Raw genomic sequence first — 288,358 nt, 5'->3', positions numbered from 1 at the left:
CAGTGGAGCTACCCTGAGGGATCTAGGTTCCCCAAGGCTGGCTTCTTTCAGCCCCAGACTCAGATGAACACACACACACTTTAGTAGAGTGTGTCTGAGAGAACCAGGTTAATCAGCACTCCCAAGCTGACCCCTTATATTTCCCTGGACTCAGTGGGCTGGGTCGAGCAGTACTTCCAAGCTATCAAACTCATATGTCCCAGGTTCAACATGTCCGTATCCCCACTTTCACGTTACAATTGTTCTGGTAGTAACCCACTTGAGGAGCAAATCCCAAGGATTTTTGGGCCATGCGGGGATCTTTTAGCTTAGGTCTGAGGAGAGTTGTTGCAGAGCAAATGAGGACACCAAAAAACACCCATGAGAGGGGGAGGAAGGGAGGGAGAGAGATAGCAGCAACAGCTTAATCATGAAAGTTATTTATTGCCAAGTAATAACCATAGGGGAGCCAAACAAACAAAACAGTTATAATATTACACCTAAGTTAAACCTAATTATAAAAGTCAGGTTTAGAAAACTATAACTGATCACACAAGTCAGGGTCAGAAAGTGATCGAGAGAGATTCTCACCACTCCGTGAAGCTTGAATCAATTGGGGATCCCAGGTGGTAGCGGTAGCTGAGGGTCCGGAGTGCTGGAGACAGGCAAAGCCCTCAGCACGATCAGTCAGGAGAAGATGAAGTCCTAGTGGAATTGATGCAGATTTTGGATCCAGGCATCAGAACACTTACTTAAGCATGGGGAGGGTTTTTTGTAGAGAAACAACAATGGTTCGAGGATGAACACTAGATTTGTTTATGTGTAAACTGATGGCTCAAGGGCATATACCAAAGTTGTTTTGTTCAGGCTAGACAATGGGAGCTGATCATTCCTGGCTATTGGTGGTGTTCCTTGGAGGAAGCTCACATGCAATTTGGGAGCTTTGCTATTTTGCATACCAAAAAGGATTTATTACTAGAATTGCTCTGACAACAACTGAGCTGGGAGTGTGCAGGTGTGGGTTCATTAACATCTGGAGCAGAGATCCCCCATCATGCAGTGCTTCCCTGCTTTCCTGGTCCCAGAGTTCTGTGTTGTTCTTGTCTTGGAATCTGTGTTCTCCATTCTGAATGCTAATGGAGATGCCTCCTTGTCTCATCTTAGATGCAAATGAGGCTAGGGGAGTTTCCTTAATCCTGTCGTCCTTATTCCAAGGATTGAGGTGTGTCTCCTGACTTTTCATTGCTTTTTGTAAGTTTTTCTTCTGATCGGTTTTGGTTCAAGCAGAGGCTGGTGGGGGGGGGGTGTCTTTTGTGAGTTGGACAGGCTGGGAACTGTGCCCTGGTTGCCCAAGAACACAGAGCTGCTAGGTAACAGCAATGTGTAAAGCATTTTGAAAGTTTTATGTATAAAAATTAAAAGACCACAACTTGATAACAGGTATCAAAAAAACCACAAAACAAACCCAGAGCTGTGAAATTTACAGATCTTGGCTTCATTGAAACTGCAAAAGTTTGCACTAGAAAAAATGGTTTTTTTTGAGACAAATTATGATGATGATCCTCTTAGTCTCATTAAAAAGCAGCTTACTGCTCAATTAGACCTATAAGACCAGCTCCTCAGGCAATGTATATTGTCCTAGCTCCACTGCAGTCAATAGAGCTATAGGAGTTCACACTGAGGATCTGGCCCATTGACTTTGATAGAACTACTCATGGGTGTAGAATACTATCTGGGGTGAGAAATGGTCCCAGAATCTGATTTTTCATGCTTCAAGGTTTGTTCAGCAAAATCTGTTTTTTTCCACAGCTTTGCCTTCAGCCTGCTGACAAAGTAGCAGCAGCAATTTTCGTCAGTGCTGTAGTCTGTGTCCCACAGAAAACGTTCATTCTCTTGCCTCAATCTGTTTGAAAAGAAAAGGAGAGGAAAAGTCTTTTTCCTAATTGTTGGTCCTTTCTGCTTGGTGATTTCTCTTTGTTATAAAAAAGCAAATAAAGTAGCAATATGTTAGGAGAACTAATTTCTGATACTTTGGGATGGAGACTGATCTGAACTTTTAATTGAGCAAAGGGGCCTCTGTCTTCTAGTATCTTTCTCCACAGCACTCCACAACTTGGATTTTTGACTTTGATCAACACTCCAGTCTCCTATTGCAAATGTGTGTCATGAACTATTATTCTAAGGAAAAACAAAGTGGCTGCAGTTTCCAATTGTGTTGAAGGGACAGCTTTCTTTTTAACACCCTTCCTCCAAAAGCAACATAACTGCATTCTTACTTTAACTCGCTGGAGACACACACAAACATTCACTTACGACTAGCTTGAGGCCTTAGGCTCAGCTAAAGGCATTGGCTAGCTGAACAGCTTCAGAGTGCAATTATGCCCTCCACCCTCTTCTGCTTTGGTGGAGTGTTTTGAGGACTATTTTACTACAGCATTCTTCAGGGCACAATATATTTCCTTGTTTGTAGTGAGCCAGCTTCAGTAGCTGCTGTGTATATTATGGGGACAGAGCCATGGCTCTATCAATTCTTTGTCCCTTTCTGGCCATTTCCATATCACTTACTCCCAGGAAGAAATATGAGCCACGCAACCTCAGCTGTCTTCTCCCTGCCTCCTTGCTATCTCAGGAGCTATCACTGGAGCATGTCTAATGTAACTGTGCAGGGGAGCTAGCTTTCTCCCTGACAATGTTAGACAAGTCCTTAATCAAGCCCTTAGCTGAGAGTCCGGAAACAACAGTGGCTTTGGTCCATTTTTGTTAGAACTTTCTTCTAATGTATACATGGCCAATTGGTACCCATTTGTTCTTGTGCTAGCATTGTCATTTAGCTTAAATAGCTCTTCTCTCTCCTTCGCTTACCCCTCTGGCATATTTATAGAGAGCAATCATCTCCCCCTCTCAACCCTCATTTTACCAATGGCCAAACTCTTTTAATCTCCTCTGCTAAGACAGGCCCTCCATTCCCCATATCATCCTTGTAGCCCTTTTCTGTACCTGCTGCAGTCCCAGTTTGAATTCATCTTTCTTGAACACAGAACTGACCAGAATTGTACACAGTATTCCAGATGATATCTTAAGTGTCTTTTACAATAGTATCAATACTTCCCTATCTCACTTGACATATTTATTTCCCTTTTTTACAGCTGCTTTACATTGGTGTTTGGATCCAGGTTGGTCTCTTCCTTTGCTGTTACCAGATGATGAACCCGCAGTTTCTAGCGGGAATTCTTGTTGTTAGTCCCTAAGTGCATGACCTTGTACTTAGTACAATAAAATTTCATCCCATTTCTATCACTCCAATCCTCTAGGTCATCCAGTTCTTCCTGTACAATATTCTAATCTTCCTCCACCCACTAAGGTTTGGTTTGGTCACATTTATAGAAGAACCTGCCTAGTTTAAAAAAAAAAAATCACAGCCAAGAATTTCAGCTGTGACATGAGGTACCTTAATGGGGCCTGATTTTCAGAAGGTGGATGCTCAGCAAACCTTGGTAAGTTTTAAATGCATTTGATTTGTAATAGCAACAAAAGTATATTGTGATTGAACAGCCAATGTAATGAGAGAGCTTGTATGGAGAATTCCCTAGAACTACATTATAAGGAGTTGCACTAAAATATAATTGTAATTATATTACAACATACTTCACACTGTGCTGCATACATGAAAACCCCTTCCAAATGCTGTACACCAACTACCTTGAAGAAATTTGACTTGATCTGAAGTTATTCCTAGAGTTGCAGATGAGGGAATTGACAGCGATAAGAGGGGACTTCACAAACAGAAGGCTGCGGGAACAAAAGTTGCATTTTGGTAAGATCTAAAAAGATTTCCCCCAAGAAATATCCCATTATGCAGTAGCTAGCTGACTATTGCAATAAGTTACACCACGGATGCATTAGTAGGCTATGGGTGAATGCCTCAGGTGCACTATAAGAGATAAAGCTAAAGTCCATTTAGCCACCCAAGAAGCACAGCAACAACCATGTAATGTACACCTTCAAATGGCTCATTGCTATTGGTTTAAAATGTCAAGAATAGCTCTTACATTGATTCATGCCAGCTGAACTTCACTGATTTAAATTGGTAATAGCTGAGACTCTAGCCATGAATTAAAAAAAATATAAAATTATATTAAATTATATTTTAAAAACACTTAACTGTTACACTGGTTTCATGCTGGTGTGACCCCACTGAAATCAACAGAGTTCACCAATGGTGTAACAGAGTAGAGAATTTTGTCCTTATTTCATGGTTTAAAAAATATCAAACAGAAGCTTTCTGCAGCATATCATTCTGTTGGAGAATGTAATTCATGGAGGGAGAAAGATTAAAACAAAATGTAGGGAGAAAACTGTAAACACCAGGCCCTAATACACATCTGTGAAGCTGGGGGGAGGGAGAATACAATCCTGTCAAATCAAAATAGGAGCACATTTTGCATCCACTTTGCCCATGTAAATGACTATTTACATGGTGCAGGGCAACAGCATCCCATTTCTCCACAATTTTTACTGTATAGATTGTGAAATAAATACTCTGGGGTTTTTTTGTGTGGTGGTGTTGTTGAACCAATTTTCGGGTCTTATGAGTCTCTTCTCCCTTTTTCCATCCTCCCAGTAGTCACTTCATACTTCCTATTATGGAAACAAAACTAGGAACACTGACAATTACCGGATAATATAATAGGAAGGTGAATTGAAAGTGGCCAGAAAAAGTCAGCTTTAAATTGCTACTCCCAGCTTTCTCTTCCCACTGCAGATGTTCTTTGCTGCTGTCCTCTCTTACAGCATGAACCATAATGAGCTTTAAGAAATAGTTTTAAGTAAGCTATTCAAATAGGCTCAGTAGAACATGTGAAGTGGGCTTATATACACAAGAGAGAGGGTCCCCCTTCCGCTGACCACCGTCACCATCTAAAGCAGGTTTTTCAAATCAAGATTCATCTCCGGCTTTAACTTCTTACATTCAGGGGTCACTCTGACAGCTCATCAGCATGTGGCTGAGCATCACAGTGAGGTTATACAGGGAAGTGGCTGTTTCTGTTTGATGTCCCACTGCAGTAGTAAGAGCAATGGGAGATCCCACTCATGTTGCCAACATCAAGCATTCAAAGTCACCTCTCTAAAAATTATGAGATTGTCTTTAAAATCACAGTAAAAACAATACATTTTGAGTTCTTTTAATTTTCCATCGAGCCTCTAGGGTGCATTCAGGTCATGGTTTTTAAGTCTTTTCTCTGCAGCCATGAGGGCCTAGAAACTTACTTTAAAAAAAAAAGAAAAGCTAAGAGTCTCATGTATTCACATGACTCCAAGCGTTATGAGAGACAGCTTCCCACTCACAAAGGGAGATGCAGCTAGAACCTGCAGGGGCCTGAATTATGCAACATCTTGTATGACAGGCTATAGAATAGCTGGAGACAGGTCAGAAGGCAGATCACAGTGACAAAAGATAAGGAAGCAGTCAGAGCTGCAGTCCTGTTTGTAACATTTCAGATATATGAAATCAAGATCTGTTACTGTGAAGCCTCAGGGATTTCTGTGTCTTATTGACAGAATCAGAACATGGTGTGAGAGTGGGATTTACGCAATTTAAACTAGGCACTATTGAGGGCTCATTATCAGATACCTACAATAGAAGGAATCCTACCTGACCTTGCTAAAGCAGAGATATTTTCGGTGGTAGATGCAAAAGATGGATCCTAGTGAGTCCTATTAGATTAACAAAGCAGTTCTTACCACCTTCAGGACATCAGTAGGCAAATACAAATGGCTGAGAATACCATTTGGAATCAAACCGTTTGCAGAAGAATATCACTGCCACCAGCAAGATATCAAGAGGATTAGCATAATAGCTGATGACATTTTAGTGTATGGTGTGGTGATGCAATGGAAAAGGCAATATCAAATCACGATTGTAGTCTCACTAATCTCCTAGAAAGGGCCAGGGAGGTCAACCTAAAACAGAACAAGCAGAAGATGTGACTGCAACTCACTGAAGTATCTTACATGGGACACTTGCTGACCTCACAAGACCTTCACCCAGATCCAGAAAAGGTAAAAGTAATACAATAAATTCCCAAACCTTTTAATGCCAAGTCTCTGCAATGGTATTAGGATTTGTAAATTACCTGACCAAATTCCTCCCTTGTCTCTCAGACATATGTGATTTGAAACTCTTAGATGCTTATTAGGTATAGGTGCAATGTGGAACTGGCTACCCCGATATGACACAGTTTTTCAACTGCATTAAAGACTTGGTCACCATACACTCTGTGCTAAAACATGATGAAGTGAAAGAACAGTTACCATACAGCAGGATGCCAGTGAAACTGGACTTGGAGCAGTCCTCCTGCAAAACACACAACTGTTAGCCTTTGCATTAAGGTCCTTATTTCCCACAGAAAGATAATATGCTCAAAATGAAAAAGAGCATCTAGAAATTGTATTTGCTTGTAAAAAATTTGATCAGTACATATGAGGTCAAAAATCCATGCATATTGAAAGTGACTGCAAGCCACTTGAAGTCACTTTCAAGAAACCACTAACGGCTCCAAAATGCCTCCAACGTATGCTGTTAAGACTACAATGTTATCACCTATATATAGGGCTCTACCAAATTGACTGTGATAGGATGTTAGAAATTGTAAATGTCATGATTTCAGCTATTTTAAATCTGAAATTTCATGGTATTGTAATTGTAGGGGTCCTGACCCAAAAAGGAGTTGTGAGGGGGTCTCGCATGGTTATTGTAGGGTGGTTGTGATACTGCTACCTTTACTTCTGTGCTGCTGCTGGTGGCGGCACTGCCATCAGAGCTGAGCAGCTGGAGAGTGATGGCTGCTGGCCGGGAGCCCAGCTCTGAAGGCAGAGCTGCCACCAGCAGCTGTGCAGAAGTAAGGATGCATGGTATGATATTGTCACCTTTACTTCTGCACTGCTGCCTGCAAAGATGGGCCCTCAGTCAGCAGCTGCCACTGTTGGGCCACCCAGCTCTGAAGGCAGCAGCGCAGAAGTAAGGATGGTATGGTATGGTATGGTATTGCCACTCTTACTTCTGAGCTGCTGCTAGCAGGGCACTGCCTTCAGAGCTGGGCTCCCGGCCAACAGCTGCTGCTCTCCAGCTGCCAACCTCTGAAGGCAGCACACAAGTAAGGTTGGCAAACCATGACTCCCCTAAAGTAACTTGCAACCTTCAATTTGAGAAATGCTGGTTTCCACTGCAAAATCTATATAGTATAGGTAAAAGCACAAAAGACCAAATTTCATGGTGGGAGACCAGATTTCATGGTCCATGGCGCGTTTTTCATGGCTCTGAATTTGGTAGGACCCTACCTATGTGTATGCTATGAAAAAGGAACCAAAATGTATATAAACAGACTTCCCATCCAGAACACAAGAATCTGAAACACCTGAACAAAATGATGAAATCCTTTATTTAATTTAAACAAAATCCCCAAAGAAATAGGAATATAGCTGATTTAATTAACACTTTGTTTCCCAGCAAGGACTACAGAAAGTCTGCGAGCATATGCTACAGAATAAAAAGCTACAAATTCTGATACCTGTTATTTTAACAGGATGGCTGAACACATGTGAAGAGGCACCAGAGGCACTTGTGAATACTGGAACTATCGTGGTGAACTCAGTGTGCAGGAGAACATTACATTCAAAGGCAACCAAAAACTTGTGCCTAAGGTCTCTTTTCTTAAAGCCTTATCTTGAATACATCGCAGTCACTGTGGAATAGAAATGTGTCTACAAAAGCTAGGGACATAGCTCACAAGTTCACAAGCAAGGAATTTGCACACTTTGTCAAAGATTGCAGTCTCTCCCTACAACAGTCAGAATCAGATGTCAAAATTGCAAAAACTCTCTTAAAGAAAACCTTAAAGAACAAGGAAAACAGGTGGCAAGCCATTCTGGAGTGGAGAAATACCCTATGGAAGGCATGACCTGTGCAATGTCTAATGTCCAGACACCCACATCCATTGGCTGTAGATAACAATGTACTATTAAAACATGAAGCAATGGAAGGAGTCACAGGTCAAGTAGAGAAGAAGTGCAACAAAGTTTTAAAACCTACTATGACAGGCAGGCCAAAGGCCTTCCAGAGATACAATTGAGAGAACTAGTAAGAGTGTGAGTATTTCCTCAGGACAGATCCCTCACATGGAAAAGGGCAACATACCTGAAGCAGATAAATCCCTGCTCCTGTACTGTTGCAGTTGGTGGACATACATATTGCTGGAACTGTAAATTAATCCATCCAATACAATATCCTACAGCCAATGGAAACCCCATAGAGGGTGAAGAGGAACTGCAAAATCCTCCTTACAGTGATACATGCAATACAATGAATTCACTGCCTAACACACACACACACACTCTCCAGAGGTGGGACCAGTAGACCATACCATCCAACAACGTGAAGGGATAAGCAAAACTGAGACCAATGACAAGTTGAACACAGTAGCCTTTTCTGGTACCATGAGAAGTAGTCACACATGAAATCACATTAAACCACCTTCCATATACAAAGACTTTGACCTGACTGACTGGTAAACCATTGACCCTCCCAAACGATATCAGCTGTTGCATAAATTCTGTGAAGTACCATTTTAGTATTTATTGTTTTATTACAGAACCACTTCTTACTGTCCTAAACAAATAAGACTAAGAGGAGGTTACGAGACACAGCTTCCCACCCATGAGAAGGAGCTGCAGCTAGAACCTCCAAAGGCCCGAGCTGTGCGATATCCTGTATAATGGAATGTGGACTAGTCAGCATGGCTTGCAGCACTAGTCTGCAGTGCTCACTTGGAGGAGCCGTCAGAGGAGCACAATGACTGGATTTCTAATCAAACCCTATCTGGGGAGGAACTTTTAATTCTTTCCTCCCTGCCCCTTTACTCACCTGCACAGGGCCAGTCACAATAGCTGCTTATTTGTGTATGCAAAACTTTATGCTCTTGGTTTTACCCTTGGCTTCCCCTATTTGTGTACATAAGCCTATTTCATCTGTTCTACTGAGCCTATTTGAATAGCGTTCTCTAGTAACCTAAGTCACTCTCATACATGCCATAAGAGAAAACCACAACAAACAACTTCTAAAGTATGGCAAATTGATGTAGCCATCAGCCTCTGGAGTACTACTACAGGCTTTAACAGACATGTTACTAGGTTCCCATTGCACACTTTTACACATGCATAATATCTCCCATAATGGGAGCCTAGGAACATACTAACTGCTTTTTGTTCTCTTTTTTGGTCTCTAATCACACACAATCTGTGGATGGAGGGAATGGAATATTTTCCTGAATTATTTCCTCATTATTCAATGGTGACTAAGAGTCTTTTGTGTGCAAGTTGTAGTTCCCAGGACAGATTTGTATATTACTTGCCACTAACAGTGGTTTCCTGGAACACTACATAGTGACTCGTGTTTATGAAAACTGCCTCCAGGAACTGGTTTAAGAAGTAAGATTGTTTAATACCTGCACTGAGTTTCAGTGCAAATAAAGACAACGATACAGGGCATAATTCTCCTCCCATTTCCACTGATGTAAATCAGGAGTAGCTCCATTGATGCCTGTGGATTATATGAGTAAGAAACTGGTGGAAGCAAGAGGAGAATTACAGAACTCAGTTGTCCACTGTATCAGGGAGCTAGCTGAATAATTTCTTGTGAATATTCATTGCAAATTTTGCCATTTTTTTTCATAGAATAAATTGGGCCTGATTGTCAACAGGTGAAAATCACAATAGCCCTACTGAAATGGAGGAAATTTCTCTGATTTACTGAGAATCTGGCAAATATTTCCATTTTTCCACAAGCTCTACCTACTCCTATCAGCTAAACTTAGTAATAGCACTGTCTCAATTATATTCCTTTCCTAATCTCATCTCCAAATTTAATGTCTGTTTGTTGAAATATTTGCATCTTCTTGAGAGAGAGGCCACCCTCTCATATTCAGAAAAATGATCTGGACAAACTGAAGTATGATCTGAAGTAAATAGCATGAAATTCAATAAGGACAAATGCAAAGTACTCCATTTGGGAAGGAACAATCAGTTGCACACATACAAAATGGGAAATGACTGCCTAGGAATGAATACTGAAGAAAGATCTGTGGGTCATAGTGTATCACGAGCTAAATATGAGTCAACACTGTTGCAAAAAAAATGAACATCCCTCTGGGATATATTACCAGGAGTGTTGTAAGCAAGACACAAGAAGTAATTCTTCCACTCTACTCCGAGCTGATTAGGCCTCAGCTGGAGTATTGTGTCCAGTTCTGAGCACCACAGTTCAGGAAAGATGTGAACAAACTGGAGAAAGTCCAGAGAAGAGCAACAAAAGTGATTAAAGTTCTAGAAAACATGACCTATAAGGGAAGATTGAAAAAATTGGGTTTGTTTAGTCTGGAACAGAGAAGACTGAGAGGGGACGTAACAGTTTTCAAGTACATAAAAGGTTGTTACAACAAGGAGGGAGAAAAATTGTTCTTTTTAACCTCTGAGAATAGGACATGAAGCGATAGGCTTAAATTTCAGCAAGGCAGGTTTAGGTTGGACATTAGGAAAAAACTTCCTAACTGTTAGAGTGGTTAAGCATTGGAATAAATTGCCTAGGGAGGTTGTGGTGTCTCCATCATTAGAGATTTTTAAGAGCAGGTTAGATAAACACCTGTTGCTTAGCCCTGCCATCAGTGCAGGGGATTGGTCTAGATGACCTCTTGAGCTCCCTTCCAGTCCTATGATTCTATGAAATACAATGTAGTTAGATTATTATTAATTATTATTATAGGCAGAGGTGGTTGGGCCATCTATAGTCATGGTTGCCCGATACTTCCTATTGATTGCTGCACAACATAGCAATCATGGCTGGCAGACTGTTCTTGGAGACCACACAGCAGAAGAGAGCCTTAAGGGGGGATTTGAAGGAGTGTAGAGGTCTTACAGATCAGTTCAGGGAAGATATTCCATGCATAAGGAGCAGTGTGAAAGAAAGCATAGAGACCTCTGGTGGGATGGGGGGAAGCTGACAAATGGGAATTCAAGGATGCATCACTGGCAGCAGGGGCAACTCTAGCTTTTTTGCTGCCCCAGGCATGGCAGGCAGGCAGCCTTCAGTGGCTTGCCTGCAGGAGGTCCCCGGTCCTACAGATTTGGTGGCTTACCTGTGAGAGGTCCGGTGGTCCCACAGCTTTGGTGTACCCGCCACCGAATTGCCACCAAATCCGCGGGACCGGCAGACCTCCCATGGCTTGATAAATGGCATCCCCCATGGCTTGCCACCCCAGGCATGCACATGGAGCGCTGGTGCCTGGAGTTGCTGCTGACTGGCAAAGCATAGGATGAAGGTGGTAGATGCAATAAGGTAAGAGACAAAAGCAGATAATAGGATGGGGATAGAAATGCCTTGAAAGGGAATACAAGAAGCATGAATATGATGTAATAGAAAACACAGAGAGCGTGAAGGGGTTAAAAGAGGTAACATGATCAGAGCATCAAGACAGGAACATGATCCTAAAAGATGTTGTTGGAATGGACAGCTTCGATGTGATGTAGTGTCTGGAAGTCCAGAGAGAAGGAGGTTGCAGTAGTCAAGATTAGAGTTATGGTGGGTTGGACAGAAGGGAAAAGGTCAAATTTTAGCAAAACCGATGCACAGCAATGACTGATATTTATACTTGACAGTGGCTTTTATTCCAAGATGCCAAGTGATTCAAACTTTACAAAGTACATAAGCGAATCACTTCACCCATTACTGAGATGCAGCCAGTTCTGTGGTAGAAAACAGCACTCTTTAAACATAACACAAGAATAGTACATTATAGGCTGGAAAAGCCAGTCTTACCTTATGCAATGAAACTTTAGAGGAATATAGCTGGATGTTTGGCACTACTGAAAAATACACCAGTGAATTTTTAATAACCACAAATGATCAGAGGGTCTGATCTGAAAGATACTGATAGATTCTGTAAAGTACTTACCTCACCTTTTCTTTGTGTCCTAGATTTTTTACAGCTAAGACTCGTTAATTTATTCTAAATACTGTAATACTTACGTTGAACGCTTTCTTAATTTGACATCAGTTAGGAGAGGATATGTGTGTGCGTGTGTCTATATATATGTAATTAAAATCAAACACTTTTGAAACTGCCATCTATGCAAATAGTTTCCTTGATGTGCATCTTCTTACCTGTTGCTCAGTTTTATACCAGAAGGAAAGCTAAAGCTCAGATATAACCAAGCATACAGACAAATGCAATTCCATTGTTGTTCTTCCTGTAATATTTGCAGTGGATTTTAGTGCTTGTGTTTAGAATTAGTTAGGATCAGGCACAGGTAACAAACAGTCAAAATGTTTGTCTTTGTGCCCCTGGAGTGGCTTATCTACATAAGGGAATTGATTCTCTTCTCACATCTGAGTAGTCAGGAGTAACTTTAGTAAAGCCAATAGAGTTACATTGTAAGTGAGAAGAGAATTGGATCCAATATACTTATGAGTCTGCTATTACTTCAGCTAATGAACTTATTACTAGAGCTGAATGAAATCTGGAATTTCTGTCTGGTGAAAAATTCTGACAATTCAATATTTGTTTTCACCACAAATCACAGCAAAACCCTGAAATTTAATTATTTTTTCATGGAATAGGAGTTCCAAGGAAATTTTAATTGAAAATTTCAAAATGTTTCAGCATTTCTGAGGTTAACTTCCTACTCCCTGAGTCTTCCACCATTCTTTCAACTTCCATCTTCTCACTATTATAACAGGAAACATCCTTGATTGCCACCCTGAGGTAGAACAAACAAGGGGATGCCACGTGCAACTACACAGATCACAGATTCCTTGCAGTGACTCTGGTTAATATTCTTCCCCATATCTGTAGTTTAGGCTATTTCAGTGCTCAGTATGTTTCTGGAATTCTCACTGAAAATTGTCAACATTTCCCAAAATTAAAGGTTTTTTTTTTTTAAATGAAATTTCTTTGAAACATTTTGTGGTTTTTGACCTGCTATCAATCTGATTTGAAATTTTTCAACAATCAAAACATTGAAATTCCAACATTTTTAGAAATTCCAAAAATCAGTAACATTTATCAAGCATCAGAGGGGTAGCCATGTTAGTCTGGATCTGTAAAAAGCAACAAAGAGTCCTGTGGCACCTTATATACTAACAGATGTATTGGAGCATAAGCTTTTGCGGGTGAATACCCACTTTGTCGGATGCATGGCATTTATTTATCAAACAATTACTGCAACTTTTTAAAAATGTTGTTTTAGCAATTATAATTCTCACCTTTTGGATAAAATGTAAAACCAGTGTAGATAGGAAGCCCCTAGATACTATATACTACCGAAAAGGGGTAAGAAGAACTTGGCCTAGATTTTTTTTCTCCATTATATCCATTTGTATTTAAAAGCAATCCCTTAGCAGTATTTGAAAGAATAGCAGTGTTAATAAAGATGAGTATAAATCAAAATCCCACCTCCAACATTTGGAGTCCAGAAGTCTACATTAACTCCAATATCTGAGGCAAATTCCAGTTTAGAAAATTACATTCTGGAAAGTACCTAAACTTCCTCTGGAAGTTTGTTAGGTACTGTATTTTTTAACATCCTTATCTCAAATTATTGTACGGCATTCTATGCTTTAAAACCTCTTCTGCATTTTATAAGAATACCTCTGTGGAATCTCTATTTGTAGTTACTTTGTGAATGTTTTGGCATCCCTCATGAAGAAAGCTGATCTAAAAAAGTGTAGTGAATTATTATGGACCTCCTCCAAAGCCCATGGAAATGAATGGAAGACTTCCATTGACTTCAATGGACTCTGGATCAGGTCCTATTTCTTTACATTATTTATAGCTTGTCAGACAAATAAGCTGCTCCCATAACAATTCCCTGAGCTCTGTATTGTCCCAAATGTCTACCAGTAAATTGTGCTGAAAGACATGCATCAAATAGCTACAAACTCATTGTGCCAAAGCAGTTAAGAAGCTATCTTTTTCTTTCTCATTGCAGAAATTAAAGAATACTTTCTCATGGGAGTCAGGTGGAGGGAAGCAAAAGCATTATGCACATTAGAGGGTTTCTGATGGGGGTGGATTATATTCTCTTAATAAAAGAAAAGGAATTGGGTGACCAAATATTTTGAAATTAAGGTAAGAAAATATTTAAAAATAGAGCAAAATGCGGTTTCATATTTACTTCCTCTATGCTAGAAGTACCAGCTTCCTTTCTTGTAAACACAGCAGATCCAGGGAGGAAAGCTTTCCTTTGAGTGCCACAGCAGTTTGTGTACATTTCATGTCGAAAATCTAATCCTTTTAGAGAGACCTGTGCCAAGAGCCTAACAGGTAACAATAAGACCATGGACTGAGTCCAGGTCTCTTCCTGTAAAGGATATTCTACTTCTAGCATTCTCAAGCCTTCTCTATACTAAGGACAACTTTGAAAAGATTTCCTTGATAATACCAGCAAAAGACAAGGTGGAAAATTCCCGCAGTGAGTACATAAGGCCTTAGGAGTTTGATTTCTGTAATTCTGTACTCCCCAGAAACTAGTGCAAAATTATCACAAGGTTTTTTTAATGAGGACTGCTAAGCTTGCAGGCAGCTAATATTCATATTTTTCATACTCAGAGCTTGGGATTTTATTCTTCACCCCAATAAAGAAGAAAAGCAAATATTAATTTGCCTCTATACATAACCCTAATATTTACTATATCTTGTTGGATGCAGTTCCCTTTGTGTTACGGTAGCCTGTATTAATTAGTCTCGTTATTATTGATTTTTATGGACCTGATCTAAAGCCCATTAAAGTCAATGGGAAGACTCCCACTGACTTCAGTGAGCTTTGGATCCAGTCCTATTTGTGTACCTATAAATAAAACAAAAGAGAAGACATGGTCCCTTACAATCTTGAAAGAAGACAGGCTGGTTGACCTATGCACTGGGAGGATGTTCCAGGAGTAGGACACTGCAAGGAAGAGCTCATGAAGGAATGCAGGAAAGACACAAAGAGAGTAACGAGGAGAGCTTCATTGGAGGAGCAAAGTGAGCAAGAGGGGAGAGGTAAGAAATGAGAGAAGAAATGCAGAAGAGGGAAATTTTGATGGCAAGGATGAGAAGGTGAATCTTGACACAAGTGTGAAGAAGGCAGTAGAAAGATTAAGGTTTGGATTTCAAAGTAATTTGAGGGACTAAAGGAGTTCAACCCCCAAATCCCACTGAAATTTAGTAGGAGTCTAATTTACTTAAACTGCTCAGAAAAACCCAGCTCAGAGCCCTGATTCAGTAAGGTGTATGTGTAACCTTAAGCACATGAGCAAGGATGGACTAAGGCAATCTGGGACTCAAGGCACAACATAACCAAGGGCCCACCATGGTCCCAGTCTAGGGTAGTCACCTCTGAGGTACAAAGAAATGGGAGATCTGGGATGATCCTGAGCCCATACAACTGGACAGCTGGCAGGGTATACAGAGCACCCTTACAGATTTTCCAGGACAGCTATCTCTAAAAAGGTATGTTCCTGGGAATGGACAGGTGGCAACCCTACCAGTTCCATGCTGTGGCCCTGCATCTCATCAGGAGTGACAATGACAAGGAAGCCAGTCCCTCTTTTCCTACTAAGGAAAGGGGAAGCAGCATATAATCCTCATAGTCCCCTTCTTTATTGTTAGCACGAAGACTCCCGTAGTTACCTCATGTATCTGCTTGGATGGGTGGGCCAGGCCTCCTGTACTGTTCTTCTCCTATGTTGCCCACACACACACACAACCATCTATTGGAGTCATGTTCATGTGCCCCTGAAAACAGTGGGTCTTGAAGTTAGAATGTCATGGAGATGCTTGGGTCAAAGACACCTCCCAGAGCTATTGTTTCAGGCTTTCTGCAGACTCAGCCAGAGATCACTGCTTTGTTTAACCTAGGGTAATATTTTCCAACTTTTCTTCCACTACTGTGAGGGCTAGTCACTTTTTTTAAAATTAAATGAAAGCTTACATTATGTTGTAATCACATGACTTCAGAAGCTAGGTTTTAGGCATAGGCCCATAGGATATGTTACACAAAAGGATTTAGGCACAGTAATGCTGAGTGTCATGGTGCAGAAACATAGGTGCCAAGAGAACTTTTACTCTGAAAACATAGGTACCAAGTAAGTGTGGGCCTACCGGGTTTGGCAGGAATTTTGTGGATCACAGTGGAGCTAAAATGGGGCTTAGGCACTTAAACTCCATACTTAAGTACCTTTGTAGATTCCACTCATAGTGCCTTAATCCAGCCCCGAACATTAGTCCGGTTGGTTAAGCACTTTGCTCACATGGCCTAAAAGAGGGAAGTGACATGGTCTGAGTATGGACCAGGATGAGTATTTTGGTTGCTGCATTTCAAATGGACAATAAGACTGAGATGGGAACCAAGGAAGCCAGAGAGAAGGAAGAAGTTTCAGTTGCTGAGGAGGAAGCTAAACAAGGTGCAAACAAGCATTGTTAGCACAGTGATGAAGAAGGGTAAGGTTTTTGAGATAAGGCGGAGAAATATCTATTGGGAGTTCCATGTGCAGAAACAGGAGGAAAAAGGAGTTCAAAATTTACATTGAGGTTACAAAAACTTGAGAGAAGTGGAGAAGTCTGTCAACAGTTCAGGAGAAAGTGTAGAGAGGTTGTAAGGAAAGATGAGGAACTCAGTTTTTGCCACATGTATTCAATTACAGAAAATTTCTTCATTTGTATTTTCCAACACCTGTCAGTAGTTTGGTCAAGAAACATATATAATGTCTTGAACGTTTCCCTTTATGCAGCCAACAGCGTTTGATTAAAAAGTTCTGATACAGGTGATGGAACTATGAAGTTCTGATACAGGTGATGGAACTGTGAAGTTGAACCTGTGAATGAGAGCACTAGAATCCAAATAGTTGTCCCATGAGAGCATCTTATAAAAGTATTACATAGCAATAAAATGTTCAGATATTTTATTACTGTTTAAGTTTTACTTGTATTACTGTGGTGCCTATGATCTCCAGACATGGACCACGAACCTAGGTTCTGTACAAACACAGAACAAATGGTCCCTGCTCGGAGGAATTTACAGTCTAAGACAAGATAGTACGTGGAAATGATGAGACAATCTTCACCTCCTTAAGATAACCTTAAATAGAAGAGAGAGAGAAATAGTTAAAATGGGATCATGTAAAAGCAGTTCAATTCACTTGATGCCATACAACTATGTGCAAAGTTATATATAAAATCAAGAATATTTAACTCACTACAGGAGTCTGAGCAACTGAACTGCCCTTTATACTTCATTCTGTAACACTGTAAAGGGCATATGATGGAAATAGTGTAAGATTCAAGCTCCTCTGATAGAATTAATACACCATTATCTTATGGCATGACCATATACTGGGAATGCCAAGCCTATTGATCTATATAATTAACCAATAGCTAAGATATGGTGTCCTCAATTCATGGCATTTCTATCTTTTTCTGTATAAGAGGGGTTAACAACATAAGCCAGAAGTATTTTAGATCTTGATGGATTTTGAAAAGTGTTTGCTTAAGTTTATTGCATATTAATATCTTAGTTGGAAGATTTCATCCCTGATTTCTTTTATTATCTGAGAGTTTGTCAATATCATATACCCAGTATGTATTCAACCTCCAGCCTGCACTGCCTTAGAGGATTATAAAACTGAATAAAACCAGGCTATTATGCCTTTCATTATTATAGCTTTGAACTCAATTAGCTAGTCAGTATTAAAAAGAAAATGGAAATTCCTAGGGAAGATTAGACTGAGTTTGCATAAGGCATCTAGTTTTCAAATAGTCCTGAAATTATTGATTAAAATTTTAAATCCAACCATTTAAAAACAAATTAGAATAGCAGCTGGTTTGGAACCAGACCCAGTGAGTTTTTAAAACATAATAACTTTCAGAAATCATAAGCCCAAATAAGCTTGATTAAATTCAATCAGAAAAAAAACAACAAGATAGAAGTCTGGAAGTGGTGTGTTTGTATGGTGAAGAGTCACACTGTGTCCTGTTAGGGTGTATCTACACAGCAAGTATCAGAAATCCTCAGAGCCTGAGTTGACAAACTCAGGCTTGTGCTACAGCACTAAAAGTAGCTACGTAGGCATTTGGGCTTGGGCTGGCACTCAGGCTCTGAAACCTAGGAAGGGAGTAGGTTTCTGATCCCAAGCCACAATGCCTACCAAGCTGTTTTTAGCTCTGTTACACAAGACCTGCAAGCTTGACTCTGTCAGCCTGGGCTCTGAGTCTTGCTGCTTTGGGCTGTGTAAACTTACCTTCAAAGGCATAACTGCGCCTGGTGCTCTGTGGACTCATCTCTCAGTCCAAACGTCTGATGGAGCGATGATGGTTTAAACCACAGTAGTGCTCTATGGGATCGATCCTGCATGGTTCTGAACACTCTGGACTTGACCTAGCAAGTCACTTGAGCACATGCTTAACTTTAAGCACGAGTAATCCTATCAATGGAGTTATAGCAGGGATGAATCTGAATCCAAGACTATGTAGAGGGCAAGAATTTCATAACACATCATGTGTTAGGGTGCTTTGAATACCCCTCTGTCTAAAATAATAAAAACAAATAGTCACAAAAACACCACTGACATTTGTTGGTGGTGTTTTTTTAAAATATAATTTGTCCCTATGTTTCTACCCTCTATTCTTCACAAAATCCTTGTGACACTACATCACTGGGTGGATCATTGGCAGAAGGATTGAACTGGGGATCTCAGCATGAGGTTCTACTTCCTGATTTAGAAGACCCAGCTGCGTTAGCTAAGGCTATAGCAGACTCAGCCAACTCTTAGTGTATGTCAACACAACAAGAGCTGTGCAAGGGCTACCCTAACTGAGCTAACTTGAATCAAACCAGTGTAACAATAGCAGTGAAGACAGTGCAGTTGTGCATCAAATACATACCTGGGGGGTCCATGCTGGGCTTGTACTGCCTGCATTGTGCTGTCTTCACTGTTGTTGTTACCCAGTGTTACCGAACTGGCCACCTCCCAAGATCCACCTTGTGGTTACAGGTTGCTCTGCAGGTGCCTTGCCCTCTTCAAAGGGTTGCTATAAACTCCACACAGGCTTTTACAAGCCCAGAGACAACAACCCTTCTTAGGAGCTGATTTATTAACTGAAAACTCAAAAATAAGCACAAAAGTCTTACCCCATCCTTAAGGTGGCATCAGTGCCAAATTCACCTGGTGTCTTAGGGTCCTTCCTAACTAGAACAACATCCCTAGTCCCAAGGGGTATGTGTACACTGCATAGAAAACCTGGAACACTGAGTCTCAGAGCCCAGATCAATTGACTCAGTGCTTTGGATTTTTCTGTGCACTGTACACATACCCTCAATCTTCCTTCCAGTAGACTTGAGCTCCCCTGGCTTCAGCATTTTCCCTATAGGAGGCTCTCACTACACTTTTCTTATTTTATTATTCCTTGTCTTCTTTTCCCCAAAGCTTCCAGTTGCTCTTTGCAGGAGAATCAGCTTCTCCATACCCAGCTGGTTCTACTAATTAATCACAGCTATGGTTGCCAAGTCTCCAGGATTGCCCTGGACTTTCCAGGAATTAAAGTGTGTGTGGGTTTTTTTTTAAATAGAACTGGAAGGGACCCTGAAAGGTCATTGAGTCCAACCCCCTGCTTTCACTAGCAGGACCAAGTACTGATTTTGCTCTAGATCCCTACATAGACCCCTGAAGCACTGAACTCACAACCCTGGGTTTAGCAGGCCAATGCTCAAACCAGTGAGCTATTAAAGATTATGTCATGTGATTAAACCACCACCCAAAATTGGCAACCCTATGCCAGAACCCCCATCTCAGGTGTGGCAGGCAGGGCTGATTGGACTGCGGCTAGCCAGCTCCAGGGGCAGGTCACTCTATCACACTCATGTTAGCTGGAGTCAAGCTAGCCTGGGTAGGCTGGCCCATGCATAGCTTGTGCTGGGTAGCTGTACTTTAAATGTCTCCCAGTTCCTGTTACAGGGGCACGGAGTACCATGCTAAATAGTTGTGGGTTACTCAGCCAGGGAAGCTTGTCCCAAGCTTCAGAGGTTCACTCAACTCAAATCCCGTACAGGACGGCATGTGTAGTGAACCATGTATAATGATCATCCTTTGCTAGGAATTCTGAGTTGGACTCTGACCAGTACTGAACATATTTGTTTTATTTTTTTTTCATTTACAAAATTGCCCTTTTCCAGGTTGATTTTGAAGTGTAACTAGTGAGAAAATTTTTCTCTCTCCAAGGTATGGAGAGGGGGCTGGGTTTTGTTTTGTTTTTTTTCAAATTCTCTTGCAGATGGTTGCAAAAATAGACACTTCCTTATTTCCTTTTGTTAGCTTTTATGAGAGGATACTAAAGTGTTTTAAAGAGCCACACAGATGAGGAAGCTATTGTTCAAGATAAGTGTTATGTTCCAAAATGTTCTTGTATCATCATCGGTAAAATGAGTGAAAAAGTTAATATTTTGCTTGGAGATATGCTAACACCCATGAATTATTTTAAAACTGCAATAAGGCTTTTTAGTCATTTTATGTACTGTACATTGTGTTAAAAAACATAGGTACTGGGCAGATTTTAAAGGCAGAAAGAAAACTGAAGTAATAATCTTAATGTAAATTATCTAAAAGTAGTGCATCTTTTTATTTGGTTGTTTAAATTGCATTCTCCCATGGGTTTGGGTTATTGACCAAGGCTAAATTATGCATATCTGAAAGCAATAACATTTGCTGTCTGTCACTGACGCATTAATGAGAGCTTGTAGAGTGCTACTACAGAAATATTGGTCCATAGTACTTTATGTTGTGAATAGACCCATTTTCTTAAAAAATGGCAGAATTCCACTGCGCCCCTCCCCCTCCATTTTTTTGGTCTTTTTCAATAGCAAAAAAAGAAAACTAGGGGAAAAAGTAGAAAGTGGAGAGAGCTTCAAACTCAAAAAATTTCAGCAAAAAATGGAACATTTTCAAACAAATTTTAAAAAAATAATTCAGAGCAAAAATATTTTTGAAAATTATCATTTTTTTTTCATTTCTTTGGCCAGATCTAATTAAAAATCACTACTGGAGATATCAGAGATAGAGAACAAGTTGGAAAAAATAATTGAAGGAGGAATCAGAAGAAGAAAGAAGTCCTGTGGCTCACAAGAAAAGGAAGGCTGTTCCAGTAATCAGAGGCAGTTTGAAAGCAAAAGCTAAGAGTGGAAAGTGACAAAATGAGCATTAAAGCGTGAGGAGTGGCCAGAGTGTGAACTGGTTTTGAAAGAGAAAGCAAAGTCAAAGAAAACAAACTTTTGGGGGCAGGGACTGTCTTGTTATATGTATGTACAGTGCCTAGCACAACGGGGCCTAGTCTGTGATTGGGGCTTCTAGATACTACTGCAATGTAGTACTAATAAGATAGAGGTAAAGGCATTGTAGGCTGTGTTACGTTATTGATATAATCTAGGACCACATAGAATGTGGTTGCAACCAAGGTCCTGTAGTGGCACCAAATCTTATGTAAAGGGGGTCATATAAGGTGTCTAAGGCCAGGTTTTGGTTTGCTGGTTATGATTATGCTGTCTATATGTATGTATCATTTTGTAGTTGAAGTTATGAGTATTGGCTCTATACTGTCTGTATTTCAAACTTATGCTATGCTTCTGGGAAACATCCCAGACAAGTTGGTGTTAGCTCTGTCTAGCCTGTTTGATGGCCCATTAGGACCATCAGCTATACAATTGACCCATTGAGAGAAGGCAGATACGCCTTGTAACTCAGCAAAGTATGCAGGGACTTGCCCATGTGACTCCAGACTCCATTTTTCTGTAAGTTTCCACAGTAAGAAAAAAGAAGTATTCTTACACCTGGGAAAAGCCTATATAAGGCTGATCCTTCATCTCCATCTGGTCTTCAGTCCTGCTTCTTACCTCTGGAGGGACTTTGCTACAAGCTGAAGCTCTGAACAAAGGACTGATGACCCATCCCAGCAAGGGATGTACTCCAGAGACTTGATTTGAACCTGCAGTTTACTCCATCACTGCTACAAGCCTGAACTAAGAACTTTGCCATTACTGTATTTAACTGATTCCATTTAACCAAATCTAGCTCTCATCTACATCTTTTTCCTTTTATGAATAGACCATTAGATTTTAGATTCTAAAGGATTGGCAACAGCGTGATTTGTGGGTAAGATCTGATTTGTATATTGACCTGGGTCTGGGCTTGGTCTTTTGGAATCGAGAGAACCATTTTCTTTTACTGGGGTGTTGGTTTTCATAACCATTCATCTCCACGATGAGTGGTACTGGTGGTGATACTGGGAGACTGGAGTTTCTAAGGAAATTGCTTGTGTGACTTGTGGTTAGCCAGTGGGGTGAAACCAAAGTCCTCTTTGTCTGGCTGGTTTGGTTTGCCTTAGAGGTGGAGAAACCCCAGTCTTGGGCTGTAACTGCTCTGTTTAAGCAATTGGTCCTGAATTGGCACTCTCAATTGGGTCCTGCCAGAACCTCATCGTCACAGGCTGGCAGATAAGTTTGAATTTGAGGAAAGAGAGATCATGCTAATGCAGAGGGCAAGGAGAGGGTTGACATGGCTGGAGCTACAGGAGAGGGGGTTGATGAAATTATGCTTTCTTCATTGTCATGCTGCAGATTCATTCGTTTAGTTCTGGCTTTGCCTAGTTCTGTCCTCTGTGTACCAACCAAGATGGCAGCCATCACACCTAGATAGACAAGACTCTAACTGAAATGCATAAAGAACTACTGTCTACGTGGCTCAGCCAAAACAACAGCTACACCCATTCCAGTCTGGGTACTTCCATCAGAGCTGAAGACACCATTGACGGTGGCAGTAACACGTTCCCTTCCAGGTTTTGTTCTTGCTTGTGAGACATTGTGCCTTGTGCCATCAGGCTGTCTCCCCAGCTGTTTATGCAAATAGCAAACTGTCACTCCCACTTTCCTAGAGTTTTTTTTTTTTTGTAATAAGATTTAGCCTTTTGTGTGTGTATGTTTTTGTATATAAAATCTATCAAGTTCCAGCCCAAGAAATCAATTTTTCCTTTAATCTTATTTACTTCTGACTGCATTAACATTCAGCTGCTAGTCCTATTCTGTAACTTCGGATACTTGATTTCATGTCTTGTAAATTGTAATTAATCATTTCCTCTCTACTGTGAAGGGTATTACAACAACATCTACACTGTCTATGAATTTTTACCTGTTTAAATACAACTGACATTAATTGTACATATTGTTTGAACCAACAAGGTATAAAATTAAGGGAGCAACCTTTCTAATCAGTGGAACTGTCACATATTCCTCACTGAATCATTGGTTTATTTAAATTTGCAACTGATCCTACAAATATAGACACAGCAAAGGAAACTGCCAGCTAGAAATAAGAAAATCAAGAGTCATATTCACCACTGGTATAAACGTCCTTAATTTAAATGGAGTTTTACCACATTATATCAGAGGTGAAGTGAGCCCCAGATTTTCTCAGTGGGTTTCTGGATAACAAAGGGATTTTTTTTTTCCTTTCAATTTCACATCCTCTATTGCCTGAGTGGCAAGAAAACTGGTGTGACATAATCCAAATTCTGTTCACTAGTTCCAGCGTGGATGAATTTACTCACAAAGTAACTATGTTGTTTACTAGATACTTCTACAATTTTTTTCCCTAATGTAATGGTACAATCTTTAATATATATAGTCCTATTTCATATAGTTTTGCAAAAATGCTCATTGAAATTGACAAGCATAATACATGCAAATTTTCCTGGGTTAACATCCAATTGAGATGAATAAGCATTCTATACTTTGAACATGTTTCTTCTGATCTACTTGAAGACTGAGTGTTTTGGGGAAGGGGGATTTTTTTCTTCTGTACAGCAGCTAGCACAATAGGGTCCTGGTCCATGACTAGGTTCTTTGGAACTATGGTAATAAAAAATAAGACTACAGCACTGTTCGTATTTGGAAGGTTCCCTCTAATAGAACTGGCTATAAAATGCTAATTGCCTTTTTTCTATCTCCAGTCAGGGCAAAAAGGGGGTAGGGGGACACGATTTTCTTTTTTATGGGAAGGAATTTTCAGAAAATATCCATTTTGGGAGAAAGGGAAAGTGACAAGAGCCTTCCAGCTGGGCAATTGAAATTTTCCCACAGAAAATTCAGATTTTTTTTTAAATGGCATTTTCCATCAGAAAATAATTTCAGCAGAGAATTCCTAGCTCTGCTTTTGACATCCAAATGAGCCAGGTGAACACTTATTAAATTGCAGATTAAAGTTTGTAGCAATTAATGGGGTAATATCAGTTACATCCTGAGAGCACATGTTAAGGAACCAAACAAACCAACAAAAATCAGGTATCATATGTAAAAGAGACCTGCTTTGATACTCTAAAATTAAACGAAGGGGAGAGGAAATATCATTCAGTTGTATTGTTCACTGGCGCTATTTAAAATCTACACCAGAAAAGCAAAACTACTTGAAGTTCAAGTTTATTTATCTGAACTAAAAAATAAAGCCTGTAACAAAGGGTTGCAACACACAAACACCCATTTTATCCCCAGACTAAACATCTTCCTCTGTAATTGCTTATTATCTACTCACTCTTCCCCACCACAGGGTTTCCTTCTCAGGAACTTTCTCCCAGCATGCCCTGGGAATGGCTCTTAAATTTGTCTGAGAGCAGCAGCTGCCTCTTTAAAATGGGCATTTTGCAAATGACTGTTAGTGGTGCATCTCCTTCTCTTCTAGTGGGTAAGTGTCCCTAATGCCTGATATTCATTCTTCCCAGTTGTTTTAAGGAAAGTGGCATATCCACACAGGCCCTTTCTGGCTTAAATATAGTTTTGTATCTTCAAAAATTAAGTATGTTTCTTTCAGGTTTGTGATGACCAAATAGCTATTTTCTAGAATTTCATGATAAAGCAAAATTTGGTGGAATGAACTTGCCTGCAAAACAGCAGATATTCTGGTGTGAAATTATGCTGAAAAATAGTCCCACACTTTGCTTGGCTTTGCTCTATATTTTCTCTTTGAAGTTTCTGTATTCACCAATTACACCTGTATTCTCCTTCTATGGGCCAGAATTGCACCTACTCTAGGTTCCCAGCTTCTAAATCATCACCTCTCTTGGGTGTAGATGTGGATTTCTCTCCCTTCTGACTGGGGTATTTCCAGGCTGCACAGTTCCCTCGCTATACGCTGATATCCCTAGCCAAAGAGAAAACTGCCTAAGCGGGGCTGCTTCGCTTCTCTCCTCAGAGAGGCTAAACAGTTGTGATGGCCCATGGTTATAAGTTATCATACAGCTTTTCTATGCAGGTGCATTTATTCTTAAGGTAAAAGCATTACAGAGAAAACATACTAAAAACAATTTTAAAAAGCCCTTACATGTATGCTAATAAGCTTACCAGAGATCACTCCCTGACTCCAACAAGGGCTCTTTAAACCCCCCACAGAGGTTTACCTTTGGCAGGGCCCTCCCTAGGGGGGTGCAGGGTCTGGGGTGAAAGTGACAAGTGTGTCACTTCTGGGACCAGCTGTGCCAGGCATTGGCACCTGCCTGCGGTACCCTCCAAAAGTGTGAGGCCTGGAGCGGTTGCCCCAATTTGCCATACCCTAGGGATGGCTCTGACCTTTGGTCACCTGTTTGTAACCACTTTTACCCACAACTAGCCTCCCCCATAAGTTGGAGTCCCTCCTTTATCCAATTTGGGCCTTTGAAGAGACCATGAATAGATAATAAGCTAGACAGTGGATTTCTCTTTAAGGCGTAACTTCAAAGGGAAGGCTACAGAGCTGAATATTTTGCATTCCCTGCTTTCCAGGTATTTCCCAGGAACCTCACTCAATTAAAAATTTAATCTTGTCTGGGCCATTGTGTTTGGTTTTTTTTTTTAAATCCTTTGAAGCACATTGGTCCTGTCTCCCCCTTAGATTGTCCCCCAATACTATGTAAATATTTGTATATTTAATACAATGACCTCCTAAAATAATTAAACTTAATCCAATAAGATTTAACTTAATTCAATAAGGTTTGTCCAGGATATTGTCATATTTGTCAGAAGCACATCCACAGAGAGTGTCGCACATCCAGCTTTGTCATGTGGTGAATCTGCCTAGATATTTCCTAAAGCTATAATCATTTTCTTACACATACAGAGAGCTTGTGAAGGAATGGAAAAAAAATTGTAACAGAAAGGAATAAGAGCCAAACTTTACATACAGCCTCCTATTTTATGCTAGTCACAAATACCATTAATACATTCTTTGAAGGTTTTTAAATTGTTTAATCAGTTTCCAGCTGCAACAGAAATAGAAGAAAGTAGCACCTCAGCTTACTCAACAAGAATGACAACCAAGTACTAAATAATGAGACTCAAAATATCACCCCCACAGTCATAAGACTGAGGGTGCTCATGCTTCATTCCACTTCTGAGATCAAAAGAAAACAAAATCTACTGAAAACAATATTCCCACTAATGATTTGTATGCCCTTTGGGGAACCTTTCACACATGGCTCACACACCAGAGTAGTTAACATAATTGGAAACATCTTGTGTTTTTGTAACTTCTCTTTTCATTGCTTTCAAAAAAAAAATCTAGTGAAAATATACTCCTGTTGCTAGAGACAATCAGGATAAAAATATTGCCCAGAGGTTAAAGAAAAGTGTGTGTGCATGTTGCCCTCAGCTTTAGGACAATATAAAACAATTTTAGGAGCTACTTTTGCATTTTGGTAAGTCTGTCTTTGTCAGATCTGAGATGCCTATATTAAGAAATGTATGTGCTGCTGTCAGCAAAGAGCACAGTCTTATCTCATTAAAGTGAATGGGAATATTGCCACCAACTATGTTAGAAGCCGTATCAGTGTCTAACTTCTATAAATTGCACACATACACAGTGGGAGTTGAGACAAGAACCCTTGTCCTCAAGTTCAAAAAAATACCTCTTTTACTTGAACTAAATCAGAACTTCTTTAGCTTAGAAATTTTCAAACTGAGGTCAGCAGAGGGCTGGTTACCTGTATTATTCAGGTCCATCTGCATTCTTTCCAATGACTGCATTGCATTAAAAGACAGCTAACAATACATTTGATACATTTTTAAATATCGTGAACACATGAGCAGTTGCTGTATTGGTAGAAGGATTATTTACAGTTATGAATGGGAGGCGGTGGTCATTTGATAATGAACACAAAGGAGATGGTTCACAGAAGAACCACTAGGCTGATCTATACTGAACGTGTGTAAGAACCCCAACTATAGCTAAAGAGTCGTAAGTACCAGTTAAAGTCTTTGGAGCAGGTACTATCTCTTACCATAGATTTGTACAGCACCTACAGCAATGGGGGTTTGAGCCTGAGTGCATCATAATACTAATCATTAGAACAGGTAAAATTTTTATTGAAACTATTTTTGTCTTTTTGACCACAATGAACATACCGGTATTTTCACAAAAAATAATGTTGGTCAAAATTTTTCATTTTTCAGTGAAAATGTTTCAAAGGGAAACACGTTGAATATTTTTGTAACTTTTTTTAAAAAAAATCTTTTTTGTTTTGGAGTGGGCAGGAAACATTCTCCCCTTTTAACTCCCTCTACCCTGAAGGAGGGAAAATAAAGGTTAAAAAAAACCCACTAGCATGCTTTGCCTTTTGTTATCTTCTATGAACCAGCTATTTAAGGGGAACAACATAAAGCCAGTACATTTCAATATTACCTTGGTATCTGATCTTTGATCCTGGTATCAGAGTATTATCTTTTCATCCTAAAGATGATCTTTGGAGACTGGGCAAGCCATCTCTGCCCCCGCCCCCCAAAGACAGAAAATAGTTTAGCTAGCTGCCCAGAAGATGGGATGAGATAGGGATCAGAGGTGGATAGAGGTGAATAAAAGCCAGGGTCTATCATATTTCTTCCCCACCCCAGGAGTAGGAATCTTCACTTCTCACAGAATCTGGCGTCCTTGGGCAAGGGTCTGTGCTTCATCGCCAGCACTTTGATTTCTAGGATTCTATAAATGGGGGAATCATTTTTTTCCCCTTCCTTTCTTCTTCCTCACTTCTACCCATGATGTCTTGCATATTCATGTTTCTGAGCTGGGTCTGGTATGGATGTCTAACAGGTTTCTGCAGCATGAACTCTCACAGCCAATGGAATATTCTTCCCCAAAAATGCTTGTATCAGGATTTAGCATGATAGTGGTGTGATGTGAGCAGAGCCTAACACAGACTGATATTTTACTAAGGGAGGTTTTTCCAATTTTTCACTTGACTTGAAAAGACTGTATTAACTCATGAATGAAAAAAGGGCAGCTAAGTATGAAGAGGAGAAACTGCCTCTCCAGCTACACAATTGCCCTAGTGCATAATAAATGGGGATCAGCTTCTTAAAGGATAACTTAAGCAATGAATTAATTGGAAAAATAAAGTGGTAATCAGAAATGTTTGCAAGCAATGTATCACACTAAACCTTTCAAAATATGTTTTCAAAGCAGCTTTGAAAGAAGTTACAGTTTGAAATTGCTACTTAACGTGTTGGGTTGGTAGTCTCCTTCATTGCTAATTCAGGTCCTCCAAGGTCATACCAACTTCACTTCAAGCATTGTTTTGGAAGTTATCACGCCAAATGAAACTTCCTCTGCTGTGAATGGATTGAAAAATTGGGATTATTTTTAGTGCTTCTAGATAAGAATAAAGGATATTGTGAGCTGGATGATAGAATCCTTTCAGGCAGGTGACCCCCTTTGAAATCGATAGGAATTTTGCATGCTAAAGGGCTGCAGGATTGGAAATAAGCACATCAAATTGATTACGCATTCATTTTTCTGCAGCTGATAGCAATTTAAACTTATTTTATTTGCACAGTTAAGAGCTTTTTGACTCTGCTGTATACTGAAACTGTAGTGAAAGGAGTAATATGTTGTTCTCATTGTATGAAGAACAGCTTTCATCCCCGGATCTCAAAGTGCTTTATAAATATTATAATATTATAAATGACATGCTCCTGAGTTTAAGTATCAGCTGGGAGAACAGAGTTTATTATTTCATTCCTTGCATATGAAACGCATGCAGTGAAGGCCCCAGTCCTGCAGTGAACTCTGTTCAAGTGGACCCCCAGAGAGGTGAATGGAGCTCAGTCTGTGAGGTATTCTCTGCATGGGGCTCACTTAGGGTGGAGTCCCAAAGATGAATGGGAAGTTTTGAAGCAAGTCACCACAATCATGGTATCACTTGGAGCATAGCTTTCGAATGCTAATGTAAAGTTTGTACTGTCCTTAGCCATGCTCTGCCCCCTCCAGGAGAGCTCTTCTGGTTTCTGACTTTGGTTCTCCCCTTTGATATTCTAGGTGTGTTTGCTTATCTGCCTCAAGTGTCCCTTCCCACTGTCCCAGCTCCCCAGGACTTGCCCAAGATGGGCAAGATTTAGTCCTGCATCAGCAACAGCTTTTACAGACACTATACAAAATCACAATATCAGAGGCCAACATCCCACGGAACTAAATACAAAATATATTTTTCTCCAGGAAAAAAATGTACTGGGACCTACTACTTGTGTCTAACTTTGAAAGGGAATCTGGTATCAGACCTTATAAATTGTAACATTTTTTTAAATCTGGAAAGATGATTTGTGGTTATTTTAGAGGCTTTTCAGGCTCCCTGTGAGCCCTGTATGGTTGGACTCATGGTGACAAAGGTACCTTGTTTTACAGGTGGAAGGATACAGAAGCTAGTCCTAATAAAATTAAAACTCTAAAGCATACAGAAGTTTCACCACTTGTGAGTAATGGGACCCTGTCAAACTCATGCTGATAAAACCTTTATAATTACAAACTACACCAGTATATATTCCCTATATACATACTGTATATATACAAACCTCTGTAAAAAGTGATTCACATTATGCAAGTATGAGAGTTCAAATGGAACATTGATTACAATTTCAGAAATAGTCTTAAATAATGAAATGTTATGGGCATGCAGCAACAACTGAAGTCTGGACCAGCTGTTCTAGAAATGTTAATGTGTATCTTTCAGGTTAGATTTCATCTTCTCTCTTTTTGTAAAGAACCAAATTTACTTCCTGATCTTTTGGGGTGAGGAGGAGGGAGAGTGAAAAGATTTTCATTCCCAATAATAAATACTCTGATTGCAAGAAGGACATATTGAACAACGCATTTAAACAAGTCTTAATATAGTACTAGACTACTTGGGATAGTAGCTTTTGTGTAGTATCTACTGAAATAACCAGCCTTTAAAAGGATACAGATTTATTCTTAGAGTATTAAAATCAATGGAGAGAAACCAGGGGCAAATCAATGGAGATAGACCACAGATGAATTTGGTTAATATTTTTTCTGCTGAATTTGCTAACATGTAAGGTATATTTACAAAATATTATTTAAAGTGCTTTACTCTGTTTTTGTAAACCTGTGAAAACTCCCTAAATAAACAGATTTTTAAAAAGTGCTTTGCTCCCAGACTATTTAGAATATCCTTTCATTTGCACTAGACACAGTATTTTAAAGTTAATAAAGAATAAAATATGCCCTGCCAAATAAATAATACTCCCTTTTGTTAAACATACACATTAGATTAAATGACTTTTTTCATACCATGCTTATCACGTTAGACAGAATTCATTCTGTCATAAGAGCAGATAGCTTGGTTTGATGGAATGTGTTTCATTCAAGAAAAGGATTGAATAGTTTGACAAAATGAATTTTGTGGATGGATTAGACAAAGGAACATGACTCATGTTATCTATGGAAAGCACCGACAAACTGATTTTAAAAACGTTCTGTATAGAATGGATTGGAGAGGTTTAAAACATGCAAACAGATTCAGAGGTCTGGCAATCAGTAAAATGTGTCCATAGAACTCAGTGGGCGTGTTTTTCATGTAGTGGCACACTCCACAAATTGTATTTTCTCATATGTTTCAAATGATCCCATCAGTACAATGCCATTCCCTCCCTGCTTCCTCCCCACTCTCATAAAAGCTTCTTTTTTTTCCTGTGACAAGAGAAGATATTTGGTAAAATTCCTCAACATGACTCTAATTTCAACATTTGGGGACAGTATATACCTTCAAGTCAGCAGCACTGCTATGGGTACCTGCATGGCCCCACAGTATGCCATCATCTTTATGGCTGACTTAGAACAACGCTTCCTTAGTTCTCGTCCCCTCACGCCCCTACTCTACTTGCGCTACATTGATGACATCTTCATCATCTGGACCCATGGAAAAGAAGCCCTTGAAGAATTCCACCATGATTTTAACAATTTCTATCTCACCATCAACTTCAGCCTAGACCAGTCCACACAAGCGGTCTATTTCCTAGACACTACTGTGCTAATAAGCAATGGTCACATAAACACCACCCTATACTGGAAACCTACTGACCGCTATACTTACCTGCATGCCTCCAGCTTCCATCCAGGACACACCACACGATCCATTACTACAGCCAAGCTCTAAGACACAACCGCATTCAGAGACAAACATGTACGCAATCTCTAACAAGCATTCTTAAAACTACAATACCCACTTGCTGAAGTGAAAAAACAGATTGACAGAGCCAGGAGAGTATCCAGAAGTCACCTACTACAGAACAGGCCCAACAAAGAAAATAACAGAACACCACTAGCTATCACCTTCAGCCCCCAGCTAAAACCTCTCCAGCGCATCATCAAAGATCTACAACCTATCCTTAAAGATGATCCCTCACTCCCACAGATCTTGAGAGACAGACCAGTCCTGGCTTAGAGGCAGCCCCCTAACCTGAAGCAAATACTCACCAGCAACTGCACACCATACAACATAAACACTAACCCAGGAACCTATCCTTGCAACAAAGCCCGATGCCAATTCTGTCCACATATCTATTCAAGTGACACCATCATAGGACCTAATCATATCAGCCATGCCATCAGGGGCTCGTTCACCTGTACATCTGCCAATGTGATGTACGCCATCATGTGCCAGCAATGCCCCTCTGCCATCTACATTGGCCAAACCGGACAGTCTCTATGCAAAAGAATAAATGGACACAAATCTGACATCAGGAATCATAACATTAAAAAACCAGTGGGAGAACACTTCAACCTCTCTAACCACTCAGTGACAGACTTGAAGGTGGCAATTTTAAAACAAAAAAACTTCAAAAACAGACTCCAAAGAGAGACTGCTGAACTTGAATTAATATACAAATTAGATACAACTAACTTAGGTTTGAACAGAGACTGGGAATGGTTGGGCTATTACACTAATTGAATCTATTTTCCCCATGTTAATATCCTCACACCTTCTATGGGTCGTCTCGATTATCACTTAAAAAATTTTTTTCTCTTGTTTATGATAGCTCATCTCAATTGATTGGCCTCTTACAGTTGATGTGGCTACCTCCACCTTTTCATGTTCTCTGTATGTATAAATGTCTTCTTGCTGTATGTTCCAGTCTATGCAGCTGATGAAGTGGGCTGTAGCCCATGAAAGCTTATGCTCAAATAAATTTGTTAGTCTCTAAGGTGCCACAAGTAATCCGGTTCTAACTTCAACAAGAAATACATGGAGTCAGGTTCCTCACATCCATTAAATACATTCATTTTAGACGTATCAAGGCAGGATGATCCATGGTTTGGGTAATCATCTAGAGCTTGGGAAACACTGATTCAAATTCCAGCTCTGCTGTAAACTTCCTATGTGACCTTGCCAAGTAACTTAGTCTGTCTGTGCCTTGCCGGTGAAGTGGGGATAATAGTACTTCACAGGAGTGTTGAGAAGATAAAAACATTAACAGATTATGAGACAGTTGGATATTATGGTGATAGGGAACGTGTAAGCATTTAAGATGGATGAAGATGGACTCCTATAAGTGCTGGACACACAAAATTCCCAGTGATTAAGGGGGAGGAGGCAAAAGGAGGGCAAATATTACCTTTGTTCTTCAGCAAATTATCGTATATTAAGTACTACTGGAGGCATAATGTTATAAACAGAACCCATCATTCAATATTTCAGAGAAAAGCTAAGACCTAAAATGGTACAAAAGAAAATAATTCTCTCAAAACAAAGAAATCTATACTGAACTGTGACTGTAAGTTGTATTTTACAGTTAGGATGATGCCAAGTGATTTCTCTCCCTCATAGATGGGCTCTGTTATTGGAAAGATAAACAGTAACACAGCTGTATTTGCTACTAGATATGGTTAGGTCTTCAAGGACCTACTTGAATAGTGACAATGAGCTTGTTGAAGGTTTAATTGAAGATAAGTGACTGTTACTGGCATAAATATTAAGCAAAAGCTTTCGAACTAAATGGCAGCTTTAGGTTATTTTTGTCATTTTTTAATATTCCCTGTTTTATTGCTTTTATCATCCTTTGTTTGTCGCTAATACCCTCATAAAAGTTCATAATACTGCTTAATACAGCCAGATTGAAGTGTTAGTAGATTATTCATTAATAATGTTAACTGACCAAATTTAATGAAGGTTGATTAACATTCATAAAGCAGCTCATGCATATTTCATAAGAGACTCTAAACATGAAATGCAACATTTTTCCAAACATGGAAGTTCACAAACTTAAATTTTTTTAGGAATTGTCATGAGCTTTAATTAATGAAATATTGGAAAAAAAAAAGGTCAATTTCTAAATGTTTGAACTCTTTTGAATAACTCCTGTATATTATTTAATTCATAATTCAGTACACCTTTAAGAAAATATTCCATATGTAGTTAATAAGCAAGGGCCTGTTATGGGCTGGACATAACCCACGGCCCTTCATCCGAAAGATGCCATTAAGCTCCTTTATATAACTTGGGTAGCTGAAACAATAGGAACCTCCACTCAAAGTAGACACGTCATTACTCAAAACAAAAGCAGATGCAAGATACATGTGGGTGAAGGGCTTCACTGGCTATTGTTTTAGGGGAAAGGTGCATGTGGCAGCGTGTATGAGAGGAGGAGGAGGAGAAACACCAAAGAAGGAGACAGAGAAGGCAGCAAGGAATCACCAGACACAACCACAGAAACACTAGTAGAGTGATCCAGAGAAAAAGCTGAAAGCGAGAGGCTAGGACTATGAGCAAAGAAACTATCTCCTGTTGTTTGATTCCATCAGTGTTCAAGGAAAAAAAAGACTTTGTACATCCTTTGTACATAAACAGGATTGTCTCAGATCAATAACTATCATCAATTTCTCATAATGGAAACATCCTGAAGGACCCCAAAAGTTGTCAAAAAGGATAATAGGCCTTATCCTTTAAACCTTTCTCATGCAGGGAATCCTTAGTCATGCATGCAGTTCCATTACCAGGGTATTTTCTCATCATTGTGGAATTACTTCTTTGAGTGAGGGTTACCTATCTGAGTAAGAATTGAAGGATTGGGCCCTCAAATGGTATTTTCCTCCAATCCTAGGAGTCTGATTCTGCTCTTATTAAAGTTGATAGGCGTTTCAGTGTAGGGTCCTAATGTTTATAAAAATGCGTAGGACTTGATGCACTGTACAGCTATGGTTTGCAGTGAATGATAACACTGCAAATTCAATGATGTTCATTTATTATTTGAGCAATTTACACATATAAGAGACAAGCACACAGTTATCAAATCTCCCAGTGATAACTGCACATGGCGTCTAGGAATGCTACTAGTAGTTGCACATAAGTGCCAGTAACTGCCTCTCTGTGTTCTAAGAGTGCAACTAAATTACTGAATAAAAGTCACCAAAACTAAATAAAATGAAGACTGAGCTTCCCTAGAAATTGCCTGTGTTCGGAACAACTCTCACATCTCTAAAAGCTGCTAACTAAAACAGTCTATTTTATAAAACCCTGCATTTCCTGTTTTTGGTCAATCCCACCCATCCATTTTCCATTTGTTTCCTCTGCTACCTGATTGCAGTGACTCATTCCAAACCTAGTCAATGCCAGTCTGCGCATCAGCCATTGAAGATGTTTGAAGATGATTCAAGGTGCTCCTCCCACCAGGGCTAAGCATGCTGCCAGTGCTGAAAAAGAGCAAGTGCCTCTCTTCACACTATTTAAAAGTTCCTTTTCCGTGTACAGCCCATTTTTGTTCTTCATACAGCAATGAGTTGATAGCACTTTTCATCACAGAGATGTCCACATACCATTCAGAAATTGGGGGCTAGATTGTGGTTGAAAGCTTCAGCCCAGTCTCAAGTGCAGAGAACTGGTGTGTGTGTGTGGGGGGCGGGGAAATGCATTACAGTAGGACCCCCTGCACACAAATCAGTCTCCTGAGGATTCCTATGGAGAGCACAACAGAGTGGTGGCTCCACCGCTCTGGGGTTAGGGCTAGCCAGGAAAAGGAGAGACACAGGGCCTGTTGTCATTCCTTCCCGTCCCTTTAAGTGCCATATGCAGTGTTCACCTTTCTCAGATACACTGTGACTGGCCCTTGCATAGAGATGAGAAGAGTTGCACTGTTCCATCTCACGGTGCAACTGAGCAGGCCTAGACAAAATCTGTTCCTGAAAGATAAGTGATATGATTAAGGCTTCCATAGTTCAGGATAAAATTAATTTGCAAAACAGTTAGTTATTCATTAGCTTACAGTTAATCATAATGCATGTAAATCATAATGAGAAAGATCAAGGACAGAGACTATTTTCCCATATGAGTATAATCTATGTTAAATCATGCTTTGCTTCAGTTCTCAACCCAATTCCTGCTCCCACTATCGTTCTGCAAGTATGTCATCTTTTTAATGATAAAAATGGATGCTGCATTTTAAATTTGAGTTGTATTGCCAACACTGTCTGGATTTTTATGTATACAGGTAGGAAGGCATTTTATGACTGGGTGGGAGTTCTGATGATGTGATTTTCAGCAAAAGAACACTTTATGAAAATTATATGTTGCTCAATGAACTGTGCACTTATTTTCAGGCAATTTTAAATGTTTGAGGCTTATCTTCAAAACATGTGTAACCCTTTCTCCCACTGAGCTGCAGGAGAAGGGACCTGGCAGAGAGCTGGACGGTTCATATGGGAGTGAGCATGGGTGGGGTACTTTGAGAGGTATCAAGATTTCCTGGCAGTTGGAGGCAGAGAAACTGTCAGTCAGGAGGAGCCTTCAAACCTGTGTATGAAATGAAGGTTTCAGATGATGTTATTAATTAATTATTATAATTATTAATATAAACTATTCTTTTCCTCAGTAGATCTAGAAGTGCTTTAAAAGTTACTCAGTAGCCCCATCCCAATTTTGCTAATGGGGAAACTTGAGGCACAGAGAGGCCAAATGTTTTACTCAATGTCACCCAGCAGCAGAGCTAGGAATCCAGCTCCAGGTCTCATGAGTTCTCATCGAGCCTGCTCTCCACTAGGCTACACCGTCTCCCATTGGCTTATATTGGTTTTGTTCAAGTATGGAGGTGGAGGGCATTGGTCTCTCATAACCAAATTGTCCTGCTACCTGCCTCAGATGCTCCAGGCTGCCCCCATGTTGGTGATCTGGGGAGCTCCTCAACCTCTCCTCCTACAAGCAGTCACAGGGAGTGGGGCACAATGAGGGCTGGCTGGCTTGCTAGAGACAATATATTTCTCTTTTGTTTTTCACCTGGCAGACCCCAAGCTAATGGTTGAAATGTGATAAACTTAGGATATAGACTACTTATGAAAAAGCACCAAAAATCCTTGTCCTTGAGTTCAATATGTATTATCAGTTTTTTACTACAATTTAATATATCATGTTGGGTCCTTGTTTTTATTATTCACAGAGGATTTGTTATAGGTTGAAAGAATTTGCTCCAAAGCTGAGACAAATACTCATGTCCATCTATAGAATAATAATAATCATACCTAGCACTTCTATAGTACTTTTCAGCTGTAGATTTCAAAACACTTTACAAAAGCAGACAGGATCATTACAGATGAGGAAACTAAGGCACCGGGAGGTGAAGTTACTTCCCCAATGTCTCCCAGCAAGCTAGCGGGAAAGCCAGCAACAGAACCCAGCTCACCTGCCTCCCACTCCAGTGTTCTAGACATTAGGCCACACACCAATTTACACCTGCATTTCCATGCACTATGGTGACCACTCAACTATTTGGCACATGCCGTCTTTCTCATGTGGTAGGAGATCTATTGGGGGCTGGTTAGTGATATCACAAACTTGAAATGGAAAAAAAAAAAAGAGACACAGGTATTTTATTACCTGTTATCTACACTGGATAGATATTTTCAAAATTATTCAATTCCAATTTAGCAGGATAAAACTCAGTACCATAAATGAGCTTCACTGTTGTTATGAGTTACAATAAGCATGAAGCTGGCCTTACAGATAGGTGGTAACATCGCTAGGAATGTGTTTTTATTTTTGTAAATCTTCATCAATTACTCAAGCTATCCCTATGGGGAAAAAAACAGTATAAAATCTCCAAAGTTGGCTTCCTGATAATAAAATACTTTTAATGAAACAAGCAGAGGTAAATGGATGCTCCTCCCAAATTGCCTGGACTTGTTCTAATGTTCACTCAGTAATTTTATTCATAATGAGTAAATCATTTCAAACACTGAAAACTTGTTGGATAAGAGCCATCCCTTAATAATCTGCACTCTTTGGAGAAAGGCCCTTAGCTACTGAAGACTTTTAAGCTGTGATAACGTTTATCATGACAAAAACATTTTTCTTTAATTGGGAGCTATCAGAATTCAGAATCCATATCTAATAGTAGGTCCAGGCTTCAGTTCTTGAACCAGGATGTTTAAGAGGGAAAGGGGGGATACTAACACGATATCTCAGTTGTTACATGTAGCTCCAATTTGTGATTTCCCAAGACACAATTATATGCATCCAATCTAAGTACGCTAGTACACTACCAGGATAATCTCTTATCTGCAGCACGCTGTCCTTGTCTAGTTGAATAGCTCAAAAATTCTCCATCTCTCACAATCCTCAGGCCAAAGTCTGCCTGGATTCACATGCCATGGAACCTCATATTATTCAATAGACCATCACAAAACAAGGAATAAGCCAGTTGCCTTTGCTTGGATGGTTGCTGCTTACTTTATGAGCTGAGTAAGTGTGCGTATAAATTGCTCTCATTAGCAGATGCTTGAGATTTCCTATGCATAACTATTATTAATCCCAATGATCCAACATTCTGTCACCTTCCAAATGATACTGTAGGATCCGAAGCTTTAATACACTTACCTACCTTTATCCAACACATACAAATGATTCTTGGTGGAATCAAATTATAAAAAGTCACCTTGGCATACACACTACTTGTTTTAACTATGTCAAGTTAACGGGCCTGATTCTTCATTTCTCTGGACCTTGTGTAGTCATTTATATCCATTGAAAATGGTTGTAAACCACTATTATTCTGGCTTTGGTAGCATTTTACATCCACCTGGCATTCCCTTTGCAGAGGTTAAATGGTTACATTACGTTCAAGAGAGTAGAGAATCAGTTCAAGCATGTTGTAACTATATCCATAAAGGTTTAGATTTCAATCATGCGGCATTATAGACATGTTTAACTATGAGTCATCTTAACTTGCAAGACGCTAGAATGAATGCATGATATACCCTTAAGAAATGGAGGCAAAACAGTTTTGGAACTAGGCCTAACCAACTTAAGAAATAGCCTGGGTTCTTGAGATTTGCAGACTTTGGATCTTCATGATTATTTTATTATCTTTTCTTTTACATTTGGAAATTTAAAAAAAAAATGTTGGAAAGAGTTTCTTTCTTAGTGGATTTCCTCTGGAACCTCCAAAAGGACTTAATGCCATTTAAATAAGAGCTGTCAAGCAATTAAAAAAAGTAATTGCAATTAATCACACTGTTAATAATAGAATACCATTTATTTAATATTTTTTGATGTTTTCTACATTTTCAAATATATTTATTTCAATTACAATACAGAATACAAAGTTTACAGTGCTTGCTTTATATTTATTTTTGATTACAAGTGTTTGCACTGTAAAAAGACAAAAGAAATAGTATTTTCAATTCACCTTGTACAAGTACTGTAGTGCAACCTCTTTATCATGAAAGTTGAACTTACAAATGTAGAATTATGTTCAAAACCCCTGCATTAAAAATAAAACTATGTAAAATTTTAAAGCCTGCAAGTCTATTCAGTCCTACTTCTTGTTCAGCCAATTACTCAGACAAGTTTTTTTTACATTTGTAGGACATAATGCTGCCCACTTTTTTACAATGTCACCTGAAAGTGAGAACAGGCATGCTCATGGCATTGTTGTAATCAATATCGTAAGATATTTACATGCCAGATGCAGTAAAGATTCATATGTCCCATCAAGCTTCAACCACCATTCCAGCGGACATGCATCCATACGTCCATGCTGATGACAGGGTCTGCTCAATAACAATCCAAAGCAGTGCGGCCTGACACATGTTCATTTTCATCATCTAAGTCAGATGCCACCAGCAGATGGTTGAGTTTCTTTTTGGCAGTTTGGGTTCTGGAGTTTCTGCATCGGAGTATTGCTCTTTAAGATTTCTGAAAGTATGCTCCTGTGACGTTATTGATATAATCTGGGACCATATAGAACATGGTTGCAACCAAGGTCCTGTTGTGGCACCAAATCTTATGTAAAAGGGGGTCATATCAGGTGTCTAAGACCAGGTTATGGATTGCTGGTTATAATTATGGTGTCTATATGTATGCATCATTTTGTAGTTTGAAGTTATGAGTATCGGCTCTATACTGTCTGTATTTCAAACTTATGCTGTGCTTCTGGGAGACATCCCAGACAAGTTGGTGTTAACTCTTCCTAGCCTGCTTGATGGCCCATTAAGGACCATCAGCTACACAATTGACCCATTGAGAGAAGGCAGATACGCCTTGTAACTCAGCAAAGTATGCAGGGACTTGCCCAGGTGACTCCAGACTCTATTTTGCTGTAATTTTCCTTAGTAAAAACAAAGAAGTGTTCTTACACCTGGGAAAAGCCTATATAAGGCTGATGCCTCATCTCCATCTGGTCTTCAATCCTGCTTCTTACCTCTGGAGGAACTTTGCTACAGACTGAAGCTCTGAACAAAGGACTGAATGACCCATCCCAGTGGGGGATGTACTCCAGAGGCTTGATTTGAACCTGCAGTTTAGTCCATCACTGCTACAAGCCTGAACTAAGAACTTTGCCATTACTGTATGTAATTGATTCCATTTAACCAATTCTAGCTCTCATCTATATCTTTTTCTTTTTATGAATAAACCTTTAGATTTTAGATTCTAAAGGATTGGCAACAGTGTGATTTGTGGGTAAGATCTAATTTGTATGTTGACCTGGGTCTGGGGCTTGATTCTTTGGGATCGAGAGAACTTTTTTCTTTTATTGAGGTATTGGTTTTCATAAACATTCATCCCCAGAATGAGTGGGACTGGTGGTGATACTGGGAAACTGGAGTGTCTAATGGAATTGCTTGTGTGACTTGTGGTTAGCCAGTGGGGTTTGGTTTGCCTTAGAGGTGGAAAAACCCCAGCCTTGGGCTGTAACTGCCCTGTTTTAAGTGATTTGTCCTGAATTGGCACTCTCAGTTGGGTCCCACCAGAACCGCATCATCACAGCTCCACACCTTGTCCCTCTCATATTTTGGAAGGCACTTTAGATTCTTAAACCTTGGGTTGAGTGCTATAGCTTTCTTTAGAAATATCACATTGGTACCTTATTTGCATTTTGTCAAATCTGCAGTGAAAGTGTTCTTAAAATGAACAACATGTGCTGAGTCATCATCTGAGACTGCTATAACATGAAATATATGGCAGAATGTGGGTAAAACAGAGCATGGACATACAATTCTCCCCCAAAGAGTTCAGTCACTAATTTAATTAATGCATTATTTTTTTTAAAGAGTATCATCAGCATGGAAGCATTTCCTCTGGAAATGTGTCCGAAGCATGAAGGGGCATACAAATGTTTTGCACATCGGCACATAAATACTCTGCAATGCCGGCTACAAAAATGCCATGCCAAATGCCTAGTGACATTGTAAATAAGAAGAGAGCAGCATTATCTCCTGTAAATGTAAATAAACTTGTTTACCTTAGCTATTGGCTGAACGAGAAGTATGACTGAGTGGACTTTTAGGCTCTGAAGTTTTACTTTGATTTGGTTTTGAGTGCAGCTGTGTAACCAAAAAAAATCTACATTTGTAAGTTGCACTTTCATGACAGAGATAGCACTACAGTACTTGTATGAGGTGAATTGAAAAATACTATTTATTTTGTCTTTCTACAGTGTAAATATTTATAATAAAAATATACATTGATTTCAATTACAACACAGAATACAAGATATATGAAAAACATCCACAATATTTAATAAATTTCAATTGATATTCAATTGTTTAACAGTGCAATTAAAACTGCTGTTAATCACGATAAATTTTTTAAATCACAATTAATTTTTTTGAGTTAATCGCATGAGTTAACTGCGATTAATCGACAGCCCTAATACAAATCATTCTTTGTGACTGACAACATGGGTTGTTTGCAATGTTAGTGAGATGGTCTATACAAAATAATGAAGAACGAGTTCACTTGTAATGTTTGTTATTCCTTGACATTGAGTGAGGACAATGACTGTTAATAGGTGTCCATTCTCAGATCTCTTCCAAAGTCTGCAATCTGTATTATGCTCAGATTTTGATTACATTTCACAATTCTGTAAATATCTCTGGTCTCATTAGTTAATTTTATTTTTTTTGGCACGGAATTACTGAAACCTCTTCTTCATCCCAAAATCTACATCTTCAATAATTTTGAATGCGTTTACTCTTTGTGATGATATTCTGCCCCATTCAGTTTTATGTCATCTTAAAAGCCTGTTTTTTAGTTCCCATGAGCTCTAAATTAGTACAAGCTTAAAAATTATAGAGTGTGGGTATTATAACCATCTGCATGTGTGCACAATAAACTATTTCTTTTTATTGATAACCTCTGTTTCTTCCTCCTCTGTCAGTTTGTCATTTGTTACAACAGTGATGGGGAACCTGTGGGCCGGATCCAGCCCCTTGCTTCATTTCATCTGGCCCATGGGCCCCCTGCAGAGCTGGAGCTGCGAGTGCTGTTTCATCCCTCCATGAGGGGAGCTCTGAGCCTCTGCACAGAGGCACGGGAACTAGGGGTGTGTGGGGGTGATGCAGCACCCCCAGGTTGTGCATGGGTCCTGCACCTATGGCTCTGCTCCCATCCCCAGCTGTGGTCCCAGCCTCAGACCCTTTACCCCTATCTGCGTTCTGCCCCACCCCGTCCCCACTCCTAGAGCCATGGCCCAGTCTTTGCCCCAGCTCTGGGGAAATGGGGCATGGACAGGGGTAAGGGGGTGCCAGGCAAAAAGTTTGGGGACCACTGGCTTTCAGCACCCCCACTGTAAAACTTATTCCAGTGCCACTGCTTCTGTGACCCCCGCCCCTGTGGGGCTGGGGCTTGCCCTGCTGCTGGGGGAAGCCCTGAGCCTCCGCCCCGGCAAGTGAGTGGCCCGCGATTAATTATTATCTGTGAATCAGTGGCCTGTGACAAAAAGAGTGTCCCCACCCCTGCATTACAGTATTTATTTCTACCACATTGGAATAGCTTTATAAATTAATCTCTTACACAGAAGTTTTCATGTTATCCACGTTTTTTTGTCCTCTGTCATCTTTCCCTAGCAGTTCACTTATTATACTGCACTTACAGAACTCATGGCAGGTTGCTCTGTTATGCTGTCCTCTGAGTAAGAGGTATTAACTGTCCTTTGCTAAATAATATATTTGTAAAGGTTATATAGTTTCATATCATATCCCCTGATCCTTTCTTAAACCTTTGAACTATATTAGTCACGGACAACCCTCTGGTACTTCTGCTGTCTGTGATGAGCTGCCCGTGGTATTTGCCAAAGGCTTTTCTACTTCCCCTGCCACTTTCTTCATAATGATGGGATGCTATCCATCTGGGTCTCTTGCCTTGTCAACATTTATTACATTTAATTGCTAGGCTATATGCCATCTCATGATCAAAAAGATTCAGAACATTTTGTCTCCTCCTCCAAAAATTCTGACCCTGTGTCCAGAGCGCAATCATCCTGTTTCTTTTTGTCAGATCTAAGACAAAGTAATTTTCAAAATCACAGCAATACACATCTCAACTATCATACACTTTCTCTTGGTTTCCATATTGGTCCCACTCTCTCTCCACCAGGTTTTTTAGCTAGGGATTAGGGAGCATCATAATTTTTCCATCAAAGCTGTTTATTGGTTGAAAATTGGGGTTTTGATACAACAAAATGTCTTTAAAAGTGTCTGCTTTCCACGAATTTTTTTAGGTAGGGAAAAAAATGAAACTGATAAGCTGAAAACCAAAGCACTCACATGATACAACACCTATTTCAAAGGGAGAGATTTAGTGGCACAGGATCTAGAAAGGAGAGAATGAGAGATGAGAGGGAGGCACAGAGAGGGAGGAAGGGAATATCTAGTTTGAGATGTGGCTCCAGAATAAGATAAGGACTATAGAGCCTTGTTTATGTTATAAAAGTGTCTTGCAGCATTTCCCAGGTCTGGGAAAACAAGTCCATTTTTTCCTCTTAGAGACAGGTGATTCTTTACATGAACTCTAGATAACATAACCAGAAGAAGAAATGGGGCACCATCATAGCCATTCTTTCCATAACCAGTCATTGAACCAAGAGAGATCTGTAAAGTGTCTGAAACATTTAACAGGCAGTTCTATGTCTCAGAAACAGTTGATGGGTCAAAATGCTGTTGCCATCTCCTGTGAGGACAGACACCTTCCACCACACTCGCAAAGTGAGATACTAGACAAAAAAATATCTGTGTCAAATCTACTCAGCACAATCAAAATCTTGCCAACCAATCTGTGATTTAGAGCACCAGTTTTTCAGGCAGCCTCTACATTTGTGCACTCATCCATTTGCATATACAAAAAAAGCATATATGCACTGGAAGCAGGTAAGCAAACATGCAGGTCACTAACCCAATTTGTACTGTACAGATTTTTTCTAAAACAGGAGATAGAACAATAGAAGATAATGCCCATATTGGGTCAGACTAATAGTTCATCTAGCCCAGTATCCTGTCTTCCAACAGTTGCCATGCCAGTGCCAGGTGCTTCAGAGGGTATTAACAAAACAGAGCAATTATCAGATAATCCATCCCGTTGTCCACTCCCAGCTTCTGGCAGTCAGAGGCTGTAGACACCTTGAGCATGAGATTGCATCTGGCTAATGTCAGTGATGGGCTGATTCTCCGTGAACCTACCTAGTTCTTAGACTCATAGACTCTAGGGTCAGAAGGGACCAATATGATCATCTAGTCTGACCTCCTGCACAAAGCAGGCCACAGAATCCTACCCATCCACTTCTATAACAAACTCCTAACCTATGTCTGAATTATTGAAGTCTTCAAATTGTGGTTTGAAGACCTCGAGCTGCAGAGAATCCACCAGAAAGTGACCCATGCCCCACGCTGCAGAGGTAGGCGAAAAACCTCCAGGGCCTCTGCCAATCTGCCCTGGAGGAAAATTCCTTCCCAACCCCAAATATGGTGATCAGCTAAACCCTGAGCATGTGGGCAAGACTCACCAGCCAGCACTCAGGAAGGAATTATCTGCAGTAACTCAGATCCCATCCCATCTAACATCCCATTACAGACCACTGGGCATACTTACCTGCTGATAATCAAAGATCAATTGCCAAAATTAAGCTATACCATCCCTTCCATAAAGTTATCAAGCTTAGTCTTAAAGCCAGATATGTCTTTTGCCCCCACTACTCCCCTTGGAAGGCTGTTCCAGAACTTCACTCCTCTAATGGTTAGAAACCTTTGTCTAATTTCAAGTCTAAACTTCCTAGTGTCCAGTTTATACCCATTTGTTCTTGTGTCTACATTGGTACTAAGCTTAAATAATTCATCTCCCTCCCTAATATTAATCCCTCTGATATATTTATAAAGAGCAAGCATATTCCCCCCTCAACCTTCTTTTGGCTAGACTAAACAAGCCAAGCTCTTTGAGTCTCCTTTCATATGACAGGTTTTCCATTCCTCGGATCATCCTAGTAGCCAGTCTCTGAACCTGTTCCAGTTTGAATTCATCCTTCTTAAACATGGGAGACCAGAACTGCACACACTATTCCAGATGAGGTCCCATCAGTGCCTTATATAATGGTACTAACACCTCCTTATCTTTGCTGGAAATACCTCGCCTGATGCATCCTAAAACCGCATTAGCTTTTTTAACGGCCATATCACATTGGCGGCTCATAGTCATCATGTGATCAACCAATACTCCAAGGTCCTTCTCCTCCTCTGTTGCTTCCAACTGATGTGTCCCCAATGTACATCAAAATTCTTATTATTAATCCCTAAATGCATGACCTTGCACTTTTCACTATTAAATTTCATCCTATTACTATTACTCCAGTTTACAAGGTCATCCAGATCTTCCTGTATGATATCCCGGTCCTTCTCTGTGTTAGCAATACCTCCTAGCTTTGTGTTATCCACAAACTTTATTAGCACATTCCCGCTTTTTGTGCCAAGGTCAGTAATACAAAGGTTAAATAAGATTGGTCCCAAAACTGATCCTTGAGGAACTCCACTAGTAACCTCCTTCCAGCCTGACAGTTCACCCTTCAGTATGACCCATTGTAGTCTCCCCTTTAACCAGTTCCTTATCCACCTTTCAATTTTCATATTGATCCCGATCTTTTCCGATTTAACTAATAATTCCCCATATGGAACCATGTCAAATGCCTTACTGAAATCGAGGTAAATTAGATCTACTGCATTTCCTTTGTCTAAATAATCTGTCACCTTCTCAAAGAAGGAGATCAGGTTGGTTTGGCACAATCTATCTTTCGTAAAACCATGTTGTAATTTGTCCCAATTACCATTAACCTCAATGTCCTTAACTACTTTCTCCTTCAAAATTTTTTCCAAGACCTTACATACTACAGATGTCAAACTAACAGGCCTATAGTTACTTTTTTTCCCTTTCTTAAAAGAGGAACTATGTTAGCAATTCTCCAGTCGTACAGTACAACCCCTGAGTTTACTGATTCATTAAAAATTCTTGCTAATGGGCTTGCAATTTCATGTGCCAGTTCCTTTAATATTCTTGGATGAAGATTATCTGGGCCCTCTGATTTTGTCCCATTAAGCTGTTCAAGTTTGGCTTCTACCCTCCTTCTACCTCAGATGTGGTAATATCTACCTCCATATCCTCATTCCCGTTTGTCATCCTTCCATTATCCCTAAGCTCCTCATTAGCCTTATTAAAGACTAAGGCAAAGTATTTATTTAGATATTGGACCATGCCTAGGTTATCCTTAACCTCCATTCCATCCTTAGTGTTTAGCGGTCCCAATTCTTCTTCTTTCTTTGTTTTCTTCTTATTTATATGGCTATAGAACCTTTTACTATTGGTTTTAATTCCTTTTGCAAGGTCCAACTCTACATGGCTTTTAGCTTTTCTCACTTTATCCCTACATGTTCTGACCTCACTAAGGTAGCTTTCGTTGCTAATCCCACCCATCTTCCACTCCTTGTAGGCTTTCTGCTTTTTCTTAATCACCTCTCTGAGATGCTTGCTCATCCAGCTTGGTCTACATCTCCTGCCTATGGTTTTTTCCCCCTTTCTTGGGATGCAGGCTTCTGATAGTTTCTGCAGCTTCGACTTAAAGTAATTCCAGGCCTCCTCCACATTTAGATCCACAAGTTCTTCAGTCCAATCCACTTCCCTAACTAATTTCCTTAATTCTTTAAAGTTAGTCCTTTTGAAGTAAAAAACCCTAGTCCCAGATCTATTTTTGTTTATTCTTCCATCTAGTTTGAACTGAATTAGCTCATGATCACTCGAACCAAGGTTGTCCCCTACAACCATTTCTTCTATGAGGTCCTCACTACTCACCAAAACCAAATCTAAAATGGCATCCCCTCTTGTTGGTTCTTCAACTACTTGGTGAAGAAATCCATCAGCTATCACATCCAAAAAAATCACATCCAGAAAAATCTTTTTTGAATCCAGTTATAGTTTTGGTCTTCACAATATCCCCTGGTAATGAGTTCCACAGGCTGACTGTATGTTGTGTGAAGAAGTACTTCCTTGTGTTAACATACTGTCTATCAATTTCATTGGGTGACCCCTGGTTTTTGTGTTATGTGAAAGAGAAAATAACACTTTCTATGCACTTTCTCCACAGCATTATTGATTTTATAGATCTCTATCATATCCCCCCTTAGTCGTCTCTTTTCCTGGCTGAAAAGTCCCAGTCTTTTTAATCTATTGTCATATGGAAGCTGTTCCATGTCCCTAATCATTTGTGTTGCCCTTCTCTGTACCTTTTCAAATTCTAATCTTTTTTGAGATGGGGAGACCAGAACTACACACAGGTTTCAAGGTGTGGGCGTACGATGGATTTATATAGCGGCATTATGATATTTATTGTCTTATCTATCCCTTTCCTAATGGTTCCTAATTTTCTGTTAGCTTTTTTGACTTTTGCTGTACATTGAGTGAATGTTTTTCAGAGAACTATGCATAATGACTCCAAGATCTTTTTCTGGAGTGGTAACAGCTAATTTGGACCCCATCATTTTGTATATATAGTTGGGGTTAATTATATTTTCCAATGTGCATTACTTTTCATTTGTCAACATTGAATTTCATCTTCCATTTTGTTGCCCATTCACCCAGTTATGTGAGATCCCTTTGTAATTCCTCACAGTCTGCTGTGGACTTAACTAACCCGAGTAATTTTTTATCATCTGAAAATTTTGCTGCCTCACTGTTTGCCCCTTTTTGCAGATAATTTATGAATAGGTTGAATTGCACTGGTCTCCATTCTGAAAACTGACCATTTATTCTTATCCTTTGATTCCTGTCTCTTAAGCAATTACTGATCCATGAGTAACTGCTAGCATTTTATCCCATGATAGTTTACTTTGCTTAACAGTCTTTGTTGAGGGACCTTGTCAAATGCTTTCTAAAAGTCCAAGTACACTCTGTCAACTGGATCCCCCTTGTCCACATGTTTGTTGACCCCTCAAAGAACTCTAATAGATTGGTGAGGCATGGTTTACCTTTACAAAAGCCATGTTAACTCTTATCCAACAAATTGCCTTCATCTGTATGTCTGATAATTCTATTCTTTACTATAGTTTCAACCAATTTGCCTGGTACTGAAATTAGGTTTACTCGCCTGTAATTGCTAGGATCACCTCTGGAGACTTTTAAAAAAAATTGGTGTCAGTATATTAGCTTTCCTCCAGTCATCTGGTACAGAAGCTGATTTAAGTGGTAGGTTACATATCATAGTTGTTCTGCAATATCATATTTGAGTTCTTTCAGAACTCTTGGGTGAATACCATCTAGTCCTGGTGACTTATTACAGTTTGTTTAATCAAATTGTTCCAAAACTACCTCAAATGACACCTCAATCTGGGAGAGTTCCTCAGATTTGTCACCCTGAAAGAACGGTTCAGGTGTGGGACTCTCCCTCACATCCTCTGCAGCGAAGACCAATTCTCTTCAATGGCCTTATCTTCCTTGAGTGCTCCTTTTGCACCTTGTTTGTCCAGTGGCTCCACTGATTGATTGGCAGGCTTTCTGCTTCTGATGGAGTCTCTGAATGTGTCCACATCTTTCCAAAGAATGGTGCCTAAATCTGGACACAATACTCCAGTGCCAAGAAGTGTAGAACAATTACTTCTCCTGTTTTATGTACATCACTTGTGTTAATAACCCCCAGAATGACATTTGCCTTTTTTGCAACAACATCACAGTTGACTCATATTCCATTTGTGATCCACTATAACACCCAGAACCTTTTCTGAAGCATTGCTGCCTACCCAGTTATTTCCCAGTTTGTACTTGTACATTTGATTTTTTCCTTCCCAAGTGTAGTATTTTGCACTTGTCTTTATTGAATTTCACCTTATTGATTTCAAACCAATTCTCCAATTTTTCCAGATCACTTTGGATTGTAATCCTGGCCTCCAAAGTGCTTGCGATCTCTCCCAGTTTGGTGTCATCTGCAAATTTTATAAGCATGCCTTCCACTCCATCTTTCAAATTGGGCAGCGTTTTTAAAAGTGTCTAGTTTTTTTGGGTGCCTAACTTTTAAGACACCTTGAAGGGGCCTGATTTTCAGAGCGCAGGTACTCAGTACTTTCTGAAAATAAGACCCCTTTGAGGTTTCTCAAGTTGGGTAACCAAAACTTGAGGGAATCTAAAGTCACTGCTTACATTTTAAAATATTGGCCTTAATCATTACTATCCTAGGCTGTACTTGAATCTGCCACCCAGCAGTGAAGGGTCTGTATCCCAATATTAGAAATGGGCTGGAGCCAAGATCCTAACACCCTGAACTTGGAAGCTCAAGCTTAACTTGCCTCGTTATCAATCCCCAATCTATTCAAGTTTCCTATTCAATTATTTGTTTAAGCAAATTACGGTGTAAACTTTGGATCCATGTTATCTGTAATTCAGAGGGCAGTAACCTTTTCAGCATAAGGAAAATCATACAATGTTAGCAGTATGCCAAGGTAGCTATATAATTCTCTATCCATATATAAACATATAGTAAATTTTGACCTCAAGACTAAAAACCAAGTATCATCCATAACTAAATAGATATGACAGCAAGCTTATAGAATGCTGCAGGAAAGCATCTTGGAACAGGGCAGGCTATAAATGTAATTTCAAGCTTTGAAGTAATACAATGTGGAAACAGCACCTAGAGTTTCATTGGGTTGGAATGTCAGTATATCACAGATAATAGAAGTAACCTGTATATTTATGATACTCCTTTTTTAGGCCATAGAGAATAGCTGTAATATTGTATGCTAGAGAGAGATGTAGTGCGATATGCAAGTTTGTAGTTACATTCACAGAGAAAGATATTAATGAGCATCATTTAATTAAAAGTCAGCCTTACGGACTGATAACTTTCTTGTAATTGAATTCAACACATCTGTTAAATGAAATACAGACTTTGTGCATTCTGATTACAAATAAATCTTCCGTTTAATTCTAGAAATGCATGCTGTGTACAGTAAGCTATAGCAAACTGTAATACTAGCATTTTCCTATGTATAGCTGTCTATAATGAAGTCTAGAAGAATTTTGTTAAGCAGACTTTGAGACTCCTTATAAGAGCTGTGTCAGGGAGAGAAAATGGTCTTCTGGTTCAGGCACTATAATGGAACACAGGAAATCTGTATTCAAGTCCTGCCTCTACCACTCACTTCCTCTGTAACCTTTTGGCAACTCTGTCTCTTTGTGATTTAGTATCCATCCGTAACATGGAAATGCTACTGATTGTCTCCCAAAGATTGACTACTCAGATTATATCAGGGACTGTCTCTTACTTTGCATATATACAGCTCCTCGCCCTATAGGCAGGGCTTAAATTTCAAACCCTGCAGGTCTGAAAATATTTACCTGAGCACCACTCTGGAGAGCCTGGCTGAATTTAAGCTCTGCCTATACACCTTTACATTGCACTATAAATAAAAGGATGTTGTTAAGTACTTTTGTAATCATTTTCTGTTTTCTTCATTTTCCATTTGTTTTTGGTAATGGCCTCTTAGAAGTTTAAGAATAAAGGCTAATTAAAGTAAAAAGCCAATACACATTTGATAATGCAGCCGCAGTAGTTACCCTTAAAAACATGTAAAGACAAAAGATAAATCTGTAAGGGCATCTGCTGGAGTTAACATATGAAAGAATCAGAGGTGATCCAAAGTTCATATTTTCCGTTTCCTTTTTGTTATTTTCTTAAACCTAATCCTTAGGAGGATTGTCTTATCTGCAGTAATACTTTTTTGCATTGCCTAGCTCTACTTGAACCATTTTGAGAGACTCCTAGCTTTAGAACTGGCACTGAATTTGTATTTGCTTTGCCTTTTGGAATTTAAGATTTTAAAACTTAAGAGTTGAAAGTAGTTTTCTTGAACATATAATTAGATTCTTTTCTTTTTTGCTAGAGCAGAAACAAAGCACGAGAAAATGATGGTTCAATTATTTGTTCCTTGTGAAGAATTAGCAGGTTTAAATTTGGCAAAAATCTCACCAAGAACAAGTACGTGGGGGAGAGGGAGGAAGGAACTCACCAAGAGTGCATTGTTTAAAATGATTTGTTTTCAGAAGTATTTTCCATTTTCCAGGGAAAAGCACTGGCAAGAGTGAAGCATTGGAAAAAGTAATAAGCATGAACAACATTTTAAAGTGGGCTTGATCATTTTATAAGCAGTTGACAGTGTGTGCCAGGAAGGACAGGGTAATATGGCAAAAAGGATTGTTGAGACAAGAACGAGAAAGTCATTCATGCTTCAGTTCACAGTCAGTCTGTTTAGAGAAGCATTTGGCCAGTAATAAAGAGGGATCAAGACTCTGTTCAAGAGGTGCACCTCCTGAAATGTTAATGGTAACTCTATGCAATGTGTCACTTTTCCCAGTTTCACAAAAGAAAGTGTCTGTTACTTTAATGGTCCCCAATCCTGTATTATCTGAGTGCCTCATTAAGTATTGAAAAATAGAAATAATAACAATCTCTTTTTTCCCTCCCAGCCTGTACGAGAAAAATTTTGACTCCTAGTTTATAGAAGTTTTTGTTTGCTTGTGTCTGTCTGGGAAGAAATAGAAGGAAAGCAAAGTCAAAGAGATGGTTTTTGTATGTAAAGTGGTACTTATCCATGGTCTTAAACTTTTGTGGGAATGAGTTATTTAGCATAGGTCTGTCCTCTTCATTCATGCATCTCCCCCTAGTGGTTGATTTTGATCAGTCTGAACATAGCTGCTGTGGGATAGATAGTTATAGGACTGACCCATTGAAGAGTTTGAACATAAGGAGACAAAACTAGATTGTATTCAATGTGGGATCCAGTGCAGAGAGTGACTCTACACTGTTTCAGCTGCCTTCTAGAGGAAATAGTTTCAAACATCTCCAGTGTGAAAATGGCTGTGGTGCTGAAATATGGAAAAACAAAATTGTTGCACCATGAAAAGGCTTGTTACAAAATGAGAAATATTTTAACATGAACTTCCATAAAAATATGTATGGCTTTCCCCCAGCTCAGGTAATGAAATGCTAGTTCAATGGATAATTACATTGTCACAATATCCAATTACCGAATCTAGTACCTAGACTTCAAATATCCCTTTATTCAAAGATATTAGTACTTCAAATTTGCCCTCTTTTCTGACTCAGCTCAGCTGCAAAAGTGGGCCCCAAACTGGTAAACACTTACATCAGTGCTAATTTTTGCTCACATGAACAGTCCAATGGACTAATTGGAACTTAAATGACGAATTGGTGGAGAGAAGGTCCTTCTAATACAGTGGTTGCGGATCTGAAGAACAGAAGGAGCATATCCCATGGTCCTGAGACCACTTGCACACATAGGGCTAACACTTGACTCTATTGAAATCAGTGACAAAACTCTCATTGACTTCAGTAGGGCCAGGTTTCACCCCAAGGCTTTTCCTACCCCAGAGCTCTGGCAACAGTTATTTTCCCCTGCTTGTTTTTCTCTTCCGGCGGTTCTTTAATACTCCTCCAATGAGGTGTCTAGATTATAGATGAAAACTAACTGCTGCTTGCTTTTGGCTGCTGTTTCACAATTACTGCTGAGGCATCTGCCACCTTTCCTCTTCACCTAGTCTCTCTGACACTATTGTATGACATTCCCATAACAGTTCTCCTCTTCACGCACACTGGACCTCGGGAACAGAGCCCGGCTTTCCTCTTTCCACATGTGCAAAATGTGTCAGCTAGATTATAAACTAGAAAAAATAGCAACAAGATTAATCTCTTCCTCCACAACTTCTTGTAGGATCAGATCAATAAGAGAAAAGCATTTGACCTTCAGAAAATGCGAATGAAAATTTCATTGAGAATTATTTTTATAGATTGAGAGAGAGGCATTTTATTTGTGTGTATTTTGGAAGCTGTAATTCCTTCATCCATCAGTATGCAAAGTCTTGAATGAGATTGCTCACCTCTCCACAATAGCACTTCAGATAAAATATGGTTGCAAATCCACCAGTTTCCCTCATGATGCAGACTAGCATTGGCAGAAGCAGCAGAAGAAATGAAAAGAAGTGTTCAGTTTTAGGTGAAAGATTACTGGAGTTAAAGAACCGTGGCTTGACAAGAGGATTCTCAGAGTTCATTGTTCATCTCACTCCCAGGGCTGCACAGAAGTTTTGGGAGGCCCAGGGCAATATCTGAAACTGAGGTCCCCCCACATCCAAAAATAGTAGTACTGAGGGGAGATGCTGGGGAAGGGGGCTTTTGGGGAGCAAGCCTGCCGTACATTCACGCTGCAGCAGTGATGCCTGTAACCACAGAGCTGGATCTGACTTCTTGTTCCTGGCATTGCGACCCAGTGCACAGGATTACCACACTCCATAGATTTACACCAGATCACAACACCACTCGGTTTGGGGTCCCTCTCAAACAGGGATCCAGTGGCAAACTGCCCCTTTTGCCCCTTCCCTCCCTGGGGTAGCCCAGCTGCATCCTGTAAAATCTGAACCCACATCAGGGTTATTAAATTTAGTCTGATTTAATCCGATTTATGCAGCATTCTCCGAATCCCTCTCCCTTTATACACACATTCCTTCTCTCCCTCTGTATCTGATTCTAATCTCACCACTGGTTACAGTACCTTAAGATGGTGTGGAGGAGCTCACACTGCACCATCCAAGGAGGGGGAGTTGCTGTGGGCTAACTCTGTCCTCTCCACTCCCAAACTAGGCAGAGAAGTGGGAGCTGTGCTATAAGCTTACTTTGCTCTTGAATCTCTCTGATTTTTCAGCATTGCCAACCTCGTGTCCCAAAATAAAATAAAAAAACAAAACTGAGATTTAAAAAAAATTATTGTTGGTTTCCTTTTAGTTGCATCCTAGGTTTTTAAAGGATTTTATTGTTTGTTCTTGTCTTGCAATCTTTTCCCTCCCCCTAATTCTGTTTAATAAACTATTTCTAAAAGAGTGATTTAAACAAATGCACACATTAATTTTAAACACTTTTAAAAAATATAATCTTTTCCTTGCAATCGACTCCAACATAGGGTGCAGACAAAAACACAGATGGTGGTGGCAGGCTGGAGATGATAGGGGCGAGATGGGATGTGGGCAGGCAGACCAGCACCCCAGTGATTTTATGCCCCCCCCAAAAGCCCTAAAGAAATTATTGAAGTAGGGGTGCAAACAGCCTCCTGGTTGTTACTCAACATGGGAGGCATAACCTGTCTCCTCTGTGTCCTTATGCTAGCATTTGCACAGGGATCACTCTGGCCCTGGGTCTAGTGGCTTTAGTCCATCTTTACTTTTTAATACTGAGACAAGTGAGTAACCTTACTGACATGGATAGACCTATTACCAGCAATGAGTCACTTATGTTAGTATGTTGCCTCAAATATTTGGGATTGGGGGCTTTAGTTATAGCATCCGAAGATCATCTGATTAACTGCTTTCCCTGCTTGTTGATAAAATTATATTCCAGTTGTTTTTGGCTACTGTTAATTTACCCCCTCTCAATAGCTTAATTCTTCAGCAACCAGATTTTTCCACAATCTCATTTTTGTAATAAACTCTTATTGCTACTGAAGGGCTGTCTGGCCCTGAATAATAATAATTTCCATGTTAGTGTCAGTTTCTTGTCTCTAGTGCTATGAAGTTCTTTTTTTAAAAATTAAGCTTGCAATGTTTTGAAACTTTTGCTCTGCTTGCTCAAGCTTAAGGTTTTTTTTGTTTCTCTTCTATGGTATGTTTTTAATTCCAGAATGTGATGCTGCTAATGTGTCATTGAGATCAGCACTGAGCACCTGCAAAGCAGAAGGCTGTAGGTACAGGTAGGAAGGAGGTCAGAAACAAAAAGCCTGATGGTACAGGAAGTGATTGGTCAATTAGCAAGGATGATTTGGGAGTTATATGTATAATATTTAACTCCAAATCTTCCTTAATAATAGATTAACATATATATTGTGTGTGTTTGTGATTCCTAAGTGACAACCAAAGGATGAGGATGTAACTCTGCAAATATTCCAGAGCTGTCAACACCAAAGAGGCAGAAAAATGATCCAGGAAGGTACAAGGATGTATAAGTTAAGAGTAATGGGAGGGATTTAAGATAATTAAAATTTAGGCTAAATTATGAGCAAAAGTTCATGACAGAAATATCTATCAGAGTGTGGAGTAGTCTCCCAAGGGTCAGGGACCCTACTGCCAAATCATTTGAAAATGTTTAAATTAGACTGGGCGAGGCACTATAAAATGTGCTGTAAGAAACAATCCTGAACTGGCAGGAGGCTGAGGCCTACCAGGTGAATTTGTTTTTGTGGGAGGTGGCTATATTACAGTATGCACATCTGGTCTTTGTTTGAGTTAATATATTGTACAATGATAGTAATACCAGCAGTCAATTTTGCTATGACTTACATCTTGTGCAATTCAAGTAAAGGACATTAAGAGGTGGAAGTGAACACACGATTTGGCCCCATTGAGCTGAAGTCTATTCTCATGTATAGTGGTGTAAATCTGGAGTAACAGCATTGACTATAGTTGTTTTTCTGATTTACAGCAGAATTACTGGGAGCTGAACTGGGCTTTTTAGCTCAAATTTGGAAAAAGGCTGGCAACATGAATTTCTTTTCCAGAAGTTTTAAGTTGGTACATATACACAACAGGCTTTTAAGATCACATACTAGTAATAAGCTTTCCTATAAGCCCTTTAAAGAAATATAAAAGGTTTTTAATGGCTATGTAGCTACTTATGCCCCCCCATACCTGCAGTATCGGAGAACCTCACAAATATTAATATATCCTCATCACACAGCATGAGGTTAGAAATGCTATTATCCCAATTTTACAGATGGTGAGCTGATGCATAGAGAGACTAAAGACCAAATTGAATTAAAACACAAACAAACAAAAACTTGGAGAAAGGGCATGCATCATTTTTAGGTTCACATGACAGAAATCTGCATGTGTGCGCACAAATTGGTGCTTGTGTGTGAAGAGCCTTATGTATACCTTTACCTAATTTACATTTACAAATGCAGCTGTTTGCATGTGCACGCAGATGTGCCCACTAGTTTTGTGACTGCAGTTTGGGAAGTCTTGGATAATTTGCTCCTTCATGTCCACAGAGGGCTGTAAGACCCCTGTTGTAATCTTGAACCTTTAGTTCTATGCTCATATAGAAGCTTGGAATGGAACTTGATTGCATCATTACCCTACTTCTTCTCAGCAGGGGGATGTTTGAGTCTCCATATATTTAATGTGCACTCATTTAGAGGCGGTGTGAAAGGGAATGCATGAGGTAACATTTCAAATTGGCTATCTATAGTGTGATCATCATCACCATAATACCTAGGGGATTTTCAAATATTAAGAGCAGTTAGATGTACCATTTCCATTGACATTTGGCTAGCTCCCATTAAGGGTTTTAGAAACACCCACCCTAAACCCCTTATATTCCTTATAGATTAGCAAATATAAATAAAAAATAATTTTAAAAAATAACTACCTAGCCTTTAAGAGATAAAGGCCCACATTTTAAAACGTATTTAAGTATTGCTACAAACAAGATCACAAAGCTTAAGTGTTTTACGACTCTAAGTCTCATTGGTAGTCAATGGGACTTAACCTCTTAAGTGCTTAAATCACTTTTGAGAATGTGATTTAGGCTCCTATGTCACTTAGACCTGGCAACACTGATTAGGAACAACCCCTGAATACATTCAAAAATCTGGGCCAAAGTGATCTGTGAAGGGTTCATGCCATACGCGTGACAAAGGGATGGATTATTAGCACATTGTATTTTCAGAAATTTGTCAATGCCTTGTTCTTGAGCTATGTTCAGAAATAAAAATACATTGTTACCTGCTGGATGTTTCATATCTTTCTGTGAATCAGTGTCAGGTGCCAAACAGAACATGTGCTGACAATAATCAAGTTATAACACTTGTCTTCTGCCTTGCAGGAGTAAATGTTTGCTTTCTATAGTATTTCATCAGAAGTAATTTAGCTTATCAGAAGCCTAATTTATTAAACAAAACTGAGTCCAAGAGCTCTAAAACAAACATTGATCCTACAACTAGCAAGTCTGACACAAATCTAGGTGCATGATTACTTGGCTAATGGATCATACTTAGTAACCAGTAGGGCATGCTGTGATTAATAGGATATCCTTGCTTAAATGAAATTCTATGCAGGTTTAAGGTTAAACTCTGAGTGACAAGCATTGATACACTTAAGAACACTGGAATGCTTAATGGATGCAAGTTAACATAACTGGGTAGGATTTCAAGTACTTATAACAATAAATATAGATCCAAAAAACAAACCTGTCCTCTTAAGATCTGTGTGCAACTCCTGCCAGCATTTATGGGATTTACAAATGTTGACCTAATCTTGAAATGTTTAGCTAGTTTATACTTGATCCTAACTCATGCACATTTCTAATTGAAATTAAAGGGAATTTTGCCTGAGTAACAGTTCAGTGAAAGGTGAGTGTGGATTTCAGGGTTTGACTCATAGGGGAGAAAATTGCCCACATCTTTGACTAATGCTGAGAAGCAGACGTCATAGCTCAGGGGAGCTGAATGTGCGAAGGTGGCCTTTGCTTTTCCCCATTCATGAACCCAATCTGTGCCAGACTGGTCCCTGAGCATAATTTAAAACACTCTTATGCCAGCTGCAATGGCCACATGGGACTCCCTAGCTTATAAGTGTGGAGCAGATCAGAAAAATAAGGAGCCCAAAAGCTGTCGCTACACTCCAAGAAGATCCCCCAACATGGAATTGAGCTATCAATGGCCTCTACACTGGTGTTAGGGCTATAATCTGCTGGTGGTGTGGCATGAAGCAGCTGCACCAGAGTGAATAATCTGAGCATTAGCCGAACTCTAAAAGTTCTCCACATTATGCAGTAGGTTCCAGTTTGCCTTCCATCAAAACCTTCAACACTGAGAGACTAGCTGATTAGGGCAAAAATGGCAGATTAGAAGATCCCTAAGTTGTTGCTTCGTCTTCAAATAGCTTTTTAAAGCAATGAATTGACAATACACTTAGTGTGAAATGGGCTGGATCCATACCAAACGGTCAGCAATGAGCAGCTAAAACATGTGGAATCCAGTTTTCAAAACTGGATTCCTTAGCGTGCATGAGTCCACGTCTGGGAGCTCAAATCAACATTTGATTAGGCATGCACCTAAAATGAGCATTTGAGAGCCCAATGTGGAACAGGTGATGCAAGTCTGAAAATGAGCTGCCACATTCCAGAATTCCTTTAAAAGAAGGTTTATTTTTGAATAAATTTTATTCTATGCAAAGCTTTAAACACTAGAAGAAGTTACAAGTCTTAGTTAAACACTCTGGAACTTTTTTACACGTAGTGATTTTTTTTAATTACTTTTTTCTTGCTGTTTTTCAGCTAACATGTTTTTAAACTAATCATTATTATACATGTCAATAGCCTTCATTTATAAAACATCTTCAAGCCACAGAAGGCTGGTAATCATGGGTTAGCTAAACATATCACATTATAGGACTCCACTGCACTGTATCTATCCAATAGTACATAATGTTCATCTGAATAACCCAGCTGACATAATGAGATATAATTATCCTTTTCAATTTTTCATTGTAAATGGTAATTGTATTTTAAATTACTGTGCAATTTAACAAAATCATGAAATATAATTGCTGCCTTTCAACATGTATACGTTAGAGACTACGATCATTTTCTAAATTTATATGCGTTTCTCTCTATTTTTTTATTTTACATTTCCAGCTAACATACTCTGAATGAAGGTCTGTTGTTCATTGTTAGTCATCTTGCTAATTTATTTTCGGTGTTCAGTAAGAAATTAGCAGTCTTGAAGCTTGAGACAATAATATAAACATCCCTTTTGATTAATCTTCTATGCACAAGCTTGAAGTTCTAGTCTCCTCAGTAACATCAATTTCATTAGTCTTATTTCTGATTCTTTTCACCCAAAAAAACAACATTATTTAACTGTATTGGCTAGAGTTGTTTCTTCAGGAATCCTTTCTTAGTTCTTAAGCCTAAGAAGGGGGAACGGATAGCTGAGTGGTTTGAGCATTGGCCTGCTAAATCAAAAGTTGTGGGACAAAAATGTTCTGGGGATTGGTCCTGCTTTGAGCAGGGGGTTGGACTAGATGACCTCCTGAGGTCCCTTCCAACCCTGGTATTCTATGATTCTAAGGTGCAGGAGATCCCTGCAAAGCTTTCAGATATCTCTATATTCCTTCATGTATGGGAGCTTCAGAAAGGAGGGCAGAACTAAGTAGAGAACCATAGGTTCTAGCTCTAGGTGCACTTTTGCTGTTTAGCACTAAGAAGTTAAACACAAATTTAAAACAACACGATCTAAGTGGAGGTACATGGACACATGCGGATCTGCCAACTACAGGCTAGATTGTAATGCAGCATTCTGCCCTTGGTAAAGGACAATGCATAGCTTTACTGCCTCACAAGGAACCCAGAAAATAAATAGTGCCTGAGTCTCAGGCCTTGTCTACACTACAAAGTTGCAGCACTGGTGAGGGGGTTACAGCGCTGCAACTTAGGATGTGTACACACCTGCAGGGCATTACCAGCGCTGCAACTCCCTGTTTGCAGCGCTGGCCGTACACCCGGTCGTGCCTTGGGTGTAGAGGATCCAGCGCTGGATCACCAGCGCTGGTCATCAGGTGTAGACACTCACCAGCGTTTTTGTTGACCTCCGTGGAATAAGCAGGTATCCCAGCATACCTGAGGAAGCCTCTCTGGTAATCAAGCAAACTCCACTGCCCTCCAAGCAGGTCTCCTTCCCCGCGGTGTGCTCTGGCGTTCCCCGACCCCCCCTCCAAGCAGGTCTCCTTCCCCGCGGTGTGCTCTGGCGTTCCCCGACCCCCCCTCCAAGCAGGTCTCCTTCCCCGCGGTTTGCTCTGGCGTTCCCCGACTCCCCCTCCAAGCAGGTATCCTTCCCCGCGGTGTGCTCTGGCGTTCCCCGACCCCCCCTCCAAGCAGGTCTCCTTCCCTGTGGTGTGCAACAGCGCTGCAGCGTGGCCACATCTAACACCACTTGCAGCGCTGGTTGCTGTAAATGTGGCCACTCTGCAGCACTGGCCCTATACAGCTGTACTAATACAGCTGTAACAACCAGCGCTGCAAAATTGTAGATGTAGACATACCCCCAATCAATTTTCTGGTTCTGCACTTCTATAAACCAGTAGTAGATAATTTTTGCCTCTATGCTGGCATGGTTCTGCTGACTGTCACACTTAAGGATAGGGCTAAAGCTCTGCCTGTTCCCTACCCCTACCTGCCCACTCTCCACCAACCAGTGCAGGGGAGGGAGCAGCAACCCTGGAGTCTATGGGTACTTCTACACAGCAGCTGGGACGTACGGCTGCTAAAAATAGCAGTGTGGCTAAGGCAGCATGGACAGCAGCTCGGGCTAGCTGCCAAAGTACATTCCCAGGGAGGCAGGTGGGACTGTAGTGGGGTGGCAAGCCTGAACCACTGCCCATGCTACTGCGGCCCCACTGCTATTGTTGGAGCACTAGCTGAAGCAGGGTGCCTAACTCTTTTGGGCACCTATGCAAATCCCAGCCTTAGATTGGACAACATATGGTACCCAGAGGTTCAGTCTTAGGGATTTTTCCATTGGCATCAGTAGAGACAAGAGCTCACTCCTAGAACTGAAAAATCTCACTTGTGCTGAAGTGGGTTTCGTGTTGTGCAGGCTGAATTCCTTTGAATTTCCTGTAAGAAGAAACAGGCCCTTCCTATAGGACTGCATGCCAAATAACACTGGCTTTAATGTGACATTTGAGAACCAAATGGTGCCTCCACCCCTGTATGGGACAGAAGACCACAGTCATTAGGCCTTTGAACCCAGCCCAAAGCACTATGGCCCAGATCCACAAAGGCACTTAGGCACCTAAATTGCAGGTTTAGGCACCCAGGTCCCAGTTTTGGCTCCACTGTAATCCACGAAACTCCCACTGAACCCAGTAGGCTCCTAAATTCAATCAGCATCTAAATTTTCAGGGGAAAAGTTCCCGAGGTGCTTATGTTTCCACTCCAGTGCCTGAGCACTGCTGCCTCACTCTGGCATCCGCCTAAGACCCCGAGCCAGGCCCAATTTGAAGGAAGGCAGGCATTCAGTCGACTAACTTGTGTGTGGGCAACCTCTGAGCACACCTTCCAGAACAGGTCTCATTCAAAATCTGGCCGGAAGAGGAGAGGGTAGTGGATTTGACTGGTGCATTGGGCCAGGACCCAGGGCCTCCCACCTCCCAGGCAAGTGCTCTAACCACTGGGCTACAACTTATAAGGTTGGCACCACACCATCTCCTCCGCCTCCCTCCTGCCCACCCAATTCCCAGTCTTGTGTGGTGCAAAGCAGGCACCTAACTCATTCTGTCAAGAGACTACTGAAGCACCTAAGCTGGCTAATGTCAGGTAATGGGTTCCATTTGTGCATGGCTAAGCAGAGATAGGTGCCCATCTCCAAGAGATGGGCAGAGCTTAGCACACACCCCTCTCGTTGGCATCTTCCATTGGTCAGCTTAGACAGCTTTCCATCTAGTGTGCTTGCTTTTGTGGATCACGTTCAAAGGCACCTATTGTTCCCCATTCATTGTATAGGGAACCTAGGTGCTAAATCAGGCTTTGTGGATCGCAGTGTTTTTCTAGGCTCCTAAAAGTTAGGTATTGCAACACTCAACCTGCCAATGCCTAAGTCCCTTTGTGGATCTGGACCTATCTGTCTGTCTAGGTATTTATACAGCTCACATTCCAGGATGTCTAAATACCTCACAAACATTAATTAATCCATCTCCACAACGCTATAGTGAACTGGGTGTATCATTCTCATTTTACATATGGGAAGCTCAGGCACAGAAAGATTAACAAAAACAACACAAAACTGAGCCAGCTATTGAACCCACATTTTCTGAATCTTAGGCCAGTGATTTAACCAAAAGGCCCTCCATCCCCAATCCCATCCCTCTAAAAGAGTGTTCTTTACAAATATATTGTGGTGTATCTGAAAACATATCAGTTACCGAGCCCTGGGATAAATCCTTTTAAATGGGAGGAGAATTCAATTTTCTCAAGTTATTTACAGGCACAATATGGGAAAATACAGGTTGTACTCCTGATACAGCTGTATTTTTCAAGACAATAAGCTATTCCAAAGTTGCACTCTCATTTCATGAGATACAGGATCTTAAAGTCACTTAGGCTACATTTGATATTGTTAGGCCAGTGCATTAATCAAATAGTAGCCTTGGAAAAAGCACAACAAAAATTTTAACTGTAACCTCTTGGTGCCAGCGGGTCGGAAGCTCCCACTGTTAAGTGCTGATGCATTTGGCATTGCTCCCGAAAAGTCAAACCTCCAGGTGCCAGAAGGGTTTATTAACTTTAAATAGCCTAATGCACTGTTTCTCCGCCATAGTGCTGCTACCCCAAGGCTGGTCATAATGGAGTTATTGTGGGGCTGCAGCCTAATTCTGCTAATTTTAAACAAAATAAATTCTTGTTGTCATGGCAATGTGCTGCAACTGCCCCCCTTCCTTGCTTAACCTTGCCTCTGTTCACAGGTGTATTCATGGGGGAATAAGGGAGACATAACCCCCTCCCAGTTTGTTCTTTCTACTTGATCAGTGTGGCTGCAGAACTAGTGCATTCTTCTCCCAAGCATAACTCTTTTAGTGTGGGTCACCATTATTTTGGCTGCAAAGATGCTCACTGCTTCTCCTATCACTTGAGCTAATGGGAGATTTTGCCCTATCACCTCTACCGCATGAAATTACAGATCCCTCTGCTGTCTAGGGAGAACAGTGCAATTCAGCAACATTACATAAAATAAAAATGTGACGAATTTATAATCGCATGAAAGCTCTTCAAGCTGCTGTACCCTTAGAAGTTTTAAAAGTCTTTGTTACAAGACTCAGGGTATTTTTACATTGCAATCAGAGGTATGACTGCAGCACATGTAGACATAAGCAAGCTATCTTTGAATCTAGCTAGCTTGAATAACTAGCAGTGAAGCCATGCCAGCCTGCCCAGGACCCTGAGTATGTACTCAGGCAGATAGGCTGTGCTGCCACAGTTGCACTGATACTGCTGTCAAGTTAGCTAGATCAAACCTTGCTTGAGTATCTCTACGCGTGCTGCAGTCACACCTCCGACTGCAGTGTAGACATACACTTCTTTACACACTCTGAAGTTATCTTATGGAGTGGAAGCACCAGCATCTCCAAAGAACTGGTTAAGACATCAGGACTATCTCTTAAAATTGGGCATCTGGGCAATATTTATTTTTATTATTGTTTTTCCCAGTTAACAAGAATTTCATATTTTATGTGCAAGAGCAAGAAATCCAGCCCCAGAGGTTTGTGCTGTGGAGATGGCTGGAGCAATACTCATAGACTCATAGACTCTAGGACTGGAAGGGACCTCGAGAGGTCATCGAGTCCAGTCCCCTGCCCTCATGGCAGGACCAAATACCGTCTAGACCATCCCTAATAGACATTTATCTAACCTACTCTTAAATATCTCCAGAGATGGAGATTCCACAACTTCCCTAGGCAATCTATTCCAGTGTTTAACTACCCTGACAGTTAGGAACTTTTTCCTAATGTCCAATCTAAATCTCCCTTGCTGCAGTTTAAGCCCATTGCTTCTTGTTCTATCATTGGAGGCTAAGGTGAACAAGTTTTCTCCCTCCTCCTGATGACACCCTTTTAGATACCTGAAAACTGCTATCATGTCCCCTCTCAGTCTTCTCTTTTCCAAACTAAACAAACCCAATTCCTTCAGCCTTCCTTCATAGGTCATGTTCTCAAGACCTTTAATCATTCTTGTTGCTCTTCTCTGGACCCTCTCCAATTTCTCCACATCTTTCTTGAAATGCGGTGCCCAGAACTGGACACAATACTCCAGTTGAGGCCTAATCAGCTCAGAGTAAAGCGGAAGAATGACTTCTCGTGTCTTGTTTACAACACACCTGTTAATGCATCCCAGAATCATGTTTGCTTTTTTTGCAACAGTATCACACTGTTGACTCATATTAAGCTTGTGGTCCACTATGACCCCTAGATCTCTTTCTGCCATACTCCTTCCTAGACAGTCTCTTCCCATTCTGTATGTGTGAAACTGATTGTTCCTTCCCAAGTGGAGCACTTTGCATTTATCTTTATTGAACTTCATCCTGTTTACCTCAGACCATTTCTCCAATTTGTCCAGATCATACAATCCAGTCTGATTCCTTGGCTGGGGAGCAAAACTGAAATCCTGAGAAGGGACTCAACTGCTCACATAATGGCTACTTGGCAGCCTGACCCTATTTCTCTGCCAAAGGATGAAGTCCAAGATTCTGGGGGTGGCTCTTAAAAAGCTCTACACATATACAGATATTCCCAGACTGTGGAGATGGTGTTGGGTCTCTACAGCAGAGATCTTTAGAGGGGACCTGCAACCCAAAGAACAGCTTCAGCTGATAGCATCAACATAAATCCTGGCTGTGGAAATTTCTGGCCTTTGAACCTAATTGTGCAGCTACTCCTGAGCTCCTCTGGGTCCTTTCTGCCCTGACTTGGCTGTCCTCAGAATCCATCGGGACACTGTGGAGTGACTCCAGGCATTCCTTACTTTAGTTCACAAAAGGGTAATAATTTTGTTCCATAATTAATATTTCATGGAAATGCCTTTGAAATCTCCCAGAAGTAATTTAATATTAGATATATTGAAACAGAGTAGGATCATAGGAGTTCACCCCACTCCTGAGAGTTATGATAAGCAAGATTGTGGGGTATAACTACAAAGGCCTGTGGGATTGGGGTCCTGAGAAGAAACAAAAGCTATTCTTGAGGTCTGTGACTGAGGAAGTTGGAGAATATGTGGTCTAAGCATAAATGTAGAGATGACCATTCAAAGTATATGAAATCACTGTTCCTAACATTGGTTACCTTTTTATTTCATCTTTTAAAAAGGGGAGGGATGTTATATTAAAATTTCTTTCTAAAAGGCAACAAAACTCTCTAATAGCCACAGCTGGGCTACTCTCTACTAAGACATCCTCTCAGTGTCATGTTCTGAAGCAGAGAACACTGAAGAGGCATGAACATTACTCAAAAGCCCATCTGAAGGGTTGTGTTATACTCCAATGCCCTCAAAGAAGTCTGAATGTCAGTTCACATTTTCATCACGCAGCAGAATATATCTGGGAGAATGGATAGTCTACGGAGAACAGTTAGCAGGCCCTGGACAAGAAGAAGCTTTGATTGCTCAGAAAAAGACACAGGTTCATCTCAAGCACAGCAAAAGGCTCATGTCCTGCAATTGGCTATCTAGGTGTAGTATGTGCTCATGCTGGTGGGGGCAATCTATGTAGAATATCTGAGTGCTGTTCCTCTCATTTTCCAACCATGAGCTCTTCTCCCAAGGACTCCATGAACATTACACAGACAGCCAACAGGGGAATCACTAGAATTTTGTGCAGCTGGAGTACAGGAAGTGAATTTGAAGGTGGAGGCATAAAAGCTATTGTCGTTGGTAATTTTTCTGTTTTGGCAACAGAAAAGCCAGCTAGTCTTCCCACCAGGATCATACAGTATTTAGTACTACATTATTGATTGTCAGCACTTGTATTCTATGGGCCAGATTCTCTTCCTCACCAGATCTCTAATCAGCAGGAAAAAGAGGAGAGGGATGAGGAATAATCCTCAATGCTCGAGACAGCTCTAAATTTGTTATCACTGCACAAAGGCTATGGTCAATTAAGCACCCAAGCTCCACTATGCCCCCTTTTACTCCCTGTTTCTCCTACAGTGGGAGTGAGAGCAGGGGATTTAAGGTGCAGGACCCAGTGCTGCCACAGATACACCAGCAGGGAGTTTCCCTACAACAGCTGACATCTTGTGCTAACTACTTTCAATCCCCTTTGTACCACCTAAATAGCCCAAAGGAGCTGGGTTTAAAATTGGAAAACCAACCAATCAATCTCCTCCCCCTCCCCTGTCAGCATTAAGACAGACAACCTTGTAAACTAGCATCCTGTAACCAAGCTACATATTAATCTAATGAAGGGCAACCTCAGAATGTTACATGTTTTTTATATTTTCCAAGATTATACCCTCACCCTATCACTCTTTCCTCTATCCCCATATGGTTTCCTCCACTCCTACCTGGTGCTGTGTTTTTGTAGCTTAAGTTTCTCTCTGTTTCACCATAGCAGCTTGGAATTTGTGGACCAAGTCTCATTTTTCCACTGAGTCATTACATTTTTTATAACAGTCTGTGCTATTAGTTACCTTTGCAACCATTCACTGAATCTAAGCAGCAGTTTTTATTGAATATATAAAAAAATTGAACTAGCATTGCTGAGGGTAGCAAAACTTTGTCACACACAGTTATTACAGGCCTCAGGTCAGGAAGCTGATGTTGCACACAAACAGCTATGGGAACCCCAGGCTTCAGCTAAATATTTAGCAAGCTTTCAATTAAGTCTGCCTGACCTGGGTCATTGCACAAACTGTGGTAATTGTCAGAAAATGTACAGTATTGCTAATGCACTCAGCGTTTGCTGACAAACTGGTGAGATAAAAAGAAAAATATTGTAGAAAGGATCATCTTGTACTTTGGGGATCTATCTAACAAAATCCTGATAGAAATTCTGTACATCGTTCATCGTAAATTCATCAGAAATGAACTCACTGGTTGAAAAATTACATGGCCTTTGATTCAATAAAGCACTTACACATGTCCTTAACTTTAATCACATGTGTAATCACATTAAAAAGGCCCTAATGTAGCAAGATACTTACATATTAACATACTTTTAACATAGGTTTTTTGTGTGTATAGTTTCCTAGTTTTTTAAAAAGCAAACTGAAAAACAGAAATCCCACCATATGGCATAATGTTGACACCCGTATGGATCATCAGCGAGGTTGGAACATTTAGATCCATCGCATAGACTTCTGCGACTTGAGCAAACAGAGCAGTAGGTTATCCTCCTCTATGTGGGTACTAGAGAGGGACTAGACACACACTGTCACTGGGTTTCACAGATATTTGCTGACAACAGAGGAGTGGCGAGACTCAGAAATCTTCCGTTCCTTTCCAGGTTCTGAAGGGAAATGTGGTATAGCAGTCACAAACCCTTCTGCTCCTGTTCTCCTCAAACCCTGACATTTTCTGGCTGCGCACTCTCCAGACTATCCCTGGCCCAGTACAGTCTCTTCCCCACACTACTCTTCAGCTTCTCATACTAGTCCCTGTCTTGCCAGTCCTGGTTTCCAACCTCCCAAGGCTCCTTATTAGATCCCATTCTTCTCCTGACTGCCTGGCTTCTTATGCAGTCTGCTCCCTCCACACTCACTCCTCATCTAGCTTTTGTCTCTTCTGTGTTTGAGACAGGCGGCTTTCACCTCTTTGCTGCCTTGGTGTCAGAAGGGGAAAAACTGAGAACACCGGAGGGACAATCTCCCTGCTCTCAGGTCTATGCCCAGCTCCACAGTGACACACAGCAGCCAGGAGCAGCAACTGTAGGGGAAGTCTTAATCAGCCCCTGCAGCCCCAGGGATGGAGCACTCTGTGGAGATGGAATCTTCAGCTACCAGACTCTAACAAGTGTCTACAGAGCATGGGTGAAGTGAGATGTTTTTCAAAGGCTTACCACTTGCCAAATTTGTAAATGAACACATTTGAATGGGAACACCAAAAGGCACATGCCTGTCTCTAGGGTGACCCACCTCCACCTCACAATTTCAAGTCCCTGCCCTAAGAGTGGAGATGCCAGAGATTCTCAACCAACCAATTGCCAGAATATTCTTGAACCAGCAAAACAATTTTGTTGAAAGTTTCCAAAAAATTAAATTCAGCATAAGGCAGACACATGGCATGGAACATTTCAGTTCAAGGATTAAAGTTTGGCAAAGTTATAAGCAACTGAAAACAGCGTTTTACAGTGGGAAGTGTCAGGAAACCTTAAATACAGGTCGAAGTTCCAGCTCTGCCTATAATTTTTTGTCATCTGGGCTGCTTCTTAGCAGTTGTCTAATGTTCCATTGTTAGATCAAGTAGTAGACGGGATAAAGGATGTGTGATGAGTTTGTCGAGGTAGAGTAAAATCAGTGGGCAGTCCACTATTAAGATTAGTTCCAGCACTGGGATCTCTATATGTGACCAGTTGGCAATATTATGCAAATATGGCCTTCAATATCAATAACTCGAGTAATCCATCTTGTTCTTTAGAATTATTATAGAAAATCAGTGGTCACAGTGTATTTTCTTATCTCCAACATATCATCCATTGCATCTCTAATTTTCCTTTCAGTTACTGTAGTTCTGATGGTTAAATCTTCACAGGATCTCTGCATCATAACCAAACCCAATCTCAGCTTCCCCACCCCCATCTGATGAGGCAAATAGTTATTGCCTGAACTTACTTCTGAAATAATAAGCACCAGATCTGATTAATTATTAAAAGAGATGCCAGGAGGTAGTGCACCGCCATCTCACATGTTCCCTCTCCGAAGAGGGGAGTCAGAGGTAGGTAACAATGATCTATGCAGTCTTGAGAGTAGGCTAATGTAAAGAACTCACTGCTGCCTTGGCTGGTTGCCTGTCACTGTCACTGGAGGCTCCCTGTGTGTGTGGGGGGGGGGGAAGGGAACGAGGCTTATATAGGCAACTCCCTGCAACTTCTGGAATCAGTACTCATGGTGCTGCACTTGGCCCCCTTCAATGATTTTTATCTTCTCTGGTGACTTTTATTTTGTGCACTTTATTTTCCAGGCAAGGAAAACTAAACTGATTTATTTTGATCACCTTTCCACTGAAATCACTGGGAGCAGAAGCAAGCTCCAAGTGAGGAAGAGCCCAGATTTTCATTGCTGACAGCTTTGCTAGTTATCTTTCCTTCTCTTTACTTTTTTTTTTTTTTAAATGATACTCTGGAACAGGGTGGTCTGCCCCTTTAAGGGTCTGGGCTCTGCCAGCCCTGTTTGGAGATGCAGTCATTTTTAGAATTGGTGTTTGGACTTCGGAGAGTGGATTATCATACCCAGCTAGGAAGGGGTCAGATGTTTCCTATGAAGGGCTGAAAGAGTTTGGCTGAAGGTGTTTCAGGAAGGTGGTTGGCTTCTGTGGCAGGATCTGGAGCAGGGCAGAGGGATGCAAGGGAAAAGACCCTGGGGCCCTTCCAGCCCACTTTGGTCACAGGAACAACTTTGAAGATTTTTCTATGTAATTCATTAGTCCCCCAAAGTAGGGGTATGAATTCTAGTGTGCCCTACATGGGTGCTGGAACTGGGGTGCTGCCACACCCCCAGGCATGAAGTGGTTTCCTTTCATGTACAGGGTTTACAGTTTGGTTCAATGGCTCTCAGCATCCCCACTATAAAAATGGCTCCAACACTACTGCTGACCCAGCATGTCACACACTAATAAGCCCATGTGGACCCTGCTGGTGCTCGCTAAAAGTTCCTTAGTGCGCACTACTAATGAAGTCCCATTTCAAACAGCACAATGAGGGAACTCTCAGTACATACCAGCAGGGTCCACATGGAGGCCAGTTGATGTGCAATACACCTGTGCATGTTACAATTTACACCCCTACTGGGGAGGACTAAGGCACTATGTAGACAAGCCCTGTGTCACTGTGTGAGTTTTGCATTTGAAGAATAAAACAGTGTCCTGAAGGAAAGGCCTAAACAGCCTTTGGGCACCGTTTTAGTTCTTCCTGGAATGAGGACACAGGCCTACATATATCATCTCTTAACTCCCAAAGTGGGAAGCCCTCCATGATATACCCCCCGCATTAGAAGAAAATAACAATACAAGCACCTTGACAGTAAGCCAACAATATAGAAAATTAGAGATTGCTACTTGGGATGTTAAAAAGAATTCATTGCGGCAGATGGAGGCAGATCGCTTCAGGAAATTAACAGCTGCATTGGCCTACATATCTTTCCCACAATTTAAAATTAATGCATTAATAAATTCACAGGAAATAGTGCCTCATTGAATAAATACAGACCCCTGTCATATGGCAGGAGTGAAACCTTTTGTAATGCCTATATCATGTAACTGAGGACAGGAAATAGAGTGCTTTCATACCAATGATCTTGTCTGTTACATCCATATTACATTTATAGTCTTGATTTAACTCCTATGATTGAAGTCTACATGAGGAATTTTCTGTTAAAAGGAAACTACTGCTTTCTTGGCTTGTACTGCAAGGGATTGGTTTTTTATTTTAAAATGAAAAGCCAGTCAGAAGTTTGAAGCAGGACATGCAGCAAAACAGAGAATACCAAGAGGGGAGGTGAAGACAAGCAGCAGATGGTGGTGAAGAAAGATGGGGGTAGAAGCAGTGCTGCTTGCTTATGTGAAAAACTGCTAAATGATTAAATTTCTCATGTACCAAACCTTTTCATCTGCCCATCAGCTGTAGTTCCAATTATTACATGAATAGCTGTAAAATGAATAAAATGCATATGAGAATATTTAAAATGTTCTATTATTCTGTGATGTGTTTTAGTGCATCATTAATTCTGCTAATAAATCTGGCTTTGATTAGCCAGATTGCTAAACATCTATTCTCAAGTGCTGATATAGTGTGAGAAATTACCTGTTGAACTACAGAAGTGTCATCTGAATGCAGTTTATATCTCAGATGTTGAGGATGGGCCTGTGCCCCATGACATTTCTTTAACGTGTCAGGAGCATTTTAATGCTGTCTCTTTGTGTATTATGGAAATTGCTGAAAAAAATGGACAGATGAATTCAAATACTTTTATTCACTGAAGTGGAACTAGTGTTGTGCATGTAAGTGCTTTGCACCATAGCTTGAAAAAAATGTCAAGAGCAACTTCATAGCTTCCTAGGAGAGAATGAGGTATCAAATGCAATGCCACTCTAGTCTGTTAAACTGGGTCACGAATGCTAACTTTTTGCTTTCAATCACGACCAATGGAGCAAAACATCAAAGAGTTGGTATACCTTTATTAGTACTGTTTTGAGTCCTGACCTATACTCTTATTCACTTTATTTGCCATAACTGAATTAAAACTGAAATGTTTTTATTATGAACAAGGGTCCTGCAAAAAAAGACATTTCCCTACCAGGATCTCATTCTTGCTCTAAGTGGGTCAAACACATTCAAGTTGCCTGAACATGCCCTAACCAACTTCTGCTTGTACTTTTCTCTTTGTTCTTCTCTTTTGAAATGATACGAGGATGGGTATTATTGTACTGGTTTTTGTAATGCTGTTACTTTATTACTGAGTGACTTGGTGGGGAGACTTTTAAGAATAGATTTATTCCTGTTTGTTCCTGAATAGTTTGGCTCAGGGGCTTCCCATGGATATTATTGGCATCCCTCTGAGAAAACATAAGTTGAGTTGGCAGAGTCGTTTCAGATTGTGCATTCTCTGTGTGATCTCAGAAGGGAAACATATTGGGGCAAATTCACTCATGTCTACCAGGGGAGGACACTGTGGCAGTTCAAGGTGTCTGCAACACAGTTTTATTACTGTTGGTATTGCAGAAGTGCCTAAGGGCCTGATTGTGCTAGGCGTGACACAAACACAAAAAGTCCCTGCCCCAGGAAGCCTACAGTGTAATGATAGGATGGAAGAGAGCAGGGTGATGGAACAAGCAGACAGGGAGAGCATGACATAGATATGACATGATTATGAACAGCATGATAAGCAACAGTCCCAGCACATCCACTTCCTAATCATTGTTGAGGTTTTTATGGTATCACAGCAAAGGTGAGTTTTAAGGAAAGATTTGGAGGGGGGCTATTTGGTGGATTTTTACACGGAACAACTTCTGTGCATATGAGGTGGCATAGGAGAAAGCATGAAGATGCCAGTTGGAAAACCTCCTTTTAATCTGCTATCTGGGCACCCTTGACTGGAGAGGCTGCCAAGGTTAGGGCAGCCAGAGGATGAGTGTATTGAGAAAATATATTCTAGGGAGCCTCATACTAGTAAGGCTCCTATCCACTCCACAGTGGAGCTAAAAGATACGCTTGGATGAATTCCCCATAGGGTATAGCTGAACAGGCAGGAGCAGGGAAGTTCAATTTGCCACCTGTCTGTGTCAGCAGAGAGAAAGTGGATTCCACTACCTTTTTAAGTATTAACAGTATGATTACTCATTATTATCAGCTTCCTGTTTGTGAGTCACACTGAGTTTAAATTCGTTATGCAGCAATTACCTTTGTCTTTAACACCGGCAGCCAAAAATGAAGCAAGCTCTGAAATCCCTCAGCATGCTGTAGTTTCATACTGTATTTCAATAACTCCAGTCTTGTTTTTACTGTGTTTTAAAAAGCAAGCAAGCAAGCATATTCTGCAGGCCCTTGTAACATAGCATATTACTCAACATTCTGCTAATAGATGATCCAGGAATTGTGCAAAGATATCTTTATTTAAGTTTACCTGTGACCACCTAAATGTAATTTTTGTTCAGTGTGATAGTTAGGGAGGAAATAGAATCTAGACCTTTGGCAGCTAACATTTACCTGCACCTTTGAGATCACTGGGAATCTATAAAAATACTAGAATATAGAGGAGAATTTTATTCAGGCCTATGGGGACTGATTTCTGTATGGAGATGACTGGAGGACATTCTCTCAAACAGGCATCCTCAAACCACAAGCTGTATCTACTCAATTCTATATGTTTAGGTATGTTGCTAATGGAGACCTTTACTCTGGACCTAGGCATAGACTGAGGTTATAATTAAATCCATGTAGCTGCATTTATATTCATAATATACTTAATGACATCATAGTCTTCTCTGTGGAACAGCGTTTGGTATCACAAATACTAAATCTTGAGATAAGACGTGAGACAGGCCATCAGAAACAGATAGAAAGGAACAGATTGTTTTTGTTTATTTTTAACATGAAGCCAAGAAAAAAAAAAGATGAAATGTACCACAATGTTCACAGGAAAGAGGGACAAGGGGTATGTGCCTATAACAGACATAAGAGCAGTAGGTATGGTCTTAAAGTGATGTATTGCAGGAAGATAGGAAGTCTGGGATCTCCTAAGGGTATTACCTCCTGAACCAACACTAAAGGGTTAAAATATTACAGTTTAGCTATTACAAAGTCACACATATCTGGTGCATTCACTGCCTAGACAGACCTCCCCTCTGACTAGTCTCTGCTTGGTCCCTTTCAATATGGCCTCCACTATCTCCACTTCTCCAAACCCACCATCCTTACAGTATCTAAGGATGTGTTCCCTCTGCACTATATCAAAGGGAAAGTTCTCTGTTCCTCTTCTTCTAGATCGCCATGCTGCAACAGATGCAGCTCTTCACTGTCTTTCCCTTTTGCTTTCATCACTCTGTGCTGTCTTGTTTTTGATCTGCCTTTCTGCCAGCTCCTATAGTCCCTGACAAAAATAAGTACTTAAGCACATGTTTAAGTATATCCATATTCAGTATTTTTGTATTTAAGCATATGCTTAAATCTCATTAATCTTTTTAAGCACATGGTTAAAGTTAAGCACATACATCCTGAATAGGGTGCTTTTATGATTTGGAGCCTCAGTGTTTCTACTGGTAGCATCTTATCTTCCCTTCTACCTCTACTAGGGTGACCAGACAGCAAATGTGAAAAATTGAGATGGGGGAGGGAGGGTAATAGGAGCCTATATAAGAAAAAGACCCAAAAATCGGGACTATCCCTATAAAATTGGGACATCTCGATCTGGTCACCCTAACCCCCACTAGGTCAGTGCTGTCCTCTGCTCTTGTTTTACGGCTTCTTATCTGTTACAAAAGGTTCCCCATCACCTTTTCAGAAGACTTCCAAATCTAACTTTCCTACTCTCAACTTTCTGCAGCCATCCATCCTGCTGCTGATACCTGGAAAATCTCTTACTTTGTCACCAATTGTCCTTTCTTACTGATGCAAATTCCCTTCTTTAAAACTCTTTTCTTCAAAGATTCCTTACTCCACTTGTTTCCTCACTACCCAACTGTCTATATCCTCCCTTATGCAAAATTCTGTCCTGTTCTGCCTTTCTGTGTTACAGTACAGGATGTTCAGGACAAAGAACTATGTCTTTTCCAGGTTCCTTAAACATCATGTAGGATTCACAACATTACAGATGTTTATTATCATTACTAATAGAAATTTTCCACAATGCTGGGAGTTGCCTTCTGCAAATCTTTTGTGCCAGGTAATCTATTCTTTACTCTCTCATGTTAGCGTATGTACAATGTCATTGGGGGTACCAACATTTTTTCACATAATTTTTTTCAATCAAAAATACATTTCCTTTTTTGCAAAATCAGAACTATTCTGAAAAATATGTTGACATTATCAAGATAATCTGTTTGTGAATTTTTTGTGATATTTCTTACAATTTAATGGACATTGTCACTAAATTTTTCAACATTTTTTATTTACTAAAACCCACATTATCTTACTGAAAACTGTTTTCGCTAAAAGAAAGAAATGTGCAAATAATTTGATAAAAATGTCAGCAAAAATTAGAAAACATTTTGCAAAAGATGGAAAATGAGTCCATTTCAAACATTGCAAAAGTGAAACAGCTCCTACATTTAATTTTTTTGCAAAGTTGTTTTTCCGTTAGCACACAAAGTCACTGCTGTAACAAAACAAGAAAAAAGAGTGTTATTTTCTTCAAAGCCTTCTGATTGCATTTGTTTTCATTATAGAGAGTATTGAACACAATTCTAATATTATTTGCAGTAGCAACTTTCATTGACATCATATTGTTTAAAAGCTATTGTCAAAATACTGAGACAAAGTAAAAAAAACAACAACCCGGTGATTATTTTTGTTGGTAGTTCCATAGCATAGAAAAGGAAATAATATATCATCATGATTTTCTCGAAAACACACCAAACAGGATGGGATGTTTCCTGAATAAGCAAAGATTTGAAGCACACACCTGCAAATATTTTGTCTCTGGGACTTGATACATTCAAGAATTCAGTTTCCTATCTTCCAGTGAAAGTTCAACTCCCTGAAAGCATGGCATTTCCTGTGGACCTTTCTTTAATGGCAAGGGGCAACCATTAATGAAACAGGACAGCTCGTTTTAGAACTATTAGGTGAACTAGTTGTATGCCAAAGTTTGCTATGAATTCAGAACAGTTGCTGAGCCAGCTTTGGGTGGTTATTGTGCTAACTATATGAGTAATATGTGCACTAAGGTGATGGGAGGTAGTGGAGGGAGGAGAGAGGATTATTCCTTGTGTATTCTGTCTGCATTGTCCCACCTAAGATCAGAAGATCTGAGATAATACTAAGCGACTTAAATACTACAATTACTCTGATTATCATGGTAGTAACAGAAATTATTAATTCATATTATTCAATAAAAATGGGCCTGATTTTTGGGTTTTCACCACAGTGTAAAATACTCAGAAACCCAATCGATCCTGCCCCCTCAGAGTTCTCCCATAGCATCTTTTCCCAGGGAAAAGAAGGCATAGCTGGGGCATCCTTATACCACCATGCTCTCTAGCTGCTAGATTGGCCCTTCTATCAATTGACAGTTGGGCATAAGTTAGGTGAGCTCTGAGGCTGCTCTAACTTCTGCTGGGGGCCAGCCCAGCTGTCAGTCAGCCCCAGGATCAGGGAAGTGCAAAGGAGCCCCCTGTCTGGTTCTGTGACCAGCGCTGGTCTGCTCAATCAGAAGATGTGGGCCAATGTTTTTTATTTCTGTGACATTTTGACATTCTAGGCGATTTCCTTAAATATTCAAAAAAAAATGGAGATAAAGGTACATAAGATACAATTCTAAAGCCGATCATCATGTCAGCTTGATGCCTTTTAAGATATAAATGGTTTTAAGACCTGTTTATAAATCTGATTTTCATAAAATTAGGAGGTAGAGGATAGCACAGAATTTGAGCTACAAATGCAAAGACTTGGTCAATATCCTCTCTACCTCTGCAAAGTCTCTCCCTAACCAGGTAGAGAAATGATGTCACAGAAGGTCCATTAAGTTCATTGGGACGCAGTCCTATTTTATTGGGATTCTTATGCAATACCCATCACAGTGGCAACTGAGCACCTTTTTAGCATCCAAAAGCTTTAGATCAGTAGTTTTTAACCTGTGTTCCGTGGACTCCTGGGGGTCCGCAGACTGTGTCTAAGGGGTCCGCAAAAGGTTATCATTACCATAGACTAGTGATTTTCAACTTGTGTTCTGTGGATCCCTAGGCGTCCATACACTATGTCAAAGATTTCCAAAGGAGTGTACACCTCCATTTAAAATTTGTTAGGGGTTCACAAATGAAAAAAGGTTGAAAACCACTGCTTCGATGTTAAAGCCAAAATTACATTGGACCCACAGACCAATACATTGCTTTTCTGTCTAGTGTTGTGATTTCCTGAGTAACTTTGTTAAGGCAGAACTGTGCTGGAACAAGTGGGGGTTTTGGCATGTGTACATGCTCTATACTGTGAATAAATAGTACTTAAAACAAAAAGCAGATCTGCTCTTTAAAAATACAACTCCACTTATACTTAGTGGAGGAGACAGTTTTTGGCCTGCTGTGATTTCTATTTCCTTCCTCCTTGCAGGATCCACTGCTGATTGCTACAGTTGTTATAAGACAGAGAAAAACTTTTGCTTAGAAAGCATCTGGAAGTGTAATAGCTTGTGACTTTTTAAACTCCAAAGCAAACCTTGAAAACGAAGAAGAAACTCTCATTATAAACACTTGCCACATTCCTCAATGTTATCTGAAGTTTCTGTTCTCTTGAATAACTTACCAAAACCAAATCAACCCCATGAAATTAAAATTATCTGTCTGGTATTTTCTTGCCAGATGATTCTCTTTTTAATCTGATTCTGAACAAAGCTGCGAGGGGTCCCTAGATCTATAGTTTTCTTGCAATAACAACAATCGAAGACGCTATTTGTCTTTTTGTAACAGAACTCTTCCCTATTTGGTATCATGGATTTTTTCCTTTCTAACTTACAGCAGCAAGTCAAGCCAAAGATGGTAGGATGTGATAGTACCAGTAGCACGGGGCAGGGAGACCCTGGTAAGAACACTGATCCAGCATGATGCATATCATTTTAATTGTGTTTCCTAAAATTCCTAATGGTATTCTAGACATGAAGTACAACTTTGTACAAATTTGTGACCACACAGGACTTGATAATTGTCATTGTCCTGTTCACCATGCCACTTAGAATGTCACAGTGGGATAAAACTATTATCCTTGTATTTCAGGTGAGCTGAAAGAAAATCTAATATGAGACCCATGACATGCAGTTAAGCAATCTAATTCCATCCAGTACAGGGTAGCATTGTCAGTATTTTTAGTTTGACAGTATGTATTCTTCAAGCTATCATAGACATCTATGGATTTTCCTGTGACACAGGTGCAACTGCAGCAAAGAATCCTGTGGCACCTTATAGACTAACAGACATTTTGGAGCATGAGCTTTCGTGGGTGAATACCCACTTCGTCAGATCCATGTAGTGGAAATTTCCAGGGGCAGGTATATATATGCAGGCAAGCTAGAGATAATGAGGTAGTTCAATCAGGGAGGATGAGGCCCTGTTCTAGCAGTTGAGGTGTGAAAACCAAGGGAGGAGAAACTGGTTTTGTAATTGGAAAGCCATTCACAGTCTTTGTTTAATCCTGAGTTGATGGTGTCAAATTTGCAGATGAACTGAAGCTCAGCAGTTTCTCTTTGAAGTCTGGTCCTGAAGTTTTTTTGCTGCAGGATGGCCACCTTGAGGTCTGCTATAGTGTGGCCAGGGAGGTTGAAGTGTTCTCCTACAGGTTTTTGTATATTGTCATTCCTAATATCTGATTTGTGTCTGTTTATCCTTTTCCGTAGCGACTGTCCAGTTTGGCCGATGTACATAGCAGAGGGGCATTGCTGGCATATGATGGCGTATATTACATTGGTGGACATGCAGGTGAATGAACCAGTGATGGTGTGGCTGATCTGGTTAGGTCCTGTGATGGTGTCGCCGGTGTAGATATGTGGGCAGAGTTGGCATCGAGGTTTGTTGTATGGATTGGTTCCTGAGCTAGAGTTACCATGGTGCGGTATGCAGTTACTGGTGAGAATATGTTTCAGGTTGGCAGGTTGCCTGTGGGCAAGGACTGGCCTGCCACCCAAGGCCTGTGAAAGTGTGGGATCATTGTCCAGGATGGGTTGTAGATCCCTGATGATGCGTTGGAGAGGTTTTAGCTGGGGACTGTATGTGATGGCCAGTGGAGTCCTGTCGGTTTCTTTCTTGGGTTTGTCTTGCAGTAGGAGCCTTCTGGATACACGTCTGGCTCTGTTGATCTGTTTCCTTATTTCCTCATGCGGATATTGTAGTTTTGAGAATGCTTGGTGGAGATTTTGTAGGTTTTGGTCCCTGTCTGAGGGGTTAGAGCAGATGCGGTTGTAACTGACAGAGAGCACAAGGAGTTCTTGGAGTTTTACAGGGATCTCCTGGATTGGATATCTGCATAGTAGTTCACCAAAGGTTGCATGTGAGATCTCTACTGATCATCATAATCATTGCAAAATGTATGTATGGATAATATTTAAGGAGCTATGTATCTAAACTGAAAGTTATGTTCTTAAGGTCTTGGCGTTAAAGCTGGTCACCAGGAGGTGGCATTCCTCAGACATTCCTTTCTGGCAGGAGATAGTTGTGTCACTGAGGCTCCCTGGCAAAGGTTCTGCTGTTCTTTGCAAACAGCTCTCACCTCAGACCTGACAAACACATGTCTTGCAGGATATTTATCCATAAAGAGTAATGTGCAAGATATCTACAGAAAACTCGTAACTTGTCAAGATTCATAATCATTTTGAAATGCATGTATGGGTAACTGTAAGCCAGTGGTGTCGGGGCTCGTCCCCCTCAGGCGCAGCGGGGAGCCAGGGCGCCTCCTTACACACAGCAGTCCAGGTAGGCCTAACCCCTCAGCAAGCGTTGAGGGAATAAAGGGTCTGCAAACAAGGCAGAGTCCCGGCCCTCCAGCCGGGGTCGGGTAAGCACAAAGTACATAAGCCCAAGCCCTGGGGCCGGGTGGGGCAGTAAGCAGTTCAGGCTCAGACTCTCAGGCAGGGGCTGAGCAAACACAGTATCAGCCCAGGCCCTTGGGCAGGGCGAGGCAGTAGCAGTTCAGGCTCAGGCCTTCAGCAGGCTGAACAAACACAGTATATCATATGTCCACACAGAAGGCCTCCTCAGGCCAGGGAGAGGGGGAGCCTGCCACCCTTGGGGGGGTGGCAGGGAGGACGCAGGCCCTCTCACTCCACTGCGTCCCAGCCTGGGGCCATAGCAGCGGCAAAGACTCACTGCTGTCAGTGGGGATCCTGGCTGCAACACACTGACATGGGTTCAGGCTCTTCAGGAGCCAAACCAGGGTCGGCTACCCCTGGGCTACTTCCGACTTCCCTCTCTCTGGGTACCTGTCTCTCGCCAGCATCTTCTGGGGGGTCCCAGACCATGGGCTCCTCCGGGTACTGGTCATAGGGAGGCTCAGGCCGCTCCTCCGGGTACTGGGCACAAGGCAGGTCAGGCCGACGTTCCTCCGGGTACCGGGTATGAGGCAAGTCCGGCCAGCATTCCTCCAGGTAGTGAGCACGGGGCAGGTCAGGCCAGCGCTCCTCTGGATACCAAGTGCGAGGCAGGTCAGGGCAGCGCTCCTCCAGGTAGTGAGCACAAGGCAGGCTGGGCTCGGTGGGAGCTCAGGCACCAGCATCTGTCCTCTCCGGCCACCAACTGAGTGCTTGGGGCGGGCTTTTATACTTCCTGTCCCGCCCCTTGACTTCCAGGGGCAGGGACAGGCAGCTGTGACTCCGCCCACTGAGGCACCTGCTCTGGCTCATCCCTCTCAGGCACGGCAGGGAGCCAGGGCACCTCCTTACAGTAACATTTAAGGAATAATGTATTTATATTGAAAGTATGCTTTAGGGACCTGGAGTAAAAATTAGGCAGCAACTGATGTGTCGTTTCTGACCCACACAAGCAGTAGGAAGTATACACCTACACCCACACACACCCCTCCGCTCCCCCCTTGGTTGGCCAGTGATGTAATGCCAGGCTGAATTGTCTAGCCTTGCTCCTTCTCAAGACTTTCAATGAGAAATCATCAGACACAACTGCAAACAATTGAAACAACTTGGAGATAAAAAAAAGGGGAACCATCAGACAGAAAACCATCCTGCAAATGAATAAGGACAATAGACTGTTTCAATATTACACAGAAATTGGGAAAGGTACTCTTTGATCCATTTACTGAGGAGATATCTTGAGGAGTGAGGTATTCTCATGAAAAAATGGATCCTGGTTCCTATGAAGTAAGCCAGCTCTACAACAGACTGAACTTTGAGGAGAAATCATATTTTATTAGATAGGAAAGGTAATGATTAATGCACCTATTGTTAACCTGCAACTCAAAGACAGGGCTGTCATAGCTCAGAGGACAGTGCATGAGTGGCTGGTAGGATGGTAGTATTAGGAAGATGATACCCAGCCAGGCACAGGCAAGACTCTTTCATGCAGAAGAAGAGGTTAACAAGGTGACTCACAATCCTGGGTGCCCTCAGAAGTGTCACAGTAACATCTCCCTGTCTGGTCATTTGTATTTTGTTATATGCCTCGTTGCATACTGAGCCACAGGAAAAAGAAGAGATTGCAAAATCTACAAGAGAGGAAATCTACAGAAATAAACAAACGGGGGGTGTCCTGTTTATGAATAAAGACAAATAATTTTTCTAGTATAGCTTGGAGAGCAATGCAATACACTGGGTCCTTCATCTAGGAGGCAACTGACAGCATGCTTGTTTCAATAAAGGACAACCACAACCAACCTATCTTCAAAACACTACAGGGATTTTGAGTGAGCATTATTCTACAAGATGTGAGTATCTATTTAGTTAGTGTTCAGAACATATGTTATGTTTCCAATAGTTCCAATAGTTCTACTTGCTGCTACTTGAATCTCTGTGCTTTAAGTAAAGTTATACTTTATTGCACTGTAAACGTATCTAAGTGGTGTTTGTTAAACAGAGCAGTGATATGAGATGGAGCTGCTAAGATGTGGGGTACTGCTTCTTTGGAAGCAGTGAATCTGTGAATATCCAATGGACCAGGGGCTGGACACTCCATGGAGATGCTCGGAGAGCTCAAGGGTTGAGGATGCCTGTAGAATAACAGCGAGGCCTAGAGGAGAGAACTTGTATTACCTGTGGAGTTGGGGAGCTAACTCATGGCAGGCACAGAGAAGGCTTCCTCATACTAGGGGTAGGTGGTAGCTAGGTGCCACACAACCCTGGGTACCTCCAGGAAGTGTCTGACTTTTCTCATAATATCCTTTCAGCTGGTTAAGTAGAGTAAATGGCAGTACTCCGGTGCTGAAAGACTGCACCTCTAATCTAGCTCAGACAGCATTCATCAATGGACACAATGAGTTTGTGAAATTAATGGAGACATAATTTAACACACATGTTCTTTCAGTGCTGCAGAACTGTAATTTATTCATAGGAAACTAATAGGACTAGATTCTCCACATGCTAGAAGAAATGTGCATAGAGAAACAGCAATGTGATCTAGGTATAGAAAGTTATAATTAAAGCAAAGGTGAGTCTTGCCTTTTTTTGAATGAATGTCCTTTGGTTCACTTAATGATCATAGAATCATAGTAATGTATGACTGGAAGGGACCTCAAGATATCATAAAGTCCAGCTCCCTGAAGTGAGCAGGACACAATAAACTTAGCTCATCCCTGCCAGGTGTTAGTCCAACCTGTTCTTAAAAATCTCCACTGATGGGTATTCCACAACCTCCCTTGGAAGCCTATTCCAGAGCTTAACTACCCCCTTCAGTTAATTCCCCCTCCCCCAATATCTAACCTAAAATTCCCTTTCTGAAGATTAAGGCCACTGTTTCTTGTCCTACCTGCAGTGGACATGGAGAACAATTCATCACAGTCTTCCTTATAACAGCCTTTAACATATTTGAAAACTATTAGCCATTTCCCCCTCATCTCCATAAACATGCCATAAGAACATAAGAACGGCCATACTGGGTCAAACCAAAGGTCCATCTAGCCCAATATCCTGTCTTCTGACAGTGGCCAGTGCCAGGTGCCCCAGAGGGAATGAACAGAACAGGTAATCATCAAGTGATCCAACCCCAATCACCCGTTCCCAGCTTCTGGCAAACAGAGGCTAGGGACACCATCCCTGCCCATCCTAGCTAATAGCCATTGATGGACCTATCCTCCATGAATTTATCTAGTTCTTTTTTGAACCCTCTTATAGTCTTGGCCTTCACAACATCCTCTGGCAAGGAGTTCCACAGGTTGACTGTGTTGTGTGAAAAAATACTTTTTTGCTTGTTTTAAACCTGCTGCCTATGAATTTCATTTGGTGGCCCCTAGTTCTTGTATTATGAGAAGTCGTAAATAACACTTCCTTACTTACTTTCTCCACATCAGTTATGATTTTATAGACCACTATCATATCCCCTCTTAGTTGTCTCTTTTCCAAGCTGAAAGGTCCCAGTCTTATTAATCTCTCCTCATATAGCAGCCGTTCCATACCTCTGATAGTTTTTATTGCCCTTTTTTGAACCTTTTCCAATTCCAATATATCTTTTTTGAGATGGGGCAACTATATCTGCACACAGTATTCAAGATGTGGGCGTACCCCATGGATTTATATAGAGACAATATGATATTTGCTGTCTTATTATCTGTCCCTTAATGATTCCCAACATTCTGTTCATTTTTTTGACTGCTGCTGCAGATTGAGTGGATATTTTCAGAGAACTATCCACAATGACTTCATGATCTTTCTTGAATGGTAACAGCTAATTTAGACCCCATCATTTTATATGTATAGTTGAGATTGTTTTCCAATGTCCATCACTTTGCATTTATCAGGATTGAATTTAATCTCCCATTTTGTTGCCCAGTCACCCAGTTTTGAGAGATCCTTTTGTAGCTCTTCGCAATCTGCCTGAGACTTGAGTATCTTCAGTAGTTTTGTATCATCTGCAAATTTTGCCACCTCACTGTTTACCTCTTTTTCCAGATCATTTATGAATATGTTCAATAGGCCTGGGCCCAGTACAGACCCCTGAGGGACACCACTATTTACCTCTCTCCATTCTGAAAACTGACCATTTATTCCTACCCTGTGTTTCCTATCTTTTTTAACCAGTTACCAATCCATGAGAAAACCTTCTCTCTTATCCCATGACTGCTTACTTTGCTGAGGGACCTTGTTGTTATGTAAAGCCTCCACTCAGATGCAACTGTAAGATCTGTAACTTGTATCATTAAGTTCTGCAACCTTTTTGCAGACTTTGTAACTTCAGTTATTGTTAGCATAGCCTTTTAAGTTTTGTAACCTTTGCAAGCTCTGTGGCCTTTTCAGGTTGCTACTTGTATGAACTTCCAAGCTTTGTAATATCCCATCCCTCAGAGAGAGTGTGAATGAGGAAGTGTGAACAAGGAAGTGTATGTGGGACTAGGTGGAGAGGAACTGCAAGGAGAGAGGAGCCCAGACACAGGAGGCAGGAACCAGGTGTGTCTGATATAATCTGCCCTGAGAAGGCAGTCATGAAGTGCTGTAAAGAAAAGAAGAACGTGGTATGCATGAAAGGAACTGGTCTGGGAATGCTTCTCGGTGACAGACACAGAAAGAAAACTCAGTGTACATGACAGGAGCCATCCAGTTCCAAAATAAGAGGAAGAAGACATGCACACAAGCCCCTGTTTCTTGACCCTCTCAGCAGCCTGGATTCGTAACTGCAGACAGACACACCAGATCTACCATGCTTCGGCTTCTCAGCCTCCATGCTGTCTCAAGAAACTCTTTTTCTGTGTAAGTGTGTGGGTGCATGAGGGTATGAATGCAGTGAATGTGTGCGTGTATGAATAAGCTCCATCTCTTTTCTATCTGACCTAACAGCGGCATTGTAATAAAACTGATACAAGTGTGACCCTGGGTTGGTTTCTAGGGGAACTTAGGTAACACTTGTCAAAGGCTTTCTGAAAATCTAAATACATTATATCCACTGGATCCCCTTTGTTCACATGTTCAAAGAATTCTCGTAGATTGGTGAGGCAGGATTTCCCTCTACAAAAACCATGTTGATTATACTCCAACAAATTATGTTCATCTATATATCTGACAATTTTGTTCTTTACTATAGTTTCAACCAGTTTGTCTGGTAGTGAAGTCAGGTTTACTGGCCTGTAATTGCAGCGGTCACCTTTGGAGCCCTTTTTAAAAATTGCCATCACATTAGCTATGGTCCAGTCATTCGGTACAGAAGCTGATTTAAATGATAAGTTACAGAGGACAGTTAGTAGTCCTGCAGTTTCACATCTGAGTTCCTTTAGATCTCTTGGGTGAATACCATCTGGTCCTGGTGACTTATTACTGGTTGGAACAAATTGATAAATGTTCCAAAACCACCTCTAATGACACCTTAGTCTGGGACAGTTGCTCAGATTTGTCACCTAAAAAGAATAGCTCAGGTTTGGGAATCTGCCTCACATGCTCAACCGATGCAAAGAATTCATTTAATTTCTCCTCAATGGCTTTATCATTCTTGAGTGCTCCTTTACCATCTCAATTGTCCAGTGGCCCCACTGGTTGTTTAGCAGGCTTCCTGCTTCTGATGTAATTAAAAAAAATTGCTATTACTTTTTGAGTCTTTGACTAGCTGTTCTTCAAATTCTTTTTTGGCCATCCTAATTATATTTTATAGAGTTTATGCTCCTTTCTATTTTTCTCATTAAGATTTAACTTCCACTTTCTAATGGATGCCTTTTTGCTTCTCACTGTTTCTTTTACTTTGTTGTTTAGCCACAGTCAGGAGCAGCTCCAGGCCCCAGCACGCCAAGTGCGTGCTAGGAGCGGCATGCCACAGAGGGCGCTCTGCCGGTCGCCGGGAGGACAGCAGGCAGGTGGCCTTCGACGGCTTGCCTGCGGAAGGTCCACTGGTCCCGTGACTTCAGTGGACCTCCCGCAGGAGTGCCTGCGTAGGGTCCGCTGGTCCCGCGGCTTCGGTGGACCCTGCGGGAGATCCACCAAAGCTGCGGGACCAGTGGACCCTCCACAGGCACACCTGCGGGAGGTCCACTGGAGCCACGGGACTGGCGACTGGCAGAGTGCTCCCCGCGGCATGCCGCTATGCTTGAGGTGGTGAAATGTCTAGAGCTGCCCCAGGCCACAGTGGCACTTTTTTGGTTCTCTGTTTTTTAATTTGGGGTATACATGCCAAGTTTTGTTTAACCTTTCCTCAGAGGTAGGATGACCTGATGTCCTATTTTTAAAGGGACAGTCGCATTTTTTGGGACTTTTTTTTTATATAGGCGCCTAGTAACCCCCACCCAGAAGGTCACATTTTTTTTCACAGTTGCTATCTGGTAACCCTATTCAGAGATCATGTTTTTTTTAAACATTTATTATATTTGTTGCTCTCCTCTGCGCAGTACTCAGAGGCCTCACTAGTGCTGAGTAGAACAGCACAATTACCTCTCCTGTCTTACATACAACACTCTTGTTAATACACTCCAGAATGTTAGCCTTTTTTGCAACTGCATCACATTATTGATTCAAATTCAATTTGGGATCTACCATAATCCCAAGATCTTTTTCAGCAGTACTACTACCTAGACAGTTATTCCCCATTTTGTAGTTGGGCATTTGATTGTTCCTTCCTAAGTGAAGTACTTTCAACTTATCTTTATTGAATTTAATCTTGTTCCATTTAGACCAATTCTCCAATTTGTCAAGATTACTCTGAATTCTAATCCTGTCTTCTAAAATGCTTTCAACTCCTTCCATCTTGGTATGAAGGTAAAAATTTTAGAAGTATAGTCTCCACTCCACTATCCAAATCATTAATGAAAATATCGAACAATACCAGACCCAGGACAGATGCCTGCAGGGCCCCACTAGATACACCTCCCAGTTTGACAGTGAACCACTGATATCTTTTCTATGAGTATTGTCTTTCAACCAGTTGTGCACCCACCTTTTATAGTAATTTCATCTAGACCGGGGTTCTCACAACAAAAATTTTTGTGGTCTCAGAGTGCAGCCACCAGCTCTTGCTGGTGGTCACTCTGACAATTTTTCCTAAAACACTTAATTAACTTTAGGAAAAATAAATAAAAAGGCACATGCACATGTCCAAATCATTGTAAAATATTTAAGTAGGGTTTTTTTTTGGAGATTCAATAATAAAAATAGCATACAGTTATCTTTACTGGACCTAAACAGAATAGAAACACAAATAAGGTGCTTTACCTGTTCTTGTCTTTTATTCTTTCTCTTGCCTTTTTTTAAAAAAAGACTTGCTAGCTAGTAAGTCTCCTGCTGTGAAAAGTGATATTTCTAGGTTTGTTATTACCACTTTTCACAACAGCAGACTTGTTAGCTAGCTGGAGGCAGTGAAAAGTGATATTAACAAACACACATATATCACTTATCAGAGCAGACTTATTCAGGCCTGGCAAGCCAGGAGACAAATTAAGCCTTGGCTGGGGAGGTGAGTAGGGAAGTAGCAGGGGTCAGGGGTGATAGGGTGGGTGGCTGAGGGACTGGGGGATGGAGTCTGTCGAGTCCTGTAGCTGGAGGATGAGCCCATGGCTGGAATTTGCCACCATGCGGCCAGAGCCCGTGGCCAGGGCCTGTTGCTGTGTGGCTGGAGCCTGTCTCCCACCACCCTAGTGCTGAAGCCAGAAGCCTGAGCTCCACTGTCCCCAGGAAGGTGAGGAACTCACACCAGCTGTCTGCTCCTTTGACATTTGTGCTTCCAGACAGAGGCAGGGCCCAGAGGAGGGGCTGCTGCTTCTCCTCCCCTCCCCTCCCAATCACTACCCGGAAGGCTGCAGCCACAAGAAAAGCCCCTGGTGGCCTCATGCAGCCATGGTAGCCGCATTTTAGAAACAGTGATCTAGACCATATTTCCCTAGTTTGTTTATGTGAAGATTATGTGGGACTGTATCAAAAGCCATATTAAAATGAAGATATATCACATCTGCTGCTTTCCACCAGGTCAGTAACCCTGTCAAAAAGGGAAATTAGGTTGTTTTAGTATGATTTGTTCTTGACAATTCCATGCTGGCTATTCCTTATAATCCTATTATCCTCCAGCTGCTTACAAATAGATTGTTTCATAATGTATTCCAGTATCTTCCCAAGTATTGAAGTTAGGCTGGGCTATAGTTCCATCGGTTCTCTTTGTTACTCTTTTTAAGGGTAGGGACTGTGTTTGCCCTTTTCCAGTTCTCTAGCACCTTACTATGAGTTCTCAAACATAATTGCTAACAGCACTGAGATTGCTACAGCTAGTTCCTTAAGTACCCTAGGATGACTTGAATACAACCAATTTATCTAAGTGTTCTTTAACCTTTTCTTTCCCTATTTTGGCTTACATTACTTCCCCCTTGTTGTTGTTATTGTGTTGAGTCTCTGATCACCATTAACCTTTCTAGGGAAGTCTGAAACAAAATAGGTATTAAATATCTCAGCCTTCTGGATATCATCAGTTATTAGCTCTCCTTCCCTGCTAAGTAGAAGACCTACACTTTCCTTCATCTTTCTCTTGCTCCTTATTTAAAGAACCTCTTCTTATCCTTTTAATGTTCTTTGTTAGATGTGACTCATTTTGTGCCTTAGGCCACGTCCAGACTACCCGCAGTATTGGCGGGTTAAAATCGATTGCTCGGGGATCGATATATCGCGTCTAATCTAGACGCGATATATCGATCCCCGAGCGCGCTTATATCGATTCCGGAACTCCATCAACCCCAACGGAGTTCTGGAATCGACACGGAGAGCCGCGAACATTGATCCCGCCCGGTGTGGATGGGTGAGTAATCCGATCTTAGATATTCGACTTCAGCTACGTTATTCACGTAGCTGAAGTTGCGTATCTAAGATCGATTTCCCCCCCCTAGTGTGGACCAGCCCTTAGTCTTTCAGATTTTATCCCTACATACTAGTGCTATTCGTTTGTACTCCTCCTTAGCAATTTGTCCATATTTCCACTTTTGTAGGATTGCTTTTTGATTTTCCGGTCATTAACAAGCTGTCAATGGAGCCATATCGACCTCTTGTTAGTCTTCCTACCTTTCCTTTGCATCGGGATAGTTTGAACTTGGATAATAAAATATGCCAATGTACCACTCTCAATGTGGAGCTAGGTTTTTAAGTGTTTAGCACCTAACTGTTTTCCATCAAATCCATTTTGATGGAAAAAAATGTTGTGTGAAAACTACTTTTTTTTTGGTCAGAAAAATGAATGGCTGAAAACCAAAATATTTCAACTGAAAACTGAAATATTTTGGTTTGGAATTGCAGCTGCAGTGCATCTTGGGAGTTGGAGTTCAATTACCTCATGTCCCAAATCTCCTTTATGGCCTTGGCTCCCTGACTGGACTACATCACCCAGGATGCACTCGACCAGGGACTCCCAGAATACACTGTTTCCCCTCTCCAAGGGAATGCTCTATTCCTTTTTTTGAAAGTGAAATTGAATTAAAAATGGCACCTCCTCACAGAAGGTTTCATTTTTGGTGAATCAATATTTTTTGAGGGAAAAACATTCTCTCTGAATATTTCAACTATGTCTACTTAGATATATTTACTCTCCTCTGAGTGTGGCCCAAATTGTTTAAAAGAAATGTATTGAAGTGTGGTGTATTCCATTTTTTTAAAAACTACTCTGTGTGAACTGGATTGCCTATTGAGTTAACATGTATATTTTACTTTATTAAGAGATTGGGTAGTGGATATGAGGACACACATACGTTTCATTACATTCTCATTCGCCTGTCATGCATAGCTCTGCATTAGGGAGTTTCCAGAAGGGACTCCAAGGGATTGTGCCTTAGGCACAAGGGCTTTTCATCCAGTGTGTAAGGGGACTACAGAGGCAGTACTATCCTTTAGGATGCTGCATCTTACTCAGCCCTGCTGATGTGGAGGTAGGTGTCAAGACAATGTGTCTTCCTTTTCCCTAGTCCTCCTTGTGTCTCTTGGAATGTTATGTGACCCCAATAGGAGCATCTCTGTGCTTCTCTGAGAGCAGACACTGCAACTGAAAGATGTCCTTCTGTAAGCTGCACATGGGGAGCAAAACTCCTTGCATTCTACACCCTCCCAGCGAACATCCATAAAAGACCCTGCACAATCTACAAGCTTTTACCACACCACAGCACTTCAGATACCACCACGCTTTTCTGATCTAACTAGAAAAAGGCTGAGCCCTCTCTTGTTGGTAAATGTTTATTTGTTAATAGGAACCACTGTAATGCATAAATTACTATGCCCTGTAAGATGCTATGCCTTGCATAATCAGTGAAAATAAAAAAAGAGTAATAGTCAAAGTCCCTGCAAATCAGCTCAATGTAATATCTTGCAAAATCTAAAAAAATTTCCTAGGAGGCCTCTTTTCTCAGGTAAAGCAATTCCTAGTAGGCTCCTGGTCTCCATGAGGGTAAAATTTATCCCAGGGTGGAAAGCTGGTGTAATGCCCTCAACACCATGTAGGCCCCATGATAAGATTATTGGTCAACTGAAAAAGTTTCCACGGGAGGGACAGAAACTTCACATGTTAGGCTGAGATCACAGGGCCTGCAGAAACCTTCCTCCCCTCCTTGGCTCTTGACTACATGTGACTCTGGTGCCACGCTCCTCACCTGATCTTAATGGCCGCTTTGGTTGAGTTAGGAGTGAAGGTTTATGATTCTTCTACTGCCCAGATGCTGTGGAGTTTTGAAAACACCTTTCCCTTCTATAGGAGAAGGATATGGTATTGGCCTTACCTTCTAACTGGAATATAGAAGGTCAAATTCACCATTGGCATCAAGCCGACCTAACTCCTTGGAAATCAATAGAGTTGTTACTGCTCTCAATAGAGTTGTTACTCCTCCCTTGGTTTTCACACCTCAACTGCTAGAACAGGGCCTCATCCTCCCTGATTGAACTAACCTCATTATCTCTAGCTTGCCTGCATATATATACCTGTCCCTGGAAATTTCCACTACATGCATCTGACGAAGTGGGTATTCACCCATGAAAGCTCATGCTCAAAAACATCTGTTAGTCTATAAGGTGCCACAGGATTCTTTGCTGCTTTTACAGATCCAGACTAACACGGCTACCCCTCTGATACTGCTCACACAGGTGATTATTTTTGATCCATTATATCACCAATAACTGGCCTAAGAAATAACAAAAATTATTTCATAACAGCAAAGAGACACTCATTTTACCCTGGTATAACTCCATTGACTTTAACTTACTTACTCTGGCATACAGCGGTGGTGTAACTGAGGTCCCTGTTTTTTTGCAGTCTTTAGTGGTCTGAATTTACAGGTCTGACCTACAATATGTCCTGCTATATGGAGTGTGGTGGTAGAATTATTGTATCACCTAAATTTTTCCCTGCCTTAATTCATTCTTACCTATAGATTTATATCTATTCAGATAAAAAGCCCATCCCTAAAAGATCCATTATACAACTTCCATTTGCTGCATGGTTTACAGTACACTTGAAGATATGAAAGATCTTCTTCAACCTGAGCCTCGAGCACTGGATTCACATTTCCAGTTGTCCACAACCTTGAAAAGGGCTATGAAAGCAAATCCAGTATTACAATAAATAGATAAATGAAACTTCCAAAAGGAACTACTATCTCCACCTAATTCTCATCATGCAGTCTTTAAGGTTAATGATTTGCAGAGTCCAGTTGCTGCAAATGGATTTTACTAAGATTATCACTATTTTTCTCAAGCCAGGCTTACAGTACTGATGAATCTGGGTCCCATTATTTCTCAGTCCACCTTGGCTATGTGGATAAGCTTAATCCTGAACATACTTTGATATAATATCTTCTTACTTTTTGCCCAAGTGGAGGTGAAAGAGATGGGTTAGGAGTGGGAGAGTTATGAGCAGCTGATATCCATGTTACTCATATTCATACATGAAAATTGGACTGTAAAATACACAGTATAAATAGTCTCCTCCACACACAGTCCTAACAAATTATGCGTCAGAGTAGACCTACAGTGTGTATTTATTTTAGGATGAAATCCCATTAGTCACAGGTGGCTGGTGACCCAGCTGTTGGGAGAGACTAGCCCCCAGTCCCTCCCCTTGCACCCGAGTCCCTACCCCTTCCCCACCCTTTCTGCTACCCCTCCCCTGCAGGAGCCCAGAGCACCCCCACCCAGTGCTGTGGGGCTGGGAGGTGAGGATCTAGCTCCGGGGTGCCAGTCCCCAGCCCTGGCGTGCCAGGAGATGCAGCCACAGCACCAACTGTCCTGAGTCCCTGCGGGAGACAGGCTGGCCAACCCCAACCAGCCTGGGCCAGACAGGACAGTGTGCTGGGAACTGCAGGAGGGGGTCTGGCCTGGGGGTGAAGCATGGATGGGGACATGATAGGCCGTTTGGGGAGGCACAGCCTCCCGCTGCCTACAATAGCCACCACCCATGCCATTAGTCTTTAACCAAATACTTGTATATTCCAAGTCCTGTTCAACATAACATTGATCATGACATGTTAAGAAAGACAGCTAACTTCAAATTATTTTAGTAATACTCCATCACGCATCTACCTTTATGATCATTGAGAAATACCTGTAATATTTTGCATTAATTTGAATGCAAATCAAGAGTTTACTGGCATCTGTGCTGTAAACCTATACTTCTCCCTAATACAACAGAACACAAATGTATAATTAACAGTTGAGTGAACTATTCACTCCAAATGTTTTATCCAACACTTGAGCCTTTTTTACTATGTGCAAATTATCCATGAACAACTTCACTATTTACAAATGTATTTGTTACTTGCAGCTTGAACACATTATTCAAAGATATTTCAGCCTAGACTTGTTTGCAAACTGCTTTTTATGGCACATGATTGGTCACTTGGTGTTTCTATTCTCTATTGGATGACTGAAATTTTTTATAAACAAGGGTGAGCATTCCCAGTATGAATAGCAAATATCCATGTTTGCACAAAATTACTCTCATCTGCCAGTGAAGAGGGCAATTCTGTGACCAAGAAAAAAAAACTTCAACATTTGTATAACCAAAGCCCCATTAGTATTCTTCATAATGTTTATGTTGTGATACTGCTCACAATGTGCTAGGCACTTTTTAAACATAGATGAATCCCGGTGGTGAAAAGCATATAGTCTAAAAAGATAACACACACAAAGGGTGGGGGATTGTGACATAACATACAAGCAATGTGATTAGGGTGATAGATGTGTGGTATTAATTATGTTTGTTTATTTGTTTTAAATTTAGTGACTTAAATTGCTCTCTTTGCTCCCATCCCCACACAACCATTGTCCCTCACTCCCTTCTTGGCTACTCACTTGGGAGTGGAAGGAAACTATTAATCTGCATCTTTAAAAAAATATATTCTTCTGCATCCTCTGCTTTTCTTTTAAAATCAACCCTCTGATTTATATAGGGAAGTGTGGTGGCACATTCTCATGCAAAGTATTTTTAGAGAATATGAATAATTACACCAGATGGTTGTTTAATTCTGTTGGCATTATCTCTGCTGTATATTTATGGTTTAAAGTAATATTTCCTTATATTTTTAAATATTCCTGGAAGGTCATGGGTAAGGACTTTTTCCTTATTTACATTTGATCCCTTTCGTAGACATATTTCAATTCTGCAGCTGTGGAAGGGTTACAAACATGTTGATCTAAAGGCATCTTAACAAACAATTTGTCTGTTTCAGCCAAGGAAGTACTTTCATAAGAAAACATTACATCTCTAATAACAGATTGTTCTTAGTGTTTTATATACAAAGGAGAGCTACTTATTCTGTGATTGCCTCTATTTAATCCTCCAACATTTGCTAAAATTACCCATTTCAATCGCCTCTTCATTTTCTACTGCAGTAGGAAAAACAAAGGGAAGTCTGAACAATTTTTCCCCATTCTATATACTTTGGCTGCTTTGTGAACTACAGAGAACACCTCTGCTGTTCCCTTTGTTCAATGGGTCAATGAAGCTAATTAGGCAATTTTTTCCTTCCAAATTCTTGAACAATTGGATAAAGGTAAAAGATGTATTCTTTGTGTTATTTCAGAATGCCACAGAGTGCATAGCATCCAAGTCATTCAACTGGAGTATAATGCCAAGAGAAATATTCTAGGTGAATATTCAGCGTATTTCTGGCTAAAGGTGGTTTAACAAGAATGGGTACAATTGTGGTGACGTTTGGGCACATCTGAAGCAGGTAAATTATGCAGCCAAATGGCTCAGCAACACAGCAAACAAATCTTATTTTGGAACTCTTGAATGCATTTAGCATAGACAAAAATACCCTCTCTTCACACTGCTGCATGTTTCTGGGTCACTGCTGATCATCTCAAACTGCATGAAATGTGCAAAAGTCTCCCACAGACTAAGGCATTTACCCTTTGACTGTCAGTGCCAGATCTCCTCTGTTCACAAGTTTAACTTGCACTCAGAACAAAGCAATTCTGTGCTAGATAAAGAGACCTACACAGACTATAATAGAAAGCAGACTTCAACCAGTATTTTTCTTGTAATTACAGATTTATATAGAAATATAGGTCTAGAAGAGACCTCAAGAGACCATCTAGTCATCATCCCATGTTGACGTGGGATTAAGTATAATTAGACCATCCCTGATAGGTGTTTGTCTAACCTGTTCTTAAAAAAACTCCAGATAACTGATGTTTTTGTTAGTATCCTTCCAATTTGTAATTCATTTACTATGTGAGTCAAATTGACAGTGACCTTGTGGGTTTTTCTCCTCTCTCTGCAATGTGGGGTGTAGGTCACTTGCTAGAATTATCTGTGTATATCATGTCCCTGCCATTGCAGAAGTCTTGCGCATTGGTGCAGCTCACTCCCTGCTGTTCTTTGCTTGTGGCACATAATAGACTAGTCTTCTGTGGGCTGTAATGCTGTGGTCTAGTTTTCGTTGTTGGGTTTCGTGTACAGGTGCTGGGTGGGGTTGGTGGCCAGCGATATGCAGGAGATTAGACAAGATGATTCCTTCTAGCCTTAAGCTTTATGGCTATAGTTCTGTGAATCATCCTGCCCCAGTGAAGTCAATGGAAGTTTTGCCATTGATTTCACTGAGGCTAGGGTTTCACCCTCTGATCCTTAGCCCAAATTAAAAGAAAAGGGAGGCATTAAAGGAGAAGAAAATGTGACATGAATTCAAGATGGCTGTTTTATTTTTCATAGTAAATGAATTACAATCTAGAAGGATACTAACAAAAACATCAGTTTTCTGGGGGATGTTTTAATATAAAAGAATAACCATATAACTGTACACTACATTTGTCAAGAATAGTATCTGAAAAATAGGCTTGATATACCAACCATGTCCCCCAAGAAAAAGAAAGCAGAAGAGACAGAAGCATGATGCCACTTATGGTGATCTAAACTGCAGAATACCTCCTCAACTCAAACAGGCTTTTTCTGAGTAGGTAATTCAGCATTCAAACATGTTGCTCTTTGTGACTGCGAAACAGACGTGTAGGGATAGCTCTTATCCTTTCCTCTTCAGATGTGCAAAATGGTTTTTCTGCAGGTCCAGTCTGATGGCAGCATGTGGGATAGAATTTGAAGAACTGGTGCAAGGACACAAGGACAGCGGGGGTTCCCTTCATGTTGGTGCATATAATGGATTTTGGGGGAAGTCCAGGAAAGGCAGGACAGGCTCACCTTCTACAATATCACTCCACAAGCTGTTCTCTCTACATCTTTCCTACAGAGGGTGTGCAAGAAGTAAATACACAGCTCTATCTCTGTAATCTCTCCATCACCTGAGTAGGAAGGATTCCTTCCACTCTAATCCAGAGTAACTCCCCAGAGCTCAGGAGGCATGCTTTGTTTGTGTGCTTGGGAACTATTAGTGCTGCAATGAAAGAAAAGAAAATTGTGGTGACATATACAGAGCTCGTAAATTATTGAGCAATCATAAACATATTGAGCAAGCATGACATAATAATGCATACAGCTGCTCACTCTTGGTATACGGAGAGGAGTAGGGCTCAGCCACAAATTCCAATATACAATACATGAAACAAGCTGCTCCTGGAAAACTATACCTTCCATCCTCATATTGTAAATGATGGATATTCCCCATCACTCACAGCTAATGCAGATTTCACATATTTTCCATTACATATCTCATGGATACTTTTGATTTTTTGTAACCTTTCCTAAGAAAAACTGTGATTTAAAATAAAAACATGACATGCCTAGTGAAATTTAAATAGAGTCAGATGTGAATGGCTCCTACATCAATCACAACAGATAATGGAACTATGATGCTCTCATTTTAAACAAAAATGTTCTCTCTCTCCTCAGATTGGAAACATCAGGTTTTTAATCCATTCCTACTCTCCTAGGTGGGCTTGTCTGGAGTCTGACAGAGAGCATGGGTGATGGTGGTCTAGATATAAGGTCAACCAATCCCATAATGAGGAATTCACAGATTCAGTTTTTTTTGTGGCCATGCCAGTTCATTCACACCTTCTTTGTCTGACATACCAGCTCGTTCTGAAGAGACAGTGAAACCCTCAGATACTCCGCTTTACAGCCTAACAGCAGATTGCAGAGACTGTACTCAAAGAAGTGTTCTAACATGGGCTGGCTCTCCAGGAGAGATTTTGGGGGAAATCTCACACTATGACACTACCATCGCTGGAAATAATGGCTGAAAGACTAATGCAGACAAGGCGCTGGTATTTTTACCACCATATAGTCTAACGCTGCTGAGAGAAGGTCTAGATGAAACAATGTAAAAATGCAGATGAATGCCAGTGCCCTACCTGCACTGGTGCTTCCAGTGTTGCTACCACCACTGGAGTTTGCCTGGCTTCTAACCTTCACCTGGAAATTCATCCCTAGAAGGTGGAATTCCTACATCCCAGTCTTCCCCATTCACTGCCCCTCAACCATTCCTTTTTGTGATTAATCACATCCAACTAAGAGAAGCATTCAGCAGTTCATTGCTGTGGACATTAGAGAGGGGCAGGACAAAGGTCTGGTACTATTTTAACACTCTAGCAATCTCTTTAAATTGTACACATTGTACACGTTGTGTAGTGAAGGTGAATGACTGTAGCAAACACCAACATATGGCTACACTGCAGCTTAACATTGAAGGTTACCATTGCAGCATATGTGTCACAGTAACATTATTGCCTAACTGTAAACAATGGTATTTCTCAGGCACTATAATTGTCTTCTGGTAAAACACCTTTGATCATGGTTTTACCATATCATCAGTATTCTTTAATATGAAAATTATTAATAATTTAACCACAGCTTTATTGTAAACAATTTCAGTTGTGCAGTCACCATAGACATTTCAGTTGGAATGGAAGCTGCATAAAGTTAGCAAAGAGATTTTCCAGACTTAAGATGTAAGCAGGTGATTGTCTACATCAGGGCCACATTCTGCTACCAGATGTATAGGTGAGGCAGGAGTCATGAACATCCATGTGGGATAGGATTTTTCCCAAGGTGTAATCTGGATAGATATTGCTATCATTTTGAGAAGGGATGCACACAGCTTTCCTAAAGTATCAAACAATATTCAGAGCAAAGTATGTCAATCTGTCTTTTAGGTGGTGAATGCCAGCCTCGTGGAAACATGTTCTACCACAATAGTGTATAAAATGACTGCTGATCTCTGCAAAAGGGGCTATAGCAGCCAAATGGAAAGGGCCTGCCCTGCTTGCTCTGTGAATATGGTTGAAAGGTTAACAGAATAGTATCAATGCAGAAAATAACAGCAAACATTTAAAAGATTCCTTAGTGACTAACAGTTGTTTGGTGGCTGTTTAGTGTCCTGTGTGAAATTAATTAGTGCTTTCAGTTCATTACTGATCACTTGGCCCTAAGTAGCAGCTTCATTGGTAGGATCAACAACAAGCGTCTGGAGTGACTGGGTGTGGTAGAACAATACTTGTCCTGACAACCTGGTCCCTCCAGCTCTGGTTTGACACACACTGGAGGAAGTTTGCATTAACCCTGCCCATGCTGTGAGAACATAAGGATTACCTAGTGGATCAAATCATTACTCCATATAGTCCAGCATCCTGTCTCAGATATTAGCCAGTAATAGATCCATCAGAGAAAGGTCCCTTAGGGACAGTTATGGGCACTTTGATCAGCACTAGCTTGTGGGTTTTTTCTAAATTCTAATGAGTTTTGTATGGCATGGAAATGTAGCTGACTATCATCTAAGAATGTGATTCAGGTCTTTTTAGACCTACAAGAAATAAAAAGAGGCAAAAGAATCACGCAATCAAAATATTTCTGGCATATTCTGCAAGAAGTACTGGCCCAGATGAACAACTTCTCCAGTGGACAGTCTACGAGGAGTGGAGTAGAGGGACTCCATCAGTAGAAAGGTGATGAATGAAACCTCCCTTACATACAGGAATAGCTCACCTATAAAGTGTGCCATGCTGAACAAAGAAGGGGAATGTGGTCGGCGGGTGGAGATTCACTTATTTAGTGAATCTCCTGATTAACCTTTGCTATTGAAACTTCTTTGGCAACCCAAACATAGAATTGAAGCTCCCCCCATACAATGAAAAATCCAAACAGTGCTGCCTGTAGGCCAGTCCCCACAGGAGCATATGGGACAATCAGCCTTCCCTTTAAATTTTGCTACCAATGTTAGTACTCGACTATGATCTCTGTGATTGTCAATATAGATTCTGATAAAAAAAAAAAAGCTCCTTGTTTTAGACTTCTATTTTTTAAAGAGGAAACCATAACAAATAAGAAAAGGGGCAAACAGGATACCATAGCATGTATACATTTAATGGAACATATATTTGGAATCTTAATGGGCTGACTGTGTCCATTTAAGATACTTATTCAGAACAAGAAATAAATCCAACCTCCCAGAAATTAATCTAAGCCCAAACCTCTTGTCAGTCTTTAAAAAGGGAAGTGAAAGTGTGTTTTATGCTGATACACTCTGAAGAAGGACTTACACAGCATGAAGTTCAATGTGTTTCAATGGGGTAGGGTTACCTGAAGTGGGTACTGGACAAGGTGAAGCGAAATGCTTTTAGAACAAAAGAGCATTCCATATAAAAGAAGCAAATGACATATTATATTATACCACAGATATGGCATATTTAAAAGCTACTGGCTCCCCAAATGAACCTGAAATTCGCATATGAGATCAAGAGCAGTGCATTTGCTTGCAAAGAACAAAGCCCACATTGTCAGTAAATAGAAAGGCAACTTCCTACTGGGTTACACAGAACTTTGTTTATACAGAGTACAATCCCCTGGGGTGACTGCTGTAGTACTGTACGTATTGGAATAACCAAAAAAGACTAGAAAGAGAAGTGGGCTTTATATTTTGTAACAACAATGTACAAATACAGTTGCGTTTTTGTTCAAATTATAGAGACCATTACAATGTCACACTATTTCAATGGCCAATTATATGTTCTCATCATTCTCTAAGCAAAAAATCTAACAAAAGAGGAAAATTGCACCAAATTGAAGTATTCCTGTGACAAAATTGTGATGCGAGCTGAAACTCATTTAGAAGACAAACTAAAAATTGTCCTGCTCAGATGCCCTACACAGAATAATCACACAAACAGCAAAGCTAATAGTTTGAAGTGAAATAAAAGAGAAAAAAGCGTTGTGTGTCATCTTAAAGTATGAAGTCCATTGATCCAAACAAACTGCATATCACAAACAGAAAAGCCTGCAGCCTTGGGGAAAACAAACCTTATTGAAATGATTAGGCAAGTCAGAACCAGTCCTTCAAAGATTGAAAAAATAGGCCGAGTTGATGTAAAAGGGTGTACATTGGTTGATTATGTAGGTGCTTATACAGCCTCCATCACCACAGAATCTGAACATCATGTACACATACTAATGAATGTATCCTCACAACATTTTTGTGAGGTAGAAAGCAACAAAGAGTCCTGTGGCACCTTATAGACTAACAGACATATTGGAGCATAAGCTTTCGTGGGTGAATACTCACCTAGTCAGACGCATGTGGGTATTCACCCACGAAAGCTTATGCTCCATGTCTGTTAGTCTATAAGGTGCCACAGGACTCTTTGTTGCTTTTTACAGATCCAGACTAACATGGCTACCCCTCTGATACTTTGTGAGGTAGGGAAGTATTATCCATTTTACTTATGGGAAATTGAGAAACAGAGAATTTAAGCATTAAATTTTCAAAAGGTCTGAGTGCTTGCAACTGGGCCATATTTTCAAAAGAACTCAGCTCCAATTTGTGGCACTAAGGGTCTCTCTACACTAACAATTACTTTGCAGAAGCAGGGGTGTGAATCTACTCCATGCTAGCCTGCCTTGGACTAACTGTCCATGTGAACCCTGCTGATGTTCATTAACAGTCAATGCACTTCGACCTAGTCCTTTTTGAAATGAGCTAATGAATGTCAGCAAGGGGTTCACATAGATATTTAGTCCGTAGCAGGCTTAATTCAGCCCATTGTATGTACTGTGTTCATAGCAGAATGTTTTGGCACAAGAGACCTGATACAACCGATATCATCTAGACACCTGCTGTCCAATATAAAAATCCTTTAAAAACAAGCAGAAGAAATTTGGAGTCAAGTTACAGAAACCTATTTTCAATTCAAAATCAATGGCTAGGATGCTTTTCTTCCATATACTAAGAGCACTCACACCATATCTCAGGCTAATTGGTTGTAAAATTTAAATAATGTAATGATATTTTGCAGACACATTTACAGGAAACTGCACTACTTTTGTTGTGGCTAACAGAGAACCATAATGAAAGTTACATGCGTAGAAGAGACAGCAGAATATCACCTTAAAAAATTGTGAGGGAAGATGCATTTGGCAATTTGAATAAATAATTTAAAATAATAAATTGGAAAGGATTGTTATTTTAAATTGTAATTATAATTGGTATTTCTGAGCCTCATTCAAGAGGTGGCCATCTTTCTGGGATGAGATATCATTTGAGACTTAAACCAGGGTTGCAAACTACTTTAACAGTTTGGAGAATCAGAAGAACCAAAACCCTACATGCAAACACCCAAACCTGGATGATACAGATCTGAATTCACAGCTGACCCCTAGCAAGGCTCCTGATCCACCCCTCCCAGCCCCCCTTGAATGTTGGGATAGTAATTGCGATTCTCCGGAGAGCTGTGTTAAAATTCTGCCTCCCTACATAGGGGAAAGTTGAAGTGATTTCTTTGTCTGTGAAGGAGTTTACCCCTCATCTGTACATTGCTTAATCACCCTGACAGTAATGACTAAATCCGGGAGCTCCTATAGAACAGAATCTATGGCAGGTATTTTTCAAAAGATGCACAAAGAAGAGAATAACTCTGTGCTTCACTATATGGTCTTTGCCCCAGCCCATCCTTAACACACTGAAGGCAGCTCTCACTGAAGTCAGTAGGGTTTGCAAGTGGTTAAAAGGCACTGAACACCTTAGAATTTGGCCCAGAAGCCTCCAGACCTGCTTGCACATTGTTGAGGGCTTGCAAGCTAAAGATGATGTAACTGTTCCCTGATGGGCACATCCATCAACTATACCTACACAGAAGAGGACTAACATTGTTAGGTCATTTCCCTGTTCATCCCCATGGAGAAATACCCTGACAGAGAAATCAATAAATTTATTTGGGCATAAGCTTTCATGGGCTAAATCCCATTTCATCAGATGCATGGAGTGGAAAATATAGTAGGAATAATATATATAACAGTACATGAAGAGATGGGAGTTGCCTTACCAAGTGGGGGGTCAGTTCTAACGAGACAATGCAATTAAAGTAGCCCTCGGGCTTCCCACACACACATACCAGAGTGGTGGGCTCAGGCTTTGGCCCCCTGCCCAAGGAGGTGGGGCTCGGGTGGGCTCATGCTTCAGTCCCCCTTCCTGGGGTCGTGTAGTGATTTTTGTTGCCAGAAGGGGGTCGCAGTGCAATGAAGTTTGAGAGCCATTCTTCTATTAGTATGGCATAGGAAGTGAGTCTTATGGATTGTGGGTTGCTGCATTGATTGCTACCTGCTGCCAGGCAGTTTCCAGAAAGAATGCTGCAGAATCTGCAAACATCTACTGAGACACTGGAAGACTCCACACGGGTGTGTCCATCAGAGGTTCACCTCTTAGTGGTACAATCAACTCACTTCAAATTAGCTGGTTAGCATGTATTTGTAGTGATGGCCTGAAGAGTTACAAAGAGAAGCTGCCTGTGGGCTTGTCTACATGAAAATTAGACCATGGCAGGATGGGATGTGAATCTGCCCCCCAATAGCCTGCTGCAGTCTAACTGTTCATGTTTACCCTGCTGATGTATGGTAACAACTCACTAGAGCACTTTGATCCATCCTCTTTGAAATAGGACTAGATCAAAGCTCATTAGCAGACTGTTAATGTGCATCAGCAGGGTATACTCTAACGGTTAGACCGTGGCAGGCTAGTGTGGGCTAGAGTCACCACTCCAGCTTGCCATAAACTAAATCTTCCTGTAGGCAAGCCCTTAGTCAGGCTTTCAATTTCATATCTGTTATGGTGCTGAGGAATCATCTGCATTTTGTTGTATTCCCGGAATATGCAGCTTTTTATTGCTATCTTGGAATCTTCTTGTTATTCCATTGTATTTTTATTGTTGCACAACCTCCATATGCACTTCAGTATGTGGCACAAAATAAACAAATTTGATATTCTTACTAATAATTATGGGCCCAATTCCTCACATTAAGAAGTCCCATATTGTGCAGGCAGTCCTACTGAAACCAGTGAAGTGATCATTATTAATATTTGTATTGCAGTAGCATCTATGGGGCCTAATCAGGCATTGATGCCACACTGTGCTGGGCATCATACATGTGCACATAACAAAAATAGTCAGAGTCCCAAAGAGTTTGCAACATTTGTGGTGTATGGTACTTAACTTGAGAAGGAGGCTTATATAATGTTATGTTATTATATAGGATTATATTCACAGTACTCCATGATATTACTCCAGTCTTCCAGTTGTAGATTACAGTTGCATTATAACAATACTTGCAGTAACTCAAATTGAAATGTAATTGATTGTTAGAGATCTTACAGGTTCCCTGTTAGACATATTGAAATGTATCACTGTGTTGCAGAATACAGTACAGCCACTTGAACTAGTTAAGTGTGTGTCTCTTTGTTCTCTTTAGGTGGTGAAAGCATAGAGCAGCAAGATACTTCTGTCAGTCTTTGTCTGAATTCAGTTATATTTGTACAGAGTTAAAGTTCCTGAAGGCAATCTAGATTTTTGACATATTATGAAAAAACAAAATGAGCGAGTTGTTAAGGCAGTGCCCGAAGAATTCAGAGATAATGCAGATTCCAAAATACATGAGCTGCTTGTGGCCCTCCCTTTTTTCTGTACTCCTCTTTTTTTGATTAATCACTTCGGATTATTTAGCTGACATTCAAGCAGGTCACATCACACAAACCATCTGGAAATGTCAGAGTACCCCTTTCCTTGGAAGCATTCCCTGTGGATAATTGGAAAGTATGCAGGATAGCAATCTCTTAATTTTGGAAATTCTTAAGGCACTTGGCTGAAACCCTTGTTTCTAGAAAAAGAAATGCTTCTTTTTAAATGTATTTTTTTTCTGGTGCAATCTACAGCCTTCCCACCTTGACATGAAATATTATCAGATCTTTCACACAGAGATGGACAGAAATCTTTGATGAAATTTTGAATTTCAGTGAGAAACATGAAGGAAGAAATTGACAAGGTTTCGTAAAAAAAAATATGATTTTTCTCAAACAATTCTACTCACCAACTAAGAAAGTTGAAGGACAGCCAGTGGGAGACAGTAGACAGAGTGAGTTGCAGGTAGAGGCACTGGTGAATCAATAGGTGGCACTCTTCCCTGAGCTAACCGAACCAGGTGATGGGAGCAAGGTATTGCTAGAAGTCTCATCCTTGGGATGAAATTTAAAGTTAAGGTATTTACATTATCTTTATCTTGTGCTCATTAAAGATTCCAGGGCTTTGACTTTTCCATGATTTTGCAAATGTAGCTGTGTGAACCTCTGGGTAATGGCAGGATTCCAGTTTGGATAATTACACTCAGCTTAACTAAATCACTGTGCAGTTTAAGATGGATAAGGTATTCCGAATGTTCTGACAATTTTAAATTATTATGTAGCTTTGCTGTGAGTATTATCATCTTCTCTTGGGTCTCATAGACTCTGGGGTTTGTGATAGTTCAGAAAGTAAAGGGGAAAAAAATCCTGTTCTCTTCTGAAGTTGCATTGGAAACTACTCTTGGAAACTAGAGTTTCCACATATCCATGGCAAAGTTGAGAAACTCAGTGTTTGACATCCTAGCTCTGGTTTTTGATGGCACCAGAATGGAACCATAGAGGCCTGATGGATTGGTACCAAAGGACTACTGCTGTGCTAAGCAAGCTGAGAGTTGCACCATGCCTCCTTTCTCAGAAAGAGGCTGCAGAGTGTTCCACACTGCACTTGGCTCTTTGGTATAAAGAACTAAGTACTGAAGCTGTTAAGCCTTCTCCTACCACTGTTGAGGGGGAGAGGAGAGGAAAACACAAGTGCCACAGAGAAATGAAGAATGAATAAACTTCCTGATAGCACAGCAGGGAATAATGAGTTCCTCCCTCCCTCCCTCCCCCCATTACAATATAATATGAATGAGGAAAGCAACCATGAAGGAGGAGAGCCTCCTTCTCAGCAGCCAGGAGATCCCTTCCAATAGCAAAGAAAGAGTATGGTGCATAGGGTCCCTATTTATAGGTCTTGTTGGGGCTTATTGCCATAGTATCTGAGTGCCTTCAGGTCAATCGATTGGCACAGTGAGGTCATAGCACAAGAACTAAGACTCATTCAACCCAACTAAAAGGACGGAAATTTAAAATTTAGATCTGGGAGGGGCATAAGGTTGGGCAGATTGGAGGGGCATGTCTGCCTACTGCTGAGTTCTTATACCTTCCTCTGAAGCATCTGGTACTGGCCATTGTTAAAGATAGGCTATTGGACTACATGGACTTTGGGTCTGATCTGATATGGCAGTTCCTGTGGTCTTAATAGACTGCATGGGATCTCAGACCATTCTCCCTTTTCAGGTACTTTACTTGGGTGGTTTTTAGTGCCATGTGGGGGGGGGGGGGTTTACAGTTGTCGTCATATACCCTTTGAAATGTGGATAAGAACAACGCTTGAGAAAAGAGACACAATGACCTGAAGGGATTGGTGGATGGATGTAGAGGTGGAGTTTATTTTGTTCTTTTGTCTCAATTCAGAATTAACAGCACTGAAATCTCCTCTAGCATTCTCTTCTCAGCCCCCACAAAATTAACATCTTACTACACTGCAGCTCTTCTTCTTTAAGAGATACTGATTCTCTAGTACATATCTGAGTAATAAGCTGAACATTTCGTCAGGTGTAAAAACAGTGTTAAATCACTTGAAAATAACTAATCTTCAAATGTCTAACTTTCTTCTTATTCAGAAATGCCACAGACTTTAAAAAAAAACACTTCCTATAAGTATTTCAATGGGCAGTTTTTCAAATTAATGCAGTTTAACTATTACATTAACTTAATGGCTATTTTCCCCTACTTTAACCATGTTAAATGTGCCAGCAATAATGAGCTTCTAAAGCTGTCTCTTCCGAGTCTCTGAGGCATCTTTAGAGTTCTGCTTATCTCCTGGATCATAAAGCCGCATAATTTAGTATTCAAACAATTCATTTAAAACTGAAGCACTTTGAATTACCGTAAAATTAATCAGAACAAAGAAATCTTAGCACATCAATTTGGTTTATCTCTATTTAGCAAATTTGAAAGTGTAAGTAAGATAAATAAAACTTTAGAATAATCTTCTGTTTTCTACTTATAAATCAGTTACTATAACCACAAATGTATTTAAATTAAAAAGGGGCATTTTACAAAAATTCTAATAAAAGGGCCCTTATGGCTAACACTCTAAGATAATTATTTTGATAGGACAAACCTTTTACATTGTTCCATACCATTAGCTTAAAGAGCTACAGCTTTAAAATAAATTGGCATTCAAAAACCTCTCCAGATCTTGCAGTGCACAGAGGTAGCTGATGTACATAGTCACAACTGCCACACTGTTAACTGGCCATATCCTAGTTCATATTGTAGCTTGCAGTGCTGTACTACCATACTTAACACTTAAATATATTTTCATGTCTACGTTGTATTTGCTAGGTTGCTTTACTCTTCTTCTTGGTGGGTTTTTATTTTTTTTTTCTGGATGGGCTACTGCTGGTTATAGGAAGGAAGTGTTGGCAGGGAATTAGGTTTAGTTCCCAGTTTTGCCACAGACTCATTGTGTGACCTTGAATAAATCACATGCAGAGAAATTTTCAGAGGTCAAACTGGGAATCTGAGTGCTCTGGTTTGGATTCACAAGGGGCTTTTCAAAGCTCAGAATGGCTGGTGCAGGAGTTCTTAAAAATTTGGCTCCTGCTCTAGTCACCCATACTATCTGGGTGCTCTGACTTTAGCTGTGTCCTTAGTCATTAGTATTTCCAAAATGGCTGCAAGGCTGGAGCATGTGTATTTAACATTCTGTTATTAAAAATTCAGGTTTCTTCCTTCCAAAATAAGCCTGTTGTTTCCCAGAAAAAAGGTATCTACAAAATCAAGATTTATCCTCAATAAACTGCATCTGAAAATCCAAAAGAACAACCTTTTATACCAAAATACCATTAATAATGAGACAAAGAGTCTTTGATAAATTATTAAACATGGTGCTCAGTATGTAGCACTTATGTACAGCACAATCTATTTGACTTGACACTTTTTAATGAAGCAACTGTTGAATACAGATTATTAAAAAGCTGACTGATCTAATGAAAAACTATTTCAGGTGACCCAAGAGAGAGGAGTGACAAAAGAGTTTGTGTGCATTCTCTATTTTTATTTTGCCCTCTTGATCTAATGTGGGTAGTTAAAGATCTGGTTGGGAATTTTGTCAATATGTTTGTTGATTAAAAATGTGGTTTCTGCAAAAAATTAATTTTTTGTGGGAAATTCCTGATTTTGTGGAAATTGTTTGAACTTCTATTGAAAAAAACTGAAATGAAATATTTTGGTTTGGGTCTGTGTAGCAGGGTGGACCCCCCTGCTCCTACCCTGAAGGGTTAAAAAGAGCCCGGAGAGGGGGGACTGTGGCTGTAGAAAGCAGCTTTTAGGCTGGGCTGATTGGGGAAAGTGGCTGCAGCTGGGGCCATGCCCCAAACAGACTCAGCTGGCCCTATAAAGGCAGGGAAGCCAGAAGCAACAGGTTTCCCTCTGCCTGTAGAGGGAAAAGGGCCTGGCTGTAAGGTGCTAGAGACAGGGTACCTGAGTGAAACAGGGCTGGGGAAAGGCAGAGGAGCTGAGGAGCTCCAGCTTGGAAAGCCCCAGGCTGCAGCCTAGCATAAGGCCAACAGGTACTGGGGGTTGCAGAGGGTAGCCCATGGGTATGCCAAGGCAGCAGGTCCAGACCCAACCTTGCTAGTGATGAGTAGGCTGATACTGCAGTCTGCCCCAGGGTGTGGGGGCTAGACAATGACTGGCAGTAGCCTCATACTGAAGTGAGATGGGGATAGAGGGTGGGGGTTCCCCTGGGAGGGGGAGACCCAAAGAGAAAAAGGTTACTGCTTGGGGGCAGCACCCCAGATACAAAGGCACCTGGTCCAGGAGGGACATGGGGGCCAGAGGATAGGTGGATCACCAGTCTGAAGAGGGCACTCTGGAGCTGGAACAAGGTAATTCCCCGAAGTCACCAGCAGGAGGTGCTGCAGGGGTGAGTCTGGCGCATCTACAATCTGATTGACCCAAACTGAAATATTTTGGTTTGTTGAATCAAAATGTTTCCACTCAAAATGATGCAGTGCCTCAGATCCCTGTTCTCCTCTGTGGTCTGGGTTCCATGACTGGACTACATCTCCCATCACATACCATGCTTTCCTCTTTGTCTGAACAACTGTGGTTCATCATACAAGTCCCATGACCATGGTCCTCATGGAAGATGTAAACTGGCCCACAGAAATATGAATTCATGAGATACGTGCACTATAGTTCTCATGAGGAGAGAACAGTGTGTGCAATGGAGTGTTTTGCTTTTTGTTTGGTTTTTTTTAATATACATGCTACTGCATGTTTGTTACAGAAATTAATTAAAGACATGAGCCTTGTACTTGGAACAGAAGGTGGATAAGGTCTATGATGATCCTTCATTCTTGTGGGAGTTTTGAAACCTTTTATTTGTGTCAGAAACATTGAAATGAAACATTCTGACATAACTGAATTGACATTTTCAGAATTTTCCATTCTGTGCAAAAAATAGTGACATATTTTGACTTTTCATCCCAACAAATGTCAAAGAATCAGAATTCTCTAGAGGATGCATATTCTATTTTTTTAACCAGCTCAGGAGGTATTTTGCTATGAATTATTTTTGTTTATTGTGTGTCACTAGTATTCCTCAAGTTCTGTGCCTTTTACAGACAGTGAAGGGATGATGAATAAAAATAGCAGCAACAGAAGAAAAATAATAAGGCATGAAGAGGGGTTCCCCAAGGGTCAGTCCTAGAACCAATCCTATTCAACTTATGAATAAATGATCTGGAGAAAGGGGTAAACAGTGAGGTGGGAAAGTTTGCAGATGATACTAAACTGCTCAAGATAGTTAATACCAAAGCAGACTATGAAGAACTTCAAAAGGATTTCACAAAACTAAGTGCAGGGCTGCCCAGAGGGGGGGGCAAGTGGGGCAATTTTCCCCAGGCCCTGGGCTCCACAGGGGCCCCCACGAGAACGGCCAATGCTCCCTCCCTGGCCCGACCCAGCCTTCGCCCCTCTCCTGGAGCATCAGTGCATCCAGGGGCATCCCTGAACAACTGCAGCATGGTTCTGGTGTGGCTCCTGAGCTCCTCCCCGCTCAGAGCTGCATGGTAAGGGAGCGTGGCTGCAAGCTGCAGCGGGGCCTGAGTTCCCTCTGTTCGGTAGGGAGCTTGCAGCCCCGTCCCCTTACCACACGGCTCTGAGCAGGGAGGAGCTCAGGAGCCCCACCAGAGCCACGCTGCATCACTGTTCAGGGCGCTCCTGGATGTGGTGTGCTGAAGCTCCGGGTGAGAGAGGAGCCATGGGTAAGGGGTCGGGGGTGGGGGGTGTTGGATAAGGGGCAGGGATTCTTGGGGACAGGGAGGGGGCAGAGGTTGTGGGGCGGTCAGGGGACAGGGAATAGAGAGATTGGATCATGGGCATTTCAGGGGTCTGTCAGGACTCAGTGGAGGGGGATGGATAGGGATCGGGGTAGTCGGGGGACAGGGATCAGGGGTGGGGTCCTGGGGTGGTGGTTGGGGGAGGGTCTCTGGGGGACAGTGAGGGGACAAGGAGCAGGATGTGTTGGGGATTCTGAGGGGGGCGGGCAGTTGGGGGGCAGGAAGTGGTTGGGGGTCAGATATGAGGCAGGGCCAGGCTGTTTGGGAGGCACAGCCTTCTCTGCACTAAAGCTCATTCACCAGTTTGCAACTTGCAGAAGAGCCAAGCTGTTAGCTTTTCCATTAGGGCTACCATACCTTTCACTTCTCAAATGCCAAATTATAGTGTATATTTAATTTCAGTGCCATAGGGAGATTCATGTCAGGGGAGGGTAGCTTCATTTAAAATTAGCCACGTGGGGAGAGCTCACATGAGAAGAGCAATACACCACCTACCTCCTTCCCAACCCTACCGGGGAGACACCTCCTCCCATGAGAAGAGCAATACACCACCTACCTCCTTCCCAACCCTACCGGGGAGACACCTCCTCCCCCCCCCCCGCATTCCCTGAGGCTTCAGAGGGGTTAATTCAGTGGTTCTCAAACTTCTGTACTGGTGACCCCTTTCACATAGCAAACCTCTGAGTGTGACTCCCCCCTTATAAATTGAAAACACTTTTTTATATATTTAACACTATTATAAATGCTGGAGGCAAAGCGAGGTTTGAGGTGGAGGCTGACAGCTCGTGACTCCCAGTAATAACCTCGTGACCCCCTGAGGGGTTCCGACCCCCAGTTTGAGAACCTCTGGGTTAATTTAATTTTAGCATCCTGTGTCCATTCACATGCATGTGTTGTTTTGAGCTTCTCAGTTTTCACAACATAGGTTCATCACAGATTCTGGAACAAGCTCAAATGCTCAGTTTGTGAAGTATGTACATAGTCGATACTAAAGACAAACCCACAGTAACCGTCTCCAGTTTGTGAGGGACTCCGTGGAGCCAGTCTCTAGGAAACAGATAAATGCATGGAGGTTAAGTCCATTAATGACTATTAGCCAGGATGGATAAGGAATGGTGTCCCTAGCCTCTGTTTGTCAGAGGGTGGAGATGGATGGCAGGAGAGAGATCACTTGATCATTACCTGTTAGGTTCACTCCCTCTGGGGCACTTGGCATTGGCCATTGTCGGCAGACAGGATACTGGGCTGGATGGAACTTCGGTTTGACCCAGTATGGCTGTTCTTATGTTCTAAGCTAAATGAACCCAAAGTTATGGAGACAGATATGAGTCAAGGAAGCCAGCAGAGTATCAGAAACCTGGAAAAATCTGACTGGATGGGCTCAGCTGTTTGGTCACAAGCTGAGGTGGTTCAAAAGTTTTGGAATTTTTTTTAAGCAGAATTTTTTATTGTTTCTTTAAGCAATCAAACACAGCAAGCAGCAAATATTTGGCCACACTTCTGAAACCCAAAACCATATTCATGTTTTGGCAGACTAATTTCAACTTTTCAATTTAAAAAAAACACAACAAATTTTTGAAGGAAAGCAGACATTGTCCATTTTTTCTGCTTTTTAAAAACCCCTAGTTTTCGATCCAAAAAAACTTGTGATGGAAAATATTTGTCCCACCCTTTTAATGAGCTTTAGTGCCTTTTAGCATTAGCTGATGCTGAGAACCAGTGATGCCATGTAAAGTTTTCTCAAAACTGGGTTTGTGGTGAGATGCAGAAGATTTATTTTTCCAGGGCCTCCTGGGGGGCGGGGAGGGAGAGGAGGGAAGCAAGTGGGGCAATTTTCCCCGGGCCCTGCAGTATAGTATTGTATAGTATTGCAATTTTTTATGGAAGGGGCCCCCGAAATTGCTTTGCCCCAGGCCCCCTGAATCCTCTGGGCGGCCCTGACTAAGTGATTGGACAGCAAAATGGCAAATGAAATTTAATGTGGATAAATGTGAAGTAATGCACATTGGAAAAAATAACCCCAGCTATACATATAATATGATGGGGGGCTAATTTAGCTACAACTAATCAGGAAAGATCTTGGAGTCATCATGGATAGTTCTCTGAAGATGTCCACAGTGTGCAACGGCACTCAAAAATGTGAACAAGATGTTAGGAATTATTAAAAAAGGGATAGAGAATAAGATGGAGAATATCTTATTGGCCTTATGTAAATCCATGGTACACCCACATCTTGAATACTGCGTAGATATGTGGTCTCATCTCAAAAACATTTTTTGCAGATGACACAAAGTTGGGGGGAGGGGTTGCCAATACTTTGGAAGATAGAGCTAAAACTCAGAGGGATCTTGGTAAAGTGGACAGCTGGGCTATGGAGAACAACATAAAATTTGACCAAGACAATGCAAGGTGCTACACTTAGGGAAGAAAAACCAAATGCACAAATACAGAATGGGGGAAAACTGGCTTCGCAACAGCACTGCTGAGAAGGATCTGGTAGTTGTGGTGGATCGCAACCTCAACATGAATCAACAATGCGATGCTGTTGCAAAAAAAGAACATGCAATTTAAGGTTGCAATAAGGGTATGTTTATACTATGGGATTATTCCGATTTTACAGAAACCGGTATTTGGAAACAGATTGTATAAAGTTGAGTGCACGTGGCCACACTAAGCACATTAATTCAGTGGTGTGCGTCCATGTACCGAGGCTAGCGTTGATTTCTGGAGCGTTGCACTGTGGGTAGCTATCCCATAGTTCCTGCATTTTCCCCCACCCATTGGAATTCTGGGTTGAGATCCCAATGCATGATGGGGCAAAAACAGTGTCATGGGTGATTCTGGGTAAATGTCATCGTCAGTCAATCCTCCCTCCATGAAAGCAATGGCAGACAATCATTTCATTTCATGTCCATTTCCCTGGCAGACGCTATAGCACGGCAACCGTAGAGCCCGTTCAGCCTTTTTTCACTGTCACCGTATGTCTACTGGATGCTGCTGACAGACAAAGTACTGCAGCACTACACAGCAGCATCCCCTTGCCTTTGCAAGTTAGCAGAGACAGTTACCAGTCATATTGTACTGTCTGTTCCTGTCATGCGTGCTCCTGGGCTGGCCTCAGTGAGGTCGGCTGGGGGCGCATAGACAAAAATGGGAATGACTCCCCAGGTCATTATCTTCTGTAAGTTTTTTGTCCAAAGGTGGTCAGTCCTGCCTAGAATATCAGGCAAGTCTACTAAAGAACCAGAGAGGCAAACAGCCGCTCCGGGTCAGAGCCCCAGACATCCCACAGAAATGATGAGCTGCATGCCATTCTAGGGGGTGCCCCTGCAACAACCCCACCCATTGCTTCCCTCCACCCCAACCCCTCCTGGGCTACCGTGGCAGTTATCCCGCAATTTGTGTCGTGAAGTAATAAACAAAGTGTGAGGGGGGAGGCAGCCTCCAGCTGCTATATTCCAGGCAGGACTGAATCTCCAGGAGACAAAACCAAAAGCATTCATGGGATGATGATGACCGATACCAATCATATTGCACCATCTGCCATCAGGAAGGGAAGGCAAGGGGATGCTGCTGTTTAGCGCTGCAGCACCATATCTGCTAGAAGCGTCCAGTAGACATACGGTGACATTGAAAAAAGGTGAGAAACGATTTTTTCCCTTTTCTTTCACTCCACACTGGGCAAACAGGAAATGAAATTCAAAAGTTCGCAAGGCTTTTCCTGTCTACCTGGCCAGTGCATCTGAGTTCAGATTGCTGTCCAGAGTGATCACAATGGTGCACTGTGGGATAGCGCCCGGAGGCCAATACTGTCAAATTGTGGCCACACTAACCCTAATCCAAAATGGCAATACCGATTTCAGCACTACTCCCCTCATCAGGGAGGATTACAGATATTGGTATTAAGAGCGCTTTATTGATATAAAGCACTTCATTGTGTGGACTGGTGCACGGTTAATGCGATTTAACGCTGCTAAATTTGATATAAACTTGTAGTGTATGTTACCCGGGGTTCTTTCAACCCAAAGCTCTTGGTAACTTTACTCTACTCAGTGCGAGGAGGTGTCAGGAAATAAATCAGGGGAGACACGGCCGTCCAACCGATAGATGGCTGGCACAAACAGGACAACACGAGTGCTTTTGCTTGAAGCTAAACTTTACTTAGTCTCAAGCACTTACACATGTCTGCAACAAGTTAGTAAAACATCCCCAACCCTTGATAATTACCAAAGCTGAGAGTGATACAGCGGCAGCCCGTCTGCAGCTGGGGAACAGAAGATGCATCCAGAGGTAGAGGCCAGTCCCAAAATGAGTCCCACCTGTCTCAAGCTTTTCCCCCTTATTTATAATTAGTAATTAAAGAAACCTAGTTAAGTAAGCCGTTTTAATGATCGAGCAAGAAGTTCCTTCTGATTATTGATTAACCAGGTGTGGGTCTTTCCAGAGCCTGCAGCCTTGAGACAGCAGTAGACATTCCTGAGGGTACATCCTGCTCTTTTCAATTTCATATATCAGCAATTTTAGCACAATTCTGATCAGGAAGGAGATGGGGTCAAGCTGCCCTTTTGGTGGCACCCTAAACCCCCCTCCCCTCCAGCCTTGGTCAAACTGAGACTTGCTTTTACAGCTTGCTGACTAGGCTGTCTTTAACAACACTGGTCTACAATTTTTGAGAAGTCGTCTGCTTCAGAGATAAAATGTGATATTTATTATGTATTTTGATGTGCTGAATTCAAATATGACAATTAAAACAACTGATTGGCTACTGTTTCTAAGATATTTAAGTTTTTACATTTTATGTCTATGTATATTGTGTAGATAGTAGAGTTTTAATCATAAATTGTAAACCTAGGTCTTTTCATGTGTTTATGGTTGCTTTACATGATATTTCACCTGTCCTGTTTATGTAACACTTTAAAAATCAGCAAAAGGGTTATATAAATTTTATTATGAAACAAAAGGCAAAAAACTATTATGTACATAGTTTAGTCCTATTCAGTGTCTACTCGGTGCTTCTTGGCTTGTCTCTTGTATTTCTTAAATGGAGCATCTCTTGTCATTGTCCAGCAATAGTCTGCAAGCATTGATGGGCTCCATTTGCACTGATAGCCTGCCAGGAGATTCCACTGCTGTAGTCTGGAGCCCAACAGCTCTGCCTTATTCTTGGGTAGTTCCAAATCCCTGACAAGGTCATTCAGTTCACCTTGTGTTATGAGGTGTGGTTCAGAGGAGGAGGATGGGAGAAAATGTGGATCCTGTGACATTGATGGTTCAGGACCAGAAGTTTCATCCTCTTCCTTGTCTGACTCAAGTGAGAATGATTCTGGTGCATCAGGAACCGGCAGTCCTTCTCCGTGGCGTACTGGGCGTATAGCTGATGGAATGTTTGGATAATGCACAGTCCACTTTTTCTTCTTTGACACACCTTTTCCCAACTGGAGGCACCATGCAGAAGTAACAATTGCTGGTATGATCTGTTGGCTCTCTCCAAATCATTGGCACTGCAAAAGGCATAGATTTCCTTTTCCTGTTCAACCACTGGCAAAGATTTGTTGCACAAGTGTTGCAGCATATGTGTGGGGCCCACCTCTTGTCCTGATCTCCAATTTTGCAGCCAAAAGAAAGGTGATAGGCTTTTTTAACCATAGTGGTTATACTTGCTTTTGTGATGCAAAAGTCACTTCACCACAAACATAGCAGAAGTTATCTGCACTGTTCACACAAGTACGAGGCATCTCTGCTCACTTTGGCTAAACAGAAATGTGTCTCTTTGCAAAATCAAACACTGACAAATAAGAGAGCATGACAATGTATGATTTCTAGAGCTGATATAGGGCAATTTGTTCAGCAGAGTGATGTAAGCTTTGTTATGATTGCATCATCCATGACTTCTAGGAATAACATGATGCAATTCATATCATGTATGACGCAATACCAGCTTCAGATTGCATCATTCATTGTTTTGCCTAAAAAGCAAGTACTGTCCAAACCCAGTCATAGATTTATTCATAGATCCTGTCAAAGATGTATTTTAGTCATTTCTGGTTTAAATTGAGATCCCTTCCGTTTATAACTCACTTATCCTCTGCCATTCCCAAGTCAAGGGTCGTATATACTGACCCAATAGCATATCTTGAAAACTAGAGCCAATCAACAATTTTAAGCATCATTTTCATTCTCAGTGACCCAGAATTAGTAAAGTTGGACTACATTTATTTCAGAAGCATTTTGGCTGTAGAGCAGTGCAATAAGCCATAGTGGTGTCAGGTACTGTACTGGTTTGCCAAAGTCTCCCCGTACAGTGTAGACCAGGCATAGCATGCTGTGACACGTGGCCAGAAAGGGGTAAGCAGCTTGCAGGCTAATTGACCCAGAGTCAACCTTTAGGGACATATTGGTAGATAAAGTTTGTGTTTTTGTTTGTTTACATATAGTTAGATGTTAACAATGTGATGGAGCAGTCCCTGTCTATGCTTTATTCTGTTAATATTTCCTTTTGATCTCTGAATTAACATTTAAAGGGCCTGTAATATCACTGTTCATCCCTTTGCAAATGATGGAAAACAAGCAATTGCCTTGTGTTAATCCCTGTAGCTAATTACCAGTGATGCATAGGAAATAGGTATACTTCAAAGTCTCCATGATTCCCTATTGTTCACCTGTGGATTCTAAGCTGTCAAAAGAAGGCCTGGAACTGTATAAAGATGTCTTGGGACCTGATCCTTTCATCTCAGATCTGCTTGATGCTTCATTCAGGGGAAGCTGAAGTCATAAGGCTGCGATCTCCAGTCCTATCTGGATCATCCTGAATATGAACATTGGACTATAACCTATGGATTAATTCTGAAAGAACTCTTTGCAACTACGAAGCTCACCAACTCTATTATGAATCTGATCTCAGAACTATACTTATGTCTGTATGTATACTGATCTTTTAACCAATACTCTTTTCTTTTTTAATAAATTTTAGTTTAGTTAATAAGAAATAGCGGTAAGCATGTATTTGAGTAATATCTGGAATATTCATTAACCTGGGAGGTAATGTTTCCAGTCCTTTGGGATTGGTAGAACTTTCTTATATGATGAATAAGATATTAATTAAGCCTCATCATATTTGACTTGGGTGTCTGGGTGTAGGCTTAAATCTGGGTCGTTTTAAGGGAACTGTGTTGTTGGCTTCTGGGTAACCAGTAAGGTATTATAGAAGCTGTTTTGTGGTGATTTGGTAAATCTAAGCATTGGAATACTCATCAGCTTTGGGGATTGTCTGCCCCCTTCTTTGCAATTCACCCTAATTGAGCAACGACAGTGTGGCTCCCTGGTACTCCAGTTGCACGTGCAACTCATGGGAGGTGATAGTACCACTCTACTCAGCACTGGTTAAGCCTCAGCTGGAGTACTGTGTTCAGTTTTGGTTAACAATCTATAGAAAGGATGTAGGGAAACTGGAAAGGATCCAGAGGTGAATGACAAATGATCAAAGGGATAGAATGCAAGCCATATGAGCAAGGGCTGAAGGAACTGGGTATTTTTAGTTTGGAAAACAGGAGCTTAAGGGGAATACAATGGCAATCTTCAAATACTTGAAGGGCTGTCATAACAAAGATGGAGAAAAGTTGTTCTCTTTTGCCACAGAGTGTAGGACAAGAGGTGATGGGTTCAAACTACAGCATAACAAATTTAGATTAAATCTCAGGAAAAACTTTCTAACTGTAAGAACAGTAGGACAATGGAACAGACTGCCTAGGGAGGCTGTGGAAGCTTTTTCACTGGAAGTTTTCAAAAGAAGGCTGGATAGCTATCTGTCTTAGATGATTTAGACACAATAAATCCTACATCTTGGCAGGGGTTTAGACTAGATGACTCTTGCTGTCCCTTCTAACCCTATGATTCTATGAAACAGAGTGGGGGGGGGGGGGAAGCACAGAAGTGAACTGACTTGCACAAAGTCACAGAGCAAGGCAGTGAAAGAGGCAGCAAAAGAAGATGATGCAGATAGGTGCCTAGTGGATTTTCTATAGAAATACTTAAGTGAGTTAGGAGTCTAAGAATCATTTTCAAATGGGACCAAGGAGCCTGATTTCTGTTGAAATTAGTGGGGCTTAGGAGCCAAAGTGACTACATCACTTCAGAAAATGGGACATAGGTCCCTAAATCACCTAGGAGCTTTTGAAAAAATTATCCATGATCTGAAGGAACTGTGCACATTTTGATGAATGATTATGCCTCTCTGTGCCCTCTCATTTCCCTTTCCTGATCATTTTTGTCTCATGATATTTTCAGTAGTTCTCAGCCTTTTAGGATCTCAAATAATTTCTGATTTTTGTTTTTTTGCTTGTTTTGTTTTATTGGCTTTGACTCCTGAAATAAGTGTTAAGCTGAATGAACACATCAGTAATAATGTGAAATGCATCAAGAATACATTTTCTGCTAGAAGAAAAAATGCTCATTTAATGTACCATAGAAGCATATTTGGATTTACTTTTTTGTGAGGGAAACCAGAAATATTTTTTGCCAAATCAAGCACTGAAGAAGTTTTCCTTATCGCAAAATATTTCAATTATAAAACTATCTCCAAAAGTTTACTATGTGCAGCTCATAGATGTCTTTTGTACATTACTTGCCTTATACTTACAGACATTGGACCAAAATCAAATCTCATTTACATCAGTGAAATCAATGGAGTTACCCTGGATTTATATCCATATAGCTCAGACCATAATGTGGCCCCTTGACCCCGATCCAGCAAGGAGCTTTTCGCATGCAGATCACTCTATCTGCACTGAGCTCATTTCAGGATGCTGAATGTAACAGTCATAATCATGGCAGTTCTCTACAGATGAAAAGAAACTGGTAATGAAATTAGTATAGATATCAAAACCCAGTCATTCCAGTGCTAGAGTTTCTTCTTCTTACTGAAATTTCCCATAGTGCTTTAAAAATGCAGGGCAATACACAAATATAAAAGGGAATCACTTTGGTTTACTCTCACCTTCATATTGATGTATTGACATTAGACCCTTTGTAATGTTAACGTGATTGTAGCAGGTAAGTAACTTTGTTTCGTTTTTATTTTAGGACACCTATGGAAAAAACATCTGGGTTAAATTCAGACTTGGTGTAACTATCTTCAGTGCACTTGTACAAGGGATTAATTTGGTCCATTTAGTGAAATGTTTCTAATTTGTTTGTATAGAGCTGAATCTCCTCTTTTAAACATTCTGCTCTAGCTGACATGCATGTTAAGTACTACAGCTGCAGCCATCTGTAAGAGCTTAGAATTAATTTTCCTCTTTATAGCTGTGGCTTATTTCATTCTACCTTTCTTTTTATATTTCTGTCACACAGAAATCCTTCATTCCTGGAAAAAATTGTAGATGTAAATAAAGAGTGCAGAATTAATCCATAGGTTGTAGTCCAATGTTCATATTCAGGGTGATCCAGGGAGGACTGGAGATCGCAGTTTTGAGAGATCCCTTTTTACCTCTTTGCAGTCTGCGTTCGATTTAACTCTCAAGTAATTTTGCCACCTCATTGTTTACTCCTTTTTCTGATCATTTGAGTATGTTGAACAGCACTGGTCCCGGTACAGATCCCACGCTGATATTTACATTTCTCAACTCTGAAACCTGACTATTTATTCCTACACCTTTTTTCCTGTCTTTTAAGCGGTTACTGATCCATGAGAGGATCTTCCCTCTTACCCCACAACTACTTACAAAATTCTCTTAATCAAAGTAAGGGACCTTGTCAAAGTCTTTCTGAAAATCTAAGTACACTATATCCACTGGATCACCATTGTCCTCATGTTTGTTTGACTCCTGAAAGAATTCTAATGCGTTGGTGAGTAATGATTTCCCTTTATAATAGCTGTGTTGACTGTTCCCCAATAAATTGTGTTAAGCTATGTGCCTGATAATTCTGTTCTTTACTATAGTTTTAACCAATTTGCCTGGTACTGTGGCCAGATTGCCTCTGTAGCCTTTTAAAAAATAGGAGTCACAATAGCTGTCCATGTACTCTAAAACAATTTACCCTGTTGTGACTGTTCAGGGAAACTTTTTTGGGGGGCGGGGGGCATTGCCTTGGACTCTTTCAGTGTTTGACTCACTACAGGCCATTTTGTGGCTGCTTTTTTAGGAGATTGTACTTAAACATTTCCAAGTCACTGGTGGGATTTCAGAAGTAAGTATTTTGCATAGACATATATGCAGGAATAATATCCTAGGCCCCAATGTAAAGATTCAAAGAGCACCCTTGTCAGTGCAACAAAATTCCCTTGTTATATTATAATTGCCATCCTAAACACTAGATAAGATAATTATTTATAAATTGAGTGGGGACGGGAGGAGAGGGCTTAGACCAAGGTAATGTACATGTCTAGCCAATGTTTGTCAAGTTCAGACAGAGTGACTAAGAGAATTTTTTTCTCTGGATTTTTCCAGTTGGATCAGAGAATTCATCTTACACACTACAGCATCTTCTTGTGAAGAGCCAGGTGTTAAATGGCTTCTGTTGAGCCTGGTTGACACTTCTAATTATTAGGGATTGGCTTAGTTTGTCATGGAAATTAAGTCACCAGATGACACTTACTCTACATAACCTCTCTGAACAAATCTAAACTTCTGTAGACAGTTTATGGATACAAGCAAAATTTGAGTAAAGTTCTCTGCATTCATGGCTGCAATCTGAACTCAAACAAAACCTGATTTGGGAATGTTTGCATCCTTTACATTTCATAGAAAAGTACATATTATGACTAAAAAATCAAGTGACACTAGTTAGTCATCTTATTCACTTTTGCTTTGTCCGGTTAGTTAGTGTCAGCAACTCTTGTTTTTCATCTCCAAGCATTTCTGTAAAGTGTGTTCCAATCTGATACTGACCACATTCATGTCTTCCTTCAGTGTCTTGGAACACTTTTTGCTGGGTCTTGTGCATGGTCCTTGTCCATGACCATTAGATTGTGTACTCATCTTATTGTCTCACATGACTCAACCATCTCAGTCGATGTTCCCTCAGCTTTTCCATGATGGGGGCTCCTTTCATCATGGCTTAGGCTATGCAGTGACGTGGGACATCAGCTCTTAGTCAGCATCCATCTGAGCACTCTCATTTCAGCAGTGTGAAGTAGTTCTCTCTTCCTCATTGGCCAGCCTTCTGAGCCATACCTCTTGGCTGGCCTAATCATGGTTTTGTACACTTCGCTCTTTAGTTTATTTGGCATATTTTTATCTCGGAGAACTGCCTCCATTTGCATCAACTGCTCCGCATGAGACTCCTAACATCCACATCCCCATCATCACTCAGCCAAGGAATTTAAATTGTTGCACAGACTTTATCTCAATACCATCTAGTTTTACTGGCTTCTCTTTATCCCCCTCTGTGAAGCATCCACATATATTCTGTCTTTTTTGTTGGCTGATTCATAAAGCATTTTCTTTTAATGGAGCCTTCCATTGTTCTAAATCTCTTTCCAATCTGTGTGTATCTTCATGGCACAACATAATGTCATTGGTGAAAAGCATGCTCCATGGACCCTCTCCCCTAATCCTCTGCATGAAAATGTCTTTTACAATCCAAAAAAGGGATGGACTTAAGAATGATCCTTGTCGTAAACCTATCATCCTAATGAATGGCTCACTCTAGCTGAAGCTGCTTCTCAGTATCATTGTGCAACCTTTGTACATGTCCATGACTGTCTAAACATACGTCTTTGGCTGATTGTGTGACTGCAGACACGGCCATATCGGTTCTCTAGGAACTCTTTCATAAGTCTTCTCTGAGTTCACAAACACTAAATGCAATTCCTTGGGTTTCTCCCTATGCTTCTCCTGCAATATTCATGTTGCAAACACTGCATCCATTGTTGATCTTCCTGGCATAAATTCAAATTGGTTATTGCTTACTTGGTGCTCCAATTCCTCAGTCTTTCCTTGATAAATCTTTTCACTGTGTGATTCATTAACTTGATGGGTAAGTACTACATTCTTGCACACACCCCCGTTTATACTTGAAAATAGGGACTAATGTACTCTTCCTCCACTTAGTGAACGTTTTTCCAGTTCAGAGGATTAAGTGGAAGAAGTTTGTCACCCTCACCTCTTCCTTGTGGTCATGTGCCTTAATCAGTACGCTGTCTGGTCCCAAGGCTTCCTCACACTTCACCATCCTTAGTGCTGTCTGAATCTCCACCATGGGGATAGGTCTTGTGATCTTGCTGCTTGAGCATATTTCCCTCAGTTTTCTTGGATTCTCTTCATTGGGCAATTTCTCACACAACCATTGCCATCTCCTAACAATTTTGCTATCTTCCACCAGATACTTTCAAATCTTGGTGGAGGGAAGTCTTTGTGCTTTTTGTTTTGTTCGTTGTTCGCTCTTGGGACTAAGAAGGACCAGACGTACATCCAGGCTCTCCAAATCTTTCTGAATCAGGCTCTCATGTTTCAAACTTGTAAGTAATTAGCCAGGCAAGGCATGTTAGTCTTATGTTTGTTTTCTCAACTTGTAAATGTTTCTTTTTGCTGGAAGGATTTTTATCGGTTTGCTGTAACTTTGAATCTAAGGCTAGAGGGTGTTTCCTCTGGGCTATATGAATCTGAGTACCCTGTAAAGTATTTTCCATCCTGATTTTACAGAGATGATTTTTACCTTTTCTTTAATTAAAAGCTTTCTTTTTTAAGAACCTGATTGATTTTTCCTTGTTTTAAGATCCAAGGGGACTAGGTCTGGACACACCAGAGATTGGTGGGGGAAAAGGAGAAGGGATGGTTAATTCCTCCTTGTTTTAAGATCCAAGGGGTTGAGATCTGTGTTCACCAGGTGTCATGGTATAAATCCCCACTCTGAACCTTAGCGTCCAAAAGATGGGGTACCAGCATGAATTCCTCTAAGCTCAATTACCAGCTTAGTATTTGTAGCGCTGCCACCAACCAGGAATTCCAGTGCCTGGTACACTTTGGTCCCCCCAAGACCTAGACCCTCTGGATCTTAACACAAGGAAAGTAAACCCTTTCCCTCACCGTTGCCTCTCCCAGACTTCCCCTCCCTGGGTTACCCTGGAAGATCACTGTGATTCAAACTCCTTGAATCTTAACACAGAGAGGAAAATTCACCTTCCCCTCTCCTTCTCTCTTCCCCCTCCCAGACTCTCCCTGAGAGAGACCGTAATCCTAACACAGAGAGAAATTAGCCTCTCTCTTCCCCTTCCCCCTTTCTCCCCACCAATTCCCTGGTGAATCCAGACCCAGTCCCCTGGGGTCTCACACCAGAATAAAAAAAACAATCAGGTTCTTAAACAAGAAAAGCTTTTAATTAAAGAAAGAAAAAACAGTAAAAATTATCTTTGTAAATTTAAAATGGAATACGTACAGGGTCTTTCAGCTATAGACACTGGGAATACCCTCCCAGCCTAAGTATACAAGCACAAATTAAAATCTTTTCAACCAAATACACGTTTGAACTCCTCCCAGCCAAATACGCATTTGCAAATAAACAAAACAACCATAAGCCTAACTCGCTTTATCTACCTAGTACTCACTATTCTGAACTTATAAGAGCCTGTATCGGAGAGATTGGAGAGAAACCTGGTTGCACGTCTGGTCCCTCTGAGTCCCCAGAGTGAACAACAACCAAAAACTAACAGCACACACAAAAACTTCCCTCCCTCAAGATTTGAAAGTATCCTGTCCCCTGATTGGTCCTCTGATCAGGTGACAGCCTGGCTCACTGATCTTGTTAACCCTTTACAGGCAAAAGAGAGATGAAGTACTTCTGTTTATGACACCAGGGAATTGGTGAAGCCTCTCAAGGCAACCCAGCGAGGGGAAAGTTTGGGAGGGAACACGGAGTGTGCCAAACGCTGAATTTCTGGCTGGTGGCAGCGTTACCAGATCTAAGCTAGTAATTAAGCTTAGAAGTGTTCATGCAGGTCCCCACATTTGTGCTCTAAAGTTCAAAGTGGGGGGGTAAAAAAACCTTGACAGCTGGTAATTGGATATGGGCCCAAAACAGAAACCTAGACTACAACCTCAAAATGCTAGGAAAGTTTGGATGCAGAACCAAACTTTAAAGCTCAGGCCAAATTGACCTATTGGTTCCAGACTCCATCAGTCTCAAGGAAAAGACAGATCCAGAATCAGCTTTTATTCCAAACTTCGCATCTGAGACTTGTCTCTGAGTCTAACTAATGAGATAATGGCTACAGGATGTATATCATAGAATGTGAGAGTTGGAAGGGACCTTAGAAGGTCATCTAGTCCAACTCCCTGCTCAAAGCAGGACCAATCCTCAGACAGATTTTTGCCCCAGATCCCTTAATGGCTCTCTCAAGGACTGAACTCTCAACCCTGGTTTAGCAGGCCAATGCTCAAACCACTATATATTTAATATGCACTTATTGTGCACGTCTAGGCAGTCCCTTAGGTCATTCTTTCCATGAAAAACAAAAAAGGCAGAAAAAGCTACTGGGAAAAGCAAGCTCCTGTATATTTCCTGAATCCTACAAATCAAAACATATAAGCTGCTGAAGTCTAATAGGTGGACAGGGTTACCTGTGTCTTCACAAGAAAGCTCAGATGTTGCTGCAAGGACAGCATCTTTGTTTTGTCCCTACTGAATACAAATTTATTTAACATTGTTCCTGGCCAGTCCATGTTTAGTGTAATTATAACGGAGGCAGAGCCATGGCAGAAAAGCCTACAATAGATATTTTCAATTCATCCCCCCCTCTACTTCTCAGAAATTTCTGGTGCTCCGTAGCCTCCCCAAAGTAAAGACTCATGTGCCGCCTGTCAGTATGGGGATTAATATGAGAAATGAAAGGTGGATAAGGAACTGGGTCATACCGAAAGGTGAACTGTCAGGCTCAAGGGGGGTTACTAGTGGAGTTCCTCACGGATCAGTCTTGGGACCGATCTTATTTAACATTTTTATTACTGACTTGGCACAAAGTGGGAGTGTGCTAATAAAATTTCTGGAAGACACAAAGTTGGAGGTATTGCCAATACAGAGGAGGACCAGAAAATCTGGACAATCTTAAACACTGGAGTAATAGAAATAGAATGAAATTTAATAGTGCAAAGTGCAAGGTCATGCATTTAGAGACTAACAGGAATTTTGCTATAAGCTGGAGACTTGTCAGTTGCAAGTGACAGAGGAGGAGAAAGACCTGGGCATATTGATCACAGGATAAACCACTATGAACCACCAATGTAATGCGCAAAAAAAAAAAAAAAGACTTATGCAATCCTAGGATGCATCAGGCAAGGTATTTTTAGTAGAGACAGGGAAATGTTAGTACCATTAAAACAGCACTGTTGAAACCTCCTCTGGAATACTGTATGCAATTCTGGTCTCCCTTGTTTAAGAAATATAAAGTCAAACTGGAACAGGTCAGAGAAGGGCTACTAGGATGATCTGAGGACTGGAAAACCTACCTTATGAGAGGAGACTCAAAGGGCTTGACTTGTTTAGCCTAATCAAATGAAGGCTGAGGACAGATATGATTGCTGTCTCTAATACCTCAGAGGGATAAATACCAGGGAGGGTGATTAGTTATTTAAGTTAAGCACCAATGTGGACACAAGAACAAAGGGATATAAAACCGGCCATCAAGAAGTTTAGGCTTGAAATTACATGAAAGTTTCTAACCATCAGAGGAGTAAAGTTCTGGAACAGCCTTTCAAGGGGAACAGTGGAGGCAAAAAACCTAACTGGCTTCAAGACTGAGCTTGATAAGTTTGTGGGGGGCAGAAATGGTATGTGACTGCCTACAATGGCATGTAGCTGATCTGTGACTGCTAGTAACAAATATCCCAAGAGCCGCTGATGGGACACTAGATGGGCAGGGCTATGAGTAACTACAGAGAACTCTTTCCCAGATGTCTGGCTGTTGGGTCTTACCAACATGATCAGGGTCTAACTCGGGTTCTCAAACTGGGGGTCAGGACTCCCCATGTAACAGCCTTGAGGCCCCCTGAGGAGTCACGAGCTGTCAGCTTCCACCCCACGTCCTGCTTTGCCTCCGGCATTTATAATGGTGTTAAATATATAAAAAAGTGTTTTTAGTTTATAAAGGGGGTCACACTCAGATGCTTGCTATGTGAAAGGGGTCACCAGTAAAAAAGTTTGAGAAACACTGGTCTAACTGACCACCATATTTGGGGTTGGGAAGGAATTTTCTTCCAGTTCAGATTGGCAGAGACCCTGGGTGGGGCGGGGTTCATCTTCCTCTGCAGCATGGAGCATGGGTCACTTGCGTTTAACCTAGAATTAATGATGGAGTCTATGTAATTTGAAGTCTTTAAATCATTTTCTGAGACCTCAGTAACTCAGCCAGAGGTTAGGAGTCTATTACAGGAGTTGGGTGAGTGAGGTTCTGAGGCCTGCAATGTGCAGGAGGCCAGACTAGATGATCATGATGGTTCCTTCTGGCCTTAAAGTCTGAGAGTCAACTATACTAAAACAAATGTAATTCAGCTCCAGTTCGCAACTTTTAAAAAATTGCCATTATGAAAAGACACAATGCCCATGAGCTGATAATGTACACACCCAGTCCCCGTCAACTCATGATGACAGTTGTGAAGTCTTGGAAAGTAGCATTTGTAACGAAAACTTCTACTGACCCTTAATTAATAGTGTCAGGAACCCAACAGTGGTTAATTATTAAAATTAACACATGTCCTGGGCTGGCAGCCCAGAGTTTTGAAATGTGCAGTCTGATGAAGAGCAGGGAAAAAAGGGAATAGCAAATAACCCTTCTTTAGTTAATCTGATCTGATTTTACTTTTAGCTGGTTGCTTTTCCCTGACCATTTCAGAAAGCTTATTATGACTCTATTTTCCAAAATCTTGTTAAAAATCAATGTTTCCTGCAGTTTGAGAAGTTTCATAGAATGGAACATCTATGAATTACTAAGTAGCATTTGGGTCTGCCTGCCTAAGAGGGAAAAAAATTAAGAAAAGCAATGTTTTGTCTATGAAAGGACATACTGTACTACCACATGCCTCACCTCAGAGTAATTAGGAAATGAATCACACCCTAGCTAGAATAGCAGCAGTATACTTTCAAATGGGCTGCCTTTATTTCCAATACTGCTAGGGCAACGCAGTATGAACACACTAAAGAATGTTCGGATTTCAGGGAAAGGATGATGTCTGCCTGGCTGCTTTAGAGTTTCCCGAAGGCTGAAATACAGGGTAGTATTGATATGGGGCCCTGTGGGGGGGAGGGAGGATGTTTTTTGCTCTGTTCCGCTGCCAGGTTTATGAAATTATTTTTGTTAGTGGCAATGAGTTCCACAGGTTAAGTATTGTGAGAAAATGAATCAATCCTTCCAAATGAAAACTAGTGCAGACCGTCCTCCTTAAAGTCTTTCCTAATTTAGCCCCGAGTCCTGCAAAACTGTATGCACATACTTAACTTTAAGCATGTGAATAGTCTTATTGAAGCAAATGGGATTATTAATGTGATTAAAGTTAAGCACCTGCATAGCCTTAATGGTAAATCACTGACAAACATTGGGCCCAGGCTCCATCCGTTCCATATACTTCTGATTCCCAAGAGCCTCTCCACTAAGACAGCATAAGGTTGAGGTCTATGGGGTTGTGGTGAGTGCAGCATGGGGGAGCAGCTTGGAGTTGCCAATTTTGGTTGGATGTGTTCCTGGAGGTTTCATTATATGACAGTCTTTAATTCCTGTAGACTCCAGGACAGTCCTGGAGGGTTGGCAATCCTAGAACAGCCACTTTAGTGTCATGCTTCCATCATGGCTCAGAGGATGTCAAAATGGAAATCCATGAGAGAGTTAATATTGATCATACCAGCATTTACTCTCCACCTTTGCCTCTTTGGGTGGAGAGCTGGATGAGTTCAGTCAATCCCATGGCAGGGCCTCCAGTCCCCATGGATGCACTCTAGCATCATTTTTTCCCCAGAAATAAACCACTGTGGCTTTACCTGCCCTCTCTGAATGAGGGATTGGGCCAAGGCCATGTCCACTAACCCCCTCTGGGGTTTCCTTCCCACCCGAACAGGGATGGTTGCCAGTCCTTGCCCCTGCCACCATTCATCCAGTGGCAAAATTTAGCTAGCTCACAATCCATTTCCGGGCAGTCCCGGCAATTGTGTCCCAGCCGCCTCCATCGTCAGCACACCAGTTGTCCTGGGTGGCTAGGTGCTCCCTTAGTCTCTTTCTTCCTTCCTTTTCTCCAGGCTTCTCCCAGTGGGGGCATGGAGAGGAGGGTTTGGGGGTTTCTTCCCCCAGTCCAGGTCCTGGCCTGTCCGACCCTCTTCAATGAAAATCCACCTCCATGTATTTCTCTGTCAGTTTAACAGTTTTTTCCTCTTTATAGCTGTGACTTATTTCATTCAGCCTTTCTTTTTATATTTGTCACACAGAAATCCTTCATTCCTGGAAAAAAGGTTGCAGTTACTTTCTTTTTTCAAGTAATCAATACAACTGTTACCAGTGTTACTTACACTAACTCCAGTATAAGCATTGTTGAAAGTAATTTACTGATATAGTAAATTATTTTCTGTTAATTTTTTATTAAATTTAATACACACACAAAATAGAACAAAAATAGCAAATGATACATAAACTTTTCATAATGCATTCATCATTTGCTACCTAATCTTGGCTATACTTGAAACATTTTATTACATATGCAACATGAATGGTTAACATATAAATTGGTTATTTTTATTACCGCAATTTATAAACAAACATTTGTTTATAAAAATCCAAGTAGTTAAACACAAATTATTAAGATAATATAAAACATTAGAAGCAAAGTTCAGAAGAGGAAGACAGAGACAAGGAGGGAAGGAAGCAGGTGTGTGTGGGGGGTCCCATACAATCAACAGGATCATTCAGATACTTCCAGGAAAGCATCCCATATCTCTGAGAATTTTTCTTGGATATTTCTGTTACAGTACACAATTCTTTCCATGCTGACTAAACTTACGATGTCTGTGCTCCAGTCTTCAATTGCTGGTATGTTTTTGGATTTCAGTTTTGTAGTACTAATCTTTTAGCAATTATTAGTGCTCTGCTAAGCCAAAGTTTTTTTCAGATTTATTCAGCTTCCAATTAACTTCCATTAGGTTTATTATTACATGTTTAGCTTGTAACATATTTTTTTCCTGTCAAATAAAATTAACTCTGTAATTATGTTCTGCCCAAAACATAAGAGTATAGGGGCAGTCCAAGAGCATATGGGCTAAATTTGCACCTGCTGAATCACGGTGCCAATATTTGTCTGCCTTAGCAGCGCTTGTGTTGAACAGTCAGAGTTCCAGTGCATCCTCCGTATGATTTTCTGCTGGATTAATCTGAAACAGAGGTCCAAGGAACAGTTTGGTGCACTGGCTAAAATTTGTTTCTATTGGTCTAGTTCCTCTTCCTATTTCTTTTTCAGGGAATCCATGTTTAATTCAAATTTGCTGGCCAACTGTGTGTCTAGTGTTGCCATAGGTCTTGGCAAACTGGATAATTCTTGGAGAAATGAAAGCAGTTCAGCTGGGTCAGGGATAGCACAAGCATTGGGGCCAAACAGATGGGAGATGGCATGCTTAAATTGGATATATGCTAGATTGAACCTTTTGTGTAATATTGCAAAAGGGAGGAAGGTATCATTTTCAATTAATTGGCTGATGGTCAAAATTCCTTTCCTAATCCAATCTGGCCAGATAATGGGATTGCCTTCTATAAAGAGTTTTGACTTACCCCAGACAGAGGCCTTGGTATGTAGAAGCGGGTGATTTTTATATTTCGTAAACATTGTACACCAAGTATTTCTGGCTGCCACAATAGCTGGTAATTGTTCTGCAGGGAATCTGTAATAATCTGGGTGCAGCGCATTGGGAAGGGGTAAAGGAGCAACCAATTCTGCTTCCAACTGGAGCTAATCCAGGGCTCTACAGCATGAGGGAACAAGGCACTGTGCTGCTTAGCTAAGAGTTACTGCTGATGGTAAAGTTTAAAGCTGGGAAATCTAAAACCACCTGTTTTGACAAGGAGCTGGAATCTTTGTAATGAAATTCTGGGTTTGTTATGAGAACCCAACAAGAAGGTCCTCAACATGTTGATTTTGATAAAATAAAAGGGAGGAACATGGACAGGGAGGGAATTCAGAATAAAAAGGATCCTGGGAAGGGCATTCATTGTGATTATGTTCATTCCCCCTGCCCCCACGGAAGAGAGGCAGTGTGCGCCATCTATTTAAATTGTTTGCTAACTGCATGATTAATGGGGCTAAGTTAATCTTGATTACACTTTTAATATCTTTGGGGAATGGGATGCCAAGATATCTGAGGTTTGTCAGTTGCCATCTCAGTGTCCCTGTAGGAGAGCCACTTCCAGCTTGATCCAATGAGATCTTCAATGCTTCTGATTTATCTCAATGTATCTCGTAGCCAGAGTATTTACCACAGTTAGATCATGTTTGTAGGATACATAAAATAGATTAATCTTGGTTTTTAATAAATACGATGATGTCATCTACTTATAGAAGAATTTTTGTCTCCTGAGTCCCAGATTTGATCCCTTGAATCCCTTGGTGTTCCCTGATTGGTACTACAACTAATTCTAATACTGGATTGACCAGGAGGGGAGAGAAGGAGTCTCCCTGTCCAGTTCACCAAAACAGATCAAACAGGTAGGGGAATATTGTGCTATTTGTTAGGATGCGAGAGTTGGGATTAGATTATAACAGTTTCATCCACAAAATAAAGGAGTAAACAGATATTACCAGTTCACTCTGTTAAAGGCTTGCTCTCTATCGAGTGAAATGATTGCATGGGAATTTTTAGAATGTTAGTAGAATGTCATAACATTAATCAACTAATATGTGTTATCTGAACCATGCCTTTTTTTAAATAATTCCCACTTGATTGGGTCACTTTTTTTTTAAAGCCGCTTAGCCAATATTTTTGAATGTATTTTTATATCAGTATTGATTAAAGGGATAAGTCTATAGCTATTACATTTTTGCACATCCTTACCTGGTTTAAGTAGTACAGTTGGAGGCAACATACTTTTCTTTAAGGCATCTTGGTAAATGTATAGCAGTTTAGGCTCCAGAATTTCGTAGAGACTTTCGATAGAATTCTATTTGTACTCCATCAGGGCCTGGGTCTTACCCAGATCCATTTCCTCCACGGCCTTATTTCCTCTGACTGTAAAGGAGAGCAGTCTGCTGATCTTTTAAGATTTGTAAGAGGTTAGGAGTTCTAACAGAATTATTCAGTTCTTCTCAGTCAGGAGGTGAATCATTATTGTAAAGAGCTGGTAGAATTTAAAAAATCAGTCTTCTCTATTTGATTAGTAATAACCCACCCTTGTTCTGACTTGAGTGATACTATTCAGGATCTTCTTACGGGAGAGGGATAGCTCAGTGGTTTGAGCATTGGCCAGCTAAATCCAGGGCTGTGAGTTCAATCCTTGAGGGGGCCACTTAGGGATCTGGGGCAAAAATCAATACTTAGTCCTGCTAGTGAAGGCAGGGGGCTGGACTCAATGACCTTTCAAGGTCCCTTCCAGTTCTAGGAGATTGGTATATCTCCAATTATTACATTACCTTTGACCTCTTATTTTAAATCTATATGTGAGAATTTTCCCTGTTCTCTCTCCCTTGACTCCCAGTATGTTTGTTTGAATCTTTAAAACAGCAAATTTGGCTTGTGTTGAAGTCAATCTATTTACTTCATACCGAAGACTGATTAATTTTTTAAGATTTTCTTGGGAGAGATAGTTTGCACATTCTAAATCCATAGCTTTAAATTGTTTCGTTAATTCCAGGAGCCATGCCAGGATAATCATCTTTCTATCTACTGAGTAGAAAATGATCCTGCCCCAGCTTTTAGTATATCCTATAGGATGGATCAGGATATGGTGAGTCATTTGTTTCAAAGACAAAAAAATTTCTTCAGTAACATAGTTTTTAAATTTTTATCTTTCCAAAGAGAGGAGTTCAGTCTCCATCTTTTACATGTCAAATTTGTCTCAGGAGGAGAAAATTATAGTACCACTGGTGCATAATCATAGATCATGATAGACTTGATTTCATTATCTGGCACTGAGTCCACCAGATTCATAGAAATCAGGAAGAAATCTATTTCTGACTACGTGAAATGTGGGGAGAAAAAAAGTAAAATCCTCCATTATAGGGTTCTGTAACCATCATACATTTTTTAACCCCAATTTATGTATATAATCATCTATTATATTTCTAGCATGTGATTGTGTAGGCTGGGGATGGCCAAGTGTCTAAAAAGGGGTCCAACACCCCACTAAAATCTCCTGCTATAATGATTGATTCTAGTGGGATATTAATTAATTTGGAAAATACTTGTTGGAAAACACTTGGATCATCTTTATTGGGTCCATATATATTAAATAGGGTATGTATAGAATCAGAGATCCTAGCCTTCACCAGCACAAATCTACCATCCTCATCTTTATTTACATCTACAATTTGTAAATTGAGTCTTTTGTGATACAATATTGCTACACATTTGGAGGAGAAATTGTTAAACACTCCTACTCCTATCCATCCCCTCCTAAATTTCTCTGCCTTTAAGTCATGAAAGGTAAGTTTTCTGTAGGACGATAATATCTACTCTCAGTGTTTTTAGATGGACGAAAAGAAGTGGTGGAAATTGATGAAGGCTAACTTAAAAAAAATACATAACTCTTATGTAAACAGAAATAGGACCTAAATTCAGGAGGTTTACGAGGTGTAGCCTTGCCTCACTCACTCCCCCCACATACTCAAACAGGGGTATAATTGGATTCTATTTAGCTTTATAAAGGAAAAAAAAATCGAATATCCAGGGAGGACATGGTTTCTGCACTATTCGCAACAAGACAAAAGGACTGGAGGAAGAACGCTAGTATCTAAACTGAAGAACATGTTTACAGTGGATGTATAAGAAAGTTATACCAATTGTTTAAATTACTTTATTCTTACACAACTGGATCATTGGCAGATAAGGATTCATTGGCAGAACAGCTCTGCCTAAACTTTGCTCCCTAGAGCCTTGTCCACATAGGATTATATAGAGTGAACACCATTGCCCAGTAGCTATGTTGGTAGTCCTTCGCTGACAGTGAGGACGATATTGTCACAGTTCTCGTTTGTGGCTACTCATATAGCTCCAAAGTCCGAACCCTGATGCACAGAGTCGACTGCACTGTGGGCATGGGAAGTCTGTTTTTTATGATGCGGCTCTGTGGCGCCTTTCACATGCAGTCTGGAGATGAATTTGTCGATCCTGCTCAAACCTGTCAGATACCACCGGTGAGTCCTATTCTGAGCCATTTGCTCAAGTTCTTTGGTATTGATGCCAGCCCACTAGATGCTGTTCAGTAGCTATATCAGCAATGTAAATCAGTGAACATTTAGTTCAACTCCCTTAACAAAACCAAAAAGAAAAGCAGCTGAACTAATATGATTGAAAAAAACCTGACAATATGTTGAGGAAGAGTCAATGCTGGTTTTGTAAAGGGAAATCATGCCTCACCAATCTATTAGAATTCTTTGAGGGGGGTGGGTCAACAAATATGTGGACAAGGGTGATCCAGTGGATATAGTATATTTGGACCCTGTCAAAGGCTTTCTGAAAATCCTTTACCGATTGCTCTTAAGCAAAGTAAGCAGTCATGGGAGAAGAGGCAAGGTCCTCTCATGGATCAGTAACTTTTAAAGAGATAGGAAACAAAGGGTAGGATAAGTGATCAGTTTTCACAGTGGAGAGAAGTAAGTAGCCGGGTACCCCAAGAAACTGTACTGGGACAGTGCTGTTCAACATGTTCATAAAGGGGAAAGAGGGTAAACAGTGAGATGGCAAAGTTTGCAGATAATACAAAATTACTCAAGATAGCTAAATCCAAAGCTAACTGCGAAGAGTAATGGGGATTTCACAAAACTGCGTGGCTGGGCTACAAAATGGCAGACAAAATTCAATGTTGATAAATGCAGCATATTTGGAAAACATAAATACCAATTATAAATACAAAATGTTGGGGTCAAAATTAGCTGTTACCACTCAAAAAAGAGTTCTTGGAGTCATTGTGAATAGTTCTCTGAAAACATCTGCTCAGTGTACAGCAGCAGTCAAACAGGCTAACAGTATGTTAGGAACCAATAGGAAAGGGATAGATAATAAGACAGACAGAAAATATCATAATGTCACTATATAAATCCATATTGCATGCAGTTCTGATCTCACCATCTCAAAAAAGATATTGTAGAATTAGAAAAACAGGTGCAGAGAAAGACAAAAAATGATTACTGGTATGAAATAGTTTCCATACAAGGAGATATTAAAAATACTGGATTATTCAGTTTAGAAAAGAGATAACTAAGGGGGGATATGACCAGTCTATTTACTCATGAATGGAGTACAGAAAGAGAATGGGAAAGTGTTGTTTATCTTCATAACACTAGGAGTCTCCCAATGAAATTAATAGACATCAGGTTTAAAAGAAACATGAGGAATTACTTCTTCACAGAACAGACAGTCAATCTGTGGAACTCTTTGCCAGTGGACACTATGAAGACTAGAAGTAAAACTGGGTTCAAAAAAGAATTAGATACATGGAGGATAGATCTCATCAATGGCAGTTAGCCAAGATGATCAAGAATGCAACCACATGTTCTGGGTGTCCTTAAGTCTCTGACTGCCAGAAGTTAGGACTGGATGACAGGAGATCGATCTCTTGAAAATTGCCCTGTTGTGTTAATTCCTTCTGAAGCATCTTGTACTGACAATTGTCAGAAGACAAGATATTGGGCTAGATGGATCATTGGTCTGACCTAGTATGTTCATTCATATATTCTTATTCTCATATTAACATATTATCAGTAATGTGGTAATTCATAACCAGCAATAACAATTATTCTTGGACAGGATATTAGGACATCAAATTTCTTGTCAGTTAGGGAACTGAAAAGATTCATTGTTAAACTGAAATCTTTGTTACATTGTTTAAACCTGGTATCTTTTTATGAGTAGCTTAGCACAAATGAATTGAATGTGTCCAGATTCCCTATAAACCTAGAATCTAGGAAATTAGAAGGGGATGAAACAAAGTACAATTATGAGAGGTGAGGAGAGGGATTGGAGAAAGATACTAGAACAGGGAGTGCCTCAGACTGAAAACAAAAAATCACACTGCTCTATTGAGCCTTGCCAATCCATGGGACTAACCAGAAACCAGGTCTTGTGAGGCAACAAACTTGGAGTCACGATCTGGAATCATGGGAAGGAGGGGTGGGGTTAAGGCGGCCGCTCATATGTACCCAGAATACCAGACATTCCAGCACTTCTGGGAACAGCATGAGCCTGTTAAGGGTAGTTAGCATGAGCAACTCCATTTTGTAAGTTTCCCTATTTTGTATCCATCATACACGGCTCCCAAGGGCAGCATTTAAGAAAGATGTCAGAAACAGGAAAGAAGTTAGGAACACAGCTGTAACAACATAATTAAGGAAAAATTCTAGTATGCAAGGTAACAGCTGGACTGTGCACTAGTCAGCACAAGGACAGTGATTGACTGTAATAGGCTAAAGATAAGAAAATGGCTTGTTTATTGGTTAAGGCTTCCGATTCACAAGGGTAGCATGCACTCCTAAAAGGTATGTAAGTTCTATGAAATCTGCAGCCTGGGTCTCTTCCCACTTAGCAGGGGGACACCATGTTCGAACGTTGTTTGAACCTTGCGCAATAAAACTTTGTTATTTGGACACTGTAAATCTTTGGGTTTTGTGCCTCAGCCTAGAAACGAACGGTGCGTGGCCTACAGGTATAATTCGCAATAAGCCCACCCCACCAACATGACCTCATACACAAGGTGCTTGTGACATCATGCCGCACGAAGGACATTTATTTTCAGAAGCCCACTGCCCCACTCTGCTGGTGTGACCTCGCACTCACCATGCATGAGTCCCCCATTCAGTACCAAAATCCACATGGGCAAAGCCACATCCAGTTTTGTCCCAGTACTGGACATGGGACAAATCAGCCAGAAAGAGGACTGTTTGATAGAAAACTGGACAAGTAGTCTCCCAGGGTGGGATACGTGCTCCCGGTGCCCTGAAATCACAGGAAATGGGGCAAAGTAGGCACTCCCAGTGCTCTGGAATCAGGGTGGGTTGGGTAAGGTAGGTGAGATCCTTTTTCCCACCAGCTCTCTCCTGAGCCAGATCCCTCTGTTGGTGAATACAGGAAAGTTCAAGGGAAAAAAACGGAGGGAGGAGACAAAGTGGTGAGTTTTCACTGTGCCATTTGTTGCTAGACTAGAACTGAATTACAGCAAAGCAGTGACTAGTCTGGTTAAGTTGCTTTAATTCAGCCTGTCTGTATCTTCTGCAGGGATCTTTACTTGTGAGATCAGACTCCTTTCAGTTTCTTCTGCTGTCACAGAACTAAGCATTTTACCTTCCTTTCTAACTTTGCAAGTAGCAGGGAAGGAAATGAACAAGTCTGAACCCAATCCTTTGGCTAGGGCTCATGGTCTATTGAATGTAACCCTCTTTTCCACCATGTCACTGATGTAATCTGGGAATGTCATCAGCTGATGTCCTTTCCATATGAGACTTTTAAGTTCACAGGCTTTTTAAAGGATGAGTTCCTTAACATTGTATTTTTAAAATCTTACAGTTATGGCCCAGGGCTTTGCATTTGGAGAGGGTTTGGGTGGAAGGGAGTGGTGGGCTCTCTCCATATCTAAGTTGTGATCATAGGGAGAGACAAAAGTCCTGACAAAATGGTGGATAAAAATCCCGCAGGTCTCCCTCTTTTCCAGCCCCTGTTGGAGACCCACAATTCTGAGATTGTTTCTCTTTGATCTTCCCTGGAGTTCATTAACCTTCTCCTGCAGTGCTTTAATAGTCCTTTCCTGTTGCTCTGCAGTTATATTCAGAGTACTCACTGTGTCTTCTAGTGAGGAGATTCTGTTCTCAGCTTCCTCTAGTCTTGATGCCAAACCTTGCAAATCTGCTTTATGTGTGAGTAATATTTTTGATCTCAGTAATATCTTCAGATATTTTTCTTAACATAGTATGTTCACTTGAGATTTGTTTCAGCCAGTCCATAATTTCATCTGGTGTCTGAGGAGAAGCCTCTCCCCTGTCAGCCAGAAGTCCTGAAATAGTAAATTAAACCAGAATATAAAGTGAAATTTCCCTGTTTCTCTAGTGAAGACTTGAGTATAGGAAAAAAACAACACAGAAAAAGAACATTATGGCGAGGCAATTGGAGTAGAGAAATTAATAAGAAAATCAATTGATTAGTAAACATTTTCCTAGGTTTTCCTAAAGGAAGCTTATTTTGTTAAATATGAGATGTTGCTCTTTGAAGAGAAAAAAACATATTTCATGATTTTATGCAACTCTTTTGCTGTCCAAGTATATTTAAAATTGTACATATGAACACTGGGCGAACACCTTCCCTTCCATTTAAAAACTTATAGAAGGGAACAGTTACATTAAATAATATTTTGAAATGACGATAAAGAACATGCACTGCAGTTTGATCCTGATTCAGGAAAGTATGTCTATGCAGAACAGGAGTTAAAGTTAAGTGTGTGCACAACTGTTGCCTTGAATATGGATGAACTTAAGCACATGCTTAAATGCTTTCCTGAATCAAAGCCTTTACCCTCCCTGCAGAAAGACTAGCAGCGTGAGATGGCACAGCATGGGCCTCAGAAGCATGTTGATCTTTAGGACTCACCGAGAGTCCCACTCACTGCGCAGTGCTACAGGTGTCAATCTATTTTCACAAATATGTTGCACTTCTACTTGCTGTTCAGTGGCTGCTTCATTGGTTAGGATTACCATTTGTCACTTGCACACTGTTGCATGTTGGCATTATCTCCGACTCTGGCAGGTGCAGAAGCCACAGAGTGGGATTTGATGCAGCTCCCTGAAGCAGTAAAACAGCAATTTGATGGTGGTTGCTATCTATTTTGGATTTTTACAATCACCTCCATTGCCATAATAGCTAATGCATTTATCTTCCCAACACCGCAATGAGGTAGGGAAGTGCTATGATCCCCATTTCACAGTTGTGGGAACTAAAGACCAGAGAGACTTTAGTGACTTGCCCAAGGTCACACAGAGAGTCTGTGGTGGAGCAGGAAATTGAACTCAAATCTCCCATGCTCTAGGCTAGCATCCTAACCATCCCCCCTTTGCTATGGACACCTTCACTGTGCTTTCTTTGTGCCTCACTTCTCCTCCCACAAACATACCCTTTAATACATAGAGTGGCCTCACAAAGGCTGCTGGCTGCTTGGCAGAATCAGGAGAGAGCAAAGAGCATAGCCACTGCACTCCTCCTCTGTGCTCCCTAGCCACACTTGTGTCATTAGTGGGCATTTTTCCTCTCTGTGCCCTCGTACAGAGGGGAATATCTCATACATTACCGTAAACTTCATAATAGTTTAATATGAAATATTCAAACTTAAACCTGTTGGAAGGAGGAAATATTTTCCTCAGGGTTGAGATGCAAAATTGTATGTAAACGACACTTCTTTTAGAAGCTATGTGCAGAGGTATTATATCCCCATTTCATTCGGCACCTAATGGGTTTCACACAACTCAGATAAGTGAATTATTGATAACTACATTTTCCTGAACAAATAAATCTGCTGTTTGATGCAACACTGTAAATAATAAATCTATTGAACCTGTTTACACACTACCCTTCAAAGAAGAGTGAGAATACTCTATGTATTTTAGTGCTAGAATATCTCACATTACTCATGCATTACATATAGCATAAGAACCATTTCTTTTATTCTATATAGCATCCTTAAAGGTGAAATCCATCCCTGTGGCATCAGTGTCAGCTGAATATGAAATTATAGAAATGTCCATTCTAATGAAAAATACTCTATATAGTGTTATCCCTTGGCCCAAGCAAATAACCAATATTCAGGACCTATCTGGGTGGTTTCCAATAGGAGGTGAAACTGATTATACTAATCAGGTAGTTCTTTCCAGCAACTCTGCCCAAAAGAAGATCTTTCTTGGCTTGGTCCCAGGACCATGGTACTGGTGAATCTCTCCCTGTTTGCTCACTTTCTAGGTGCTTTTATTTCTCTGGGCTGTTCTACACTAAAGCTATAAGTCAACCTAAGTTACGTTACTTCAGTTACATAACTGTTACATAACTGAAGTCAACATAAATTAGGTCAACTTACAGTGGTATCTACACCACGCTGTGTCAACGGAAGATGCTTACTTACCTTCCGCCTCTCGGGGAGGTGGAGCACAGACGTTGACAAGAGTGTTCTGCCATCAACTTAGCTTGTCTTCACCAGACCCACTAAATCGACTCCGCTGCATCAATCGCAGCAGTGATGATTTAGCCATAAGTATAGACAAACTCTCTCACACTCAGGCATGCACAGATCCACCAATCAGTTCTTCACCCCCTGAATTTTTAAGCAGAGAAAACTTCTTGGGCCACATGACCCAGCTTTGAGGTCTCTAAAATTTTTCATGTCTCTTTCTCTAGACCTTGAAAGGTACTTCTTAAGCTTATTTGTGAAGGAGGCACTCCGTGCACAGGACTATGCCTCTCACTTCAGTACAGAGAGAGATGGGGTTCAAACTTGGATTGGAACACAGAATCTTAGCCTACCAACTGTTGCAAGGAGCAATCTTAAAGCCTCTGTTGCAAAAGAGAATGATGTTAGGTCCTTTAGAAAGAAAATACTCTCTGCCAACACTTCGTGAGAGTGTTCTGCCTCACGATCCATCGAGTGAGTTTGAGCAGAAGGGGGCTATAGGGACCAGGAAATGTTGCCTTGCTTGGATTATCTCTGCCACTAATTTATAGCTCTCACCTATCCACTTGACAATGTAATTAGAACATCTGAATTGTTGAGATGAGCGAAGTTTACACTTGCACTAGTAACACAACAACGAGTAAGAGCTGTTGTGACCACTGTCATTTGGCCCAATTTACAAAAGAGTTGAACCCTCCCTTTGACCAGGACTATAATTAGAGGCCCTCAACTTCTTCTCCAATTCAACCATAGACTTGAAGGAAAGCCACTTTCTAAGACCCAACAGGCAGTTTTTGTAAATTAAACTACCTTATTTTAATCTGTTTTTCAGACTAAACAATGTTATAACACATATGTCATCCTCACTGATTCTACTTGGCCTATATAATGAGCCTGGCAGTGAAACCCACAAACAGACAATCTTGAACACAATAGATGATTTTCAATGGCTTAGAAATCTTTAGATGTTAGAAACTATATGTGCCAGCCTGTGATTAAAGAGTAGGTGTTTTGATACTTGTACGCTTTTAATTTTTGCAAAATCATTAATGAAATATGGGCTGGACACCTGCCACAAAGCTAATTTGAACATGAAGAATAGCATGTTTATTCCAAAATTTGCAATATATTCTGTTCTATAATTTTGCATGACATCCCATAGTACTGAGCTGTAGTTACACTGTTATTTGTGACTGGGAGTACAGTAGTTCAGTAGGTTTAAAATCCTGACTCTGTCAGTCTGGGCACATTCTTTAGGGTATTTTAAACTTATTTATTTGTTTTAATTCTGGCATCTCAATAACATAAAAATTAATCCTTTAGAAAGTGATGACAAATGGACACAGCTTCTGCTCTCTCTCTCCCAGCTGTAAGCTTTATATTGTGCTTACTCTGATTGGAAACTTTGATCAGTTGAGCATAATGCCCATAGAAGCCAGTTGGAGCAAAATGATAGAATCCTGCAAAAATGACCACCAGAAATGACACCAGATGGACATACAATAAAATGTCCCCAAATAAACTTGCCATCTGACACCAGTGCCAACCTGGCTCCTCTGGAATCTGCTTCAGGCTTGCAGAGTGAGTGGGTCCAAATTACTACACATGTGGGCATCATGACTCTCATATCAACTATGACCAACATTTCCTGTTCAGTTGTGACTTTAAGCTTGTATAATCCTAGAGTGTGTTCTCTGGGACAGGGACTATCACAATGAAACTAATAAGGAATAAACAGAATAGGACCTAAAATGACTGTGCTAAATAAGTGGAAGGAAATAGGGTGACCTCAGATTCATTTCTCTGTCTTTTAATATCCCATTTGGCAACACAATCAGAAAACATTCTATTTGACTTACACTTTTGCTTTGGCTCTCTTGGGTTTTGTTTATTTAGGCTTTTACATAACTAGAATAGAAAACGGTCCTCTTACTCTTGAGTAAACAAGCTAATTTACATTGTTAGCAATCTTTTAAGTCTGGGAAGAGTGATGTTATACAACATATAGGAATGCTTTGTGCTTACTGAAAAGAGCAGACTTGATCTAACAAAAAAAAATTGTTTCCGTTCTGTAGCATTAACATACAGTATCTATTCCCCTTTAAACAGATAGGTTGACTCAAATTCTCAGTCCCCAAATGCCTCAGTTGGAATTTGTGAGAATGGCTATAACCCAGTCATAGCTTTTACAGGTTCATAATAGACTCTCACCCTGGTTAAAGGAAGAAAGAACTTCCCTAGCAGTCAAAAGAACAGCAATATTCTTTGGAAGGTGATCATGTCACAGTTGCACTTTATTGCCATACTACTTTGGAATATATCAATCACATAGTCAAATCTTTGAAGAAAAAACGTATCTCATAACCATTCAAGTACGTGTTGTCATGTAAGACTGACCACTTTTAGTTATTAGCATAAATTTTTCAATCCTTGCAAACCAAAAGGTAAATGGCATACAGTGATGCATTTGGTTCTTTGAAGACCTAAAGATAAAGATGTTTTCCTGTATATGGGCAAGTCCATTAAAAACTTTATTGCCAATTATCAGAGGGGTAGCTGTGTTAGTCTGGATCTGTAAAAGCAGCAAAGAATCCATGCATCTGAAGAAGTGGGTATTCACCCACGAAAGCTCATGCTCCAAAACGTCTGTTAGTCTATAAGGTGCCACAGGATTCTTTGCTGCTTTTATTGCCAATGTCACTAGTCTTTTTACTGCTACACAACTCAGGTCCGGTTTCTCTGCTGTTGACTCTAGAATAGCTGTGGCACTTTATATCAGTAGAGGATGTAGCCATCAGTCACAAGCTTCTCAAAGTCCTGGACTAAATCCATGGCTCCAGTCTCCTTTCTGTTAGGTCCTGTTTAATTGAGTGGTCCGAGTGCCAGTCTGTCTGCAGCAGATGATGTTGCTGGCATGCTGCAATTTTGAAATCACTTCTAATAACACTGACTCTTGAGGTATTTCTGTCCCCTCAGAGGCCTGATTTTTTTCATTGGCCTGTATCTTGTGCTGTCATTTATACCAGTAAAAAACCACCAATCTGACATGGTAGCATTTGAACGAGTATGAATGATTACGCAAATTGCAAGGTCATGGTAAAAAGGGTCCCAATATTTTATGAAGTGGTTAATAATATCATGCTTCATCTGCAAGTTACTTTCCTGGTTTGTATTAGGTGCCAAATGATTATCATATCTCTGTACTTTTCACATGAGAGTCAGAATCTGAAATGTCATTCTGGTTTCTTTTGGTATTGCTACCAAAAAGGCACGATCTGTATAACTAGTGAGAGATCTTAACTTTGACGATTCTTGCTTAATACACTGGCTCTGATTCACCACTGACTGACTTCAGTTTTCTACTGGAGCAAGTCTATTCAAATCAAAGGAGTTATACCAGCATAAAATTGAAATAACACAATGATAAACTGAGCCTATTGACTTAAAATGAATGTCAAGTTAGGAGCTATGGAAGGAATTTTGCTTAGAGAATATTAGCAGTAACAGTGTAGGCAGGTTTCACCTTCCTCTGAGTATTTTATTATTAATAGAATTCACTAATGTAGATGTTTGTGATTTTTTTAATAGCTTGTGCTCCAGCTTCGGGTAGGAGAGCACTTTAAAATTCGAGTTATCAGTGGAGATATTGCTGAGTTAAAGAACACTAGCCCTGACAGAAATGTACTTCTGTGCTGTTTATTCATGTATGCTGCTCCCCATGACCTGTTATATGTCTGCGTTCTGAACACAGTTGTTTTTGCTGCCTAATTTGGAACAAATTTAACAGGTAGTTAATCTTTGTTATTAGCTCTGGAGATGTTTTCCAAAGCATGCAATATCCTTGGTTTCTCTCTACAAACCAACAGCAAATAATTACCATCTATGGTGGTTGTTTCGCTCACTGAAAACTGACACACATCCTCCTGTTTCAGCATCAGCCCATCATGCAGAGTTCTTTGTAGTGTCTTAATTAACCTGGCATCATGATCTCACTACAGCCCCAAATAAAATGATAAATACTCATATGCTGTCAACATTACATTGTTATATGAGATAGCTCAGGTGCTGAACACATACCATATGGTAATCTTTATAAAACAATAACTGCCAAACAGCATATTAAATGTGACTATCTTCTCATATTCATTGTAAGGATTGACATAAACAAAAATAACTTAGGCTGATGTAGCTTGTTCATCTCAAAGGATTCCAATGTATTTTACTCTACCTATCAATCTATCTAGCTAACTCTCTATTGAGCTATGTAAAACCAACTCACTCATGACTTAAATGCAGCTTTTTCTGTGGTGGAAATTACCAGCTGTTGAACTAGGGCACAGGAAACTGGAATAACAATTTTAGGACAAGTAATACAGACATAGCATATCCTATTTAAACTGCAGGGGCAGAAGGTAATTACCCAAATTTGAATCTGGCCAGGATAGCAGAGCTAGCGCCTCTCTTGCAAAAAAGGATCAGTCACTTAACAAAACAGCATGGCTTTATGAGTGAGTATCATCAGAACCAACATTAGCAATGCTTTGTAAAAACAAACACCTTTCAAAGAAACTGCTAGAATCCTGGGAGATATGAGTTCAGACGTGAACTGTCATTCTCCAGAACATCAGTCAAATCTGTGTTACATTCCTGGTGTTGGATGGATAAGGATTTAGGGTCAAACTATTGTCCTGATCTAAAGTCCAACTGAAGTCAATGGCATTGCACCCAATGGATCAGACCTTTTGTCTGTTCCCATCTGGGAATACTAAAGAGTGGGCACAGGAAGCCCTTTGTTGTTCACTAGCACAGCTGCGTTGTGGAGCACCAGCACTCCAAACTGGCCCAGAATAGAAAGAGCTAATCAGGAAAGGGGCTTTACTCCCATACCCACCCCACCCCAACACAGCAGTATTGAGGGAGTTCTGGCTACAAGTTTTCCAAGGTTTACCAACTGCTACTGAACATGTGCACACATGACGACATCCCAGTCTCAGCTCTCCCAGAGGCACTATGCCTGACAAAAACATACCTCCAGCCACCACTGCCTGTGCAGGTCAGCTCTTCCCCCTTAGGGAACAATCCTGCCTTCAGTTGTGCGTTCCACTCCCACTTAAGTGCACCTTACTTATTTCCCTCTCTGTGAGAGAGGTTTGCTCAGTTACTTCCTGAAGTAAAGAACTTATTTCCCTTTTTCATGCTTCTAGGAGCCAAGTGCCTGGTTGATTTCTGTTGCCAATTAGGACAAAGGGATGCTTATTGTGCCAAGGATGAGTTATTTATGATAATGTCTCGATACTGTATTATTTCCTGCTGTGTTTTTTCTTCCTGGAGAAGACTGAACATTACAGAAACTTTTAGGTCTAAATTTTCAGACTGCAGTCACAATTGCACAAACTGTGCAATTCATGTCTTCTGCTGCTGTAAGTCAGATGGTTAGAATTTTAACCGGGAGTAGTGTGAATAATTGTGCCTGCAATTGTGAGTGCAAAATTGTGTCCATGATATTTGAGACTGGTTTGAAGCTCAGCTGAAATTCATAACCATAATCATTTTGCTTTTATGGTGTCTTGTCAGCTGCTTGATTCCCTTGTAGGTGTCCTGTTGTCAGTTGGACACTAGGTGCATGTAGCGCTCAGCTTAGTACTTCTATTTGGTGAGTACATGGCATATCATATAGCTATGACTTATTCAGGGCCGCCTGTGTCATAAACAGATAGCTAAGGGTTAACGTCTCTTTCACCTGGAAAGAAGTAATCTGAACCACCTGACCAGAGGACCAATCAGGAAACAAGACTTTTTCAAATCTGGGTGGAGGGAACTTTGTGTGGGAGTCCTTTGTTCTTTGGTCTTCTGCCTGACTCTCTCTCGGCTATGAGGGGATTTCTATTTCCTGCTTTCTAATCTTCTGTTTCCAAGTTGTGAGTACAGAGATCATAAAAACAATAGGGGTTATTGTTTCTTTCTTTTGTATTTACATGTCTATAGTTGCTGGAGTGCTTTGAATTGTATTCTTTTTGAATAAGGCTGTTTATTCAATATTCTTTTAAGCAAATGACCCTGTATTTGTCACCTTAATACAGAGAGACCATTTTATGTACTTTTTCTTTCTTTTTATATAAAGCTTTCTTTCTAAGACCTGTTGGAGTTTTTCTTTAGTGGGGGACTCCAGGGAATTGAGTCTGTGCTCACCAGGGAATTGGTGGGAGGAAGAAGTCAGGGGGAAATCTGTGTGTGTTAGATTTACTAGCCTGACTTTGCATTCCCTCTGGGTGAAGAGGGAAGTGCTTGTGTTTCCAGGACTGGAAATAGAGAGGGTGGACTCCCTCTGTTTAGATTCACGGAGTTTGCTTCTGTGTATCTCTCCAGGAACACATGGAGAGGGGAAGGGAAAAGGTTTATTTCCCTTTGTTGTGAGACTCAAGGGATTTGGGTCTTGGGGTCCCCCAGGGAAGGTTTTTGGGGAGACCAGAGTGCCCCAAAACACTCTAATTTTTTGGGTGGTGGCAGCTTTACCAGGTCCAAGCTGGTAACTAAGCTTGGAGATTTTCATGCTAACCCCCATATTTTGGACTCTAAGGTCCAAATCTGGGACTAGCCTTATGATAGCCTGGGAGGGAGCAAGTGGGGCAATTTGCCCCAGATCCCGGGCCCAGCAGAACCCCATGAGCCCTGGCCTGGCAGTGCTCCAGGTCTTCGGCAGCATTTTGGAGGTGGAGGGCCCTTCAGTGCTGCTGAAGACACAAAGCAACTGAAGGGCCCCCCGCCACCAAAATACCCTGTGAGCCCTGGCCCGATGGTGATCCGGGTCTTCGGTGGCATTTTGGCAGCGGAGGGCCCTTCAGTCGCACCGCGTCTTCGGCGGCATTTCGGTGGTAGGGGGCCCTTCTGTGCTGCCAAAGATGCAAATTGACTGAAGGGCCCCCCACCATTGAAATGGCACCCTAGACCGCTGGCAGGTAGTACAAGCACCACAGATCCCCCACTTTGCCCCAGGCCTCCTGAATCCTCTGGGCAGCCCTGGACTTATTTATATGTATGGATTTGAGCCACATCGTTCACTGCATTTGGTTGCATTGCCATTACACCACCTGTCTTTCTAGTTCACAGTTCAGCACCAAACAGCCCACACGTTTTCCACTCTGGGGTGAACTTATTTTGGAGCTAAATATGAGCTCCACACAGGCTGACCCCTGCTTCCACATAGAGATTTTAATCGGCTTCTGCACAGGTACAGGGGGTTCATTTGCTAGACTCATCCCTACTCCAAGCTGCTTTGCTAGGGCTTTTATTTCTTTATTCATTTGTTGTAGGTGCTCTGACATGCTTTATTTTCCACCCAAAACTGTGAACTGCTTAAACCCACTTTCACAAAGATACTTGGTTTAGTTCTGTCATTAAAGTGAGTGGTTCTATCCTAAGACTCACCTGGGAAAACGCACCCTGTGTAGGATCCGGTCACACTTTCACATTAATTAGGTCAGCTGACAGCAGGGTTAACACATTTCCCAGTTATTACAGCAAGACTTTTAATCATTTAAAAGACACACAAAAACATGCATGCTTTAGAAGTAGAAAGCAAAGGGGAAGAGATGATCCACTGACAGGGGAAGTCCATGTCACAAGGAAGATAGAATCATAGAACTGTAGGGTCTGAGGGGACCGCAAGTCTAACCCCCTGCCAAGTTGCAAGATTTGTTGTGTCTAAACCATCCACGACAGATGGCTCTCCAGCTTCTCTTTGAAAACCTCCACAGTGAAGGCAATTCCATGACTTCCCTAGGCAGTCTGTTCCATTGTTCTAAAGGTCTCTCTTTTAAAAGCTTTCTGTTCCACTAGATAACTTCTATTTTAATTGATTTTTGTAGACTTATTTGTAGGGAGACATGAAAGAAAACTCTAGATCTGAGACCTGGATTCAAGCTTTGTGCCTCCTGTAAGAAGCTGAACCACAAGAGTGAATAGTCCCAAATGTGGTGTTTCAAAGTCTGGGTCTAAATCTTAGTTACTCCAAGGTTCAAAGCTGTTCAGACGGGACTCATAGTAAATAGACTTCAGGTTCAAACTCTGATCTGAACTTGGTTTATTTCTATGGGACTACTCACATGTTTAAAGTCAAGCATGTATGTAAGTATTTGCAAAGCTAGGGTGTTTTATAATGTTTATAATAAAAAAGTAGTCCCTCATTTAAACCCAAGTGCTCACATATTTCACCTCTGTGAGGTGCTTCAGGTCTACTAATTCAGTGTCAGAATGATATACCCTTACTCAGGTTCAGTAGCACCTTATCCATAAGAATTCAACAGGACTACGGTTCATGGAGTACTGTTCTATTCAATGTGAGCAAGGGTATCAGAATCTGTCCCTCAGTGAGTGAGTGTCCCTTTGTTTGCCTCCTGCCACATGCACTGTCTTTGCCTCCTAAGCTTAGCAGTATCAGGAAAGCTGGAGTCTGAACTTTTTTGATGAAATTGAATTCAGGTGTTTGAACCTTTTGCAGCATTTGAACTTCATTACCTCTCTCAATATGCATTCTTGTACTGGTGAATGTAAATGTGCCACACCCTATGTAGTTGACATATTTCTTTACACTTCCTTTTTTTAAAGATTCCAGATGAGAAAAAGCAGGCAGAGTCTGAATTGAGAGTGCCAAGGAACAGATAAAACAGTCAAGCAGGCAAGCTAAACAAAATGTTAAATTATCAGTACAAAAACTCAAACACAAAGAGCAATCAGGTGAGAAAATGCCAGATACAGTCATAAAGAAAGCAAAACAATCCTATTTTCTTCCCTCATCTTCCCCTCCTATAGTGTATATGTAACTGTTTGCTCCAGTTCCTTTTGCAAAGAAGATAAATTAACTTTGTATAATTTCATTATAACTGTTGGATTTTATTTTCTATTATATTGTTGTTGGTCCCCATTTTACCTCTCTTCAAAGAAATCCCATTTACTAGAACTTGTATCTAAAATACATATATGTATCTAGTTGGGGTGTTATATTTAATTAACTTATTTGTTCCTCATCCTGTCAAAAAAGCAACTTTTTCACATTTTAGACCACTTGACAAGAGCTTTTCCCCTTCCAAGGCAAGAAGTGTTAGAGGATTTGTTAATGGTATCTTAAGTTTCACTATTTTATTTTCAGCTGTTGCATGCATATAACTGGCAAATACTGTTATAGAATTGTTTACTTTACATTATAAAATGATCTAATCCAAGGATTTGCATCATGCATAATTCAAATAAAAATGTGATGAAAGTGGATAATGGTTTTCAAAGGAAACCTCCACCTATTCTTTGCTGCACAGTATTCTGAAAATGCTCCAGGAAACCTTCTTCTCAAGATATCAAAATTAATTTGTTAGAAATGTTACAATTTTTAATTATATTCCAATGGGATCTTCTTGGATAATCTTTCAAGATTTCTTAATCAACACAACATTTACAAGGAAAATATAGGCTCTTCTGAGACTAAGTTCATGAGTTTCCCATCCTGCATCTATTAAGAGAAACCTTCTTATCTAGTTACAGCTTTTTAAAAATAAAGCACTGTAATAGGTGTTCAGCGCAAGTAGTAGATGGCTGCTAATTTAACAGTACTTATATTCTCCACATCAGTCATGAGTTACAGGATGTGCTTCAAATGGAAGTAACTCGCAAACAGTAGTATTATTTTTAAGGATCAAAAGTATATTTAGCACTATATAAAACACAGACCCAGTTTGTGCTTTGAGGATCTCATAATCTAAAAAAGACAATTAAAGTTATACACTGGGCCATACCTGTGCTGATATGGTAAGTCTGATAGGCAACCTGTCCAGCAAACATTCTTGTTAATCCGGTGCATTGACTGGCCACTAACAGAAACCATACTGACATATAACAACTCATTTCTTAAACTGCCTTATCAGGAACAAATAATAAATCTGTATTTTAACAAGTAAATGTTGTTAAATATCAGTGATTTTTATGATTTGTTTATTTTTATAATTAAGCAGGGTCATTTGTTTTTAAAGCAGCCAGGCTCTCCTAAAGTCCTGCCAACAATCATTGAAAGAAGGAAAATGGAAAGGAACACCTTTTCCTTTCCAAGAACTAGCAGGAAACCCTATTCTGTTTTGATAAACAACTAATGACCTCCAGTTGTCCTACACAAAGGCCACACTGTAGATGGCCTGACACAGATGTGTAACATGGGAAGAGGGCATTCTCTGCAGTCCTGATAAATAGGTTTCCTAATGACCTAACACCAGTGTGGATATCAGAGTTGCTATCCATTAATTTTCCCCCAAATACAGACACGTGGTCATGTACTCCAGAACACCAAAGAGAAATGGAAAGAGAACCCCTGCCAGCCTACTTACATGAACCCTCTAAAGAAACTATCAGCACCAAAAAGTTGAGGCAAACAGCTGTTTTATGAAGCATTTCAAAGCTGAGTTTTCCAGGTGACATTCTCAATTTGATTTATAAATAAATAAATCATGAATTTTACTCCACTGACCAGGATATGCTCTGGTTTTAAGAAAGTTTTTGCAAAATCTCTTTAGAAGTGTTCAGTCAATGAAATATTGATACCATATGGAAACAGTAATGTATTTATACATTCTTTCTTGTGTAACACAGCAAAAATAAATAAATAAATAGAAGAGCAAGGCGGGGGGGGAGGGAGGAAGGGAAGCCAGCGAATTCATTGAAAAGTCAGTTAGGTTGCTATTCTTTGCATTTTTGGCTCTAAAAGCCAGTCTCTCAAAATCTCCCATGTGTGGGCAAGAACAATCATGGAACAAATGAAGTGTGAAATAATGGCAAATTAAATGATCGCATAATTTGTTCACACTTAGAATCTTGAAAAAGGAATAAACATATACAAGTGATTCTACTAAATCATCATTGAAAGGAGAAAACAGTTGGACCAATCTTATGTTGTTTTTATTACCCTTAAAGGAGTTTTCTAGAGGTTCTACTTTGCTTATATTGGTCACAGAACTTTTCCTGGGTTAAAATAGAGGGGAACAGTCCTACTCCCTCAGTGTTTCCAGCTGAAAGAGAGAAAAGAATACAGTTGAGTGGGGAAATCATACCTTCATTACTGCCACCACCCTTTTCCATTCTCTCCGTTTTGTGAACCCAGATTACATTCTATGGAAACAGATATTTCTCAGCATTTCTTGTATGAAATTTGGACTTAGATCTGTAGGAAAGATGGAACAAGACATCTTATACCAACTATGTCCTTCCTCCAGCAGACATACATATGCAGTTTACTTGCAGAGTCAACATGGTTACCCATATGTGCAAAGTTAAACATGCCTAGGTGTCTGCAGGATCAGGTTGTGACACAAGCATGCTACTTGTCAGGCAAATTGTACAGTTTATGTATTGTTCTCAGTATTGTATTGTACTCATTTAGCATTAGGAATATTGAATATGCTCTTATGTCTGGTGCTCTCAAGTATCCTGAAGTAACCAACTACTTCGATTTTTAAATTCTTCCTAAGTGTTTTTCCTTTTAAGGGTAATAGGCTACCGTCATCAAAAACTATAATGCATTGCCTCTTGTACACGGTTTTGTTCAACTGTATGCTAATACATTAAATGGAAGCTGCTTTCTAATCCAAGACCAGAGGAAAAAATATCACCATAAATCTGAGCATGCAGTCTTCAGAAAGGCAAACTGTGTGCCAGTTTGCTGCTAACTTCTGACACACGAGTGGCTTCATTTCAATGGAGTTGCACAGTGGGTCTGATTTTAGGGCAAAGCACAATGAGTCTTTTTTCCACACTCCATGTAGAAAGAACTTGCAATTTGACTCCAACATTCCATTGCACAAGGGGAAGCAGATTCCAGGAAGCACTGCTTGGCCTCAAGGAGTTCTAGGTAGCGTCACAGCCCTGCCTTCCCTGTACATCAAATATGGTTGTGCTGGAAATAGCATAGAGCTCTCTATACCACACCCAGAAGATGTTATTCCATGTACGTTGTAGTGTTTCTTGGCAGCACATTCTAGTGCTGCTATCTCTTCTTATCTCCTGCCCACTCCTTCTTCCAGGAAGTATAACTTGGCCCCAAGTGTGATCTTTACTGAGTCTCTGTCCTTAATCTTGAAAGCAGGATAGGTCAGTGGTTTGAGCATTGGCCTGCTAAACCCAGGGATGTGAGTTCAATCCTTGAGGGGGCCATTAAGGGATTTGGGGATTGGTCCTGCTTTGAGCAGGGGGTTGGGCTAGATGATCTCCTGAGGTCCCTTCCAACCCTAATAATCTATGATTCTATGATCATTCAAAATAACAGCTTTATAACAAGTTATGAAGGAATTAAACCTCAAACTCTGCTCCTATTTCACCAAGCTGTCATTGCAAACGGAATGATGGATTTCAGTTCACTTCCTTGACAGAAACCTGAGCATATAAAATTGGAATCAGTTATCTCTGTTTTACACCATCTTTTCACTGACTAGCTAAATAGGCCATCATAGACAAGTCATAACTTTGTACTGCTTTCAGGTATGTGCATTGTGCAAGAGCTTACATACATATTAGCATGCCTTTTTAGCCCATTTCTCAATAACTCTGTGCTACCCAATTACTGACATGAAATTCTTCCACTTTATTTACAACTCAGAACTCTCTTGCAAACCATCATTAGTTCTGCATAATACAGATTTCGTAGGCCTAACTTAATAGAAATGTTGAACTGAGCTTGTCAGTGAATCTTTCAAACCAATCATATAACTATGTATCACCATAAAAGAATCTAATGACTCTGCTCATATGAGATTAGAACAAGGCAAATCAATGAGTTTTTGGTTTGGTGGCTGAACTGAAAATTTTTTTAAAAAATCATTTTGGGTTGACCCAAAATTTACAACTTTTTGATTTTTCTCCCCAGTTCGAACACAATGCTTCATTTGACATGAAATGAAATTTTGTTCTGGGATATTTTATCCCTTTTTATAAAAAGTTAAATTTAGCTAAATTTTTAAACAAGACAACATTTTGAAATGAAAATTCAAAATATTTAATTTTTAAAATGTCAAAGCATTTCAATTTGACTTTTGGGGAATTTTTTTTTTTTTGGCCAAAACTATTCATCAAATTTGACCCAAATTTGTGAACAGTTTTGGTTAACCCAAAACTGCATCTTTCAGTGAATAAACCTTTTTTGAAATAAATAAATAAATACAAATTGCACAGGTCTGCATGAGACATCTGCACTAACTTCTCCAATCACTCCAAATGTTCAGTTATCAACATAAACTCTGCCATGGCCTCACAAATCCTTTGTTGTGGTCTTTTCTCCCCTACCTGGATTTCTAGAGATCAGCTCCAATTTCTCTAAAATTTCAAAGGGGGTAAAAAAAGACCCACCTACTATGCTGGTGGGATCCCAGTAGCTACAAGAGTGCCCAGTTTGCTTTAATAAATTTAAACTTCCCAAGAAAAATTAATATTTGGACTGAATGAACCAACACATTGTGATATAATCACAGAGTTGCGAGGTAGATAAAAGCAATTTAAACCTCAAGGATGGAAAATAATTGTTGATGGTAAACCAAAAGATAACAATGATTAATATAGTAGCGTTAAAAAAGGGAAATTTTGGCTGGCAACCAGTGATTTCCTAATGGTGGTACTTATTTGATTGTGAAAGTCTTCCATGGATATGATGGAAGTTCTATCACTTTTTACAAAGACGTGCCTAAAACTGCACATAGAGACAATACTTCTACTCTTGTCCTACACAAGAGACCCCTGTAAACACATTCTTGAATACCATTATCCTCGATAATGACTCGCTCAATGATTCCCTTGAACCTCCATATCCAGAAATGGTTGGAAAATGCAGAAAAGAGCCACACTACTATCCACTGGATTATAAAATAAGTCTTTGGTGCACAACCTTGCGCTCTCTCACTCTCTTTCCCACACTCCCATTAGAGTCATTCTATCTTGTATAAATAATTAAATATCCAGTGGGCCAAAGAGAGAGACTGACCTGTAGCCCAGTGGGTAGGGCACTCACCAGGGAGGTGGGAGACCCAGATTCAAAATCCCTCTTAAAACCGTTCTATTGTTTTTTGATATTTTCATCATGAAGGATTTTCAGGCCCAGGATGGAAATGCTTGTAAAAAGCAGAGAGCCCCAGCAAAATCAGTAGCTTAGTGGTGAGGGCCCTCCCCTGAGATGCAGGAGAGCGATTCAAGTCCCTGCTCTGAATCAGGTAGAGGAGGGAGTTGAATGCGGGTTTCCTACAGCCCATGTGAGTGCCCTGGCTATTCTGGGTTTTCATCTCTTATTCAGAAATTCCATCCTGGATCTGGAAAACTGTTTCAATTAATCAGCATTTTGTGACAAAATGTTTCTTCAGTAAAGAGGAATTAGTTATTAAAGCTGGTTGAGAATTTTCTGATCAGCACCAAATCTAAAATTGCCTCATTTCTAGTTGTAGTCTCAGTGTTGTGGAGTAAGAAGTTATCTTCTACATCAGATTATTTTAATTAATATTCCCTGTTTTGAGTATTGACATAAATCTCCCACCTCCCTAGATCTGGATTTTGATGTCTTTATCATCTTCACCATACAAACATTTCATCTTTGCCATTTCTTCTGACTTGGCAATCAAGAATTATCTTCAGCTCCTTCATTCCATTTCTCACTTGTAAGAACATATATGGCATCATTGATATAGTGTCATGACTGATATAAATTATCTTGATAATTGGAGCACTATACCCTACATCCTTTTTTCTTTTTCTGTTCTGAGATTGCATCCTTCACTGTTCCTATTCCGATCTTATAATTTGTCCTAAAACATGTTTCTGTAATGCTCGCCAAAGCTCACTGCAAAGACTCTCTTGCTTTCAGCGGGCTTTGAATCAGGCTCCTAACCTCACCGTTAGTTCACTCTATTTATTTCCAACACACCTGACATTTGACAGGAAGAAAGCTTTGGCTTTTAATTTTCTTTCATTTATACGTTGTTTATGATTCAGAGTGCACAATACATGTGGTATCCAACATACAGTAGTAACAATGTCCAGGTGTTCCCTGGAAAATGTGTGTGTGAAGACAGAGAAAAGAGTTGTTTGCTAATAAATTCTCTTTTAATTGTGCATCTATTTTATATAGTTTATGTTTGGTCATTTTCACAATGATGTTGCTACTAACTTGCCTTTTACAGAGGTGACCTGTGCATCTGGATCTCTCTTTGCAGAAGGGGGTAGCGGGGAATCAGCTGGCATCATGTCCTCTCTCTCCCCGCTCGATCCTATGGATGCCTCTTTGTGGAGTAGCTTTCACACAGTCACTGACTAATCCCTCTCTCATGATGTGGGTGGGAAGTGGGTAGAGTGTTGGCTCTGGTCTTTCTGCACACCAACCAACACAGACTGGACAGATTATTTCCCTAACCATCCTTCAGTTTAAGTGGGGGAGCAGGGTGATTCTGTGGTTGCATAATCTGGTTTCAGAACTGCTCCTGGCGCACTGCAGCTACATGCTGTCCCTTCTCAGGCCTTGTAGCTAAGCCACAGCTTAGCCCATAACTGTTATTTCTTATATTCACCACCATATGCCTAAATTTGGTAGATGTAACAACTTTTTTCATATTCTGGCAGAAACCATGTTGATTATTGACTATTTCTGATGTTGCTCCCTGTTAGTTCTATTTCCGTTAACGTGACTTTGGCTAAACAAGACATCTCAACAGTTCTGTTCTCATTACTTCATAAGCAGTGATTAGTGTAAAGTATTTTACAATTAATCCTTCAAAGAGCTTTATTTACCATTTCCTTGACTTTGCATCAACAGGAATATTTGTGAGTTTCATCATTTGAAAGCTAAGGGGCAAATCTTGCAGTCCTTCATCCAGCAAAACTCTTTGAAGCCTACTGGGTTGTCTTTAGGACTAAGGATCACAGAATTTGGGGTATATATTTGTTGTTACTTAGTAACTGTAGGCCATGTAAATATGCTCTTGTCAAATGGTAGCCTGGATAGAATGCATCTGAAGAAGTGAGGTTTTTTTACCCATGAAAGTTTATGCCCAAATAAATCTGTTAGTCCTTAATGTGCCACCAGACTCCTTGTTGTTTTTGTGGATAGAAAAATATCTCCCTTGTCTAGCTTCCTTATTGTAATCAATAATCTTTAATTCTAATAACTGCACATACTTGATTTTTGGCTACTCTTGCATAACACAAAAAAGTTTACTTGTTTGGAAATTATACAGACTTATTTTAAGGATTAAATTTACTTCCTTACCATTGGTATAGCTTGTGGATCTCCACATATCCTGGTGTAACCCACATGCCTCCTGAGTGTGGTGTTCTGTCCCATCTACTGGCACCGAGACTACTTAGAGAGAGAGATAAAATGAGTCTGCTCGACAGCCTTAGCTAAGAGCCAGTTGGCTTTTAGCTCATGCAGTAGAGGCTCATGCACTGAGGTCCCAGGTTCGATCCATCCTGCCGACGACCGGGGTCTGTCAGCATTACACTGGCATTTTCTAGCCACTCGTTTTACTGAAACTCTATTTCTGTGGTTTTTGCCAGATTACTACAGACAGCAACACTCATAAATCTTCCCTGTTATCACAAAATAATTCCTGGGGGTGTATGGGATTATGAAGTAGCTGTCATTTCACAGTTGCCCTTATTTCCTAGGAAAACACACCAGCTAGTTAAAAGCACACAGTAGCATTATAAGATAATTCAGGACAGCAAAAAAGAATATCAGGCCAGATCAATGTGCTCAATCGAAATGTACATGGTGCAGCTCAGGACATGTATTTGTTCAATCGTGGTATATAGTAAAAACATTTCAGTGCTCATCCAAAGCTCTGCTCATCTGCTCTCCCAAGTTGCTAATGTCCCCATTAGCTTAAATGGAAACTGAGGATGAGTGGAGCCTAGGGCATCTCAGATACTCTATGATCACCATGCTCCCTATACTGCCAACAAGGGGCATGCTAAAGGACACAGTATGCTGTTCTCTGCCACAGGATAATCCCCTTATACTATGGGACATGCCCCTCCCATAATGGAACATGCGCTTTGTGGTCAGATTCTGCTAGTGACTCAACCTACCCATCTGAAACAGCAAGGAGAATTTAGAATATAATCACTTCATTAGATCTCTGGCCTGGAAACTAGGATGAACACCCTTGCTCTTGCAAAAGGGGCTATGAGATTTTCAATGACTATATGGATCTTGGGCTTCCATATGATTGTACTTGCTTGCATTACAGAATAATAAATTTACTAATGTGATCTGTTTTCCTACCGTCTAAATACTTATTTCCTAATTAAGCAGACACACATTTTTGGGTTCAATACTACCATCTTCATTTGGTCAAACCTCCAGTAAAGGAACTTTTGTTATACATACAAGATTCAATATGAAAAAAAAAAAGCTTGTTTACAGTAGATTGTAACTTTGATATAAGTATCAGACAAAGACTAGAGCTAGCAAAAATATTAATTGTTTTCCACTGGAATTTTTTTTTCTTCAAAATTTTCCTCTTTTTTTTTTTTGACCTTTCATTGAAAAACCAAATGAGAAAATCTTTTAGTTTTCATTGTTTGTTTATTTATTTATTGTCCCTTTTCACCTCCCTTCTCTGGACAAAAAAGAGAACAGGCACAGAAAAATGTTGGTTGGGGGGAGAGAGAAATTGAAAAACTGGAACAGTTTCGGTATTCAGTTTTTGGGCACTTAATAGAAAAAATCCAATAAAACAAAAACATTAAACTTTTTTTTTAAAGCCGTTTTTGTTACAAAATGGTTGGAGAAATTTTGCCCCACTGAAGTAAAAACATATTTTAATACCTTAAAATGTAAATTAAAATTTTACAACTAGAAGGCCAAATTGTGACTTGCAGTATTAAACTGCATAGGGGAGAAAGGAGATGTAACGTAGCACACTGTACTTCCCTTAACTGGCTACCTGCACCACGGGTTATAAAATGCGGAAATTATCCCACACCACCATGAGGGCAGTGTTGAGGAGTGGACAGAGCACTGGTTCTAATGTGCCAGCCAGGATAACTCAAACATTGTGGAGGGGGACATAGGCTGTACCAGGAATAGGGCTAGTGCAGCTTATTTTGCCCCTTGAGCAAGGGGAGCCAAGGCCCAAACAGTGACTGAGTCATGGAGTCCCTGGCCTGCTCCTGAGACAGAGCAACTACACCCTGAGATAAATCCATAATCTGGCCTGCGGTTGTGTGGCATTAGTGTGTTTACTATCATGTTAAAAATATACATAACTCTTTCCTTACAGATCACTTAGGGATTCAAATTACCAGGCTTTTAGTGCCTGAAATTCAATTAAAGGAGTGAAAACTCCATGTTGTAATAAAATCTAGTGTTTGAAATGGCTTAATAAAATGAAATTCATCTCAGAAGTGTTTTTCACTTTAATGTGCAAGTGTTAATTATTTCTTTCTGAATTAACAACACTTGTTAAAAATGTCTAATTGTTATTTACAACAGAGTGAGGTATCAGGGTTTCCAAGCCTTCTCCGCCTTCTGAAAGCACACTCAGTTCAGTTTTAGAGGTCTTTTTCAAATGAACTGAAGATGCTTTGCAATTCTTAGTCTTTTATAGAGGATTGTAAATGGAGGGGAAAATTTACAATTCAAAACAGCTTATTTTACTTAGCTCATAGGACTGAAAAATCACCATGGATGGTGAAAAGAAATGCATCCCTACTGCATTGGACTGGTAAATGCTAATCTTATCAGGTTGTACAAACAAAATAACAGAACACATACAGTCACTTCACCTTCCTGTGCTTCAGTTTTCCAATCTGTAAAATGGGAATAATGATACCTACCTTCTCTGTAAAGTACTTTGAGACCTACTGATGTAAAGCACTATATAAGAGCTAGATATTATTATTATATATACAGTAGCTAGGAATACAATTCATGTGACCGAAGAGCTCTTCTACCTGTTCTTAATGAGAAAGCAGGGGTGTGTGTGTGTACAGGGATGGCGGGGGGAGGAGTGAAAAGCCCATCCACTCTTTCAAGCACCACAAAGCTCCCTTGGAGAATACAACCTTCTTCAAAAGACATTGCCATCTGACAGAACTGCTGTCACAACAGGTCTGCTTCTGAAGTATTCTGAGCTTCAGCTTCTGCCTTCTCTTTACCGCCACTCTGTCCCTATTGGTAGTGGTGGTGGTAGTAGTAATTCAGTAATACCTAGAACTGGTTCATGGTGGGATAGAGGTAGAGGGACCTGAGCAAGTTTGGACTGAAACTACAGCTGATGTTTTGAAACTCATGCTGGTGTGAATGTTACAACCTATCAGGACAAATTTTAGTGGGGGGAGGGCTGTGGAGAAGTGACATGAATGGTCGCCATACTCCCCAACCTCCCAGCTCATTACGCTGTCCCCTGCCCCCTTGATGTGCCCAGGTCTCTGTGAATATAGACCCAGCTTCATGGCTCAGCTCTCTGGTGCACCAGTTAGAAATGCCAAAGAGACATCTCTGTGCTGAATATAAATACCCCTCCCCCACTGCAAGGGGCTTCTCTCCATTTTCTTTCCCTGGAAACAGGCTGCAGAACACCTTGCTGTGACAAACCCCCAGTGTGAATCCCTTCTCTAGCAGGCCTTTGTCACCTCAAGTGCCTGTTTTGGGGTTTGTGAAACTTTCCATAAAATGGAATAAAAAATGTTTTCAGAGGGGAGAAAAGGTTCTTGTGGATTATTTTTCATATTTGGCGTATGAAAGAAACATTTTCCTTGAATTTTTGCATTTCCTCCCCTAATTTTGAGCTGTTTTGGGCACATGAGCCACTTGTCATTGGTTTTATTTTCCTCCTGGACTGACCTTACCCCATGTATTTAGGAGGGACAGCAGAAGTCACTTGGACTCGCTCATTTCCCTTGGAATAGCTGCAGCAGGGTGTCGCTCTGTGCACTGCTCTGTAGTGCAGGGCAAAGAGGGATTTTTGTTACAGTGGCCTTTCTTTTCAGCCCCTCAAAGTTCCCAGATGAGAGAATAGGCCATTCACTAAAGACAAGCACTAGCTCATCAGATTTCTGATTGGAAATCCATGGGCTCTGCAGAAGATGGTGCCTCAGAGAGTAGCTAGTTCCGTACTCCAAAGCCAATGAAAGAGATCCTGCATGTTAAAGGGAAGAAAGGAATGGTCCTCTTGAAACAGCAATCCCTCCTTCTCTTCCAGTTCCACCGAGATAGATTCTGTGTTCCTGGGTCCCCTCCAAATGAAGCAGTGATGAGACAGTCTAACCCTTGGTCTGAGAGAAACTGCATATAAATATTAATAAAATATCACACAAGTGTTTAGGTGAGTATTAATCCCGTTGAGTTAACCCAGTATGAGAGTAATTAGTGAGGGTTTTGTGAACCATAGGATACTGAATTAATATCACCTGAATACACCATTTATTTGCAAATGTGAATCAAATTTAAGAACACACAAATTGCATGCAGCCCTTTATCATTTTTATGCATTTTATGACTTTGTACTAATGCAAAATGTAAATCTCAAGCAATTAACAACAGCTTTTATATTATCAGACTTCCTATGGTTCTGTTATCTCCATTTGTCTATAAACATTTTATTAGAAATTTGACACCAGCATTGTCCTAATTAAAGTCCACTTTCTAGCATAAAGTACTTTAATATACAGCATCATGAATTTGTGCATTTGCAGTTGCCTCTGATTTCGTGCTTAGTTATGGCAAATGTTGCACTTATTATTTTTCTTGATACAGTCATCATTCACATGATGCTTGAACAGCCTTTTTGTAGCTGATTGTTCATTTCCCTTAAATCATAGCTACTTTTAATAGATCGCATTAAGACACTGGAATTAACTGTATCACCAAGTTTATTTCTGAATCTTTTCATGACAATGTTTTTCCTGATGTGACATGCAGAGCCAATGTAAAGTCATTGAAACCACTGGTACCAAGAAGTAAATTTGCCTGTCATAAAATGACATGAAAGTAGTCAACAGCTCTTCCATAGCAACAGTCCCTCCAGTTACAAAAATACTTTCTTTAAATGAGTTGGGTGCTGTTTTCAAGCAAGTGCAAACATGAAGATCAAGCAAAAAAAAAGAGAACATCCTGCTTTTAAGACAGTCCTACGGGACCAATGGTAACTTACATTCATTATGTAAAAGCAGCAAAGAATCCTATGGCACCTTATAGACTAACAGACGTTTTGGAGCATGAGCTTTCGTGGGTGAATACCCACTTCTTCAGATGCATGTGGTGGAAATATCCAGGGGCAGATATATATATGCTAGCAAGCAAGCTAGAGATAACGAGGTCAGTTCAATCAGGGAGGATGAGGCCCTGTTCTAGCAGTTGAGGTGTGAAAACCAAGAGAGGAGAAACTGGTTCTGTAGTCGGCAAGCCATTCACAGTCTTTGTTCAATCCTGAGCTGATGGTGTCAAATTTGCAGATGAACTGAAGCTCAGCAGTTTCTCTTTGAAGTCTGGTCCTGAAGTTTTTTTTGCTGCAGGATGGCCACCTTAAGGTCTGCTATAGTGTGGCCAGGGAGGTTGAAGTGCTCTCCTACAGGTTTTTGTATATTGCCATTCCTAATGTCTGATTTGTGTCCATTTATCCTTTTCCGTACAGACTGTCCAGTTTGGCCGATGTACATAGCAGAGGGGCATTGCTGGCATATGATGGTGTATATTACATTAGTGGATGTGCAGGTGAATGAACCAGTGATGGTGTGGCTGATCTGGTTAGGTCCTGTGATGGTGTCGCTGGTGTAGATATGTGGGCAGAGTTGGCATCGAGGTTTGTTGCATGGATTGGTTCCTGAGCTAGAGTTATTATGGTGCGGTGTGCAGTTACTGGTGAGAATATGTTTCAGGTTGGCAGGTTGTCTGTGGGCAAGGACTGGCCTGCCACCCAAGGCCTGTGAAAGTGTGGGATCATTGTCCAGGATGGGTTGTAGATCCTTGATGATGCGTTGGAGGGGTTTTAGCTGGGGGTTGTATGTGATGGCCAGTGGAGTCCTGTTGGTTTCTTTCTTGGGTTTGTCTTGCAGTAGGAGGCTTCTGGGTACACGTCTGGCTCTGTTGATCTGTTTCCTTATTTCCTCGTGCAGGTATTGTAGTTTTGAGAATGCTTGGTGGAGATTTTGTAGGTGTTGGTCTCTGTCTGATTAACACCAGAAGAAATCAACATACCCCTAGAGCCCCAACCAGGGTTATTCTATCTACTACCCAAGATCCACAAACCCAGAAATCCTGGACGCCCCATCATCTCGGGCATTGGCACTCTCACTGAAGGACTGTCTGGATATATGGACTCTCTACTCAGACCCTATGCCCCCAGCACTCCCAGCTATCTCCGTGACACCACTGATTTCCTGAAGAAACTACAATGCATTGGTCACCTCCCAGAAAACACCATCCTAGCCACCATGGATGTAGAGGCTCTCTACACAAACATCCCACACACAGATGGAATACAAGCTGTCAGGAACACTATCCCTGATGATGCCACAGCACAACTGGCTGCTGAGCTCTGTGCCTTTATACTTACACACAACTATTTCAAATTTGATGACAACATATATCTCCAGATCAGTGGCACTGCTATGGGCACCCGCATGGCCCCACAATATGCCAATATCTTTATGGCCGACCTGGAACAATGCTTCCTCAGCTCTCGTCCACTCACGCCCCTTCTCTACCTACGCTACATTGATGACATCTTCATCATCTGGACCCATGGGAAGGAGACTCTGGAAAAATTCCACCATGATTTCAACAGCTTCCACCCCACCATCAACCTCAGCCTGGACCAATCTACACGGGAGGTCCACTTTCTTGACACCACGGTGCAAATAAGTGATGGTCACATTAACACCACCCTATATCGAAAACCTACCGACCGCTATGCCTACCTTCATGCCTCCAGCTTCCATCCCGGACACATCACACGATCCATTGTCTACAGCCAAGCACTGAGGTACAACCGCATCTGCTCTAACCCCTCAGACAGAGACCAACACCTACAAAATCTCCACCACACTTTCACAGGCCTTGGGTGGCAGGCCAGTCCTTGCCCACAGACAACCTGCCAACCTGAAACATATTCTCACCAGTAACTGCACACCGCACCATAATAACTCTAGCTCAGGAACCAATCCATGCAACAAACCTCGATGCCAACTCTGCCCACATATCTACACCAGCGACACCATCACAGGACCTAACCAGATCAGCCACACAATCACTGGTTCATTCACCTGCACATCCACTAATGTAATATATGCCAGCAATGCCCCTCTGCTATGTACATCGGCCAAACTGGACAGTCTCTACGGAAAAGGATAAATGGACACAAATCAGACATTAGGAATGGCAATATACAAAAACCTGTAGGAGAGCACTTCAACCTCCCTGGTCACACTATAGCAGACCTTAAGGTGGCCATCCTGCAGCAAAAAAACTTCAGGACCAGACTTCAAAGAGAAACTGCTGAGCTTCAGTTCATCTGCAAATTTGACACCATCAGCTCGGGATTGAACAAAGACTGTGAATGGCTTGCCGACAACAGAACCAGTTTCTCCTCTCTTGGTTTTCACACCTCAACTGCTAGAACAGGGCCTCATCCTCCCTGATTGAACTGACCTCGTTATCTCTAGCTTGCTTGTTAGCATATATATACCTGCCCCTGGATATTTCCACCACATGCATCTGAAGAAGTGGGTATTCACCCACGAAAGCTCATGCTCCAAAATGTCTGTTAGTCCATAAGGTGCCACAGGATTCTTTGCTGCTTTTACAGATCCAGACTAACACGGCTACCCCTCTGATACTTACATTCATTATGTTCCGTATTCATATAATCCAAACTACTTCAGAAGAAACGGAGAGGTGGTAACCTCTAAGGAAGGAACCTGCGATCAAAATATAACCAGAGTATCATACCTGCCATGGAAGCTCAAAGTATTAAACTTTTGGTTGCAATTTAGTTGACAAGGCATCCTCTCTAACTTTTGCAATGAGTTAGACATCTGCTCTGCAAAAAGCCTCTTGTCCCTAGCTTTTTATTTGTAAATAATACATAAGCATCACCCGAGATAGTAAAATAAAAAAATAAATATTTTTAAAGCCCATATAAATAACTAGGGCAACATTTAAGATCAATAGTTCATGGTACCTAATCCAGAATTAAAGGTATTCAATTATTCAGTAAACAAATTTGAAAGCCATTATAATAAAATTCTATATCTCAATAGATTTCTCTATAACTTACCTCAGAGCTTTTCCATAGAGTCTGCTATATATTTTTTCAATAAACCTTTCCAAAACAAACAGGCTACACTGTCTACTTAGCACATCTACACACAGCATTTTGCATTAAATTCATTGCCAGAGCCTGGCATAATAAAACTAAGCTAGAATTCAAATATTGCTTTTGGCTTAAAGACAATTTTTCTGGGGAAGTTCACTTCTCAATAAACTCTTCACTGGAAAAATACAGGATGATTAAAGAGAGTCTGCCTGCTACACCCAGTGTACATACAGGCAGCAGATGTGCTCCTTGGCAAATACTAACGCTTCCAGTCTTCAGTAACCGTAGCTACAGATGCTTCTCCACCCTATGCTCTCATAGAAAAGGTAGACAATCTGCATTGTCACAAATGCAATGCTAAACCCTGACCATCCCCTGATATTTCTCTGCATGATTATGAAGGCTAACCCCTCTCAGAACAGTGTGGATGCTGTTTGGATTTTGCCAAAAATAAATAAATCCATCATTTTCCCATTTTGAAAACCAAAATAAATATATATATTGGTTTTGGTCTGGCCAGCGTTAATCTGTGCTCATCTAAACAGTCACAGTGCCTCATGGAAGCTGTAATTCCCCCATTTGCCTCTGTGGGTTGAGGTCTCTGGCTGTACTACTCCCCTATGGTTGGTCCTCTGCAGTGCATCATGGGATTCTTACCTTGCCCTGTCAGTAACTATTTTAGGTATACTGCACAATAATATGGTCAGAAATGGGGGAGGATCTTTCCTCCTCTCTTCTTTGATATTGTGATAATTTTAATTCTGGGGCTTTCCCTCCTTCCTACTTTGTCCAAACTGGGCAGAGTATAACATTTTCTGAGGTCATCAGCCCTGAAGCTTTTTTCCCCCCAGTGGTCTTATGTCTGTTCTGCTTTTTATGGTAGTAACCTTAGAGACAAAGCAAAATGTAAGAGTGACAGTGGATAGCCTTGTCTTCTCCTACACTCAAAACTGAGTTCTGAGTGTTTATCCTTACTTTAGGGTAGAAAGGATCTTAAATTCAGTGAATGGATGAACTAGTTCAGGTTAATAAAAAGACTCCTCCACACCTTTGCTCACTTTTTTATAAATAAACTTCAACCAACCAAAGGCTTCAACCAAGCCTTTTCTGTGGTTCTGACATATTTGAATAAATGCTTTTTCATGGCTGCTTCCCATTCGAGCATAAAATGTGAAGCGCTGAAATATTATGAGTAAGGCTCTTATCAGAAACTGGTTGTCCGAGAAGGTGGAGTTGAGGCATGGAGCCTGTTTGCTGGCTTCCATTAACTCTACCATGGACATCCACAGAATATCCACCTGTTTGCCTGTTAAAATGGAGACAAGATGCTCTGTGGATATAGAAGTCCTAATTACTGTGGGGAGAGCCTGAGAAAGGGCTGTGTAGTTATTAAAGTGAGAGGGCCTTGGGTCTGTTCTGAGAGAAGGGTAGAATTTGGGGACTGATGAAAAGCTTTAATAGTTTCCTTTTTTTTCCCTGCTGAAAACTCTTTAACTGATAATGCAGTACCATTAATGTTTGCTGTGACCAGTTTGCATAATGGTACATAGTATCTAGTAGTCAACTTCTATTCTCTGAGCCATATCACTGCAAATCAGTGTTTGATTTGGATGTTCTAGCTATTTTATTGGGGATTCTTTTCACCTGTACCTTTGTAGAAAATTTATAGATCAGATTTAACGGGAAGGTAAACCCATGAGCTGCTAAAGTGTGCGTGTTATTAAATGCAGAGTAGATCTTATATGATTTGGATGTAACAGAATATTTCAACTGAACAACATATTTTTAATATCATTTTCAGTATGGAGACCTCGAGTATATTAAAAAAAGTAACCTTAGTATTCCTTGCCTTATCCTTTGTATCTCTGTGGCACCATTGTCTTCATGTAACATAGCTGAACCTGTACACTTTTTTTGTCTTTCAGGTTAGTTATTATTGCTTAGCACATTGATTTTTTGAAGATGAATGTAGGCTTCAGTACACAGATTTCTATGCCTGGTGCTTTTTGTAACATGAAAAACATTATGTACAGTGAATGATGAATGACATTTCATTTTATCAGTATTTTATATTACTCTCATGGTTATTTGCCCAAAACAGTTGAAATATCAGGCAACTGAAATGCAGCTCGTGTATGGCAAACTTATAAATAAGTACAGTGTGTATTTGCAACACCATGACATTTTGAGATGTACTCTCCTTCAGAAAAATCAAAGGTAGAAACATGTCCCCAAGAAAATTTTCTCAGAACTTAAAAACAAAGGGTGGAATCCTAGTGTCATTGAACTTAATGGGAGTTTTTCCATTGACTTCAAAGGGATCAGGATTTTACTGCAAAACAAAGTTAGAGAATGGATGAGTCAGGAGAATGGTAATGGGATCCAAGCCTTCTATCTTTAGGTTCCGGGATCCTAGCAGAGTAATGACAAAGACAACATCAGCTGAAAACCAGTCTGTAGCCTAGTCTGTTTACTAGGAACTACAGTTCAACAGTTCATCTTAAAGTGTTGCCTTCAAGCTATACTAAGAAAAATCATTCTCATTAGTAGTCTCAGCAAAGAGCCTAGAGTTTGAGCATGAACACTAAAGTATGGTAACTTTCTCTCTTAACAAACGGTTAAGTCATCTAAGCATTCAACAATAAGAAGTGATGATATTCTGCTTAATGAATAAGTTAAAGAGCCAGGTTTACATGGGTTCTACTCCTGGGTCTTCCATAAATGTATTATGTAATCTTGGCAAATCACTGAACCACTCTGCGCCTCAGTTTTCCACTCTGTAAAATGGAGATATTTGCCTCACATTTAATGAAGTTTTTTGATTAAAGATGGAAAGTGCCAACCCTCCCAGGTCTCTCTCATTATGATGGACACCATTCATTTTACTCCCAAAATTACATATGTTCTTCATAAATTTGGAATTGTGTTGAAAATGATCAGAAATGCAGAACAATGAAAGCAAGGTTACAGAAAATGTCACTTACATGAAAGAAATGGATCTCGTGGAATTTTAGATGTCACACAGGAATGACGTGTGTCCCACCACATTTGTGCATTGTCAGGTGGAGAGGTTTGGATAGTCTGTTGAAGAGCTAAGAATGATTTATTGATACGCTGAATTGCTGGTATACTTGTCGCCTGTGCTATACCTATTATTTTATTATTATGGGGTCCCAACAATTTGCCTAGTGTTGCTCTGTAGTTAGAAAGCTTTGTTTCTATCTGGAACCTTTAACAGGTTTGAAATTCACCTTTGAACTAATTATTTTCAAACTTGTTATCTGAACACAGCAAACGATGGTGTTGACTGTCTGTCTACTTGGCCTGACCTACTTCAATTTAGAACCCTACTTGTGACTGTAATGAATGTGGATAGTCTCAGGCAAAGCAGAAAATTCAATATACTTATTTGCATGCCAGTACCCAGAATGCTCTACAGTTCACATCTTTTATAGCTGTGCTAGAGTCTAACCTGAAATGAAGGGGGTTTGTGGTTGGGTTTTTTTCACTTCAATGTTTTTCTCAAAAAAGAATTCTCACAAGCTTTCACCACTTTGAGCTTCTTTCCTTTTTTTGGAGGTTTGTTTGAATATATATTTTTCTCTGTTACAATGTATTTGGATACTGTGGAAAATAACATTCTGTATGAAATCAAAACTTGAAACTTTTACATTGCTATATGTGAAAAACTAATAAATGTCAGTTGTCACAAAGAAGGAAATATATGCTTGGAGAAGATACACTTAAATGAACCCCAAGTTTTCACAATAAGGACAGAGCATGTGGGGAAAACAGGAAGCTGATTTAAATCAGATATAGTCAAAAGGAGCTGCTTTAAGCAGTCATCGGTAAGGAACCCTGGAGTCTAGATAGGCTTAATGAGTTAGTGGGCAGACAAAATTTTGCTACACTGCCATTTCGACAGCAGTTGAATAGCACTGTGGAAAGAATAAATTATTAAAGTCTGAAATAATGGTAGACATATAAAAAGTGTCACACTTATCCAGACCGACTCATGGGCCAACCGTCTTTGATGTTTAGATATAACTTAAGTTAAACAACTTACAAATCCATCAGTAATAAAAATCTCTACAAACATATTAGTATTGAAAGAGCAATAGTGACTGATTGTATCATCCTCAGAGCTGGACATCAAATTTCCATGGAAAATAAATGTCAGTGAAAAATGGAAATTGTCATAGTGCTATCATCACAGATGGGCTATATGCATATTCAAAATACCACTAAAGGGGGCGGGGCAGGAGGGGAAGGGAACTAAGTGCTAACGCCATGAGGGTCAGCCAGTGCAGTCCTTCTTATGGATATGTCTAATCAATCATACCATATAGTTACCATGGTGACTATCTCACCATTAGAGATTATCTGGAGATTTTTAGCTATCTATTTTGTTAGCACAGATATGGAGGTTGCTGGTTGTATTCCTGTAAGGACACAAACTTTTGAAAAGGTCCTGATTATGTGTGTTTTAGGGATATTCTGGTTTTTTTCCTAGAAAAAGGAAATTAAAACAAAGCAAAAAAATCTCAGTTTCCTATACAAATAATGATATTGAAAAAATAATCTTAAAAATCTGTGACTAGTTAGGTTGGACCTGGCATCCTCTCCACATCTGTAGTAGGGCTACTTTCACCCACAGAGCCACAGAAATAATTAGATCTGCTAGAGTGGCAAGCTTTTTAACATGGAGGGGCAGGCAGCCATTACGATATAAGTCACTAGTGCTGGTAGCACATGCACACAAGGCAAATTGCAGGATGGTGCTACACTAGGCGGACACTGTCATATGGGTAGTTTGACTATGTATGTATGTTAGTACCATACTAGCATTCAGTGCTGCTATCACAATGGTACTGTGAGTAGAAACTCAACCTAATAACTAAAGCTGAACAAGTAGCGAGGAAAAAATTCCATGAATATGCTTGAAATTTGCTTTGATTTATTTGTGACACTCGAGTTCACTTTCTATGAATATTCAAGTGTTCAATACTCAGAAAAGACAAATGTTAAGGTCCAATATTCACCAAAAGCAATTTTTGAATAATATATTTGAGTGTATGCTTTGCAATTTGAGCTATATTCATCATCTAACAAGGAGCAGAAACTTTACCACGTCTTCTGTAACTCACCAGCACAACATGCGTTGCAAATATTCCTTAAATTATCATCAGACCAAAGGTTACTCATAAGCAGCTTTGAACAGGAGCTAAATATGACAATGTTTTGCTCTGGTCAGAAAAGACACATTTCAAGTTAATTATTAACTGTGAATTATTCATTTGCTCAGCTCTACTTCTACTAATACCTAGTAATTATATATTTCTCTTCAGCTTCAAAGTATTCTACAAACTATGGCCAACATCCTATAAATGGATCCTTCACACACAGTCCCTTACTCTAGTACAGATTCCAGTTTAAGCCAGTCATGGTTGTGAATACGTTAGGAAGATAAAGGCCTATGATGGATTGTTTCTTCTTATTATATTTATTACAGTAACACCTAAAAGCCCTAATGAAGATTGGGCCTCTTTGTTTTAGGTATTATACACAAACATAACGAGAGAGGATCCCTGTGCCAATGAGCTTTCAGCTTAAAAGAGGGTGGGAGGGGAAATGGAGGCATAGGGGACTTGCTCAAGTTCACTCTGCACAACAGGGGCAAAACTTGGAATACAACAGGATTCTCCTGACTCCCAATCTGATGTCCTATTCACTAGGCCACACTACCTCCCTTGCTGGCACAGCTGAATTGCAATTACTATATAAAACTTGAAGAGTTTAATGTTGTGTGCTACATATTATGCCATATTACAATTAGTCTTAAAAAAAAAAAAAGGAGGATGTTTCCACCCACATAGGGCATTCTTTCAAAGAGGCTAATGAGATGTTACACGAACCATCTGCTGCTTACCTTTCATTAGCTCAAACACCTTTGGAAGTGGGGGAAATTCCTTTTTAGTAAAAGTAAAAGAGCATTTTAAAAAACAGTGAAATAGAAGCCAAAAGTGTTTTAACTATATGGGGGTTGGTATGATTGATTGGACATACTCACATGGAGGACTGCACTGACTGACCATCATGACACTAGCACTTAGTTCAGTTATGACACATGGACTGCCTGCATATCCAAAGTACCATGAGTATAGCTGATTAGAAAAGGAGGGGGGAGGAAACTATGATAATTTCCATTTTTCATTGAAATTTGTTATCAGCGGAAGTTTTGTGGCCAGCTCTGAGCGTGATACAATCAGTCACTATTGCTCATTCAGCAATAACTTGTTTGTAAGGATTTTTATTACTGGCGGATTTGCAAATTTCACATGTTCCTTTTAATATTAACCACTTCTCAGCAATAAAAAGAAACTGTCCTGGACTCTAAGGTCAATGGAGTGCCTCCATAATAGAAGACTGAATTGGTTAACAATTTCACTTCCACTTCAACTAGAACTGGGACAAGATTTTTCTTAATGGAGATGACAAAAACTTTGCTGAAACATTACACAGTGTTCCAAAGACTCATTGAAACTGGTTGCATACAGCCAGCTTGATTGCATAGATTGCCTGATGTAACAATGGCTATTGAGAGCTTCAGAGAGAAGAAAGCTGACTGTCAAAAGGAGATGGAAGAAGTGAAGTAATGACTTGGTCACCCACACAAAGTTATAAGAGAAATCACATAGGTTAATGTGCACTCAGAGAAAATTAAACAACGTGAAGGGTACCAGACCATCAGGGAACAATCCTGAAAACTCTTTACTCATTAAGAGTAGTCTTTTCTTACTTCAGTGGGACTGCTCACACAGTAAGGGCTACTTTGATGTACTATGGGTATGTAGGATCTGACCTATGCTCACTGACTAAACCATATGACATTAATCTACTGTTGGGGTGGAACGGTAGGGGGATGGGGCAAGAACGCAGGTGCTAAAATGAATCTGTGAAATGAAACATGATCTTAACATGGTTCTTTGGGAGGAGGGGGTTATATTAACCAACTATTTCACTCACTAGAGCCTACTTTAACCTCCTGCCATATTTAAGAATCTTATAGAATTCTAATTTCACAAGCTTTACTGTGTAAATATCCAAGCCCCATAGTTCATGTCATACAAAAGTCACCTGCTTTGCAATTTTTCTTTCATCTGCTTTTAAATAAAAAGTCTGCCTGTAAAATAATTTCAGCACTGAATGTGTATCTTTGAGCAGCTCTCTAAATACAGCCATGGCTGCCTCAATAGTTATTGCCAAAATGATTGTGATCTTAGTTTCACTTGTGACTGTCTAGCGGTCTCTTCATGACTAATTATTTTACGGACTATGTCTTAATTGCAGTGTGTAAGAGGTACTTTCTATAACTGTTGAGCATTACAAGAGGATAAGTTCTGCAACAGGCAGATCATTAAATTTGCTACCAGGAATAAGCACACTTCTGGGACCAATGACATTTGTCAAAACTAGTCAACATGTTTGTCGAATGCAAGAGGCCAGCTCGAGGATATGTCTTCTAATAACTGCTGTCCTGGTGAGTGCTGTTAATTATTTAATGTGGAGAAGATATGGAAGACTTAGGCCTTCTCAGGAGAAATGACTTTTTGATTAACAGATATATTAAAAATCCTGAGTGACTTAAATTAATGCTTTAAACAAATTCAGGCTGACAATTTTCTGGTAATCTGCAAGCATTGCTAGAAGAGATGGAGAAACAAGTTACAAATATCAAAATATTATGCATATTCTATAGCTTCTTATCAGAGCCCAGAGTGATGTAAAATACAATTGTTAACAGATTTGAAAACATCCATGCTCATATTGAATTAGGCTGTCACCATTAATGTTACTTTATAAATTATCTGCTAAATTATACCATAATAAGCACAGTGCTATTCAGTGCTAAATATTACAGTGATATATTCCAAAAGCTTGGAAACAGAAGGGAAGTTACAAGATGACTAACAGCTATATTTTATTGGGCAGATAGTTATGAAAAGTGAAAACCTGACACTCATTAATCTTATTATATCATTTCACAGTTTACATATAAGATTTAAGGCCCAATCCTGCTCCTATTGAAAACTTCCCATTTACTTCGATGGGAGCAAAGTCAGGTATGTAATAGCAGCAGAGAGTATCAATTTCCGTCATGAGGGCCATCTCACACACAGTAGCCACAGTTCTTGGTAATGGAATGAATGCATTTCTGAAATAACATCTGTTATTACAGTGTCTCAAGATGCAGCAACTCTTGGACAACCTTGATGAACTAATAAATATTTGATGTGTGTAGGCATCTCATGAATATGTAGTGGTGCATGTAAAACATATCCTTTTTGCCATCATCCATAGTAATCTGGATTTCCCATTGAAGGAAAGTGATATCATAGCAGAATAGAACAGAAGCCATAACTAAATTTTCTATATACATCATCAGACTTTAGCTGTGAAAATATCAGGGCCTCAAATATTAAACCCTTGCTTCTCAGAGAAGTAGGAATTTAGATCCTTTCACCAACAGTCGTCTGTCTGCTTGGTGACCAATTGCTTCTTCAGGTTGGGTTCATAGATTTATAGAGGCCTTTCCCACCATGCTCGCCTTTGGTATCCGGCCCTTTTAATCTGAAAGAGGCAACCAGCTGCAGGTTTAAGGTTGCCTTTGTCTCTGTGAGGGTGGGATTTTGTGATGTGTGATCTTCAGTAACTACTTTAGGAAAAGCATTATGGAACTAATTAAATCTTAGGAAGGGATGATGCCAATTGTTACCTTGAAGCAGACACGTGGTTTTCATAGATATGTGGATCTACATCAGTCTAAGGCAGTTGGAGTGACACAAAAACTGCAAGTGTTCTGGGATGTCTGAGGGAGAACATTTTTTCTTTTTCAATTTGCAGTGCAGATAATTAGATACTGTTATAGGATGACATCTGGGATCTTACAAGCTTTATTACTTATGGGTGGTTCTTTCAGCTTTGCCATGTGCCTTATGGATTTGTATCTATACTTAGTACTTTCCAAAGGATGATATACTATAATCTTCAATGGTCAGTATGGGGGTCCAGTGTTGTTTGGAGAATATACTCTAGAAAAATACCATCCCAGCATGATGAAAATTTGACAGTTGTGCTTAAAATGTAAATAAGGCAGGTTTGAAAACTTCAGATAAAGTTATTTGGGTAGGGACTGAGAGGTGGTATCTCAGAGACAGGCACAATTCCTGACCAAGAACATATAATACAGCAAACACTCATGCCACACACCCAAATGGCCATTTTATCTTTTTTCCAAGACTTACCTTAAAGATGTCACACTTAGTGTTTTCTGGACAAGTGTTTTCTGGACAAGTGCAGATCTAATTCTGAAGCAGTTAAAGAATTGTTTGATAAATAAGCTGTTTATGCCACTTTGCCTACAATTGTAATTAAAGATGGTTTGGATCGTGTCCAATTCTTATTTAGATCCATGAAAAATTAGTCAAAAAGAAAAAAAGTTACATTTTCATCAAACACAATAACTGAAAAAAAGAATTGTCTATTGCAATGGTTCCCAAACTGTAGTCTATGGGCTACCAATCAGCTGTTATCCAAGGCCCAAGGCTGACTGAAATGAACAACACATTAATGCCATAGAGTAGACAAGACATAGGTACAGGAAAGGAAGATAAAAGTAAATGTGCACTACCATACAAGCTATGTTTAAGCCTGCCTTTGTGTTTGAAAAGAAAGAGAGAAAGAACAGTCTTCATGGTATATTGATTTTACAGCCACAAGGGACCAGTCAGATCTAGTATGACCTCATGCATAACACAGATCATAAGATTTCCTTGTATTAATTCTTGTTGCAAATCTAATAGCTGTATTTGAACTAGAGCATATCTTTAAGAAAAAAAACACTAATTTGATTTACAAATTTCCAATGATGGAAAATCCACCACAACTGTTGACAAACTGTTCCAATGATGAATTACCTTAACTACTAAAAATTGGCTCCTTATTTCTAATCTTAATATGTCTAGCTTCAACTTCTAGTTCTTGTTATGCCTTCCTCTGTTAGACTGAAGAGCCTTCCATTATCAAATTTCTGTTCCCCAAGAAGGTACACTGATCAGGTCACCCCTTTAACTTTCTCTTAGTATTAATGACCCATTTTTCATGCCAACATTCTACATTTAAGTTATCTGCTAAGAAGATTTGGAATGGTACAATATATACCTCACACAGGTATATCAGGAACAATAGAGCCATAGTCTTGGTTCTCGATATATAATCTGAGATACGATGCTTCCCAATCACCTGTGTGCCCCAGTGAAATTAAATAGTATCACATTAATGCCTCATTGTAGTATGAAGACCACCTGTACAGACCAGTGATTGTGGCAAGAAACTTTAAATAGATATCAAGTCTTTCACTGCTTTACTACAGCCATCTTGAAGTTTCTATATTTTTATGCTTTTAATATTGAACTATTATTCATTATCATTTACAACTATGCTTGGAACTCTATCAGAGTTATTGCATATTTTTGTTATTTCTGCTGAAAAGATAGACCTGTTTTATACAAGGAAAATATGTGATGACATGAATTACCTTGGGGGTTAGCTAGATGGTGCTAAAACATATGTATGCATGGCTGTATCAGGGTGACTGTTGAAGCATGAGCCTTGTTGATTAGAAGTTTGTAGGGGGGAAAAGAAACGTAATTGAAAATGCTGTTGCTCTGTCCTAATTACAATAGTGTGGTTTGTGTATAGCACATGCTTTGGTATCCCACAGAAAGTTCTATTCCAAATTTCCCATTCATATCAGTAAATTTAGTTATATGTATATCCATCCTAGATTCATAACTTAAAATATTCTTACAATAGTAATAATACCCTTTTCAAGATGTTTTGGTGTGATTTGGCCCATCCTTACAGTGTTAGCAGAGATTTTTTTTAATAGACCAGACTGAAATGTAAACTCAGCTCATATAGAAGATAAGATCTTTCCTCCAGGAAATATATTAAAAAGTTATACAAAGCCTATTAAAAGTAAAACACTATGATATACTGTATCTCATATGGGAAAAACAGCCGTGTTAGATCGTAGGTAGGAATACACCAGGGAAAGAAGATCTGCTTAGACAAGTAATTAAAGCATTCATTTAAAAGACAAGAACCTTTCCCACAGCTGCTGATCACTGCTTGTGTGCAATATCACAGTGAAAAGTGCTTGAAATTAGAAAATGCTGAAACCTAATTTGTCTTGATGTCAATAAATGCTGTTAATGATCACACACTTGTCTGAGTAGGTTTGGGAAGTTTAACTTTAATCAGAGTTTCAGTTAGGAAAACCCAAGACTGGCAATAACTCCATGGAGACAACAAGCTGTAACAAACTTCCTTGTAGGTCAAATGCAATTAACTAATACCAGGGAAGCATGAAGCCACAGCTTTATTTAGCTAGATCAAAGTCTACTCAGGTTTGATACCTCCATAAAACACTAGATCACAGTGCTTGTCCTGCCATTATTACTATGCATATAGTATCAACAACACTTCTGTTGCTTTGTAAACAGGTACCCAAGTACCTACTGTGTAAATGGCTTCCCACTACTGTCATACGTGAACACCTCAAATGGTAGTGGAATTATCATCACAACAGGTAAATTGAAGACAAACCAAGGAGATTCTAATTTAAAAATCCACTAGACCAAATTACATTTTTTCTTGTAGAAAAAAATCCTATAGTGAATCTAGAACATTTGCTTCAACCTGGGGCCTTGTTATTCTCTCTCTAGGTTTATGAACTGTGCCCAGCACAGTGGTATGTGATCAGCTTATAAGCATAGCCCAGCTAATTTAGAAAACTGGAAATTGTTTTAGATCTGCTTTTGCTGCCACTGGAGCCACACCTGGCTATCATGGATAGTCATATTGTTTTATTTGTTTTATCATGAAATCTTGCTGCTCACTATCGTTCTGATCCAATACCCATTAAAGTCAATGGCAAGCTTAGGTTCATTTAAATTCCCTGAAAAGCCTCTCAGACCACCACCCAGCCCACAAGACCACAACATAATAAGTATAAAGATAATTGTTTATATAGTCTATGATTAACTAAAACGCAAACAGGAAAAAGGCCAGGTTTTGCTCCTTTTCTAGGCACTATAAGATTGTATTGTGCAATGTATTATAGGAACCTGGCTTATTCCAGCATTTGTGATACAATCAATGGGAAGAACTGTTGTCTTGAAATAGAAAGTTTTGCCAACACCTAAAACTGATTGATATTCTAGTTATCCTCAGAAAGCATCATTATTGCCAATTTAATTAAATCCACAGCAGGTGGGAAAATCAAGCAATGAGCTGAAGTCAGTGTTTGGAAGCTTTGCCTTTGGCGTAGCAGCATTGCCTGAACTAGCTACTAAGGTACATATTTATTAATCAGTGTTATGTTAAATAATACGTTAGCTGTAAATGGAATACTTGTGGTAAGACTGTATATCGACTTGTAATATTTACTGTGGTATTGTAATGGGGTCAGCACCCATCTCTTGGGAGCGCCACCTCTCATTGAGTATGTCCACAATCTTTAACCTAGTCTAGCCCTGGTACGGGGAGGCTATCTTCCTGTGGCCCTCCCCAGGCTCAGTCCTTACTCAAGGGCTACATTTCTCCCCGAGTCCCTGCTAGCAGACTGTCTTTGGCTCAGTCCTACCAGCCAGCCAGGAGCCTCTCAATCCCTGGGTCCTTGCCCACACTGAGCTGTGTATGGCCCTGCTGCTCTTCCAGACAGCTAGGCCTACAATCCTTTCTTCTTCAGCTCCAGCAGCAACTAACTATAGTGCTGTTCTGCAGCTCCTTTTATATAGCCCTCCTGGGCCCTGATTGGCTGCTTCCCCTGCAGCCACTCTAGCCTGCTTGGAGGACTTCACCACTGCTCCTTTCCTGGGATGGGTGTGGCAGAGCCCTGGGGCCTTTAGGCCTAGTCCACCATATCACCGGTATATAAATTTCTGTGAAGAATTTGGAATGGAGTCCAAATCTGTCTAGAAAATTAGGATTTTTAGAGGTAAGCAATTATTATAAGAGTAGACAAATTAGAGGATTGGGCTAAAAGAAACCTGATGAGATTCAACAAGGACAAGTGCAGAGTCCTGCACTTAGGATGGAAGAATCCCGTTCACTGTTACAGACTAGGGACCGAATGGCTAGGAAGCAGTTCTGCAGAAAAGGACCTAGGGGTTACAGTGGATGAGAAGCTGGATATGAGTCAACAGTGTACCCTTGTTGCCAAGAAGGCTAACAGCACTTTGGGTTGTATAATTAGGGGCATTGCCAGCAGATCGAGGGACATGATCATTCCCTTCTATTCAACATTCATGAGGCCTCATCTGGAGTACTGTGTCCAGTTTTGGGCCCCACACTACAAGGATGTGGAAAAATTGGAAAGAGTCCAACGGAGGGCAACAAAAATGATTAGAGGGCTTGTCATGGTATAATTCCCCACTCTGAACCAAAAGATGGGGTACCAGCATGAATTCCTCTAAGCTCAATTACCAGCTTAGTACTTGTAGCGCTGCCACCAACCAGGAATTCCAGTGCCTGGTACACTCTGGTCCCCCAAAAACCTTGCCCAGGGACCCCCAAGACCAAGTCCCTCTGGATCTTACACAAGGAAAGTAAACCCTTTCCCCCCGTTGCTTCTCCCAGACTTCCCCTCCCTGGGTTACCCTGGAAGATCACTGTGATTCAAACTCCTTGAATCTTAAAACAGAGAAGAAAATCCACCTTCCCCCTCCTTCTCTCTCCCCCTCCCAGACTCTCCCTGAGAGAGAAAGTAATCCTAACACAGAGAGAAAATTAACCTCCCTCTCCCCCTTCCCTCCTTTTTCCCCACCAATTCCCTGGTGGATCCCGACCCAGCCCCCTGGGGTCTCACCAGAATAAAAAAACAGTCAGGTTCTTAAACAAGAAAAGCTTTTAATTAAAGAATGAAAAACAGTAAAAATTATCTTTGTAAATTTAAGATGGAATATGTTACAGGGTCTTACCCTCCCAGCCTAAGTATACAAGTACAAATTAAAATCCTTTCAGCAAAATACAAATTTGAACTCCCTCCAGCCAAATACACATTTGCAAATAAAGAAAACAAACATCAGCCTAACTCGCTTTATCTACCTAGTACTCACTATTCTGAACTTATAAGAGACTGTATCAGAGAGATTGGAGAGAAACCTGGTTACATGTCTGCTCACTCTCAGAACCCAGAGAGAACAACCACCAAACACTAACAGCACACACAAAAACTTCCCTCCCTCAAGATTTGAAAGTATCCCGTCCCCTGATTGGTCCTCTGGTCAGGTGACAGCCAGACTCACTGAACTTGTTAACCCTTTACAGTCAAAAGAGATATAAAGTACTTTTGTTCTATTAACTCCTACTATCTGTTTATGACAGGGCTAGAGCACATAACTTATGAGGAGAGGCTGAGGGAACTGGGATTGTTTAGTCTGCAGAAGAGAAGAATGAGGGGGGATTTGATAGCTGCTTTTAACTACCTGAAAGGGGGTTCCAAAGAGGATGGATCTAGACTGTTCTCAGTGGTATCTGATGACAGAACAAGGAATAATGGTCTCAAGTTGCAATGTGGGAGGTTTAGGTTGGATATTAGGAAAAAAATTTTCACTAGGAGGGTGGTGAAGCACTGGAATGGTGGTGGAATCTCCTTCCTTACAAGTTTTTAAGGTCAGGCTTTGCAAAGCCCTGGCTGGGACGATTTAGTTGGGAATTGGTCCTGCTTTGAGCAGGGGGGTTGGACTAGATGACCTCCTGAGGTCCCTTCCAGCCCTGATATTCTATGATTCTATGTGTGATCTGAGTTAGCTGCATATAAAGAAATAGGGCAAAATTCTCTTCTCAGTTAAACCCCTGTAAAACTGGAATAACTCCAATGATTGCTAGCATACTGTAGATTACCGAAAATCTAAATGCTACTAAAATAAAAAATCCCATCTTGGATTCCTAAAATTCAGCTTCTAAAGCCATGTGTGGGCAGCTAAATAAGTGAAGTGATGATACAAAGTGCTTAGCAGCCACAATTCCCATTGTAATTAATGTAGATTAAGGGCCCTGACTCACATTTGCACTATGGCCACTTTAAAGCTAGCTTACTCTGGAAAAACTCTGTAAAGTAAGAAAAAATGTAATTTGTGCCCACTTTATGGTCCCTTTACACTGCCAGAGCACCATCAGTGTGTTAATGAGAATCAGAGCTTTTAGGTACTCAATTTTAGGCACTCAAAGTTTGGCATGATCAGCCCTTAATACTTTAGGCCAAAATCCCTAGGAGCATGTGTGTGCAAGCATCTCCATAAAAGTAACACAAAAGGTTAAAATGTACTAATCTTATGACTGTGCCAACACATCCTTTCCACCTACACTCAAACTGAAGCCTTAAATAGGTATGGTTGTTTGTACTGGTATAGTTTCAGGTACTTTTTGTAGCAAAATAATGAAGCTTTATTAGTAAAGCAGTAGTGAGCTGTTTGTAGCGCTTCAGATTCTGACCAATAAGCTACCCAAAGAGCATAATGTTGAAGCAGTCAGCAGGCTCATACTTCATTTCAAAGCTAAAACCTCTAGGCTTGCAGTGAATGATGCTAAAAATCTAACCATTAGACTGGGAGAAAATGTAATTGCCACCAAGAGTTTGCATCTACAAAGCTGCTGAAACAGAAGGGAATTTGAGAAATTGATTGTAATCTCATAAGGAACAAGATACATTATTCTTGGTGTTTAAAAGTGAGCTCTGTGCTTTCTTGTCTGGATCCCTTCAGAATTAGAGTCAGCAAGAAGTTGAACTGAGCTTCACAGACTGACCTGGGGAGATGCATAATAACTTACAGCACAGTTATAGTTTCAATATTTTGCAGAGAACAAACAATAATACAATATAGAAAACAGGGTAAAATGTAATGAGACTCAACAAGTCAACAGTGCGTATGTTTGGTGGCAGTGCTCTGTACAGGATTTGGAAGTACATCTACATAGAGAGCAGAACACAGAGTAATGTTACATACCTGAAAAAAGAATAGCAGAGAGTTTATTTCCTATACACTACATAGCCTAGCCTAAAAATAAATAGCCAAATAAGATACAACTCATTAAACCACAGCCTTTGGAAACAATAATAAAATCATAATAGAAGACAAAAGCCTGAACAAGGAGTGCAAGTGTGTGGGGACGTACTAGAGAAACATCATCCAGGGATCACATACAGAATATTTCTGCAGATGTCCCTACATCTGCAGGTGTAGCTCATGACAAGAGGTGAGAGGGAGAATTAAATGAGGGAGAGATGGTTGCTTTTTAGTGTGTTTGTGTTTATTCAGCATATTAAATGTGCACGCCACTATAGAGAAAAATAAATTCTAGATCAATGTTCAGAGGAGCTTATAATTAATGGGTCAAATCCTATGATATTAAGCCACTTACTACTAGCTTCAGTTGGAGTTGTGGGCTTAGCACCTTTCAGGATGTGGCCCCCAGAGAAATGTGAGAAGTGAAAACAACACTGTGGGTGAGCAAAACAGAACAAACCCCCTAGCAAAGAAGATATTGCATATTCCCCTCCCAACCAGACCTGTCATCTGCTCACAATTTGTTCTGAATCTGATCTTCTGCTTGCTGTGTCCTCATACTGCTTCCCGCCACCACATCCATGCACATACAATTGCCTGATCACTGCACTCCGCCAGGTCTCTGGAAGAACATTCACACTCAGGCAGCTGACGCTGAAGGAGTTGTATCATATTTGGAGACTCTCTGATGCAATCACAGGTACTGGGACCAATGACGTAGCCCTACTTGAGCATTGTTTCTAGACTGGCCAACTCCACTGCAGAGTTGATTAAGGCAATGCCACATAGGCACAAGGCTGATTTGTTGCAGGTGGTAGGAGCTCAACTGGTGGAAGGTAGAGAGCGCAGGCCATTCTCTACTCTTATAGCCATAACTGAGCCCATGTCTATTTGGGTGACAATGTTAGGGGTTTATCGGTGGCAAGAAAACTTCTTCATGACTTCAGTCGACTCAGTAGTCATGTTATATTGCAGATGTCTGTGATCTATACATTGCCTTGTGCACTTGATTCTATTAGCAACTTCCCAGTGTATATCAGAAGGATCAATACCTGTGAGGCTATAGAGACTGTTGAGGTGGGTGACTTAAGACATCCTGCAATATAGCAATAGGCGAGTTAAATATAGGGTCTAGCTTCTTAAAGTGAGAGGATTGTGCCCACACTGCACAGGCGTATTCAACAAAGAAGTAGCAAAGTGACACTGCTATTGATCGCAGAGCGGATGGGTCAGCCCCCCACTTTGATGAAACCAGCTTGCTGAGAATGTTGTTTAGTATGCTAACCTGGTCTTTAGTTTTCTCTGGGTGGGCTCTAGAGGAGAGGGTGTAACACCAAGGTATACCGCATTTATGGAACGAGTACTTTTTGTCCCAAGCCGACTGATACTGAGTTTGTGTTTGGTGCTTCAGTTTTTCAGATGGAATGAGCTGACTTGCACCTGAATCTGTTCAAATTTGTCCATTACACAGATAGGAAACTCCTTAAAGACAGGAATGCTCAGTTCTGCATCAGAATGACAACTCAGATTCATGGAAAAGTCCATCCTCTGTAGAATTTAGGTGATCAGGACTCCATGAACAGCAGGGTAGGAAAGAGGAAAACACTTCACCTCATTAATCATGCTTATTACAAAATCTTCCAATCATTAAGGACTAGGTTGTGTAGCTTTTACTCATACTGGCGAGCATGTACTCGTGTAGTCCCACTGAGGTCAAAGAGATGATTTGTATAAGAGCGTGCCAACATGAATAAGGCAGAATCTAGTTGGAACTATACAGATAATTTTTTTTTCAGAAAGACCCATGTGGCCAAACTGGTTGGTCCTTAAATGGGTGTGCAGAGAGTGGGAGTACTCAAGGGATCACACCCACTGCATGGCTGGCATAAGAGACAGCAAAATTGCAGTGACTCTAATGATGCCTGAAATGAACAGCATGGGCATGTCACATACCAGGGAACAGGGGAAAAGACTGTGCCTTCCTGAGCCACCACTATGGGGTATTGTTGTTCTCTACCACCCCCTTATTTTCCTGAAAGGTGCAGTTCAGACCTGTATTTGAAAAGAGATATTGTATCAGATGTTGTCATGACAGTGGCAGCAGATTTCAGAGGAGGAGCTGCAACTCTCAGCTTATTCCTTCATTAGATTGTTACCAAGAGGGTTTATTTTGAAAGTCCCTTAAAAATTGTTGAGGGTGCTGTTGTCTGTGTGGGGGGCAATTTCCACAGTGTATTGGATGAACTGTTAATATCTCAACAGCACTTATCTTCTGTGACTCCCCAAACCATACTAAAAAATCATGACAGCTTGAGTTGACCGACAGACGACAATTTTGTTTGGCAGTAACTTGCAAGGTTTTGAAATTTGTTTTTCGTCCACATTGAAATAAAAGCAAAACTTCTCTGTTGAATACGCCTGTGCAGCATGGGCACAAAACGTGGAAACTCAAATGTGATAAAGTGTCTGTTGCCAGGCTGTTGCCTCAGCTTTCTGCTCAGGTAGAGGGTTTGTTGGTGGCCCTAGACTGGGATGTGGGAGACCTAGGTTGAAATCCCTATTCTGTCTGATTCAGAGTAGAAGTTTCATCTCAGATCACTCACAATCAGATAGAGCAGGGACTTGACCCTAGGTCTTTCACATCCCAGGCTAGCACCCAATGGCTATAACTGCATGTAACAGAGAGTTTCTCTCCACCCCCCTCCCAAATGAAAACTTCATCAAAACCAATATGTTTCCACAAAATGCTTCTGCTTCAACAAAACAGCATATTTGGGTGAAATTTCTAACAGGTCTAACCACAGCCTCTAAAAGCAGAAATCCTGTGAAGTTTCTTGACTAATACTTCTCTACTGTATCTGTATTGTTTGTAAGAAATATTGCCATTCTTCAGTATACTTAGCAACAGTTTTCAATATATAATGGCTTCAGTAGTTAATAGGTGTTAAGTCAATTCCAGTTTAAATGTTAAATGTAACAGCCCTGTGGTGGAGAAACACACAACAGCTCAACACTTTAATTTCAGAAAGGGGGCTACACAAAAATTAGGAAGTTAGTTAAACAGAAATTAAAAAGGTACAGTGCAAAAAGTGAAATCTCTGTAAGGTGCATGGAAACCTTTTAAAGACATCATAATAGAGGTTTAACTTAAATGTGTACCCCAAAGCAAAATCATAGGAAGAGAACCAAAAAAAGAGCCACCATGGCTAAACAACAAAGTAAAAGAAGCAGTGAGAGGCAAAAAGGCATCCTTTAAAAGGTGGAAGTTAAATCCTAGTGAAGAAAATAGAAAGGAGCATAAACTCTGGCAAACAAAATGTAAAAATATAATTAGGAAGGGCAAAAAAGAATTTGAAGAACAGCTAGCCAAAGACACTCAAAAAGTAATAGCAATTTTTTTTAAGTACATCAGAAGCAGAAAGCCTGCTAAACAACCAGTGGGGCCACTGGACGATCGAGATGCTAAAGGAGCACTCAAGAACAATAAGGCCATTGTGGAGAATCTAAATGAATTCTTTGCATCGGTCTTCACACCTGAGCCATTCTTTTTTGGTGACAAATCTGAGGAACTGCCCCAGATTGAGGTGTCATTAGAGGAGGTTTTGGAACAAATTGATTAAATAATAAGTCGTCACCAGGACCAAATGTGAAAATACAGACTACTAACTGTAGTCGGTAACCTAGCATTTAAATCAACTTCTGTACCAAATGACTGAAGGATAGCTAATGTGATGGCAATTTTTAAAAAGGGCTCCAGAGGTGATCCCGACAATTACAGGCCAGTAAGCCTGACTTCAGTACAGGGCAAACTGGTTGAAACTATAGTAAAGAACAAAATTGTCAGACATATAGATTAGCATAATTTGTTGGGGAAGAGTCAACATGGTTTTTGTAAAGGGAAATTGTGCCTCACCAACCTACTAGAATTTTTTGAGGGGGTCGACAATCATATGGACAAGGGGGAATCCTGTGGCTATAGTGTACTTAGACTTTCAGAAAGCCTTTGATAAGGTCCCTCACCAAAGGGTCTTAAGCAAGGTAAGCTGTCATAAGGTAACAGGGAAGGTCGTCTTATGGACTGGTAACTTGTTCATATGCCAAATTTGTTTAGTAAAAAAGGGAAGCACCGGAGAAGGGTGTTGGCTTATGAATGGGTATAGAGAGGGAGAGGTGGGACACAGCCCATCCCCCCAACAGAGGGAGCAATGAGAGCAGCACAGCCAGCAGAGCCAGAAGGGAAGAGGCGGGACCAGAGTCTCTCTGCTTTTGGCCACACTGCTTTCCCCCTAGCCTCCGAAGCAGCTGCAGCTCCAAGGCTGGCAGGCTGCAGTCGCACCCCCACCCCCCCAGAGCAGGCTGCGGCTGTGCCGCCTGGCCTGCCGGAGCCCGCTGCGGCTGTGCCGCCTGGCCTGCCGGAGCCCGCTGCGGCTGTGCCGCCTGGCCTGCCGGAGCCCGCTGCGGCTGTGCCGCCTGGCCTGCCGGAGCCCACTGCGGCTGTGCCGCCTGGTCTAGCCTGCTGGAACATGCTGTGGCTGTGCAGCCTGGTCTGGCCCACCGGAGCAGGCTGCAGCCGCACTGCCCAGCCTATGGGAGCAGCTCCAGCCAGGCCAGAAACGTCCTCCCCAGGCCTTCATGGGAAGGGATGGGATGGGGAGAGTGTGGGGGTCCTGGGCTAGGGGTGGGGTCATGTGGGCGGTGGTCACAGGGGTTACTCCAAAAAATTCCCCACCAGTTGCTGTCCCAGTCCATCAAGGTAAGCAGCTGGCGGGCCAGCACATTTTGTTTACTTAGGTTTACCTCCAGGCCTGCAGACACTCGAGGGAAACAAGCCATTTTGGCCCACCAGCGGCTTATCCTGATGGCCCGGGAGCCAAAGTTTGCTGACCACTGAATTATAGGGATCATAAAAATTTTCCATTTTTACTTATCCATCTTGACAGGGGTGGGCAGGTTGGCTTATAAACAAACTGGCTTATGATAGAGTATATATTTTAGTTAAAAGATATGAAACAAAGGATAGGAATAAATGGTCAGTTTTCAGAATGGAGAGAGGTAAATAGTGATTTCTCCCACGGGTCTGTACTGGGCCCAGTACTATTCAACATATTCATAAATGATCTGGAAAAAGGGGTAAATAGTGAAGTGGCAAAATTTGCAGATGATACAAAACTTCTCAAGATAGTTAAGTCCCAGGCAGACTGTGAAGAGCTACAAAAGAATCTCTCAAAACTGAATGACTGGGCAACAAAATAGCAGATGAAATTCAGTGTTGATAAATGCAAAGTAATGCACATTGGAAAACATAATCCTAACTGTACATATAAAATGACGGGGTTTAAATCAGCTGTTACCACTCAAGAAAGGAATCTTGGAGTCATTGTGGATAATTCTCTGAAAACATCCACTCAATGTGCAGCGTCAGTCAAAAAAGAAAAGAGGATGTTGGGAATCATTAAGAAAGTGATAGATACGACAAAAATATCCTATTGCCTCTATATAAATCCATGGTACACCCACATCTTGAATGCTGCATGCAGGTGTGGTTGCCCCATCTCAAAAAAGATATATTGGAATTGGAAAAGGTTCAGAAAAGGGCAACAAAAATGATTAGGGGTATAGAATGGCTGCCATATGAGGAGAGATTAAGAAGACTGGGAATTTTCAGCTTGGAAAAGAGACGACTAAGGGAGGATATGATAGAGGTTTACAAAATCATGATTGGTGTGGGGAAAGTAAATAAGGAAGTATTATCTACTGTCAAAAACAGATAGTTAAGGGTTAATGTCTCTTTCACCTGTAAAGGGTTAACAAACAGTTATCCTGGAACACCTGACCAGAGGACCAATCGGGAGACAAGATACTTTCAAATCTCGGTGGAGGGAAGTCTTTGTTTGTGTGTTCTTTCTTTGTCCGTGTTCTCTCTGGGTTCTGAGAGGGACCAGATATGTAAGCAGATTCCTCCAATCTTTCTGAAAAAATCTCTTCTGTTCTAATTTTAGTAAGTACCAGGAAAAAGGCGAGTTTAGTCTTTTGATTGTTTTCTATATTTGCAAATGTGTATTTTGCTGGAAGTATTTTAAATTGTATTTTGCTGGGGGGAGGCTTCTCTCTAGTGTCTATAAGCTAAAAGACCCTGTAATATACCATCTTGAATTTACAGAGATGATCTTTACTCTTTCTTTCTTTTATTAAAAGTTTTCTTTTTAAAAGACCTGATTGATTTTCCCCTTGTTAAGGGTCAAAGGAAATTGAGTCGGTACTCACCAGGGAATTGGTGGGAGAGATGAGGGGTGGAGGTGGAATTCCTCTGTGTTTTAAAATTCAAGGAGTTTGAATCACAGTAATCTTCGAGAGTAACCCAGGGAGGGGAAGCCTGGGAGAGGCCACAGTGGGGGAAAGGATTTACTTTCCTTGTATCAAGATCCAGGGGATCTGGGTCTTGGGGTCTCCAGGGAAGGTTTTGGGGGGCCAGAGTGTACCAGGCACTGTAAGTCCTGGTTGGTGGCAGCCTATTAGATCTAAGCTGGTAATTAAGCTTAGAGAAGTTCATGCTGGTACCCCATCTTTTAGACTCTAAGGTTCAGATTGGGGATTTATCCCACGACATCTACTCCTTCTCATAACGCAAGAAATAGGGGTCTCCAAATGAACTTAATAGGCAGCAGATTTAAAACAAACAAAAAGAAGTATTTTTTCACACAACACACAGTCAATCTATGGAACTCCTTGCCAGAGGATGTTGTGAAGGCCAGGACTATGACAGGGTTCACAAATGAACTAGATAAATTAATGGAGGATATGTCCATCAATGGCAATTAGCCAGGATGGACAGGGATGGTGCCCCTAGCCTCTGTTTGCCAGAAGCAGGGAATGGGCGACAGGATGGATTACTTGATGATTACCTGTTCTGTTCATTCCTTCTGGGCACCTGGCATTGGCCACTGTCGGTAGACAGGATACTGGGCTAGATGGACCTTTGGTCTGACCCAGTATGGCCATTCTTATGTTCTAGTTCTGAAAACAGTCCTCTCTGATTGGAAGGTAACATACTGTACATGCCAAATTGTCTGTGCTGGTGTACAGTGTGCCTACTACATGCAATTGATAATAAAATTAAACATATGTTTCGTTTGTACAGATGCTGCTTAAACAAGCCCATGTTTTTGTTATTATTGTAAAAGCAGCAGTTATAGAATCCCCTCCTTTTCTAATAGGAAACTTGTGTTAATTTGACCATAACTGATTAGATTTAAAAAAAAAAAATAAACTTTTTTTTTAATGCTAGGCTATCCTCCTGGTGTATCAGTATGTATCAAACTTCTGCCATCAGGAAACAGGGCTTTAGTTTATAGACCCTCAATATCCTGCTTGTACTGACTTTTTCTTAACTCTAGCAAAACATTTCACCTTTACTGTCTCATAACCAATTTTTCCATCACCTTTGTAAGTTGATAAGAAATAATATTTACATTTTGAACTTCCTGGCAGTAAGCATTCTAACAAAATCAAGTATTTTTGACAGCAAGGCCCTATGAGGAATATACTATAAATGAGTCTATCCATCATGAGGTAAAGATTCAATTCAGCTTAGTGCTTTAGTCTTAAATGTTATGCTTTGTATAAGAAAGAATTGTGCATAGCTGGCAGCATAGACGTAGGAATTCAAATTATCTAGAGTCAGAGATGTGAAGCTTACTTTTTGCAGAGAGATTTCACAGTTAGTGATCCCAGTTAGTTAGGTCGCCAAGATTCAAAGTAATGAAGAAGAAATATCTTTGTTTTCCTTGAAATGGAATCCTCAGCTTTCCCTAACATAAGAGAACAGCAATGTAAGTGGAGTCTTTGATCCACAATGAGCATGTCTAATTTGAATTCCTTTGATATTCCTGCTAATATCAACTGAGCTTTTGTGCATTTTCTCCATTGCAGGCATATTATAATATGAGCAGCATCCTCATCCCAAACTGCAAAATTCAAATCATATCCTTTCTCTTCTTCAGTAGATGTCAAATACGTGAGGCTAACAGCAGATTCGGTCTCTTGCTTAGAGGGCTACCCTCAACGACTGAATCTATCTATCATTCACCTACCTGTGAAACAAACAAGCTTAAGGGCTATCCTCATCAATATGCAATTTGGAAAAAAAAAAGATTAAAATATCATTTAAAAATATCACATTGGAGGAAAGCATTCCAAGTGGGTTATCTTCTAAACACAATGTACCATAGAGCTCTATAAATATGATTGCTGAATGAATAGATTCACTGCCCTGCATCCCTAGGTTCAGGCTAGAAATACAAGAGGTTCATGCTATGGTACTGTACAGGAAATAAGACATAATTGCTTATACTTTCTGGAATTTTACCAAACAAGTTTTATAAATTCCTTCAGATATTTGCTGTATTTTCCTGTGCCACAACAAACAGAGAACTTAGCTAACACCTCAGCTTTGAGAGTTCTTTCTCGTTATTTCCTGTTTCCAGCAGAGTCTTACACAGTAGTTCCTCCCTTCCTGATCCAGCTGTGACCTGGCATAATCATTGCAACCTTGTATTTTTTAAAAAAAAACATTATTTTATTTTATTTTATTTTATTTTATAACCAGATATTTGTTACTGAAGATTCTCCTTTAATAACGATTCTCCTTGGTTGTGTCAGAGGGGGAAAAAAACAGCCTAACGCACATCAAGGCATTGAGCTGGATAAGCAATAGACAAGTGCCGGGGGTGTGATAGGAGAGGAGATGAAGAATCTGGCACCACCCCTCAGCTGCTTTCCATCTCTCTTGTGTTATAGTCAGCCAGCCTCAGAGTGAATCCTTGACCGCATTCTATCCTCCTTTTCAGCAATCTACCTTGGGGCTGCAGCTTGATCATAACAGCTTCTCCTGTGAAGCAGTCTGGAACTCTACACTCTTCATCCAATCACAGACCAGAACTGCCAACAAAGCTCCCATCCTTCAGGCTGCAGCAGCTCTCTTCTTGGCAGTTATTAGAATTCTCCTCTAGTCCCAACCTAATGTTTCCATATAGCAATGTTAAAACTGGTGGAGAACATGGCCGAAGTTAATTGCTGAAAGGCATCTTCATAGCAAGGGTCCATCTCCTCCATTTCCTGTGGTTCAGAACCTACCAGTTATAAACAGGCATAGTTACATGGGCAGAAAAATTACACTCCATCTAATTCCACTGGAATACATTGAAGTAGTAGACAGTTTGGTAATAAATAAATGCAAAAATCAGGATATATATCCCCTTGATATTGGGAAAGGGGATGTGTACTTCCTCCTTTCTGCCATTAGTTTAATAAATACTACTAACCAGTCACCTTGAACTTCCTGTTTCAGTCACACAGAGGAGAAAAAATACCTTAACACAGTAGGAACAGAACTTAGGTCTGCCTGCTCCAAAAAGCAGAGGCCTCTATGGGCCGCTGAGAGCAGGTTCGGGCCCTGGTGAAAAAAAAATTTCGGGCCCCTCAGCAAGGGCAGACCAGCTAAACAGGGCCAACGAAGCCGGGCCACGGGCCCCCTTCCAGACCGCTGGGCCCCGGTAATTTGTACCGGCTTCCCCTCCATCTCATCAGCCCTGTCACTTAGGCTAAATAGAATCACCATAGCTAATGACAGCATGTAGGACCCATGACAGAGCTATGTGAGACAGACAATTCCCATTAATGAAGGATTTCAATTTTTCTACATTTGATGTAGTTATGATTTGGAATAATTTGGAAGCAATGCAAGGAAGGCAGCTGGGACCATAGGCACCAACTCCAGGGCCAGATTAAAACTTTGTGGGTCTCGGTGCCCAGACCATGGCCCCACCCCTACTCCACCCATGCTCTGCCCCAAGACCCTGACTCCACTCAACCTCTTCCCCCCAAGGCCCTGCCTGCTGCTCCACCCCACTTGGCCTATTCCCCCTCTGAGGCCCCACAGCTGCTCACACAGGAGGGAGGGGGTGAAGAGCCTTGGGGGGGGAGAGGCTGAGGGTGGTAGGACCTTGGGCCAGTGTGTGGGTGGAGCAGGAGGGGGTAGGGCCATGGACTGGGCACCGGGGCCCCTTCTGCTTGTGGGCCCTGCCCCTTGGTGCCATTGTAAACTCAGTACTGTCCAAGCCACAGTATTGCTAGACAGTTTCATCAAGAAAGCTACAGTGAGATGTAAAAGCAGCAAAGAGTCTTGTGGCACCTTATAGATTAACAGACGTTTTAGTGCATGAGCTTTCATGGGTGAATACCCACTTTGCCGGATGCATGATGTAATGTCTTTAAACTGGGATGTTAGTGAGGACAACTTGAAGGTGAGTGCAATGATTTTAATATACTGTAATTTATGATAATGTAATTATGTAGTACATTACTATTTTAATAATAATTAAGATGCCAGTGATAGACACACGTTCAGTAACTAGAATATGAAAGAAGTGTATACATATGCTGAAAATAGCCTCCCCCCAAATCTGGCAGAGCCTCCCCCACCCCCCAAAACAACAAGGAGTCCAGTGGCACCTTAAAGACTAACAGATTAGTTTGGGCATAAGCTTTCATGGGTAAAAAACCTCACATCCCCACCCCAAACACACATGCCTCTTCAAAAGCACCCACCACCAAAAACAAAAGTCAATGCCTGTGGCTGGGGCTTCCGGGCTGTCAGCTCCCCTTCACCCACCAAGGGTGCTGCTGAGGAACTAGGAAGGTGAGGTGGCAGGAAACCAGGCAGGTTCTGTTGCAACTTTGTCGCAATCAAACTATTGCTGTGAAACACTTCAATTTCAACAAATCGTCATGTTCCATTGGATAAATTCTGACTTGCTCTAATGATACGTGATTAATCAGTTCTGATTCTATGCTGCAGAGGGGCAGTTCTTGCAATAACATCTTCTAGGCCTAACCCTTGCTTTTATATGACTTTTTATAATGCAATAATTCCCTCTGACTGCAGACAGCAGGCATTGCAGGGATCAGTTCCTTGCGGAGATGAATGTCTGAGTCAAGGAATCAGCTTCGTTCTGCACTTCCACCAAAGAGCTTAGATTTGGGGATTTAGCCATAGTTCCCTCCACTGAAAAGCATCCCGCATACCTCTACTTCCCCATGACAATACATGGATAACATTTCAGAGACACCCTTAAGTCAGCTGAGAAAGTGCTGAAGAAGAGGATCTTACAGGCATGAAGTAATATAATGAAGCCTCCACTTCATGTTCCTCTCTGTTGAAGGCCCTCAAAAAAAATCAGCCAAAAGAAGTTTCAAAGCCTTGAATAATTTTTCATTTACATTATCAAAAAAACCTGTCAATTTGCAAAAAGCTTCTACATGCATAAGAGACATAGACCATTCAGTGTGACAAAACCCCGAGGTATTAACACCAGCAAGATGGTCACTGGCAAGGAAAAGAATTTACAGAAATAAGAATCAGAAATAAATACAGGATGTTTAGAGTGCTTTTGATTCCTTCAGAGACATTTGGTTTCTAACTATTATTTCAGCAATCTTTTCCATTTCTTTATATTTTATTTCTGCTCTTGGTCTTGCCAATCAATATCAGATGACTATAGATCATAAAGGTGTGAGTTCTTGTAGTACTCACTTGCATGAAGCTCTATTTTGCTTCAAAGTCAGGAACACAGCTGCTTTTTTCTCAAAGCGATGAGATTTATTTCAGCAAAAAGTATATATGTAATCCTGGCAACATTAACGGGAGAGAGAGAATATTGATAAATGGGCTGATTTCTTTAGAATGGAGCTCTTTCATCTGTTGGAAATTTCTTTCCTCTATTATCCATTCTAAAAATAAAATAAGAGACATCCTGCTCCTCAGACTCTCACAGCTATGCCTGAACAGGCCCAACAGAGCCATGGAAGAACATTGCAATTTCAGTTGTAGTAAATATGGATATTGATAAATGAAGGCTGTGCACAAGGCCTGGTTCCCTGCTGCACCAAGACTGCTTTGTGCTGCACTGGCAGCATGAAGGGACTTTAAAATGGGCAGAAATTGCCCACTGACAGCCCCCTGTGTAGAGGGCCTCCTGGCTGATATAGAGTTTGCCTACAAGTTCTGCATCAGTCCCTGCACCCAGCCCCTGCTATAAGAGAAGGCTAAGGTGTGTTGTAACCTGGCAAGAGTGTACTGAACTATGCTTATTCTCTGTTTTCTACAGTCCATAGGCAACAGAGTATAGTTACAGAAGCCCTGAGTCTTAATTCAAAGACAGAGCAGACCTCTTCATGGTCCAAGATTAAAAGGAGTGCATAAATATCTTAAAATCTCTGCTTTAAATGCAAAAGTTTTTAACTATGGAACTAAGACTCCATAATGCTTTAAAAATGTTGCTGGATTTAGTGTACTATCAGAAAGCCATTGACAAAGTCCCTCACCTAGGGTGACCAGATGTCCCAATTTTATAGGGACAGTCCCAATTTTTGAGCCTTTTTCTTATATAGGCTCCTATTACCCTCCACCCCGTCCTGATTTTTCACATTTGCTGTCTGATCACCCTACCCTCACCAAAGTCCCTACTTAAGCAAAGTAAGCAGTCATGGGATAAGAGTGATGATCCTCTCATGGATCATTATCTGGTTAAAAGACAGCAAACAAAGGGGAAGAATAAATGATCAATTTTCTGAACAGAGAATGTAAATAGTGGTGATCTCCAGTGGTCTGTACTAGGACCAGTGCTGTTCAACATATTCATAAAGGATCTGGGAAAAGGGGCAAACAGTGAAGTGCAAAGTTTGCAGATGATACAAAATAGGAGGGGATAGCTCAGTGGTTTGAGCATTGGCCTGCTAAACCCAGGGTTGCGAGTTTAGTCCTTGAGGGGGCCATTTAGGGAACTGGAGTAAAAATCTGTCTGAGGATTGGTCCTGCTTTGAGCAGGGGGTTGGACTAGATGACCTTCTGAGGTCCCTTCCAACCCTAATCTTCTATGATTCTATAAAATTATAAGTCCAAAGCAGACTGTGAAATATTATAAAGAGATCTCACAAAACTGGGTGATTGGGCAACAAAATGGCAGATGAAATTCAGTGCTGGTAAATGCAATGCAAAGTTATGCACATTGGAAGACAATCAGAATTATACATGCAAAATGATGGGATCTAAATTAGTTGTTACCACTCCAGAAAGAGATCTTGGAGTCACTGTGGATAGTTCTCTGAACACATGTGCTCAATGTGCAGCAGCAGTCAAAAAAGTTAATTAAAAGTTAGGAACCATTGGGAAAGGGATAGATAATAAGACAGAAAATAGCATAATGCCACTATGTAAATCAACAGTACGTTCCCACCTTGAATACTCCATGCAGTTCTGGTCAACCCGTCACAAAAAGAAATACATTAGAATTGGAAAAGGTACAGAGATGGCCAACAAAAATGATCAAGAGTATGGAATGGCTTGCATATGAAGAGAGATTCGCAAGAATGGAACTACTACTACTTCTTTCGTATGGCTTGGGTAGGTAGCAATGACTACAAATTTATATCTAGATTTGCTAGCCTGCACATTGCCGCAGCAGTGAGCTGGTGAATGTCCTTCAGGTCCCTGGCAGAAGAACGAAGAGACACCCAGATATGATGTGCTCCGTTGTTTGTGCCTGGTGACCACAGTCGCATACGGGTGTTTGCCTCATTTTCCATTTAAAGAGAGTTTGTCCACATCTCCCATGAGATGTCCTGATGCAACTCAATCTGCACCAGTCTTTCTGATATAAATAAAACCTGGTGGTTCCTTGGCAGAGTCAATAATGAGCTGTTTGTTTTGAGTGGTTGAAACGCTCCATATGCAATCTGTGGGTATCCTGGAGTATAAAGCCAGCAGCATGGACTGGATTCACTTCTCACTGACACCATGTGTACATCAGTGAAACTCCCTGACTTCTCTGGAGTTATTTCTGATTTACACCAGTGTAACTGAGTGAAGAATCAGCCCAAATGCCCTGGTGCATGTTTACTTGTATGTATCAGATATACCATGGAAATGTGCTTGCGTAGCTACAGATGCTAGGAATCTGCAGATACTCAGTTCGTCTGAATGGTCAATCCATTAAAATTGCTGTCAAGACATAAGCACAGCCAGGCCGCAGCTAATATGATATGCTAATATGATAGCCAACCACATGCTTTATTTCTCTAAATATGAAGCTTCCTAAGCAACATCAACAAAAGGCTTATGTGAGTTTCAAAGAGTAGTGAACTTTCCAAGTTCCAAAGAGCTCCAGAAGTACAATAAAACTTGCTATTGACTCACAATAAAGTTTTAATTAACTAAGTTCACTGATATATTTTACTGCAAATGCCAATAGGTATGGAAAAAAGCACTGCATACCAGAGGCTGGTGAGCAATATAATTATTTGCCACCTATTCATTATTAATCTTTTTCTAAAAAAATTCTAAACTAAATATAGTGCAATAATATATCTTGATTATCATTGGGCCTTCAATATTTCTGTTTACATTCCTTTTTTAAAAAGAAAACAATATAAATGAACTGCAAACACAGTGCATTGAAAGAAAAAAAATAAAAAACCCTTTATGAAAAAATTATATTCTTCCTGAAAGACAAGTTATTTGCATGCTATGAATAGCAGCCTTTCAGTAAGCCACCTAACAGACTTTGATGGAATTATAATTTATGATGTATTAATTGGACATAGCAATATTAAATTTATACAAGGAAAGATTGCATCAAGAGATTAGCAAGATAGCAAATTTCAGGTATTATTTCTCTATGTTTTCGGTGCCAGGAAGGGAAGTCTTGTTTTAATATTTAAATCAAAGAACTGCTCCCATCTACTGAGTTTTCATAAAACACTTCATTTCTTAGGAGGATTTAATCTCATGACTTCTAGAACATGCTTGTTAATCTATTTTTTATTTTTAAGGAAATATGCACTATTGTATCATTATCTGAAACATCTGAATGTTTCAGCTTGTATTATGCCAGATACTATTATATTCCACATGCAGCATGTTGGCAGTTTTCTGATGTTATTTCTAAAAGTATACTTGACTTTTTAGTAATTTTCAAGGTATTTCAAGTATGATCCACTGACAAAAAAAATCACATAATTACTAATATGTATCCAACAATTCAGACACTATCATAGATGTCACTTTTTTAAATGTTCCAAAATACAAAATAAGAATAATCTTGTCACAGTACTGAAAAAAAGTCTAACTTTCCCCCTTATTTTTATAAGAATAAATCAAGTTTGATATTTTCTTTCTAAATTTTTTATTACCAAAATCCAGCAGTTTCAGTAGGCCATTTTGGTTTAAAAACATCAACACTGTTCTATACATAAATGTGACCCTGAAACAATGGATGAAACCATTTCACATGTCTAATACTAAATTCTGAGACAGTTTACTATTGCTCTTAAGCCGTAATCATGCAGTGAGCTCTATTCAGGCCCATCCTTACATCCACACAGAGACTTACTGATTTTCACAGGAACTCTATGCAGGCTCATGGGACTTTTCATGAGGAGCACATTGATAGATGAGTACCTTAGTATTAACAGGAGATACACCCTTGCCAAAAGGGGAATATACCTTATTCTTAAAAGTATATAATCTCCTCTTCGTATGGTTGTGAATCTATTGACACAAACAGAGGTTAAGTATTCAACATTGCCAACCACAAGCATTCAAAAATCATGAGTCAGGCTCCCAGAAAATTGCAAGATTGGATTAAAAACATCACAATGTAAACTAAATGTACAACTAAATGTAAGTTTTAGTTTCTTTTATTAGCGATCTGGCCCTTTATGTTTTCAAGTTTTTCTCTGCAACCAAGAGGGTTGAAAAGTTACTTTTAAAATATAAATGATATTGCAGACTCTCACAATCACATGCCTCCAGGAGCTGGGGCTGTAAGAAATGCACCCAGTGTCACAATACACACAGTAAAATTTAAGGAATTTGGCAACACCAAATATCCCAAGGAGAGTATAATACAGACATAAAGACAGGGAATGCTGTGGCTTCTCTGTTTTAAAGCATGTGGTATATTAAATCAGACAGCTACTAAACCCAGGTGGATCTTCATACCCTGCCACAGAGGCATTTGTTTTCACACTGTCTTGGTTGAGTAATGTGCTAATAGAAAACAAAGTTAAGGAAATACAGTACCAGCACAATAATAAAAACATAATTACATTGTTAGCAATTTGGCTGCAGCATTTGCTTCTCCTGCCATTGAAACCCTGTCACAGAAAAGGAGAAACTAATCAATCAAAAAAATCACAGAAGAGTAAAGCCAGCTGTCTTCAATTTACACATAACAGTATGAATGTGACCAAACTCAGAGATGTGGGTAGTTGTATTTTTTTTTAAATTGGTAGCATCATACTAAGAGTTTGTGAGTTTGCTCAGAGGAAAGTTTCTGTTGTTTCAGTGGTACTAAAAATTTCTATGATGTATACAAAGCTCTAATTGCCAATAGGAAATCTAAGGTCTCACACTATTCCATGTAGCTAATGAGTTAGAGAAAACAAGCTAACAATATTGGACTCAGGTTATCAAAGGTTTAGACACAGGATCTTATAATAAAATGTAGCAGGATGCACATGGTCCTCAGGTGCCCTTGTGGTAGATAACACAGTGCCAAGCATTAGATAACTTAAAGCGTGCATGGGTCATTGCACGGTCTGGGGCTCTTCCATAAGAATGTACCCTTATTATTCAAACATGGAATTTCTATCTCTAGACATAGATTTATAGAATATCAGGGTTGGAAGGGATCTCAGGAGGTCATCTAGTCCAACCCCCTGCTCAAAGCAGGACCAATTCCCAGACAGATTTTTTTCTCCTCTTTAATAGGATATAGAGTATCACATTTATTAAGCCCCCACCCTGCACCCCCAAGGGATGTCTCTGTCTGAACTGTGTGCTCCTCCACACTTGTCAGCTTTCCCCAGGCCTTTTGTTTAAAAACTCCTCTACAACCTTTTTCATTTTACATGCCAGCAATCTGGCTCCATTTTGGTTTAGGTGGAGTTCATCCTTCCTGTATAGGCTCCTTCTTCCCAAAAGGTTCCCAGTTCTAATAATCCTAAATCTCTCCTTCAAACACTATTGTCTCATCCATGCATTGAGACCCTGCAGTTCTTTCCATCCAACTGGTCCCTCCTTCAGTTCAACCACTCTGATCTCAAGAGCTTGTGCTCAGTGTCTGAGGGACATGAGTTGTTTGCCCTGAATGCAGCCCACGGGGTCATGTAGTCACTCCTCCTTCACCTGGATAATTCCCTTGCAAAATTCATCTGTTTGCTGCTCCTGTTTGCTAGCTAGCATGACAAGTGTGGCTACATTGTGAAATCCAGAACTACAGCGTGAGGGACTCAGGTAGCACAATTCTTCTCTCACTTAAACCACTGTGACTGACTTCTATGGAATTTATACCAGTGTAAGTGGGGAGGGTGAGGAACAGGGGCGGCTCTATGTATTTTACCACCCCAAGCATGGCAGTCAGGCGGCTTTCGGTGGCATGCCTGCAGGAGGTCTGCTGGTAACGTGGATTTGGTGGCATGCCTGCGGGAGGTGCACCGGTCTCGCGCCTTCGGCGTACCCACTGCCAAATTACCGCCGAAACTATGGGACCTGCAGGCCTCCAGCAGGCATGCTACCGAAGGCAGTCTGACTGCTGCCCTCATGGCCACCGCACACCACTCCCCACAGCTTGCCAGCCCAGGCACGTGCTTGCTGCGCTGGTGCCTGGAGCCGTCCCTGGTGAGGAAGGGAAAAGAATCAAGAACTAGGACTTTTATTCTCTCTGTGCTTCTTGACCCCTTGTTGGGAGGGGGGAACTGAGTTAATTTAATACTGCAACCTGCAGGTCTTACTGCTGAATGAAATAAAATCCTTCTCCCCGCATATGCCCTCCCCTTTCCTTATGCACGTTTGTTTATGGAACACATTCCTACAAACTATTGGCTCTCTCTTCCCAGGCAGTCACTCAGTCCAGTCATGAGCACTCCCTGCTCTGCCTAAAACACATAATCAGGAAAATGTTCCCCTGTTCATTAAAGCAAGCCACTTAGCTCTTTATTCTAGCTAAAAAATAAGGACGGGTAGGGAAGAAGAGAGTGGGAGCCTGATAGATCAAGACAGAGTACACTGCGCAGGCACCAGGAGGATAGAAAGATGACAGTGGAAACAGAGGAGTCATGTTCTAGGCAGAAAATTTGGTAACATTCCCCTCATCCCTCCAAAAAATTAGACTCCTCCCACCATCCTAACCTCCTGGGGAGCTCCAGCTCCACTGATTAATCTTACAAACATGCACCCACCTTTTCTCTCAGAAGGCAAATGTCCTTAAATTCCCTACCCACCTCCCCTTCCTTCCTGCTCCTGACTTCAACTCCTAATGTGACCAACCTTCCCCCACCACTTGTGCTCAGCTAAGGTATGAAAAGTGGAGGACTTGCAAGAGAAAAGACAGGTGACTGATGTTGGCCGATGGAGTGGTGCAGGGTTGGGCTTGCTCCACCCTAACACACTGCTCTCAGTCTGCCTCACAACTGCCAGAAACCTTCCTTTAGTCTGGGGACAACCAGAAAAACCCTAGGGAAATAAACAGTCCCCAGGTGATGTGGTATTAAGGATTAAAGGTTAGCAAACACCTAATGAACTGTGTCAAAAGAAGTGAATAGAAAGTTTACAAAATCAGTATGTTTATTTTTTGTAATAGCGAAAATATTACAGCCCTCGGGAAGGCTTGAGATAGTTAACTATCTTTTATACACTGTTGCTTTCTTCTATTTTACACAATAATTTTATTGAATGCTTTGTAGTCTAAACTAATTTCCTCCACCACAGCATTTTATTATTTGCTGATTGTCCCTAGGTAGCTTAATTACTGGTAAGAGGATAATGAAGTAAACCTGGAGCCAATATTTAAGTAGCGTGGAGCTACTCAAGTGTAATGAGTATTTTAAATTTGCATTTTAGTACTTTATAAAGACCTGTAACAAACATCACCTTCCCTCTTGGCTCTCATATTAGAACACTGCCTAGAATTAAAGCACTGAAATGAACAAGGAAGTAAAGAGCACACCCTACGAGCTGGTGCTCTCAGTTGAGCCGATACCCCAGCATGATGTTAAGAGGTACTGTGCTCAGAGCTATCTTCTGGAGGAGACATAAAACCAGCAAACTGTGGCCTTTAAAAATCTCACATTGCTTTTTCCTTGAGGGGCATGATTTATCAATGCTGATGTCCCTGGTCATATTCTAACTTGGTTTATTATTTTCCATCTACTTACATTTCCTCTGTAGTTTCAGTTACACATGTTCTACTATACTTCTTTTCTTAAATTGTTTACTTTTGCTGCTGTTGCTGTCATATAACTACCAAACTCCACCCCAGAGATGGTTGCATTCCAAGTGTTGAAGAGCTTCATACTATCTCTCTGAGGGGGCTAATCACAAATTAGTCTCTCCAAAAACTGAAATTCCCTTTTTATTATCTGTCTCGGTTGCCCACACGCTAATGTTGGAAGGACTCAGAGGACTGGAGCCCCACTGGAAATCCTCAGTGACTGCAGCTAGTACTGCATCCTGAGTATACCAGCCATGTTACACAGTGTCTATAATGTAACTGCCTTCTGGCACCGCATGTATGGGGCTTAGCCCCATAAGCCCCTCATTACCAGTGCCTCTGATCACATTTTGTCAGTATGTGAAAAAATAGCTGATTATAATTACAGGCTTTGGTGAAAGGTGCTGTACAAATTATTATTTATGTGCACTCACATATTACAGCTCAACTAAATTTGTTATTGACTTTTTAAACTAGCAAATTAATTTTTATGCAACTCGGAAAATATATGTTATTCCAACAATGAAGTGTTTCAGTTTAATAAAAGCAATAAGGTAGCTTCAAGGGTTGTGATAATCACTAGATAATCACATCCTGAGGGAACTGGAGCCATTTAGATGCTCTTTGTGCCTAATTAAAATATGACACCGTTGGATTAAATGTTAGGACATATACCACTAATAATGATTTCCTGCCTTATTAAGTGTAAAGAAATGTTAACAGGACAAGAAACATAAATGGCCAAATTCATCCCTAGTGTAAGTGCACTGCGACTCCATTGACTTCAACAGAAGCTACACACAATTATGCTAGAGTTGAATTTGGCCAGTTAAATTTTTATGGTTCAATTTTTTTTCCTGTGAATAGTGACTTTGCTGTAAATGCATGACACATTCATTATTCACCGAAAGTCATGTTCGGGGCTCAAAATCTATTTCTCTCTTTACGATATTGACAAAGGAAAGTGACCCAAATTAACAAATCAATATTGACGTTAGTCCACTTCTTTGGTCTGAACAACATAGGCATACTTGATGGTCCCTTTAAAGTGGTGTATGAAGGATACTTATAACATGTACACTGCATGGATTAGCCCCCAGGTATAGAACCCAAGGAACTGTTCTTGGGCATTCACTCTGTCTTACAAAATTTTGCCAGCATAGCTATGTAGGCTAGTAGCATGAAAAAAAACAAAAACAAACAAAAATAAACAAACAAAAAGCTACCCCAATGCTATATCTACTGAACCACACTTCCGGGTTATTTTCAAAAATTCTGGATTTAAAATGTAAATCCAGTATTGACGTCCACCCCTTTTCACTATTGTTTTGGAGATGAGGGATTTTTTTCCCCAAAAAATGAAGTAATGCCCTTTAACAGCTCTCTACTGCAATTTAGAGTAAAGAACATGGATTATAGCTTCACATTATTACTGTCTTGCCTTTTGACTGCAGGCTTTATTGCCATCGCTTTATTAGAGAGCTACTTTATTATGACCAAGATATCTGCAAACTAAGAATTGTTATTTGTTCAACATCACTAAAGAAATACCAACAGACTGTAAGATATAGTTAAATAGAACTTTGAATAGAAATTTTGCTTTTGTATACTACTGTTTGCCCTTAAATTACCCAAATCTCTACAATAGGCCAAGTAATCCCATTGTGCTCAAATGTGTGTCTTATACACCAATGTTGATGGAAAGACAGAGCCATTGGTTTGGCAGAATGAGTGGAATTGTGCTCTGAGACTGAACAAAAAAAAACGGAATTTCACTAATCATTGGAGATGTCCAAGGAAAGCACAGAACTAGTTCTAAAGTCAGTAATGAGTTAATGATCTTATAATTTGAAGGTTGTCTACTGACCTATGTGGGATAGGATGGTGTTCTCAGTACATGGTGGACAAATCTCCACGTTCCAGTGCTATCACCATAACTGGCCCATTTCTTGTCAGACTCAACAGGAAGCTCATGACTAAACAGGCATGGAGAGGTGAATTTCTGGTGGCCAAAAACCAGGTTTGAGGCACTGTGGCTAGCCGGTGCAGAGAAGCATTGCTGCTCCCCATACTGAGTATGTGCTGTTGAAGATATCTTGAAGACTTTAAGCTCAAGGACTGGCAATTTGGCAGCCTTCCTCAGAAGCAAGATTCATTTTGCATGTTATAAAGCAAAGAGCTATTTTACTGAGAAAAGTAATATTGGTCAGGGCTCTTGTGTTACTCTCTGCCTTTTCAAAGGGTTGTAAAATCCTTAAATCCATGTTGACAAGTTGTGGGATTGTTCTGGTATGTGGTAAACCTCAGGTGAAAAATGAACCATGAAATATCCTCATACCTAGGATGCCTTTTCCACTTAATGAGATTGATTTTTTATTTTTTTAATTAAATTAAATTAAATCATTATAACAGTTTCCTGAGCAAAAGTAAACCTTTTTTAGATAGCTATTCAAAGTAATCTTTAAAGATGGTCCTGAAATTGCCATTTTAATTAATTACAAATAAATAAAAATGCTGGAGGCCCTGGGATCTTAAAACCTTTAGAGCAAAGATCTGCTTTTGGAGCTCACGCACAGAGCTCTGAGTTGAATGAGATCATGTATTCTCAACTAATGGCAGAATAGACTGCTGAAATTGGCAACTTCAGAACAGAATTCTGCATCTGCCAAAAGACGTTTCAAACCTAATGCAGCTGCTCTGAAGAGAGAGAGCATTTCATTTGAAAGAGATGTGATTCCACTGCTCAGTGCCCTAACTTCAATAACAAAAGTTAAAGAGAAAAAGGGAGCGACATCCTAATAAATCCCTGATTCTGCACTCACTTATAAGAGTGTAAATCTGAAGAGACTCCACTAAAGCCAAGGGAGTAACATGGATGTTAAAATAATAGATCACATCATTGTACAGCACCTGGCACAGTGGCATCCTGTCCATGACTAGAGGTCCTAGATGTTTCCATAACATAAATGTAAGCAGAGTCAAGATGAGCTCTACCCTGACATCTGGTGGTGAATTATGGTGAGTGTGGAAAAGAGTTTCAGGGACTGATTGTGTTTGCATAGGCACGCCCACCCCGCCTAGCATAGCCCACGTCAGCCTAAAATGGTTACTTTGACAGCTGTGGGATCCCCAATTTCTTTGTTATTGGGGCAGCAGGAATAAAGTGTTGTCACTCTGATTATGTGAATGAGGAACTATGAAACTGCCTTATGACAGAGAAGCTCACCATCAAGCAAATAGCACTCACTAGACCAGGGACATGGGTGTCAAAACCCAGTGAATTGTGTGTGTGTATGTATACACACACACACACACACACACACACACACGGTATGGGTCCCTCTGGAGGGCCTAGCACACCAATTGCACCTCCTTTTCTCTCTCCACTGTTGAATAGCAGAGCTAATTTTGATTCTATTAGGAGTCTAGCTAGAGACTGCTGAGCTGAATTCACTTTGGGCTAATAGTGCACCAACACTGGGGCTCCCCTACTACAAGCTTAAATCACTAAAAGAGCTAAAACTACTGAGCTCAGATCACTGAGTGCTGTGTTAACTAGTGGGGGAGCCTGAAGATATACTGCTAAGCAGCTGGCAGAGCAGTTTGCAGGACAGTTGGAACAGCGAGCCAGCACAGCGGAGTGGAACTGAGCAGTTTGCGAGGACAGCTGGAGTGGTTCATGGGATGGCTGGTGGAGCGCAGCAGCTTGTGGGACGGTTGGAGCAGCACATGGAACAGTGAGCGGAGCAGAGCGGAGCGGTTTGCAGGGACAGCTGGAGGAGTGGAGCAGAGCAGAGCGGAATGGCTGGAGGAGCAGAGCGGAGCGGCTGGTGGAGCCGATCCACTCGTAATGAAGGCTGCAGCAGACCTCCACAGAGAGGCGGGGCAGTCGGCCTCGCTCACATAAGGTGCCCCTTAACACCCTGTGTGCCCCCCCAATTCCACCCAGGCTGAGGGAGGTGGGAAACTCTGCAGATGAACTTTTGAACACTGGGGTGGCACTGACCAAGGACAGAGACTTTTGGGTTGTTGGACTTTGGGGTGATTTGGACTTAAGACCCTGAGGGGAAAAGGACATTGCCAAACGTACTTGGAGGTGTGTCTTTTGCTCATGGTTTGTGTTATAATCCTGTTTGTGGTGTTCCCCAATGTAATGCCGCATTGTTTCCCTCCTTTATTAAAAGGATTTTGCTACACTTGGACTCTGTGCTTGCGAGTGGGGAAGTATTGCCTCCTAGAGGTGCCCGGGGGGGGCTGGTATGTAATTGTCCCAGGTCACTGGGTGGGGGATTGAGCCGGTTTTGTATTGTGTTATTGAAACGAAACCCCTGGATACTGAACCTGGCCCTTGTTGCTGCCAACTCAGAGGGGCAGAAGGGTTACATAAATATAGAGTAATAACACCATCAGATTTTAGTGACATAAGTGAAAGCCAGAATCAGGTTCAGTGATTGAAATCCAGGCCCCACTGACGTCAATAGGACTTTTGTCATTAATCTTCAATGGGGCTAGGATTTCACCCACTATGAATAGCCTACAATAAAAATTGCATGACTTTTTTTTCTGTTTTCTGCACATGTGTATTTAAATTCACTATATGTATTAAAGTTTAAATATAGACACTGAAATATTATAACATAATTATTTTATAACAATGTGCTTATTTTTGTAAATATGAATATGATCACTTTTAAGTATGGCAATATTTCAATAGGATTAGACAAAGCACAGTACGTAACACAGCCTTTTTAGTAAAATAAGTAAAATGAATCTGGTATGATAATTGTTTCAGTAACCATGCATTTGTAGGGAGACAGATTATGATACATGAGGGCACCTCTTCTTGGCTATAATTACTTTAAAATGAAAAAAAACAGTCAGGGGCTGACATACAAGAGTGCTGATAAGAAACTGAAACTATTTCCTGGTTCAAACCACACAACCTAGATCAGTGCTACTGAGATAAATAACTCCATCATATGGCATAGGTCAAAATCCACAGTCTCTAGTGGTTACAGTTATACACATCATTTCTGAACATACTGCCTATAATATCAAAGATCTCATTGCAGCATCAGTGACACTTAGGTACACAGGAAAAATGCCCACTTTCCAGATAACTGCTACTGAGGCAATTTTTCTGACAACATTAAACAGCAGAATTTCAATACAGATGGATGTTTAGGGTGCACCTTCAAGCACTAGGATTTAGCGGGCAATCCTGTAACAGTCTACACAGGGTCAGTTTACAAAACTTTGTAAAGCTGAAGCAATCTCACAAACCTAAGGCTCTTGTAATGTTTATCTGCCCTCATTTCAGGCGTGACAAACGGACAAACTGAAGGATAACCACCATAACTAGAATGACCTACAGGTTTTGGTCTCAGAACGTGAGGAGGGAAAGATGGTTTTCCTGATATTTTTGTGGGCTTGGGGAGAGGATTGGAACCAAGTCCCAAACTATGGCTTAATTTACACCTGTGGAACTCTGTGGGAACCTGGGGGAGGGGGTCAGTAGTGTGTAACAAGTGCAAATGTGGGCAGAATTTAGCCCTATATTTTTGCCAAAATTCCCGCAAAGTGAAACACATTCACTTCTTACACTTCTATTTTGTAATTTTGAGTCTGATGCCAGTATCACCTTAATAAAGCAATCACTCACTGTTTTCATGTATCTTTATAGAAAGTCATCTAGACACTAAAAATAATGACCCATTAGATACATTTCTGCTACTACTTTGTCCCTTATATATTATCAAAAAAACTGTTTCATGCCTATCTACCAGATCTATGAAAAACATGCACAATGAAATGCAAAGCCAGTTAGATGTGCCAGGTTTCACTGTACAACAGAAAACTGGGACAGATGCTCCCTGATATTTGCCAGCTCTCAAGATAGTTAAGTCCAAAGCAGACTGCAAAGAGTTTCAAAGGGATCTCATAAAACTGGGTGACTGGGCAACAAAATAGCATATTAAATTTAATACTGATAAATGCAAAGTAATGCATACTGAAAAACATAATCCCAACTATACATACAAAATGATGGGATTTAAATTAGCGGTTACCACTAAAAAAAAAAGATCCTGCCATCTTTAGGATCAAGAAGGAATTTTCCCTCAAGTCATATTGGCAGAGTGTGACGGGTTGGGTCCTAGAAACCCCCTTGGGACTGCCACCTGATGTGCTGAGACTATCTTTGAACCTCTTTCCCCTGCCAGCTTGGGACTTCAGTACCCCGTCTTGTTGAGCCAGACATGCTAGCCTGCTGCAAACACAGATCCAGGTCTGAACCATCTCCTCCAAAAGCTGCAGGCTTAACTAAAAACAGCTTAAGAAGTACTCTTGTCTCCAGCACCCAGATACCCAGTTCCCAATGGTGTCCAAACCCCAAATAAATTAATTACTTGCTCTGGGTTAATTAATAAGTAAAAAGTGATTTTATTAAATATAAAAAGTTAGGATTTAAGTGGTTCCAATAATAACAGACAGAACAAAGTAAATTATCAAGCAAAATAAAACAAAAATGTGCAAGTCGAAGCCTAATACAGTAGGAAACTAAATGCAGGTAAATCTCACCCTCAGAGTGTTCCAATAAGCTTCTTTCACAGACTAGACTCCTTCCTAGTCTGGGTCCAGCAGTCACTCACACCCCCATAGTTACTGTCCTTTGTTCCAGTTTCTTTCAGGTATCTCTTTGGGGTGGAGAGGTTGTCTTTTGAGCCATCTGAAGACAAAATGGAAGAGTTTCCAGGGCCCTTTACATTCTCTCTTTTGTGGGCGGAAATCCCTTTGTTCTCCTGTTCAAAATCACAACAACAAGATGGAGTTTGTAGCCACCTGGGCAAGTCACATGTCTCTGGATGATTCAGCTTTTTGCAGGCCGACACCATTCTTTACATGTTAGTTTGAAAAGCTCAGATGTGGATTGGCATCTCCCAAAGTCTATTGTTAGTTAAGCGCTTGAATAACCCCTTCATACTATGTTGACTAAATCTGCCTTATGTGCTTCCTACAGCAAACACTTTAAATACAAGCATAGAGCCAATGCTCATAACTTCAGATATAAAAATGATACATGCATACAAATAGGATGAATACATTCAGTAGATCATAACCTTTGCAAGACATGTTACATGGCAAATCTAGCATAAAACATAATCCAGTTATGTCATATTTACACTCATAAGCATGTTTCTATAACGCATTATGGGGTGCAACGTCACACAGAGATCCTGGGGATTTTTTGCCTTCCTTTGCAGCATGGGGCACAGGGTCACTTACAAGTTTAAACTAGTAAAAATGGCAGATTTTGTATAAATTGAAGTCTTTAAATCATGATTTGAGGACTTCAGCAACTCAGCTAGAGGTTATGGGTCTATTATAGGAGTGAGTGGGTGAGATTCTGTGCCCGGCAATGTGCAGGAGGTCAGACTAGATGATCATGATGGTCTCTTCTGACATTAAAGTCTATGAGTCATCTTGGAATCATTGTGGATAGTTCTCTGAAAACATCCACTCAATGGTCAGTAGCACTCAAAAAGGCTAACCATTGGGAAAGAGATAGATAATAAAACAGAAAATAATATAACGCCACTATATAAATCCATGGTATGCCCACATCTTGAATATTGTGTGCCATTCTGGTCACCCCACTGCAAAAAAGATAATTTAGAATTGGTAAAGGTACAGAGAAGGGCAACAAAAATGTTTAAGCATATGAAACTGCTTCTGTATGAGAAGAGATTAAAAAGACTAGGATTTTTTAGCCTGGAAAAGAGAGAGCTAAGGGGGGATATGATAGAGGTCTATAAAACCTTGAGTGGTGGGGGAAAAGTGAATAAGGAAGTGCTATTTACTTCTTCACATAACATAAGAACCAGGGGTCAACTAATAGGCAGCAGGTTTAAAACAAACACAAGGAAGTACTTCTACACATAATGCACAGTCAACCTGTGGAACTCATTGCAAGAGGATGTTATGCAGGTCATAGTAGTCAAGACGGTCAGGCATTCAACTCCATGCTCTGGGGTCCTAGCCTCTCATTGCCAGAAGCTTGGATTAGACATCATTGGATGAATCTCTCAATGAACCCTTCTGTTCATTCCCCTTGAAGCACCTGGCATTGGCCACTGTTGGAAGACAGGATACTGGGCTAGAATAACCATTGGTCTCACCCAGTATGGCCACTCTTATTGACCTGTGATGTCCCAGTGTCAACCAGTCAGTGTTTGCTGATACTGCAGTGTCATTCACCAGAAATACCAGTATCTAGTGAGTTACATTTCTGGTCATCCTTAAACAACATTTCTGGAAGCAACTTCTCAGATAATCACCAGCCTTGATAGTGATGAGATTAGTGTACTTGAAGTTATTTTAGTCTGGTGCCATCCAGTCTGTACCAAACCTTCTTACTCTTGAAAATCAAGGACTTTCCTATAAAGAAATTTTATAACAATTTTGACCTTACTGTGCCTAGAACATAATCAGCCACACTGCTAGAAATAATTACACTTTAGACCACACTTATGTACAGTGTAACAACATGTTCAAACTAAACTTTAAAAAGTTGTCTTGAAAGCAAAATAATGTGACATTAAAAATGGATGTTACCATCAAGAAAACAAGTTAGTTCACAGACTGATGTGCAAACTAATGTATTAAGTCAGCCTGATGGAAATGAATGGCAAAAGGAACTTTAGAGGATGGGAGCTTCTACTAACTGTGCCTATCACAAAAAGCAGGAGTGAAGGGATTATAATTTTGAAACTTCTCCAGCTTGATATTTTTGCTGGTGATTCCCTATAACACTTGCTGTGCTGCTCCCATTCCAGTGAAAATGCTAGAAAGCATCCTGTATATTCCACAGGAAACCAAATTCCAAATACTTTGCCACATGGATTTAGAATTTTTGGCCACAGTCAAGATGTTAAATTAGGAGTAATGGTGTATGTGGTAGAGGACAAGTTTACATTTTAACTAAGATCACCAAATCATGTGGAAAGACACATTAAGTGATAGAGACCATTACTGTTTCCCCAAATTTTTAAAACAAATTACCTATATATCAGACATTAGTTGTGAGCAGTGCCAGCAATCCAGCACAGCTTTACATAGGACCACACCTGTTCTTGTGGTCAAGATTCAGTTTTAGCAGGTTAGCAGAATTTCTCTAATTTATTCTTCAAATGTATTTACCGGTAATTTATATTTGGCTCCCACATCCAGAACCTCACACCCTACCCAAGTTGGACTGTGGCTAAACAAAATTAGACTGATAAAGAATTATTGTTTCTGCCTTTTGCAAAGCCAAATATTTTTATCTTTATGTTTGAGTTACATATGAAATTAACAGCTAGCCTCTGAGGAATCACAGCCAGTACATCCCTGAGAGAGAGAAGGTGCCTTGCTGGCCAGGGCTGGCCAAAAGGGGGGCAAGTGGGGCAATTTGCCCCCGGGCCCCACAGGGGCCCCCACAAGAATATAGTATTCTATAGAATTGCAACTTATTTTTATGGAAGGGGCTCCCAATATTGCTTTGCCCCAGGCCCCTTGAATCCTCTGGGCAGCCCTGTTGCTGGCAGCTACCAGGGCAAAGGGGACCAAGAAAGGTTCCTCATTGATGGAAATTGACATTGACTGCCCATGACTTTAGCTCTCTAATCTATTTAGGCAGGTGTTAAAGAGGGTGTTGTCATAGACTCATAGACTCATAGACTCTAGGACTGGAAGGGACCTCGAGAGGTCATCGAGTCCAGTCCCCTGCCCTCATGGCAGGACCAAATACTGTCTAGACCATCCCTGATAGACATTTATCTAACCTACTCTTAAATATCTCCAGAGATGGAGATTCCACAACTTCCCTAGGCAATCTATTCCAGTGTTTAACTACCCTGACAGTTAGGAACTTTTTCCTAATGTCCAACCTAAATCTCCCTTGCTGCAGTTTAAGCCAATTGCTTCTTGTTCTATCTTTGGAGGCTAAGGTGAACAAGTTTTCTCCCTCCTCCTGATGACACCCTTTTAGATACCTGAAAACTGCTATCATGTCCCCTCTCAGTCTTCTCTTTTCCAAACTAAACAAACCCAATTCCTTCAGCCTTCCTTCATAGGTCATGTTCTCAAGACCTTTAATCATTCTTGTTGCTCTTCTCTGGACCCTCTCCAATTTCTCCACATCTTTCTTGAAATGCGGTGCCCAGAACTGGACACAATACTCCAGTTGAGGCCTAACCAGCGCAGAGTAAAGCGGAAGAATGACTTCTTGTGTCTTGTTTACAACACACCTGTTAATGCATCCCAGAATCACGTTTGCTGTTTTTGCAACAGTATCACACTGTTGACTCATATTAAGCTTGTGGTCTACTATGACCCCTAGATCTCTTTCTGCCATACTCCTTCCTAGACAGTCTCTTCCCATTCTGTATGTGTGAAACTGATTGTTCCTTCCTAAGTGGAGCACTTTGCATTTATCTTTATTGAACTTCATCCTGTTTACCTCAGACCATTTCTCCAATTTGTCCAGATCATTTTGAATTTTGACCCTGTCCTCCAAAGCAGTGGCAATCCCTCCCAGTTTGGTATCGTCCGCAAACTTAAAAAGTGTACTTTCTATGCCAACATCTAAATCGTTGATGAAGATATTGAACAGAGCCGGTCTCAAAACAGACCCCTGTGGAACCCCACTTGTTATACCTTTCCAGCAGGATTGGGAGCCATTAATAACTACTCTCTGAGTACGGTTATCCAGCCAGTTATGCACCCGCCTTATAGTAGCCCCATCTAAATTGTATTTGCCTAGTTTATCGATAAGGATATCATGCGAGACCGTATCTAATGCCTTACTAAAGTCTAGGTATATCACATCCACAGCTTCTCTCTTATCCACAAGGCTCGTTATCCTATCAAAGAATGTTATCAGATTAGTTTGACACGATTTGTTCTTTACAAATCCATGCTGGCTATTCCCTATCACCTTACCACCTTCCAAGTGTTTGCAGATGATTTCTTTAATTACCTGCTCCATTACCTTCCCTGGCACAGAAGTTAAACTAACTGGTCTGTAGTTTCCTGGGTTGTTTTTATTTCCCTTTTTATAGATGGGCACTATATTTGCCCCATTCCAGTCTTCTGGAATCTCCCCCGTCTCCCATGATTTCCCAAAGATAATAGCTAGAGGCTCAGATACCTCTTCTATTAACTCCTTGAGTATTCTAGGATGCATTTCATCAGGCCCTGGTGACTTGCAGGCATCTAACCTTTCTAAGTGATTTTTTACTTGCTCTTTTTTTATTTTATCTTCTAAACCTACCCCCTTCCTATAAGCATTCACTATACTAGACATTCCTTCAGACTTCTCAGTGAAGACTGAAACAAAGAAGTCATTAAGCATCTCTGCCATTTCCAAGTCTCCCGTTACTGTTTCCCTCTCCTCACTGAGCAGTGGGCCTACACTGTCCTTGGTCTTCCTCTTGCTTCTAATGTATTGATAAAAAGTCTTCTTGTTTCCCTTTATTCCCATAGCTAGTTTGAGCTCATTGTGTGCCTTTGCCTTTCTAATCTTGCCTCTGCATTCCTGTGTTATTTGCCTATATTCGTCCTTTGTGATCTGACCTAGTTTCCATTTTTTATATGACGCCTTTTTATTTTGTAGGTCACGCAAGATCTCATGGTTAAGCCAAGGTGGTCTTTTGCAACATTTTCTATCTTTCCTAACCATCGGAATAGCTTGCTTTTGGGCCCTTAATAGCGTCCCTTTGAAAAACTGCCAACTCTCCTCAGTTGTTTTTCCCCTCAGTCTTGATTCCCATGGGACCTTACCTATCAGCTCTCTGAGCTTACCAAAATCCACCTATGAGGCTACTTGTGACAGTAAGGTGACAATAGGTTATTTGTGTGAGTAAAGCAAACAGGATTTGGCCTACGATGTTTAGTAATAGTTGAAAGGACAATGTGCTTATGTCAGCTAAATGTGGCTGTTGTCCTAGTGGCATTGTGACCTGCATTTGAACCCCTCTAAAAAAAGCAACATTTGTCTTCCTCTCAATCCTCTCAGGGATAAAACATAAGAAACATTTCACTTGTCAGTATTGTTTACTACTTGTTGAAGTAAATGTAAATCTGATGTTTCTCTAAGCAGGAGCTGACAGCTTTCTTCTGAAACAACATACCCGCAGATTTCTTGACATTTCATTTTACTTTTTGATGCTGGAAGCTCTTTTCTCTGAATCAGTGTCAAAGCAACAAGGTCATCTCAGGTTATTTAAACCCACCTACTAGCTAAATGTCAAACTAATAAATAAGCAATAAAACTGGAAACAGAGCCTTGCTGCTTAGACAGACAATCTCACCACTGGTGCTCATGGCTGCCTCGATATATCCATGGTACTCCAAAAATATCATTTATGAAACATTTATATTAGAGAAGTACCCAATGGTTTCAATCAGGAGCCCACTGTGAAGGTGACATGCAAATATTAGTGAGACAGCTCCAGCCCCAAAGAATTTACAATCTGAATAGATAAGACAAAGAAATACACAGACAAAAAAGTAATAAACAAGCAAGCGGCATGACCATCATTATGGAACCTGGTTGTTATATGCTTCCCTATTTTTAAATTTAATCAAGCCAACCTCCTTTTCTCCTCTCTGTCCTTGGATGCCACGGCCAGCTTGTGTGATCACTTTTGACCCAAAGAACCCTCCTTTCAAACCACCCAACACATACATAGAACTTCAGCCTCAGTCTGAGGGAGGTAAAAAATGTAAGGTAGATCAAAAGTGTTCACACAGATGTTCCCAGACACTCTCCATTCTACACCATGGAGGGGTCATGCCACTCCCAGCACAGTCTATAGGGGAAGGGAGCAGGGATCAACTATTAGAGCAGAGTGAATAGCAAAAAGGTAGAATAAATATTCCATGGAATCATAATGTGTGGGCATGTGTGTGTGTGGGAGAAGTTAGAGAGGGAGGCAATTTGCAAGCTGCAGCTCAGACACTTATTTTGAGCATCAGACACTGAGCAGAAGAAGGAACATCCAGGGAAAGGCACCTTCTATGTGTACAGTTCTGTGTGTGATGTATTCATTGGTGAGATGTTTAAGGGCTGCTGACAGGGATCTTCAGCCCCACTACCCTTCTCAAGAAAAGGGAAACAGAAGCAGCACGAAGTGAAGACATGGAGAAGTGTACAGACCCACAGACACAAAATGAGCTGCAATAGTTGCAAGGTAGAATGGACTTTGCTGCTGCTGCTGCATTTGACAGGCATGTGACATAAGGGAGAGCTACAGTTGACTGCTGGGCAGCCACTCTCCCAGACGGAATGAGCTCTTAGAATGAGAGTATGCTGAATAACACCTAAAGCATACCTATAATCTTGTTTGTTCCCATTACAGAACCCCTCCCCAAGATGACTGCAGCTACTAATAGTTGTCATGTATGATTATTGCCACCCAGACTTCTATTCCTAAAACAATTCCTCCATTCATACAAATGCCCCATTATCCCTGAACCATATCTTTGGATTCGCTGATCCAGCAGCAAGTCATATTAAATAATTCCAACTTTTCTCTTACTCAAATGATTGTGAAATGACTAGTTTAATTACATGGTCAATTATCTTTTAACATTTCAGTTATAAAAACATGATGAGATATCCTTAAGGAAGTATACTCTCATTCAAGACAATTAAGCTTTCAGGAGACATTTCTGTCTCTGCCACCAAGGAATATTGCATGTTATTTTACAGAGAGTAGAAAAAAGATGGAAAATATGTCTACAAGAAGAAAAATTGCTAATAGAATGTGGGCTTGATTTTTGGGGTCCTGCTAAGCTCTACCTCCTTTGTAGCTTGCCAATTCAAGTTCTGTTAGGGGGAAATTTAGCCACTGGTGCAACTCAGAGCAGCTTCAAAGTTGTTCTGATTTGTGCCTGGCTGCCAACAGATAGTTGTGGTTCAGTAGGAGGAGATTGCTGGAGCAACATTCTAGTAGGAGGGGATTGCCAGAGCACAGTGGCACTCGAGCTGTGCCCCCTTTTGCTTGGTGAGAGTCTGGACAGGGACTGCAAAGGTGTGGTGATCTAGAACCATCTACCTTGGCTCACAGACAGGTGGATTTCTCCAAGACAGAGTAATCTTCAGCTGGGTGGGTGAAAAGGATTCACAGCTCCTTGGCATGGAGTGACTCTATCATTATGGTTTTTGGGTTACACCAAAACTATGAAATTAATGTTAACATTCATAACACATGAGAGAAGTTTAAAAAGTCAGAGTCAACAGATAAATTCCTCTCACACAAATAGTGGCATTTTTATGTGCTCATCAGCATCACACATAGACTCCAGTCACAGGCTTTATAGAAATAGACCCATAATTTATCGCATAGGTGACCAAACGAACCCCTGTATTCACACTCTGCACACCATTGTAATAATCTTTGTATAAAATAAGCCTCATGAGGTATCACTGGAAAACTAATAACTTGCTGGTCAATAATATCATGGTGTAATGTGTGTGGCAATATTATATGTAAAGCTATAAATTTTCCCATGTGACATTGGTAGCACATATTCAAACCCATGTAGCCTTGAATGTGCAGGATTGGTTAAGCAGCACTATCTTAAACAAAGAATGTGTATTTACCTCAATGTATATTAATAGTAAACAAGGTCCTTGAGACAGTAAGAGGAGACAAGGCAAATCTGTATTTCGGCACACACAGGGGAGAGGAAAAGCATTGGGGCACCTTCGTTCCCAGACTCCATTGCACCTTCTTTATTGTTTGAATAAACTTTACCTTGAGAGGTAATCAATCCTTAGAAGAATCCACTTTAAAGGAGAACTGGACTACAAAAGTGAGGGGCAAAAATACACCAGGGGATTCTCATAGATTCATAGACCTTAGGGTCAGAGGGGACCAACATGATCATCTAGTCTGACCTCCTGCACAAAGCAGGCCACAGAACCCTACCCATCCATTCTCTCTCTCTCTCTCTCTCTCTCTCGCTCTCGCTCTTGCTCTTTCACCTTAGACGACAAAGAAACTGGCTGTTTGGACCTTAAGGAACTGACGTGAGATTTTGGTCAGCAATGTTGCTGGGAACATGTGGTAAGAATTTTACCTTGAACGAAGTCTAGTTTGTTAAGTTTTAGTTACTATTTGGCCTTTTATCTTTATTTCTCTTGCAACCATTTCTGACTTTAACACCATATACTTGTATTCACCTAAAACCTATCTCTTTGTAGTTAAATAAACTTGTTTTATTTTTTAATCAAAACTAATCTAGTGTTGTGTTTAAACTGAACTGTTTAGTAAATCCAAGTACCAAATTGTTGTACATTGACCTCTTATGGGGCAACGGACCTCTAATATCTGAATTGTTCAGGAGAGGGCTAGACTGTGCAGAACACATGTTTTTGGGAAATTCAGGGCTGGGAATGTGTTGAGGTCAGCCTGCAAGTAGTAACCAAGGGTGGTGGAAGCCAGAGTACAGCTGGAGTGTGACTGGTAGTCTGCAGCTATACACAGACACTCAGGGAGTTACTGGCATGCTGGAAGGCTGTTTGTGAGTGACCCAGGTGGAAGCAAGATATTGTGATGCATCCAAGGTTGCAGGGCAGGTAGAGACATAGCCCCTCACTGGTATGGATTGCACCCTGGATTGTGATGGCATGTTACACCAAGGTGGACAGAAACTATGATGGAAAGTTGCACTTAGGGATGGATGAACCTTCAAGTTTTTCAGATTTCAAAGACTATTTTTCACAGGATTTGGAAAAGCAATTTGAATTAGATGGGTTTTTTTTCTAAATCATGTTCCTGGTTATTGACTAGCTCTAGTTTTTTCATATTTCCCATTTTCCTTTCTGCCTTCAATGATAATTTCCCCTCCCCACTTTTCCTCTCTATGTCCATGTATGCTAACATTGTTCTCCCCCACCACTACAGAACAGCTGTACATCTACATTGCAAAGTCATTAGATGTTAGTCATTAAATATCCCAGGCTAGACTCCAGCCCCCTTGGAGTTGCAGACAAGCCACAGCCCACCATTCACAAACTTCATACGATATAGTCCTCAAAGATATCGTATGCAGTTGTGATATCTTTCACAGAGTAATAAAACATACAGAAAGCATGAACTGGGTGTTCCATGGGCACTTCTATTTGTCCTGAGTAGCTGCACTTCCACCGCTTTCTAGTTTCTGAGTGCATCAACCTCAGGCATTCAACCTCTTGCACTTACCTGTCGCAGAATCACAAGATTCCACTTATAGGCTGGAGCCTGCATGTACTACTCTATGTATCAGCTGCTAATTACCCTGACTGGATTTCAGGCACTTGCGTTTCCTGACACATGACCAGTGAGATTCACCAACAGTCTTCCTAAAACAACATAATTTGATTTAACAGTTGAATGCATTAGAGAAAAAATGGTTTTGAAGGAATAAATGGCCTGCACACATATTTAGTGTGATCTAATCTTATGTTTCCCTACAAGCTGTTAAGTATGCTTTCCTCTTAAACTACAGGAACAGAACCAAACCAACCTACATTCTCCTTGCATACCCAAATCCTGCTGTGACCCACCCTGGTCACAATTCCCAGGGTGCCCTGCCATTCTTATCTCCCTGCTTGTCTATGACAGTTGGTGGGTCTCAATCTGGTTGTCTTTGACTCACACTGTCATAATAGTTTTCCTCCAGTCTGCAGGAGCATCCAGCAGGGCCTCCCCAGGAGAAGGCCCCTGTTATGGTTGCTCCATTGCCTGGGCAGTTAGACCCATTCAGTCTTGATGGGCTGAAGTCACTGGACTAATGACTATGTTTCCTCTGTAGATAGTGATGTTGATACTTTGTGACCCAGTCTTAAAAGTCAAGCACATAAATCACATTTTCAGATACAGATGAAAACATGCACTTAACACAGATATGGAAGGTCTCATTTTGTTTCAGTATATTTTATGTTCATATTTCCTGTTGACCTTTCTTGGGCTAGAACTGTTCAACTGTGCTACACACACCAGAACTATGTATCAGGTTCCCTGTATTTCAGGGAATAACCACAACAATTTATAGAACAGTAAACAGAGCTACAAACTCCTTGCTGATACTACCAGCTATGCCCATCTAATTCTAATCATACTAATCATTGCCCCAGCCTGAGGGTATGTCTACACTAAAATTGGGAGGTGTGATTGCGCCTAGCTGAGCTAATGTTGATCTAGCTAGATGAAAGCTAGCTCAAATAACAGTAGCAGTGTAGCTGCAGCAGCAGGGGCAGCGGCATAGGTTAGCATCCCTCTCCACCAACTACAATCCTATCCAGGACCCTGTGCCACTGCCCCTGCTACCACAACTACGTTGCTATTGTTATTCACACTAGCTTTCATCAGGCTAGATCAATGCTAGCTTGCATATGTCTACATGTGCTGCAATCACACCTCCAAACTGCAGTGTAGACATACCCGGAGTCTTGCAACACTTACAAATGTTGAGTGATATCTTATGCCTTGAGTTGTCTCATTGATTCAGTGGGATTCCTTGAGATAAGGCACTAGGACCTACTACTGCTACTACTTCTTTGGCAAATGGTAAAGTGGCTCAGAGTCAGGGCAGGGTGGAAGTGAAAATACTGATTCGGATTCATGATCTGAACCCCTTCCAGAGAAGGCTTTTTAGTGACATTCAATTGTATTCACTTTCCTTCCTTCTACCCCTCTGTGTGATTACTCTCCAATCCCCAAAAACTAAGGCAAATTAATAAGCCAATGTCAAGGTATCATAACCTTAGTCCCAGATTTGGACCTTAGCGTCCAAAATATGGGGGTTAGCATGAAAACCTCCAAGCTTAGTTACCAGCTTGGACCTGGTACTTGCTGCCACCACCCAAAAAATTAGAGTGTTTTGGGGCCCTCTGGTCCCCCTGAAAAACCTTCCCTGGGGACCCCAAGACCCAAATCCCTTGAGTCTCACAACAAAGGGAAATAATCCTTTTCCCCTTCCCCCCTCCAGGTGCTCCTGGAGAGATACACAGACACAAGCTCTGTGAAACTACACAGAGACTCCCCCCTCTCTGTTCCCAATCCTGGAAACAAAAAGTACTTTCCTATTCCCCCAGAGGGAATGTAAAATCAGGCTAGCAATCCAACACACAGATCTCCCCGATTTCTTCCTCCCACCAATTCCCTGGTGAGTACAGACTCAATTTCCCTGAAGTAAAGAAAACTTCAACAGGTCTTAAAAGAAAGCTTTATATAAAAAGAAAGAAAAATACATACAAATGTGCTCTCTGTATTAAGATGATACAACACAGGGTCAATTGCTTAAAAGAATATTGAATAAACAGCCTTATTCAAAAAGAAGACAAATCAAAGCACTCCAGCACTTATATTCATGCAAATACCAAAGAAAAGAAACCATAGAACTTACTATCTGATCTCTTTGTCCTTACACTTAGAAACAGAAAATTAGAAAGTAGAACTACTTCTCCAAAGCTCAGAGAAAGCAGGCAGGCAGACAAAAGACTTAGACACTCAATTCCCTCCACCCAAAGTTGAAAAAATCCGGTTTCCTGATTGGTCCTCTGGTCAGGTGCTTCAGGTGAAAGAGACATTAACCCTTAGCTATCTGTTTATGGCACGCCCCCCAAATTGCAGACAGCGGGGAAGCTCACTGGCGGCGATTTCCTTCTAGAACTTGAAAATAAACAGATTAATACAACACATACACCTTTACATATACTCCTAAGTATATAACTAACAGACTTCTACATTTTAAGAACACTTTTTAACTACTGAATTCTGGGAAACTCTCACGGGAGAGTGCATCAGCAACTTTATTAGAAGCTCCTGTGATGTGTTGAATTTCAAAATCAAAATCTTGGAGAGCTAAACTCCAACGAAGAAGTTTCTTGTTGTTCCCCTTGGCAGTATGAAGCCACTTTAGTGCAGCATGGTCAGTTTGTAGTTGGAACCGCCGTCCCCAAACATATGGGCGTAGCTTTTCCAGGGCGTACACAATGGCATAGCATTCCTTTTCACTGACTGACCAGTGACTTTCCCTCTCAGACAGTTTCTTGCTGAGAAACACGACAGGATGGAAGTTGTGATCTGTTGCTTCCTGCATGAGCACCGCTCCTATACCACGCTCAGATGCATCTGTGGTTACTAGGAATGGCTTGTCAAAATCCGGAGCCCTGAGCACAGGGTCAGACATGAGCGTCGCCTTAAGCTGGGTAAAGGCCTTTTGACACTCATCAGTCCACTTAACGGCATTTGGCTGGGTCTTTTTGGTCAGGTCGGTCAGTGGGGCAGCGATTTGGCTGTAGTGTGGTACAAATCGCCTGTAGTATCCGGCCAAGCCTAAGAAGGATTGGACCTGCTTCTTTGACTTTGGGACAGGCCACTTTTGGATAGCATCCACCTTGGCCTGTAGGGGGTTTATGGTTCCTCGACCCACCTGGTGCCCCAGGTAAGTCACTCTGTTTTGGCCTATTTGACACTTTTTGGCCTTAACAGTTAGTCCTGCCTGCCTGACGCGCTCAAAGACCTTTTCCAGGTGTAGTAGGTGTTCGGGCCAGGAGTCTGAAAAAATGGCCACATCATCGAGGTAGGCAACTGCAAATTCTCCCAGTCCAGCTAGTAGACCATCTACCAGCCTCTGGAAGGTGGCGGGTGCATTTCGAAGGCCGAAAGGAAGGACATTGAATTCATACACCCCCGCATGGGTGACGAATGCTGACCTCTCCTTGGCAGGTTCATCTAGCGGTACTTGCCAGTACCCCTTGGTTAAGTCTATTGTAGAGATGAACTGGGCACGTCCCAACTTTTCCAATAGCTCATCGGTACGTGGCATTGGATAGTTGTCCGGACGAGTTACAGCATTTAGCTTACGGTAGTCCACGCAAAAGCGTATTTCCCCATCTGGTTTGGGTACCAGAACCACTGGAGATGCCCATGCACTGGTAGATGGGCGGATTATACCCATCTGTAGCATGTTCTGGATCTCCCGTTCTATAGCAGCTTGGGCATGAGGAGACACCCGGTAGGGTGGGGTTCTGACTGGGTGAGCATTACCTGTATCAATGGAGTGGTATGCCCATTCAGTCCGTCCTGGGGTGGCTGAGAACAATGGGGCGAAGCTAGTGCACAGCTCCTTGATTTGTTGCCGCTGCAGACGTTCCAGGGTGGTTGAGAGGTTCACCTCTTCCACGCCACCGTCTTTTTTCCCGTCGTAGTAGACACCGTCAGGCCACTCAGCATCATCTCCCTGGACTGTAAACTGACAAACCTGTAAATCTCTGGAATAGAAAGGCTTGAGAGAATTAACATGGTACACTTTAGGCTTTAGTGAGGAATTGGGAAATGCTATGAGGTAGTTTACAGCTCCCAGGCGCTCTTGGACCGTGAATGGCCCTTCCCATGATGCTTCCATCTTATGGGCCTGTTGCGCCTTCAAGACCATAACCTGGTCTCCTACCTTGAAGGAACGTTCTCTGGCATGTCTGTCATACCAGGCCTTTTGCTCTTCTTGAGCATCCTTTAGGTTCTCTCTAGCAAGGGCTAAAGAGTGTCGGAGGGTGCTTTGTAGGTTGCTTACAAAGTCCAGAATGTTAGTTCCTGGAGAAGGCGTAAACCCCTCCCATTGCTGCTTCACCAACTGTAATGGTCCCTTAACCTCGTGACCATACACAAGTTCAAATGGTGAAAACCCTAAACTGGGATGTGGTACAGCCCTGTAGGCAAACAGCAACTGCTGCAACACTAGGTCCCAATTATTGGAGAATTCGTTGATGAATTTTCGTATCATGGCCCCCAAAGTTCCATTGAACCTTTCCACCAGGCCATTGGTTTGATGGTGGTATGGGGTGGCAACCAAGTGATTCACCCCATGAGTTTCCCACAGTTTTTCCATGGTCCCTGCCAGGAAATTAGACCCTGAATCTGTAAGGATGTCGCAGGGCCAACCTACCCTGGCAAAGGTGTCTGTTAAGGCCAGGCAGACAGTGTTAGCCCTGGTGTTGCCTAGAGCTACTGCTTCCGGCCATCGGGTAGCAAAGTCCACTAAAGTCAGTACGTACTGCTTTCCTCTGGGCGTCTTTTTTGGGAAAGGGCCCAGAATATCCACAGCTACTCGCTGAAATGGGACCTCAATTATGGGGAGTGGCTGGAGAGGGGCCTTGACCTGGTCTTGAGGCTTTCCCACTCTTTGGCATACCTCACAAGACCGGACATACTTGGCAACGTCCTTGCCCATCCCCTCCCAGTGGAAGGACTTCCCCAACCGGTCCTTGGTTCTGTTCACCCCAGCATGCCTACTGGGATGATCATGGGCTAAGCTTAAGAGCTTCCCCCGGTACTTAGTTGGAACCACCAACTGTTTTTGCGGCTGCCATTCTTCCCGGTGTCCACCAGAAAGAATTTCCTTGTATAAAAGTCCTTGGTCTATAACAAACCGGGATCGATTAGAAGAGCTGAGAGGCGGTGGGGTGCTCCGTGCCGCCGCCCAAGCTTTCTGAAGGCTGTCATCCGCTTCCTGCTCAGCCTGGAACTGTTCCCTTGAGGCTGGGGTCACCAGTTCTTCTTCAGACTGTGGACTTGGGCTTGGTCCCTCTGGAAGCGATGTAGGTGATGGGGTTGTTTCCGTTGCTGGTGACCCGCTCTCCGCTGGTGCACCTGAGGGTATTTCAGGCTCTGGCTGAGCCTTTTGGGTATGGCTGTCTTTTGCTTCTGCCAGTTCTGGCTCGCTGGCGCCCTCTGGCGTTGAGTTTGAGGATGTGGTTGCACTTGCTGGTGCTGGTTGCTGTTCCAGTTTCGGGCCTGGGACTGGAGATGCTGTGGCTGTTTCAGTGGTAGGCATGGAATCCGGGTCCACTACCTCTGTCTGGGTCTCTGGTAACACAGACGGGGCCTCTGTGGACGGTTCAGGAACAGGAATGGGTCTGGAAGCTTGCCTGGTTTGGCTACGTGTAACCATTCCCACTCTCTTGGCCCGCCTCACCTGGTTGGCCAAGTCTTCCCCCAGTAGCATGGGGATAGGATAATTGTCATAGACTGCAAAAGTCCACATTCCTGACCAGCCTTTGTACTGGACAGGCAGTTGAGCTGTAGGCAAGTCTACAGCTTGTGACATGAAGGGGTAAATTGTAACTTTGGCCTTTGGATTGATGAATTTGGGGTCAACGAAGGATTGGTGGATAGCTGACACTTGTGCCTCCGTGTCTCTCCACGCAGTAACCTTCTTTCCGCCCACTCTCAAATTTTCCCTTCGCTCCAAGGGTATTTGAGAGGCATCCGGGCCTGGGGATCTTTGGTGTGATGGTGGTGTAATGAATTGCACTCGCATGGTGTTCTTGGGACACTTGGCCTTGATATGTCCCAGTTCATTACACTTAAAGCATCTTCCATCTGATGGGTCACTGGGCCGAGGTGAGTTACTGGAGACTGGTGAGGTTGAAGGGTAGGGTATCTGTGGCTTTACTTGGGTGGTATGTGGGGTCTTTGGCTGTCCTCGGTTGTAGGGTTTATGGTCTGTGTGCCCCCTGGGGTAATCGTTCCCCTTGACAGTAGCTTTCTTGCTTTCTGCCAGTTCCATCCATTTGGCTCCAATCTCCCCCGCCTCAGCGATATCTTTGGGATTTCCATCTTGTATGTACCGTGTGATGTCTTCAGGAACACCATCCAAGAACTGCTCCATTTGTATGAGGAGGTTTAATTCTTCCAAGGTTTGAATGTTGTTTCCTGTTATCCAGGCCTCATAGTTTTTTGCAATGTAGTAGGCGTGTTTGGGAAATGACACCTCGGGTTTCCACTTTTGGGTTCTGAAGCGCCGACGGGCATGATCTGGGGTTATCCCCATTCGGTATCTGGCCTTGGTTTGAAAAAGTTTATAGTCATTCATTTGGTGCTTAGGCATTTCAGCTGCCACCTCTGCTAAAGGTCCACTGAGCTGTGACCTCAATTCTACCATGTACTGGTCTTCGGGGATGTTGTACCCAAGACAGGCTCTTTCAAAATTTTCCAAGAAGGCCTCGGTGTCATCACCTGCCTTGTAGGTGGGAAATTTCCTGTGCTGTGGAGCAATAATTGGCGCCGGGTTGTTAGGGTTGGCTGGCACATGCAACCCAGCTTTTGCCATCTCCAGTTCATGTTTTCTCTGTTTTTCCTTCTCTTCATTCTCTTTTTGTTGTTTTTCCATTTCTTTTTGGTGTTTTTCCATTTCTTTTTGGTGTTTTTCCATGTCTCGGCGGTGGGCCGCCTCTTCTTCTGCTTGTTTCCTTCGGTAGGCCAACTCTTCTTCTTCTAGTTTTCTTTTGTGTGCTGCCTCTTGGGCTGCCTGTTCTCTTTGGAAGGCTGCCAGTTTCATGCTTTCTTCCTTTTCTTTCATCTCCATCTGTCGCCTGTGTTCAGCTTCTTTGATTTGTTCTTCGGCCTCAATTTTTGCCTTAGAAGTCATGGTTCCTGTTTTCTTGTGTTGGGGTGCCCTCCGGTGTTTATTTTCTGAACTGCAGGTTCTCTGTTGCCTCCTGGAGTCTGCCTAGCAACAGTGCCTTTTTTCCCTTTCTCTCTCTAGCTAATGTTCAATGAAGGGAAACCAGAAAAACCACTTTATTTGCATGCATATAAGTGCTGGTACTTGCCTCCTAATGGGAGGGCTATTGCATGACAAAAGACCCTTAACAGTTTGGTAATGGCTTCTTGCTTAACATGCAAGCCACAAACTGCCAGAGAGAGCAGAAAAAAAAATTCTCTCTGGTTCCCTTTTAAAACCAACTGTTTCTCTCTCTGCTAAAAAGCCCTTAGCAGAGAAAAGAAAAATATAATATTCCTACTGGCTTCTGGATTCTGTCTATATCCCACCGGCTGCCACTCATATCATAACCTTAGTCCCAGATTTGGACCTTAGCGTCCAAAATATGGGGGTTAGCATGAAAACCTCCAAGCTTAGTTACCAGCTTGGACCTGGTACTTGCTGCCACCACCCAAAAAATTAGAGTGTTTTGGGGCCCTCTGGTCCCCCTGAAAAACCTTCCCTGGGGACCCCAAGACCCAAATCCCTTGAGTCTCACAACAAAAGGAAATAATCCTTTTCCCCTTCCCCCCTCCAGGTGCTCCTGGAGAGATACACAGACACAAGCTCTGTGAAACTACACAGAGACTCCCCCCTCTCTGTTCCCAATCCTGGAAACAAAAAGTACTTTCCTATTCCCCCAGAGGGAATGTAAAATCAGGCTAGCAATCCAACACACAGATCTCCCCGATTTCTTCCTCCCACCAATTCCCTGGTGAGTACAGACTCAATTTCCCTGAAGTAAAGAAAACTTCAACAGGTCTTAAAAGAAAGCTTTATATAAAAAGAAAGAAAAATACATACAAATGTCCTCTCTGTATTAAGATGATACAACACAGGGTCAATTGCTTAAAAGAATATTGAATAAACAGCCTTATTCAAAAAGAAGACAAATCAAAGCACTCCAGCACTTATATTCATGCAAATACCAAAGAAAAGAAACCATAGAACTTACTATCTGATCTCTTTGTCCTTACACTTAGAAACAGAAAATTAGAAAGTAGAACTACTTCTCCAAAGCTCAGAGAAAGCAGGCAGGCAGACAAAAGACTTAGACACTCAATTCCCTCCGCCCAAAGTTGAAAAAATCCGGTTTCCTGATTGGTCCTCTGGTCAGGTGCTTCAGGTGAAAGAGACATTAACCCTTAGCTATCTGTTTATGACACAAGGCAACTCTATATGCCAGTTATACATGTGTCACTGCAGACATAGAACCTGTCATGTCCATATTACTTTGTCTTAAAATAGATTGAGAGAAAGCTCTAGTAAAACAGAAAATCCACAATATAATTAAGAAACTCCTTATTACCTTGTTTTCTTCTCCCGTTAAATATTTCATTGACATTAATTTATCTCAGTCTTGGTTTTGGAGTCTAGCAAAACTAGATGATGAACTTTATACAAGCTAAACTTGCTCACAGGCAAATAATCCCCAGCTGACCCAGCACTACTTATGACAGGCAAGAATGTGCACATTGAAACTGTGTCGTTCTATCCTGAAATTCAGCTTCCCTTCTGTCACAGGATAGTGGTAATTTATAGTTAGCATGACTTTTCCGCATGGTGACATTTTGTTTAAGTAAGAAAATCTGTGTAAAGTGGGTTTTTGCCTATGGGAGAATTTGTTTGAAGCTTGAAACTGGCAAGAATAATAATTCTATAAATTAGCCATACTATGTGATAGATGTGCAGACTTTTGATTTCTGTGGGAGTTGAAGGATTTCTCCAGCTCAGTGGTTTTCAACCTGTGGTCCACAGAGTATATCTAAGATTCCCTAAGACAGGGATCGGCAACCTTTGGCCCCGCAGCGGGAAGTGGCGTAGGCCAAGGGATGTGCTGGCCACAACTTCCTGCCGCCCCCATTGGCCTGGAGCTGCGAACCGCGGCCAGTGGGAGCTGCGATCGACCAAACTGGCAGACGTGGCAGGTAAAAAAACCGGCCCGGCCTGCCAGGGTGCTTACCCTGGTGGGCCGCATGCCAAAGGTTGCCGATCCCTGTCCTAAGGGGTCCACACCTCCAATTGAAATTTGGTCTGCAAATGAATGAAGTTTGAAAACCACTGCTCCAGCTCTATTTTGGGAAGCCAAAGTCATTGCTACCCCAAAAAACGGACTTTGAGAAGCCTCTATAATAACCTGTCTATCACCCTCTTTGTCTGTTCTTCCCGACGTCTGAGTTTCTGGGGTTGTTGAGGAAACACTAAAGGATACAGATATGAACTTTGATAAAGTGATTGACATGGGCAGTATATTTTCCAAAACAAAGTACTTTTTATTCAAGTAACATAATTTCTAGTATAATATAATCTAAAAATAGAAATCAGTCACAAATCCCTTATTGCAAGTTAAAAAGCATTCAGACCACAAGAACATACAGTTTAAATCAGAGATCGGCAACCTTTGGCACACGGCCCATCAGGGAAATCCGCTGGTGGGCTGGGCTGGTTTGTTTACCTGCAGCGTTCTCAAGTGTGGCTGATCACAGCTCCCACTGGCCACAGTTTGCCATTCAAGGCCAATAGGGGCGGCAGGAAGCAGTGGCCAGCACACCCCTAGGCCCACGCGGCTTCCTGCAGCCCCATTGGCCTGGAACGGCGAACCGCGACCAGTTGGAGCTGCGATCGACCGAATCTGCAGACGCTGAAGGTAAACAAACCGTCCCAGCCCACCAGCAGATTTCCCTGACAGGCTGCATGCCAAAGGTTGCCGATCCCTGGTTTAAATGTTTCTAAGCTAACTACTTTGCTACAAATGGTCAGTTTGTAACAAATTGCTGTCAGCAGTTCTTAAACTATACTTAGAGTTTCACATACGTAAAATACAATTAAAACACAGATACATATTTCAAGGATACCCATATTGAATACCATGCCAGCCTACACTATGCTAAAAATTATATTTAAAAACTGGCAGATTTACTTTTTAAATCCTGTACTATCCCTCTATTAATCACGGGCTGCTGCTGCTGCTGCTGCTCAGCTATTGTTGCAGTTTATTTTCAGACACAGTTGTTACAATTAAAGCTCACTCCTGGCAGCTTCTCTTGCTCTGTCCTTTTGTCCATTAGTTATATCAATGGTGCCAATATTGTGGCTGCTGCTGAAGCTGTTGTCTTTCCTATTTTAAGTGCTTTTCTTCAGAGGGGCTCTTCTCAGCACTGTAAGCTCTCTCTCTCCAGCAGTTCTTTCAGCAGCTCTTCTTGCTGACTTCCCATCTCTTTGTCCATCTTCTCCCGATTACCTTCCTCGTCAGCTCTACTGCTTTAGGGCACATTCCTGTTCCCATTGAAATCATGGGAGTTTTGCCACTGACCTCAGTAGGGTTATTATTTGGCCCAATAATAGCTGCGGATTCTCTCACCGCTCTGACATAGTCCCAGTGGAAGTTCAAACCAGCACTACTTTATTTTAGCTTTTTTGTAATGCTTTGCCTGCTTTTGGTCTGCCTGTACTAGAATGGGATAATCAGCAGCAATTACTCTTATTTAAAAAGAAAGCAGTGGTTTTCCTGTATTTGTAGGGAATAAAGTAGAATAGAAACATCAGTATGCAAAGATTAATAAACCTTGTTGGGTCTCAGTTTGAAAGCTTGGAAAAATACAATTTAAACCAGTTTTAATTATTCATTAACATTTAGTTTTTATTGCAGTAGCACCCAGCTGCCAAGACAAGATGGAGGAGACACTGTGGTCGGTATTGTACAAATCCATACTCAGACCAAGGGTTAAATCCTAGCTCCACTGAAGTCAATGAGTCTTGCCAGTGATTTCAATGGGGCAAATACATCACTTATGGTTAAGGCTCCATGTTTGTCACAGAGGTCATGGATTCATTGTCACAGGTTCACTTCTGCAGCTACCTGTGCGGTTGGTCTGGGAGCCTCCTGATCAGCTTGGACAGCCCTTGGGCCAGTAGCACTGGCTGATTCTGGGGTAGTCTCGCCCCACCCCACCTCCACTCCACCTCCACCCCCCAGCATCGGGGGGGTCAGGGCTGTGGATTGGGGTGTGAGGTGGTGTTTACCTGGGGGGGCTCCCAAGAACGGTGACAGAAACTCCGCTCCCAGCTGCACATGCTACCTCTGACCACAAGCACTGCCCCTGCAGCTCCCATTGGCCACGGTTCCCAGCAGACCTGGGGCTTGAGGAAGAGTGGTGACAGCACGTGGAGCTAGGAGCTGGAGATTGCTGCTTCCCAGGATCTGGATAGGGAACCTACCCCAGTCCTGTCAACCCCACCCCCACAAGCACCCACAGCAGCCCCCCTTGGCCAGGCCCCCCTGAGCACATGTGGCACCCCCCTGAGCTCCCTCTCTCAAGGTTTAGTCAGGGATATATAGTAAAAGTCATGGACAGGTCATGAGCTGTGAATTTTTGTTTACTGCCCTTGACCTGTCTATGACTTTTACTAAAAATACCCGTAACTAAAATGTAAGCTTACTTATTGTCTACACCCCAATGAACTTACACTGTAGGTTTTAAATGCTATGCATCTGTACATAATATTAGATATCAATTGATTTTTTAAAAAAAAAATACCAGGTGAAGACTATTATAAAGTGTTGCTGTTAATAGAATCTTTAATAAGTTATTCTGGAACATTTCATTTTCTTTGTGTACACATACATACACTGACTTTCTGAATTAGTCCCCACACCTTCTGGAGTTAAAGTCTGGAAGAAAACACAAAACCATTCTTCTGCCCAGACTCTTTTTGGGCACTGACCTTCCTCTTCAAGATCTGTCCTCTTTTATAGCAATCTTTAGACATTGTTCTGAGCTCAGCTCCCAGCACTCCTGGGATCCACTCTCCTCTTTCGTTGACAAGAGTTGGCTGTATCACTTCACAAGGTGACAGCATAGGGAGATCTTGCACCCACTGTCTACTACAGATCCCCAGCCCTGGGACTTTAAACAAATGGGGCTGTCTGGGCTATAACTCAAACAGCCCTGTCATTGCTTCCTAGGTTTGGTCACTGGTCCCTTCCAGACTGATCTCCTTTCCTTCAATGGAGCACTCACTCCCAAGTCTGCTCTTGCTGGAGTCTCTCCTTGAATGACCACAGACTACCCTCATATCTCTCAGCAGGTCTAGCTCTTAGTCACACGCTTTCCCTTGCTGGGTGATCCTTATACTCATTCCTTCCACCTGAGACTAAACCTAGCACAACTTAAGGAGATAACTCATGGTTTGGCATGGCCTGATTGCCAAAGGAAGGAGAAATGGGAGGAAGAGGAGGATTGCAAGAAGTGGTCCCCCAAGCAGAGTGCAGGAACTCTGTCTGCTAGGGCTCTTGACCTCAGAATAGCCCAGTGCTCCTGGAAGTGGTATAACAAAGAACGTGTGCTTCCTGCTGCACATCACCTCCAGTATGAACCAATGGCTGAAACCAAAGTTGAGGCCTATCAACTTTGTCATATGTTCTGTCTCCTGAATTCTTAACAGTGACGGAGTCAGACAGCAGTAGTCTGATGTTAGGAGAAGAGTCCTAGACAGGAAAACTGAAAGAGGTTTAATTTCCACCTTTCAAAAGAATCCGTTTCAAATAGGCATACATATATCCTTACTTGCTGAATAAAAGGTAGAGGCACATGGCATTCAGTATGTATTTTGTCCTGTTGATATGATCTTATCTTTCTAATAAGATTTCAAAAGCCTGAGTCAATGGATTTATTACTTTTAACTATACAAGAAATTCAGATAAAAGGCAAGATAAAATAATACTTGATGGCACTAAGTGCTTTTATGTAAGAATTGAAGGTTATGAAAGTGCCTTAATATTTTTCACTTACCTTGTTATGAACTAATGGTGTTACATTCACTTGCTTCTTTTATGTAGTCTCACATATTGCAGTGAAGTTTAGGTTCTCTGAGCTCTATTCAAAACTAAACACTTTTGTCAACAGCAGAACAATATGAACTGTATCTTTAGATGACACTGTTTTCCTACCCATTTTCTTATGTGAAACATTACTCTTTGTTGGCTATTAGCCATGCCGCCTTCAGAAAACACTCACCATTGATTTCAGTCAGATATTCTTCAGTGCTAAATTGTATGAAATACATCATATTGTTTGTGAAGAAATCTCACCCTTATGAGCCCCTTCATTTCTGCCTAATTGTCTAAGATAAGAACAGCTTGATGTGCCTGAGGGGAAACTTTTCCATTACCACAAAAAGATAAATGGTAGAAAGCAAAAGGAACCTGGCTCATTACAACCTTTAGGAAAAAAAGCCAAATTGATCCTCAGAAATTATGTAATGGATCTGACATGTTTAATAGTCTCCAGTACTGTGGCATTTTATATAACATTTTTCATAATGTATAATACAAACAATTATAGATTCTGGCAATAATGTATGGTACTTAGTATCTTTTGCTAGCTTTACTTTGTAAGATGTAGGAGGGGGGAAAACTGTTTTACTAATGCCCGTTTTAATGAGTAGAGAAAGGTTACATTTAAGGAAACATAACATTAATTTCAGCATGGTTCTAGTCTTAATTTCTATAATAATTGCACTAATGTCTTTTGATCTACTGTGAAAAATGCATAAATTGCTCAGAATGGTGAAAGCCAGACGGCTTATTTGATGCTTTAAATATCTGATGAGCTGTGGAGGACAGGGCTGAAGGGAAGATTGATTTTTCAGTACAGAACACAGTCCATAATAACAGCCAATTTCTTACTTGGGATTTATTTAGGTCAGCCACTTCTAAACATATTTTCATTAAGTGCATTGAGCATTGTTGAGGTTTAAAATTTTGGCATCGATTTGACAAGACACTAATTAATGTTACACCTTGAGAAGGAGTCTGATGCTTTCTGAGTGGCCACGCTTCATAGCTATGGATGGTCAAATGCAGTTAATGCACACGAGTGGCATATTCCAAAATATATATAAGAAAGTGTATTGATTGTCAGCGTCCCAATGATTTACTTTGGGATACCATTCCAAACAAATGGAAAAAACAATGAAGAAAAATCCAGAAATAATGTATATTCTAGCTAAACAAGGCCCCCGTTCAGGACAGCACTTAAGCATGTGCTTAAATTGATCCATATTCAGGAAAGCATTTAAGAACATGCTTAAGTTCCACTGATTTCAAAAAGATTTAATCACATGCTTAAAGTTAAGTTCATGCTTAAATGTCATCTTGAACAGAGGCCATGAACTGGGACCCTAATTTATTTCTAAAAAGTCCCTCTCTGGGATTTATGGGAGTCAAATAAGTGACAATTCAGTTGTGTTTGCTCATAATTCTTTCAGAAAGTCATTAATCAACATCTCTTTTCAAAGACTATAAAAAGGAACCTGTACCTCACTGATACTCATATATTCAGTAACACTGTTGCATTTTCATTATTAATATTTATGGTTCCTGGATAGACATTTGTGATTAACATATTGGCCATATTGATTCTAAGGCCCTGTCTACACTCACAAGTTTCTGCGCAGTAAAGCAGCTTTATGTATTGTAACTCCCAAGGTTCACACACGGCCAAGCTACTTAGTGCACAGAAGCTGTGCAGTTGCAATGCTGTAAAAAAAAAGCCACCCCGATGAGAGGCATAGAGCTTTCTGTGCTGGGGGGTCCAGCGCTGTGGTGCCAGTGTAGACATCCTGGTCGATTACAGCACTGCAATTGGCCTACAGGAGGTGTCCCACAATGTCTGTTCTTGCCTCTTTGGGGGTAGTCCCTGAATCTGTGTATATGTTTGGAGAGCATTTGGCACAGTGGGTGCTACCTAAATAGATTAGAGTCGAATCAAAATAATAGTATTCACAGATAATCAATTACTGCCTGACATGGGCATAAACACTGTTTTATGAATACTTTACAACCAGAAGCCAGCAAACTCAGTAGCAATGGAATAGCTATTTTGAGTTACAAAAAACTAATACTTTTCCAATCCTGCTGAGGTGAAGTGTGTGTGAGAGAGAGACAATGTGTGTGACTAATTAATCACAAGTAAACTGGTGAGTGTCACTTGATTTTATTTGGATCTATTGAGCTGTAGTAACTCAGGTGCCTATCCATTCTGCAAACCTTCCATGCACAGAACTCCTTTTGATGTTAATGGGAATTCTCAATATGTTAAACCTGGTGGCTAGGGGCCATATAGACCAAATGTAATTGCAAAAATTGCTTTAATTGTGAACTCTGAGGCTGAAACAGTTCTTCGTGTTTAACAATGCCTAGTGCAATCAGCCTCTTATTCATAGAATATCAGGGTTGGAAGGGACCTCAGGAGATCATCTAGTCCAACCTGCTGCTCAAAGCAGGACCAATCCCCAGACAGATTTTTGCTCCAGATCCCTAAATGGTCTCCTTAGGGATTAAACTCACAATACTGGGCTTAGCAGGCCAATGCTCAAACCACTGAGCTATCCCTCCCCCCTCTTAATGTTGCTGCAAAATAAATTTTATATTAATAATCAATGCATTAGTTTGCTATGGGCAGCATACATGTTATATTTAGGGGTTTCCCCCCCCCCCAGCCCTCCAGTTTGTTTTGATCACCACCTTTCCAATACGTAATGGACAAGTTCAGCCAGAACACTTTCATTAGTATAGAAAGGTGCTGGAAGGTAATTTCTACATTTATACTCTACAATGATAGCAGTGAGAAAGGAGGTGATGTGGTGAAGGCCTAGCACACTACATCGTTCAAGCTAGCTTTTGGCCTCAACTAGAAGATTTCTTTTCCAAGGTGAGAGGTATAGAAAGTGAACTTTTATGCTGATTCTACAATACTTCAGGTCTTCCCTAAAACACAGACTTCAGTTCCAATGGTTTAGTAATACTATCCATCAGAGAGTTCAGGCTCTGTAATATATTTCACACCAGTCACTAGGCTGGACTCAGACACAAATATATCATCTTAATATTGCTTTATAGCTGTTGCCAGTTTTATATTTATTTATATATTTATTTATTTATTTATTTATTGGGAGAAGATGTGTTGAATTTCTGCCAATGAATAAAAAAAAAATATAGCAAATGGAGCTTAAAGAAAACAGACATATGAAGTAACAGCATTGAAATAGTCATCTACAGATATAGTAAAATTAATTGTTAGCTTGAACACCAGGTAAGTTTTATAGGACACTTACCAAGTTATTAGCTGCTAGTATCCCTTAGGATACTTCTGAAGTTTGAATTGTCACTTTCTCTCTGACCAGGCTAGCTGTCCATTGTCTCCCTAGCCCCATAGACTTTGTATTTTGAGATTACACGTTCTCATTTTTCAGTCTTAAAAATAAGTTCTCAGAAAGGATTAAATGTCAGGCAGTTTTAACAGTTACTGCATGAGATCTTGTTTCAGCAAGATACCTAAGCATGAGGGAGAATATCATATGAAGATTATGTCTTCTCCCCTATCTCTGCACACCCATAACTTCAGTTACTCCACTTCTCTGCCTGGATTCTGAACCTTGTGGAATGTCAGAGCAGCATATGTTTGCATGAGAAGCAATGCCATGGTAGAGGGGAGATCCAAAGGTGCGGTTCATGCTGTGTGTGGATCGGGGGGGGGATGGGGGGCATACAGGAGGGGGCAAAGATGGGAGATGATTCAGACCACTTTGATCCAGAGAACCCATGAACATCTTATTTCCTAACATGTCAGTAGTAAGTTTTGGAATAAAACACCCAGTTATCATTCAACAAAACAAACATTGGTACAAGTGGCCCCATTTAATATTAAATATGGAAAATACTTATCCAATTTGTTTTTCATGCAATTAATGCATTTAGTAAATAAGTACCTTAAACTAGTCCCAGAAAAGTAACAATTTACAATCAGTAAATTGTTTCCCTGTCACTAAACTTATATAACCAACCCAGATTAAAAGAAAAGAAAAGAAAAAAGTAATTGTAAATCTGAACTACTACTAACTCTTCCAAATCAACCAACATGGAAACTCCCTTGTTTTATTCATATTGTGGAACCCTCAGTCTTTCTCCTTCAAAAAATGAACTGCCCTGTCCCTAACGTTGGTTTCTGGTCAAATGAAATGTTATATATGGCAGGATTGTTTTCCAGAAAAATTAGCAATAAGGAACTTTTGTTCTTCCACTTCCCTCTGTTGCAATCTTTTTTGAAGGTTGGGATTCAAGGTTGCATCAATTGGAATATTGATTTTCAAGTTAGAGTTACTTGATTGCAAAATGATCAGGGGGCTGGGGCACATGACTTACGAGGGAAGGCTGAGGAACTGGGCTTGTTTAGTCTTCAGAAGAGTGAGGGGGGATTTGACAGCAGCCTTCAACTTCCTTCTACATCTATTGCCAGAGGGTGACCTGGTCTATTGTGTTAAAAATTGCAGTTTGCTAGCAGTAATGTATTGTGTATTGTGTTTCATTACTGTTTCATTTCAACACCAGCCTGAAAATGAAGAATGGGAAATAAATTAACGGGAAATCTCACGTTATTGGAAAGCAAAATATAGTTAATGCTGGTTTATAAGTTGCAAGGAAATAAGAAATAAAAACTGGTTTATTGCAAGGAATCAGTTGCATTAGACAGGCTGAGAGCCTAATGGGAGCTGTTCACATCTGGAATGATTGGAGCAAATTGAACTGTGACAACTGGAGGTATGACGATGTTGGGGATCTGCCTCACTGAGTTGGGGGAAAGAAGGTCTGTCTGCTAGATAATATAGCATTAATACATATCATGAACTTAAAGTAAACTTTTTCTTAATCGAATGTCAACATATAATAATGACATGGCTTTATTTTTTAAATTGCCTTGATAATCCTGACCCAATTATGCTGAAAGATGAGCTCATTAGTTATGTCAAATCTAGTAAACTGAAGGGAAGTATCCAGAATATACATCATTTAGCATAATCTGAGGTGTTAACTGATTTGCCCAAGGTCACAAAAGTAGTGCGCGGCAGAACTGTGAATGGAATCCAGATCTTGTGACTCTTAGTGTGGTGTCCTATAAGTTGAGTCCAGAATATATAAGAAATAATAAAGTGCTTGGAAGGAAGAAAGAAAGAGAAGACAAGAGGGTTGGATTCCTACAGGAATTCTGGAGAAAGATGAGCAATACAAAGAAGAATTGTAATAAATGAGATGGGGGAAGAGATGTAAAAAGCAAGCTGGAAGAGGATAAATGAAAGCCATAACAAAAGGTTAGATAAAACGTTTATTTTATTTACTGGCAGGAGATCATATATATATAAATGTAACAAAATTAATGTACTGTAGAATGCCAGCTTTATTCCATCCATCTATCACTACAGGTGTATTGTAATACATGCTGTAGAATCACAGGGATTTATTGAAACACTACATGTAACAACTCCAATTCTTTTCTGAGTGCTGGCTGGTGAGTCTTGCCCACACGCTCAGGGTTTAGCTGATCGCCATATTTGGGGTCGGGAGGGAATTTTCCTCCGGGGCAGATTGGCAGAGGCCCTGGAGGTTTTTCGCCTTCCTCTGCAGCGTGGGGCACAGGTCACTTGCTGGTGGATTCTCTGCAGCTTGAGGTCTTCAAACCACAATTTGAAGACTTCAATAACTCGGACGTAGGTTAGGGGTTTGTTACAGGAGTGGGTGGGTAGGGTTCTGTGGCCTGCTTTGTGCAGGGGGTCGGACTAGATGATCACATTGGTCCCTTCTGACCCTAGAATCTATGAGTCTATGAATCCAACACACACATTGTCAGGACTGAACTTCCTAGTGAACCTCCCAGGTCAGATCCAACCACATAACGCACAACAACTTAACACTAAAATAAAGTTGCAGTACCATCTACTGATAGAGGTAGATCTGGGTTGGTCCTTACCACCCTTCCCCACCAGCTAGATAAGAACATACAAGAGTAACTACTAGAAATCTAGATAGGATGCCATCCACTCAGGTTTACATGTTGGTCTGCCTGGTTGAGTCTTCTATCCTTCCATGGAAACAATGTTTCTAGATGGTTCTAGATTATCAGTAATGAATGGTTCATGTCTTCCAGATCAGGTCTATCCATTCTGAACATACTGGAAGTTGAAGATTTCAGTGTGCTGGGATCCTAAGGACACACTGGCAATTCCTCTTCCAAACTGGCATCACATTACAAGCTACAGGAACTGCTAGAGTATCTACAAATCCTCTTGTGCATCCCTCTGAGATGGTGGTTTAGTATTCTTGGCATTTGCCCTCCTCTATCTTTCAGTGAATTTGTGCACCAGTTCTCAATGCAATATAAATGGGCAAGCTCCTGGTTTGTATCAGCAAGTATAAGTTGTTTAGTACTTTAATTACCATGCAAGGTTCCCTCCCCAAAAGGAATAAGTTTGGGATTTTTCCAGGCTGCTTTTTCCAGTTTGTAGGCACACCTTTTCTCTTTCTTGGATGGGCACGTGTCACAGATCCTAGTGAGCACTCCCTTCCATCTACCGGCTGGGACTGAAGTGAGGGGAATCCAAGCCTCAGATGCTTTGTATCCCTGAGGTGTTTCAAGCTCCTGCAGCCTGAACAGATTCGGCCATTGCCCCAATCTCAGGGTCTCTAGGCAGATTTAGGGCATAGACATTCCATCTAGGTGTCTCCCCCTCTCCCCGAGTGTTGGAACCCAGTATCCAGCCCCTCTGGGAACAGCGCTGGCCCTTCAGACTCTCTGGTACTTAGACACACCTCTCTTCCAGACCTCCATCTTACAGGTGTGAAGCTTCTGGTTACAATTTAGCTATCATGAAGCAGTTGTTGTGAAGCAATCACACATACTTTGCCCAAACAAACATGTTTACGCTCTTTTATACTTAATCATGTAAAGTGCAGGAGAGTACAGACTGCATAAAACAATAAAACATCCTAAATACAGTGTCCCTCACTAGCTCACCCTTTCCTTAGAAGTCCTTGGGGGATCATCTGTGATCTGTCTGACAAGCAAGGTCTTCCACCCCCTTGCCTACTCTGCCCCTGCAGCAGCCTCCCTCACCTTAGTCTGGTGCAAAATGACTCTCCCTCACAGACTGCAGAAAATGGCCCCTGAGCAGACCAGCTTTTGACTTTTTAAAACCTTCAGCACCCTGGGTCAGGTGAAACCTTTACCATCTTCCCCAAATAAGTACACACCCCTGTCAGGTGACTTTGTTGTCAAGGTGACTTCCCTCCTGCTAAACCAGTTCTTCTGAGAGAGACCAGTCTTTTGTCTGTAATGATTGGGTACTTAAAAGTCAACTACATTCTATTATTCTTTTGCCACCATCCTTTGTAATTTTCAACCCAGTATGGAGGAAAACAGACCATAAATAAGGCAAAGGGCTGCATATTCAAAATGGAGTTTGCAGCATGACACAAACATATAGGATTCATAATCTCGTGCCAAATTAATAAATTGTACAGACATTCCCAATTCATCACAACATGTAATTCTCCTTCTTCCTGGCATCTTGTGCTGGGCATACTTGCTTCAGGATCATCTGTTCCTCCACCTCCTGGAATGCTGTTCTTTCACCTGAGGAGGTGCAGGGGCCTTGCCAATTTTTGCTGCCTCAACATCAAGTCACAGGGAAGCATTTGCAGCATCCAACAATAATCTCATATGGAGAGTAATGGACAGTTGAGTGCAGGCTGGTGTTATATACAAAGATGACAAAAGATGTCTTCATATCCCAATCTCATTTGTCTTCACTGACTCAGACTCTACGCTTGGCTTTCCATTCCCCCCATTTACTTGCGGGTTGGGTGACACTGGGCCTCTCCTTGGTTATCTGGAATTGTCGACAAATCTCATGTAATAACAGTGATTGAAATCCCTTCCCCTAATCACTGCAGATTAAGTGTGGTGGGAAGAACTTCAACACTTCATGTTTCATCAATGCAGCTGTCACTGTCTCAGTCCTTTTATCCTTCAGCGGCTATGCCACCATACACTTTGAGAAGGCATCATACGCTGCCAGCAACTACTGATTTCCAGCTGTTTCTGGTAGTGGACTGTCAAGTCAATCTGTATGAACTCCCGGGGCTTACTAGGTTGGGGCATTTCCCCTAAAGGAGTTCTATCTCTCCTTGCTGGCACTTTCTTTTCTTTTGACAAGTAAGGCAGGAAAGTATCAAGTCCTTAACATCCGCAGCCATGCTCAGCCAAAAATGAGTTTGATATCCAGTTCAGTATATTTTCATATCCCAGGTCTCTGCCATTTTGTTATCATGAAGACACCCCAGTACTGTTTTCCATAAGCTTCTAACAAGTCCATAGGTGTCAACTCTGTGGATGTGCCAGGGCTGGGACACTTATGGAAAAAAAAATCGGTGCTCAGCACCCACCAGCTACAGCTGTTCGGCCATGCCACCAAACAGCTGTTTGGTGGCTCAAGAAGGGTCTTAGAGAGGCCAGAGAACAGAGTAGTGGGTGGGGATGGAGTGGGTTTAGTCCTGCTTCCTGAAGCTAGGGGAGATTCCCAGAGATGGAGGTGGGTTTGATCTCCTCCATATTGCATGGAGCCTTCAGAGCTGGCAGCAACCACAGAGGTTCCTGCAGCCTGGGGAGGTACTCAGAGGTGAGTCTGATCTTCCCTCAAGCGTGGCCATGCAGGGAAAGAGGAAGTCCTTTTCCTCCCCAGCTCAGCCAGGACTAGCAACTAGGAGCTGCTGGCAGGGGCATTCCAAGCAGCATGGAATATCAGACCCACCTCCACCTTTGGGAATCTTGCCTGGCTGCAGGAAGCTCCTTGGCTGCTGCCTTCAGAGCTGGATTCTGACAGCAGCACAGCCACAAAGCTTCCTGCAGTCGGGGGAGGTACCTAGAGGAGGCTCTGATCTCCCCCGAAGAGCAGCCCTGCAAGGGAAGAGGAAGAGGCAGTCCCGCCCCTCCCCAGCCCTATGGATAGCAGTTGGAACCCAGTGAACAATAGGAGCTCCTGGTTGGGGCACCTGCAGCCCCACCCCTCCAACATCTAGATTTCATGGAGGACATCTAATTTCATGGTTTGTGACGTGTTTTTCACGGCCGTGAATTTGGTAGGACCCTAGTGGTGTGGATGTCAGTAGCCTCAAAGCCAAATGGCCTAGGTTCTAGCCTTGCTGGGTCTTACAGTGCCAGACAGACTAGCCTGGGGCTGGGGACCCTTGAACTCAGAGGGTCCACACTTCAGCGGTGGCCTGCCATGCAGAGTGCATCTGAGCCAAGGGCCATGGAACTTTACCTTTCACAGAATTTTTTTTCAGAATATCAAAATCCTCCTGCAGTGAGGCGATGTGGCTCCCTACCCCCCCGGATGAGGAAGAGCCCGTCCAGTGGCCGGAGTGGGCAGAACTAGGGAGCTCTGAGCCTGCCCCTCAGAGGTCAGGTGGCAACCCGGAACTATAAAGGCCGGCCCTCTGAGCTCAGTAGGAGCCCAGCCGCCAGAGAGAGCAGACGTCCCCAGTGGAGCCAGCGACTGGGAAGCTCTTGCGGCCCGAGGTGGCTGCCCAGACTGGCCAGGCCTGCCCTGCGCCCACTACCCGGAGGAGTTGCCGGACCTACCCTGCACCCGCTACCTGGAGGAGTTGCCGGACCTGCTGACCAACTCCTGCCACAACAAACCCATGCTCCTGGATCCCCCAGAGGCCAACACCAGGACCCAGGTAGGGCCCAAGGGGGAGTGTAGAAATAGCCCAGGGGCAGCCGACCCCAGTCTGGCTGCAGCACTGCCAGAGCCTATGTCGGAGTGTTGTGGCCAGGATCCTCACTGACTAAGTAGCGGATCTTCAGATGCAGTGGAGTGGGAGAGCCTGCGTCCCCCCTGCCACCCAACTCCTGGGTGGCAGTCTCCCCCTCTCCCTGGCCTGAGGAGGCTGGAGCCCGTTGTTACTGCTCAGCCTTGACTCAGCATTTGTTGCCTCGCCCTGACCTAGGGCCTGGGCTTAATACTGTGTACTGCTGTTGCTCAGCCCTGACTGAGGGCCAGACTAACCATATTTCAGCCGGCCACAGCAAGGGCTACTGAGGGAGACCCCCAGGCCAGACTAATTCCCCAGAACCATCGGTGTGTAGTGAGCCGGGAGGGTCAAGCCCCGGCAAACTCTTGTACACCTCCACAAAACAGAATTACCTTTCTCTGCACAGCTCCAGATATTAAACATCATGCTTCAGGATTTAAAGCAATCTCTCCATTAGAGATTAGGATGAGACCCTCATGGGGGGGCAGGTGCAGGAGGAGGAGATTATCCCACATATGACTAATGCAGGGTTTCTTACACCTTCCTTTGGAGCATCTGGAGCTGGTCACTGTCATTAACAGGATACTGAATTAAATGGACCTTGTGTCTGATCGAGTCTGGCAATTCCTATGTTCCCAGTTTCCCAGGAGGACCCAGAACTCACAGGGTCAGTGGAGATGGGCAAATGTATATGTATGCCTATATATCTACAGAAAGGTATGAACAATCTTAAGCAAGTTCTTTTGCTGCAATTTTGCATTTCAGAAGACTCTATTTTAGGGCAGTGTTTTTCAGTCTGTGGTACACAGATCCCTGGGGGTCTCAGACTATGTCTAGGATTTCTAAAGGGGTCTGCACCTCCATTTGAAAGTTTTAGGGGTCTTCAAATAAAAAAAAGGTTGAAAACCACTGTTTTAGGGCAAAGTCCAACAATCTGCACTCCCTGCATATCAATGAGTTGCACACATGTAGGAAGGAAAGATGACTGCTAATTATTGAGACTGACTAAGCAGATCTTTGCATACAATTTTGTCCTTAAAATGTAAAATTTTAAATATGTTGTAAAACATGAAATACAGTGACTCTGTAAAGAAATGTACAAACACACTACCCTCACTGTAATAAAAAAAATTATTTGATGAGCTTTTAGGTGTTGAGAGAGAATACATCGTTTTTCAGCTGCAGACCTATTAGCAGTAAAATCCTGCTAATGACGCTATATTTACATTGTGTGAATTGTATGAAAAGTTCCAAGACTAAGGTGAAGGCACCTTTTTTCCCACTTTGAAGTTTAGTTTTGCTATATCTTTATTCTGAGACCTGGACTAAAAGTGAAGGGATTCTATTGCCCCAGAGATTGGCTGAAAAAAGTGTTCAAATAACTCATAGTGCAGCCTATGCCTTAATAATTCAATTATGTAAATTAAGAATATGAATTAGTAATATAAAGTGATAATAATTCAGTGTTAATTTGTCATGAATTATGGAAAAAAGGTCTCTAACCTTAAGGTCAACCCATTTAGTCCATGTCCCATACTTCAGAATATTGCAATAAATTGTCCTATGTGCTTGTCTACTTGTCCACAGTTCTATAATTTTGGTATCTTTTATTCTGACCCATATAAACTTTTCAGTACCTTTTACCACATGAAGTTAATTATCAAATATATGTTACCATTTATTCTGAGTAGTTGAGGAAAACCATAGGAAGCTGACTAGAATGCCAATAATCAGCCATTTGTTTTTATGGATTCTTTTATGTTACTTTACTTTCCCAAAATAATTATTTCAATATGATTCTGCTGTTTCAATGGGGAGTTGAGATTTGTGAAAAATTAGGGGCTCAACATTTGGGCGTTTCTTAAGAAAGATAATTATTACCAAGAGTTTGGTTTCTTCTGAGCAAACTTTGCTCTCTTATTCTCTTAGAATAATTACAATTTTCATGTTTATGCTGTGTTTATCACTGTACACAATTACAAAATTAATAGTTGAAATTGTGTATATATTTTATTAATTACTGGGGGCTGAGGTGGCTACCTGCCAGTTTAGGCACCTAAATCCAGTATTTAGCCATCACTGACATTCATAAAACCCTGTTCTGCTGCTGGCTAACAATGTAGGTACCTGAAGTCCTAGGTGCATACGTTTCTGCCATTAAAGTCCCCAAGGCATCTATATCTTGGAACAAGGAATTTTGCAGTTACACAATTTGCTGGATCTGTCTCACATGGAGAAAGTCTCCTCCTATGCCCCACTTTTGATCACTCATTCTCCACCTGAAAAGTCAAAATTGGGAGACCTTCGTGCCTGAGGTTGCAGTTGCTTTGCTGGCAGCTTTTGAATGAGTAACAAGGACATTTTATGTCATCAGGGAATAAAATGACTACCCAAAGCAGTATTGTCCATAGATTAGGACATAGAGCTGGTAGTTAAAAGGCCTAAATTTCTGTGCTCGGCTTTGCCGCTGTTATGCATGACACTGAGCAGATCACAAAGTCACTTGATCTTGCTGTACTTTAGTTTCCTTAGCTGAAATAATGAGGATAATGATACTTTTCAGCTGCAGACCTATTAGCAGTAAAATTCCACTAATGATGCTATATTTACATTGTATATGTTGGTAGAGCCCTTTAATTAGAGAAGCAGTGTGCTGTGGTAGAACAGCCACTGAATGGGGAGACGTAAGAGACCTGAGTTCTAGTCCTGGATCGGTCACAGACCTGCTGTCCGATGCTGGGCCTGTAACGTCATCTCTGTTTCCTCTCTAATTAGATTATAATATCATTGGGTCAGAGACTGTTACTTACTAATTATCAGTATTATTTGTCTTATGGTGGTGCTAAGAGGCCCTAGCTGTCTTCAGGATCCCATCTTGTTGGCTACAACACAGACACACAGCCCCCGCCCAAAGAGTTTACCATCTAATTATATTAAAGATCTGTCTATGTTAATAAAGTATCATACTGAGAATTTGTTTGCCCTTATTAGTTGTTGCCTGAAACACATGTTCTTGAAGTGTGGATCTATACATTTCTCCTACAGCCAGACCCTCATTCAACGAGCAGCAAAAAATCAAAGAGTAGAAATTCTGCTCCTTTTAGAGCACACTGGTAGCTGACAAATTTTCCAGCTTAAGAATTTCTTTTGTTTCAAAGGAAACCACCTGGCCCTTTGTCCAGCTTTGTTTTCATGATTATTAGTCACTTTTTTTATTCAGAGCATAGAAAGAAGTAAACTAGATTTTGGATGGCACAGCTTTTTAATAGCTCTGTTCAAATAGACCTTTAAATGGGAATCACAGATAGGTTTCTGTTGGTGTAAATCTTAAAGTTCAGCTCTGCTCTGAAATGAAAGCGAATAAATGGAACAGTGGGGTTCATATTTATCATGTCACAGTGACTTCTGGATCAGATTTGCTCCGTTTACAAATGGAAAGATGTTTTTCTAACTCCCAGCCTTGAAATCTCAACCCGGAATCTGAAAGTCAAGCTGTATTGTTTTACTGGTTCATGCATTTTTACCAGTAGTAAGGATTCTGCTTGCCAAATTCTACCCTCAGTAAACTTCACCTCTGCAACCCCTGTATGGCACTGTGCAGATGTAAATGGGGGCCAATTTTGGCCAACAGTTGGAATGTAGTTAACACTTCTGTTAATGGTCTAGCCAAGGATCATGTTCATTTCCTCTTAGCAATATCAGCTCTGCAGAGCTAACAAGAGTGAGAAATAGGATAAACTTATTAAAATGTCACTCTTTGCCTGAAGAGAAAATGACCTTGAAACAATGTCCAAATTTCCAGTTGTCTGATCTATCATCCGACTTTGACAATTGGGCTGAAGATGAAGCTGCATAATTGAAATCAAGACCACTTATCATGAGTAGTGGAGCATCCATGTGAGCAGTAAATGGATGTCAGGAGGCACAGTATTGATAATGGTTAATATTAAAATAACTGCCTTTAAAATTAAGTTTTATTAGCAAGAACGACATTCTGAATTTTTAAAACAGGCCATTCAGGGCCTTCAGCATTGTGGAGTAATCTTTTCTGAATAAATACTGCTTAAAATAACAGAATGCTTCAGTAGGCACTTAGAGTGGGTTTGTAATTTCACTGGAAATTAAATATGATTGATAAGCTCTCTGTGGATGCCTCAGAGAAAGTTTAGCATCCTATGACACTTTCAGTAAGAGTGGGGTATAACCACAAGAATTTGACAAACAGCTGTTGATATAATGTATTCTAAGAGAGGGCTGGATGGCTCAGGGTATTGATAATGCAATGTAGAACCCTTTGTCACTTAGATGCTGGCTTAATTTCAGCCTCCATCAATAGTGACTAAAAGCAGTTACTATATGATGATTGTGAAATGACTTTGTGATCTTAGTGAAATTGCTAGTGGGGAGAAACTTGTGGCTGAACAGCAGACTTCTCTTTGCAGTGTTGTCAGTGAGGTACCTAACATATGCACTAAAAAGCCTGTTAAAGTATAACAGGCTCTAATGCCCACTGATGATAGTGATCTGCTATTGAGTGGATAGTGGCAGTTCTGCTGGCCTACACAGTCACTGCACTTCTTTATATTGACTCTAAACTTTGTAAAGCCCCTTGGGAAATACCAGATCAATAATATCTATAAAACCAAATGACATTCTCTCTGAGTGATTCCTGTCATTCCTAAATATATATACTTTCATTTTCTGCACAGCCAACATAGATATTATTGACCAGATTTTACAAGTGTATTAGTCAGAAAATAGTGCTGTAGAATTTAGATAACAATGCCAAATTGCCTCTTTTTCTACTGTACAAGGTTCAGTCACTATTTCAATTATAAACTCCAAAGGCTTTTAGTTTAATAATAAATATTAAGGAGAGTGGAAATTTGTCACTTATGTTCTCAAAGGCCGATGTTTTTAATTTCAATGTACAAACAAAATTCCTATAGTCTAAAACTGCATGTAGACAGAGATGTAGTTGTATTGTTCCAGTAATTGTTGTAACCCTCATATATGAAATTAGTGATCTTGGGGAGTTTTATGGACTATAGTTGCTGTGGTGAAAGTTTTCTAAGGTGGGAAGACAAGGTGTAATCTTATCTGGAGTAAATCCTGCAGAGTCTTTCCTCAGGATTCAACGCCATTACAACTATCTGACCTGTGCTGCCTGGGTGACTCCCTTCCTGGCTTTGATCTGAGTGTATGGCCACAAAGATGCAGCAGTGGGATAGGTCATTTGGAACTGGACTCAGGAAGGAAGCTGGTGACAGAAAGCTCAAATGAGCCTAATGGTCTTTTGCCTTATGATCCTAGGGCCAGAATTAATTAAGTTGCAAGGCTATGATGCCAACAAATGCTACTGTGTACATTCTAATATCTAAATAGTTTTTTTACTTCCAAGGCTGCTGTTTAAGTACAGTTATAGTGTGATTTTACTTTCTATGTTTTTAATTTAAATTTGGAGCCAGTCATCCTTCCACTGGCACTAGTGATAGGACTGAGGGAGAAGAAACTTGCAGTCCAAATGTTGCTCTTGCTTCAGTGAACCAGTGGGATAGTTAGGGTGCAGAATAGCTGGTGCATAAAAATGCCATGACCACACAGTCTCCTAAGCCCAATCCACTTGCCTTTCCTTCAGTCCCACCTCTGTCCCAGGATGCCTTAATAGTCTGTGGAGACAGTGCAGAGCCAGCACCGGGTGAATCCTTGGGAGACAGACTGACCTAAGGCCCTTTTGTGGCAACCTAGCAGGAGCAAAGTGAACATAAAGCAATATTGGCTATAGCCCTTGGTTTCCATTCTGCAAACATTTCTGAGTACATTTTCAAACACTGCAACATATACATACACTCACATTTAGATGCTTAAAAGTGGAACCATTTTACATTACAAGATTATAAGCTTCTGGACAGATACTGTCTTTCTGACTATACAGCACCCAGCACAATGGGGCTCTGATGTTCTAGGTGGTACTGTAATACCAATAATAATACAAATGGGTACTTTTGTGTACAGTTATCCATTTTGTGCATGCAGATATGATTTTAATTGTAAAATGGGTGCTTGGGCGTATTTTGCTGATGAAAATTAGGCCTTGCCTACAGGGGGTGGAATGAGGCCCATTTTTCAACTGTTAGCTTACTACAAATGGAAAGCCCTTTTAATATCTATGTAAACAAGTGGTGCAAGTTGGGCTGTACGATATGGTATGCCATATCAGTAAGATATTTATAGACAGTACACCGTACCGGAAAGGCACAGGAGGAGCAGAATGTGCAGCTGCTGGGTGATCCCATGACAGAAGCTCCTCCAGTGAGGCTGTACCACCCCTAGCCCTGCCGCCCCAGCTTTTCCATGCAGCTGCTTCTCCTGAGTCCTGTCTGGGGTCTGTACAGCAGCCCTGTGGGAGGACAGGGCTGGGGACAGGCGTGGGAGTGGTAGAGCCGTGCCTAAGGAGCTGCCGGCATGGGGCCACCCACCGCCTCACGTTCTATTCCTTTTGCCACTGTGGTTGTAGAGAGCCCTGTGGTTTGGTGCTGCGGGAGGAGGACAGAGTCCCTCCCCCAGGTAACATGAGATGGATCATGGGGAGGGGTGGTGGAGAGTGTGGGTCCCAGGCTGGGGGCAGGGTGGGGAGGAGTCACATGGGAGGTCACGTGGAGAGGTCACATGCCCCCTCCCATTAGCTGGTTCAGGTACCAGGGAGAAATTAATTCTACTTGCACCACTGATGTAAACACAGTTTAATATCATTGAACACCTTCAAAGTCATTTGAACTGGTTGCGTGGTAGCCCAGGCGCCGTTCTCCATTACAACACGACCAGCCAACGTGACTGAAAAGATGTTAAACTGTGTCAACTTAAGTTTAGGAGGGTTTCCAATTGTGTTATGCTAATCTGACTGAGCTAAGGCCTCATCTACATGAGAAAGCTGAATGGGTTTAACTTAAACTATTTTTTAAACTCATGTAGTTAAACTGGCGCAAACCCTTTGTGTAGACTCTTCCATTTTGGCTTGAGTGGTTTCCTTCAGTTTAGCTGAAACAAATTTCTAATCAATGCAAACTAAACTGAAATAAGCCTGGTTTATCCATAATAATGAGTATCCACATAGCCTTTTCCACTGGTTTAAGTAAACCAACTTAAAATCACATCTAAAGTTAACTTGTCTTTTGTAGATAAGCCCTGACTCAACTGGAAAAAAAACCTATCCTTTCCCCACATATATACAGGGCATTAGGCACAATGATTGGAAATGTGCTCCTCAAAATTTATCCTGAAGTTGCTGTATAATATATTTACAGACACACTTTAGTGCAGTATACCTTTTGGGCAACCTCATTCCATTCCATAATTGTTTTCTGGAGAAACCCTTACCTTTTATTTGATTTACACAATACAGATGGTTGGTAAAACTTGAATTTTTATTGATGCATAGTAATATCTTTCTGGGCACTCTTAAAGAAAGTGACATAATTCTTTAAGACATAATATTACACTTAGGAATTGCAGTAGGGGATCATCAATCTTTTGTGAAACTCTTTGAGCACTCTGCCGGTGTTAAATAAACCATGACTAAAAATGAAATTCAAAATAGTTTGAGTGATTTCTGCAAAACGTTCTCCATTTGCCAATTATGTAGCATTATATTTCATCTTCTCAGTTATTCATTATTCTTTGCTAAAAATACAGCAACAATAGGGGACTTTTGTCATTCCCATAAGAATTACAGATGACCCATTTCAAGAAAACCATGCTGTTTATTATAACAAATGTCAAAATTAATAAAGTAAATGATGATTATGATGCATTTGTTTTTCAGAGCTTGTCCAGTTAGAGGGACAGTGAATGACCAATAGTATGTTCTGACTGGTCAGTTGGGTTTTTGAGGTGATGCTCATGCCACTCTGTCTCCCCATAGTGCATCGTTGAGACCTCAGCCCCAAAAGGAAAACCCCAGCATCTCATGTGGGATGAGAAAGGAGGAAATTAATAGGACCCAAAGAGAGTAATTATCTTTTCCTAATTTTAAATTAGGCCAGACCCTAACTTAGTCCTTCCTTCTCCTCCTGGCTTATCCTCAAGTCCTTCCCTTACCACCACATTCATCATCATCTTACTGTCAGTGATCCTTTTGCATGGTGGTTTAAATACTGAGTTGGATGCCTTAAATGAGCTCCCAACTCAGCTCTCTGAAGTTCAGTTCAAAGCAGCCCAGGTGCTTCTTACCAGCTGCTGGGGTCAGTGGCTGGGCTGCGAAGCTACATGGGAGTTACATCTTAAAAGCCTCGCTGCAGCGGGAGCACTAATGGCAGCACTTTGAAGGAACACTGCTGTTTCCCCTCTTGGCCCAGATTTGCAGCACTAAAGAAGGTGCTTTAAACTGCGCTTTACCTGTGGGGAGCTGCGTCGGTAGCCTACTTAACCTACCATGGCAAGTGCAAAGGAGCCCCCGGGGTAAGAAGAGCACAAGGGAAGGACCTAGAGGGGAAAAGTTCAGTATTAAAATCCTCACCCCTCATTTGCACGACCCTGCCTGCCCCTCAGCAGCCCTTTGACCTCTCACTTTAAACTCACTTCTCACTTTAAAATACTAACTATGATTTTTAAAGAGCTCCAGTTTGGACCTTGGTAGCTGGAAGTCCTCAAACCTCTAAAATCAGTCATTAGGGGACAGACACTACACGAGTGTAAATCAGAGGAATACCACTAATTTCCTTTGGCCCAAGGTTATAAAGTTCTCCCAGAATCTGAGGCACACAAAAATGGCACGCAGTTCTGAAAAAATTAGCCATGTTTTTTTTTAAATTGCAGAAAGCAAAAGCTAAGATAAATGTCAACGAGGCACTATAGAGTCTCAGGCCAACACCAATATTAATTTGAACCCAATCACATTGAAAATTTCAGTTTTGACAAAACCCCAGTGGGAAAATGTTTCATTTGAAATTTTTCACCCAGCTCTCAGAGTAAATTTGCAGAATATATGGATGCATGACACCCTGCATCAGGACTGTGCCCAAACAGTCCACCATTTGGGTGCTACATAAGGACACCCAACAGTACATAAAGCCTCTTACCCCAGTGACTGAGGCAAACGTACTGACAGCTGGAATGTGCATAGCATTTCCTTTAATCAAAGGCACACTGCATCTAAAATGGTTTTATCACAGCTAGACCCAAAGAAACTGACTCTGGTGGATACAGCAGAGGAGTTGGTATAGAAAGTGTCAACCATACCCCGATGCACCTATGCAGGATTGAGGAAGCTATTGTTTGGATGATTGATCTAGGGAGTCCAAGTGGGGACCTACCAACCCTGCCAGAAGTACCCAGATTGAGGGATGTCTATGCAGAACTGTGGCTTCCCCTCTTGTGTGCATTAGCAAGGACCAAAAAGAAAGCACTGAGGAGAGTACTATGGACAAGTTGTGGCAGGCTATTTTTCTGAATTCAGACAGCACCAGCAGTATGGTTGGGTTTATTTTGCAGACACTGTACTAGCAGTTTTATTTAGACATTTTGCATTCCCTTCTTTCAAAGTATATGCAATTCAGTCTTGGCATCAAGTTAAATTTTAGTGGGGGTTTTGAGGGTCATTTTTCCTCTGACACTCCATGATGTTTTTCTGAAAAGAAATGCTCTAGTTCAAAAAGGAATTATTTTGGGGAAGTTAAGATCAGATCAGATGATCTCAATGGACCCTTCTGACCTTGGAATCAATGAATGATATATCCACCTTTTATATGTGGCGAAATGTGCCCAACAAACATTTTAGGTCACCAGATCTTCATCCAACAAGATGGAGCTTCCGTTTCATTGTTGTCATTTCACTGGAACCATGAAACATAAAAACATTGCACAGAATAATATAACTGCAGCCAGAACTCCTTGCTTTACATTACAAGTGTTATATGCTGTAACATTTTTTGGTTTACAGTTTCACAATATAACACAGCAGGTAAATAATGTTTATTGTTGACATTATGCAATACAGAAATCAATAAAACTCTCATTTGAGAGGGATCTCATTAATTTCTAGCAAACTGGATCCAGATTCCTGCAAGCAATGAAGAATTTGGATTTATTTCATGCCCTACATATCAGACTGTGCTTCACTTCCTAAATGGGCTGAAGTCCCAAGTCTCACACTCTTGCTAATGTAGTGAATCACAGCCCAGATGTTTGAGATCCAGAATAATTTTGAAATTCAATCACTATATCAGTGCCAAACCTAACAGACATAATTTAGAAGTGTGACAAATATGTTACAGTTGTTAAAAACAGTTTAAGTATTGAAGATAAATGTGTCTTCACAGAAAATCATCAAAAAAGAAGCTTCTGAAGTAAGTAGGCAAAGGCTGGCCAATAAGCAAAGACAATAATGATCTATGTACATAAGTATGTCCCCTAAAGTATCTGATCTGAATGTCTGCAGCTGTAGCAGAGTATGGGTCCAATATTTCAAGGTGGGTAAATATTCTCATCAGCAATGGACTTTAATGAGAGGTGGGAGATACTCAACAACTCAAAGCCTCAGGCCCTTTACTAGTTTATCTGTGCAATATCTGTACACTTTCTGTACATACACCTGCAGTGTGTTTCATCTATTTTATTCATTCCTTACTGCTAGAGTTGATTTTCAATACTTTAGATAGACAAAGGTGAGTGATGCAATATCTTTTATTGGACCAACTTCTGTTGGTCATAGAGACAAGCTTTCAAGCTTATGCAGAATTCTTCTTCAGGTCTGGGAAGGGTACATGGAGCGTCACAGTTAAATACAAGGTGGAATAGATATGGAGTTAACACATGTTGCAAGAGACTATTCAAGGTGAAGTGGGCAGTTAATTCCTCAGCAGTCACAGGGCAGGTGCGGGTTAGTTGAGTTACAGATTGTTGTAATGAGAAATAAATCAAGTGTCTTTATTAAGACCATGTTTTAGGTGTTTATCAGAGTTATGAAGTTAAGTTTCCAGTCTCATATTTTGAAGGTGCTGTGCAGATTTCCTTTGAAGATGAGGACTGAGATCAGATAGGGAGTGATTGTTTTGTTAGAAGTGTTTGCCCACAGGTGATACGGTGTTTTAATCTTTTATCATTTTTCTGTGTGAGCTCATTTGAAAGTGTAGTGATTGTCTTCTTTCACCCACATAGTTGTTACTGGGGCATTTAATGCACTGGAGAAAGTACACCACATGTTGCTGTGTAGGACTCATGGATCTAGAAAGGTGTGTTGTAGGGGGTATTGATCATGGTAGCAGTGGAGATATGTCTGCAGGTTTTGCATCTGTTGTTATGGCAGGAGCTAGTGCCACTTTGAGTTGTTGTGTCTTGGTCTGTGGGAAGCTTGTATCTGATGATGAGCTTGGTGAGGTGGGGGGTGTTGTTTGAAGACCAGAAGAAAGGGTTCAGGAAAGATTTATTTCAGGATATAGTCCTCATTGAGTATGGGTTGTAATTGTTAAATGATATCCTGGATGGGTTCCAGCATGTGGTGGTAGGATTTGCAGTCAGAGAGGTTTTTTTGTCCTGTATTGCAGCAGGTTCTCGCAGGGTAGTTGGATGGCCCATTCCATGATGCAATCTACTTCTCTGGTGGAGTGTCTTTGTTTGGTGAAGGCAGTTTTAAGTATGTTAAAACGTGTATCCTGGACTTTCTTCTCAGAGCACATTCTGTGATAGTTGAGTGCCTGGCTGTAGATACAGATTTCTTGCTGTGTTTGGGGTGGTTAGTGGATCTGCAGAGGTAAGTTTGGTGATCTGTGGTTTCTTTATACAGTTGTCTGTAGGGTTCCATTGTTGGAGCTGATCATGATGTCCAGGAAGTTGGTGCTGGTGTTGAAGTCTTCTAGAGAGAGTTTGATGGATGGGCTAAGTTGTAGAAGTTGTGGTTGTAATCTATGAGGGAGTTTAGGTTGTCTCTCTAGAGGATGAAAATATCATTCATGTATCTCAGGTATGTCACTGGTTTTGTGGTGCATTTGTCCAGAAAGTCCTCTTCAAAGAAGCCCAAGGAGGTTGGCATACTGGGGAGCCATCCTCGTACCCATGGCTGTTCCCATGGTTTGGACAAAATGTTTGTTGTTGAATGTAAAGTTGTTGTGGGTGAAGATGAAATGAATGAATTTGGCAATGTGTCTGGGGTGGATATCTGAGTGTTGTTTATTGCCCTGTAGCTATTTGAGGCAGGCAGAAATTCCAGTTGTGAGGGATGTAGGTATATAAGGAGGAGGCATCCATGGTGGCAAGGATGGTGTTCCGAGGAAGGTCGTTAATGTCAAGGAGTTTCTGGAAGAAGCTTTTGTGTCCTGGAGGAATCTGGCCATTTATGTGGTGAGTTGTTTGAGGATGGTTTCTATGAGCCTGAATATTCCTTCAGTAAGTGTGTCATGGCCAGATAGGATGGGTCTGCCTGGATTCCCCTGTCTGTGTATCTTGGGAAACATGTAATAGGTCACCGGGGGATGAGATTGTACAGTTTGCCTTGGAATGTTTAGGGGAGGATTTGATGATATCCTTAAATTTCTGGGTGTGTAGTCTTCTTTGAGTTCTTTACAGTAGATGACACTGGAGAATTATTGATTGGCCTCATTGACATAGCCCTCACAGCTGAGGATTACTATGGTGCCCCCTCTATGTGCTGGTTTGATCACTATCTGGTGGTTGGATTTCAGGGACTGTATCACTGTCCTCTTGACAGCTACGGGATTGTAGTGGATGTGATGTTTGTTAGGAATTTCACAGTCAATCTTTTTCCTGAAGCAATCAATGTAATGAATAAGTGTGTGGTTTTGTCTGCGCAGGGGTATCCAGTCAGATGTTTCTTTTTTCTTATGACTGTTGGTAGGGACATGGCAGTTCTGGTTGGTGTCATCTTTGTTGTGAAAGAATTATTTGAGGTGAAGTAGTGCAATGAATTTTTCCACCTTATTTTCACCACTGCTTATGAAATTACTTGTGCATGTATTGAATAGCCACAGACTTTGAAATTTTGGCCACAAAATTTATGTTCCTGCATAAAGCAAACACTGTTGCCCACAAAAGTTTTCAGATAGTGGGTTGAAAATGAAAACTTCTATTTGCTTTCTAATTGCTGTGACTATGCTGAAAAGTTAAAAGAAAAAAAGCGAAGCACAGTTTAAGCATCAGCTGCTCAGCAAGGGAAACAGATGTATTAATTATCATGTACCGTGGGGCATACTCTGTATTGAAATAGAAGAATGAGAAAAACAAGTGTAGAGTGCATATCCCCACGGGCAAGGAAAACTGAGTTCTGACCTGAGAAACAGAGTAATACATTTTTTTCAATACCACATGTCTAAGAAAAATAAGCCAACAGCTTTGAGTACCAAAGTAGACCATGAAAAACACATACTGTGTGTTACCAAGGTAATCGATCATATGAAAAGAGCAATATTGAAACAGGTGCAGATCCTGGAATATTAAAAACAAGTTAAATGGACCCATCATTGCTGATATCACTGCAGAAACAATGAGAAAAAATATAAATCACCTTCAAAAATAAAGTCTTCCTCTTTATAACAATGAACAATAAAGAATGAAGACTTAATAAGAGTAGTTTTTAAGAAACCATATCTGAAACACAAGCAATGGATTCAAGTCCATTACAAAAGAGCGAAAAATTCTAGAATGAAGTTTTAAGATCTGATGAACCATGAATGTTGATGTTCCACTCTGATGGGATTGTTTATATAGAAGAAAATGCTAAAAACCAAACGAAGTATAACAAAGGTAATGTAGAAACAAAGACCATGTCCACATGAGTATAACTGAGGTCGGAATATGGTCCCAAGTGTTTGGCATTATGACTATTAGACACATAATCTGTATCCATTTAAAGGAATTTTAAATTAATTGAGCAAAGGAGTAGATAAGTTATGAGGTCCTACAGCAACAAACTAAAATGAATAAGCATACCATGCACACTTCAAAGGAGCTGTCTTGTATTTTCAATAAATATGTAGACAGTGTTCCCAAGAGACTCCAGGCATAATAAAATGAATGATGGGCTGGAAAGTGGTTGCTGAAAGACAAAATCAGAACATGAGAAGGTGACTTGTGGATATAACATGCTTGCTACCTCTGAACCCATATTCTTTTTTCTTCCCCTATTACACCTTCACTGGAGGGGATCAAGTGATAAGGGCAGCCATTGCTTTCTCAACAAATAAGACTTGGAGCACATATCCAAGTACTCCTTTTCCAATAACTTGCATGCCTTTTGTTTGTCTGCATGAGGAGATATCAAGGCGGAATTTGACTCAGAGTTTAAATAAATATTTAAATTATTTTTTGGTTGATGGCTTTTTCACACTCATGCTAGCTGATCCTGTGTTCCTAATATGTTCTCCACATTTGTCTGTTACTTTCTTTGCAAACTTGTTTTCTAGTTATTAGTGTCATAAACCAAATGTTTTCTGCAGATTTCTGTTATTTGGACTGTAGCCAAAACATTTCAGCGTGTTCAGAAGGCAGAGCGTCAGAAGAGGGGAATATCATTGTGATCCAGTGATTACATAACAAAAAGGGTGAGTGAAGCTTGATCTCATTACAGTTTCTCATAAAAATTAGTTATCAGCTATGGGTCAACTATTGGTCAGTGCTTGTAGCTAGAGCCAGTGAACAATTTTTGTCAACGCATTTATTTTCTGTTTTTACAAAAATATTCTTAGTTTCTAAACATTTGTGGATTTTGCATTTATTGAGGAAAACCTGAGAAATTTAAAAGAGAAACATAGTTTTTCTTGAATTTTTTCCTGGGGAAAAAAAGTCACATCTTGACCAGCTCTACAGCTCTTATTGATTCAGAAAAGTGCTCATCAACCACAGGAAATAGCTATTTCCAACATCGAACCCCATCTTCCCTGTTATGAAACTTTCAGTAGGTTAATGGTATGGTTATTTTCCCCTCTCCTTTATTATGCAATCAAGATAGGAAATTAGCTCTCAATAAATACTGTAAAGCAATAGATTGCTGAAGAGGTCAAAATAATAATTCGTTAATTTCCATCATGTAAAGATTATATTAGATGCATTCCATTATTTATAGAATATATAGACTTGACATTTCTACTGTAGTAGCTGTAAAAGTGAGGCAATATGACCAAATTATATCCATTTACTTTTTATTATGATTTTTGCCCATTCTTGTTCTTGGGTAAATTTTCAGAAGTACCTAAACGACTTAGGTGCCTATGTCCCATTTTCAAAAGTTATTTAATCACTTAGAAGCCAAATTCTCTCTGAAAAGCAATGGGATTTAGGTTCCTAAATGCTTATATCACTTTTGACAATGGAATTTAGGCTCCTAAATCACTTCAGTGTTTTTTTTAAATTTCACCCATAATCTCTAATTTGAGGATCCCAAATGCTGTAATTTAACATACGGAAATTTCAGTTCCCTCTGCATTCATATACCTTTAACATTCTTTCAGTGAATGAAAACAATATATCAGAATGCTATTCCTGTCCATTTAGTCAAAATTAATTGTTTACTGTTACATCTGATTTTACAAGAAACTGTGTAATCGATCCTTACCAGAAGAGATCAGCTAACCATGGTACAATCCTTGCACAATATAGTTACTTTATATTTAAAATCATATTGACACTTTGACATATTGACTCATTCACAAACCTTTTCAGAAATCTGAAGATTATATCTGCTGATTAAAATGTAACATCTTTGTGGGTGTCCTTCAGCTATAGAAAAGTCTAAATAATATAGTGAGCTTTATCAAAGAGAATCTCTGCTTCCAGTCACTGGCACAATACAATGCTTCATGCTGAGTGTTATATGTGATAGGCTAAACTGTTTCTTAAAGTGACAGTTGCCTGACACACCTATGTGAAATAGCCTTAAGAAAGATTTGAGGAAGATACAAGTTATGTTGTTGCCTTACAAATAAGGAATTATACTTTGTATTCAATACCTGATTGTTACACTATACACCATGACTTGTTTGCACTGTCCTGTCAAGCTGTATCAACCTATCTAAATATTTACCAGTGACATTATTAGCCACCTTAAGCAGGATTATTAAACAGAAATCAGGCAACACTATGAATGCTGTATCAAATCTGTGGCCTCCTAGGAACTTCCCAGTTGGCATTATGCTGCACAACATGGCTTTTTGGAATGTCACATTGACAGTGGGGAGAGACTTCCAGTTTTCCTTCTTGCAGAAGACTGGTGTCTATCACCAGTGCTGAAGAAAAATCTTTGCTGGGTATTGGCATGCATAGGGCCCAAGAGTTTGAGGAAAGTGAACAGTTCTGATTATATCCAAGAATCCAGTGAAACACTGGAGACTATACCACCCACCCATCCCAGAAGACCCCAAAGGGGAGCAGGCCAAGTAATGGGCCCTGAAACGGTGAATTAAGGAGGAACAAGCCTATTTACTGATGTCATAAACAGATAGCTAAGGGTTAATGTCTCTTTCACCTGGAAAGGAGTAACCTGAAACACCTGACCAGAGGACCAATCAGGAAACAAGACTTTTTCAAATCTGGGTGGAGGGAAGTTTGTGTGTGAGTCCTTTGTTCTTGGTCTTGTGTCTGTCCCTCTCGGCTATGGGAAGGATTTTTCTGTCTCCTGCTTTCTAATCTTCTGTTTCCAAGTTGTGAGTACAAAGATCATAAAACAATAGGGGTTATTGTTTTTTCTTCTTTTGTATTTACATGTGTGTAGTTGCTGGAGTGTTTTGAATTGTGTTCTTTTGAATAAGGCTGTTTATTCATATTTCTTTTAAGCAATTGACCCTGTATTTGTCACCTTAATACAGAGAGACCATTTTTACGTATTTTTCTTTCTTTTTACATAAAGCTTTCTTTTTAAGACCTGTTGGAGTTTTTCTTTAGTGGGGAACGCCAGGGAATTGAGCCTGCAGCTCACCAGGGAATTGGTGGGAGGAAAAAGTCGGGGGAAAATCTCTTGTGTTAGATTTACTAAGCCTGACTTTGCATACCCTCTGGGTGAGGCGGGAAGTACTTGTGTTTTCCAGGACTGGAAACAGGGAGGGTGGAGTCCCTCTGTTTAGATTCACGGAGCTTGCTTCTGTATATCTCTCCAAGAACCCAGGGAGGGAACACCTGGAGGGGGGAAGGGAAATGGTTTATTCCCCTTTGTTGTGAGACTCAAGGAATCTGAGTCTGGGGGTCCCCAGGGAAGGTTTTTGGGGGGACCAGAGTGCCCCAAAACACTCTAATTTTTTGGGTGGTGGCAGCTTTACCAGGTCCAAGCTGGTAACTAAGCTTGGAGGTTTTCATGCTAACACCCATATTTTGGACGCTAAGGTCCAAATCTGGGAAATATGTTATCACCACTGATTCTTGCTAGAAAATGCAGTGCTCCCCCCATTAGAGAGAACAGAACCCCAGGAAAACCCACCACTGGGCATGGGGAGACAGTGGTTTTGTGGGGTTGAAAAGGGAAGTTCCAGTTTGTGTGGAAATTGAGAAAACATTCTCCATCACTGACAGTTTTTAAATCAAGATTGGATGTTTTTCTAAAAGATAGCCTTTTGGAACAGAAGTTCTATGGCCTACAGGAGGTCAGACTAGATGACCAAAATGGCCCCTTCTGACCTTGGAGTCTATGAATCTAGGAAGATGAGTCACACAGTTGTGGGAATGAGGGAACAACTCAAGGCTCAAATAACTTGATCAAGCCAAGGGTTCCCAAACTTTTTCATAGGATGGGCCACAATTTAACAGAGAGATTATCTTGCCCATCTCCTCCCCTGTAATTTGTAATCATATGACAGCCCTATGGCAACTATGATTGCTTACTTAGAAAAGGAAAATAGGAGAGTATTTAGGATGAAATTTTCAAAAGTGTGCAGAGTTGGACCAACGCTGAGCGTTTCTGAAAATCCTACCCTTTAATGTATCTTTATCTTCTTCTAATGCAATTAACAACTAAAACAAGGGGGAGAAGCAGCACCATCCACAAGTGCTCTGTATAGATTAATGCATCATGGAGCACAGTGTGGGGACCTCTGAATGGGAGATATTATTTGGAGGTTTATTTGAACTGCCCTGGAAGCCCAGATCTTTTGAATGATGATTGACTGAGGTGTAGGGGAAAGACTGAAAGCGTTCTGATAATCTGCATTGATTTAGGCCAATTTCTAACTATTAGAGATCAGGATGAGACCTATCTGGGGGACAAATTAACCCAAAAACTCCAAACCTTTTGAGATTTGCCCCTCATTAGATTAACTGGAACACTACACCTGCATTACACCACTTTATTGACATAAAGCAGTCACATACTTGGCTAAAACCTGATGCTACTGAAGTCAACATCAAAGCTTCTGTTGACTTCAGTGGATCCAGGTTTGGGTCACTGACTTCAATGGTTGGATCTCTCTTTTTGGAACATTTTGTTGCCCTAGATGACCCTCCCTATTCTGTATGTCTGTCCTTGCCCTGATTAGTAACCACAAGAGAAATGCAGGCATCAGCTTCACTATATGAAGAGTACTATTGCTTTTAAAAATGCTTTTCAAATTATTTTTAAATTAAAGAGATCAATGGATTTTTTTAGGAAAAGCCCTTTTGGGTGCAAAAACAAACCAATTCATTTTTCATCCTTTTAATTTTTCGGGTTGGTTCTAAAATTTCATTGCATTTAGGAATAATTTGCCTACTTGAAGCTTTTGCTGGGTTTTGTGTGGTGGGTTTTTTGTTGTTGTTGTTGTTGTTGTTGTGGTTGTTGTTGCGACCCTGCATTTTCACTGCTCAGCAGGCAGCTGACAGAGACAAGTGAGAGTCCTGACTCTCTACTGCTGACTACCTGCTGCCTTTCTGCTCCTGTTTCCTCAGAAACAGAGTTCTGAGCTATGAAAATTGAGCAATTAATATTTTAAACCTCTGACTTTTTTTCACTGCATTTTTAATATTTCAGTATTTTTAAAAACTGGTCAGAAAAACATCTTGTTATTCTCCCTGCCTAGATGGATATAAAAGATTTTTCAAAGGGTGGACAATGAGTTCTGACCTATATGCATATACTCAATAGCCACAGAACCAACCTAATGCCTCTGTTGATAGGATTAGATTGTCAGTTGACAATAAAGGGCAGTGCACAGCTGTGTTTCCGCAGGAGGGAAACCTGACCTTGAGAGTCACAATTGCCCTGTTTCCCCACTTGTTCCAGGGGTGAAGTATTTGCTACTACCCAATCCCAGTAGCAGTTTATTTTATCTTTATCTTATTTTATCTAGCTCAGCTCTGCTTGCTGGTGTGTCCGGGGGCAGAGCTAAAGCCCCACCCACTCTCCAATCACCCCCACCTTCCTGACAGGAAGTGAGTACCAGTGTGCAGAGGCTATTCTCCCCTTTATTGCATTGTGGAATGCGATGCCTCATTTCTACACACTCCTTATAGGGAAACAATTCAATCCTGCCAATAATGTCCAGACGGTAGTCGGTCAAAAGATACCAAGGAGTTCAGTGATTATTTCAAGTAAGAGTTGGATCCCGCAGTTTTCTCACAGGCAAAACTCAAACTGACATCAGTAGAAGTTTGCTTATGTAAGGGCTTCATGCTCCAGCTTTTGAAATACGCACAGTAGTTTTTTTATACCTAGTCATTATTTCTCTATATTGAATCTGATCGCATTCCTTTCTTCTCTTTCAGAACACTAATATCCTTGAGATCACTGTATGAACTTGCTAATGAATTGGTTCCTTTTTCAAATAATCAATAAATATGTGGGACTGAAACAAAATCCAGTCGATTTTGATTAAACATTTTCATCCTTATCTGTGTTCCCTAGGGAAGGTCAAATGCTTCTGATACTGAGCACTCAGCAAACAACGTTATGGAACTCTATGTTCCTCTGTTTTTGCCTTTAGAATTCTCAAGGTTGAAAATGCTAAATTCTTCTCTGGGGGCCCATGCCTGTTCCCACTGAAGTAAATGGCAATGCTCCTACCCTGAGGAAGATTGCACTGTCACAGCCTATACCTAGTATCTGTATCTAGTCTAAGGGCAAATAAACTTTAATCTCCAGGCTATCAATCTGGCACTTTTCATGAGCAATAAATTCACTTAACATTTTAAAATGTAAGTAAATCTTGTGTGCTGCAGCACTTGATCTCAGTCTACATATTAGGTGCATGAACAGCAATGCTTATGCTTGCACCAGAGGAGCTGGTGAGGGAAGGAAATTATACGAAAATACAACTGACAATGGGCCTAACATGAGTAAAGAACGCTATTTTTTTAGAGTTTTTTTCCTTGCCATGTTATGGGGCATATTGTTTTTCTTTTGCATGAAATAGCTGGGGAGCTTGGCTGACTGGGGTACCAATGGGGAGCAATAGATAAAGAAGGGTAAAAAAGTCAAAAAGAGGTCAAATGATAAAGAAGATCTGGGGAAAGGTTTGAAAAATGAATTGGAAAGATTTACACATGTGAAATGAAATGGAAAGAGAGAATGTGATTCAGACAACTTGACAAGGAGAGAGCGAAAACTAAGCAAAAAACTCTTCAAATGTCATTAAAAAACCATTAATCTGGTCTCCAAAAGTATGAGATTTACTAACAAAAAAATTTTAATTAAATAAATGTTGGGTTCATTTTATTTGCCTTCTTTTTTTTTGAACTTTTTGAGTTCAAGGTTTTTTCACAACCATGAAGTCTAAAAACATTAAAAAAAGAAAGAAAAAAAAAGTGAAGTTCTCACATGACTCCTGGAACTGGAGCTTAGAAAATGACCAAATACAATTAGACTCAAGATAAAATCACAAAATTGGCAACACTGTAATATCCTGTTGTCCCTGAGCTTTCAGCAGTGTGTCCACCTTTTCGCTCCATTTACTTATGTTAATATTTTCTCATTCACACAACATGAGCTATAAGTATTCTCCTCCATGCACACACTAAATCAGTTCCAATCCTCCCAAATATCAATGCCACTGACTCAAAATCATTTTATGCGCCAATCCATTCTACCCTCCCACAAAACAAATTCCCCTGTGAAAAATTCACTCCCAATCCATTTTGGCCACACCCACAGTTCATTGCCCTTTTAATCCACCTGCCTGTTCCCACACTCCTCAAATACCCATCTCATGTCTCTCCTAATCCCAGACTTTCTTGAGTCATCCTGCTGTTACCAGATCATTAGATCTCTTTTGGCCCTATGTTCTCCAAAGTAATTTCTTGAGCTAGGAATAATGTCTGGCACCAGCATCACTGATTGGTGACTTGCAGTTTATTCTGGGTGAGGCATTCCTAGGATTAATATCAGAGATGGTAGCAGTTTGATTTGAGGTGGGAATGGCAAAAGAAGGGGCCCTTTTAAAAAAAAAAAAGCAATGATCCATTGTGGTAGCTCCTCCTTCATGCCATACATATCTTGGATGGAATTGAATTAAAGGGGCAAAGCTAACAGCTCAGAAATCTGCTAATCTCTAAGTAAGGTTGTAGCCCATGGACCACAGTTTAGGAACAGCTGTTTTAGAAAATCCTACTTTGTGGCCAAGAACACATGTGCAAGAATGAGGATCTGTCCTGAGAATATACTTGAATGAAAACAATGGTCAATTACTTACCTACAGATAGCTGTATCTGATCAGCCCACATGTGAGCAAAACAAAATTAGCAAAAGTTTCCCTTGCAGTTCATACTCACACCTTGCACAAGTTTTGCCTTAAAAGAAGCACAAACTATTATTTTAAGGATTTACAGAACTCAAAAGGCCCCAGATTATGCAGATTTAAGATATGTGAAATAACTAAACTAGACTTTGAAATTAATGTTGCAGAACATAAGGACTTAACTAGAATAAAGTTCAGTCAGACCAGATTAATCTGTGTTTGATTATGTCTGAGTACACAAAACATTTCACTGGCAGTTTGTCCAATAACAAGTACTTTGTGTTACTGCTTTGTTAATCTAGAGGGTTTTCTTTTTAATATTTAATGGTTTTCAAACTGATTCAGACTAACCAGATCTGATTGTACTACCATTATCTTATCACAGCTTACTATAGTACAAACCTCAATACTGAAATAATTGCAAATGTGGCTTTTGAAACAAAATAGAACCACCACTGCTGGAACTTAAAACACTGGGGATGACAAATTGTATTTATGATTATATGTTTGAAAGGAAGACAAAGTCATTTTAATAAACATATCTGTCAAGAAGCAGCATCAAAGCATTTTTAAAGTCCTCTATGCCCTTTGTCACACAGACAACATCGAAAGATGCATCAAACCGCCTGCCTCCAGTGAAAGGATAGCATTTAGCACAGCATTACATTTAACACAAACTGACAAGGTTGTTGACTTTGTAACAGTCTAAGAAGATAAACAGTAAAAGTGAAAGTGAAGACATGACCCTGACTATTCCAATCCTTTAAGAGACACTTGAAGGGTTTCAAGATTAATCTCCATTTTATTTTACAAAACCAAACTCTTGTATAAATTACCACTGAAAATAAACAAAATAGACAATATCATTATATATTGTTATTTCTTCATTTACATAAAACATTTCACCTGAATGAAAGCACTTTGAAAAAGAATATAAATCATCTCAGTTTGCGCGCCTCAAAGAGTATATAGTAAAATTACACAAACAGAGCTCCAGATTCTACCATTCAGACACAACTCCACAATGAATATGGTGGGGAGTCATATTGTCCCTAGATGGCACACTGAAAGACATTAACCTCAGAGAGGAACGCCTCTCATAGCTCCCAGATGCACAAGGGGAAGATGCCTTGCCTACTGCTAAAAACCTTCATGGTTTGCTTCATGCACTGCCTGAGACAACTTGACATGACCCTGCCTCCTCTCCGCCACCCTTTTTGGAAGCCAGCAGAGGTAAGAAGTTCCTGGGTGTTAGTCCTGTGCTCAGGCCACTGGACCATGTTACTCCTCTCTATGTTGCGGAAACGCTCTTGCACTAGCCAAGACATTCTAATGAATACACTTTCCAGTTCTCCTCACTATTGTACCTGCATAGTACCTTTGATGAAGGCTTCATGTCCTTATCTCCCACAGTAGGAGACTTCTGGGAGAGAAGCACCTCACTCCTTCTCTTCAGAAGAAATATTTGAAGGCTTTTCACAACTACCCCAGCCATAGCCAATGTGCATACTGGATTTGTGTCTGTCTTTAGAATTTGAAACCCGCCAAGGGCTCTCCCATTTTGATGACGCAAACCTTAGAATTTAAATAAGTGATTCAGAAGACCCTGATCAACATACCAGCTTTTGACACTGTTGTGATACCTCCCTAAACTGTCATTAGATGTCACAGAATTGGCTGGCATGGTGGAAGTGAGCCAGATATAGCATTTTCTAAACTCCTTGGATTTCCTGTATCCCTGTCAGCTGCGTTTCAGGATTGGGTGTGGTATGAAGTCTATGGTGGCCTTGTAGTTAATGATCTCCTTGGGTTGGACAAAGTTCAATTGTCCATATTAATTTTTTTAGCTGTCAGACACCTTTGATCAGCTGGGTTGGTTTGTTTTTATGCTACTGTATTCATAGATTCCAAGGCCGAAAGGATTACTTTGATCACCTGGGCTGATCTTCTCTATAACACAGGCCATAGACCTTCTCCAAAATAATTCCAAGAGCAGATGTAACCCATAGACATCCTGAATGTGGTGTTCTGTCCCATTTAGTGGCACCAAGACCACTGACAGAGAGAGAGATTATGAGTCTGCTCTACAGCCTTAGCTAACAGCCGGTTGGCTTTTAGCTCATGCAGTCATAGGCGCTGACTCTGTCGGTGCTCCGGGGCTGGAGCACCTACTGGAAAAACATTAGTGGATGCTCTGCACCCACTGGCAGCCATGATCCCCTCATCCCCCCACCCTCCCCTGAGCGTGCCCATCCCTGCTCCTCAACCCACCTCCCAGCGCTTCCCACCCAGTCGCTGCCAAACAGCTGTTTAACAGCATTAGCATGCTCTGGGAAGGAAGGGGAGAAGTGGGAACATGGTGCACTCAGGGGAGGAGGTGGGGATTTGGGGAAGGAGTTGGAATAGGAGTGGAAGTTGGAATAGGGGCGCGCAGCCAGTGCAGGACAGAAATGGAATGGGGGGAGGGGCCCTGCTGGCCCAGAGACAGTATGTGGCAGGAGCTGCGCTGATGGACTGGCAGAGAGAGCAGCCGGTACTGTATGCTGCGTCTTCACCTCACCACTACCCTTGCATACCCATCCCCAGAGTAGCCACTGGACCCCCACACTCACCGCTGGTGAGCAGAGAGCTGGTGAGCAGGGATCCAGCCTCCAGAGACATTGGGGATACCCGCAGAAGGGCTTAAATACAGGATAGTCTCTTTAAAAATCTCTGGTCACCCTGAAAAGAGTGCTTTCATTTGTGGAGCTGTACAGTTCTGGCCTGGTGGCCATTTGGAAACCTTTTCCTTTCTTTTCTTTTTAGATGGGGAGCAAAGGACTGTTTGGGTGTTTCTGTGTGTGTGGTTTTCCAATTAGAAAGTTTGGAAGGTTAGCCGAAAGAGGAGTATGTTTCACAAGAAAGTTGGCTTTCTGCACATGTAGAGCCCTTGCAAGTAAAGTTTAGCTATGTCAATGCATCTGAATGGGGTTTCTACAGTGCCTCAAAAGCCTGTGATAAACTCTCAGTATGTGTGTTTGACTTTCACTAGGTAGAGTCACGTGTCTGCATCTTCCCTGTGTCCCAGGGATGGCTACTGTGAGGCCAGCAGAATTTGGGAGAAAAGGGGTAGAAGAGAAAGCATCTCAAGCTGACTTAAGAGTGGTGGTGGCTCTGGGCAGAGTGCCCCTCCTGCTCCTTCCTATCTGAGCTCTGGTCTCCAGTGTGGGCTTGGGGGGCTGCCTGTGGGCAGTGGGAGGATGGGGTCCAAGGAACTCCTAAGCTCACTCTGCGCAGGCCGACTCTGAAGCCTCTCCTGTAGCTTGGGGTGCCGAGTATTAAGCCTTCCTCTGTGGTTTGGACTGAGGAGCATGATCATCCCTTGGGTACATTTCAGTGGAGATGATGGCCAGCAAGAATCTGGGCTATCAGGTCAAGCCACTGGGATAATGGGGGCAAGCCAGCAGCCCTGCAATTTTGCTTCCTGGGCCGCCATCTCAACCCTCATCTCCTATGAGCTGGGAAGGCAGCTGGCCAGGCTCACCCTTCTCCTCCCCTCCCCAGGCCCAAGTCCCTTTCAGCCAGCAGGTCGAGCAAGGAGCCCAGAGAGGAGAGGAAAGGGGGTGGCCAGAGCCTCCTCCTGCGCAGCACCTGAGTTGGCCGGCCCCTTCCCCCACCAGGGCTCTTGCGTGCTCTCTGCAAGCTGCTCAGCCCATCTCCTTTTCACCTCTCTGAGCCCTAGCAGTCAGCCAGAAGAGCAGAGGCCACCTACTCCACCCAGAGTGGCCAGCATAGGGCTTGAGCCCATGCCCTTATTATTATTAGCACCATGCTCTAACCGGATGAGCTAGCCAGCCCATGGGAAGTAGGTGCTTCCCTGACCTTTTTGGAAGGAGCTACTGGCTGGACCAGGGGCAGTATGGCCTCCTCTATGATATGGGTGGATCAGGAGGCTTGCAGGCAAGACAGGGAAATTAGCTCAAGTGATAGAGCGCTCGCTTCGCATGCAAGAGGCAGCAGGACCAATGCCTGGATTCTCCAGTGGCAAGGAGAGATGGTATCTTCTCTTGCCCTCATTTTAGAAGCCATTGACAGTCAGCAGGATGAGCTCCTCCATCCCTCCATCCCTCTTCCCACTGGGTCTCCCAAAAAGCCAGCCCCTGTGGAGCAGAAAGCTGTTTGTCCACGGCCCTTCTCCCACTTGCGGTGGCTGGGAAGCTGGAGACAGGCTGGAGAAATTAGCTCAACTGGAAGAGAATGGGAGAAGTAGTGAGATCGATACATATATTCTCCAGCCTGCTCTGCGGTACTGAGGTACCTGCCCCTTTCTTGCTGAGCTGTCACTAGGCGCGATCCCTTTCCCCCTCCCTCCCAGACTACACAAAGCTGATTGGCCAGGAGCGAGTGCCACTCAAATACAGAATTACTCACATTCCAGGGGTCCATGAAGGGAATGAGGAGTTGGGCGGGGGGGGGGGGCAGGCTGAGATATCAGCTCAGCTGAGACCATGTAAACCACACAGCCTCCTGATCTCAGTCAGCATAGCAGCCGTGGGCCAGAGCACACAGACAGCTTGGACAAAGCCAAAGCAGGGAAGGGCTCTGTTGCTCTGGAACAGTGAGTCTGTGGCTGTCTATCCTGGCGGAGGCAGGGTTGTTTTGCTGTATGCTGGGCCAGGAAGCCTGTGTGAGCCTGGCTAGAGTTCCTGAGCTGGGCCCACTCCTGGCTTTGCTTGGGTTAGAGGAAAGTGGTGAAGATAAGAAAGGCCCTCATGGTCAATGGTCAATCTAGCCCAGTATCATGGCTTCTGACAGTAGCTGATGCTAGGTGCTTCAGAGCAAGCCAGAGCAAGCAATCCCCAAGTGATCCGTCTCTGCATTGTTCTCTTAAGTTCAGTGCTTGTTCCAGAGGCTAAGTCTCACCCCCATGACACGTTCCAGGGAGAGAGTGTTGGTGTTTGTGCCGAGGCTCGTGGCTGGGACTCAGGCCCCTTCCCTGACTCTGGCTAGCCCCTCATCTCAGGCTGTGTTCTGTTTAAGGCCACGGAGCCCTTGTCTTCTTTGCCCGGTGCCTGGGAGTCAGGCCAGCTGTGGGGAATTAGCTCAAGAGCTGTCTACAGCAGTCAGGCTGAAAATCAAAAGCCATCTTTCCCAGGTCCACAGCCGCCCAGGGGTTCCTTGGCTCCATTAGTGCCACACTCTGACCAGCTGAACGAGGCACCACACAGGAAGCTTCTCAAGGTGTTCCTGGGGAGGGCTCAGATGAGAAAGCACCTGGAAGTTCATCAGCTATTGTAAGAAGTGTGAAATCCCAAGCTCACCCTGAGCAGGTCGACTCTGAAGCCTCTCCCCTTGAGGTGCTGGGTATTAAGCCTTCCTCTGTGGCTTGGGTGGGAGAGCTTGATCTGCTCTCGGGTACATTTGGATGGAGATAGTGGCCAGCAAGAATCCGGGCCATCAGGTCAATCCATTGGTCCTGTATTACTATGGTTCTTTGTTCTTTTTCTCTTTTTGGACTCATTCAAATACTTTAAATGTATCATAACTGATAATTCATTATATTGAGTTCTAGATTAGTTTCATGCCTTCTAGACTATATTTGTGATTCTTGTGTGTTATTTCAACCATGTATCTCTGGTACAAAGCTTTTTGGCTCAACCTATATAAGTACAGTGTGCATGTCATCATTGTTGCATTACAGTTTCTGAAATTGCTTTGTCTATAACTTTGTTTTATTTATTTTTTCTTTGCTTATTTAGATGATAATTACAACTGTGGGATATCATGATACATTTTGATATTATTCCTATTTGTAACATCTGTTTACGATACCTGACCTGAATATAATTAGACAGTTGGCTGTGTTTATTTCTGGGTTAGAAAATATTATTTTACACAAATAATTTCATGTTTCTCTGATGACTTGTGTTTGCTCAGAAAATGACATGTTGCAGTGAAAACATTAGCCAAAATTATAGTATTACTTTAGAAATTCAATATAACCATTCTCTTTTTACTCACTCTATAGAATGCTATTGAAATCATGGTTAATTTTGATTTATTGTCATTGAACATTTAGAACATCTTTATATTTTGATGTGCACTAGCTCATTTTGAATGTTTGAATATTTTGTCTTGAAGAGCTTAAGGCTATACTTTACTATCCGACAGTGAAAAAAGATGCATACACTAAAAGGCCAGAAGAAATCATTATCATCTTGTCTGACTTTCTGCTTAACAGAGGCCATAGAATTTCACTCAGTGTTTTTGCAGTAGAAGGCATTGTTCTTCTCCACTGTCCACGTGAACACTACTCAGCCATCCCTATCTGACAAATCCTTGAGGAAGAATATTGTAAATTCCCAAGATTCTTATTTGTTTAACAATACCATGACAGCACTCTCTGATGCTCCTTGAGTTCTCCCATCTCTCCTGGCAGCAAAAAGACAGAGATTTCCATACTGTAGAAAGGAATGGGAATCATATTTTTCTCTCCAAGATCCAAGGAGATGGCAGCAAATTTTTCAATAGGCAGATGTCCTCTTACCTTACAATTTACCTTTCTGTCTCATCCTCTTAATGCTTGCAACCCTTTATTGTAGTGACCCACAACACAACATTTTAAAATAGTAGTATTATGGAGCTAGACTTAAAGGGATTTAGGTGCCTAATTACCACTTTAGGCACCTACGTTTGTGCTGCTAAAGTCCCTTAGGCACCTAAACATCTACCAGTGAGCCTGCACACAGCCACCTAAATCCTGACACTAGGTGCTGTTCCACTTTGTATAAATAATTAAATAGTCATGGACACAAGGACTCAAATCTCCTACATCCCAGGTGAGTGCCCTCACCATTGGCTATAGAGTCATTCTCACTCCTTCTCTGCACCAATGAGTATTTAATTGTGTACACACTTTGCAACAACTTCAACAGGAAAGCCCATCACTGCAGAATATTCTGTAGCCATGGGGGTTAGGGCATTTCCCTAAGAAACAGAAAAAGTAGCTCCAAGTCTCTTTTCCACCTCAGGCATAGGGGAGATTTGAAACTTGCTTTCCTATATCCTGGGTCAGTACTCTCACCACTGGGCTAAAAGGTATAAGTGGGGGAGCATCATATTGCTGCTGCCTTTTTTCTCCAGGAGAGGATTCACAGCTGCGAATCCCAAGCAGAGATAGGCACCTCCCTCCAATCAAGATTTAGGTGTCTAAATCCCTTTGAGGGGTGGAACTTTGGCCACATCCCTCTCCTCAGCATTTCCTGTTAGCTGGCATAGCTGGCTCCACACTCAGCATGCTGGCTTTTGTGGATCCCATTATTAGACACATAACCCTCCCCATGATTCCACTAGGCAGCAAGGCACCTCAAAGTTAGGTGTGGCAACACTGAGTCTACGTTCCCTTTGTGGCTCTAGAAGGTTGCAGATCTCTCAAGGCATCTAGACAGACTTATGTGTAGTGCTGGGGAGGAGCCGGTGGTCGTGGTACATGTAGGTACCAGTGACATTGGGAAAGGTAGGAGAGATGTCCTGAAAGCTAGGGAAGAGACTGAAATCCAGGACCTCTATGGTGGCATTCTCAGAAATGCTCCCAGTTCCACGCGCAGGGCCAGGTAGGCAGGCAGAGCTTCAGAGTCTCAATGTGTGGATGAGACGATGGTGTAGAGAGGAGGGGTTTACGTTCATTAGGAACTGGGGAAACTTTTGGGATGGGGGGAGCCTATTCAGGAGAGATGAGCTCCACCTAAACCAAAGTTGAACCAGATTTCTGGCACTAAACATTAAAAAGGTTGTAGAGCAGTTTTTAAACTAGGAGATGGGGGAAAGCTGACTGCTGCAGAGGAGCATGTGGATTGGACACAAACTTCTCTTAGGGGAGAGTCTGATGATAGAGAATCTCCAGGTTATAGTCAGGAACAGAGGACGGAAGAGGATAATGTAAGGGCCGGATCAAATGATAAACAGTCACATAAAAAAGAATCTGGCACATCAGAAAAGGGCAGACAAATAAACAGGGACAAGTTTTTAAAGTGCTTGTACACAAATGCTAGAAGTCTAAATAATAAGATGGGTGAACTAGAGTGTCTTGTGATAAAGGAGGATATTGATATAATAGGCATCACAGAAACCTGGTGGACTGAGAGCAATCAATGGGACACAATCATTCCAGTACAGAATATATCGGAAGGACAGAACAGGTCGTGCAGTGGGGGGGAGTGGCACTATATGTGAAAGAAAATGTAGATTTAAATGAAGTAAAAATCTTAAGCGAATCCACATGTTCCATAGAATCGCTATGGATAGAAATGTCATGCTGTAATAAAAATATAACATTAGGGATCTTTTATCAACCACCTGACCAGGACAGTAATAGTGATGATGAAATGCTAAGGGAAATCAGAGAGGCTATCAAAATTAAGAACCCAATAATAGTGGGGGATTTCAATTATCCCCATATTGACTGGGAACATTTCACTTCAGGACGAAATGCAGAGATAAAATTTCTCGATACTTTAAATGAGTGCTTCATGGAGCAGCTGGTACGGGAATCCACAAGGGGAGAGGCAACTCTAGATTTAATCCTGAGTGGAGCACAGGAGGTGGTCCAAGAGGTAACTATAGCAGGACTGCTTGGAAATAATGACCATAATACAATAGCATGTGTTTTAAGTACATCAGAAGCAAAAAGCCTGCTAAACAACCAGTGGGGCCCCTTGACAATTGAGATACAAAAGGAGCGCTTAAAGATGATAAAGTCATTGTGGAGAAACTAGATGGATTCTTTGCTTCAGTCTTCACGGCTGAGGATGTTAGGGAGATTCCCAAACCTGAGCCAGCTTGTGTAGGTCACAAATCTGAGGAACTGTCACAGATTGAAGTGTCACTAGAGGAGGTTTTGGAATTAATTGATACACTCAACATTAACAAGTCACCGGGACCAGATGGCATTCACCCAAGAGTTCTGAAAGAACTCAAATGTGAAGTTGTGGAATTATTAACTAAGGTTTGTAACCTGTCCTTTAAGTCGGCTTCGGTACCCAATGACTGGAAATTAGCTAATGTAACGCCAATATTTAAAAAGGGCTCTAGAGGTGATCCCGGCAATTACAGACCGGTAAGTCTAACGTCGGTAACGGGCAAATTAGTCGAAACAATAGTTAAGAATAAAATTCTCAGATACATAGAAAAACATCAACTGTTGAGCAATAGTCAACATGGTTTCTGTAAAGGGAAATTGTGTCTTACTAATCTATTAGAGTTCTTTGAAGGGGTCAACAAACATATGTACAAGGGGGATCCAGTGGACATAGTGTACTTAGATTTCCAGAAAGCCTTTGACAAGGTCCCTCACCAAAAGCTCTTACGTAAATTAAGCTGTCATGGGATAAAAGGGAAGGTCCTTTCACGGATTGAGAACTGGTTAAAAGACAGGGAACAAAGGGTAGGAATTAATGGTAAATTCTCAGAATGGAGGGGGTAACTAGTGGTGTTCCCCAAGGGTCAGTCCTAGGACCAATTCTATTCAATTTATTCATAAATGATCTGGAGAAAGGGGTAAACAGTGAGGTGACAAAGTTTGCAGATGATACTAAACTACTCAAGATAGTTAAGACCAAAGCAGATTGTGAAGAACTTCAAAAAGATCTCACAAAACTAAGTGATTGGGCAACAAAATGGCAAATGAAATTTAATGTGGATAAATGTAAAGTAATGCACTTTGGAAAAAATAACCCCAACTATACATACAATATGATGGGGGCTAATTTAGCTACAAGAAGTCAGGAAAAAGATCTTGGCGTCATCGTGGATAGTTCTCTGAAGATGTCCACGTAGTGCGCACAGGCGGTCAAAAAAGCAAACAGGATGTTAGGAATCATTAAAAAGGGGATAGAGAATAAGACTGAGAATATATTATTGCCCTTATATAAATCCGTGGTACGCCTACATCTCGAATACTGTGTACAGATGTGGTTTCCTCACCTCAAAAAAGATATTATAGCACTAGAAAAGCTTCAGAAAAGGGCAACTAAAATGATTGGGGGTTTGGAGAGGGTCCCATATGAGGAAAGTTTAAAGAGGCTAGGTCTCTTCAGCTTGGAAAAGAGGAGACTAAGGGGGGATATGATAGAGGTATATAAAGTCATGAGTGATGTGGAGAAAGTGGATAAGGAGAAGTTATTTACTTATTCCCATAATACAAGAACTAGGGTCACCAAATGAAATTAATAGGTAGCAGGTTTAAAACAAATAATAGGAAGTTCTTCTTCACACAGCGCACAGTCAACTTGTGGAACTCCTTACCTGAGGAAGTTGTGAAGGCTGGGACTATAACAATGTTTAAAAGGGAACTGGATAAATTCATGGTGGCTAAGTCCATAAATGGCTATTAGCCAGGAAGGGTAAAGAATGGTGTCCCTAGCCTCTGTTCATCAGAGGATGGAGATGGATGGCAGGAGAGAGATCACTTGATCATTGCCTGTTAGCTTCACTCCCTCTGGGGCACCTGGCATTGGCCCCTGTCAGTAGACAGATACTGGGCTGATAGACCTTTGGTCTGACCCGGTATGGCCGTTCGTATATTCTTACGTTCTTATGTTAAGTCACCTACTACAAGACAGGCCCAACAAAGAAAGTAACAGAACGCCACTAACCATCACCTACAGCCCCCAACTAAAACTTCTCCAGCATATCATCAAGGATCTAAACCTATCCTGAAGGACAATCCCTCACTCTTACAGACCTTGGGAGACAGGTCAGTCCTTGCTTATAGACAGCCCCCCAACCTGAAGCAAATACTCACCAGCAACTACACACCACACAACAAAAACACTAACCCAGAAACCAAACCCTGCAACAAACCCCAGTGCCAACTCTGTCCGTATATCTATTCAAGGGACACCATCACAGAACCTAATCACATCAACCACACCATCAGGGGCTTGTTCACCTGCACATCTACCAATGTGATATATGCCATCATGTGCCAGCAATGCCCCTCTGCCATGTACATTGGCCAAACTGGACAGTCTCTGTGCAAAAGAATAAATGGACACAAATCTGACATCAAGAATTACAACATTCAAAAACCAGTATGAGAACACTTCAACCTCCCTGGTCGCTCAATAACAGACTTAAAAGTGGCAATTCTTCAACAAAAAAACTTCAAAAACAGACTCCAATGTGAAACTGCAGAACTGGAATTAATTTGCAAACTGGACACCATCATATTAGGCCTGAATAAAGACTGGGAGTGGATAGGTTATTACAAAACTTAATTTTACCATACTAATTTCCCCCTACTGTTATGGACACCTTCTTGTCAACTGTTTGAAATGGGCCACCCTCATTACCACTACAAAAGTGATTTTTCCTCCCTTGGTATTCTCCTGTTAATTGAATTGTCTAGTTAGACTGACCCCCTGCTTGGTAAGGCAACTCCCATCTTTTCATGTACTATGTATATGTACCTACTACTGTATTTTCCACTCCACACATCTGATGAAGTGGGTTCTAGCCCACGAAAGCTTATGCCCAAATAAATTTATTAGTCTCTAAGGTGCCGCAAGGACTCCTTGTTGTTTTTGCTAAAATACTCAAGTTACCTCACTCAGTATAAACTGTTTTCCAGCTAGCACATTATAAAGTCAACTTACTGTTTACTTTTCATTTTATCTTTGTTGCTTACAGAAAAGCCCTTTGAACTTCAAGAAAACCAGGAAGGAAGAGTGCAAGAAACTTAAAATAGAAATCTAGCTCCAGCCTATTACTGTGCACAACTCTGGTCACTAGAACAGGCTACTCTTTGCCTCTGGTTGTTATTTTCCCCGTAAGAAATAAACACTATTGTACTTGGTTTGGTTTTATACATTTTTTCAAACAAATAGCTACTTGTTTTAAACAAAAGGAACAATAAATTTGGGTTTGTTAATTTAAAGCACACTGACATTTGTCAGACACTGTTGACTGAGAACGTCACTAACCATGAGCACAACTCTATACGTATCTCAGGTATTTTAGTTGTGCATTGTTATGGAAACAGAGGTCTATTGATTGCATTCAGAATTAAAGCACTGCTGTGCTGTTGCAAGCATACAATGAAACACCTGCAATAAATTTGTTTGGGGAACTTGCTTAACTACAGTATCTTCAAGGGAAAAAAAAATCAATGGCATGTGCCTGTTGACCTTTAAGATAAAAAAACGAAATAAAATATTTTGCATCTACAGATTCTGTACAATGCTTATGCAATGTTACTTCAACAAAATCATGAATGCATTCCACTATTTTTCAAATATCAAAAATAAAACCTTGGTCCAGAATCTAAGCTGGTGTAAATCAACGTCGCGCTATTCACTTCCCTGGCCATTCCGATTTACACAGTGAAGGATCTGGCCTATTTCTTGTGTTGGCTGAACATTCTTCTGGTGAAAGCCATGCCACCACAGGGAACCACTGAATATTACAGTTAAATAATAACTCAACAAGTAGTAACTCAATTCTTAAGTGTCTGTCTTTTACTTCTGATTCTTCCTTTCTCTTCTTAGTTACTAAAGGTCAAATGTCTAAGTCTGAGGTATGAGCCAGCAGTTGCATTAGCTACTTCAGGTAGTCATACCATTCAGATGTACAGAGTACTAAAGAATGACCTCACGGCCCAGATCCTCAATACGCGTTTAGGCGCCTAAGTCTCATTGATTTCAATAGCGACTAAGTCCATTGGTGGATCTGGGCCCAAGTCACTAGGTCTGTGTAAGAGACAAGGTGGGTGAGGTAATATGTTTTATTTGACCAACCTATGTTTGTGAAAGAGACACCCTTTGAAGCTTACACAGAGCTCTTCTCCAGGTCTGGGAAAGGTACTCGGGACATCACAGCTAAATACAAGGTGGAAAAGATTGTTTAGAATAAGAAATTAACATGTTGTAAGAGACCATTCAAGGAGAAGTGGGCAGTTAATTCTACAGCTATAGGACAAAAGAGGGACAGTGGGTTATAGATTGTGGTAAGAAATAAATCTAGTGTCTCTAAGTCCATGATTTTTAGTGTTTATGTACATGAAGTGAAACTCTTCTTAAGTAACCAGCCAAGGATCAGCAAATTCCCACTGCCTGCCAGAGGTGGTCTTAAAAGATCAAATAAAATTGTATGAATAACTGAAAATACTTTAAAGTAGAACTCGACAAATATTATTCATTGAATGCAACATTTATTAATGGGGGATTCTCTTTGCAGACCATCTGCAAACCTGTCCAAGTTTCTTGCGAATGTACTTGCTACACAAGTCTAGCTATTTATAATCTGATTTATGAGCCATTTTTAAGAAAAGCAACTGGAGAAGAAAAAAATACTTATTTTAGTAATAGGCAATTACACAGACAAAACCACCTTCTAACTGTTTATGTGTCTGGAGGGAAGGATATTGTTGATTCAAACATAAAAGACACATTTGAATTTGGCTCGATGAACATGCTGTGTTGAGTTAGGTGAATATTTTTGTTATTGAAAAATGTACAAAAACACTATAAGCTTTATAAAGCTATCTTTTAGAGTACACAGGGTTTTATTTAAAATAGGCATGTTCACAGTCGCTGTATCTACTAGAGACTAAAGTTAAGAATGGCTGAAAACACCATGCTGAACCTCTGCAGCATGTGATTTTCTACTAAACTTTAACAATGTAATGAGATATAGAGCTCTAGATATATGGAGGTTCATGCATGCTTATCTCTGCAGCATGGGGACCTCAAACAAACAACACAATTCATACTGAAATAAAAATAAGTAGTCACTTTATTTCACTATATGATTCCTCACTGGGTTTCTCTACTGTGCTATTCCAGTCTCATGCCAAAGTGATTCCATTGAAATGAATGAAGTCAACACAGTGGTAAAAGGAAAATGATGCCTGAGTAATCAATCCCACTATTGTTTATTCTTTGAGAGAAAATTAAATGCAAGAGACTCTGTTAATTCAACATATGTAAATTTTACTCACAAAAGTCAGAAGATTCAGTATTGTAATGTTATGCAGACAAAACTACACAGGATCCTATCGGGGTAAGGCAAAGATGTCACATTTATTATGATAACAATTTGATTTACGACCAATAACTAATTAATACCTAATACTTATACACACACACACACACACACACACACACACACACACACACCCCCCAAATGTTCTGCAGCTGCTTAATAGTTACCAGTCCTGAACACAGCTTGAGATCGTGGCTTGAGTTCAGAGCTTGGGATCATAGCTTGTGGCGGCTAACTGGCCAGGAAAGCCAGGCACAATGAAGGGCTGGGTCTGCCCTCCCATGTTGGCAGCAAATGTTACCCTTCAAAATCTTCCATCTCACCCATCCTTTTTGTAGGCTTTAGTTTGAATCCAGAGTCTATAGGTCTTGCTGTGTCACGCTGCCTCTGGGTTCGGTGTGATTGATCACCTGTCAATTGCAGACATTACTTTTAGCCTGGGACCTGGCTTTGATCTTCCTTTTATTGTGCCTTTGGTCTTTTCTTTTTAGAGTGGACTCGTCTTACTTTGTTAGGGCTGTTGTCTGCATCTTCAGCCATTGGTATTTGAACTCTATTTCATCAGGACAGGCTGGTGCTGGAGGTTGATTTCATCATCCATACATACCTCATTCACACATCTAAACCAAACTAATAAGATTACAACAGGGTTTTGCAAAAATGAAGGTTGGAGGAAGCTTTTACAAAATGGAGTGCGCATTTTACAATGGAGTTTGAATTACAATATGGCAAACAGTGAACAGAAGTAGACAAGTGTAATGAATGGCAAACAGTGAACGGAAGTTACAACGTAGGCAAGTGTAATGAATGGCAAACAATGAACCAGTGCAAGTCTCAATGATTTAAGCAGGAATTGGATTGACAGTGAGACCTGGTCTACACTACGTTTAAACCGATTTTAGCAGCGTTAAACTGATTTAACGCTGCACTCGTCCACACAACGAGGCCCTTTATATCGATATAAAGGGCTCTTTAAAATGGTTTTTGTACTCCTCGCTGATGAGAGGAGTGGGCTGAAATCGGTATTACCATATTGGATTAGAGTCAGCGTGGCTGCAAATCGACGGTATTGGCCTCCGGGCGGTATCCCACAGTCCACCATTGTGACCTCTCTGGACAGGAAGCTGAACTCAGATGCAGTGGCCAGGTAGACAGGAAAAGCCCCACGAACTTTTGAATTTCATTTCCTGTTTGCCCAGCGTGGAGCTCTGATCAGCATGGGTGGCGATGCAGCCCCAAATCCAAAAAGAGCTCCAGCATGGACCATGCAGGAGATACTGGATCTGACCGCTGTATGAGGAGACAAATCTGTTCTATCAGAGCTCCATTACAGAAGACAAAATGACAAAGCATTTGAAAAAAATCTCCAGGCTATGATACAGAGGCCACAGCACAGTGCTGTGTGACAAGCGTAACGGAAAGCCAAAGAATCAAATGGATGCTCATGGAGGGAGGGAGGGGGTACTGAGGACTCCAGCTATCCCACAAACCCCAGCAGTCTCCGAAAAGTATTTGCATTCTTGGCTGAGCTCCCAATGCCTGTAGGGTCAAACACATTGTCTGGGGTGGTTCAGGGTATAGCTCGTCAATTTACCCCCTCCCACCTCCGTGAAAGAAAAGGGAAAAAAATCGTTTCTTGACTTTTTTCAGTGTCACCCTATGTCTACTGAATGCTGCTGGTAGATGCGATGCTGCGGCAGTGAACAGCAGTATCCTCTCCCCTCCCATCCCCAGTGGCAGATGGTACAGTGCAGTAGGACTAGTAGCCATCCTCGTCATCATCCAGTAAGTAGTCCTGGCTGGCCTCAGGTGAGGTCAGCCGGGGGCACCTGGGTAAAAATAGGAATGACTCCCGGTCATTCCCAGTAGATGGTACAGAATGGCTGGTAATGGTCTTCATCATAGCAACTGGGGACTGAGCTCCATCAGCCCCCTCCCTTTCATGTGTAGAGAAAAGATTCTGTACTGCCTGGACTATCATAGCAACGGGATGCTGGGCTCCTCTCCCCTGCACCGTTTAATGTCCTGACTGGACTATCATAGCAGCTGGAGGCTGCCTCCCCCTCATTTTATCTCACTAATAAGTCAGTGTTTCTTATTCCCGCATTCTTTATTACTTCATTACACAAATGGGGGGACACTGCAATGGTAGCCCAGGAGGGTTGGGGGAGCAGGGAAGCAATGGATGGGGTTGTTGCAGGGGCACCCCCTAGAATGGCATGTAGCTCATCATTTCTGCGGGATCTGACACGGAGCAGCTGTGCTCTCTGGTTTTCTGGTACATTGGTTCTCTAGTACACTTGCCCCATATTCTAGGCAGGACTGACTCTATTTTTAGATACCATAAAGGAAGGATTGACTCGGGGAGTCATTCCCATTTTTGTCTTTGCGCCCCCGGCCGACCTCAGCCAGGGGCACCCATAACAGCAGCAGACAGTACAGAATGACTGATAACCGTCATCTCATTGCCAATTTACAATGGCATGGCAGACCGCACAGAACAACTGATAACCGTCTCTGCTGTCTTGCAAAGCCAAATGAATGCTGCTGTGTGGCGCTGCAGTACCGCATCTGTTAGCAACATCCAGTAGACATATGGTGACAGTAAAAAAAAGCTGAATGGGCTCCATGGTTGCCATGCTATGGCGTCTCCTAGGGCAATCCAGGGAAAAAGGGCGCGAAATGATTGTCTGTCGTTGCTTTCACGGAGGAAGGAATGAGTGACGACATTTACCCAGAATCACCTGCGACACTGTTTTTGCACCATCATGCATTGGGGTCTCAACCCAGAATTCCAATGGGCGGGGCAGACTGCAGGAACTATGGGATAGCTACGGGATAGCTACCCACAGTGCAATGCTCCAGAAATCGATGCTAGCCTCCGACCATGGACGCACACTACCGAATTTATGTGCTTAGTGTTGTCACATGCACTTGACTTTATACAATCTGTTTTACAAAACTGGTTTATGTAAAATCGGAATAATCCCGTAGTGTAGACATACCCTGAAATTTACAAGGGCAACTGGCTAAACCCTGTGGCTCTTAACAAGCATCTTAATTGTCAATTAGCCAGTTATTGGGGTAACCAGTTTTATGAATGAATGTTGTTTCATTCTTAAAACTTTACTTATGAAGTTACATTAATAAAGTGAACAATTAAAAACAATTTCATTCATCAGTTCTTCAGTAATTTCCATATCAAGAGTAACTTTGTCCCATGGAATGTACAGGGGTAAATTTTACCTGGCCTGGTGTGAGTGCATTAAGTAAGTTTGTGATCCACTCAACAGCCATTTAAGTCAGTGGAAACACGCCCACTGACTTCAGTCAGATTCTTGGGGAAAAGTGCTCAGGACACCATTTCCATTCTCACGCATAACATACACAGCCAGGAGACAACCCTAATTTTTCTACAGGCACTCTAGAGTACAATGGAGCCGCATTTCCTGGCATGCAGGGTACACCTTGTAAGAAGTGTAGGTATTCTTGCTACTCAGCATGCTCTCACCCCCAACCTACCACCCAGATGGAGTTACATCTTGCAATGTCCACCTCTCTGCCAATGCAAGATTAGTCTTCAGTATAATTCCTGTCACTACAGCAAATGTAAGTCATTTGCGTTTTGTTGTAGGTATTCAAGTGTTCAATTATTAATATATTTCTGTTTATTAATGTAACAATAGTCTGTATATTTACAAACTGTACTTAATGTTTCATTGGCATACAAAGAAATGGAAAATAGAGCATTAAAGAGCCTGACTCTGTTACCTGGGGTTCTTTCAACCCAAAGCTCTTGGTAACTTTACTCTGTGCGAGGAGGTGTCAGGAAATAAATCAGGGGAGACATGGCCATCTGACCATGGCTGGCACAAACAGGACAACACAAGAGTGCTTTTTAGTCTCAAGCACTTACACACATCCGCAACAAGTTAGTAAAACACCCCCAACCCTTGATAATTACCAAAGCTGAGTGTGGCTCTCAAGTGACACTGCGGCAGGCTTCTGGTGGCCAAATCTTCCGTCTGCCAGTGGGGACTGCAAGATGTATCCAGAGGGAGAGTCCAAAAGAGTCCCCAAACGATTCCAACTGTCTCAAGCTTTTTGCCCTTATTTATACATTAGTAATAGAATGACATATCCCTTAAAGAAACCTTGTCAAGTAAGCAGTTTCAAGCAAGAGGTTCCTTCTGACTATTGATTGACCAGGTGTGGGTTTTCCAGAGTCTGCAGCTCTGAGACCCCAATAAACATTCCTGCTCTTTTTAAAATGCCTGTATCAACAACTTTAAGACGAGTCTTATCAGGAAGGACACAGGATCAAGCTGCCCTTTCAGTGGCACCCTCCTGCCTTGGTCAAGCTGAGTTTGCTGAATAATCAATTTACAGCTTGCTGACTAGGTTGCTTTTTAACAATAAGTCATAGTGGTTTTAGTATCAGAGGGGTAGCCGTGTTAGTCTGGATCTGTAAAAGCAGCAAAGAATCTGCACCTGAAGAAGTGGGTATTCACCCACGAAAGCTCATGCTCCAAAACGTCTGTTAGTGGTTTTAGGTACTTTACTGGTTTGCCAAAGTTTCCCTGTACAACTCCAGTCCATTATATCTGCTTTGAGCTGCTCTCCCAGATCTTCAGCTCTGCTCCACTGTCGCAAAACAACTGTAAATTAGCTTAAGTAGCGCCTTGATAATTCCCCCTGCACAGGAAACTCATCAATCAGGTGGCTTAGAGCAGACATAGCAACCAACTTCTCCCCCTGCTCTTAGAAGGTGTGGTCAGGGCATCCCTACAGCCTAGCAATTCCCAACTGCTGGAAAGTTCCTGGGGGCCACTGGTAGCTGGGATAAGTTACAGCAGCCCTTGACTGCTCTAATTTACACCAAGGACTGGTCTGGGGGCAGGAAACCTCCAGGACTGGAGGACCATAATGTGCCCCATATCTCTCCTGAGCTGCCCCTAAACACAACTAGGTGCAGCTCAGGTTTTGGGCCATTACAAATAACAGACTAAACCTACAGTCTATTGCAATGATGTTACTTTCTGATGATTATTTCCACAGAGACAATGGGTCAGAAAGATAGTACTTGTGTGAGAGGAGAAGTGTGCATTTTTCAAGGTGTACGTTTAATTCCTTGAATGATATAACATCAAAATAACTGTGTGCCTACTTGGAATATTTGAATTGTCAAGTTGCTATAGCTACACTCAAATTTTGATATATGAACCTAAATGTTGGCTTCAAAAGTGAAGCAGAAAATTAAAGATCTTTCCTTACATTTTCTCTACGGAAAAAGCCAGTCTAAGGTAACGTTTACTGAATGTAAAAATAAAATACAATAGAAATATAATTTATTCTCATTAGGACGGCAGTAGAGGAAAGGAGAACAGTCTGTTAAGGAAAGATCCTTTTGATAAATGGAATTAATGTCACATAACAGATTCCGGGTTTTAATCCATATTGATTTACTACAGTTTATCTTAGGAAGTTGCAGTTAGATTAAACCATACTCAACAGAAGCTGATTTCCTGTTTTCTTTAATGTGAGCCAATCTTATCACATTTAAGTCACCACAAGCACAAAAGTGCATACAGCACATGACTCATAAGAATGTACTTGTATATTTGAACAGGTGAAGGTGTGAACTGAAATGTCTTGATGCCAACTTAGTCTATTCCTGCAGCATTTCAATAGAAATTAATGAAAACAGCATCAGATTGGAGAAGGACAATCCACCTATTTTCCTAACATTTTTGACAAATTACTCCCCCGTTTCCTTCCATTAGTCTCTTTTATTTTTCTTGGACTTAAACAGTAACTTGTTTTTCCCACTGATTGTTGAAGCTGTTTTTGGTATGTTTACTTCCAGTATCAAAACATTTGTCTTGACTACAAGCTTGTAGCTGTTTGCTGCACAAGCTTAATTGTGATGCTTAGCCGGTTGTTCATAAGACTAGCTAATTCGAGATGGACTAAACGTTCTGGTAATAATGTTGTTAAATACTGCTAGTCAGGGAAGTACTTACTCGGCCTGAGCCTTTTACTCATTTTCCATCCCACTTTTGAGAGCGTCTTTTGCAAATTTATAGGGAAAGAAACCTGGCTGAAATTCAACCCTGTGCAGAAGGCCAACAAAAGATCTGTGCATCAAAGGCTATGTCTTCATTAGTAAAAAAGGAGTCTGTTTTGTTTTGTTTTCCTATCCTGGGAAAATTAATATTTTTCAGTTTCCCATTCCACACTGGGACCGTTTGACATTTGGTTTCCAGGTCCTGTGGATCCCCCCTCATTCTGCCCACCCACTTCCCAGAACCCAATAGGTACAAAAGAGGGATTTTCACCTTTAGTTAATCGGAAGACTGGAACCTTGGTTCAACCTTGCAGGAGGACATGTGAAAGACTGAAGACAAAGATAATCAGTTTTACATGGGAACACTGAAGTGCACTTTAAGGAATGTCAGCTACTTTGTGATTTCTATAGCCAGGACAAGAGAAGCGAGGTTGAGATTGTTTATTTAGTTGGCTTAGTATTTGTCCCATAACGGATTCTGAAGGCACTGGAGTTGGATCATTTTGAATTCCATCTATAATGTGCTATCTTAGTCCAGATTTTGGGGAAAACCAAATAAGCAAGCTGCAGCATTTGTAAAATATGTAACTCATGTAGTGAGTAGAGAGTTTTATCTTCAAATTAAATTAGATGTAGGTGGGTGCAAGCTGATGCATACTGGAAGAACTAATCTCAACTATCCTTTCATATTGCTGAGTTCTAAATTAAGTGTAACAACACAGACAAAAGACCAAGACATCCTTCTGGACAGATGAATGAAAACATCTGCCCAACACACAGTGGAAGTCAAAAAAGCAAACAAGGTGCAAGGGGTGTTAGGAAAGGGATAGAGAATAATGCTGAAAATATCTGTGTATTAGTGAAGAAGACCATGTGCTCTCTAAAAGGCATTAGCAAGGGCACACATTATCCATATCTATACTCATTTTCTGATGGAAAAATGACAGCTAGCTTTTGGAAAAAGAACAAGTGGATTAACCATTCTAGACACAATGGGTGCTTCTTACTCTGGAAAATTTTCATTCTACAATCTATGTCCCTAAAGATCATCAGCCTTTGCAACTGTAAACCCTTAAGGAAAATTCAAGTACCCTTACATGAATTTTCCAGTTTAACCAGAAACTAAACTACAAATACAATATTAAGGATAAATACCGTTCACTCTTGACTTAATGACATACAAACTTGGTGTGTTGTTGTGGAAGGTGTACCAGTAAGATTTATTATTCCTGTCTCTTTAGCCTTTGAGCAGGAAATAAAATGCTATGTACCTGTTTGGGGAGAGGTTAAGTGTCATATGTGAATTACTGGGCATGTAAAAGTCCTGAGAGGTTTGGGGTTTGGTAAAAATATGTTGATAGAAGTGGCTGATGCTATTTTTGGAAGCTACTATTCTGTTTTGGACCCAGCTGAAGTCCAACAGGGTTGTGCCTTTCAAATGAAAGGGAGCAGGATTAGGTTCAATATTTTTTTGCCTGTGCAACAATATAGTTTGCTAAATCTGAAGTTTTGCCTGTAATAAAAATGTGTTTTCTTTATAGAAAGCAATTTTAATGATGTTAAGCTGTTTTGGGGAGATTACTATATGAACAACCCAGGATATGTCTACACGGCCCATAGCAGCGAGCCTCCCAGCCTAAGTCAGCAGACTCAGGCTAGCATGGGTTGCGCAAGCACACTAAAACTAGCTGCTGCCGGTTCCTGGAGCCAATGGCTGAGGCAAACCCTTCTGATGGCGGTGGGGTGGGGGGAGATCCTGCAATTTTTGGTTGCCCCCCTCCCCTCCCCCCAATGCAGACAGGCTGGGTGGCCTACTGAGGTGAGTCAGGGGTAGAGGTTATGCTCCTTTTCCAAGCCTTGCCATGTTTCTTTTGGCAGACTCCCTGAAACCTGCTCGCAGCCCCCAGGGAGCCCTGGACTCCAGGCTGAGAACCAGTGATTTAGAGGAGAATGCCTTGTTAAAAATTGTGTTGTTTTCTAGGAGAAGAGACTCCAGGAGGGAAAGAATTAGGAGCAATATCAGTGAGTACTTAGCATTAAAACGATTGTTAAGGAGTAACTGCCTATGAGTCAACATTTTATTTTTGGACGACAACATTGAGAAAGATTTTATTTATTGAATGAGGATCAAATCGTAAACTTGATTGTGCCTTTAAGCCACAGTCCTGCATTCAGATACTGTGGTGATGAGAGCCTTATAGCATAGGGTATGTAGACATACCCTTAGAGTAGGAGGTCTTGTACCTCACTCTGGACACAGCTGTTTTAGAGCTCTCCAACATATGGGAAATATCCCTTCACTACCTTTAAATATGGTCAGTCCTGCTTTCCCAGTGCATTCAGCCCCTGCTGTCTGGAGCGAAGGATCCTTTTCCCTGTCTCCTTTGGGACAATGTGTGCTCTTAAGGTGCATGTAGCAAATATTCATGTATTCCTCCAACCATGGGGGGATAAAATCCTGGCCCCATTTAACTCAATGGGAGTTCTCCTCTCACCCAGAGAATGACATTGTCCCTGGTGGCCCATGTGTGGAAATGCAGGGCAGTTACTTGTCAATTTACCCTCTCCCTGCCATATGCTTCCACAGAGAAAATTTACTCTGAATTAGCCACACACTGTATGCAGTGGGGAACATTTTTCAAACAGCCTCACGGCACTGTTTTAATACTCAGAATAAATGCCCAATATTTTCCCAGCATGATTTACAGCACTCACTGGGTTCTTTCCAGCTACCATCATCTACTGGATTTCCAGCTGCATTTGTTTCATTTCAAGATGGATGAAAAAAATATCTGTACCATGTTAATTTTGTGATGGGAGAATATTTCTCTTCTGTGTAAGAAAAAGCCTACGACAATTCTATATCCTGTACATAATGTGCACATGCCATACCATCATCTACCCACTAGGGCATCCCGCTGTAGACTTGCTGTTCTAGTCATTCATAAATCATGTTTATTATGCACTATTTATTAATAATGCAGAAGACTAAAGTGCAGAACCAATGCAAGTAAACAGTTTACTGGCAATGTTTTTTTTTTTTCCGTAAGAGGATGCTGCAAACATAAGCAAATCTCAACAGTTACCTGTGTAAGCATTTCCTTCACAGTTAAACATACAAGGCCAAAATCAGGCTGTGTAAATGGGCGCAGTTTCATGGATAGGATAATATGCATTTAAAAAAATACATCAAATTTATGGTACTGAGTAACCTAGAGTGAGTAGTCGTATATACAGTACTTATAGAGAGAGGTAGTGCCTAGAGGCCCAAATCGGAGCTCAGGGCCTCATCGTGCTAGGTACGTGATGAAAAAGTGAACTAAATTTTACCCATAGGGAACAGATTCTAAGTCAAAGGGAGACCTTTGCTTAATCTGAATTTTCCCAGGAAAAATTTGGAACAACTAATTAGTGAAGGAAGCTAATATACTAGGCTCACTCTCAAACAAGCCAGGCTTTGTTTAGTTAAAGAGATCCAAGTGATATCTTATGAATCAATGTTTGAGTGAATAATCTAAACCTAGTCTTTAAGCAATTATTTACTTAGAAAGAACAAGAAAAATACAACTTGCCCAGGCTGGATATGTTTCTAATCCAAGGAGTAAAGAACAAAAAGCACTTTTAATCACAGCTACTGTAACAGGACACTTTCTGGGAATTGCTTGGACTTCATACAGTGACAAAAGATATAATGAATGCCTTCTATTTGAATGTAAGTATCTCAAGAACCCCAGACATCACAATACACCATATTTGAGCTTTTCTTCCAATTGTCTTCTTTATAAAGAATGTAAGTTGAATGAGTCACAATAGTTTATTATTAGAGTTGTACTATTACAAATTGCCGTATCTTCAACTTTGACATTCTATCATTTCCATGCAAGAGGTGGAAATGAAGCTTAATAGGGTAGTATTTAAACTGAGACTACACAGCCTTGTCATTATTGTCGGTACAATAGCAAGCCTCACTGGAATCTGCTATACAAGCCATGCAGAGGCTTGGAGTTAATTACATCACCGTAGACAATAATTTGCTCTTTGTGGTGGTAGTTATCTCTTTGCACAGTTGGTTCTCTTTTTTGTTGTTTTCTAATGTCCCATTAATCAAAGTTACATTTACTCTGTGTCATGTGATTCATCATCCTTCCCCACCCCTACCGCCCCCGGCAGCTACTACCATCCAATAAACTACTAATCTAAACTGGCAGTGTCCAACCTTGAATATCACAATGGTTTGTACGAATGCTGTGGGTCAACTGCAGGCTCCCTGACTTTCAATAACTCATATTATATTTCATCTTGTGTTCATTTGTTGCGATAGAGATCATATTTGTGTCAAATGCAGGGATATCATTTTGAACTATAGCAAACAGCACTAGAATAAATCTGATATTTTCTAATTTCAGAACACACCATTTTTTACATGTAAGAAGATGAAGAAATGACACACAGCTAGAGTTCTTATATTTAGGTCAGACATGCATCACAGATATTCTTTGTATTATAAATTCATCTGAGTGGTTATTCATGACTAAAAATTAAAGAGAAACCATTAAAAAAACCAAAACACTTGTACCTGATTTTTTTTTAAACCTACCAATGTTACAGGAAGTACCCAAAATTGTTGTAGCAGAGTAGAGGTGAAAAAATGTGCTCTATTTCACTGTTTCCCTATTACAGTCAGCTATATTCCCTGTGTGTGTCATTCATGCAGCCACAGAGGAGAGAAACATAACAAATAAATTTAAAAAACACAACCCACACAAGCTCCCCTCCCCCCCCCAACCGCCCCACAAAACCAACACAAAACACAACCTAGACAGTGAGATTCAGGGCAGATGTAATATCTGAAATTACTTGATTTTTTAAAAAAATGGTGTTTCAAATCATGTCTTAAATTTTTGTATAGAAGATTGTTTGATGTATGATTCAGTCCTTAATATCTTTGGGGAAGACATAAAGAATAAATTTCTGTTTTCCTGGCTTTGTACACTGTTCACTTCACTAAATGGGAAAGGATATTTTGTGTGTGTGTGTGTGTGTGTGTGTGTGTGTGTGTGTTGTTTCATCAACATATTAGAGGAAAAGTTTCTATGTTTCATTTTTTTGAGGCACTGTGTGTCCTGGAGTAAGGCAGCATAGCTCATCCTTCCATGTCATATTTCAGGTCATGCGACATGCTGATTGCAATACAATGGAATGCATTCAATGTCTTGTTCTGATATTCACCTGACAGCATAGGCTGCTACGTCAAAACTCAGAAAGTATAAACTTCAAACTACCGTTTCCAGAAAAAATAAGATTTCATGAAAGCTAAAATGGAAGCAAGAGGAATAAGGTTGTCCTCACAGTTTCTGTGGGGGACACATGGTATCATGGTTTGTGTGCCAAAATGTGTAGCAACTTACTTTTTAAAATGGCCTTCAAATTATACATACTAGCTAAAACCTGCTCTAGCCTGTGAAGGATGAACAAAATAGATGGGAGGCACTGAGGGATGGGTACATAAATATCTAAACAGATTAGAGAGATGACTCAGCACCTTGCAGAATATAGCTCCAATCAGACATGCCTGTCTGCTGAGGCTAACACATGGTGCAAGCTCTATGTGCTCCATCCCTTGCATTCCCTAGATGGATGACTTCCTGCATAGGCAAAAGAGGCTCCTTGCACCTTTTCAGCTGTCTAGGACACGTGTGCAGGGGGAGGCATAATTTAGTCCATTATATTATAAAAACTTCACAATAGCTTTTAAAGAACCAGACTTACAAATGAGGTACATCCTATACAGTGCCTCTTCTAAACACTGGGCTTTGTCTAGATTTAAAAAGGTGATGTTAGCATGCGTTAGCAAACATGATTTAGGGTGACTCTTAGGTAAGGTCTACACTAGAAGACCTATATCGGTATGTCACTCAGTGGTGTGAAAAATCCACACCCTGAGCAACGTAGCTACTGAACGAACGCCTCCAAGTAGACAGCGCTATGTCAATGGGAGAACTTCTACCGTCGACACAGGTACTGCATCTCAGGGAGGTGGATTAATTATGTTGATGGGAGAAGCTCTCCTGTCAGTGTAGAAGTGTTTTCCCTTAAAGTGCTACAGCCTTGCAGTTGCGCTGCTGCAGCCCTGACCATGAAGACATGCCCTTAGGCTTTAATTTGACCAGCCTGGCATGCCTTAACAGTAGTATGCCTTCTCTTCAGACTTTTGAAATGTGTTAGTTAGCATGAGTTACATGCAAATATGACATGTTTAAACCCTAGTTTGGACGAGGGTTCAGAAAAAAACCTTAATACTATTTAATGCTACTGTTTGGGTGGGTGGGTATTTTTATTGTTGCTCAGAAAATGCCTCCAATCTTGGCTAACCCAGCATATTTCTAATTTATTTCCAAAGCTCCTGAAGAGAGGCCAACGTTTTCAACAATTGATGACTCACTGCCTCAGAGAGCTAGTTAACAGCCTGTTTCTGAACATTTTTCACTCCTGGGTGACTTTAAATGTGGGCAACTTGACCAATGCTACAGTACTAATAGAATGTCCATGTTATAGCAGCCAGGCTTTGTGAAGAAATCTCTCATTAAGAACTTTATTACTCACACTTCGAGAAATGCCATTCACACGGTGAGCTAACTATGCCTTTGGGAGTGAGTGTTAAATGAAAGAATAGGAACTGACTAATAAAAGGAAGCCAATTCTTTTTCTTTTCTATCAGTGTACTGACCGTTATGTTGATGTGTATCTCCGTACTGCATACATAATTTGAGCTCAACGTGAATTATCTACTGCAGATTCACAGATTATATAAATCTGTTACCAAAGGAACAGTCATATGGAATTGTATTGGTTGGTTTTGCTATCTGTGAATACAGCTATATCACCTGCATGGCCTAATCTTGGGGAGGATGCAAATTTGTACACACGAAGCTTCCTTCTCAGTAAGGTAGTAATAGTAGGCTTCACCCACTAAACCACCAGAGTTTGAAGAATCCACAGAAGCTAGGCCCAACTGCTATGAGACCCTGGGCTTTCAGTTCCCTGCTCCCCGCCACCTTTTTTGAATCACAGCTTCTGCAGACCTTGGGCCTCACTGGGACAAGGACATTCTACATCATAGAGTTGGACAGCAGGTAAGTTAATGATGGTAGGCTCAGAACTATCTTACATGAAAAAATGCCCCAGGGTTGCTTGCAGAGAATGACTTCACATAGAATACTCATCTCCATGGCCACAACCCTCTGACACTTTGAACCCTAATCACCACAGAGTGAATGGCACTTTGTATTTTCCATAGCCTTTGTATTTTCCATAACTTCTGCCTTTGTTGGAAAAGTATATTAAAAATCTGCTCTCTAGCAAGAGATATGGGCATTTTTTGAGGCAAATAAATAATAAATGCTCCAGACTGGGTGTCTGGAAAACTGGGTTCTGTTCCCAGCTCTGGCACTAAGTAATTGTGTGGCCTTGGACAAGTCACTTAGGCTGAGACTTTCAATTAGATGTAGCTACCTAACTCCCACTGTCTCTTCAGAAAATTCCTGTGCTGATCTCTGTGACTTAATTTCTCCATTTGTAAAAGTTATTTTAGATATACCGATGAATAACTCTATGTAAGTACTAAGTACAGAGTCAGAAAAATAAAAAGGAAGGGGAGTAACTGGATGATTTGAAACATCAAGTGTGCATAGTCTGGGTTTAGATCAGTTCTTATGTGATCGAAACTGGCTAGCCTATCTCTAATTGAGAATAGAAGTAACCACGAATGCTGAGTGCCTACTAACCACAAATATTGTGACACTGATCTAAAGGAACAAGTGAGATTCAAGAAACTCACTTGCATAGTGGGGTCCTGTAAATGTTCCAGGGTTAGCCCTGAGTTTCTAAATTGAATTATGTCGATTTTAAAAGGTGTGTCATTGGTAAATTAGAAATTTGCATTAAAAGCCAAGGACAAGTTTCATATAAGTTGACTACAGTTTCTATCATGATTGCTGTTCATTAATTTGACTTATTTGTTTATTGTTTGGTGTGTATTTCTTTTTTAGACCATCTATGCATGCCAAACCCTTGAGGCATAAAAAGTAATCATCTACTTTCTCCAGAGACATAATGTATACTCTTAAAATCTCGCAGTGAATAACAGTAGTAAAAAACTTACTGAGTTAGATATGTATTGAAGTTCACAGGATTGATGTTGGCTATACTGAGCACAAATAACCAGTGCCCACTCCAATAACAATTTTCAAAAATAATATAAACCACACCATCACTATCAACAAAACCATAGAGAACAAGATATTTAAACTAATACAATAATCAATATTACCTATGTCAGGACAAAGGAATATGAAAATACAAGTGCACTGTTTTATATACTTAAGGATCGATCGATCCTTCACACACTTCGGTGTGATCCTGCAAAAAGGTTAAGCCCGTGCTTAACTTGAAGCACATGAGTAGCATGTGACTACTCATGTGCTTGACGTTATGCTTGGGCTTACATGATTTGCTAAATCAGGCCCAGAGTGCTCAGCACTTCTCAGGATTGAACCAGATTTTGTCCTTGAAAAATCACAGAAATATTGAACCAAATATCTTTGTGACATTCTGCAATATTTCTTCCCAATCTTCTTCTGACAATGAGATACGTAAATCGGCCTTCTACCTGCAATGTCAGTGAGTACAACAGCAACTTAAGCCATTTGTATGTATCAGCTGCAAAGCATCCTGAAATATTGATCTTCTTAACAAAATTTTCCAATGGAGTCAATAGTTTATTGTGCCATATACTGTTATGTAACAGATTGCTGTTATCTATAATGCCATCCATGCAATATTGGTACATGACTTTTTTCATGTTAGAAATTAATTGGTGAGTAGAAATTAACTCTTCAATCTTATGGAGATGCTTTTACTTCCATGTGTTTTTAATATTTGACTCCACAATGAATTTAAATTTTGATTTCTCTGTATGCGTCTGAATATTGATGTAACTCTGGCAGATCAGATGCCAGGCCAGGCCCCATGTCTTGATTAAACACTGACAAGTACATAGCTCGAATCAGTCTGGCTCACCTGTGTGTTAGCATTGTTCAAAGAGGTGTTAGAATTATCAGAATGTGTTTATAGTGTTCAGACTTTACTGAATGCTTGTCAGTTGCTGCAAGCATTGTTCTCACTTACAACATATGTATCCCATATTGTAAAGTAATATTTCAGCGGTTGTATTGTGAGCCTGTGTGACCACATAGATCACCAAACAGGAGAAAGACATTAATTAGTGTGGAAGGCTGATCTTCAATAGGTGTTACACTCTTTCCAAAAGGAAAAGTCCACCATTACTAGATGGACTATTGTGTGACGTTGCAACTGGTATTTCCCTATGTACCATCAACAAGAAGACAAAAGACTTTTGTTGTTATGCCCTCCTTCCTGTTAAGATGAGTCATACAAGTGGACATCTCCCATCAGCTGACCTTGTAGCTCAGAGAACATGGCAGAAGGGGGCTAAAAGCCCCAGCCATAAGAAATTGGGTATCTCTATGGTGCTAGGACTCTTTTAGGGGAGGTGGGGGAAAGTGTTTCTAGGCATAAGCAAGAGCTCTCCTGCTGCTTAGCATGGGTTAGCCCAAAAGGACATATAGAATTTGCTGATTACAGATGTTTCTATTGCCCTTTGCAACTCATTTGTGTATCTATGTTTAACCTTATAAATAACTCCCTGGTGTTTTTTCTACTTAATAAATCTTTAGATTATTATTGGATTGGCTGCAAGCATTGTCTTTTAAGTGATTGGTCCTTTGGGACTGGGAGTATCTGAATACTGCTGTGATTTTTGGTGTAAAGGACCAGAGACGGATTAAGATTTCCTGGGGCCCTAGACCAGAGCAAGTGGGGGGGCCCATCCCTGCCCAAGGCCCCACCTTGTTCTGCCCCTTCCACTGCAGCCCTGTCCCTGT

Source organism: Gopherus flavomarginatus, chromosome 3, assembly GCF_025201925.1.
Source record: "Gopherus flavomarginatus isolate rGopFla2 chromosome 3, rGopFla2.mat.asm, whole genome shotgun sequence".
NCBI classification, from domain to species: domain Eukaryota; kingdom Metazoa; phylum Chordata; order Testudines; family Testudinidae; genus Gopherus; species Gopherus flavomarginatus.
This window is presented reverse-complemented; position numbering follows the sequence as displayed.